At 37.6% G+C, this 269078-nt stretch overlaps 5 protein-coding genes and 1 long non-coding RNA gene across 11 annotated transcripts; 3 read left to right on the top strand and 3 right to left on the bottom strand.

Moving 5' to 3' along the window:
- Nucleotides 1-8858: 8858 nt before the first annotated feature.
- Nucleotides 8859-14015, top strand: npm2a (nucleophosmin/nucleoplasmin, 2a). 4 transcript variants are annotated; one of them, XM_048209230.1, is made up of 7 exons: nt 8859-9000; nt 9113-9338; nt 9424-9506; nt 11572-11607; nt 11958-12068; nt 12153-12246; nt 13672-14015. In XM_048209230.1, exons 2-7 carry the CDS (start codon nt 9227-9229, stop codon nt 13731-13733), a joined length of 498 nt encoding a protein of 165 aa, XP_048065187.1. In that variant the 5' UTR covers nt 8859-9000; nt 9113-9226; the 3' UTR covers nt 13734-14015. The 4 variants fall into 4 exon arrangements, with proteins under 4 accessions (XP_048065187.1, XP_048065190.1, XP_048065189.1 ...); XM_048209232.1 differs by having other exon boundaries at nt 8869-9000; nt 9117-9338; XM_048209233.1 differs by lacking the exon at nt 11572-11607.
- Nucleotides 14016-14156: 141 nt separating this feature from the next.
- Nucleotides 14157-25796, top strand: got1l1 (glutamic-oxaloacetic transaminase 1 like 1). 3 transcript variants are annotated; one of them, XR_007187395.1, is made up of 9 exons: nt 14157-14377; nt 14714-14895; nt 18686-18809; nt 18963-19180; nt 19617-19767; nt 19872-20031; nt 21111-21229; nt 21683-21804; nt 25284-25420. XR_007187395.1 is itself a non-coding variant. In XM_048209229.1 (8 exons), the coding sequence occupies exons 1-8, from the start codon at nt 14251-14253 to the stop codon at nt 25744-25746; spliced, it is 1245 nt and encodes a 414-aa protein (XP_048065186.1). In that variant the 5' UTR covers nt 14162-14250; the 3' UTR covers nt 25747-25796. The 3 variants fall into 3 exon arrangements, 1 of the variants encoding a protein (XP_048065186.1); XR_007187394.1 differs by having other exon boundaries at nt 21111-21804; XM_048209229.1 differs by lacking the exons at nt 21111-21229; nt 21683-21804 and adding an exon at nt 25607-25796 and having other exon boundaries at nt 14162-14377; nt 25284-25426.
- Nucleotides 25797-89986: 64190 nt separating this feature from the next.
- prlhr2a (prolactin releasing hormone receptor 2a) lies at nt 89987-118784 on the top strand. Its single transcript, XM_048211127.1, has 3 exons — nt 89987-90311; nt 103431-103923; nt 117137-118784. Exons 2-3 carry the CDS (start codon nt 103454-103456, stop codon nt 117777-117779), a joined length of 1113 nt encoding a protein of 370 aa, XP_048067084.1. The 5' UTR covers nt 89987-90311; nt 103431-103453; the 3' UTR covers nt 117780-118784.
- LOC125280543 lies at nt 103588-115891 on the bottom strand. Its single transcript, XR_007187644.1, has 3 exons — nt 114579-115891; nt 113898-114151; nt 103588-103701 (listed from the first exon to the last, which is right to left on the bottom strand). It is a non-coding gene; the product is annotated as an uncharacterized LOC125280543 (long non-coding RNA).
- Nucleotides 118785-125582: 6798 nt separating the features above from the next.
- Nucleotides 125583-154099, bottom strand: rab11fip1a (RAB11 family interacting protein 1 (class I) a). The gene is made up of 6 exons (XM_048209227.1): nt 152934-154099; nt 140843-141261; nt 138403-139294; nt 132752-134455; nt 131438-131549; nt 125583-127478 (listed from the first exon to the last, which is right to left on the bottom strand). The coding sequence occupies exons 1-6, from the start codon at nt 153275-153277 to the stop codon at nt 127290-127292; spliced, it is 3660 nt and encodes a 1219-aa protein (XP_048065184.1). The 5' UTR covers nt 153278-154099; the 3' UTR covers nt 125583-127289.
- Nucleotides 154100-154345: 246 nt separating this feature from the next.
- Nucleotides 154346-260503, bottom strand: adgra2 (adhesion G protein-coupled receptor A2). The gene is given in 20 exon segments (XM_048209226.1): nt 154346-158909; nt 159651-159740; nt 161901-162049; nt 162567-162690; nt 162952-163079; nt 164184-164392; nt 164620-164809; nt 166788-166988; nt 167188-167349; nt 167436-167585; nt 171318-171418; nt 171421-171515; nt 171601-171765; nt 173300-173513; nt 176592-176755; nt 180508-180579; nt 180767-180838; nt 181425-181496; nt 212817-212888; nt 259618-260503. Coding segments are annotated over 20 exon segments (4101 nt in total). The 5' UTR covers nt 259848-260503; the 3' UTR covers nt 154346-157468.
- Nucleotides 260504-269078: the final 8575 nt, after the last annotated feature.

The following is a 269078-nucleotide window of genomic DNA, read 5'->3' as shown; positions in this document are numbered from 1 at the left end:
GTGACTTATAGGTAGTTAGTAGAAAGTTAGTAATGTTGATAATCGAAATAGAGTGTAACCTTATATTTAAAAAATGTACTTGCAGACAATACTGAAATAAAATGCCACTTAAAGGATTAGTCCACTTTTAAATAAACTTTTCCTGATAATTTACTCACCCCCATGTCATCCAAGATGTCATTGTCTTTCTTTCTTCAGTCGAAAAGAAATTAAAGTTTTTGATGAAAACATTCCAGGATTTTTTTTTTCCCATATAGTGGACTTCAATGGGCACCAAACAGTTGAAGGTCAAAATTAGTTTCACTGCAGCTTCGAATTGTTCTACATGATCCCAGATGAGAAATAATGGTCTTATCTAGAGAAACAATCACTCATTTTCTAAAAGAAAAAAAAAAATTATACATTTTAACCATAAATGCTCATCTTGAACTAGCTCTCTTCTTCTCTATTAGAATTCCGGCAGTGTAGAAACGTTAGCCTATTGAACTAGCATATCGTTAGCCTCATAGCATAATTGCCCAGATCATATTTCAAAGGCAGATATCACAATTTGGCCAAAAAATGACTTAGGCAATTATGCTATGAGGCTAACGATATTGTATATGACAATTTAGTTGACCTGTGGAGGAAAGTAATACACTTAGCAGTGTCTACACTGCCGGAATTCTAATAGAGAAGAAGAACTTATGTAACTAAGTTTGACCTTCAACTGTTTGGTGCCCATTGAAGTCCACTATATGGAGAAAAATCCTGGAATGTTTTCATTTAAAAGCTTTAATTTCTTTTCGACTGAGGAAAGAAAGACATGGACATCTTGGATGACATGGGGGTGAGTAAATTATCAGGAAAAGTTTATTTAAAAGTGGACTAATCCTTTAAGTGGCATTTTATTTCATTAATATTATATTGTCTGCAAGTACATTTTTTAAATATAAGGTTACACTTTATTTCGATTATCAACTTTACTATCCCGTTAAGTACTTTAAAAAAAAAAAAAAGTGCGTCAAATGAAAGTTTTACTTGAAAAAAATTTTTTTTTTTTAAATCATTACATTTTAATATTTTTTGTCAAGCTTTAGAGAAGAACAATTATTTTGGTGTGTTGACTAACATACTAAGCATATGTAAAGTACTTGATTATAATTTTATCTATACTGTATTATTTGCTATTACATTTAAAGTTATTATACTTTAAAATGTACTAAATTGCAGCTTCATCCAAACAAATGTGTAATTACAAATATATTTAAACACATGGCATACAAGTTTCAATAGAAATGGCATTAAAGTTTATTTTAGTTTACCACAAACATCTATATTCAGCAGTACACTTTAACCACATTACAAAGACAATAGAGGTAATTATGGAATTACATATAAAGATGTACTCAAGTCCACAAAAAATAATAAAAATTTGCATTTAATATATAATTTAAACTATAATATATTTACATTTAATTGTAAATAACATGCAATTAAGTGTCCTAATACCATTACACTAAAGTATATTCCATAATAAATACTTAAAAAAAAATATATATATGCTAAAGTCTACTTCTTTTTTTACAAAGGTTATCAGTAGCCCAATAAAAGCTGTTGACATGTCAAGATCACATGACCCGCATAATACTTTATTTTGTTAATTTCCTCTGACTGCAAAAAGTGCTTTATTACAATAGCATCAGTAACTCAAAACACTATAGCTTCTACACTATAATGCACTGCATCCACACCACTAAACTACTGCAATGCTCTTCTGGCTTGTCTTCCAACATATACAATCAAATCTCTATAAAGGATCCAGAATGCAGCAGGTCTTCAACCAGCCCAAGAAAGCCCACGTCACACTTGAAGACATTGGTGCTTGCCCACAGATTGGCAACTGATCCACACCCTCCTACATACACTCTCTCCTACAAGTCTACGTCTCCTCCAGAAGCCTGCGGTCGGTAAGTAAGCTGCACCTTGTGGTATCATCACAGAGAGGCACAAAATCACTTTCCAGAATGTTTTTGCTGTTGCTTGCTAGTGGAATGATTTTCCCAACCCTATCCGGAAAGCCGAATCCCTGACAATATTCATAAAAACAGCTGAAAACATCTCTTCTGTGAGCACTTAACTGAACCCTGCTGGTAAAACAAACACAATAACCTTCTTCATCTTTTATAATTCCTTTATCCCTGTTCTAGCTTGAACTGTTCTGAACGATGTCTGAAACTTTGTATTAAAAGTACTTCTCGTGTTTATTGCCTCCTTAGTTAATTGCTTGTTTGTATTCCTCATTTGTAAAAGTGTCTGCTAAATGAATAAATGTAAATGTTGGTGTCAGTATAATCCAGATATGACTCAGCAAAACATAAACACAAAAAAATTACTGAGTTGCACCATTTATAAAGTTCTACACAGCTCAACAGACAGATATAGTGTATGCACGCATGTGTGTTTACCAGTTCATTTGGTGAATGCGGCATTACGACAACCCAGGATGTAACAACACCCTTATCACTCCAGCTGTACTGGATGGAAACAATTAAAGGAGAGCCTCCATTCACAGCACAAGATGAGCTGACAACAAAAGCATGTGGATACAGGGCAAGGCAAAACAATATCCTTAAAGCATTTACACAAGGAAAAACGTCAGATCTGGCATTTAGACTGGCACCAGGGATTTCACGATACTTTAACGGCATCGCTGTACCTTCTCTCGGTCAATGACCTCTACTAAAATCGGCCTAAGTACTGAAAAAAAAAAAAAAAAAATCATCATCTCAGGAGATAGTGATCTTCAAACCTCCCATGCAGCTCAAAGCCATAATAAACAGCATCATGTCAGGAGGGAAGATGAATTTTCCTAAAGAGGTATATCAGATCATGGTTGAAGACGGACGGAGTTACTCAGAATCTCTAAAACAAATAAATGTTGGAATGAAGGGAATTCAAGATTCAACTAAAGAGAATCAATGGCTACAATCAAACTGTTACAGATGTGCTTTAACTATATGAAAATATAGACACTATCAGAATCATAATGTATGTTTAAACTTCAGTTTTATGACTAATATAAAGAAGAAAAAAAGATAATTGGAGTTGTTTTTCACAATCAATGTTGGATGTAATTAATTAAGTAAGCAAATTACTGTGATTGAATTAGTATTCCCTTGAAAAAGACAAAGTAGAGACTTCTCTAAATTTTTCTGTACTTTAATTATAGTTACTTCTGATGTAATTGCATTAAATACTACACAACAATTCTTTATAAAAAAAAATAATGGATGTAGTCAATAATTTTATCCTTTAAAACTCATCTTTAATCACCAACATTACATATTTAAACTTTTTTCCTGTGGAAAAAAAAAATCATAATTCCTTAGAATAGCTTGAATGTAACTCTACACCCTTGCCTCATTTAATATACAAGGATCTATGAATATGATAATTAGCCCCGCCTCCACTCACTCGCACAAGCTCAGACGGGATCCACTCGGTCAGCTTACTGAGGTAAACGGTGCACAATGGTATTGCTTTTTACAATGTCGGACACATAACGGTAATTAATATGATTAGCGTTTTACTTGACTATGTTATCAAACAGCTAATAATGTGTTGCTAATGTTACACAAACCATGTTCACATTCACAAGTCAGATAGTTGCCTTCTAACAATCAGTATCCTTACAAACGCTTTGAACACCTTAACGTCAGTGGAGAAAGGCATTTAGTTCATCATAACATCGTAATATACATCATACACCCACCATATTGTTAAATCTAACCGATTTTACATATCAACAGAAAAATATACAGGGATAACCTTCTTCTGAGGCTGAATCCCAAGTGGTACACTTCTGTACACTTTCGGTCTTGTAGACTTAAAATGGCTTCCGCGTGCGTGTGTCCGGTAATTCATTATTTTAGGTTTCAGAAGGGTGCTCGTAAGCGCCCCCTTTGTGGCTGCTATGCGCCCTCGGTATGCACTTCAGCTGAGTCCGCAAGTTTGCGAGTTACGCAGAGGACTTTCCCTTGCAGTCAAAGCGGCATTACGTCACGAACATGCGGACTCAAGAAGAAGACCGTGAGGGTTTAGAGTGCCATTTGAGATTCAGCCAGAGACTCCCTTGTGCAGTCAGTTAATGATATGCTAAACCCCACCGGCACGTTGACGTGATTGGTTACAAGGTAGTTTGTGACGTCAGAAACACCAGCGATTTCAAACCACGGGTTTGAGACTGTCTTTGGTTTACTGCAGTTTTAAAGAGAAAATACTCAGCAATGGTGTTGACTTATGAATTTGCACATGGTTTGTCTTAAAGCATGTTAAAAACACCAGAGAGACATATGAACAACATTAAAAACTTGATTTTCACCACAGGGGGACTTTAACATCAAAAAATTATGTTAAAATGTATGTTTTTAATGTAACCTATACACATTGGTCAGTTCAAGAATAATTTATGCAATTGTGCATAAATTGTTTATTTTGAAAGAATTAAAAGTGCAGTTTCATGTCTATCCTTGTATTGTTCAATTGGTTGAGGTTGATATAGAATTTAGCAAGTAATTAGTAATAAGTAATCGATACTTTTTTTAGAGAGGGTCCTTAGTACAGTAATCTAATTAGACTTTTGACGATGTAATTAGTAGCTAGTAATTAATTATTTTTTTTAGAGTAACTTACATAACACTGTGACCAAAGTTTTAAAAAGTCACAATAAAAATAAAACAGTAGTAGTAAAATTAATTATTAGGTAATACTTTAGTTAGGGGACATATTCCAAAGTCCCTTTAAGACAAGTCATTTCACTCGGCGACCATCTTTGAAACGCCTCTCGGGCATCCTGGGCATCATGAAGCTCCTATCTCTTTGAATGGGGAAACATCAAATTCTCCAAAACGGTTCGCCAACCTTACAATTAAATTTCATATTTGAAATCACCAATGAAATCTAACAACAACCGGCTCATAAATTTAGTTTCTAAACGCTCGATTCATGACAAAAAAAAAACCCGTATTTTTCAAGCTGGATCAAGCTAATGCGCATGCGCAGACCTAAATGCACGTCTCTTCAGAGGCGCGCGTCTTACTGTTTCTATAGAAACCGGTGATTCTAACGGCCGCTGAAGTAACGCAATGACTTTACCAGTCGGCGATTGGCTCTTATTTAGAAGGCGGGACTTATTCCGCCATATTGCGCGTTACACTTTCTCCCATTCAAAACAATACGAGTGACACGTCTTGTGTTATTCTATAGTCTTTGCCTATTCTCACTATTAAAGGGTTAGTTCACCCAAAAATGAAAATTCTGTCATTTATTACTCACCCTCATGCCGTTCCACACCCGTAAGACCTTCGTTAATCTTCGGAACGCAAATTAAGATATTTTTGAAATCCGATGGCTCTGTGAGGCCTGCATAGGGAGCAATGACATTTCCTCTCTCAAGATCCATAAAGGTACTAAAAACACATCTAAATCAGTTCATGTGAGTACAGTGGTTCAATATTAATATTATAAAGCGATGAGAATATTTTTGGTGCGCCAAAAAAAAAAAAAAAAGACGACTTATATAGTGATGGCCGATTTCAAAACACTGCTTCAGGAAGCTTCGGAGCGTTATGAATCAGCGTGTCGAATCAGCGGTTCGGAGCGCCAAAGTCACGTGATTTCAGCAGTTTGGCGGTTTGACACGCGATCCGAATCATGATTTGACACAGAAGAATCATAACACTCCGAAGCTTCCTGATGCAGTGTTTTGAAATCGGCCATCACTAAATTATTTATCGTTATTTCGTTTTTTTGGCGCACCAAAAATATTCTTTATGTGCTCTATATGCTTTATAATATTAATATTGAACCACTGTACTCACATGAACTGCTTTAAATATGTTTTTAATACATTAATGGATCATGAGAGAGGAAGTGTCATTGCTGGCTATGGAGGCCTCACTGAGCCATCAGATTTCAACAAAAATATCTTAATTTGTGTTCCGAAGATTAACGAAGGTCTTACGGGTGAGGGTGAGTAATAAATGACATTATTTTCAGTTTTGGGTGAACTAACCCTTTAACTAGATGCTTATTAGCTTGCATATTTTTAGCATATTTACTGTTTTTAAGTACTTATAAAGCACATATTAATGCCTTAATCTGCATGACCATATTTTACATCCTTTAAACCTACCCAACACCTAAACTTAACCACTACTAACTATTAATAAGCAGTGAATTAGTTGTTTTTTTGGAGGCAAAAGTCATAGTTAATAGTGAATATGTGTTCCCCAAACTAAAGTTTGACCAAGTATTGATTCACTATTTGCTATATAAATATGACTATTGTAGATCATTTCTATTCGTGCTCTACAAAGTTTAAAAATATCTGAATACTTCACTTCATTGACTTAAAATAGCATCAACCCAAACAACATTTCACAAGAGTATCTGTGCAACATAATTCCTATTTCTTTCGAAATTCTGAGTAATACTGTGCTCGTTTATGAGTTTCTGTGTTCCTCAAATAAACTGCAGGTCTGGGCAGAGTGCTGATGCCAAGATAACAGGGACATCAGAGATAACAAGGGTAAGATGAGTGTGGAGTGAGTGGGTATGCACTATTTGTACTTACTAAAAAAGAGAATGTGGAGAATTCCTCAGAAAAGAAGAGGTAAAAATGTCATAGAGCAGGATAGATTGGTTAGCCATCTGATAAACAGCAAAGCCAACAGTCGGACTCACCCGCCAAAACAATGTGTACAGGAATTTCACACAGCAACATCAGTGAGTCAAATGTGAAAATCATAAAACAATAAAAATCCTAAGAGGTTAACTAAAGGTCAGAAGTCTTTTCTTCTTGTTCAGTGATACACAAGTACTCACACTGATCAGATGAAAACAAATGCAAAAACCTGATGAAGAAAGCACTGGCAGTGTCCACACATTTTAAAGAGATAAACTATTGCTCAATAGTTTGGGGTCAGTAAGATTTTTTTTAAAGAAACTAAGAATTTTATTCAGCAAGGATGCACTAAATTGATCAAAAGTCACAGTAAAAACATTTTTAATGTTAAAAAAAATATTTCTATTTCAAATAAATGCTGTTCTTTTGAACTTTCTATTTAAAAAAAGAATCCTGAAACAAATTGGATCACGATTACCACAATAATTTTAAGCAGCACAACTGCTTTCAACATTGATAATAATAAGAAGTGTTTGAGCACTGAGCACTGAATGAGTTTATTGAAATGATTTCTGAAGGTTCATGTGACACTGAAGACTGGAGGAATAACTGCTGAAAATATTACAAAAGAAAACAGTTCTTTTAAATTGTAATAATATTTCACATTATTATGTTTTTAGTGTATTTTAATCAAATAAATGCAGCCTTAGTGAGCAGCATAAGAGACTTCCTTCAAAAAACAAAACACTACTGTAAATCTGATTATGGCTAAACAATGTACAACAAATTCGATTGGTAAAGAAAATCAAATACATTTTGACTAGAAACTCAAACCAGGGTTCTGGTATGAATCGCAGGACACTTGTATGTTCAGGAAAAAGACAGATACTCAAGAATATGACACAGGACAGGAACTTAATGACCTGTATCTATATATGTGACATTTCCAGGTACAACAATAAAATATAGAAAAGTTCCTATTTATATTATACAGAAACAAACAGAAAGGTAGAAGAAAAAAAGTGTACTTCAACATGTAACAAACCCTCTTGGAAGGCCATTAAGCCAATCAAATGCAAGGACCAAATATAATATAATATAATATAATATAATGAAATATAATATAATATGCAATTATTATTAATAAAAAAATAACATTTGAGTGACATACTACTTCATTTTATCCAATTTATGACCATAGGATTTTATTTTAACTTAAGAAAAATCTACTGCCACAGTGAGCCAAGGATGCAATAAACTAAAAATGAAGATCTAGTAAGTGACTGTGGAAAAGCAAGGAGCATTTACCTGCCTTAGACAAAAAAACAAAATGCGGAAGAAGAACTGTTGTTCAGCAGAGCATAAGATATTGACATGTGAAACAGAAATATACATTATTATCACAGTGATAATCTCTCTGCGGGAATCACACCCTCTGACCCCAGGACTAATGTTTATAAATTCCACAGTATGGCTGTGATCTCGATGATGATTTTCCCCTGTGACCAAAACTATAAAGATACAAAAGTGAAAACCTACATACAGACAGAAGAGAGAGATATTACTGGGAGAGGGGGGCTGGGGGATAAATAATAATGTAATTAGTAGTTTTTCTGTCATAATTTGGTTTATAAAAATAAAATCATACATATTAAACAGCCATTTAGCTCTTTTTTATATGCATGTGTTTATACTTCATTAAATTAAATTGATACAGGCCATGGCCGGGTTTCACAGACAGGGCTTAGCCTAAACCAGGATTAGGCCTTAGTTCATTTAGGATTTTTAAGTAGCTTTTATAAACATACACTAGAAAAAAAAACATAACTGGTGTGCAACATGGGACAAAACAATGGCACTGACATATTTTAAGATATGTCAGTACAAGTTACTTTCAGTTAAAACAGCTCAGACATACATTTTAGTCTGGGACTAGCTTAAGCCCGTCTGTGAAACCGGGGGTATGACTGCCAACATGTTGTTTAAGGCAAAATGTATGTAAAATGTATAAACAAATAAACTGTCACCCATTCATTTCCTTAATTCTAAGAATAAAGAATAAAGAAAGAAATACAACGCATATGGGGGAAAAAAAAAACTGTTGTTTAAGCAAACTTTAAGTTAATAAAATCTGTATTTAAGAAATAACTAACAACACACGGTAAAATAAACTTTCAATAACATCCTCAGGAAACAAACTTGATAAGAAGTAATCGAGCGCCCTCTGGTGTGTGATGAAGCGTCTCACGCTCAGGCAAAAACACCTGAATTTCATCACCAACAGATCCAATTTATCAGTGATCTGCGTTTTGTGTTTTTCTCGCTGTTTACAGGTGTGTCGATGTGAATAGCACTTTATTTTAAATATATATTTGTTTAATCCTTGTGCCAGGGTATATTAACTGATATTGATCTTGATTGTACTTTTTTGATTATATCCTCAAGAAAGTTCGCCCATTTGTAAACAAACATTTACGACTGGGGCCGTGCTGAATTGTCCAGGCGAAGAAAGGGTGCAGACAGACTTTCTCCCCACGCCGTTTCACCTGAATAGCATTTATGCTGGTTGAAATGACAAACTGCTTTGTCGAAAATGATTCTTTAGCTTCAATCAGTCTGTCGGAAATATCCAGCTCATCATCTGTGTCTGACAGAGCCTGTGTTCACTGGGGTAAGATCAATTCCATCCTGTACAACGAGCCATTTCGATTGCCCTCGGTGTTTTACCTGCTTTTACTGGCTTTCTTTCCTGAAAGGTTGTGTACTCAGTGACTCTAAGACCACAGCTGTCTTTCAAGCGGAAAATGATCTTCTGGAGAATCAGTTTTTCATCAAAACGGTAACAAATCCATCAGTTCTTATCACAAACCCAGTTTTAGGCCTCATATGTCCACCCCAACATGAAAATTTGTCAACATTTACTCACCCTCATGTTGTTACAAACTCGTATTGACTGTCTTTTCCCGTGGCATATGTTATACAACTCTTCCTCCAGTGAGCCGTTAATCGTTGTGACTGGATCATTGAGCATGTCCGATTCATTGAATCATTCTTCTCAGTCAAATCTTTTCATCCATGGATCGAACATTGCTCATGAACACAAATAGAGCTTTGTTTGTTTATGTGTTTATACATGTATGTATGCGTTTTAAACATTTTTTTTTTTTTTTCCAAGCTGAAGGCTTGAAATAATTTGCCTAAGTTAAAGGGTTAGTTCACCCAAAAATGAAAATTCTGTCATTTATTACTCACCCTCATGCCGTTCCACACCTGTAAGACCTTTGTTAATCTTTGGAACACAAATTAAGATATTTTAGTTTAAATCCGATGGCTCCGTGAGGCCTTCATAGGGAGCAATGACATTTCCTCTCTCAAGATCCATAAAGGTACTAAAAACATTTAAAGGTGCCCTCGAATGAAAAATTTAATTGATCTTGGCATTGTTAAATAACAAAAGTTCAGTACATGGAAATGACATGCAGTGAGTCTCAAACTCCATTGTTTCCTCCTTTTTATATAAATCTCATTTGTTTAAAAGACCTCCGAAGAACAGGCGAATCTCAACATAACACCGACTGTTACGTAACAGTTGGGGTGTACGCCCCCAATATTTGCATATGCCAGCCCACGTTTCCAACATTATAAAAGGCATTAGACAAGGGCAGCCAGTATTAACGTCTGGATCTGTGCACAACCAAATCATCAGACTAGGTAAGCAAGCAAGAACAATAGTGAAAAATGGCAGATGGAGCAATAATAACTGACATGATCCATGATAACATGATATTTTTAGTGATATTTGTAAACTGTCTTTCTAAATGTTTCGTTAGCATGTTGCTAATGTACTGTTAAATGTGGTTAAAGTTACCATCTGTTATTACTGTATTCACGGAGACAAGAGAGCCGTCACTATTTTCATTTTTAAACACTTGCAGTCTGTATAATGCATAAACACAACTTCATTCTTTATAAATCTCTCCAACAGAGTAGTATTAGCCGTTAGCCACGGAGCACTATCAAACTCATTCAAAATCAGAAGTAAACAATACAGTATACAATACTCACATAATCCGACGCATGCATGCCGCATGCATGACGAACACTTTGTAAAGATCCATTTTGAGGGTTATATTAGCTGTGTAAACTTTGTTAAGGCACTGTTCAAGGCAAGCGCGAGCTCTGTGGGCGTGGACCACGGGATTTAAAGGGGCCGCAGCATAAAATTGGCGCGTTTATAATGATGCCCCAAAATAGGCAGTTAAAAAAATTTATAAAAAAAATTATGGGGTATTTTGATCTGAAACTTCACAGACACATTCAGGGGACACCTTAGACTTATATTACATCTTTTAAAAACATAATCTAGGGCACCTTTAAATCAGTTCATGTGAGTACAGTGGTTCAATATTAATATTATAAAGCGACGAGAATATTTTTGGTGCTCCAAAAAAAACTAAATAACGACTTATTTAGTGATGGCCGATTTCAAAACACTGCTTCAGGAAGCATCGGAACATAATGAATCAGCGTATCGAATCATGATTCAGATCGCGTGTCAAACTGCCAACGGCTGAAATCACATGACTTTGGTGCTCCGAAAAGAAGATTCGATACACTGATTCATTGTGCTCCGATGCTCCCTGAAGCACTGTTTTGAAATCGGCCATCACTAAATAAGTCGTTATTTTGTTTTGTTTTTTTGTTTGTTTGTTTTTTTTGGCGCTCCAAAAATATTCTCGTCACTTTATAATATTAATATTGAGCCACTATACTCGCATGAACCGATTTTAAATATGTTTTTCGTACCTTTTATGGATCTTGAGAGAGGAAATGTCATTGCTCCCTATGCAGGCCTCACGGAGCCATCAGATTTCAACTAAAATATCTTAATTTGTGTTCCGCAGATTAACAAAGGTCTTACGGTGTGGAACGGCATGAGGGTGAGTAATAAATGACAGAATTTTCATTTTTGGATGAACTAACCATTTAAGGAACTGTAATGCGCCAGGGCCTTGAACTATTTTATTGAAGTTTAAAACTTTTATGATGCTTTTTGTCATTTTGTGGCTTGAGTACCAGTCCATATTCACTTTCTTTTCATTATAAAACACATAAAGTTTACCTTTTGTGTTCACGGGTCATTTACATTTTGGAACATGAGGGTGAATGACTTGAATTTTTGGATGAAATATTAAAAAGGTTAATAAAGTGTATGAGTGGGCCTGCTAACCTACATACAAATCCACAGGTTTTTCATTGCTCTGAAATGGCCTGATTTCTGTTTTCACAGATATGTCTTAGTGAGGAGGCAGGAGATGAGATGCATATTGTGGCCGTCTGTGATAGTGTCGGAGCTTCCAAACCATTGCCAATTGCAACCCTCCGCCACTGCATGCCAATGGTGAATTTATTATTGTGGCTAATAGTTTGTTTGATTGATTGAAAGTCTTAAGTATATGAGTGAATATTTTGTCATATGTTACAGATCAGTTTTCCTAGTTTGGAGCTTATACCACCTGTCACATTTAAACTGTGCTCTGGTAAAGGACCTGTGTTCATCTCTGCTCAGCATATCACATGTAAGAGTTTGCTTTAGAATACTTGTATTCTTTTTTCTGTGTTCTCCGAAGTTGGGCAAAACTCACTGTTTTAGAGTTAGCTCCTTGTCAATTCACAAGTGTAAAAACGCAGGTTGTTGATTGGAAATTTGAATTGGAATGACCAAGATTGCACTGAACTGCAATTCAAAGAAATTCAACATGGTCACACACAAGGAGTTTCCTTAGGCCAACACAAGTTTTTCCACAAAACTGAAATAATTAAATTTTAATTTAAAATTGATTGCAATATACTAAAGTGTAAGTTGATAAATTATTTTAATTTAAAACAATACAAATACAGTGAATTAAAGAATTAGTTCACTTTCAAATTAAAATTTCCTGATAATTTACTCACCCCCATGTCATCCAAGATGTCCATGTCCTTTTCTCTTCAGTCAAAAAGAAATTAAGGTTTTTGATGAAAACATCCCAGGATTTTTCTCCATATGGTGGACTTCAGTGGAGCCCAAACGGTTGAAGGTCAAAATTAGTTTCACTGCAGCTTCAAAGTGTTCTACGTGATCCCAGACAAGGAATAAGGGTCTTATCTAGAGAAACCATCGCTTAAATTAGTTTAAACTTTGATCTGAGGAGGGCAGTAATACACTTAGCAGTGTCTAATAGAGAAGAAGAGAGCTAGTTCAAGATGAGTGGTTACTTTTTTTTTTTTTTAGAAAATGAGTGATGGTTTCTCTAGATAAGAACCTTATTCCTCGTCTTTAAAGCCCTTTGAAGCTGCACTGAAACTGTAATTTTGACCTTCAACCATTTGAGCTCCATTGAAGTCCACTATATAAGGAGAAAAATCCTGGAATGTTTTCATCAAAAACCTTCATTTCTTTTTGACTGAAGAAAGACAGACATGAACATCTTGGATGACATGGGGGTGAGTATATTATCAGAATTTTAATTTGAAAGTGAACTAATCCTTTAACAGTGAATTCTTGGAGAAAAACTGCACAGAAAATTACACCAATCAGAAAGTCGGAAAAACAGATGGCTCTTTCGCTCCGCCGTAATCGAGTCAATCTCTCTCTATCCAAAATACTTAAATGTTGGCATATAGGCATATTTTGCAATAAACTTAAAATATATTGTTTTAACATGTATTGTCAACATTTTTTAATGACTAGTTTTATATTTCTCCATTGTTTTTAATTCATTTATGCTGTTCGCAATGCTTCATGGGATTGTATTTTTTTCCCTCATTAAAGCGTTAAGTACACAGTCTTTTACCTTTGTCGTCTTGTCCGATTTTCAAATACTTTTTTGCTTCAAATCCAAGTTTGTATTGAATGGAAATTTTGGAAATGAATGGAAAAAATACTTCATACACTGTTGCACTCCTATTCAATTTTGAATGGTGCTTAACCAGGCTAAATATAAATTTCTGCCTTTTTGCAGTGAATCCCATTGAAATGACTGAAGGAGAAGAGGACGACGAAGAGGAGGATGAAGATGGTTAAATGCTAGTGACGAGAGCTTATTTTGACATTTTGAACCATGGATCCTGTGTGACAGCAATATGCTCATTGTCAATATGTTTCTAAAGTATCACACTGTATTAACTTCAAGAGTTTTAATGCTATCGAAAAACAATCTTGTAAAATAATAAAATGAGTGTAAATAATACCACAATTTTATAAGTATTTTTCCCCATCTGTAGACTGAGATATCCACACCTAATAGAACACAAAATGTTAAATAAAGATACAACTGACTTGAAATAAAGTATAATGTACAATGCATAGTTTGTGTGAACTGATTAATCCCTCTTTTAGAAGAATGGTGTTTATTGTAAAATGTATTTAGCAGTGGCCACAATAGATGAACTAGCTTGGTGAGGGTATGACATCATGACTTAATGAGCCGTTGCTAGGAAACAGTCACGCATCTAAGCAACAGACAGTAAACAAACCGTTGCACGTTGTCATTGACATAGAGCTGGAGAATGACTTGTGTTTACAGTGGGAAAAGAACGTAATGCACCAGCACGACATGTCGACTAGCTCTGTGTTTGATGGCGCAGTCTTCATGCCGTCGGAAATGAAGCTTATAGAGGATTTCAAGCGAGACACACACCCTGATAAAGTGAATCTTGCTGGGAGGGGTGAGTGATTTTACTACCTCTGCCTCAAACTGGACATGGACTACTACCTATAATGATGATGGTTAAATTAAAGACCCTATAAAATAAAAATTGAATTTGAGCTCTTTTTCTCTTATAATCATTTATATGCTAGTGTACTCCTAAAATGTCCGATATACAGGGAAATGAATCAAACGTGTATTTGATAATGCATTATGATTTTGCACTAGTATAGTTCACACACACACACACACACAAAAATGACAACTCTGCTATTTACAAATTACTTTCTTCTGATACACACACAACACTGCCTGTTTGTAATCAAATGTAGCCTACATTTCTCTCAATGACCAGAGTATGTTGGAGAGCATGGACACACCACATGGCTTCCTCTTGTACGAAAAATTAAGCAGCAAATTGCCACAGATCCAACTATAAACCCCGAGTACCCACCCATCCTTGGGATCCCAGAATTCACCAGGAGGGCAACTGAGCTTGCATTGGGCAAAGATAGCCCCGTCATTGTTGAAAACAGGGTAATATCCTATAATTATTTCCAGTAACCGATGTCACACTGTAGACTAACCTTCTTTAAAATATATTCCCACAATTGTTGAATGCTCAATCTCGCATGTGATCAACGACTCGCAAGCTGAATACACTGATAGCACTGTAGATGCTTGGTACATATCCAATGTGCAGTTTGTTTGTAGAGGGTGTACAGCCGGTTGTCTTCAACACTATCGTGAAATGGCAGTACAAGCTGTAAAATGTATATAGCTTTTGATAATTGCACTATGGAGAAGATGTGACGCAAATGGGTCAGTCACTCACATCAGACATAGTCAGAGATATCAATGCTGAATAGAAACTAACCTCCACTGATCACTTTACTATTTTTTTACTGATTAACATGACACTTTAGTGTTTATATTCAGGTTATATGTGAATAAAAACCTGAATTCAATCTGTTCATCATAAAAAGTGATCGTGTCTTTTCAGAAAATTTGGACAAAACCGCTCAGTTCATATGGATTAGTTTTACAATCTCTTTATGAACTTTTTGAAGCGTCAAAGTGGTAGTTGCGTAGCTGTCAATGGAGGGACAGAAAGCTGTCATATTTCATCAAAAAGATCTTCATTTGTGTTTCAAAGATGAACGAATGTCTTATGGGTTTGGAACGACATGAGCGAGAGTAATAATTGACAGAATTTACATTTTTGGGTGAACTAACCCTTTAAGATTAAAGGCCTGACAACAGTAGTCTTTACATATCTGTCGACCTTAAAGGGGTAGTCCTAAAATGAAAATCAAGTCATAATTTACTCACCCTGTGATGTTCGAATTCCCTTCTTTCTTTTGTGGGCCACAAAAGGAGAATTAAAAACAAAAAATGTCCCACTCAGACTCGTATATATCATATATCGGCAGTGAGGGAGAGAGCAGCATCAAGCTTTTTAAAAAAAGATGCGAAAGGATCACAGAATGACCCATGCTGTATATTTCAAGTTTTCTGGGGGTATACGATAGGGTTTGGTGAAAAACAAACCAAAATTTAATGTATCATTTATCAAAATTCTTGGCCTTGGCCGTTTCTTTCTTTTTTTTTTTTTTTTTTTTTTAAAGGTGCCGAAGAACATGTTTTCAAAAGATGTAATATAAGTCTTAAGTGTCCCCTGAATGTGTCTGTGAAGTTTCAGCTCAAAATACCCCATAGATTTTTCACAACTTGTGTGATTTTTTTCTGGGAGACAGAGTAAACTGCAGCACTATTAGTGTCTAACGGATGCGCACATCGTGCAGAGAGAGAAGACCAACAGCCAAGGTTAAATAATACATTACATTTCAGGTTGTTTTTCAACAAACCCTATCGTATACACCCAGAACACTTCTAATATGTGGCGTGGAATAATTCTGTGATACTTACTTTTGCAAGCTTAATGCTGGTTGCTATTCATTGTCATGAACTATCCCTTTTAGCATTTCAACCAGATGGAGCAAGCAAATCCACATGATTTAAAAGAGGAATATAATGTCACTGGTAATGTAGAACAGTCTCCCTACCAGGGGTCATGTGTGGCTACTAAGTTTGTTAAACATATAAAACAGAAATTGCAACTTTTGGTTTCTTTTATAAATAAGTTCAACATTTGGCCATTCTCAGAAAACTTTTCTCCATGACTGTCCCTCAGAACTGTCAAAACTTGCGACAGACAAGCAAGCTTAGGTGTCTTATTATGGCAAGTCTGTTTTTCACACACAATCAGGAGTGTCAAGCAGAGTTCAAAGGAGACAACAATGTATCCACAAGCTCAGATATTGAGTCGAATTGATTTTGAATGCAACTTCCAAAAAAACTTGTATGTGTGATAACTAAAATGCATGATAATTAGTGTATGTCTAAACTGACAAAAATTACCCTCAAAATGAAAATGTCAAACTGTTCTTTTCCATATGACGAAAATAAATAAGTGGCTAAAATGACCAATTGCTGTTTTTCTTGGTTAAAGGTGCCCTAGAACCAGTTTTTACAAGATGTAATATAGTTGTAATAAGTCTAAGGTGTCCCCTGAATGTGTCTGTGAAGTTTCAGCTCAAAATACCCCATAGATTTTTTTTTATTCATTTTTTAACTGCCTATTTTAGGGCATCATTAACTATGCACCAATTCAGGCTGCAGCCCCTTTAAATCGCACGCTACCCGCCCCCCCAAGCTCTCGACTATAATACAGTGCATTTACAAAGTTCACACAGCTAATATAACCCTCAAATGGATCTTTACAAGATGTTCGTCATGCATACTGAATGCATGCGTCAGATCATGTGAGTATAGTATTTATTTGGATGTTTACATTTGATTCTGAATGAGTTTGAGGCTGTGCTTCATAGCTAAAGCTAACATTACACACCGTTGGAGAGATTTATAAAGAATGAAGTTGTGTTTATGAATTATACAGACTGCAAGCGTTTAAAAATGAAAATAGTGATGGCTCTCTTGTCTCTGTGAATACAGTAAGAAACTATGGTAACTTTAACCACATTTAACAGTACATTAGCAACATGCTAACACAACATTTAGAAAAACAATTTACAAATATCACTAAAAATATCATGTCAGTTATTATTGCTCCATCTGCCATTTTTCACTATTGTCCTTGCTTGCTTACCTAGTCTGATGATTCAGATGTGCAGCTCCAAACTCCAATATTGGCTGCCCTTGTCTAATGCCTTGAACATGGGCTGGCATATGCAAATATTGGGGTCATACATATTAGTGATCCCGACTGTTACGTAACAGTCAGTGTTATGTTGAGATTCGCCTGTTTTTCGGAGGTCTTTTAAACAAATAAGATTTACACAAGAAGGAGGAAACAATGGTGTTTGAGACTCACTATATGTCATTTCCATGTACTGAACTCTTGTTATTCAACTATGCCAAGGTAAATTAAATTTTTGATTCTAGGGCACCTTTAATAAAATTATAATAATTGTATATTCAGTTTTTAATCTGAGTCTCCCTGCAAGCTAAATAAAATGTCTATCATGCCACTACTTACAGTCTGTTAGTTTAAAAGTCCCATAACAGATCTAGACAAGTGGAGTAAAGAAAGTGGAGGGTTTCAGCAGAACTCTGACAACATGCTGCAGGACCAGCTTACAGCGAGCACTGAATGAGGCTATTTAAATGTTGAGCTGTGTAGTAAACCAGTCTTTCCCAACCCTGTTCCTACACAAACACCAACAGTGCACATTTTGGATGTCTCCCTTATCTGACCTATCTGTTTCTGGTCACGGAGTCTCTACTAACAAGCTGGTGAGTTGAACCAGGTGTGTTTGATTAGGAAGCAATCGAAAATCTGTAGTGTTGGTGTGCTTCCAGGAACAGGGTTGAGAAACACTGTAGTAAATGATGTGATTGATAGCCGACTGCATTTAAAGGACCCATCAACCTGTCTGTCGGTGCAGTGTGAATTGGCCTTTAAATGAAAAAACACATTCTTTGTGAATGGTTCCTTGAAATATCTTGCACTAAGGGACCCAAGACTTCCAAAAAATGTGTTGCATGATGTCCCTGAACACATTATTCAATGTTTTTGTTGTTGTTGTTTTAAAAGTAAACCAGGATTAATAATTATAACAGCCACTTTTAAGAAAATAATTGATCATCTTGTCTAATACATTCTGGTTTGGCAAAAGGGTATTTGAGCCTCATTGAGGGGGTTGAAAAAAAAAAAAAAAAAGATTTGGGAAATGCTGATGTTGTGAAGTACGTTTAGTTTCCAAATCACCAAATTAAATTTGAAATGTGTTTGGAAATGCTGTAGGTGTTTGGCGTCCAGACAGTAGGATGTACTGGAGCAGTTCGTCTGGGCGCTGAGTTACTGAAATCCTGGTACTGTTCAAGTTCTTCCTGGAGCGGACCCATCCTGCTCTCCTCTCCCTGTGATGGTGCGTACAAAATGTGCACATGCCATAATGTGAATTTTTTTCTTTTATGTAGAAATTAAATTCTAATGTTCAGTAACTTGAAGATGAACCTATATCTGAGATTTGAATTTGCTATGGTAGCACATGTGGTAATTTCTCTGATGTTTCTATAAGACTCACTGACAGGCATCTTTAAGGCAGCAGGGATTGAGGATGTGCGACATTATCGGTACTGGGATGCAAAATCCAATGAAGTGTGTGTGGAAAACATGGTGCATGACTTGGAGAACGCTCCGGAACGGTGTGTAGTGGTTCTGTTTGCCTCAGGCCACCGTCCCACTGGTGCTAATCTATCTCAAGAGGACTGGAAACGTGTAGCTGAGGTCATGATGGTACGGTCTTGGAATGAAAAATAGAAATCGAGCTTAAAAATTACATCTTTCCCTTGAAGTTTTTCAGTTTAATTATTTAGAAAGTTTATTCTAAGGTGTGTAAGGCCAGTTAGACACTCAGGGTAAGATAAAATATACTTCAGCCTCACTAAACTCACTATGAGAATGAGAGAATTTTTAAACACTTTCCTTCATGTTTTCTGATCCATGAAAAAAAAATAATTCTGGTTAATACATATCAGATGTATACTACACTGACCATTAATGGCAGGTGTACTTCTTTGATCTCATCATCATCATTAGTGTATATATAGCATAGTTCAAGCTTTTATCACTAATGACTACAGAGTTGGTCAGTGGCATTAAGGATTCCATGAATGAAATTCCTGTTATCTGGAAGTCTTTCAATCCAAATTTTTCTCCTTCTCTTGATTAGAAGCGCCGGTTGTTTCCATTCTTCTTGATGTCTGCCCAAGGCTTGTGCAGTGGGTCCCTTGAGCAAGACACCTGGTCTGTTCGTCATTGTGTGTCTTTGGGGCTTGAACTGCTCTGTGCTCAATCTTTTTCTCACAGCTTTGGCCTCTATGGTGTGTTTATTGTACCATTTTAAATTGTGTTATAGTTTAAATTACTAAAAACCATGTCTAAGTCTTAAGCTACTAGAATTATTTTTGGTTAATGATGTTGACAGGTGAGAGAGTGGGGCATCTTCTCTGCATCTTAAAGCAGAACATGTTGGCCGTGCAATCTCAAGCTGAGAAACTCGTTCAGACACTTTGGTCCTGCCCACCGATGGAAGGGGCCAGGGTTGTTGCCACTATATTAAGTAATCCTGCCCATTTAGTTGAGTGGTAAGACTTATTCCATTAATTAATGCATTTTAACATGATTAAAATGTTTATTTAAAGGAGTCATGACATGGATATTTATTATTGTAAAATGGTTCTTGAGGTTTACTTATGTAAAGAAAAAAAATGCAGAAAAAAAAAAAAAAACAAATATATACAGTATGTGGGAAAATTATTGATTATTGTCAACACTCATTTTGACCCTCTGTCTTAAAGGGTTAGTTCACCCAAAAATGAAAATAATGTAATTTATTACTCACCCTCATGCCGTTCCACACCCGTAAGAGCTTTGTTAATCTTCTGAACGCAAATTAAGATATTTTTGTTGAAATCCAATGACTCAGTGAGGCCTCCATAGCCAGCAATGACATTTCCTCTCTCAAGATCCATTAATGTACTAAAAACATATTTAAATCGGTTCATGTGAGTACAGTGGTTCAATATTAATATTATAAAGTGACGAGAATATTTTTGGTGCACCAAAAAAACAAAATAATGACTTATTTAGTGATAACTGATTTTAAAACACTGCTTCATGAAGCTTCGGAGCATAATGGATCGCGTGTCAAACCGCCAAACTGCTGAAATCACGTGACTTTGGCGCTCCGAACCGCTGATTCGACATGCTGATACATTATGCTCTGAAGCTTCCTGAAGCAGTGTTTTGAAATCGGCCATCACTTTGCAAGTCATTATTTATTTTTTTTGCCGCACCAAAAATATTCTCGTCGCTTTATAATATTAATATTGAACCACTGTACTCACATGAACTGATTTAAATACTGTATGTTTTTAGCACCTTTATGGAGTTTGAGAGAGGAAATGTCATTGCTCCCTATGCAGGCCTCACGAAGCCATCGGATTTCAACAAAAATATCTTAATTTGGAGGTCTTACAGGTGTGGAACGGCATGAGGATGAGTAATAAATGACATTATTTTCATTTTTGGGTGAACTAACCCTTTAAATGTTTTGTTTTAAAGGGATAATTCACCCAAAAAATGAAAAGTATGAAAGAAATTCTTGCAAGTTTGGAACAACTTGAGGAACAGAATTTTTTAATTGAATTTCATTTCATTTCAGCTGGGTGAACTATCCCTTCAAGGTGCGGCTACTTTAAGGTGTGTTACTAGACGGCCACTGTTATGATTGGTTAACATTATTGCATAGGAAACAGCATCAACGCCCACTTGCTATTGCACGTGAGTAAGCGTTTTGAAAACATTATCGATATAAAACTATCATTTACCGACAAAACATTATGAAATCATTTATTTATGGTTTGTGATGCAGCTGCTGTCAAATCCAATACAGTTGTCTGATTCATCTTTCAACAAAAGTTTCTTTGTAAACTATCATTTACAGACAAAACATTATGAAATCATTTATTTATGGTTTGTGATGCAGCTGCTGTCAAGTCCGATACAGTTGTCTGCTTTATCTTTCAACAAAAGTTTCTTTGTGAACTCTCCATTACACCATGCCTTTGTAATGCTCCAAACAAACATATAATCTTCTGACATTACGCCATTAATATAAATCAACCACTTGTTCCTGACGCTCAAAACCTTTTGAAGTCTGTACAGAGATGCAAAAGAGCTGGAAGCGTCAAAGAGAACATTCATTTTCTCTTCCATTTGTCCTTTTGTCGACAGACTCAAGAGTGTGGAGTATGTCAGAAGCTGAACGTGCATCTGTATACTGTATCCAGTGTGGACAGCATCAGTGATTATAATGGGGTTCTATTTGCTTTTCACGCAGTGCAACTGCATCTGGTGTAAGCAAATGCCAGCCTTAAAGCGAATGAATGTCAGTGGGCGGGGCCTATGGTGCGATAATGTATAACAATCATTTGATGTCTTGCTGTGGAGGAAGTCATATGCAAATGTATTTGCCCATGTGACATCACAAATCCCACAGTATCAAAATGAGCCATTTTTGGAGCTTGGTTAAATAAAAGGTTTGTTTATAATGAGGAAGATGACAAGCTTTAAAGCTTGCAGGATGTTTTAATGGTACTAATATGTAATGGTACTAATAAGACCTAATATGTGTCAAATTTGATTTCTCTTGTCATGACCCCTTTAAAGGGTTAGTTCACCCAAAAATTACTCACTCACCATCATATTGTTCCACACCCGTAAGACCTTTGGAACACAAATTAAGATATTTTTCATAAATTCCATTGCCAGCAAGACAATTAACACTTTCATATGCCCAGAAAGCTACTAAAGACATATTTAAAACAGTTCATGTGACTACAGTGGTTCGACCTTAATGTTATGAAGCGACAAGAATACTTTTTGTGCACCAAAAAAACAAAAAACAAATAACTTTATGCAACAATATCTAGTGATGGGCAAATTCAAAACACTGCTTCATGAAGCTTCGAAGCTTTATGATTCTTTTGTTTCGAATCAGTGGTTTGGAGCACGTATCAAACTGCCAAAGTCTCGCCCCCCAGTGGTGAACCATTGAAATTTCAAAACACTTATGATGTAACAAAGCCTCATTTACTGAAATCACGTGACTTTGGCAGTTTGATATGCGCTCCGAACCACTGATTCACAACAAAAGATTCATAAAGCTTCGAAGCTTCATGAAGCGGTGTTTTGAAATTGTTCATCACTAGATATTAGTGAATAAAGTCGTTTTGTTTTTTTTGCTGCACAAAAAGTATTCTCGTTGCTTAAAGGTGCCGTACAACGTCTTTTTAAAAGATGTAATATAAGTTTAAGGTGTCCCCTGAATGTGTCTGTGAAGTTTCAGCTCAAAATACCCCATAGATTTTTTTTATAAATTTTTTTAACTGCCTATTTTGGGGCATCATTAAATATGAGCCGATTTAGGCTGCGGCCCCTTTAAATGCTTACGCTCCCCACCCACGGAGCTCGCGCTTGCCTTTAACAGCATAAACAAAGTTCACACAGCTAATATAACCCTCAAAATTGTTCTTTACAAAATGTTCGTCATGCATGCTTTGGATCATGTGAGTATAGTATTTATTTGGATGTTTACATTTGATTCTGAATGAGTTTAAGGCTATGCTCTGTGGCTAATGGGCTAACATTACACACTGTTGGAGAGATTTATAAAGAATGAAGTTGTGTTTATGAATTATACAGACTGCAAGTGTTTAAAAATGAAAAGAGCGACGGCTCTTGTCTCTGTGAATACAGTAAGAAACGATGGTAACTTTAACCACATTTAACAGTACATTAGCAACATGCTAACGAAACATTTAGAAAGACAATTTACAAATATCACTAAAAATATCATGATATCATGGATCATGCCAGTTATTATTGCTCCATCTGCCATTTATTGCTGTTGTCCTTGCTTGCTTACCTAGTCTGATGATTCAGCTGTGCACATCTAGACGTCCTGCCCTTGTCTAATGCTTGAACATGAGCTGGCATATGCAAATATTAGGGGCGTACATATTAATGATCCCGACTGTTACGTAACAGTCGGTGTTATGTTGAGATTCGCCTGTTCTTCAGAGGTCTTTTAAACAAATGAGATTTACATAAGAAGGAGGAAACAATGGAGTTTGCGACTCACTGTATGTCATTCCCATGTACTGAACTCTTGTTATTTAACTATGCCAAGATAAATTCAATTTTTTATTCTAGGGCACCTTTAACATTACATTAACATTAACATAAAATTAAGGTTGAACCACTGTAGTCACATAAACTATTTTAAATACGTCTTTAGTAGCTTTCTGAGCCTTAAAAATGTTAATTGTCTTGCTGACAATGCAGGCCTCACTGAGCCATTGGATTTTATGACAAATATCTTATTTTGTGTTCTGAAGATGAACGAAGGTCTTGCAGGTGTGGAACAACATAAGGGTGAGTACTTTATGACAGAATTTTTGGGTAAACTAACCCCTTAATTTTCATACATTCTTTGCATTTCACTTATGCTCTAGCTTGTTTCCTAGTCTAGCTGTCCTAGCCTTCTAGCCTGTGGCCGGTTGCATAAACTGCTTAGACTAAAAGTTAGAACCATTCTTGGGAAAAAAAAAAAAAAAAAAAAAAAATTAGATGACTAACTTTTTAAAGTCAGTCTAATTGGTCTAATTTTAATCAGAACAATTAAGACTTATTACCTATTGTCTTGCTGCTAGTTGATCAAAAGTACACTTTAAATGCCTAGATGATGCACTTAATTAACCGAAAAAACAAAGTGTGGAAGGTTAGACACTTCATGCACTCAACTGATGCAGCTTTAATTATGTAGCAGATGGGGACTGGGCTATCAGACTCCAATGTTGAATGACAAAGTAACCTTAGAAAATTCATTCACTACACGGTTGAGTGCATAGTGTATAGTATGTCATTTGGGACACAACTACAGTCTTAACATAGTGGTTAAGTTTATGCAGCTGGCCCCTGGCATTTTTGAATACATAATATTGTTGGCTCTGCGAGGAATTGCTTATTTTCTTCTATTGTAAGTTGCTTAGCATATGCTAAATGCATAAATGTACATGTTATTGTTTCACAGTTTTCGCATTTTATGTTATAATGTCCTCATGAATGCCACTGAATTACAAAATATCAAACCAAGAGGCATGTTTAAACAGATGCAGCTAGATGCTTTTTCTCAGAAATAAGAATTTCTTTTTTTTTTTTTTTTTTTAAATCAAGATGCTTTCAAGGTCATTACAAATGATAATATACATCCATTAAAAGTTCATCACATTACATTTATGAACATTATTAATACTTTGTGTTAGTTTTGAACAGTATATATATTGTTTTATAATTTAAAACGTTTTGTGGAATGATTTGCTTAAAAAAAATGCCATTATTATCTCTGCATAATGCCATTTGGTTTGACATTTTACCATATAATGCAAAGACATTCATAAACTTTAAGTGTGGCTTAAGTACATGTTTTTTCTGCACATGTGGCCCTTGGCACTTTTGTATTAGAACGTCTGATTGTCATTCACAGTCACTTTTTATCAAAGCTACCTGACTAGATTAGTTTGTTCTTGACCTTAACCATTTCATTTTTGCTTAATGTTCAAAAGCAAAATGTGAAATCATTCACTCCTGAAATTGCCATTTCAAATTAAAAACATCTCGATCTGAACATCACACTTGTGAACACGCATAAATGCGGTAATGATTTTGAGATGAACAAATGCCCAAGGCTTTCTATTCTTTATGCAAAGAATTGTGCTGAAATTAGAAATTGCTCTTTTTATTATTCAGCAAATAAGTCTGAAGTTTTTCTCAGGCAGGAAGGTATGAAGGCCATTGCTGAACGCTGCATGCTAATCCGAGAACGTCTGCGTGAGAGACTGAGGATTTTAGGTGGTCCGGAGCGTTGGGATCACATAATAAAACCTGGAGGACTTTATTGCTGTTTTGGACTGAATGGTGAGTCATACATAATATGTGCATGAGGGTATTATAGTTCCACTTTATTCATATTTTTGAGCTATAGCTGTTCAGCATAACTAATGCTAATATTACAAGTGGAGCTCAATACTACAGTATACATTTACATGTATGCTTGAAACACTGTAATGGAGTAATGAATTTAATGTTGTCTACCAGCTCAACAGGTGGAGTTTCTGATTCAGAGGAAACACATCTACTTGTTACCCAACGGATGTCTAAACGTTAGTGCCATTAACAGCCGTAACCTGGACTATGTTGCTGAATCCATCCATCAAGCCATGAACTCTCGACTCTGATTTCACTTCATAAGCTTACTTCAACTCTTCATATGCAAAATGCTTTTCATTAAATATGCAGTGGGAATTTTTGTCTTTGAATTTTCAGTAGGTATATTTCAAATATATTCAAACAGAGTACTCAGCACACTAAAACTTTTAAAACTTAGGCTTAACTTTTAATGAAGGCTGTAATGCAGGCAGAGCTGCAATAGACTTTCCTGCTCTTGAATACTGTATTTGAATACTGTACTTGAATATCAATAGGCCTATTGGCCATGTGTATATAAAGAGTATATTTACATAGCATTCAGCAGCCCCCAAATAAATACCTGTCTGTCATTAATGTTAATCAAACATCAAAAAATGTTAAATAAATGTATACATGTATGCTAAATAAACATATGTATCTGAAAAAAAATATATATATTTTTAAATTACTATTTGAAAATTCTTTGTTCTTTTTATATAGCCTAACAAAAATAACTATACATAGGCTACCTGATATATGCAATGTATAGTCTTGATTTGGGTGGTCAATCTGCATTTGTAAGTTTGAAAGGGTTTTAAATCTTGTAAATCAAGTAAAATGACTCAAAATCTAGTAATTTAAGCATGCCAAAGTCAACTTTAATCATATAAAATGTAATTTCCCAACAGCAAATTTGTGGCCAGTGAAAATGCTGAGTGGCTAGTAACTTTGGAAAACCACTAGCCACATTGGCTGGTGAGCAAAAAAGTTAATGTCAAGCCCTTGTGTGATGCCAGTTATCAAGCAACATTCTCACATTTCCCTCCCGTACCACACTCAAAAGTGTATTCATGAGCAAATTCACACATCAGTATTCTAGTATTCTAAACATTTAATAGGATGGTCTTACCATTTTTCTCTTCTAAAATACACTGTATTGTTGTTTTGTTTTTGTTTTTGTTTTTTAGTGAGAGAGCCACAAAAAAATCTTCATCGTGCTTGTGTTATGGCATGTTTACATGGCATCATTACATTATGGGCATTAGCCTATGCATTCACGTTAAAGGATACAGTTCATCCAAAGATTTTTTGAGAAATGTCACAGAAATGTTTTTTTTTTTTTTTTTTTTTTTTTTTCTTTCAAATCTATTGGTTACCAACATTTTCAAAGTACATTGTGCTCTACAGAAGGAGTTCATGTTGTTCTGATGTTAACACCAATAATTCTTAGATGCTGGACATCATGGCAGACATCATATTTGGTTCCTCCTCTCAGTAAGAATGTAAAGCACCAACAAACCTTACAATAAAATGAACATTACTATTGTCATTTGCTTTTATTGCAGCTGGGTATATATATATATATATATATATATATATATATATATATATATATATATATATATATATATATATATGTATATATATATATATGTATATATATATATATATATATATATATATATATATATATATGTATATATATATATATATATGTATATATATGTATATATATATATATATATATATATATATATATATATATATATATATATATATATATATATATATATATATATATATATATATACACACACACACACCATCATTTTTTTTTTTCATGAATGATAATATAAATGCACAGTGTACAAATAACTAGTTGCCACATTATTTCTTATTATTGTCCTTAACAAAAATGGCCGCAACCCAGCAAAGCTGTTCCAGAGGCTATATCTTGATCAGGGGTGTCCAAACTCGGTCCTGGAGGGCCACTGTCCTGCAGAGATTAGCTCCAACCCCAATTAAAGACACCTGAACCAGCTAATCAAGGTCTAATTAGGCATACTGAAAACTTTCAGGCAGATGTGTTGGAGCTAAACTCTACAGGACAGTGGCCCTCCAGGACCAAGCTTGGACGCCCCTTGATCTAGATGGTCATGACAGACTAAGTTGCTTTCCACATTAAAAGTGATAGACTCTATTATGCTCTAAGACAAAACTGCAAATGAAGACAGAATTGATCAAAACAATTCCTATCGGGACAAACACAACTTTACTTAAAGTAAGAAGTTTCAAAACATTTAACATTAATCAAAGGATATTACTGTAGCAATTTGAACAATGTTTTTAAGAAATCAATATGCCTCTTATGCCTATTAGTTAGGTCTAATAGTCTTTTGCCTTTAATAGTCTCGTGTGGTTGTGCTCCACTGATAATTTACTGCATTCTTTGTAGTGACAGCAGGGACAGCAGCATGTCGCCCACACAGTGACTGTTCAATACCATCCAAATACATCTGGTGAAGACTAACAATCACTGCAGTTACACTACAGCTATTTCCTCCACATGAGTTTAACTGCCCTCGGATGGTGATTCACAGCTCCTGACAAATCTTTTTTCTGGTTAACCATATTTGAATTGCATGCAAAATACAGTGTGGGAATCATAAATGTTTTGATTTTGAGGATCAAAAATCTTTTTGCCCCAGTATTTTACATTATTCTACAGTTTATTCCAATCCAATTGGTTGAGCGGTGTTCCAAGAGTTTTGATATTCAGTCCAGTAACACTGGGACCTTGATAATGGTATGTGATTATGGTGTGTGTTGAGGTAAATAGACCTTAGTCAAGGTAGATATTTAATTTTAAGAGGGTGAAAAGGAGGCTGCGAGGGATAATTACAATGGCATGCACTTTATAATGGTCCTTAGATCACATGTAATTTTCAAAACTGTTCTGACAGCTACACTCTCTGCCTCTACTTCAGGGTGCTATGCTTCCCAGGTTAGGCTCCTGCATTCCTCGTTCCTTGCTTTTCAGGCATACCAGTACAAGGTCCTCCCCTTTGGGCTGTCCCTGTCTCCCCACGTCTTTACCAAGGTTTTAAGCTGCCCTTACCCCGCTAAGGGAGGTGGGCATTCGTATTCTGAACTCTCGACTACTCTACGACTAGCTCATTCTCGAGATCTATTATGCAAACACAGGGACCAGGTGCCCAGGCACCTCAGCCATCTGGGGCTTTGGGTCAACTGGGAGAAGAGCAAGGTCTCCCCTGTGCAGAGAATCACTTTTCTCAGTATGGAGTTGGACTCGCTGTAATGCTTTTCAGATTGATGCATATAAGACCGCTTCAGCACTGGCTACATGGCCGAGTCCCAAGATGGACATGCCGCTGCGCCACACTCTGTGTAGCCATCACACCGATCTGTTGCCGAACATTCAGCACTTGATTAGACCTTGCCTTTCTATGGACCTGGTTTTCGGACCGATGATCCTCGCGACAGCCCCTGCCTGGCAGATTCCCCTAAGGAAGGACGTTCTTTCTCAGGGATGGGACACCATATGGCACCCATGTCCGCACCTCTGAAAGCTCCACGTGTGGCTTCTGGATGGGACGTGGAGAAATTAAGTGGCCTACCACCGGTGGTGGTAGACACTATCACTCAAGCCAGAGCTCCCTCTACTAGGCAAGTTTACTTTTGAAGTGAAGTCTTTTCGCTGAGTGGTGTTCTTACCAGCAGGAAAACCACACGGGAATGCACAATCAGCTCTGTGCTTTCCTTCCTGCGAGAGAGGATGGAGTGGAGGCTGTCCCCCTCCACACTGAAAGTGTATGTTGCTGCCATCTCAGCACATCATGAATCAATGTAGTTGATGTTAAGTTGCTGGGAATGCATGATCTGGTCATCAGGTTCCTGAGAGGCGCCAAGAGGTTCAATCCTCTCAGGCCGTGCCTCATTTCCTCCTGGGACCTCTCTGTGGTCCTTTCTAGTCTGCAGAGAGCTCCCTTTGAGCCGCTGGAGTCAATAGAGCCTAAGATCCTGTCTCTAAAGACAGTGCTCCTGACCACACTCAAAAAGGTGGGTGACCTGCAGGCGTTTTCAGTCAGTGAATTGTGCCCTGAGTTCAGGCCGGCCTTGTCTGATGCAATCCTGAGACCCCGGTCCGGAAATGTGCACAAAGTTCCCACCACTCCTTTTAGGGACCAGGTGGTGAACTTGCAAGGGCTGTCCCCAGTAAAGGCACACCCAGCCCTTGCATTGTGTCCCGTTCGTTTTTACGTTGTGTTTACATGGACTGCACACAGAGCTTCAGAAGCTCTGACCAGCTCTTTGTCTGCTTGGAGGTCAGCAGAAGGGAAAGGCTGTCTCCAAACAGAGGTTGGCCCTCTGGAATTTAGTGGATGCCATTGCCTTGGCATACCAATTCAAAGGTGAGCCATGCCTCCTCGTAGTGAGGGCTCACTCCACTCAGGGTTTTGCCTCCTCCTGGGCGTTGGTGCGTGGCACCTCTCTGGTAGACATCTGTAGAGCTGCGGGCTGGACGGCGTAGGTTACGACTGTGTGAGGGCCATTGCCAAAAAGGCACGCTACAGCTTGCCAGCATCTGTTCAGTGGCTGTGGCACTAACATAAAAACCATTACGCATATGGAGAGTTCCCGTGAACAACATATGCTATTTGTATATAGCCTATTAATACATTAAACGGTCAGCTAACCCAAAAATTAAAATTCAGTCATTACTTACTCTCATGTCGTTGCACACCATAAGACTTTCGTTCATCTTCAGAACAAAAATTAAGATATTTTTGATAAAATCCGATGGCTCAGTGAGGCCTGCATTGCCAGCAAGATCATTTCCTTTTTCAATGCCCAGATAGGTACTAAAAACATATTTAAAACAGTTCATGTGACTACAGTGGTTCTACCTGAATATTATAAGCAACGAGAATACTTTTTACTACGTTATTCAACAATATGACGAATACACAAACTCTTTTAAATATGTCTTTAGTAGCTTTCTGGGTATTGAAAAAGGAAATTATCTTGTTGGCAATGCAGGCCTTACTGAGCCATCGGATTTTATCAAAAATATCTTATTTTGTATTCAAAGATGAATGAAGGTCTTACGGGTATGGAACGACATGAGGGTGAGTAATTAATGACAGAATTTTCATTTTTGGGTGAGCTAACCCTTTAACAATTTTGAGACTACAATATATTAACTATGAATTAACTATAAATAGTTTGTTAATGATTTGCAAGTACTTTATTACTGTATACTTATTATAAAGTGCTAACACTAAAGCTAATAAACTAAATTATTTTAATTTAGTCTAGTTAAGAACTAAAACTCCATTACTGTCATGTTGACAAAGCTGCTACTTGAGGAAATATCATGAACATACGGTGCTCTTCTGCTGGCTTTTTATTTGTCTATTTTTCCCTCACCTATAGCAAGTTTGAAATGAACCCAGTCACATGGGATAAACTGGGCAGATATTAAATCGATAAGATGGTCAACAAAATGAAAGCGATAGGGAAAAAATGATGTAAGATACAGTGCCTTGACCTTGAGCAGAAGTAGGCATGTCAATCATTTCTCTCCAGGCTGAGAGATGTTTACAGCGACACGGATCGGGGCACTTAGAAGATCACAGAAACACTCTACCATCATGGAAGAGCACTCTTTGAAAACCAGGCAAATAGAAATATCTGCACATTTCAAGCTTTGTTTCCATGCCTCAAGCACAGGAGAAAGCGGAGAGGTAATCCATGTCCTCTTGTGATGAGTGGTTTATATATAAAGACACAATGCGTCATATTCATGTTTCAGCAGAAGCATACCAGCTTTTTTGTAACACTTTGATGTTCCAAAAGTCGGTTGATGTTCTGAGCTGACTTTTATATTCTCGATGAGTGTTGTTTGCTCAGAATTGGATGTGTTTCATCAATGACGTCACTGATCTGTGAAGATTTTCCAGGTATTGTAAAGTGCATGCTACAATTCTTAAAACACACTGCATTATTCAGTGGAATTGTGAGTGTAGTCAGCAACCTTATTCATGAGATGATTCATCAGATGTTAGTGTGAAGAATCCTTTCATTGGAATAGCAGTGACAGTTCATCCAAAAAAGAAAATACTGTCATACTTTACTCAGCCTCATGTTATTTCAAACCTGTATGACTTTCTTCTATGGAAAACAAAAGGAGATTTTGTGCTAGTTGCTTTTTGCCACATAATTATGAAAACTTTTGATAATAGCTTTCAAGCTTCAAAAAGATACAAAAGCACCATAAATGTAGTCCATATGACTATGCATTATATTCCATGTCTTCTGAACCCATGTGATAGCTTTGTGTGAGAAACACACTACAGTTCAAAAGTTTGGGGTTGGTAAGATTTTTCAGTGTTTTTGAAAGAAGTCTTCTGCTTGCCAAGGTTGCATTTATTTGTACATATAACACAGTAAAACCAGTAATATTGTGAAATATTACAATTTAAAATAGCTATTTTTAAAATATTTTATAAAAATATAAATATAAAATATATTATAAAATATATTCCTGATTGCAAATGATGATTGCATATGAATCATATAATATGCTGATTGACAGCAAACAAAGGACAATAAAAATCCATTTTATGCTTTTTTTTATGCCTTAAATGATAACTAAATGCAATTTGCACAAATGTATTCCATCAGAATATGCTACTTTTATGCTAATAGGCTACTTTTTATATAGCCTCCAATGGAAAAAGATGCTTCCATTTTTCAATGCTTTTCATAAAGAGCACAATGTACATCAAGCGAAATTGGAAACTGGTGTGACATAATTTCAAACAAAATCATTTGGAGTTCATTTCAGGAGTTTGAATTAGCTTACTAAAGCAAAATTTCCAGAGAAGTTCCCTCTGGCTGGCAAACTACCATTGGTCTGTAATATCTAGGCATGCCTGCTTTGATGTGGAAATCTTTTATGGCTCATTTCTTCTGCTCAATTAGTCAAGGTCAGATGCAAGTAGAAGCATGAACACTCTGGAGAGCTGCTTTATGTATTAGAAAATTAAGTTCTAATTGAATTTCATGTTTAATACTGTAAAGCTGCCTGCTTTAAAGTAATATATGCTGTATCGTGTTATAAATAATTGTGACGTGACTTGTCTTGACCGGAGTGCTAGATTGCAGAGCTGGTGCAAACATATTCCCATCGCTAAATGATCAGATGCTTTCTTAACTGTTGTTTTCTCACAACTTGTCACTCACATGCGATCAATAAGCAATATGCGGTCAGATGTGACATACATAATGGCTGGAAGTTCTTTTATAGCTATTTAAGGCCAGCTTTTACATTGGAAAAGAGCTGCCATGATAACCCAGTCTCAGCAATTTATGAAACATCTGAAAGCAGAGCTATTCCATTTTGTTCATATCTACCAAGGGTGCCAGTATTAAGGAAGGACACTGAATTGCTTATAAACTGCACATATATATATACATATTCACTGCATACCCTCTCAAGCAAAAGGCTTTGCATGTGCAACAACTGTTCACCAGTCAAATCACACAGCTGGCACTTGGACTACTTCCGCAATTAAGGAGCTTCTCATCTGCTTTAATTTAACAAACTGGAATGAATTTAACAATCCATATGTCGATATTAATGGATGCTCAGTGGTTTCTTAGCTTCCTACAAAAAAAATTAGAAATTGCGTGTTCAAGTGTTTCTACATATCGTAACTGTAATCACAGTTACACTCCATTGTTATGTACTACTGTATCTATTGTGATTAAATTAAGTGATTAAATTAAATTTAAATATTGGCTAACTTATTTATATGTATGTATGATCTTTTTTGTCAGTAGTTGGCTCTGTCATTAATAAAAATGTCAATAATACAAAGTTCTTGCTATTTCATATTATTTTGTTATTACTGTTTTTTTTTAACATTGATAATAATAGAAACGTTTCTTGAGGAGCAAATCAGCATATTAAAATGATTTCTGAAAGATCATGTGACACTGACTGGAGTAATATGCTGAAAGTTCAGTGTTGCCATCACAGGAATTTTACACTGTAAAATGTATTAAAATCAAAATATGTTATTATAAAATGTAATAATATTTACAGACCCCTAACTTTTTTGTACAATTCTTGTGCCATCAGCCAATCTGTATTGTCAGTGTTTTATTGACTGAACATTCTCACCCTCTCTTATATATATATATATATATATATATATATATATATATATATAATATATATATATATATATATATATATACAGTGCTCAGCATAAATGAGTACACCCCTTTTGACAAGTAACATTTTAAACAATATCTCAATTAACTCAAAAACAATTTCCAAAATGTTGACAAGACTAAGTTTTATATAACATCTGTTTAACTTATAACATGAAAGTAAGGTTAATATAACTTATTTACATGTAAATTTTTCAGTTTTACTCAAATTAAGGTGATGCAAAAATAAGTGCACCCCACTGAAAGTCTCTGGAGCAAAGCTAAATTTCAGACTACAAATGTCTAATTTTACAAGAATTCAACCACAGGTGAGTCTAATTATTCCTTACACAGGTGTCCAGCAGACAGTTGACTATAAAAGGGTGTTAAAACCCCTTCCCATTTCATGCTGTCAGCAATGGCACCACATGGAAGAGGAATGTCACAAGACCTGAGAAAGAAAATAATTTCTTTACATCAGAAAGGTGAAGGCTACAAGAAGATTAGCAAAGCTTTACTTATCAGTCAGAATACTGTAGCAAAAGTGGCACAAAAATTTTAAAAAAGATGGAACTGCAACTATCTCACAGAGATGTCCAGGTCTTCCATGGAAGTTAAGACCTCGACAGCAGCGTCTTCTGATGAGGCATGCAAGTTCACTGCAGTTATCTAAAACCGGGGTGACTATTTCCCATGACACAATACTGCGTACACTGCAGAGGATTGGCAAGCATGGGTGCTGTCCACGAAAGAAGCTTTTCCTAAACGCCAGGCACAAAAAAAGCCCACCTAGAATTTGCCAGGGCCCATGCTGACAAAGATGAAGACTGCTGGGACTCTATACTCTGGAGTGATGAGACCAAGATAAATGTTTTTGGAACTGATGGCTTCAAAACTGTATGGTGTCGCAAAGGTGAGGAATACAAAGAAAAACGCACGGTGCCTACAGTGAAACGTGGTGGTGGCAGTGTCCTTATGTGGGGCTGCATGAGTGCTGCTGGTGTCGGGAGCTGCATTTCATTGATGGCATCATGAATTCACAGATGTACTGCTCTATACTGAAACAGAAGATGCTACCATCACTCCGTGCCCTTAGTCGTTGTGCACTTTTCCAACACGACAATGATCCTAAACACACATTTATGGCCAATGTTTGATTTCTGAAGAAGAACAGGGTGAAAGAGATTCAGTGGCCAAGTATCGAACACCTATGGGGAATTCTGAAGAGACAAGTTGAGCGTCACTCTCCATCCAGCATCCAGTCTCTAAAAGAGATCATTCTTGAAGAATGGAAAAAGATAGATGTTGCAAAATGTTGCCAACTTGTTCATACCATGCCTAGAACACTTGGTTCTGTCAGTAAAAATCATGGAGGCCATATAAAGTACTAGATGTAGTAGTTTTTGTTGTGGGGTGTTACTCATTTTTGCATCACACTAATTTGAGTAAAACTGAAAATTGTGTTATGTAAGTTATATTATTAACCTTACTTCCATGTTATAGGTTAAACAGATGTTATATAAAACTTAGTCTTGTCAACATTTTGGAAATTGCTTTTGAGTTCATTGTGTTATTGTTTAAAATGTTATTTTCATATTATATATATATATATATATATATATATATATATATATATATATATATATATATATATATATATATATATATACACATACACATACACACATATATATGCAAATACTGGCACCTCCAACAATCTCCAATGAAGCAGAAAATTACTTCCATCATAAAGCACAGCAGCACATGTCCTGTCCTGAGACATATCCAGAAACTGGGCATTGCACAATTACCACACTTTTACAGACCCATTTCCAAAAACATTATAATTTCCTCGATATTCCTCTGGTTTGACTTTACTGATACAATATCAGAAAGGTCTGCTGAAAGATGACTGGCTGCAACCTTCCATTCCAAGCTTTATCATTTTAAAATAGTGAACATGGTTGTTAAGTTTATTCAGACACATCCCACCCTCGTTCTTATTTATTCCAAAAAGCTATACCCTCCAGAAAATGCAGTCCCAAATTAAAACTAACCTAGCCCACACAGCAGTGTTCAAATGGAAAAAAGAGGTCTTGGGTTCAATTTCTCTGCTGAAATAAACAACTATTTTACAGGGCTATAACCACCTACAGTATCTAAGATTTTGAGGTAATAACATAGTAACAAATTATTGGTCATGAAAAACCCATATTCATTGATTGCTGATTTGAGCAATCTCTTTAAAACTGCAGTAAACCAAAGACAGTCTCAAACCCACGGTTTAAAATTGCTGGTGTTTCTGAAGTCACAAACTACCTTGTAACCAATCACATCAATGTGCTGGTGGGCTTCATTAACTGACTGCACAAGGTAGTCTCAAAAGAAGGTTATCCCGGTATATTTTCTGTTGATATAAAAAAATCGTGTAGATGTATATTATGATGTTATGATGAACTATATGCCTTTCTCCACTGACGTTCTGTGTTGTTCAAAGCATTTCTAAGGATACTGGCTGTTAAAGGCAGCTGTCTGACTCGTGAATGTGAACATGGTTTGTGTAACATTAGCAACACATTATTAGCAGTTTGCTAACATAGTCAAGTAAAACGCTGATCATTTTAATTACTGTTATGTGTCTTACGTTGTAAAAAGCAATACCATTGTGCAGTGTTTACCTCAGTAAGCTGACCGAGTGGATCTCGTATGAGCTTGTGCGTGTAGGTGGGGCTAATTATCATATTCATAGATCCGTGTATATTAAATAAGGCAAGGATGTAGAGTTACATTCAACCTATTTTAAGGCATTAAGTTTTATTTCAAACAAAAAAAAAAAGATTAGTTTTAAGGTATAAAATGATTGACTACAGGGGGACTTTAAGTAGTATATAGTCCCCCAAATGTCTTACGATTGGAGTCCTTGTACTTTTGGCTTGAGGTAAGATAATATGATTTTATCTAAAGTTCAGCACTAATCTTTTTAAATGAAAACAGAAAAGTCTGAGAATAAATCGTGTAGTGTCCTGAGAACAAAATGAATATATGTAAATTCACTTTCTGTCTTTCTTTCTTATCTCTGACTGTTGCAAAGATTTATTTTTCAATGATTTCAGATGAATCTGGTCACCTAAATGATAGCGACATATGAGTCATAATAGCTTCTGATTTTCCTGTCTCACCCACATTCTCTCTCTCTTTCCTGTAATTAGAGGTGCACTAGCAACACTGTGTATCTGATAATACAGGCTGAGAGGGGATGTATTATACTCCTGTGCTTCCATTTCACAGGTGCTTATTGACAGGGTTAACAATGAAGAAAATTAATGACTGTCATAGTTCAAACCCATTAGAGATTTGCCCCAGCTCAAACCTCACCTCCAGGTTCACAAAAACACAGAGAGAATATGCCAGAATATTAGCCAGTTCATCTTGCTTACTGTAGCCCATCATTTCTCACCATAGTAACTAGATCAATTGCACAACAATTTGTGAACTTTAAAAATGTAAGCAGAACAAAAAACACCCTCAAGCCATTGTCAAAATTCATTTAAAAACTATTGTTGTTCACTTAGTCTAACCTAAGGCTAACAGGTGTGACTCTTGGATTGTCCTGTTTAAACAGCTTATAGAAGCAGCTCAATTACTGTCTGTATGCAACATAATTCAAGACTCTTCAAAACAGCCTTGAATAACACTTGTAACCATAGGGAGTAGTAAATCAAAGACGGTGACTAACATAACACCAGAAAGTCAATTAAAAACTGACACAACATCACAGACATAGTATATACAGATGTAGTCAGAATTATTGGCCCCTCTGTAAATATGAGAAAAGCTATAAGCAAAGCTTCACAAAATAGATAGTGGCTGTAAGAGAATACCTAAAGCATAGAAAATTCTCATTTTCAACATCAATGATTAAGAAGCTTCAATCAACTGGAGATGTTACGAATCTGCATGGAAGAGGACGTTTCTCTATATTGTAATAATGCACAGCGAGAAGGATAGTTTGAATGGCCAAAGACTCTCCAAGGATCACAGCTGGCTGGAGAAATTGTAGAAATTAGTTGAGTCTTGGGATCAGAAAGCCTCAGAAGAAAATATCAAAGAAAGGTTTCAAGAAAATAATTCTCTGTTCCGATCCAAAAATAATATCCAGCATATTCAGTTGCCAGACACTACTGAACCTCAATCAGGACTGGATTCTATGGTCACATGAAACTAAAAAGAGAGCTTTTTGATGGCTTCTGCTAGAAATCTTATAAATGGGCCGTGGTTGCATCTTCCAGCGGGACAATGAACCAAACAAGCATCAAAATCTACAAAAATGGGTCACTGAGCATAAAATTAATGCTTTGCTATGGCCATCCAGTCCTCTGACCTAAACCATAGAAAATTAGTAAGGTGAACTGAAGAAGACCTTGGAATTTGAAGGATTCTATATGGAAGTTTTTGAGATTCTGTCTCTGATCTTTTGCCATGTGTTCTCCATCCTCATCAGGCATTATGGGCCCAATAATTATGGATAATATGTATGGGAGAAAAACATGTATTTCATAATGACATTAAAGGTTTTACTTTGAATTACATTTTTAAATCATTAGGATTCAATAATCTTTTGTTGTGCTTTAAAGAACACTTATTAACATACTAAAGCGCATGTGAAGTACTTGCATATACTTTTAACGGTAGTGTGTTATTTGATATTACATTTAAAGTTCACATATTTTAAATGTACTAATTTTAATTTAAATGTACTATTGTAAATGTTCAATGATAATTGTCTGAAGTCCTATTTCAGTGGGTCGAAAAAGCAGTCCTAAGTTCAACTAATTGCATTTAATATAATTTTTAAATAAAAGAGATTTATTTGTACAACCCAAATTCCGGAAAAGTTGGGACATTTTTTTTTAAATTTGAATAAAATGAAAACTAAAAGACCTTCAAATCACATGAGCCAATATCTTATTCACAATAGAACATAGATAAATTGTTACGGACAGATGTACAGGAGACACAGAGGTGAACGTAGATGGAAGCAGGGTAACACAGTGATGCAGGTAAGTGAACTGGTGATATAGACTTTAAGAAGAGGTGACTGGATATTGATACCTTTGTCTTACAGGAATGGAGATGGATGGATGGATGGATGGATGGATGGATGGATGGATGGATGGATGGATGGATGGATGGATGGATGGATGGATGGATGGATGGATGGATGGATGGATGGATGGATGGATGGATGGATGGATGGATGGATGTCAACGGAGTGCACACACATTGGAGGTAGGTAGACACACACAGACGAAGAAGCACGGAGACTTAGGAAACACGCTGGAGTGGAACAGGGAAGTAGATTGACAGGCTTGGAGATAAACATGGAGAAGTCCTTTACGCATCAACACATAAACAAGACCGGACAACTGAGTGAGGTGAGTGGCATGCATAAGTAGTCCTGTGATTGAGTGCTGATCAGAAGCAGGTGCGAGTGATGGGCTAATCAGGAGTGGTGATGAGGAAGTGTGTGCAGGTGTGGGCCAGGGAGGATGATGGGAAATGGAGTTTGTGGAAACCAGGGCCGACGGAGATTTTATGCACAAAATTAACTCATTTCAAATTTAATGCCTGCTGCAGGTCTCAAAATATTTGTGACGGGGGCATGTTTACCATGGTGTAGCATCTCCTCTTCTTTTCAAAACAGTTTGAAGACCTCTGGGCATCAAGGTAATGAGTTTCTGGAGTTTTGGTATTGGAACTTGGTCCCATTCTTGCCTGATATAGGTTTCCAGCTGCTGAAGAGTTTGTGGTCATCTTTGACGTATTTTTCGTTTAATGATCCGCCAAATTCTCTATAGGTGAAAGATCTGGACTGCATGCAGGTTAATTCAGCACCCAGACTCTTCTACTGCAGTATGTGGTTTTGCATTGTCCTGCTGAAATACACAAGGCCTTCCCTGAAATAGATGTCATCTGGAAACCTTTATATACCTTTCAGCATTCATAGTGCCTTCCAAAACATGCAAGCTGCCCATACCGTATGCACTTATACACCCCCATACCATCAGAGATGCTGGCTTTTGAACTGAATGCTGATAACACGCTGGAAGGTCTCCCTCCTCTTTAGCCCAGAGGACATGGCATCCTGTGATTTTCAACAAGAATGTCAAATTCTGACTCATCTGACCACAGAACTTTTTTCCACTTTGAAACAGTCTATTTTAAATGAGCCTTGGCCCACAGGACACGACGGCGCTTCTGGACCATGTTCACATATGGCTTCCTTTTTGCATGATAGAGCTTTAGTTGGCATCTGCAGATGGCACGGCGGATTGTGTTTACCAACAGTGGTTTCTGGAAGTATTCCTGGGCTCATTTAGTAATATCATTGACACAATCATGCCGATGAGTGATGCAGTGTCGTCTGAGGGCCCGGAGACCACGGGCATTGAATAAAGGTCTTCAGCCTTGTCTCTTACGTATAGAGATTTCTCCAGTTTCTCAGATTCTTTTGATGACGTTATGCACTGTAGATGATGAGATTTACAATTTGACATTGAGGAACATTGTTTTCAAAGTATTCCACAATCTTTTAATGCACTCTTTCACAGATTTGAGAGTCTCTGCCCATCTTTACTTCTGAGAGACTCTGCCTCTCTAAGACATCCCTTTTATATCTAATCATGTTACAGACCTGATATCAATTAACTTAATAAGTTGCTAGATGTTCTTTCAGCTGAATCTTTTCAAAATTTCTTGCTTTTTCAGACATTTGTTGCCCCCGTACTAACTTTTTTGAGACCTGTTTCAGGCATCAAATTTGAAATGAGCTAATTTTGTGCATAAAATTGTAAAATTTCTCGTGTGATTTAAAAGTCTTTTAGTTTTCATTTTATTCAAATTTAAAAAAAGTACCAACTTTTCCAGAATTCAGGTTGTAAATAACATGTAAATAACAATTAACCCTTGAGCTATATGTGCGATGGGCGCCGCCATGTTAGTTGCGCCGCACGGATCTGTTGGATTTACAACATGTGAATTCATCCACTTCTCCTGAAATACATAAAAGTGAGTCAGTGAACTGGGGAAGAATAGAGTAAACATTTTATTCAAAAGTTACTTACAGAATATGTATCTGATATGAACAAAACGTGTCGTCTAATTATAATGGAAAGCATTGTTATTGCCGCGTCTATTGACATCATTGTGTATTTTACAAACTCTAAATGTTTTGTTTTGCTAGTACTCGTGTGTATTTAAATGTCTGAAACCTAAAATAAACATTATGTGGTTAAAAACACTGCATATTTGAACGTGTGAACATGTCCGGCTCTGGCTTGGCGCCAGCCAAAGCACGCAAGCACATTTGAATTTGGCAGTTGATCACGTGATGCGCTGAACGTTCTAATCACACCAGTGTGATCGTACACTCCAGGGATCAGCCAAGACTGATCACATCGTGGTGATAGTACGCATCAAAAGGGTTAAGGAATCAATACTACATTTAGTTTGCACTTTTTATTCTTATAAAGTATACTATTTTTATCATAAATTTTTATATATTTTAATATATAAAATATATTAATATATAATTTAAATATATTTTATTTTATATATTACATATTTTTATAAGTACTTTTTGAAAGTATGCTAAAGTGTATTTTTTTCACAAGGGTCTACTAATTTGTTCCCTCTGACCCGAACCCTAGAAAATTAGTAGGGTGAACTGAAGAATACCTTGGAATTTGAAGGATTCAATATGGAAGGAATTGAAGTTTTCGAGATTCTGTCTCTGATCTTTTGCCATTTTTCTCCAACCTCATCAGGCATTATGGGCCCAATAATTGTGGACAATATGTATTGATTTCATAATGACATTAAAAGTTTTACTTTGAATTAAATTTTAAGAAATTTAGATTTAATAATCTTTTGTTGTGCTTTTATTGTGCTATAGTATGTCATAAACAGTACATGTGAAGTACTTGCTTATACATTTAACTGTAGTGGCCAAGATTCATTAAAGGTACAATATGTAATAATTTTGTCTGCTAGAGGTCGCTAGAAGCCTATTCAAAACAAAGGCATAGCTTCATGACGCCAAGTCACTGTCTCAACGGACAGTGCAAAAGAATAGGGATTGGAGTCAGAAGAAATCCTGATCATGGATGCGATTATTAACCAGTCCCTCCAGAAAAACGCGATTATGCGATCGCCTGATTTCATGCATAATCAGCCAAAGTCCGCATATTTGCGGGGGTCGCATTTTTTCAAATACGCCGCACTTTCGCCGCATAAATTGCCGATTTCAGCAAGCAAAATATATGCGAGGCTAGCATGATTTCATAATCCCTGCATTTTCGTTGCAAAAAAGTCACATATATCTTAGCAGAAAGTTGAAAAATGTTGCGTTTACTTCACACTAGTAAAGTGCCATTATTTCCCCCTATTGCCATGGGAACCTTGTGAAGTGACGTAATTACGCGACGTGAACATCATCTGCAAACCATGAAACCATGATGAAGCACACAAATCATTCTCATTTGCCAATAAAAATAAGCGCAAAAGACCGCGCGAAGCAGTTTCCCAGTGTGTTACATGACAGTGGCGGCAAAATATTTTGCACTCCGTGCAACTGCGTGTTGACGCTGGAAAACCACTTTCACTTTGCCACCGCCAAGGATGGTTAAAGCAGCAGCGGAAGCAGGCAGGAAGAAGCACACATTTTTAAAAATATTTTATTTATTCATTTTTATAGAAGTTGTTGGATATTAATAATAATATGTTTATTTTATATAGTGCCTTTCTACAAACTCATATTCCTTTTGTAAAGCTACAGAACTTGTTTGACTCAATGTTTTGTAAGTTTGAGCCATAAATTAAGGTCTGAAATAAAACAGAATGAGAACTTAAATATTCTGTGATTTAGTATGCTTGCTTATCGTAGGAAGTAATAGGAAATTACTTTTTACATTAAAGTAGTAGCCTAGTGAGAACAGGGTGTTGGGGGAATCACCTTTTATTTTTTTCTGTTTTTCATCAAACCGCAGTTTTTGTAAGTTCCCGCAATTTCATCGCATAAAATTGCAAAAATATCCCGCATATTCCATCGCATTTTTAAGAAAACATGCCGCAAAATCAAGCATTTTAGCCCGCAACAATCACAAAAAAAATCCGCGTTTTTCTGGAGGGACTGATTAACGTGACTGTAGTATGAAGCAGAGCAGGGCCGAAAGTTGTGGGAGCTGAACGAGGCCGCTGGAGTGATTGCACAACACAGCGCCGCTTCCACTTTTCCGGTCATGAGTATGAGGTAACGTAGCTCTGTTTATTATTAGATACATTTGAGTGTGCTGAAAATGATGTTATAACATATGCGTTCGCTCGGTGGCTGCTGTGAGACTGTTAGACTCTGCAGTAAGGTCAATTTTAGAATATATTAAATGCTGGATGGCTTGTGTTGATAAATGGCATTTAAAACATATTGTATGATGGAGAAAATGACGTGTTACTGTTAATAAAAATAAAGCTGCATATCTGATTAAGCTATGTTAGCTATTTGACAAAATAGCGTTTTTCTCTGAGGCATGGTAAAGCTCGCAAAAAATCAAGAAAAATGATTTAAACAATAAGACTAAACGTGTTGAGCTTTATAACAGCAATTTGTTTTCTGTCTATAAATATTTATACAACAGTTGTGTCTGGTTCTCGAATCTGATTGGCTGATAGCCATGCGATATTTCAGTGATAACAGCACTCCTACTGCCTTTTCACCGTTTGTATCACTCCGCTTGAAGTGACTGTCATGGCGGCCGATCAAATCAACCGTAATTTTTACAAATACTACTTCGTGTACCACGAACTGTAGTTTTAATAGATTTTTAGGCACTCGGCACTCGGCCTGCAGCCTCGTGCCTACGGACGAATTACAGCGTGCTGATATACAGCCATATCGCACGGCTACTCGTGTGATATTGCTCATATAAAAACAGATGTTCCTTTTTCTAATGAACGTGTAATATTTTAAAGCGTCTTTGGTGTTTCCATGGTTTCTACAAAATAAAAACGGAAACCAAGGCAGACTGAGGGTTAACGCAGGTATGACGCAATTGACAGGCAACTCCTCACACGTCCCGGAGCCTTGGTTAAAATTGCAATTTTCTCACGATTTACAAATAATTGGAAACATTTGGGATATTTTAACTACTCAAGTGAACAAATTATATAACACTGGCCTAGTGGTTTTTGGATATTTTACTGCAAAAATATTACATATTGCACCTTTAATTTGTTCTTTAATTTTAGATAATTCATGGCAATGTACTAATTTGTTCTTTGTTTTATTTAGTGGCCACAAAGAGAACTAATTAACAAGCAGTGGGAACAAATTCTGATTTGTGGCCATGACATTTTTGTTTCCCTCCAGCATGTTTTTGAAATAACATGTTATTGACATCCATAGCCATAATTTTTTAATTGATATGTATCTAGGAGTAAATATTAACTCTATTATTTAGCATTAATTAATCTGTTTTCAAGCATACTGTAGATTACTCCTATTTGGATTTAAATCTGTTTGAAAATAATTCACTTTGCAACTAGTATTTGCTTAACTTGAAATAAAATCCTAGAAATTTAGGATTAAATTAGGATTTAGAATTAATTTGGCTCTGTGATCTGGATTTCGACAGCCTCATCTCAGCTGTCCTCAGTTCACTATAAGTGGGGAAAAAAGTCAAAATTGATTGATCTAGTACAAGAAGTACCTAGACCTAAATGGACCTGTGCCTGTTCTCAACATGCCCAATTTGCCCATCATTTTCTTCTCTGTGTCAGATTTATAAAATATCAGTCACCAGTAGTTTCTCAACCATCATTCTAATAAACTAGAGTTGATGTGTAATCAGAGCAGCATGTTGGAGGCGATCAGCTGGCTTGATTGTGAACCAGATTTGTCCGGCCATAACCTTTGCCTTTAGAAGTAACTTGAAATACTTGTTGGGAAGATACTCACCTACACACGGCTAGTTCTTTATTGGCTTGGAAACTGAAACCAGGAGGTAAATTGTTGGATATTGATTTGTGAAGAAGCAATCTGTCTGGAGAGAATTTTGATTGAGATGGTCTATGAAGCAGAAGCCAGCTATTAAAGACTGAAGGACAAACTGGGTGAAAACAATGACACATGCCTATCAAACCCTACAGGTGTTAAACTGCCTCAATGAGTGGGAGAAGACCTACAGCTGCACGAATCCAAGAAAAACAACTTTTACTCTTCAATTTTGATCAACATTTTATTTGAAGACAAAAGACTTGGTTCAAAGGATATTTGACTTTGATTCTAGGTTTTCATGCACCTTCCTGAGTCTAAAGTGCTCATGGCAAAATTTTAGAAACTGTTATTTTACTAAGAGAATGGTAGTTGCTTCTGTAAAGTGCTCATGCATTCTTTCTGTAATGACAAGATATGAGTACACACCATGGTAGTGAAGGGACATTAGGGACATTAGTGATGTGCATAATAATCTTTTCTGTGAGTCAGAGCTTTGTAGGATGAACCTCTGACAGAATACAGTAAAAGAGGCCAGTTTTATCACCGAATCGTAGGATGGTTGAAGGTTGATTGTGGAATATTGTCTCTTACATCCAAATGTCAGGCCGCTAACCTTGGTCCTGGGTTTATCAGCGTTGAAGGTCAGTGAGATGAAGTGGATTTCAGTGCTTGAAATTTACAGATATACTCTACATCTGATATACTTTAAAATGTTTTTATGGTTTTAGTTTACTTAAAAATATAACCCTACTTTAAAGTGCCCCTATTATGCCTTTTTTAAGGTTCCTAATATTGTTTTGGGAGTCTCCTACAACAGTGTTTCTCAAACTTTTTCTGCCATTCCCCACTTTGGAGGTAGCTGAGGGTTCCGAGCCCCACCTGTCCCCAATCGCACCCAACAAAATGTTAATAAACTTGGCTTTAAGTTTAACTGTTAAAATGTATTAATTTATTTTATTAACATTACATCTTAAAACATTACATCAAATAACAGCATTAAAAACTTTCAAATAGAGAAAAAAATGCAATTATATTATCACTTTGTATTTTATTTATTATATAAAAATTATAAATTAAATATTATTTGATTTTTTTTACGCGACCATTATTTTAGAATGTTTCCCCTTATTGTTTCCATGGCGACGCGCCATGCTTTTCATGTCACACACTGCAGCCACAATACACTGTATGACAGATGTAACGCTTTTATTTCGTTTCAACACGCTTTCAACACGTTTATTTTTTTTTCAAAATATTCACAAACTTGCTTACCATGTCATCAACTATCTGATATTCCGATTCTCAAATATGTATAAGTGAGTGTGTTTTGTCGTTTAAAAACGTTAATAAATGATCTTGATCTATAACGCGAGATGGGCACTGCCATGTTTGCTTGCGCAGCTGTTCAGAGAGCCCTGCCCATAGCAAAGACTATAGACCTTATGTAGCCCCGCCCCTTTTCAGCGTTGCGCTCGTTGTCTTTTGACTTCTGGTTTGTATTTCCACAGCGATATTACGTTTATGAATGAACTGCTCGTTTTAAAATCTTCCGATCTACTGACATTTGTTAAGACATCTGCTTTAAACATAACAATGCTCATGATAACTTTCATTAACTCTACAACAAGTAAATCCACTTAACCATCTAATTATTCTTTGACAGCGATGCCATAGAAATGTACAGAGCTACCGCAAAACGGAAGTTAAAAGACAATTTCATAAAGATGGCGGCGCACTTGTTTCTCTGGTAAATAAGGTCTATAGAATAACACAAGACGTGTCACTCGTATTGTTTTGAATGGGAGAAAGTGTAACGCGCAATATGGCGGAATAAGTCCCGCCTTCTAAATAAGAGCCAATCGCCGACTGGTAAAGTCATCGCGTCACTTCAGCGGCCATTAGAATCACCGGTTTCTATAGAAACAGTCAGACGCGCGCCTCCGAAGAGACGCGCATTTAGGTCTGCGCATGCGCATTAGCTTGATCCAGCCTGAAAAATACATTTTTTTGTCATGATTCGAGCGTTTAGAAACTAAATTTATGAGCCGGTTGTTGTTAGATTTCATTGGTGATTTCAAATATGAAATTTAATCGTAAGGTTGGCGAACAGTTTTGGAGAATTTGATGTTTCCCCATTCAGAGATTGCATGATGCCCAGGATGCCCGAGAGGCGTTTCAAAGATGGCCTCCGAGTGAAATGACTTGTCTTAAAGGGACTTTGCCCATAGGCCCTTCCAGTCAGATTTACAGCACGTGAATTCATCCGTTTCTCCCGAAATCCATGTAAGTAAGTGGCCGGTGATCTGGGAGAAAAATAGAGTAAACTTTATAGTTACTTATACTATGTGTGTCTGATATGAATAAAACACGTTGGCAAATTATATTTGAATTGATTGTTATTGCTGCTTCCATAGACATCAGTATGTACTTTACAAACTCTAAATGTATTGGTTTTACTAGTACTTATGTATATTTAAATGTCTGAAACCTAAAATAAACATTATGTTGTTGAAAACACTGCATAGTTGTGATAAATGAGAAGTGCTGAGCGCGCGTCAGTCTCTGGCTCTGCGCCAGCCAAAGCGCGCGAAAGCACAGTTTGAATCTGGCAGTTAAGTGACGTCACTGAACGTTCTAAATCCCATATTTGGGACCGTGCTCTCAGGGCCACAGAAATAAAAATCCCATATGTGGGACTCAAAAGGTTAAGGTGGGCACAAAAATGACTAAATTTCCTCTCGTTTGTCGCGCCCCACCTGTCATGTCTCTATTCCCCACCAGTGGGGCGTGCCCCACACTTTGAGAAACGCTGTCCTACAACATTGATCCTACAATGCTTACATGCATGCAAGGTCAAAAAACACTTTTGTTTTCTCATAATATACATTTAGGGTGCTTTCACACTTGGTTCGATTGCCTGGACCGAACCCGAGTTCGATTGCTCCCCCCTCCCCCTGCCCCCACTGGACTGTGTTCACATTAAGCCTCGTTTACACTGCATGCGTCTGCGGTGCGTTACGGCTCCGGCAAGGTTTTGTTCCATCCTCTGAGCGGTGTCAGCTCACACCAGAAACATTTCAGAAGCAAAGCGGCTGGATTCGCGAGACCACTAGATTTGCCTGTCCAACGTTGTTTTTGTTGATTTTTTTCATGTTTTTAATGGCTAAATTGTTATATTTTGTCCGGTTTTATTGTGTTTATTGCTATGCCATACAGATAAAGTTAATACACTTAAAATTCCAGTTATGGACAACAAAAAGAAATTTCAAGTTTTTCAACTTCGAATCTCGTCGTCAGTTTCTGGCATCGTACTGATGTGAAATATGAGCGGGAGTTTACACCAGGTGATTATTTGACTCGTTTAATTGACTCCAAGTCAACTCTTATTTTGAAAGACAGTAACTTTATGTGCACTTTCAGATTTAAAACATTGCAGGATGTTTTCATTCACTTATAGCTATATGTTACACACTACATGGAAGGTAATTTTCAAAAATCCATAATAGGGGCACTTTAAATATGAACGTTTTTATATAATGTGCCATTGTTCATGTCCATTTAGTAAGTGGATAAGGTTTAATGTTTAACTTTATTGTCCATTCTGTTTGAGTGGAAATTTGTCTTTGACACTGGTAAGATACATATAAACACAAATATTTCTACATAATTGTTTACACATTGACACAAAGTTAATGATTCCTTGACACATTTCAGGTATCCCACAATGTGTATAGGCAATTTTAAGTAGAGTGAAGGGGATGAGTAATAAATTTAAATATCACAATCACCTTTTTTCCATAAAATGAGAAGATACTTCCTGGAGTTTATGTTGTTTATGCCCAGTTATCTTATGCAGTCATCCTCATGTCGTTCCAAACCCATAAGACTTCGGAATACAAATGAAGATCTCTTTGATGAAATCTGAGAACTTTCTGTGCCTCCATAGACAGCTATGCGACTGACACTTTGATGCTTCAAAAAGTTCATAAAGAGATCATAAAGATTTTCTTTTTGGGGTTAACTATCCCTTTATATAATAATTTAAACTTCTACCTCAGGTTGGGCACAAAATGGTTAAAAAACATGCAGAAAAAAATAGCTTTTCCTTTGATCCTCCAGGTATATTGTATCTGACGTGATGTAGGTCACATTTCCCAGCACTCCATGTTCAGACTGTGTATTCATGGTTCACCGATGAAAGGTGTGCTGCTATATAACTTTGGTTTGAACACACGCCAAGAGGGGAATTGAACATGATGATCTTTACACAAGATTTTTCTGTGTAGGTGCAAAGCATATCAAACAGATGAAGCTGGTAATATTGAGCACATACTTCAAAGAGTCAAAACAGAAAAATTGGGAAAACATCATACTCATAAAAACACTCATCTACCAATGCACTTTCAAAATGTATTTCCTTTCTGAGGGTAAATGTAGCCCTTTTCTAGCATGTATGTGCTAAAAACTAACCAGCTGGATTTTATTGTGGCTTGATGTCAGACAAAACAGTTTACGGCATGAATTAAAATTAGCACAAAACAGTCATCTACATATTGATTAGCATTCCACCATAAGCCTGAATAAAGTAATTTTGCCAAATTAAACCATCCTTCATCCCTATCTACAACTGTCATAGAAAACATTTGCACATTTTGTTAGCGGGGAGGATTAATGGGTCTTACGTACTTAAATCCACAAAAAGCCATTAGGACTGAAGCTAAGCTAACATATTCAAGTAGCCTTATAAAATAATCCATTACAGCTATGTTCTCACGGATTAATAACATCTGATATTCCAGAATAGATTTTCATAACTAATGCTCTTTTCAAAACATTGGCCCATCTAAGATGCATTCACTCCTTTTCGAACTCTTGCATAATGACAGCAATGGGACATTAATTAACAGAATTCGACAGTGAAGCTGATTCTTTCACTGTGGGATTGCACTGCATTGATTAAACTGAGAAGCAAGCTGTCCGAATGTTCCAGGCAATGGCTAAATGAATTAATTAGACCTATTGACTTTAGAAGGGACTGAAATAGTGAAATCTGGATAAGTGACTGTGTAAGTATAAGAATAAAATATACACAAACCCATTATAATTTACTTATTTACCAATGTTGATAATGCTATTATGAAGACAAAAATGGTACTGAAACTAAGGCGTAGGTTTGATTTTTGACATTGGTGGGGACATAAAAGCAGTCACCAACCATTTTTGCATTTATGACTTTTGACTGCAATTTCACGTCATGCCTTTATTTATCGATTTGGTAGAAAACACACCCAAAGTGTTTTTTTATGGTGGTATGTATGTTAAATAGACACTAATTACACAATTTTATGTTGGTATGTAAACCAACATTACACTTCTGTACTTCATGATAGAATATTTAAAGATGCATATACTTTTACTTTTTTAATCCTGGGACTGACATTTAGATTATTAGTCTATATTGACTTCATTATTTTAAAACAACTCTGTAATTTTATAAGTTAAAGGTAACTAATGATAAAAAGATGGCAGTTTAACAGAGACTTAACTTTAAAGCTGCAGTCTGTAACTTTTTTTGATTAAAAATGATCCAAAATCAATTTCTGAGCAAGTACATAACCAGCCAGAGTTCAAAACTATCTCATTATCTTAGCTCGATTCACAACGGTAAGCTTGTAATAATGTTTTATAATAAGAGTGACCTTAGGGCTGGGCGATATATCGAATGCTTTTGTCACGCGCATTTCGTCAGTAAAGCCGGTTCCCTGATTACCGCTAAATCGCCATCACCTGCTTTCAAATGGAGCGGCATTTAATAGACAGAGCCGTAGTTCACTGTCAAGCCACGCAATATCACGTTCAATATCGATATGAATCGCCGTCGATATTGAACGCGATATTGCGTGGCTTGACAGTGAACTACGGCTCTGTCTATTAAATGCCGCTCCATTTGAAAGCAGGTGATGGCGATTTAGCGGTAATCAGGGAACCGGCTTTACTGACGAAATGCGCGTGACAAAAGCATTCGATATATCGCCCAGCCCTAAGTGACCTGGTGGATTTCCGCAGGAAATTCAAGCATGCAGCAGTTCGTCTGTGCGTCATTACGCCGCGTCCGTAAACAGATAGGAAGGAGTCCAGGCTAGTTGGTTTTATCACGTGAGGATGCTGCTTGTAGCGGATCATTTATAGCCTGTTCTCACAGCAGCTGAAATAATTAAATTTATCATTTTGATGTGGATTGTAATCCAGAAAGATCCAAATGACAATCATCAGTGACAACTGGAGATTCACCCGTAGTCAAAAAGCAAAAGACTTTGGACTGTGGAGAAATCTACAGGTAACTCTAATACACACTAAATACACACGCAATGCTGATGTTGTTAACATTAACAATTTGAGAACAAAGTATAACAGTAATAATAATTTGCACGGTGTGACGTGATCCGAGTTAAGTGATCGTTAGATTTAATCATCATTCGCAGCACGATTTATTGTAGGCCTAATGCTTTATTCCTCAGTTGGTCAGAACAAAAGTGGCAGAAATGTTACTTACTTGTTCAGATGATATTTTCCAGTGAAAATTCTTATATTGGTCATACTTTCAAGACGTAGAATCTGTGATTCTGAAGTACAGTGTCCACCGGTGCGGTGATTGACAGCAAACATTAGATTCATCCGCGCTGACGAGCTGTGCCGAGGCACAATGCACGTAAAGATAACTATTCCGCATACGACTGCAATTGCAGGTTTAAAACAGAGATGGAACAAAGAGGAAAAATGGCAGACTGCAGCTTTAACTTTAATCTGTATATAGTGCAATTGTCAAAATTTTCATATATCAGCATCAGAGTACATATACATAAAATATGGACAGCACTTGCATTAAAAGAGCACAGTTTTCTAGCGTATTCACTTTAACTTATTAGGTAATGTCAAAATTACAACAACAGTGGTTACACATAACTATATTTGTTTGATTAAAATTATTGCTAGGGACAATTCAGTAGTCACTCGATAATGAAAGGGTAATGTCCCCAGTGTCCCTTCTAAATTCTACACCCTTGTACTGAAATATAAGTGAAATAATCTATTAGATCAATTTTGATATTATGGCAGATTGCCATGAAAATAATAGACAGGAAGATCATCATTCATGGGCCTCATTCTTGAAACTCAGTCTCTGCTTTCAGACATTTATGTAAGGATAATTTTATGAAGTACTTGCACAGAAATGTATTCTGCTCCTGTTACATCGTTAAGACCCAATATATAGGCATACTGTGCTATGGAAAGCTTTAAAAATTATAATATCTAAACTATTCCATATTCATTTATTCAGGAGTGTAATATTTTTCCCTTTGGCAGGTGATACAGAGTCTTGTAGGTTGAATCGGTTCGTATTAGACTTTTAAATGAGGACTTGTTATTTATTATATTGACCATGCCATTTTATTATGAATAATGTTTTTCTTTCTTTCTTTTTCAATGTATTGTAATGATAATTTCATACTGTGTGTATGTGTGTGCTTGCACATGTCTACTGTATGTTTCATATTGAGTCCAAATCAATTTTCCCTTCTGCCACAATGATATACTAAAATTATAATTTTATCTGCTTTGAGACAGTATTTACACGTGTTGTTTTTGTATCATCGATATACTATTATAGTTTTTGTATATAAATCTTTTCAATTCAATTATTTTTCAATTTTATATCTGCGTATTCAATTTTGTCTGTTTCACTTTAGTTAAAATTTAAGTACGACAGAGTGGAAGTGGAACGGTTTGCCTCCGAGGATGGAAACAACCCACTGTCCCCCCTGGTTCGACCTCACATCTCCAATTTTGTGGGGCTGGATGCCATGGTGCAGGCATGGGCAAGGCTGTTCTAGCAAAGGTTTGCCAGAATCACTGAATTTGCTTTATTCTAATGGTTAATGGTTCTAATGGCTTCTGCTAATGGTTCTGGCCAGCCCAAGTGTGGTTTGTGGACCCAGTATCTCTCCTGGATGGCATCCCCTGGGAGATACTGATCTGGAGAGATTGTCTCTCTCAAGTGAGGAGGACAATATGCCAGAGATATGGAAGATTTGGATCTGGCCCCAGAGGAATACCACCTCATAGATTCTGGACTTCCGGCTTAAGTCACAGAGACAATCTTCAGTGCTATCCATTAGGAGTATAGCATCTTCTGGAGGTATTGCAAGGGGTGCACCTTTACAGGATGTTTGTGCTTAGGCAAGGCTGGTCCTCTCTGCACACATTTATCAGGTTCTACAGTTTGGACATGGATTCAACCCTAGGATCCTGTGTCCTTCAGGGTTGATCCAAGTCCAGTCTGTGCTCAACAAGCATCTGTGCCTATACACAGCCATGTGGGCAGGCTCTTAATGGGTGTGGCAAAGTTGGAATTGAAGTTCTCATAGCTTCAACGACATGACACAGTATCGAAAGGGATGTGTAACCCAGTTTCCTCAGATGGGAATAAACAACCCCTATCTCACGGCAATTCGTACGTATTTTATGAGGTGGCAAATTCGTACGACCTTACTCGTACAAATTCATACGTTTTTGCTAAATCATACGTACTTTACGGGTTGACAAATTCGTATAAATACTATTTTTGTATTTTAAAGACTTTGGAAAAAATTTGAATGTGACCTATATTTACGTTTTAAAGTTATGCGCCCTCTAGCTGGCATAAAAATAACGACAGTGTCGTGTTACGTCTGTCGTCATGAAATGACATATGACTGTCGTTACCAAACAAAATGCATGTTTATTTAAATGCAATGTGTGGGCTTTTTACACAATTTGTCCTATTTAGCAAAACTTATTTTTTTTATTAACGACTACACCCACCCCACCCCTAAACCTACCCTTAGTGTTTTATTGTGCATATACACTTTATGAGCACATGCGTTCCCTGGGATCGAACACACGATCGCACAATCACATGATCACATGATTGCATATTGTTATTGCAATGGTCTGCCAATTGAGCTACGCGAAACCTGAAATATGACGCAGATAAAAGGGAACAATGCATTAAAATGAAAGTGTCCTGTTGTCGTTAGGGGCGCAACTTTAGTGAACGCTCCTGGGTCGTATGGGTCGTATTTCAGGGAAGTGACAAACGACCTATATGCCGTATTGGTTGGAGAACATGTAGAATGAACAATACTTATACAGCATTTCTTAATCTTAGTTAATGTTAATATCAACATTTACTAATAAAATCAAAAGTTGTATTTGTTAACATTAGTTAATGCACTGCGAACAAATATGAACAATGACCCACTGCATTTTGATTAACATTAACAAAGATGATTAAATACTGAAAAAAATCCATTGCTCATTGTTAGTTCATGTTAGTTAATACATTAACTAATGTTAACAAATGAGACATTGTAAAGTGTTACCACTTTTTCAATATCGTTTATATATCACAGTATGCAAATATATCCATGCAGTTTTGTCACAAACAGAAGAAGACAGACGAGGTAAGTTATAACAAGCAAGTACGTTTTCATTGCAGGTAGATGTGAGCAGAGCAGGAACACAGCAGGTAAGGACAATGGATGATGGATAGTTTGTCTGAAACTTAGCTGATGGTAACAGTGTCTCTTGTGCAGGTGTCGTGGTGATGAGCAGGCAGATGAACAAGGGAACAGGATGACGGGGAACAGAAGACTTGGATCAGGAACAGGAACAGCAGGTAAGTAATCAGGTGAGTGCGCGTTGAGTCTGCATACGTGTGACGAGACCAGACACTGAAGTGAAGGGGACGGTGGCTTTTAAAGGGTGAGTTGATGAGGGTGCACAGGTGCAGGTGATCAGAATTCCGGGGACAGTGAACGAGTGGGTGGATCTGGTGCTGATGGCTAGATAGATGGTGCTGTTGACTCCTTGACACTGTCAGTGTGCAGGAGTTATTAATGTAATAATCTGGGGCTGGAGTGTAGGTACCAGATGCGGTTTGATGCGTTTTATTTTGAAATTGTCACTTCCAGTTTGTTACATCAATTGGTATAGGAGCATATTACCTGTTAGTTTACGTGTGGATAGCATGGAGGTAGGGGGTGAGTAGCTTGGATGCTCACTTTCTGTTGACTGTTTCGTTTCATTTGTTTAATTTCATTTTATTTGGTTAACTTTCCATTTTCTACCTTACCGTCTTCATTCAACATGTTGCTGTTCGTTTCAATATTGTAATTAAAACCTCCTGAGTTTGCATCGAAACGCGTCATGGATTTATTCCCACTACTTGGCCTCAACTGACACATTAGAGAGATAAAGGAACATTTCCTTCAGAAATCATTCTAAAATGCTGATTTGATATTTATTATCAATGTTAAAAAAAAAAAAATACTGCCCCCAAACTTTTGAACAGTGGTGTATATTGTTACAAAAGATTTCTATTTAAAATAAATGCTGTAGATAGATAGATAGACAGACAGACAGGGCTCTAAGACCATCTCAAACGGAGGAGGTATTTTCAAATTATTATTTTCAATAATGCTCATGGCAAACACATATTCATACAGTCACATCTCCCCAATCTCTGTTTTCTACTGTGTATCCAATAAGCTCTGATACATTATAAATTCGTTTGCCAACAATCAAATGTTTGTTGCTGTGAGACTCGTTAGCAGCATGCTGCTGCGCCTTAATGTGCACTTGATGGAAGACGTAATTTGCTTGTGGTTTGACAGTATAATGCCATATAATATACCTTAAGCAAGAATGTTGCCATTGAATATGCAAGGTGAACAACCCACACCAATAATAAAATTGTTATTCTTATTTTTTTTCCCCAGAAACTGTAAATTTATACCCTTTTTAGAAATGCCTTATGAGACAGCTACTCGCTCTAAGAGATATTGTGCTTTGAGATTTTAGATGAGCTCTCTTGTCATTCAAGCAGCAACTTAATTTTTTTTTTTTTATTATAAAAACAACACATTGTTATGATACAGACGGCACGGAGGCAGAGGTAAAAGCAAGTATGGTGGTTTATTTGAGAAACAGCAATGAGCAGGTGAGTAAATGGAAGATGGAGAATTCAAATGAGATGATAGAGGTTTGATACTGTCCTTGTGATTGCAGATGGAGGTAGAAGTCGAGGAGATGGAGAATGGCTGACAAGGAACACTTGCACACACGGAAGGAGGAACACAGGAGGGGAACTGGAGACAACGGAGCGATAGGGATCGCTGGTAGCAGGTAAGTAGCAGTCCTTGAGGTTCGCATACATGAGTCTGTATTACAAAAGAGACCGGACAACTGGTGTGTGTGTGAGTGTGGGTTAAATAGTGCTGGTGATTAAGTGGCTGATGATGTGCAGGTGGTGATGGTTAGAATTCCGGTGATTGGGTGCGTGGGTATTGACGGGAGGTGGAGCCTGACGTGTCTGTGACAGTACCCCCCCTCCCACGGCCCGCTCCTGAGGGCCGAGGACCCCGACGTCGTGGTGGCCGACCTCGAGGGCGTGGGGCAGGTCTGTCCGGGTGGCTGGAGTGGAAGGCTTGTAGCAGGTTGGGATCAAGGATGTCGTTCCGCGGGACCCACGACCGCTCCTCTGGCCCATAGCCCTCCCAGTCGACGAGGTATTCCAGGAGATCACCACGGCGCCGAGAGTCCAGAATTTCCCGAAACTCGTAAGCAGTCCCATCCTCCAGAAGAAGTGGAAGGGGGGGCTCGGCGGCTGTCACGTCAGGCTCTGTGGAAGGAGAGAGAGAAGGGTGGTGAGGTTTGAGTAGAGACACGTGGAAAGTGGGATGAATCTTATATTCAGGAGGAAGCTGAAGACGATACGTGACGGGGTTGATCTGCTGAAGGATGGTGAACGGGCCAATGAAGCGGGGACTCAGCTTCTTGCATGGCAGACGCAGTCTGATGTCCCTTGTCGACAACCAGACCTTCTGCCCAGGTTGGTAGTTGGGAGCGTTGGAGCGACGAAGGTCGGCTGTCATCCTGCGTCTGCGCAGGGCCCTCTGCAACTGATGGTGGGCTGAGTCCCACACCCTCTCGCTCTCCCGGAACCAGTAGTCGACGGCAGGAACGTTGGAGGGTTCCCCGTCCCAGGGGAACAATGGGGGTTGGTAGCCGAGTACGCATTGAAAAGGTATTAACCCTCTGGAGTCTGAGGCTGATTTGGGGCCTGGAGAAGTTTTGACATGCCCTGACATTTGTGCTTTTTTCAGTTGTTCATAAACATATTAATGACACAAGTGTCATTACACTGTATTCAGCACAAACTAGGCTACCATAATATGTGAGGAACATGTGTGTACATGTTTGTGTTTTTGAAGGAATAACGTTTATGCGTGGTTACTGAAAAAACAAAAAACTTAAGTCACTGATATAAGGCCAATAAAAGTATATTAAATCTGTGTTCACAAGACTTTTGGGTATTGAAGGTTGTAGACTAGAGTTTTTGCTTCAAAATTATGTAAAAATTATGCTGACTACTCTTTCATTTATAACAATATACTGATTTAGTTTTTGTAAGACACTTTTTGCCAAGAAACACGGTATGCGAGGAGGCGTGAATCTCCATGAATAATGGCTCATTCTCACCTGTGAAGACAAAAGAATTGAATAGTAATGACCTGAAAAGACTTGCATATTAATGAGGCATTTCAGTCAGGTAGGCTGTGAAAAAAAACTTCTGTGATGTCTCAAGCTCATCATGGTATATGAAACATACAGAAAAATTTTATTACAATATAAAATAATGGTTTTATATTATACTTTAAAATATAATGTATTTCTGTGATGCAAAAAGTCTGAATATAGGCTTTTAGTTTAAAAGCATGCACATTTGGAGAAATACAGGATTCTCATATGTTTATGTCAATTTTCTATACAGAGGAGTTATTTTTTATTTAATATTCATTGTTATCTCTATGAGCGCTGGTGTTTGCAATTCATACTGCAGCCGGAGGGCGCTCTGTGCATTTTAGTCCACAAATTCACCTAAGAAGAAGACGATATTCCATGAATGGTGTTTACCAATTCATACTACAGCCGGAGGGCGCTAAAGAAACAAAAACTCACTTAAAACTTATCAATAGAAGAAAACAAACAGGAATTTACTGAATGTCTTCCAGAGATCGCTAACCATGGCTTTTTCATCCAGATAAACAATTTTCAAGGCAATAAATACACGATTGAGATGATGAATGCATGTGTTGTCTCTGAATTTGCCTGTGAATAGCGCTGGCTCCGTGGGCGTGGCCGCATTAGTGGGTAATGAGCTGAATCACGGACTTCTGACATGGCTCTCTTTTCATACAGATTACATAAACACAGAATGTTTGTTTTCGATTTGACTTGCACGATTTAAAACCTGACATTTCAACGTTTTGTTAGACATAAGTATGAATTTTTTGTGATTAGTATTCACTAAGTTACACTTCATTTTCTGAGAACTATTAGATTGGACTTCGTTCAGAGGGAGATGAGAGATCACGCATCATGTTAGTTTTCTTTATTTTACAAAAAGCACAACATTTTGTTTTTACTCTGAGTGTATACAAATAAAAGGAGATATTCTATAGTTCCAATTGATGTATTACTTATGTCTCTATGACAAAAAATGACAGAGTATTTTAAGTCTGTTTTGCTGCAATGTGAAAAAAAACCTGCAAAACGCGCCGGCGCGTTTTTAGACCTCAGAGTGTTAATCCGGTGGAAGGTTGACGGAGAGAGTTCTGGGCGTACTCGGCCCAACCCAGGTACTGGTTCCAGGAGTCCTGGTGGCCGTGACAGAAGGTACGCAGGAAGCGGCCGATCTCTTGGATTTTCCGTTCCGTCTGCCCGTTCGTCTGAGGGTGGTATCCCGACGATAGGCTGACGGTCACACCCAGGAGCGACAAAAAGGCCTTCCAGACTCGGGAGATGAACTGGGGGCCCCTGTCAGATACAATGTCCTCGGGGATTCCATAGTAGCGGAAGATGTGGTTGAACATTAATTCAGCAGTAGTGAGAGCGGTAGGTAGACCTTGGAGAGGGATCAGCCGGCAGGCCTTGGAGAATCTATCCACTACCACGAGTATGCAGGTATGACCATCAGAAGGTGGGAGATCCGTCACAAAGTCAACTCCCAGGTGTGACCATGGTCGCTCAGGAACGGGCAGAGGATGGAGCTTGCCGGCCGGCAGATGACGAGAGCTCTTCGAGATGGTGCACTCCCTGCAGCCCTGCACGTACCTTCTGACATCCCTGGCCAAGTTGGGCCACCAGAAGCGTGCTTTAAGCAGCGAGAGGGTTCCATTGACCCCCGGGTGACCAGTGCCAAGTGATGAGTGAGCTGCGTGGATGAGTTGAGTGCGTCGTGCTCTGGTGATGTACTGGAGACCTTGAGGGCAACCCGGCGGAGTGTTGGAGGAGGCATTGGAGGAGGGCAGAGTCTCTTCAGACCATTGGATGGGACTCACAAAGATGGTTTCTGGGAGGACGGTTTCAGGAGCTTCAGACTTCTCATCAGGAGCATGGAGACGGGATAAGGCATCAGCCTTGAGGTTCGATAGGAGATGGTGAAATCGAATCTTGAAAAGAACATGGCCCAGCGGGCTTGTCGGGGGTTTAATCTTTTAGCAGCTTTAAGATACTCCAGGTTTTTATGGTCGGTTAGAACTTGGAAGGGGTGTTTGGCTCCCTCCAGCCAATGCCTCCATTCCTCCAACGCGAGCTTGACGGCCAGGAGTTCGCGGTCACCGATGTCATAGTTGACCTCCGCCGGGTTGAACTTGCGGGAGAAGGCGGCGCATGGATGGAGTCTACTTGGTTGCCCCTGCTGCTGTGAAAGTACCGCTCCCACTCCTGTGGTAGATGCGTCTACCTCTACGATGAATGGCCGGTTGGGATCAGGGTGGACGAGGAGGGGAGCGGTGGTGAAGGCTTCCTTAAGGGCTTCAAAGGCTTGTGTGGCTTCTTCGGACCAGGACAGAGACTTGGGCTGATGGCGTAGAAGGTTGGTGAGTGGGTAGACGATGGAACTGTAGCCCTTGATGAAACGGCGGTAGAAATTGGAGAAGCCTAAGAAGCGTTGGAGTTCTTTTATGGTAGTCGGAGTAAGCCAGGACCGGATGGTGTCCACCTTCCCCTCGTCCATCCGGATGCCACTGTGGTCAATGTAGTATCCAAGGAAGTGGACGGACGACTGGTGGAAGGAGCATTTTTCCGCCTTGAGGAACAGCTGGAACTGCCGCAAGCGTTTGAGGACCTTCGCAACGTGGTGGCGATGTTCGGCCAGGCTCCGGGAGTAGATGAGGATATCATCGATGTACACCAGCACAAACTTATGGAGAAACTCCCGGAGCACCTCATGAATGAAATCCTGGAATACGGAGGGGGCGTTGACTAGTCCATAGGGCATGACCAGGTATTCATAATGGACAGTGGGCGTGACAAAGGCGGTCTTCCACTCGTCCCCCTCACGTATCCGGATGAGGTTGTACGCGCTGCGGAGGTCCAGCTTAGTGAACACAGTGGCACCACGGAGATGTTCCAGGGCCGCTGGGACGAGGGGAAGTGGGTAACGGAACTTTATGGTGATCTTGTTGAGTGAGCGGTAATCAATACATGGCCGCAAGCCTCCGTCCTTTTTGGCCACGAAGAAGAAGCTGGAAGCAGCAGGGGAAGTAGACGGACGGATGTATCCTTGCTTGAGGGCCTCGTCGATGTAGTCCTCCATGGCCTTCTCCTCCGGCACAGATAGGGGGTAGATCCTTCCCCGTGGCACTGGTTCACCCGGTAGCAGATCTATGGCGCAGTCCCATGGCCGGTGTGGAGGTAACTTGGAGGCTCGTTGTGGGCAAAAGACATCGCTGAAGGGGGCGTAACAGGCTGGGATGTCGATGGATCGTTTCTCGATGGGGCTTTCAATGGAAGTGGCACAGATGGAGATTTCTTTGGAACGTGGAGATGGAGGAACAGGAAACCCGGAGAGGCAGGTCGAGAAACAGTGTTAGCCCCACTTCAGGATCTCGCCCGTGCGCCAGGAGATGGTTGGGCTGTGGAGTTCGAGCCACTGGCGCCCTAGAACCACGTCAGCGGTGGATTCCTCCAGAACCAGCAGATGGATATCCTCGACATGAAGGAGGCCTATGCGGAGTTGCAGAGGACCAGCACATCGGGTGATCTTTTTGCGGCCTAGGGGTTTTCCGGTAATGGAGTGGGCTTGATAGATACTAGGCGAAGGCGAGGTTTTGAACTTGAGTTGACGGCAGAGGGACCCGGAGATGAAGTTCCCGGCTGACCCTGAATCGAGGAGCGCAACAACTGGAACAGACATATTGGCAGCAGTAAGGGTTACAACGGTGGTGAGTGGTTTCATCTGGATTAAAGAGGGAAGGATGGCACTCACCAGAGGTCTTGGAGGGCGTGTTGGGCATGCGGAGAGTACATGCCCAGGAGAGGCGCAGTAGAGGCATAAGTTCAGGGTCAGCCGACGTTGTCGTTCTGCAGGGGTGAGTCGGGAGTTTTCAACTTGCATAGGTTCGCTGGCTGGTTCTGGGGAGCTGACGGGTTCGGACCGACGGAGGAGAGGTTGAAGAGGTGGCTGGCCCTGGTGCTCTTCAAGACACGACTGCATACGAGTGCCCACACGGATGGCGAGTTGGATGAAGCGTTCGAGGCCGATGTTGTCCTCGTATGCAGCGAGATGCAATCGCAACTTTGGTTCTAACCCCTGGCGGAAGGAAGTGATGAGGGCTTGTTCATTCCATCCACTACTGGAAGCCAGGGTACGGAACTGCAAAGCATAGTCACTCACAGCGTTAGATCCTTGCTTTAATTTATAGAGTTTCTCACCGACAGATGAATCCAAAAGGGGTTTTCCAAAGACTTTGCGGAAGTGAGAGACGAAGGCTGAATAGGATTTCACCACGGGGTTCTTTTGAATCCAGAGTGCGTCTGCCCAACGGAGAGCTTTACCTTGTAGCTGCGAGATGATAAATGCGACTTTAGAGGTGTCAGTGGGGTAAAGTTGAGATTGCATCTCCAGGACCAGCTCACATTGCAGGAGGAATCCGCTGCAATCCTCCGCCGATCCTGAGTAGGGCGCCGGCCTGGCCATGGGACTGGCGTGCTGGGTTGGAAAGTGCAATGAAGAAGTGACTGGTGCTGCTTATTTTTTTTTTTATTATTATTATTATTTATTTTATTTTATTTTTGTGGAAACTACTTACTATTTAAAAGTTTTGTGTATGTAGATAAAAAGTAAATTTTATTCAGCAAATTTATTTATAATTTTATTCAGCAGAGTTGAATTAAATTGATCAAAATTGACTTTTATAATGTTATGAAAAAACAATAAATGTTAAAATAAATGTTGATTGAACTTTATTCTGTTCTATTCTATTCATCAAAGAATCCTGAAAAAAAAAATAAAAAAAAAATAAAATAAAAACTGTTTTCAACATTGACAATAATAAGAACCTTTATTAATAATTGAGCACCAAATCAGAATATTAGAAGTTTTTTGATCAAATGTTACATAAGATTAGAGTAATGGTTGCTGAAAATTCAGCTTTGCCATCACAGGAATAAAGTATATTTTAAAATATATTCAATTAGAAAACAGTTCTTTTAAATAGTAATAATTTCACAATATTACTGTTTTACTGTATTTTAAATCAAATAAATGCAACCTTGGTGAGCTGAGACTATTTTCAAAAACATTAAAAAAAAAAAAAAAAACCTTAATTATTCCAAAACGTTTCACCTATAGAATTTTAACTGTTTTTGTCTATAAAGTGAAACTGGACCCACTGACTTTCAAATTCCTAATGGAGTTTGGGTTCTTTGCCACTGTTGCCTTTGGCTTGCTTAGTTGGGGACACTTAATATTCAGTAATATTACTGATAACTGCATTTATTTTATTTATTTTTTTCCAAAACTGAAGTTTGCAACATTGACACTGTTAGTGAACTGAAGCAACATCAAACTGTCTCGACCTCTACTTACAGCTAAATTGAACTTAATTCACAACGAATGAACTTTTTTTTTGATGTATGCATCATTAACTCTGTTACTTTCCTGTTTATTACTGTGAAGTTGTTTTGAAACAATTTCTATTTTATAAAGTGCACACAAAAGAAGGAAAGAAATAAAATAGCACAATACTTTTGTCAAAATATCTTTTGTGTTCCACAGAGGAAAGAATGTCATTGGAATGACATGAGAGTAAGTAAATCCAAAGCTTATACCAGCTCAACCTGTGGTAATATCTCTGATCGTCTTGTCCTCATTCTTTCTTTTATTTCAAAAATGCCTGGGAGAAGAGGAGAGGACAAAAGCTAATTGTGACCTAGCCAGGAGCAAGGACATATCATCACATGCATTTTTAACTAGGGACGATCGGCTGATCAAATGTAGACATGTACGTTACTCAGAGTGATCAATGTGAAAGAGCATACAATCCTCCTGTGTGTAAAAAAAAGTGGACTGGACATTTCTGTGGCTTTAAATGTGATGCAATTTTTACTTTGTGCCTTTTATTGTAAATGTAATATGTGCGGCAGGTAGCACGTGTGCTGCTCTGACACACACTGCACTACACGAGTCTGGCTTGAGGTATTTTAAAGGGTCTATTTTTATTTGTGTACACATTCTGCCATTCCGTTTTCCTTTCCATGAAGATTGTAGAGCGTGTCCCAAAAATTAATTGAAACTCAGCATATAGGCCACTAGCAAGCTCTTGCGTGCCATCTGAACTTTTTCAATTTCTCCTCTTAGTGAATTAGTTGAAAAAAAGATCTTCTTTTTTTTTTCTGAATATGTATTCCACAATTATTGGCACCCCTACAGATTCTGAGTAACAATCAACTGCCGCGCACAGTTTGGAGATAGAGCTCTGCTTGCAAGGGTAAATAAAGAAACTGATGTTTGAACAAGTACAGCATTTTATTTACTTGAGAAACACTATGTCTATAAAGGCTTTTTATTTTGTATTTGAAGTGCGGAGAATAGTCTAAGTCTGGTATTTGCCATATAGTTGTAGCCAATATACTGTTTTAAATATACTGTGCATAGTGCTTCATTGTTTATATCATGAGATTTTGGCCAAATGTATTCAACAACAAGAAAAACTAAGCACCCATATAGCTACAATAAACTTTATAACCTGTAAGTTGATGAAAACGTAATGCGATGCACGATGGACAAAACACATATTTCTGTCATTCGCTGGCTGCAAACCTTGTAACTCTATTTAAGCTTGATTTTCTTAAAATATTAATATTATAATGAAAATTGCAAGTATCAGATCATAAAGCCATATATGTTTTATTATTTAAAAAAATATGAGGTTCCTTCCAGGCAGTGACAATATGTAAATTTGTTTTATCAACACCAACAACATCAAATGGCTACCTATATGACCTCATTATGTTCCCATATTTGTGCAGTTTTGTTATATGGTGGTGTGCCATGGGATTTTTTTTTTTCTTTTTTTTTTTACTGAAGTTGGGTCTTGGGGTCAGAAAGTCTTCAAAACTAAATCAGACCTCACCTATATAACCACAACTTGTTTGGGAAGGTTGCAATAAAAAAAGCCTTTAGTGACATTAAACAGCAATCTACTGCACAGTTTGCCATGCGTTTCTGGAACTTTTTTTATTGCAACCTTCCCAAACAAGTTGTGGTTATATAGGTATAAGAAAAGATTGGCCATGATCCAACCACAACCCAGTTTAAGCTTCCTGACAGGGTCAGTCAGGTGTTGATTTAATATCTGCTGGTACTTAGAGTTTGATACTGTGTCAAGTTGTCCAGGGTCTTTGGAAGAAAATTAGCCCCACAGCATCAAAGATCCATCACCATACTTCACAGTACTTTTCTGCATGGCATAGACAGATGCATATGGAATCTTCTTCCAAAGACCCTGGACAACTTGACAGTATCAAACTCCAAGTACCAGCAGATATTAAATCAACACCTGACTGACCCTGTCAGGAAGCTTAAACTGGGTTGTGGTTGGATCATGGCCAATCTATTCTTGCATAACAATAACAAACATAAAGAGGGTCACAAGTGGCCATGCTATTCTAGTGGTATCTAAACGATGCACTTTCAATAAGAGACACTTCACCATCCTCTCTAAGAGAGCTAATGAATCGTTTTGTAAAAGGTCTCATGTGTGATAACCTGAAGCAACCGCACTAGTGAGACTTACTTCAGAGAGGATGTCAGAGATGGATTAGCCTTCACCTCATTTGAGCTTTTTTTTCTCAAGCTGTGCCAATGAATTTGAATTTAAGATTATCTAGCCAAAATCCATATACGATTTTTTCAGAGAAACAAAGGTCGACTGATAACTAATGCAGCATATGAAGTATATGAAATTCATTCAGAAACATAAACCCAAGACAGAAAGATAACTAGCTGCATAAGATTCACCCAGTCAGAACTAATTATTGCTTTTCCCTTCCCAAGTTCTAGTTTTTTGGATAAATTGTTAATTTTCCCACTGTCTTCCTGATAGAAAGACAGGTCCTGCTACATTTGTGCAACTTCCAGTTAAATGTTTTATCCACAGATGGCTAGTCAAAGTGAATCCATATCAGTGATGTTACATTAATTATCTAAAAAGAAAGTGCCAGGGGCTATCTGGTGTCAATGAATCATTTAAATACAAGCCCAATTCCAAAAACGTTGGGACACTGTACAAATTGTGAATAAAAAAGAAATGCAATAATTTACAAATCTCATAAACTTATATTTTATTCACAATAGAATATAGATAACATATCAAATGTTGAAAGTGAGACATTTTGAAATATCATGCCAAATATTGGCTCATTTTGGATTTCATGAGAGCTACACATTCCAAAAAAGTTGGGACAGGTAGCAATAAGAGGCCGGAAAAGTTAAATGTACATATAAGGAACAGCTGGAGGACCAATTTGCAACTTATTAGGTCAATTGGCAACATGATTGGGTATAAAAAAGCCTCTCAGAGTGGCAGTGTCTCTCAGAAGTCAAGATGGGCAGAGGAGCACCATTCCCCCAATGCTGTGGCGAAAAATAGTGGAGCAATATCAGAAAGGAGTTTCTCAGAGAAAAATTGCAAAGAGTTTGAAGTTATCATCATCTACAGTGCATAATATCATCCAAAGATTCAGAGAATCTGGAACAATCTCTGTGCGTAAGGGTCAAGGCCGGAAAACCATACTGGATGCCTGTGATCTTCGGGCCCTTAGACGCCACTGCATCACATATAGGAATGCTACTGTAATGGAAATCACAACATGGGCTCAGGAATACTTCCAGAAATCATTGTCGGTGAACACAATCCACCGTGCCATTCGCCGTTGCTGGCTGAAACTCCATATCTAAACATGATCCAGAAGCGCAGGCGTTTTCTCTGGGCCAAGGCTCATTTAAAATGGACTGTGGCAAAGTGGAAAACTGTTCTGTAGTCAGACGAATAAAAATTTGAAGTTATTTTTGGAAAACTGGGACGCCATGTCATCCGGACCAAAGAGGACAAGGACAACCCAAGTTGTTATCAGCGCTCAGTTCAGAAGCCTGCATCTCTGATGGTATGGGGTTGCATGAGTGCATGTGGCATGGGCAGCTTACACATCTGGAAAGGCACCATCAATGCTGAAAGGTATATCCAAGTTCTAGAACAAATATGCTCCCATCCAGATGTCGTCTCTTTCAGGGAAGACCTTGCATTTTCCAACATGACAATGCCAGACCACATAATGCATCAATTACAACATCATGGCTGCGTAGGAGGAGGATCCGGGTACTGAAATGGCCAGCCTGCAGTCCAGATCTTTCACCCATAGAAAACATTTGGTGCATCATAAAGAGGAAGATGCGACAAAGAAGACCTAAGACAGTTGAGCAACTAGAAGCCTGTATTAGACAAGAATGGGACAACATTCCTATTCCTAAACTTGAGCAACTTGTCTCCTCAGTCCCCAGACGTTTGCAGACTGTTATAAAAAGAAGAGGGGATGCCACACAGTGGTAAACATGGCCTTGTCCCAACTTTTTTGAGATGCGTTGATGCCATGAAATTTAAAATCAACTTATTTTTCCCTTAAAATGATACATTTTCTCAGTTTAAACATTTGATATGTCATCTATGTCGTATTCTGAATAAAACATTGAAATCTGAAACTTCCACATCATTGCATTCTGTTTTTATTCACAATTTGTACAGTGTCCCAAAATTTTTGGAATCGGGTTTGTATATATCCACAATTACTACATACTTTTAAAAAGCCTTTCTCTGTAATTATACACTCCACTTATACTGTACATTATTATTAATTTCTCTCTGTCTCCTGCAATATGTTTAGCCTGGTGTGACCATATCTTGGAAGACATACTGCAACATAGCAACAACAAATTACAAGAAGGAGAATATTCATTGATATGACTGCAATCATCACCTCCAGATGATTGCATAAGAGCCGAGCATGCCAGCAGATTGGAATTAATATCATCCTAAGTGCTGAATAAGGTTTTGAATTTACTTGAACAGCTCTGAGCCAATAGCTTTCAGACAAGCGCAGAACACTTTCAGATGGTGAGCAATAGTGAAACAAGCAGGCAAAGGGTTATGGCAAAGTAATAATGATCAACCTTCATAATCTCATAAAAGAAAGTTATTTCCAAACTATCATGAGTTACCAGGAAAATTTCCAGTGAACCAAATATAAAGTATTTCAATAAAAAAAAAGGTTTAAACATTAAATACTGTGCTATTGGAAGGACTTTCCAGTTAGATAACTATAATTTTAAGGTTTATTCCACTAAACCAACAATTTATGCTTTCCATTTATAAATTCATGATTTCCTGCAAAAAAAAAAAAAAAAATATATATATATATATATATAAACTTGAAACTAGATCGGACACCAAGGAGCAACAGTTTTTCGACATACCTGTGGTGGGTGCTTTGTGGTGAGGAGGAGCCGGTGTTGCCATACAGAAAGCTTTGTGTCCTGATCTGGTGGCCATAAGGCATTGAGACACCTACCTTGCTCTGGAGGCCTGCAACAGTATCAGTCTGCTACAGTTGAGGAAGCTGTTTTTTACGTCCTCATAACCACTGCATTTCCCTGACTACGGGTGCACTGCAGCCAAGTGCAAGGAAGCGATAGGCTTGCTTCCATAATACTTATGCTGCCAGCACTCACCACATGGCTGTTGTGAGAGCGAGAGCCAAATTCATTGACTATGTCACCCGTCAAGAACCCCATTTGGGGTTCTCAGTGCTGTTTGGCAAGCAGGTGACTCCACTGGGGAAGGACCTTGGCGGTGGGCAGGCCTGCTCTTTAGGCTGATGGCCGGGTCGCACCACCGTATTGCAGGTTCCTCCAGGTGGTGGCATCTCGTGGGCACAGGAGCGCCGCAATCACATGCTCATACTGGGAACATCAGAGTAATCCCTGGATGACTCACCTACGAAAAAGTGCTTTGGCAGTAAAAAGATACCTTCCATGACGTTGTGAGCTCCTCATGAGATTATTCTTTGTGAACTCTGGCAAGAAAGGAACTGAGCCCAGAAACCATTGTTGCGATTGCAACATTCCCATTGCCATGCTCTTGAGTGCACGATGAGTGCATGTACCATCTACAAAAGCTGCTCCAGCATGGGCATGGCCCAAACTGCAACAGCAATCATGACCATCTGATGGAGACCGCATCCAGGAATACATGGGTGAAAAAGCATCTTTAAAAATACCTTTTTCATCCTTGTTTGCTCTTTTAGAAAAATTTCTCTTTTATAAAGAAACTGTCTTGTAAGAGAATATTCTCTTTTGTATATTTTTCATTCTAGTTGCTAGTTGAATACACCCTGGGATACTCTATTGCACTTATCTGTGTGTATGTGAGAGAGAACCGCTGAAATGCGGCGAAGGAATCCAACAAAACTTCTAGGCAGAGGTAGATAGAGAGAATCACAGACGCGTCTTCTCGGCACCGAAGAACAAATCTGAATGAGTGGATGCATGCCATCTTTTATACCTGTATGTCCAAAGGAGTGGCATATGCATATTCGACTCGCAAAGTATTAGAGGTGTTTGGGGCTCCCAAGTGTGACCCTAGATAGTGAACTATTGGTTAGGCTTAGGGGTTTAGCGTAGGTGGCATGTTATTTTCAAACATGATAGAGCATTAACCGTTTAGTGTCAGTCCTTGGGCATTTCATTTCCAAACTGTCATGATACGTACAACAACCAATGCCATTGAATGAAAAGTTACGAGATTTGCTTTTATGTTTTCTTTTTATGTTTTGGATTGTCACGAATAAATTACCTTGACAATACCAATTACCTGTCGTGACTGACTTCCATGCCTGCCATGAACCTGTCCTGTCGCTGCCCTTTGGGGTAGTTTTTGTTTGTTGCATTTCCTTTTTTAATTTATATAAAAAAGCCCATCAACACAGCCTCTCTCTTACCATCATGTGACAGAACTATATTTCATATTCTGTATTGTTCAATAATGGTGGAAATGTGGAAATAGTCTTTTTGAAGTCAAGACTGTAAGGTCTGCTTTATTACAGAAATTGATTTTCAAAAATAAACTAACTCTGAGAAATATTTAATGATATTTAGTGAAAAATGTGTCTCTCTCTTTATATGCAGTATATATGAATGTTAATAGAAAGTCCCTAGTTTATGGTTATGAATTCATTTATGAAGTGCAACCCAGCTGAATGTATTTCAGGACATTCAGCATTCTGTAAACTATATAAACTTTCTCATTAAAGAAAATAGTTGAAAACATCACAACTGGCTGACCCTTCACCTGAGCTCATGCCATTGTGAAATTAATTTGCGTCACGCTATTCGTCTCAAATTATTTTAGGGTGTGTATGGTATAAATATTACAATTATCTCTGACCTCTCTGTACCAGAAGCATTATGAATTCTCCTGAATTCTACCTGAATTCTCAGAAGCCATCTATCTGGAGAATAAATGCTGAGATGGAGGCATAGGTTACAGGAGTCTAGATGGAAAAAGCACAGCAGTTGTCTGCTTTGTCTTGCGAGAACAACAGGTAGCCTTCGACAATAATGGATTTTTTTTTTTTCTGCATGAAAGACAGACCTGAGGGAAAACAAGCTGAACCAGAGAGTTCACAAAAAGAGTTTTGAGAAAGATCGCTCCAGGCATTGCCTAAAGGATGTGCTGAAGGAGACATTCCAGTAGGTCTACTTATGTCTGGATTAAATATTAATGGCATCTGCACTTCACAGTAGAGAGGTGTGTTCAGATAACACAAAGGTTAGATGGTTTAATACCATTTATCATTCTTAGTTGTGATTAAAAGGTCAGACTGATGGCATTTGAACACAGAAGCTTTGATAATGGGTTTGTGTCTTTCCTGTCTGCTTGTTCTACTTAGGTGGTATTTCATCATTTCACATATTTCTTACTGCCCTGAAAGACAAATTTTGATGAATGTCCACACTGCTCTGTAAAAAGCACCATAAAAGCATTTAGTAGTCCATAGAACTGATTATTCATCTTGATTTGAAAATCTTACTTGACAGCTTGAGTAAAAAATGTGTACTCTTATTGTGCTTTCCAGGAAAAGGGTCGGAACACACTCTTTAAGCTTTTATCAGTGAAAAGTTTTTAAGTGTGACCAATTTGGGTGTACCCATAATTAGATACAGACTCTTAATTCTGGCATATTGATGGCCCTTCAAAAGTACCATGCATTTTCCAAAAGGTAGAATAATAACTTCCAACAAGCATCCAACGAAACTAACCACTTTTTAAATGTCTTAAAAGCCTTTGACTCATAAAATAATTATACTGTGAAGCCATTTAAATATACACTACCATTCAAATGTTTTCAGGCTTCTGAACATAATTTTTAGGTCTAGTGGTAAGAGTGTCTGTGTATTGAGCAGTGTTCTCAGCCGGAGTTGTTGGTGTGCATGGAAATGCAGTGAGATGGGAAGCATTCCATGTCTTTCCATCACTAAGAATGTATGTACCCACTCCCATTTTTTTTGGCAACCATGAGAGGATCAGTAAACTTTCTTTGTCCCTTAAGAACATTCAAGGGGTTCCATACCCTCACTTTATCCCCCTCCTGAAAACAAGGAGTGTGTATTTTTTCATTTTACGTTGCAGCCACCTATAGTGCATCCGGAAAGTATTCACAGCGCTTCACTTTTTCCACATTTTGTTAAGTTACAACCTTATTCCAAACTGGATTAAATTCATTATTTTCCTCAAAATTCTACAAACATTAACCCATAATGACAACATGAAAGAAGTTTGAAATCTTTGCAAATTTATTAAAAATAAAAAACAAAACAAAATCACATAAGTATTCACAGCCTTTGCCATGACACTCTAAATTGAGCTCAGGTGCATCCTGTTTCCACTGATCATCCTTGAGATGTTTCTACAACTTGATTGGAGTCCACCTGTGGTAAATTCAGTCGATTGGACATGATTTGGAAAGGCACACACCTGTCTATATAAGGTCGCACAGTCAACAGTGCATGTCAGAGCACAAACCAAGCCATAAAATCAGCATTGAAGGTCCCAATAAGCACAGTGGCCTCCATCATCCAAAAATGGAAGAAGTCTGGAACCACCAGGAGTCTTCATAGAGTGGGCTGCCCGGCCAAACTGAGCAATCGGGGGAAAAGGGCCTTAGTCAGGGCGGTGACCAAGATTGGTCACTCTGACAGAGCTCCAGCATTTTTCTGGAGAGAGGAGAACCTTCCAGAAGAACAACCATCTCTGCAGCACTCCACCAATCAGGCCTGTATGGTAGAGTGGCCAGACAGAAGCTACTCCTCAGTAAAAGGCACATGACAGCCCACCTGGAGTTTGCCAAAAGGCACCTGAAGGACTCTCAGACGATGAGAAACAAAATTCTCTGGTCTGATGAAACAAAGACTGAACTCGTTGGCCTGAATAGCAAACATCATGTCTGGAGGAAACCAGGCACCGCTCATCACCTGACCAATACCATCCCTTCAGTGAAGCATGGTGGTGGCAGCATCATGCTGTGGGGATGTTTTTCAGTGACAGGAACTGGGAGACTAGTCAGGATCCAGGGAAAGAGTGCGCTGGACCTCAGACTGGGGTGAAGGTTCATCTTCCACCCTCAGCACACAGCCAAGATAACAAAGGAGTGGCTACAGCACAACTCTGTGAATGTCCTTGAGTGGCCCAGCCAGAGCCCAGACTTGAACCCGATTGAACATCTCTGGAGAAATCTGAAAATGGCTGTGCACCGACGCTCCCCATCCAACCTGATGGAGCTTAAGAGGTCCTGCAAAGTAGAATGGGCGAAACTGCCCAAAAATAGGTGTGCAAAGCTTGTAGCATCATACTCAAAAAGACTTGAGGCTGTAATTGGTGCCAAAGGTGCTTCAACAAAGTATTGAGCAAAGGCTGTGAATACTTATGTACATGTGATTTTTTTTTTTTTCGTCTTTTTTTATTTTTAATAGATTTGCAAAGATTTCAAACAAACTTCTTTCACATTGTAATTATGGGGTATTGTTTGTAGAATTTTGAGGAAAATAATTAATTTAAACCAGTTTGGAATAAGGCTGTAGCATAAAAAAATGTGGAAAAAAGTGAAGCATTGTGAATACTTTCCAGATGCACTGTAACCCAAAGGTTGCAGGTTTGAGTCTTAATACCGGCAGGAAATGACTGAGGTGCCCTTGAGCAAGGTATCTAACCCCCAATCTCTCCCTGGGCACCACAGCAAAAATGGCTGCCCACTGCTCCGTGTGTGTGTCCACAGTTTGCAGTGTGTGTGTGTGTTCACTCATTACTCTTAACGTGTGTGAACTAACAGGATGGGTTAAATGCAGAGGACAATTTCCAGGTATTGGTTACCATACTTGGCCTTCACATGTCACTTAATACTTAATACTTCCAGCATGCACTGTCAAACCTCTGCAACTGATCCAGAATGCTGCAGCAAGAGTGGTCTGTAATGAGCCGAAGAGAGCGCACATGACGTGACACCTCTCCTCATTAACTTGCACTGGTTGCCAATTGCTGCTCACATCAAATTCAAGGCACTGATGTTTGCCTACAACAACTGGCTCTGCACCCCTATACCTAAACTCACTCAAGTGAACTCACCTTGTGGTGCCATCCCAAAGAGGCAAAAATCACTTTCAAGGACCTTTACCTTGACTGTTCCAAGCTGATGACCCGAGTCTGCCCGAGCTGCTGAGTCTTTAGCCATTTTCAAGGAACGGCTGAAGACGTGTCTTTTTCGTCAACACTTGACCCATTAATACTAACACTTAATATTCTATATATCTAGTTAAGAAAAGAAAAAAAAAAAGAAAAAAAAAAAGAGAATATGCTAGACTAACTGGGACTAGTCACAGCACTTGCATATTGTTGCCCTATTGTTAGTTTGATCACTTCTATTCCTCTCCTAAAGTTGCTTTGGATAAATGGATTGTCAGTGGCTCATCGCCAGCCAAAAGCACTAAAAGCACATTGGAATCTGTCAGTTTGTGATGTCACTGTACATTCTAAAATCCCACATGTGGTATCAATGGGTTTCAAAGACGTCACTTCCGCTATGCCCGCCGCCATATTTGTGTCCGAGATGGTAACTAACACAGCAGCGCTTCATTGTACTGATGATCATCTTTAGCAACACAAAACATTATCTACGATTGTGGCTGTCATATTAATAAAATTTTAATTGTATACACTATTGTATTAAAATATTGTGAATTCTAGTTGCTATGTTTCGGCATGTTGTTTCTGACTACGTTACTAGTTCAAGTTCATGCGTGCATGATTTTGTGCAAATATAAGATGTAATTTTATGTTTAGCTTGTATAAATATATATGAATTACCCTATATAGGATGTTTCATTGAGTTAATTCACCTTCTAGCTTCAGTTTACGGGTGTTCATTCAGCGCACGCAGCTCAATCAATGATTTGAGGAAAATCATCGTTATTGTTTGTTATCCTATTAATCAAACCATGTGTTACTGAAAATAATACGAGAACAATATAAGTGCTAGTTATTAAAAATAATGCATTCTAATATTAAAGTAGTAAACATTTTTAATGACTTGATCATTGCCGTTTGAGCTGGCACGCTGAAGCTGAAGAGAATCAAAACCCGTAAACTGAAGGTTAATTAACTCAACGGAACACATTCTATATAAGATAATTAAGATATTTATACAAAATAAAAAATAATATTACAACTAGTATTTGCACACACAGATGAACTTGAACTAAGTAACGTCAATAATGTAGCTCCTGTTGTGGATGCGTTCTTCCTGTAACTCCGAAACACAGCAACTTATCCCAAAGAACTAAAAAATACAATACAGAATAAAATACAGTGACATCACATGAAACCCATGGATAGACCCACTCAAATGGTTAAACAAAGCACACAAGACAGGAGTAGGGAACTTCATCCATCTTGTTTACTCATCAATTCCGTTCCCACACACATTACGTCATTACACAACAGTTCAGACTTCCTTGCAATAATAGTAGTCCCAACACAATTCTACATATAAACACAACAAAAATACTTTAGTTAGCAGTAGTTTTCCTGTACTTTTCATCAAATAAATGCTATAGAATAACACAAGACATGTCACTCGTATTGTTTTGAATGGGAGTAAGTGTAATGCGCAATATGGCAAAACGTCCCGCCTTCAAAATAAGAGCCAATCGCCGACTGGTAAAGTCATCACGTCACTGCAGTGGCTGTTAGAAGCACTGGTTTCTATAGAAACAGTCAGACGCGCACCTCCGAAATGAGGCACAAGAGACTATAGACAGTAAAAGAAATGGACACAGCGACCCCATTGGAACTCAATTGAGACAAGTGAAGCCCATTTTTAGCGATTTTTAGCACTTCCGTTTCTGACGCGCAGACTCAAACTAAGCTTGATGACGTCAGCAACCTGTCTGACAGATGTAAATCTTCTAGTAGCTGTGCGTGAAAACTGCCATCGTTAATCTTGCAGAGACGGCGAGCTTGAGCGGGGAGTTCTTTGGCGTGAGTGAGCAGGAGTAATTATTCTGATTAATTATTTTGTATAGTATTTTAAAATGTAACGGCAGTACGCCATATTAAGTTAATGCATACTATTGCCTGCGAGCTTCTCCTCCTGTCTGTACGGTAATTTCTCTACTGTGCGACAGAGAGTCGAGTGGTTATGACGCAATCGTTAGCCTGTTTTTACAAAAACTGTTTCTACGGGGCCATAATGTAACATAGAAGGTAATGGAGCCCTTTATACATTGTCGTGTATCTTTAGAGATAAATAATGGACAAATTGAGTCTTTAAACGCCTCAGATGTAAAGTTATTTGCTGTCAAAGTGATGCCAAAATGAATGGGAGTCAATGGGATGCTAACGCAAGTGAAGTTCTGCTACAAGATGGCGGCACGCGGCCGACTTCAACTTCCGGTCGACTTCCTTGGGCACTGCAAGAGACGCGCATTTAGGTCTGCGCATGCGCATTAGCTTGATCCAGCCTAAAAAATACAGGTTTTTTTGTCATGATTTGAGCGTTTGGAAAAAAAATTATGAGACAGTTGTTGTCAGAATTCATTGGTGATTTCAAATATGAAATTTAATCGAAAGCTTGGCAAACAGCTTTGGAGAAATTGATGTTTCCCCATTCAAAGAGCTGCATGAATGCCCAGGATGCCCGAGAGGCGTTTCAAAGATGGCCGCCAAATGAAATGACTTATCTTAAAGGGACTTTGATCATATTAAATATTATGCTGAACAACACCGTTAACATTCTGCTGAAACTAGTAATTAACTTGTGATAACAGAATAAGAAGGTACTTTAATTTTCCAGAGATTAACATGAACAAAGTTAATAGATGGCTTGTCTTCCTCTGTGCTAAGTGTTAATATATTGGTCTTGCAAAGGTGCTCATTACCTACCAGACTAATGACAGTTTTACTCCCTCTGTGAGATCTTTTAACTTCTAACATGTAGCCAAAGCCAATGCAGCAATTAATCACAGCTACAATGTCTTCATTGTACAACATCACTATACTGGTATCTATGAACAGTGTTGAGGGTAACATAGTCAGCATCGATGCTCTCTGGTTTTCACAGTGCATTGAGAGTGAACGCATCAGTGCACTGGAAAGATTTTGTGACCGAGACAGCCCTTAAAATGGCAGACTCCCTGATCAGTGCCCTGACTACTGAACTAAGGAGATGAATGAGACATACCCAGTTTTGTAAGAGACACACTGTATATCGATCCATCCATTCAGTTTGTAAGAGTCTGACATTGACTCACTATAAGCTGAGCTGCTGAATCAACCTTACACTGAGAAAATCTGTGAACTCCTACTGCAGACGTCCATGAATATAAACAGAGGGCATAAAACTGTTAGCTCTGATTCTTTGTTGAGTCAGGATTTAGTGGAAGGAGGATGAATATTTATTCACAGCTGTCTCTGCACTTACACATCAGTATGTGTCTGCATATTTTTTTGGTATGTATTTATGTGAAATAATTAAAACCACTGTGCAGAGTAATTTGTTTCCTTATGGGCTGTGTATTCTATTTTCCCATGGGTTTTAATTGATAATATGATCACAACTAAAATTTTATTTGTACTCAAGTGTTGTACATGTTGCACAAGAGACTGTATTGCCTCTGAATGTGTGGCATCTTTATGTGCATGCGTTTGTGTGTTCTGGGTGTTTATACACTGTAAACCCATTTATAGCCTAAATTAAACTAAATTAAATCTGATACTGTACAGTATGCCAGTGTTATTTTAGCATTTTAGGATTATTTAGCTTTAGATTATTTATTAATATACTAATATAGTTTATTAATTTTTTAATCAGTTTTTATTTTTCTATTTTTCATTTTAATTTAGTAATTTAAAGTTTATAGTATTTCTTTGAGTTTTTGTCATTTTTTTGTGTCTATAAATTTTTTATACATTTTTATCTCAGTTTTGGTTTAGTTATTTTAGTACTTCAAGTTAAACTGAACAAAAATGAGAAATGCTGCTGAAATAAAATTGTTTTTTCAGTTAACGTTTATTTAATTTCAAGTGATGAAAATGTTTTTTTGTTTTTTCAGTTACCAATAATATCTATGCTGTATATGGAATATGTGTGCATGTGTAACCTGTTCTCATGAGAAAACGCAACTATTTTTCATTTTGGCGATTTGATGACAATCTTATGATTTCAGTTATGCGAAAACACACACACACACAAACAAAACAACAACAACAACAACAACAACAAAAAACATCAAGGTCGACCCCTGAACCTAACCCTCATGCAGTGGGGCAAATGCAGATAATACAAAAATGTACGAATGAGACCAATTTGCCAACTTGTGAAATAGTTACAAATTGGCATGAGAGTGTATTGGTATATACACCACGTTCATGTAATAGCAAAAGCACCTCCCTTGTTTTGCTTATATATTACATAAACTATACATCTGAACACCACAATCTCTCATGCAAACTAGAATATACTTGTCACCATGGTTACCATTCTCAATAAGAAGGATTCGTCTATCCATCTTTTGTGTAAATCACAAAAGTCATGACCTCAAATCAATAGTCATTTTCACCTTGCATGCCAAGCAACCGATTCCTCAGAAATGGTTTGCAGACTGTGTGTTTGTAATTCAGTCTGCAGCCATCCCTAAAAATGGAGGTCGTTTGAATGCTGTGATTAATTGCTTGCTTCCCACATTTATCAGGGTGAATGTCTAGAGCACATTTGTATTTAATGTAAAGTCAAAGTTGTTTTGTGTTACAATCTCAAGGGCTTCAAATGCTGACCACACACACCATGAAGGTCTGTAATACCTGTAAAAAGCTATGCTTTAGCATACTTGAGCCAAAACTTGACCCCTTAACATGCATCACTGCATTTAACAGATCGGTCCGGGAACACTGATCTAAGAAAAGTCATTTTCTGAGGTTACATTTTCTGGGGTTAGAATTGTTGCATTATTTTAAATAAATAGATTGAGATTAACAAAAATGAATCAAATGTACATATAAATTGATTAAGATCTAGTCTCAGCCTCAGATGTCATGCCCACGGACCCTTGGCTGAATGTCTGATGCATATGACACACTTAAAGGATTAGTCCACTTTCAAATAAAAAAAATTCTTGATAATTTTGTCACCGCGTCTCATCCAAGATGTCCTTCTTTCTTCAACTGAAAAGAAATTAAGGTTTTTGATGAAAACATTCCAGGATTATTCTCCTTATAGTGGACTTCAATTGGCCCCAAATCATTGAAGGTAAAAATTACAGTTTCAGTTCAACTTCAAAGGGCTTAAAACTATCCCAGATGAGGAATAAGGATCTTATCTAGCGAAAAGATTGATAATTTTCTAAAAAAAAAAAAAAAAAAAAATTATATACATTTTAACCATGGACGCTCGTCTTGAACTGTCGGTATATATCGGGATATATCACCCTCCGAGAAAAAGTAGGTACGGAAAGTATTCAGACCCCCTTAAATTTTCCACTCTTTGTTATATTGCAGCCATTTGCTAAAATCATTTAAGTTAATTTTTTTTTTCCTCAATGTACACACAGCACCCCATATTGACAGAAAAACACAGAATTGTTGACATTTTTGCAGATTTATTAAAAAAGAAAAACTGAAATATCACATGGTCCTATCACAAGTAAATATCACAAGTATTCAGACCCTTTGCTCAGTATTTAGTAGTGTGGAATTACAAATTTAAGAATCTGTTTAAGATCTGCGGATCCTACATCCTGACCATTTGGCAGGACAAGCTCAAGATACAGCAGTGCTTTTGTCTCTATGATAATGTAAAGGTATAGGTGATACTGCCAGACTGATTGGATTAGCACCTATGCATTTGAATGACACAGTTATGCTGATTAGATCATGGCTGGGAAATGTAGGGTATGAGCTGATTCCTGTACTGCATTTGCATGCTTTGTTTAGATTGTCCACACCTCTACTCTATGTATCCCTCCCCCTTGAATGTATATGAACTACCAAGTCACTGCCTTAGTTAGATTTTGGATGACCACAGCGACGCACAGCGTGTTTCTCAATAAAGAGTAACTTCTGCTTCAAGAGATCCCAAAGTCTCCTGGTCTATGCTTCTGAGATTTCCAACAGTTTTGGTGCCGTGACCCGGATAGAGCTTCTCATCTCAATCCAGATTGAAACTTCAAGCACAACAAAGATCTGATCCAAAAGAAGATCCAGGCTGAATTTTCCTGTACACCCAAGGGTTGGTGAGTGATACTCTATCCAAAAGAATCATTAAGACCAGTACAAAGTTGTTATCCTCTGCGCCGTCAGAGAGGAGTTAACAGACAGCTGTAGGGTTTGGTTAACTAAGTTATCCTCTAAAAATGTTCTTTTAGAGATGAAGTTTATCCTCTGTTTAGGCAGGGAAGTTTAGCATCACATGCTAATAATTAGGTATCCTCTGTTCAGGCAGGGAAGAATTAGTGTAAAGTGCTAATAATTTGTGTTGTCCTCTGTTTTATCAGGGAAGGTGGTGTGTTAACAGAATAGCCATCATCTACTTTGCTAGAGAAGAAGGTTCATCCTCTGTTAATTCAGGGAAGGTTATAATTGTTACAGTGTGTTAGCAAGTTGGTTCTACTCTGCTCACCAGAGAAGGTTGAATACATTACGATGTGTATTAACTAGGTTAACCTCTGCTCTGTCAGGGAAGTGTTGAAGTGTATTGTTGTGCCAGAAAGACATTGCAAAATGTTGAGAAAGAACGCTAGACTAATTCCAACAACTGAGAAAGGTGGACTAGCTACCCCTTTATGGACAGATAGTGATTTCAAATCATTGTTAGGAAAGCACATGGACTCAATAGTGACTGAGTCAGTCAGATTGGATTTGACAAAGAAATTTGGGATTCATCCAGAAAAAGTTTGGTCCATTGAAGAATGCAAAAAGGTACTTGGTGCTTGTATTCGGAAGAAAAATATGAAGGGCATTATCTGCTGCCACAGAGAATTTACTCTATCCATTGCACAAGAACAAATCCAACGTATTACTAAGTTAGAAGAGCAGAACAAACAGTTGCACACTCGAGTGTCTCATCTCACTCAGAAGTTGGGCCTTAACAAAGCCTCAACCAAATGTGACTCAAAAGACCAACAGTCAGATGAAAGCTATCCTGACATACAGTCTTTCTGTAGACTAGAGGACAATAGCAATACTGGATTCATGGATAAAGATGTAAATGCAGTTGAAGTGTGTGGAGCGAGACAAAAGGCTCAGAGTAGGGCAAAAGGGGTTGACACAGTTCCATCTGTAACCCCCATACTGCAGTTACAAGCGGTCAGTACCACTATAGGTCCTGAAGACATAGAAAGAATTGCTGAGAATTTGCCATCAGTGCATAGAAACTTTTCTGAGTTTAGAACAGAGTTGTCCAGAAAAATGAAGCTCTATGATATGTCCCTAGCTGAAGTCACACAGCTAATGTCACAAATCCTGAAAGAGTCAGAATTCAATGATTTTGAAAGTGCTGTAAATAATTCTGAGTTTCAGCATTCCAGCAAAGGTGAATTGAGAGAAGGAGTTCTGAGAGTGTTACAGAACCTTGTTGGACCAAAGGTAGACTGGTCAAAGATCACTAGTTGTGTACAGACGAAGGATGAAACTGTAAGTGAGTACACTGAAAGATTTTGTCAGTTAGCTGCAGCATACAGTGGAATAGCTGACACTCCAGAGAAGGTGTTAGAGGATAATGGACCACTGGTCCGCATGTGGTTTGATGGGCTCTCATCAGAATACAGAAATGCATTGCCTTTCTTAGACCTCACATGGTCCAATGGAACCCTGCAAAACAGCTTGGATAGGTTAGCTATTTGGGAAAGAGACTCAGATGTCAAGACAAGAGTAAAGATTGCAGCAGCATCCTTTAAGGTCAACACAGAGAATCGACAGAAATGTAAACGTCCTAAGAGAGAAGGCAGTTGTCATTACTGTGGTAAACCTGGACATTGGATGAAAGAGTGTAGGAAAAACAAAAAGACATTAAAAGAAATGAACAGCTTTACTCAGCTCCTACTCAGTCTACTTGCTACACTGAAACTGCCCCTCCCCTCTTCTCCAAACTCTTGGAGCAGCAGCTTGCTGACATGCTAACCATTTGGGCTGTGAGTGCTTAATTTCCCCAGTAATTTACAAGAAAGCTGAAAGACTCATTATGAACAAATGAAAGTTGACTGTCACTTCCACTATTTGGGGGACACTGGTTAAGTACACTCACAGCCTTAAATGTTATGCTACAGCACACTCCATTCACTTATCCATCCTCAATGGGTTATGATGTCTACTATGACTGATGTTTCAATGGAAGATGGAGATGTAGCACCTTAAATTTGGAAATTAACTACAGGGAGAGCATAGGACACACAGACCAGTGAGGAGCCCAGGGAAGAACCGAAGTGCAAAAGGCCTCGGGGGTTAACCCTGTGGTGAAGACTTCCTCATAGGTTTCCCCCTCTCTCAGTTTATCCCCACCTTACTGGTCTATAGGTGTCAAATTGATTAAGACTAGGTTAAGAAAAAGAAGAACAAAAACTATACGATCACTAGAAGTTTATGATGATCAGAGTTAGACAGAAAAACTATACGATCATCAGAGGTCTAACGTACTAAAGTCTATGCATGAATACTGCTGGTCTGCTGTCTCTTTGTTTTCTTGTGTGCAGGTATGTGTATATGCCATGACGTCTCACAAGCAGCACCTGGTGTAAAGCATCACCTCAGATATCCATGAACAACCTTCATGATGACGGACTCATCAGAGCAACTTGGAGTTGCACGATGACAAATAATCATCTTGGGACAAACATGGAAATGGACTCTCCCGGGAACAGACTCCACAGCTATTCAGGCGCCATGGACTTTTAGGACTTCCACGCTTATGCTACATGGTTTTTCTGTGTCATCATGTAGTTAATACAACATGTTACCACCCTGCGTTGTATATGTGTGTCAACAGTATACTCAAGTTAAAGAACAACACTTATGTAAATGTTGGACACGACACAGAATAAGATGTATGTGCCTGTAACTGTTACAAGTTGCATGACTGGAAGATGGAACTTATGTTAACAAACATATGTTATAGAAGGGATTTAAGAAGGTTTAAATTTGTATTATGTGAGAGTTATTAGAACTCTCAAAGGGGGAACTGTGGAATTACAAATTTAAGAATCTGTTTAAGATCTGCGGATCCTACATCCTGACCATTTGGCAGGACAAGCTCAAGATACAGCAGTGCTTTTGTCTCTATGATAATGTAAAGGTATAGGTGATACTGCCAGACTGATTGGATTAGCACCTATGCATTTGAATGACACAGTTATGCTGATTAGATCATGGCTGGGAAATGTAGGGTATGAGCTGATTCCTGTACTGCATTTGCATGCTTTGTTTAGATTGTCCACACCTCTACTCTATGTATCCCTCCCCCTTGAATGTATATGAACTACCAAGTCACTGCCTTAGTTAGATTTTGGATGACCACAGCGACGCACAGCGTGTTTCTCAATAAAGAGTAACTTCTGCTTCAAGAGATCCCAAAGTCTCCTGGTCTATGCTTCTGAGATTTCCAACAGTAGAAGCACCCTTTTGATCTAATACAGCCATGAGTCTTTTTGGGAAAGATGCAACAAGTTTTTCACACCTGGATTTGGGGATCCTCTGCCATTCCTCCTTGCAGATCCTCTCCAGTTCTGTCAGGTTGGATGGTAAACGTTGGTGGACAGCCATTTCTAGGTCTCTCCAGAGATGATCAATTGGGTTTAAGTCAGGGCTCTGGCTGGGCCATTCAAGAACAGTCATGGAGTTGTGAAGCCACTATTTCGTTATTTTAGCTGTGTGTTAGGGTCATTGTCTTGTTGGAAGGTAAACCTTCGGCCCAGTCTGAGGTCCTGAGCACTCTGGAGAAGGTTTTCGTCCAGGATATCCCTGTACTTGGCCGCATTCATCTTTCCCTCGATTGCAACCAGTCGTCCTGTCCCTGCAGCTGAAAAACACCCCCACAGCATGATGCTGCCACCACCATGCTTCACTGTTGGGACTGTATTGGACAGGTGATGAGCAGTGCCTGGTTTTCTCCACACATACCGCTTAGAATTAAGGCCAAAAAGTTCTATCTTGGTCTCATCAGACCAGAGAATCATATTTCTCACCATCTTAGCAAACTCCATGTGGGCTTTCATGTGTCTTGCACTGAGGAGAGGCTTCCATCGGGCCACTCTGCCATAAAGCCCCGACTGGTGGAGGGCTGCAGTGATGGTTGACTTTCTCCCATCTCGCGACTGCATCTCTGGAGCTCAGCCACAGTGATCTTTGGGTTCTTCATTACTTCTCTCACCAAGGCTCTTCTCCCCCGAAAAGTTTTGGGACGCCTGCCTTTACATGCACATGAACTTTAATGACATCCCATTCTTAATCCGTAGGGTTTAATATGGACTTGGCTCACCCTTTGCAGCTATAATAGCCTCAACTCTTCTGGGAAGGCTTTCCACAAGGTTTAGGAGTGTGTTTATGGGAATTTTTGACCATTCTTCTAGAAGCGCATTTGTGAGGTCAGACACTGATGTTGGATGAGAAGGCCTGGCTTGCAGTCTCCGCTCTAATTCATCCCAAAGGTGTTCTATCGGGTTGAGGTAAGGACTCTGTGCAGGCCAGTCAAGTTCCTCCATACCAAACTTGTTCATCCATGTCTTTATGGACCTTGCTTTGTGCACTGGTGCGCAGTCATGTTGGAACAGGAAGGGGCTATCCCCAAACTGTTCCCACAAAGGTGGGAGTATGAAATTGTCCAAAATGTCTTGGTATGCTGAAGCATTAAGAGTTCCTTTCACTGGAACTAAGGGGTCAAGCCCAACCCCTGAAAAACAACCCCACACCATAATCCCCCCCTCCACCAAAGTTTTTTACTTGGCACAATGCAGTCAGGTAAGTACCGTTCCCCTGGCAACCGCTAAACCCAAACTCGTCCATTGGATTGCCAGACAGAGAAGCGTGATTCATCACTCCACGTCTCCACTGCTCTAGAGTCCAGTGGCGGCATGCTTTACACCACTGCATCCGACGCTTTGCATTACACTTGGTGATGTAAGGCTTGGATGCAGCTGCTCGGCCATGGAAACCCATTCCATGAAGCTCTCTACACAACCGTTCTTGAGCTAATCTGAAGGCCACACAAAGTTTGGAGGTCTGTAGCTATTGACTCTGCATAAAGTTGGCGACTTCTGCGCACTGTGCGCCTCAGCATGCGCTGACACCCGCTCTGTGATTTTACATGGCCTACCACTTCATGGCTGAGTTGCTGTTGTTCCCAATTGCTTCCACTTTGTTATAATAACAATAATAGATGACCATGGAATATTTAGTAGTGAGGAAATTTCATGAATGGACTTATTGCACAGGTGGCAACAGGTACAGAAAGTGTACTGTTAATACATGTAATGTTTGTTAGAATGTACACAAAAATGTTCTTTTGCATACACCTGATAATAGCTGCCTGATTGAATGGAGTGCTTTCCCCTTTAATTGTTGTGATGTCATCATGAGCAAACATAATTTCCTGTTCTGTCTCCTCCTCTTCCCTTTTGTAATGATACTGAATGGAAGAGGTGGGTTATTTCTTCACCTAAGCTGTATTTTACACCTGTATTTTACACCTAAGCTGCTCCCCGTTACTAACCTGAGTGTAGATTTGTGTGATTATGGACTTAACGTAATCTACTAGAGTTAATAATTTCAGAGTAAGTCAGAATAAAGGACAAAATAAAGGAATGAAGGACACACAGCATTATGGGACGATCTGGCTACAGAATCGTGCCTTGAGCCCTTTGCAACATTTACTTAAATACCAGACCAAGATAGAAACCTCCCCCAAAGGAGACATGAGTTAACAATGAGAATTTGCATTAATCAAGGTCCCAGACTTGGGTAGTTTACACCTTACCGAGGACAGAAGGTATTAATTTGCATGAAAGACCCTGGAGCACACCCACCACAGTAAACAAAGTATCTCTAAACTCTTGTCACAAACGTTTTTGTCCAAAAAATCCTCTATTGTGTGGTGTCATTACTATTATTAACTGCTCCCGATTGAGATGGAGCGTCCCCAATCTCAAATTATAAATATCAAACACGTTTGATATTTATGACTCTTGATCGGGCTGCCTCTGACGTAATACCTGTGATAGCCAATGAGAGTGCGTAAGTGTCACCTACCGGATGTTTCATGCTTCTCAAAAAACTAATTGACTTTGGGACGATGGAACTGTAAGTGCTATGCTCACTCGCTTCTGCGTTTTGGCCTACAAAGTGATGTCATACCTGCACCACTCTATTCGGTTGTTAAGTCTGACGTCGCAGTGCTTCCGGGTCCAAACGCTCCATCTCACACCATAAGAAAACAACAAACGGTGCTAATATACACACATGATGTGGTGTAATACTACCAAAAAATTATAATCATAGCCTTTATCTCCATACCAAAATCCCAGATGGGATTCATCTTTTATAAATTGTTAAAATATTAATGTCTGTGACGCTGTAAGCATGGAGACTGTTGTATAGACGGTAAGTATTGTTAATGTTTAACTTTTATAAAATATTAAATGTTTAATATGAATAAATAGCATTCATAAATGGCCTTCGAGATGGCACGCTCAAGTGAAATGAGCAGGGGCTTGGACCCAGAAACGGTGTTCCTTACGTCACAACTTAACAATCGAATCATTCTGCTGTGTGGAATTGAGGAAGAACTGATGACGGCATGACTTGATCTTAAGCTGATTAATCAGAGGAATGGGGCGTTTCATTCCTGCCCAGGTGTAGAGATTGAATATTCAAGCTGTTTTTTAATTTTTTCATCCCTGGAGGAAAAAACAATATTAAATCAATAAACGAATGATATACGGATTCTTCTTGTGCATTTGTAGATCCCTGTGGGCATTTGTGGATTTTGAAACACTTCTAGCATCAAGGATGCAGACAAATCCACAAATAAGTAGACTCCACCCACCATTTACTCAAGCCAATCAGATAACAGCCACTTGCTACAACCAATCACGTTAGGCTTTACACTCAGGGCGGGAAGAGATTGTATTTGCATTTTCAGATCGTTAGATCAACAGAGCTGCTCATATGCGTCATTAAAACTGCTTGACTTAGGATTAGTTCACTTTCAAATGAAAATTAGCCCTGAAGGCCTTCTGAAGCGAAGTGATGCATTTGTGTAAAAAAAAATAAAAAATCCATATTTAACAAGTTATGAAGTATCTAGCTTCCACAAGACTTAAACTCTCACAGTATAAAAAGCTTACGCTACGTCCTACACCTTCCCTATTCAACTTACAGAAAAAGCTTAACTGACGCAACGCCAGATCTTGCGCTGGAAATGTTTTAAAATCCACAAATGCATGCAGTGATTTATTTGCACATATTTCATTTATTTGTGAATTGTATTAATTTTTGTGGAACATTACATTTATTTGTGGACCTTAATCTTTTTGCTTGTTAATTGATTGAATTAATTTTTGTGAATCTCTTTACACTTATTTGCGAATCTCAATCTATTTATTTAGAATAATGTAACGATTCTCTAACCCCATAACATTTCACCCCATTCTTTTTCATTTCTAGTTTCATTGATTATGCTTTGACCCTGTGAGCTAATATCACAAAGATTATAGTGGGACTGTCAGAATAGAATATTGCAGTAAACGAACCAAGCAAAAGATCAAGTGCGAAGATCAAAGAAAACATACTGTATTCATCTAAATTGCTCTTTCAGCCACAGAGTTAAGCTCGCCACTCGGTCGCTCTTCGAACTGCTGCTCAGCTTGGGAGAGATTTTGTCAAAGGGTAAAGCACCATGTGGGTGTGCAGCCAATAAACTATCAGATAAACATACTTAACCCTGATGGGACCAGCCACACAGAACATCAAATCTTTTGATAGGCTAGTAACTGTTCACAATAATATTTGCTTGACCATTGCTACATGTAGGCTACATAAAATATGCGCTTTACATCTTAGCCTTACTATTTACATAACATTGATGTTTAAATATGACTATTTTTTTTATAACATATGATGCACTAGATATTCTCCATAAAATTGGACAGAAAATCAATATTATCATATAATTAAATTAATCATTTACTCAAATAATGTAATTAATTTCTTGCTCCCATGTTGCCGTAAACCATTTTTAACACACACAAGATATTTTTTAAAGGTGCACTAGAACCCTTTTTCACAAGATGTAATATATGTGACCCGATCTGGCGAAATGAGTCGGAAGTCGCAACGTTCTATTTTAAGATATGGGCCGATAATGTGGAAAAACAATGAAAAAATCTATTTATTTTTTTTAAGCTAATTTCAAAGAACAGACTTTCAAAAATAATCTCCCAAAGTTTCGTAGTCCAGATAATCGAGTAAAGGTATTTAAATGGCTATTAAATTTGACATGGTTTCACTAAATTAGCTGGAAATGAACTTCTCAACTCCTCTCGTCACTTATGAGCATTTCCCAGTATCCCCTGAAACGTCATTATCTCTGATCTACAAATATGGTGTTACACGTTGTATAGAACCAATCAAAAAGCTGACCTAAACGCTGATTTTTAACAATGGGAAGCCCCGTTTCGACTGACAGGCACGCGATCGGTCCAGCCATCCTCCTGTCAGACTAGCGCGCCTTATAAAATAAAACTCCCATTTGCGTGTCTCTCTTTAAAAGCCAATAAAAATTGAATCCATATAGGTAGCACAAAAATTCTTTTTGCATACAAAACCAAAGACTTTAAACTTTCATATCAAGCCTCCAACATGCTTCTGTTGCGTTATTTTCACCCTCTAATGAGTCTGAGTAATATGCGATTACAACAAAAATAGCACAGCAGCTAACTGAATACAAGTATGTATTTCACGTGCTCATAACTTCATGAAAAATGCACAGATCATAAAAATCGCACATCAATATTTAAAGCAGATTCTCAAGATTCAAATGAATCCAAAATCAATATAATATATTGCGTTGATCACAAGATATTACTCACGGAATGATTTAACATACTTGGCTAAAAACATGTCTCTCATCTCTCCGGGATGCAGCGTGTATCCAATGATCCCGGACCCATCCATGTTTGTTTTCCAACGTGGAATAACACAAAATAGATATCATTTTAAAGCTTAGAATCTCATCTTTTTAATGCATCTAACCATTTTGAAAAACTCCTAACGAGTGCTGAGAAGCACCTCTAAACCGGAGTTTGCCGCCCGTTGGCGCCACCTGGCGGCGGAAAAAATGAACAACAATTTTTCAAACTATTCTTTATAATATCACCACGAAATTTGAACCAGATGCAGCTCACATATAGGAGAGCATCAACAAAAAAGTTTTTTTAGCGATCTTATTGTGTTCCTGAGTTATTCCATGTCAAATTAAAAAAGAAAAATTATTTTTAAAAAATTATATATATTTTTTGTCTTTTATCAGCTGTTTCTCGGCAAGAAAATGTCCAAATGTAATGTAATTTATATTTTCTTAAAATTTAAAATGTTTTGTATCAAATGATACCTACCTTTTGACTCTCCTTGCTAGAGTTTTGGAGTTATGAGTCTTTACTTTTGTGTGTGTCGCTCAGAAAAAAAGAAAAAAAAAGAACTCTAAAAAAGCCTTCAGGTCTTAAAGGGTTAATTCAAATAAATACTTTAAAATAATTTGAGCTTCAGCCTGGTTTAATAGCATTTATATATATATAAAAATGTCTTTGGTCAAATTAAGCTGTAAAATAAATAGTTTATCCCTTTAAATGCAATGGATTTTGAAAGATATCAACAAAAAAACGGGCAAAAAACTTTAAAAGCGATTTTCTCAGGTTTTCAATTTGAAAAAGAGGGCAGACGACCATAATTAAAATGGGTATATCTTTAAAACCATTCAAGGTATGACTTTGACTAGGATATCATTTTAAAGCTTATTGTCTCATCTTTCCATTGATACCAAAATCTCCAATTTTAAATTTGGGTCACTGTGACTCATTTTGCTGGATCAGGTCACATATGTCTAAGGTGTCCCCTGAATGTGTCTGTGAAGTTTCAGCTCAAAATACCCCATAGATTTTTTATTATTCAATTTTTTAACTGCCTATTTTGGGGTGTAATTATGCGCTGATTCTGTGTGTGTCCCCTTTAAATGCTCGCGCTCCCCGCCCCCAAGCTCACAACTCTATAATACATTGCACACAGCTAATATAACCCTCAAAATGGATCTTTACAAAGTGTTTGTCATGTAGCATATCAGATCATGTAAGTATAGTATTTATTTGGATGTTTACATTTGATTCTGAATGAGTTTGATAGTATCCGATGCTGCGGCTAATGGAGCTAAATCTAACATTACACACTGTTGAAGAGATTTATAAAGAATGAAGTTGTGTTTATGAATTATACAGACTGCAAGTGTTTAAAAATGAAAATAACGACGTCTCTGGTCTCCATGAATACAGTAAGAAACGATGGTAACATTAACCACATTTAACAGTACATTAGCAACATGCTAACAAAACATTTAGAAAGACAATTTATAAATATCACTAAAAATATCATGATATCATGGATCATGTCAGTTATTATTGCTCCATCTGCCATTTTTCGCTATTGTCCTTGCTTGCTTACCTGCATAAAGTCTGTTGATTCGGCAGTGCACAGATCCAGACGTTAATACTGGCTTGTCTGATGCCTTGAACATAGGCTGGCATATGCAAATATTGGAGGCGTACATATTAATGATCCGGACTGTTGCATCACAGTCGGTGTCATGTTGAGATTCACCTGTTCTTCAGAGGTCTTTTGCAAAAATCAAATTTACATAAAGGACGAGGCAACAATGGTGTTTGAGACTCACTGTAAGTCATTTCCATGTACAGAACTCTAATTATTTATCTATGCCAAGGTAAATTCAATTTTCAATTCTAGGGCACCTTTAACAGTCTTCGTGCATCTTTTTAGTCATCTAATGACAGATCATTATCAGTGAAGTACTGCATGCAGACTCTTAATATTTTTCTCTTCATTTAACATGTTCATCTAGGTGTCTGTCACTTGGAAAGTGTAAATCTGATTGGTCAGAGCAAAAGCAGGCGAATTAAAATGTTAACCAGTACTAACTGACTGTGACATAATTGACAAGTGAGACGTGCAGAACTGAAAGGGCGAAGAATAAAATCTCTCTTGATTTAACCATAATATAATTGGACTCAAAAGGCGCTCGAACAACGCGCGCGCGCACACGCGCACACACACACACACACACACACACACGACCCTGCCTCTCCAGTGGGGAACACAACTCTCATGCTTTCACTCAGGTCCGGTAGCGCATCTGATGATAAACGAACGCGCACGAGTCCGCTCTTTGAGAATCTGTGCATCTACGTGGGAAACAACTAAAACGCATCCCTCCCTGTGGCAAAAGGTGAGACGTCTTATTTATCGTCTTTCAGTTTTTTTTTTTCATGCATCTGTCAAGAACCTGTACCATGGATATACTGAGTTTAATTTAGGCTAAGTGGTAAAAAGGTTAAAATAGTCAACATTTCGGACGCATTCACAAAACCACTGCATAATAGTTTAACTAGATGTATGCAGTTTAATATACAAAACATTAATTTATGAATATAATATCAGTAGTCTATAGCCCATTAATAAGTCATGTAGCCTATTTCAGAAGTGGAGTACTGCAATCTCATCCCATGGCATCAATGACAAGATTTTAATAGAATAGACGAACGGATAGTTCAAGTTAGCAATTTTGTGCTTTTTCATACGAATGGTAAAAGTAAGGTTCATGCACATTTTGGTTCATACTTTAGCCATTTATGCAGCATTCTGAAATCTACTGTTATTCGGCTTATTGATGGAACAGAAGATACATTTATTGTTGGTCTGCTAACTGTTTATGAATCTGTCATCGTTGCGCTTTGATTAACCATTTGTGAACCAGATGAGGGGAAGTCGGACTCATTTCTAAAAATCGGTTCTTTTGAACAGTTAATGCCAAAGAACAGTGATTCTTTTTTTTTTTTTTCCTTCACGTGGCATATTAAACATCCTAAACGTTCAAATAAAGCAATATTTAGAGCATATTACTATTTATTAAATTTAACTTGATTATGTTTTTGAGTGTTTATTGTAATTATATTGTAAGTTTGCTGCAGTTATGATTCAGCTCATTAAAACCGTAATTTAGAACATCAATACACTTTTCATACTTTGCTGAAAAGGTTTTGCACGTTTCAATAAATATACTATTTATTTAAGCCAACTTTCTATGTGTTTTGGTAATAGTGAAAATATTTCCAGTAGGCTCCTTTTAATATTTTCTATTGGCCTTTTGAACAATGGGTGAAAAACACTAACATTAAGGGATGTATTTTTAGAACATTCATCTGTGCTAAAAGAAAAAAAAAAAAAAAATGCTGAAACAAATATGAGAAAGATGGGTCTCGGGTCAGTCCAATGGACTGATTCTGTCCACATCATAAATTTAGTTTAGACATCTGTGAAATGGTTCAACAGATTAATTGAAAAACAATTCGATTCAAAAGAACAATTCATTCAATGGTCTACGTTACTGTAACGCAAGTGTGTGAGTGTGTGGGAGAGAGGGCAGGTATGCTCGAGTGAGGTCTGAATAAACTGCTCAATGAAATTCCTTCACAACAAAAGATTTGGCACTTTGACAGAGCATGAATCAACTGTATAATACACCTGGAGAGGCAGGGATTGCGGATTTATGACCTGGATGGAAGCCATTGAGGGGCAACTGGCTCAAAGGGAAGTTGAAGTGATTAAAAACAATGCCAGAAAATCCACAGCTGAATTAAGGGACTTAAGGGAGAGAGTAAAATTTTCTGTTTCTATTCCTTCTATTCTAGATATAAGCAGTCTATTTAAAGGCACACCTGCATGTAGGCATCACCAGTGTTGGGATCGTTAGACAAAATCATTACTTGTTACTATTTTTTCAAATGTAATATTATTACTTTACTTATTACTCCCTGCCAACAGTAATTCATTACACTACTCGTTATAATACGTTTCTGTTACACCCCACAACATTGTAATTGCTGACTTCACATGTGCGCCTCTTTGTGAATGTCAGGGGATATTTACACATTTACACTACTATATGACTAGTACAGTAGATGTTATATATACTATATTATATAAAATAAAATCCACATTAGATCACCATTGGAAGTTATTAGAAACACTTGATGGTGCCTTACAGTCTAAACTTGAGTAAAAGTATTAATCTCATAAATTGTGTAGCAAAGACTTTTGATAAGAGCTGGGTATAATATATTGGGATCAAAGGGATGTGGATGGGCAAGCCACGTAATGCCAGAATATAGAATATGCCACAATTTACATTTGACAACAATGTTCTCGTTATCTTTTCTCCTAAGTCGCTACAAAATCAAAGTAATAATTTCCAGCCCCTGAATGTAAGCTTTCCATTTTCCAAGCTAGCTTGCTGCAATTGTGACATCATGACCACACGCAAGTCGTAAAGATTACAAAAATGAAACTAGGGATGATCGGATTGGTGGTCTTCAAAACACTAGGGGTTAAGACAAAAATAAGGTTGTAACGAGCCATTATATGGATGGCAACTGTAATATTTGTTGATTTGTTATACTACTAATTACTGGGGAAAGTAATATTATTATAACTATAATTACTAGTATTACCTAACACTGGACATCACAGACTGCATAATCTGAAACACATGATTTAGGCTTATTGTTTTGACAGTAAATGTCATTTTGTTTTTGTTCATTTGATAAATATGTGTAGCAAATATGTCTTTTTGTTGAGAAAAGTGAACATATCGTAAAAATCTATGATTTACTTCACTGCTTCGTTTAACAAAATAACTAATTTTAATCTCCTTCCTTCTGAGGCAAGTCAGTGAGACTGATTTACAGTCTGAATGTGTTAAGCTAGACAAAAGATGTCAAAGGCTTTGAGAAGGTCTTTTCCGACACTAGATCAATTGATCAATTTGCATTAAAAACAAAAACAAAAGTTGTTTCAAGGAGGGGAATTGCTGCTTGAACAATGCATGCTGTCATATATTTGATCATTGCCCACTCATGTGTTTCATTTGCTATGTCAGGGTAGAAAAAGGTGTCACTTTCAGGAAAGATTTGTCATGGCAGTGTTATAGAGCTTAAAGGGATGGCTCACACAAAAATGGAAAATTTGTCTAAATCTAAATCTGATATAATTTCAAACCATATCACCTTCTTATTTTTTACATTAACTTATTTTACATTTGTCTTGTACATTGCAGTGTACAGCAGAATAACTTTACAGAATTAATTAGTGCTTCATATAAGATACAAGTCATGAATTCTCTGAAAATCCAGCTGATGTCCTGATGTTGTAGGAATGGATTCCACCAATATCCACTGTCCTCCTGTGTGTGTTTGGAAATACCTTAGGGCTGGAATATCTAAACGATTTTTGCCCAGGGGCTCTGAGACAAAAATGTCTCAGGTTATGCGTATAACCATGGTTTCTATGGGGAATGCTTCCAGCACATCTGGTGTCTGAAGCATGAGTCTAAACGACAATGAACTTGACATTTGCAGGTGGCAGCCTATGACGTCACTACTGGTGTGACCGTGAGTATAAAAGGGCACCTGTAACATACATCAAATACATCATCTTGTCTGAAGGAGACGTGTGCAGGAATACCAAAAGCATGGCAAAGGTATGCAACGTCTTGTTCCCTATTCTCAGGGAACCATAGTAACATGCGTAACCTGAGACGTTCCCTTTTGAAAGGGAACACACGCTGCATCCCCTAGAGGTCTCTATGTGGAACGGAATACCCATGCTGCCATGCAGAAGGGATGAGTCCCCTATTGGCTGAGCCAAGTCAAATGACTCAAAGGAGTCCTCATCCCTATGGTGCACACCAGCAACGCAATCATAGATCTTGCTTCTCAAGATCAGAGGCCTCGAAACAGGATGACTCTAAAAAGAGGAAGCCTAACAATTTTCATATTCAGGCCAGCATCCAAAGAGGCTCACAGAGACCCTAACACTCAGAACTTCTGTTCAAACAGCCCCGAAGCGTGGAGGCCTCAAACAAGAGGCCTAGCAACACTAACCCAAGGGCAGTACCAAAAAAGCTCAGAAAGGAGCTAGCAACTCAGTCTAAATGGCCTACGAAGCTCTGTAGAATGGAGGCCTCAATACAACGACTCTCATAATGAGAGGTGGCCTAGCAACACTCCACACTAAAGTCAGTAGCCAAGAAGGCTCCCAGCGAGCCTAACAACTTAGCATACTACCCTATCATGTAGCTGAGCTATAGGAGCGAAGGCTTCAGTATAACGACTCTCTGAATTGAGAGGGGACTCAACAACACCCCATGCTCAGGACATCTTGCAAGGAGGCTCACAGAGAGCTCACAAATCACAATTGCTGTCCTAGCAGAGCTCTGGGGAGTGGAAGTAAGATAACTCTGTAGCTATAGGAGCCTTAGCCTTTGGTTGAGCTCATAAGACAAATACACTACGTCCTATGCCTGTCAAGGAGGCTACATAACAGGGCCAGGAGAGAGAGAGAGAAAGAGAGCGAATGAGAAAGAGAGAGAGAGAGAGAGAGAGAGAGAGAGAGAGAGAGAGAGAGGAGGCCTACTAAATCCAACATCTGTCAGGGGGCCTCATAGAAGGCCTAGCAACCTGACTCTAAAAAATGGTTAAAAGTACTCCCAACCCAGGTGCACCAGAGGAGGCTCAGGAAACTCAAGAGAGCCTACGTCTTGGAATTGCATAAAAAGGCAGAGCTCCGGGGGCGCGGAGGCCTAAATGTACAATTTTCTTAGAAAGAGAAGGCCTAACATCGCTATCAAAGCCAGGAGGCTCAAGAGAGCCTAATGACTCAGCATTGTTACCCAAGCACCCATCAAGAAGGCTAACACCTAACAACTTGATGCTGCCAAAACTGATGTAATCTGTCATTGGCACAGGCTAGAATTTAACATAACTCCTAACTGTTATAATAATAACAACAATTACAGCACCTTTCTGTCTCTAATACCTCAGAAATAGATAAATAACAAAGAACAATAATATTATTTGAGTCAACAAGAGGAGTCAAAAAAGGAAAACTTCCTGTTCGACTCGCCCATGCTCTACCTACAACTCATCCCTCGAGAGTCAAGCTCAGGTGGAACCAATTACCATGACTGGATCACAAAAAGCGCACATTTAACCTTAAGCACGCTAGTTCAAATTACAGATTCTATCACTATGAAAAGAATCATACAAGAACAGACGTGAATGCATTGCTATGAGTGCCTTAAACTCCATCGAGAAGGGAAATGAGCCTTTGTCTGTGCCTCATGCAACTGATTGAATGACTCTTCACAAGCATCATTCCAGACAAAGGGTTGCCCTTTTTCCGTTAGCTGGTGCAATGGGTTAGCAATGGTTGGATAGTTCTGGACAAGAAGCTTTGCAGCTTGGTTTTCTTCTTTGGCACAGGCCACTCTCTCACCACTGTTACCTTGGTCGGGTCTGTGGCGACTCCTGCGGCACTAACTATGTGTCCCAGGTCTTTTAAGATTGAGCACCGGGCTTGTCGATATTACAGTAATGCGGACACCCTGTCTCGCTGCCCATGTGAAGTGGTTGACTGATGCTAATGCCGAAGATTGGAAGAATATGAAAAAGCAACAAGACATGATGGTGTAGCAGGCCGACAAAGTGGATGGCAACTGGCCCACCTAGGGCATCATAACTTACAGCAGTTACAAAAAGCTGACTCCACCCTAAAGAGGCTATGTGAGTGGCTGGTCACTGGACAGCGACCAGAACAAAAACAACTACTCAAAGCCTACTACTCTCAGTGGGCCACACACTACTACTACTCTCAAACAAAGCCTACTACTCTCAGTGGGCCACACACTCTGCATGAAAGTCTGCTATATGCAAGCTCTTGAGAGAGGTATGATTATTTCTCATTCATCTGCAGCTGATGAGGGTGAGCTGCCGGATGATGATGTGTTATCTCTTACATCATCTGATCCGGCAGCGAGCACACTCCTTGATTCAAGCCATGATGTGCAAAATGTGGCTGATGAGATTGATGACGCTTCAGAGCGCTCTCAGCCTGCTTGCCCCACATATGACGAGTTATTGGATGTTATGTCCTGCGCAGTGTCGAGATTATATCTGCTATGGAAACGTGAGAAGCACGAGCCCCCCCGCGGCCTTCTCTATGAACGTTTCCTGTCAGGACATAACCGTCCAGCTTGTACGAGCCATCCATTTCTTCCAGATCTTCACACTGAGGTGCAGAGATCTTGGGGAAAGCCATATTCTGCCCTCATCCATAGCATTCATGCAAATTAAGCTGATGTTGATGGAATGCAGGAGCCAGGAGGGGCTCTGTCACATTTTCTACATCCATCCCTGAAGCTGGACCTGTGTTTTTGGCAGTTTGTTTACTTTTAGATCTGCCTTTCTGATGGTTTGGCATTAGTGGCTAGTTGTGAATGCACTGTCTGATGCCAGATACTGAGTAGTAGGCTCTCTGTGAGCCTCCTTATTGACTATTTTGTTTTAACAGGGTTTTTTCTGCTTCCTTGAGCTTCACTCAGAAAGCTTTATCTAGTTATCTAGCACTAAGTAACTAGTTTTCTGTGTTTTTTGATGTTGTTAGGCCAATGTTTTAAGGCCTCTGTCTGCAGAGCTCCACCTGCTGGTGATGCTGAGCTAAGCTTTTTTAGCCCTTTTTTTTAAGAAGCGCTTTTTGAAAAAAAGCTTTTTCAAGCAGTGTTGTCAAGTTGTTAGGCTCTTTTTTGAACCTCCTTGGCTACTGCTTTTTTTTTAGAATCTGCTATCAACATCTGGCTATATTGATAGAAGTGCTTTTTAGCTTGATTTAGCTTTGATTTTTACAATATGAGTGCCATTAGGCTTCCTCTCTTTTGACAATGTTGTCTTTATTAAGGCCTTAGTTGCCAGTTATAGGCTGTCTGTGAGCCTCCTTGCAAGATATCATTTGTGTGGAGCATTGTTAGGCCTCCTCTCGATAAGCATTGTTATGCTGAGGCCTGCGCTCCTGGAACTCAGCTTTTATTTGCTAAATTGTCAGGCTATCTGTGAGCCTCTTTGGCAAAATCATCAGGCCTCCTCTTGCTGAGAGAGTTATCTTTATTGAGGCCACTGCTCTCTTGAGCTCTGCCCTCTTGAGCTCCACCATGATAGCAGCCATGAGTTGTAGGCTCTCTGTGAGCCTCCTTGCAAGATGTTCTGAGTGTGGAACATTGTTAGGCCTCCTCTCGATAAGACAGTCCTTGTGTTGAGGCCTACGCTCCTGGAGCTCAGCTTTTATTTTGCTTAAATTTAAATGTGTTGTCAGGCCTCCTCTCGCTCAGAGTTATCTTTTTTGAGGCCTCTGCCCTCGAGCTCCGCCATGATAACAGTTGTGAGTTGTAGAGTTATGTTGAGGCCTCCGCTTCTAGAGCTCGACTATTATTTGATAAGTCGTCAGGCTCTCTGTGAGCCTGTTGGCTAATGTGAGTGTCATCAGGCTTCATCTTGTTTTAAAGAGTTGCCTTATTGAGGCCTCCGCTCTCTACAGCTCTGCTAGGATAACAGTTTTGAGATAAAGGCTCTCTGAGAGCCTCCTCAAACGATATCCTGAGTGTGCATAATTGTTAGGCTTCCTTTGATACTGAGGCCTCTGCTCCTAGAGCTTGGCTATTATTTGCCAAGTTGTCAGGCTCTCTGTGAGCCTCCTTGGCTAATATGAGAGAGTTGTGGCTAATTTTAGAGAGTTATCTTTCTTGAGGCCTCCGCTCTCTAGAGCTTCACCAGGATAGTATATGCGGGTTGTAGGCTCTCTTTGACCCTCCTTGCAGATATCTGGTGTGTGGAACATTGTTAGGCCTCTTCTCTATTTAGTGAGTCATTTTCTAGGCCCCTGCTCCTGAAGCATGGCTAGGTGGTAGGATAGTATGCTTGGTAGTTAAGCTTCCTTTGGAGCCTCTTTGGCTACTTAAAGTGTTGCTAGGCATCCTCTCAATCTGAGAGGCATTCTATAGGCCTCCACTCTGTGGAGCTTCGTGGGCCAGCTGACTCAAACCGTTGCTTCCCTTGGGTTAGATTGTTTCCTGGCCTCTTTTTGAGGCCTCCACTCTCCAGGGCTGCTTTTAGGGAAGTTGAGTATTTTAGGCTCTCTGTGAGCCTAAGTTGAACGTAGTTAGGCTTCCTCTCTTTAGAGTTATCCTTTTGAGGCCTCTGTTCTTGAGAAGCTCTGACCTATGATTGTTGCTGGTGCACCTTAGGGAAGAAGATTCTAAGATTTTGACTTAGCTCAGCCAATAAGGCACTCATCCCTTCAGCATGGCAGCAATATTCCGTTCCCCATAGCCACCCCTAGGGAATGCAGCGCATAGTCTGCACTATTCAAAATATAAATCGGCATAGAATCTTCCACACCATTTCTTCTACATGTGACAGGTGTAAATCTGCCGAAGGCTCTCTGATCCATCTCTTTTCGACATGTCCTAAACTTTACTGTTTGGTGTGACATATTCAAGTGGTTTTCTGACATTATTTGGCTATTCATTTTCTCTATGGGACCATAATGTCTCTGTACAAAGTACCATTATGTATGGAATGAATATTGCTAAGAGTATCATTCTAAGGCTTTGGAAGTTGGATGCTATTCCTCAGTTTAAGACCTGGTTGACTTATCTCACTGGTATATTACACATGAAGAGAATCAATTATGGAGTTATGCATATCCTTGATAAATTTCACAGTCTATGGCAACCATTTCTGGATCATTTTGCCCAGCCTAATCCCAACTCTGACTGGTAATGTTGTCCATAGTATGCTGCTTGCCCTCTATTGAGTGATTTTTTTTAAGTGTGATTCACTGAAACTGCGTTTACACCCTGGTTGTTGTTATTTTCATTTGTTTGTTTCTTTTTTGGTGTTTGTTTTTCGTTTCGGCATTTATGAAGTTATTGCAGGGAATCCCCATTTTCAAAAGAATAGTACAGATAGAACATTGTTGCTGTTTTTGTTTCAAGCCATTTCCCAATATAATCCTGAATAAACGCATCAGTGAGTTAGATCCTCTGGTTTCTCACCACGAAGACATAACAGTATGTTCTATATAGTATGAATGTGTTTAGGACAAATGAAATTCGGACATCCACCATGTTGTCACTGTCGTGTGACCTACAGGGTCAGTTGAGGCGCTTCACCGCCAATCACAAATCCTCTCTCGTGGCCTTATGGGATAGTAAATAGTCCATCAAATGTGCACTTTAGAATCTCAGTGGAAATTGTAGGTCATCTAGGTGCTTTTCGCCTACTATTTTTTGAATACTATTCATTCAAATGTTTTCATTCCTTTTTCCTCTCCTACCAACGAGGTACATGTTTCGGATTGAATTTGTGTTTGGAATGACTTGAAAGTCTCAGTCATTTAGTGTATGCCCAGTTTTTCTCTTTAACTAAAGTATTTATGAAGTTGGAAAGCATGTGATGCCTACAGTTTTTAAAAATATATAGATTTTAAAAGTCATGTAGTGTACTCCAGCCTTAATGGTGCTTGAAAGTCATTATTCTTTCCATTACTTTTTCTTGCTGTCAGCTGACCTCTTTGATGAGAATGATATAATTAATCTGGTGCAACTTCACAACCAACAAGGTGCATGGAATGATAAATATGTAATATAGGAAAGAAAACCAGCAGCACTTGTGGCACGGTCAAAAAACTCTGAAGCTGGAGCTAAATATGAACTTTATTTTGCCAACGCGTTTCGGCACACAGGCCATCGTCAGGGCTAAAAGGTTTCAGGTGTGTATAGGTTCCTTTAAATACAAACAGAAACAGAATTCAAACTTACAATGAACCAATGAAAAAATTGCATTAAATAACATCCACCAATCACAAAACTTATAATAAATAATTGTGTATCAACCAATGATCATCAAAAAACAAAAAAAAAGGAAAGGAAAGAAAAAGATACAGATAATATAAAAAACAGATAAAAGATAATACAAAAAACAGATAAAAAATACAAAAAAACCAAAAAACAAAAAAAAAAACATATACAAATTGTACACATTTATATCAGAGTGTAAAAATCTATTTATAAGAAATCTTTTAAGACCAATTCCTCATTAATCCCAATAGGGAACAAAGTTTTTAAATAAAAAAATCCAAAACACCCCCCTTCTTTTTCTAATTTAAAATGTTTTGCTACTGGTTTTGTTATATCTTTTGATGGAACTCCCGTGTTCTGTAATACGATCCCTTAAACGACGTGATGTTTCTCCAACATATACTTTCTGGCAAGGGCACTTAATTAAATATATAACATTTTTAGTGTTACAAGTGATAAAACTTTCAATATGTATATTCTTTTATAGACAGGGTGTTCAAAACATTTAATGTTCCTGGTATATTGGCAGACCTCTTTGGTTATGATTTGATCATCTGATGCATCATAGAAACGAAAAAGGCACTCACATGAGGTGTAATAAAAATATTAAAATAGGGCATATAACAATAAAAGTCACAATGACATGCTGCCTCTAGAAAAGGAAGGCATCACACCGTGATGGGAAGCTCTCTGTTGTGACTTTTAATGTTATAGCCCTATTTTAATAAAAATTTTATTATTAAAATTACTTGGATGTTTCATAGCCTGCATATCCCTCAAAAGAGCACCTAACAGCATTGAAGCAGACAGCTTCTTGCTGACAGAATTTATTGTGATTTTGACATTTTCTGCCTGCATAATTAGAAACATGATGAGTAGTAATGTTTTAGAAGAAATTTTAGCAAACGTCTTGCTATTTTTTGTCCACTTAATGTTTTGGGCTGCATTGCTCACCACAGCTTTGTGTTAATGTGTTATTATTATCATTATTAATATTATTATTGTTATCATTATTATTATTACTACTTTTTTCAGTTCTATTTAGGTTTAGTTCTTTTTCAAATTAAAATCTTTTGACAGCAATATATGGTAAACAGCAGGAACACTTATTCTGTTTGTTCACCTGGGCTCTCACTATAACGTGAGCCAAAAAAACAGAGAACCTCAATAGTTCCATTAGTCTGTGTTTCTTCCAACTGAGCATTACTGAAGCACCCAAAGAGATGGGATGCAACCACCCAGAGTGGTTTAAAAGAAACTCACAGAATGCTGGAGACTGAGAATAACACACACCTCACATGCCTGATATCAAGAGCTGTTTTAGTTTGTTTGTGCTCAATGTGTTATAATTAGACCTGGGATATAGTATATCTATATTAAAAAACAAACAAAAAAAAAAAAAAAAAAAAAAAAAATGCACAGATATTTTGACAAAATTCAATACATATCTTGATATTAGGTCTAAAATAGCTTATGAGGGCTTGTTTGCTTTTTTTTAAATCTGAGAAATAATTTGGACAAAATAGTATGGAAGCCTGTTTTCACTTCAGAGTAGAAAAAAAATAAGTATGACTTATATCTTCCAATTGTATAGTGACAGAGTGGGGACATGTTCGGTTCACTTAGATTTGTCGTGGCCACAACACATTAACTTGCGAGGATGTGATATGTGGTGATCATTTTTTCTAAGACATCCTTATGTCGTGGCCACACAATGTGAAGTCATGGCCTTATAAAGTAAAATATCTAACTTCCACTAGCTTTTAACATACGAAGAAATTGTAAAACTCTTGCGTTCACAAAGCTTATGCTATGTCCTACACCTTCAACTGAACTAGGAAGCTGATTGAAACACAACCAGGCAGGTGAGTTTGTTATATATTAGGGGTGTAACAGTACATGCATTCATCCCGAACCGTACGATACGGATGACAAAAACAGTCACAGGCAATTCACGCTCCAGTCCAGAAGGGGGCGCGCGTGGTAATAAAACACTGTTTGCTAACCGCCACAACAGGAAAAAGACCAGAAGAAGAACAGCACATACACAAATGATTTGAAAACAAAGTTCAATATATAGTGTTCACGCATTGAATGAGTCTTTCTGCGCTCATGGACAAAGGAGAATAGATGCTTTTCATGAGATGCTTTAGAGTTTTGTAGCTGATTGTGACCAATGTGTTATTTATTCTACATCCCATAATCTTACCCAATACCTAAACTTAAAAAAACTACCTTATTAACTATTAATACGCAGTAATTAGGGGTTTATTGAGGCAAACATCGTAGTTATGAGTAATAGTTGCAAGTTATGAGTAATGATGCAAACAAACTGGTAAATCTGTGCTTTGGTCCGATTAATTCAAACGTACCATTTAAGAGACATGAAATTAATCAAATCAAGCAATACAATTGTCATTCAAGAGGTTTAAACCAGAGACCCGATTAACAGCTCTTTCAACATTGTCGAACAAGTCACAAGAGAGATGTAGGGAGAAATTAGCAGACTGACATGGGCTTTAGCAACTGTCACTTATAGATTACTGAGATAACATCACTTAATCACTGCAATAGCATTGTAATTGTTCAACTAAATATATAATCCAGTTTATTGTTCATCTAACATGGCCCATCAACATTTATCCCAGCATCACTGAATATGTGCTAATGAAGATTTGTGCTAAGTAAATAAGTTGCCTCTGACATTTAGCTCACCATTCTGTTTAAAATTACCAGCTGCAACTGATTCCAGTCAAATGGGTATTTTTGAATGCGTGTCAAATGTGAAAATACGTTCTGCAAAAAATCCTGATTGAAAACAACAGTAATGATGAGATACGCATTTAAGCCACAAATTAAATATGCAGCATACTGCTCTTGTAACAACTGACTGATTGGTAAAGAGAAAATTACAGAAAACACAATCACTGCTTTGCAGTAGCTTGTTACAGGAAACACCAAAGAGCATTTATGCTTAATCTATGAACCATTTACTCACTTAATTAGAGGGCGCTAGTGAATGAGGTTCATTTGCATTTCAACAGCAAGCACCCTTTCAAACGGCAAGGCCTACATGTGACTGTAGCCGAGACACATCTTTGACTCAAATCATGCTAGCTTTCATTAGTGTCTTTTGGAGTTTCTGTTTACTGCTGTTTGGTTTGACAGAGCGTATATTGTGAGGAACACACAAATCTCATGTCCCACTGATTCATTTGTATGAGTAACTTGACTTGCAAAGTCAAGGCTCTATTGAAGGGCTTCTATAAGCGATTTCTTTTTTCTATGCGGAAAGTGGTTCAGCATAAAGAACTGGAACTTTCAGGGAAAATTGTGGCTGTGCTCATTAGAGTTTGAAAAAGTCACTTCATTATATGAGCCAACCTAACTTTCATCATGAACTAGCACCTATATGGTGCAAACTGCATGTTTGGCACCACACACCCCCACAGGACACAATCAAGTAGCTCACTTCCTCTTCACAGCCATTTCAGCCCATCTGTTACTAGTTTAAAATTTAGCACAAGAGTTAATTTATGAAGAAAGCTAACCAAAATGTATCTCTTTCCTTGTTAATATGCCAAAACCCCCACCCTTCAGGTCTCTGAAAGCAGTATTCCAGGATGGATGGCAGTGGTGGTGAATGGCTCAGCACTCCGGTGACCTCGTCTTGCTTGGAAAACGTTACAATGGAAAATTCCAGCTTGGGTCAAATCTACGAAGTCATGCTGCAGTCGACGAACACGACTAAGCGCAATCCTCAGTTTGTTGGCGTGGAGCTCCTTCAGTCTTTTAAACCTCTCATCATCCCGTGCTACGCTCTTGTGGTCCTTGTGGGAGTTTTCGGGAACTATCTGCTGCTTTACGTCATCTGCCATACCAAAAAAATGCACAACGTGACCAACTTCTTCATCGGTAACCTGGCATTTTCTGACATGCTGATGTGTGCCACCTGTGTGCCCTTTACCCTGGCATATGCTTTTAATCCTCGTGGGTGGGTTTTTGGAAGATTCATGTGCTACCTGGTGTTCCTAATTCAGCCTGTGACGGTGTATGTGTCAGTATTCACACTGACAGCCATTGGAGTGGACAGGTGAGCGATGCATCTGAGTGTTGTGTCTCTAGACAGTGTGACTAATTCATCATTGCATCAATGTCAACTAGCATTCTGGGGCTTTTGTAGTGCATGTTTATGTAACAGACATGATCGGTTGATTGATTGTGTAAAAAACGTCTCAGGTTACGTATATAACCATAGTTCCCTGAGAACCAGGGAACGAGACTCTGCGCAGCCCGAAGCATGGCAAGGAAACGCAGAGTCTCGTTCCCTGGTTCTCAGGGAACTATGGTTACATACGTAACCTGAGACGTTCACTTTCAAAAGGGAACTCTCTCTGAGTTGAATATGCAATGGGGAACGATATACCCACGCCGCCATGTTTGAGGAGAGTGCATGTCAAAAGAAATGGCTGAGACAAGAAAAGCAGTTTTCGTAGAAACTGCATAGCAACTCCCCCTCGGGGCACACCAGGCTGTCAGTGACAGCATCCCCTATGGCCAACAGCCCAAACTGAGCCTACAGAAGGCCTTCCAGGGAAAAAGGCCTACCAAGACCGCTAGAGGCATCCGAGACCGACTTTTCCGCAGATAAAGTGTTCCCTTAAAGGGAATGTGGCCAGGGAACCGAAAGGAACCCCGGCCAGTCACTAGAGGGGAACGAAGTCACCCCCAATGCCACCAGGGAGGCTGACCTGGCCTGTCATAGGACAAGCTTAGTCTTGGCCAGTCCTGTCTGAATACAGAATCTCCATAACGCATTCTTCAAAGAAGAGAGCAGGTAAGAGTGACTGCAGAAAGGCAGGAGCAGCTCAAACCCACGCGTAGAGACGGGCATCCTGGAGAGCAGAACTCAGTTGAGTGCTATGAACCCTCATATCGAGGGGAGTATAATCCGCTCAAACTAGGATCTACTCAGTGCTTAATTAACGCACTGAGGAGGCTGTGCGCTAAACACCTGTTCATATAGGAGAGCACAAACCAGCCTAGGGCTGAATCTTAGGAGGAAGCCTGATTAAGGCCTACCACCATGATCAGCTTAGGGAGCTAAGCACTATTTCGGACATAACCCAAAAGGGAAGTACAAAGCTCACCTAACAGGTAGACCATGCAATGGGCACACAATCATTGAGGCCGAAGAGGGGCCAACAGCATAATAGTAGCTATATGTGAAACAGAAGTACACTCAAAAGGTGGCCTTGAAGGGCCACTCTGAATATCTGTCTTGCCGGGGGCAGACAGGCAACTTCAATGGCAGCATGAAGAGGCTGCAAAAATGCCCGCATGACAATCCACCTAACACAATCCAACGAGCAGTGTACTCAGTAAAAGCACCTTTTTTACTCTTTAAAGCAAGAAGAGTACAACGTACGCCAACACGCACCAAGGAAGGCCTAACTAGGCCTCTAACCTCAACAGACATGTGTCATCAGCTCATGGCAGTGTTTTAGGCACCAAGAATGATAAATAACCGAACCAAAGGAGGTTAAATTTATCATCTGGGCCCCTGGCCAACCGGAAGTGTATACAGATAATTCTCGGAGAGAAATATACACAGACATATACCAATATGTTCAAAAAAGGCAGCCCATGGCATGAGTCCAGTGGCCATTTCTAGGAGCATATAATAGATCCACCTTAAAGGCTAGGTGGCTATTAGCTCAACTAGAGTAAAGATCAGACTCAAGGAGACAGATGCAGTTTAAACCAAACCTCAGTGAGGTTTCACCACAGCATTCACCCCGAGGGGCTAGCCACTCAAAAGTACTTGGTAAAAACACCATAAACTCTAACAGCGAGAAGAGTACATAGCTGAACTCCACATGTTACACTGGAGGCCGAAAGGAGGCCTACCTTAGTAAACATATGGCATCAGCAAGTGGCTGCCATAACCAAACCACCCAAAGGCCATGTATTTGGTATTGAAACTTCCTCAGAAGAAATACATAAAACGCTACCACCCAACGTGAACAGGCCTGATTAGGGCCTATCCATCAAGGTGGGGCGTGGTTGTTAAGGTGGTAAGGTTTCCAAAACATCCTGCCAACAAGTCAACTAAAAAGGAGGCCTTGTGGGGCCTACAATCTCAGCAACAAGTGGCGTTCAGCCTGTTTGCAGAATACAAACACAAACTGTGCCAACATGTGAACTAAAAAGAAGGCCTGAAGGGGCCTACCATTTCAATGACACATGTCTTCAGATTGTGATTTAAGGGGACCAAGCTACAGGGAACCAGGTTAAACCCAAATAAGCTATGGGAAGCTAACTGCAACCTGAGCTAGGCTACACATTCCAACAGGCAATATACCCTAACATAAGAAGGCTAAAGGGAACCCAACAAAGTCAACACAGTCTAAGGAAGGCCCATAAGGCCTACACCTCAAACAAACACGTGGCAAAGCCTGTGGCAGTGTAGATATGTGAGCAAACACTGATCAGCTAACAGCATGTAGGAAATGAATGCTAACTAGAAGGAGGCTAGATGAACAGACCTACAATATAAGTTATATGCAATATAGCCGTTAAAAGATCACAAAAAGGGAGCTAATAGCAACCATCTTTCCTCAAAAAGTGGTACTACTAACCTGAGTATGCAGTATCCAACAGGTGATGCACTCAGTAACACCAATAAACCTACTAATGGGGAATATTAGGTCACCAATGTCTCCAATAGTGGCTACATGGAAAAGCCTGCTATTATGAGAACAGGTGCTAACCTGTGGCAGCATAAGTAAGCTCACATACAATGTAGGGCAAAAGTCTAGAACTTCAAAGCAAACACAACGCTTTGATGTATATGCTATTTTCAAAGAGGAAAATAATTTTCTCCATACAGATTCTCAAATCTGTACTGAGCCATAGAGGACGGATGCTAAACACTAGCAACATCAACTTAAACTTGATAAAGAAAACAAGTAGCAAGTAGTAGAAAAAAAAAAAAAAAAAAAAAAACACATTTTCCATAGCATAAAAGTTCTAGAAAGTGGGGCCTAGCACATGCTGCATAACTTATCCACGCAAAGATAAGGGCCTACCACCTGAGATAACAGCATCAGGAAGTCTAAAACAGTCTACAACAGTCTACAACCTAGCTGTTAAACTCAACAATTGCACCTACATAGCAAGGGGATAATGGGCATACGGCCTAACAACTCCCTCAGGAGGAGGCCAGAACTAGGAACTAGATATCCAAACAGGGATATTTATACAAATAACACAATAAACCTAGCTCTAGCTTGGCCTCTGAGTTATGGGCCTAGATACAACAACAGGCACCAAACAGCCTAATAAAGTCTGTTATTCACTTCGAAATCTCATGGAAAGAGAAAGAAAGCAAAGTTCACAAACAGTAATGTCAGGCGGTCGATTAAGTAGTGAGTGCCAACTCAGACTATACTGAAAACTAGCTGAGAAACTCAATAGAGACTAAACGGCAACCATTTTGTGGCCTGCTCAGTCACCTTGAAAACCTCTTCAGTTTTGCCCAAAAAAACCCCTTAACATATTTTACTGTTACATGCTCAGGAAAATATCATATACACAGGAACAAAACAAGGTCAAACATTTAAATAATAAATCAGACCTTGTCTTACCTTCCCGCGGCTCGAAGACCAAGGACTCTTCCTTCTAAATTTGATGGAAGAATAGAATCCAGGTTCTAAGCCAAAGAACCCTTTCAGGCCGTCTGCATGGGGCTGCTTGGGCTGTCTGCTTGCTTGAGTGAGATCTGTGGTGCGGCGCAGCTCAGCTACCGCATCAGGGGACAAACCCTGCCCCTGATCCAGATCCTTCAGCAGATCAGCCTGGTAGGCTTGCAACACCGCCACAGTATGCAAAGCCACGCCAGCCTGACCTGCAGCAGCGTATACCCTGCCATTCAGATGAGATGTCATCTTCAGGGGTCTAGACGGCAGGACCGGAGCTTTTAGTGTCGGTGCGCTGCCAGTGACGAGATACGTCTCGCGAACGTCTCGTCAATAGGCAGCATCGACACATACCCATGTTGGCGTAATCACTCCACATCAGCAAAATTTCCCCACTGATGTGGATGTATTCCTGTCGAGTACGGGCTCTTCCATGCCTTCTCGATCTCTACGTGGAGATCCGGGAGGAATGGAAGGCTCACCGGAGTTACGGGGTTATGGTCAGAAAGAAACCATTCGTCAAGCCTTCCGCGTACGGTCTCCTTCCTCTCGCACACCCACAGCAGCTGCAGTCTGCCCGCAGCGCGCTCCATAACCTCCAGTAACTCAGCATATGCTGGGCAAGGAGGCCTGGAGAAAGAAGCGGTCTCACTCGCTTCTTTCTCTACTGCCATCTCCTGCTCTCGGGGGCTAGCTGCCAGAAGAACACTCGCTCCTGGATCCGATGATGTCAAAGACAGGACATCGTCATCCAGGAGCTCATCCCCGCCAGCCGCCGCCGGAGGCTGAGAGACATTAACACCTCTCTCAAACTCCACAGCGAGCTCCATCTGCGAGCCCCATGAATGCAGCTGGCGCTCTGCCTCAGCACAAGTAGGGCCAGACCCACCAGGCGCAGATGTCGACGCCCCTTCCCTCGAGAAGAGGGCCAGGCGGGAACGGAGTGTTTTCATAGGGAAACGCTCACAATTAACACGGACAGCGCCCTCAAGCACGGTCCGTGCGTGTTCTTCCCCCAGACAGTAAACTCATAGGTTGTGTCTCTCTTCCGGTGTCAAGAATCTCGGACACGGATCAGCACACTTCCTAAAATGTTTTCCCTTATCCTCAGACATTATAATTACCTTCTATTTGAAGAGGTAGCACGATAGTGGCAAGACACAACCAGTCCTGAAAGACGATGAGATACTGACTGCTTCTCTAGGCGCTCCTTTTATACTTCCGGGTCGCGCCATATGATGTCATAGGCTGTCGCCGGCCAATAAGGATTGGAGTTATTGGATAGTTGGCTTTCGAACACCAAGTCATGTGTGACGTTCCCCATTGTGTATTCAACGCAGAGCGAGTTCCCATTCGAAAGGGAACTGTTCAAAGTTCAAAACATTTTTAATGTTTTTTTTTTGTTGTTTTTTTTGTAAGGCTGCATTTATTTAATCAAAATACAGTACAGTGATATTGTGCAATATTACACTTAAAATGTATTTACTATTTTAAAGTGTTAGTTCACCCCAAAATGAAAATTCTGTCATTAATTACATACCCTCATGTCGTTCCACACCATTAAGGCCTTTGTTCATCTTCAGAACACAAGTTAAGATATTTTTGATAAAATCCGATGGTGAGGCCTGCATTGATACACACTTTGAACCACTGATTTGAAATAAAAGATTTGTAAAGCTTCGAAGCTTCATGAAGCAGTGGTTTGAAATCACCCCATCACTAGATATTGTTGAATAAAGTCGTTAATTTTTTTTTTTTTTTTTTTTGGCAGACAAAAAGTATTGTTGTTAATTGTCTTGCTGGCAATGGAGGCCTAACTGAACCATCGGATTTTATGTAAAATATCTTAATCTGTATTCTAAAGATGAACAAAAGTCTTACAGGTATGGAACAACATGAGTGTGAGTAATTCACAGAATTTTCATTTTTTGGTGAACTAACCCTTTAAAAGACTTGGTTCACTTTCAAATGAAAATTACCCCAAGCTTTACTCACCCTCAAGCCATCCTAGGTGTTTATGACTTTCTTCTTTCTGATGAACACAATCAGAGATATATTAATAAATATCCTGACAGATCTGGCTTCAATTCAGGAAACAATTCGGTCTTCACAAAGCTTCAATTCATATGCCAATTTCAAATAATTACTTATTCCGTCCGTCCCTTTCAGACAGCGTCTGATATTTGGGCAGCTAAAGGCCTTTCTACTCTGAATGACTTGTATGAAAACAAAATCTTCTCTTTCTCTTTCTTATCAGCTAAATTTAACCTTCCTAATAGTCATCTTTTTTTGTTTTTTTCCAAGTGAGGCACTTTATTCAAAAGTTGTTTCCCCCTTTCCCCAATCATCCACCCAAATCAGAACTCGATTTAATTCTTACACTCGACCGTGGTCAAAGACGGCTGATATCTACCATTTATGGTAGAATAATCTCCTAACCTCATCTCTGATGGATTCCCTTAAGCAAACTTGGAAGCAGGATTTGAGTTTTAACATTTCTGAGGACCAGTGGAAAAACATACTTAGTTTAGTTCACTCTTTGTCTATTTGCGCTAGAAGTGATGTCTGTAACAGATGCAGACAATCCCCAGCTGATCATCTTCACATGTTCTGGTCTTGCCCGATGCTAATGGACTACTGGTCTGACATTTTTAGAAATTTATCACAGGCCCTTAATACCACCATTGCCCCAAATTCCTTGACTGTCCTGTTCGGCCTGTCCCAACCTCAAATCGAAGGTTGGGGGGGGGGGGGGGGGGGGGGTTCTGTTGCTTTTCATTTCTTATTTAATTTTTTTGTTAGACACCTTGTCTCATTTTGCAACTGTGGTAGCAGCTTTTATATGTTTGCAGAAATGTCAATAAAAAAAATCAGGAGTAATAAATATCCTGACGCATCCGAGCTTTATAATGGCAGTGAGCGGGATCAACGAGTATGAGCTGAAGAAAGTGCTTCCATCCACATCCATGCATCATAAACTTACTCCACATGGCTCCAGGGGTTAATAAAGACCTTCTGAAGCAAAGCGATGCAGTTCTTCAGCTCATATTCGTTGGTCCCGTTCACTGCCATTATAAAGCTTGGATGCATCAGGATATTTATTAATATTTCTCTGATTATGTTCATCAGAAAGAAGAAAGTCATATACAGTACACCTAGGATGGCTTGAGGGTGAGTAAAGCTTGGGCTAATTTTCTGTTGAAAGTGAACTAATCCAATCTAATCAAAGGTGGTCAGAAATTATATATATGAAGAGTTTGGTTCCAAAATGCAATAACTCCATTTTGATTAATTTGAGAAAGTGGCAAGATGAAAACCACTATTTTCTGTTTCAAACTTTCACATAGCATCTTTTGGTTATAAAAACATTAAAAATTCAAATCTACATTTTGATTTTAAAAGGTTATTTATAAAAACGTATTATTTTTTCCCCAAAATGCAATAAGTCCATGACACGTTTTTTTTTTTTTAAATGCAATTAATCCATCAATATAAAATTTATTTGTCATATTGAAAATACAGAGCAAAGTAAGTTGATTCACATATATGACAGCCTCTGAACTTTGTCAATACTAATCTTATATACAGTCATTTTACTAAAAATATTCAGCCGTCGTTCCCAAAATAAATTCAACGGGTCATCTTGTTAATGTTATAAATTAATTATGTCTCCGTTTGTCATTACCGATTAAAGAGTAGATAATCACATTTGCAGAGTACATTGGTATTAAAGGATTAGTTCACTTTCAAAGTAAAATTACAGTTTCATTGCAGCTTCAAAGCAATCTACACGATCCCAGATGAGGAATAAGGGTCTTATCTAGAGAAACCATTGCCCATTTTCTAAAAAAAAAAAAAAGTTTAACCACAAATGCTTGTCTTGAACTAGTGTCTACACTGCTGGATTTCTAATAGAGATGAAAAAGAAGAGAGCTAGTTCAAGATGAGCATTTGTGGTTAAAACATATATAATTTTTTTTTTAGAAATGAGCAATGGGTTCTCTAGATAAGACCCTTATTCCTCGTCTGGGATCACGTAGAACACTTTGAAGCTGCAATGAAACTGTAATTTTGACCTTCAACCATTTGGGCTCCATTGAAGTCCACTATATAGAGAAAAATCCTGGAATGTTTTCATCAAAAACCTTAATTTCTTTTCGAATGAAGAGAAAAGGACATGGACATCTTGGATGACATGGGGGTGAGTAAATTATCAGGAAATTTTAATTGGAATGGTGCGCTGTGACTGGTTGAGCGGATATATCACGTTCTGCAGAAAAAGGAGACTGGCGTTTGTCGCGTTTTGGAAAGAAAGGGAGAAAACATGACAGAATAACACGACGGATATTGCGCAAAATTAATAAATGGCTTTTCAATACCTACCAGATACAATACTGATTTTGGCGGAAACTCAATTTTTTTAAAAATGGCGTTTATCGCGTTTTGGAACCAAACTCTTCATATATACATATATATATATATATATATATATATATATATATATATATATATATATATATATATATATATATATATATATATATATATATATATATATATATATATATTACACTCAGTTCTGAAATGATGGCTATGGCCCTTTTATCATTATCATTACATGCCATGTTGTCATCATCATGTGTCAGTGGCGTTGCTTCTCTTGCATCCTCTCCCCTGACCTTATGGTAAAGTATAGTGTCCATTGTATGCACACTTCAGAATCTCGCCAGACATAGTAGGTCAACTGGGTACTTTTTGCCTACTCTTCTATGAGTATTGTGAATTTGGACATCTTTTGTCACAATCTGTTTTTCACCTACTATATATTAGGGAAATATGTGATTTCGGATGCAGATGGAGTGTCTATTTACAAAAAATAGACACTCCATCTGCATGGACAAAATGCAAATAGCACGCCTTGTTGAAGGAGGCTATTTATACTAACTCTGCCTACTATTGTCTGATTGAGCCAGACAGTTACAAAAGAAATCCTACTGATAACAGAATCAGTGGTGTGGAGAGTAAGGCGGGGGACGCTAATCTGTGACGTTACTAACGCAAGTTTGAATCTACCTTTTTCCAAACTCATAAAAATTTTATAACAACGGGAGTTTTTCATTGTACTGAGATCTGAAGTTACTTAATACATTAAATAATGCAAAGGCACATTTTACCATTGCATGGTTTTTTTTTTGCATATCCTTTCACAAGCTGGCAAGAGTGTGTTGCACCACAATTATGCAGATAAAAATCAACCAATAGAAACTTAAGGGGTTGCATGATGCTTTAGAGAAATATAAATCTACTGCCACAGCGACACGTCAGTCAGTTCAAATAGAGCATAGGTGATCATATGATGACCGGAAACTGTAAATTATCATGATTTGTATCTTCAAATTCTTTTATATCTCAGATGTTAATTTTAGCAGATTTTTTAAATAGATTTCAAACTTTTGGGTTGTTATATGAAGGTCACAATAAAAAAATTTTTTTTACCATGCCTTAGTTATTTTTTTTATTATTATTTTTTTTTATTTTTTTTTTTGCTGCTTTTCAAATAACTTTATAATTTGTCCTTGTCATAGACCCAGACCCTGAGTCTTAAACTACTGTATGACAATCCATTATATAAAAAAATGAATACGTAAGTATTTAAAAGTATGATAATGGAGTGAAGAAAAATTGATAAAATTCAAAAATTGATAAAATTCATGAAGAATTTTAAGCACAATACTTCAGATGTGCTGGAAATGAGACTGGTGGGAATTTTAATGACTTTTAAAAAAAAAGACATAATTGACCTGTGATTTTTTTTTTTTTTTTTTTTTAAGAAGATAATTGTCCTGTGATGAATATCCACAGTGGAATCTTGTTAGACAATTTATAAAAAAAAAAATTTGCCAAATTTGAATAAGGCTGTAATCTAAACAGCTCTTTTTCAGGGTACCAGAAGACCCTGTTAAGTGTCGCTATGGAGCGTTCGTTTTTAAACTAATAATTTTATCTGTAGAGACACAAAAAAGGCCATGAGAATGCATGATGTTATGTGTACCTCAATCTTACATGATGTGACACATGTTGTATAGTGACTTATTCTGCAAATATATAAGCTAGAAGACTAAAGTAACGTCGACATGTTGCTAAATGTGAAATACCAAAGACACCTAAGATAAACCAGGAATTGTTTTTCCCTTTATAGAGGATCTTCTCTATTTTAAATTTGTGACTTTGTAAAGCCTTTAACCTTCACACTCTCATCCCTGCGTAGGTGCTTGAGTCAGTGATGGATGATGGTGCTGCACGTTAGCCACAGAACATGAAAAATTGGTGGTTTGTAGTACAATAGGTGCATTAAGAATCCATTTACCTTACAGTGAAGGCTTTTTTGCTCATACAAGGCTGTCACCTCTTGTACGTGGTCTGGTGGTTCATCTTCAGTGCTTTTACATGTACTGAAACCCACATGAATACTGTCTTTGAAAGCCCCTGATATTATCGTTGGGTTTAGATGCAGACTCATTCAACCAGGCTGGACTGGAGGCGTGAAAATGTCTGTCCATTGAAGAGGTAACACATTGCCGCATGTCTTCTTAAGCAAGACATGGTACGGGTCCTGCTCACCTTGAAGAAAATAAAAAGAGGTCTTGTTTTGATCCAGTTTTTTTTACAGCTTTTTTAAATTACTCTACAAAATCAACATGCTAAATCTCTTGTTTAGCTTATTACACGGTCTTTCTTTATATCCTAACACGAAGCTCAGAAACTCAAATATCATCATTAATGATTCTAAGAATTACTATAACTGATTCTTAATGCAAAAACAGTTTAGCAGTGTTGCTTAGAGTCACTACTAAAGCTTGACATGACAATGAAAAGTTGAATTGTGGAAATTACAAAAAATATGTAAAATGATTCATTTGTAAGTGACCAAGAACAAATTCAACCGATATTGCCAGTTATGATAATACATAAATCAGTCAGATAAAAAATAATTTATAGCAAGGCAATGCACAACACGAATCAAATACTCAATACTAAACTGACTTACCACATTAAGGGAGGGTTCACATACAGTAGCGTTTTTGCGTTCTACGGCATTGCGTTACATTTGTTTGTCTATGTAAACATGCACTAGACAGGCGTCTCTTTCAGCGTCTCGCGCATGGTCGCCACGTTTTTAAAATGCCATGTCAAGTTAACAAAAAAAGTTTAACTTTTAAAAGACAGCGTTCTTAGCCATTACATTGCCATTCCATGTCTTCGTTGGCATTTTTGGAGATCGAAATGAATGAATTTTAGCGCCACCTTTGAATTGAATACGACTATTTTTAGGACTCGATTCCCAACGGGCCCGATTTGAGGAATCGATTCTTTATGGAATCGAGTCCCACATTGATTGAACTAACCATGCCTTGTCATAAAGGTCAAATTATCTGATATTGTTAAAGGCATGCAATATCAGATAACCTTGACACATAGTCATGAAGGTCTGCAGTGAAATAGTTCTGATACAGCAGATATAGGCTATAAGAAATAATAATTTATTCTGTTACGGTGAATGTCCACTACAGTGGCAAAACTGACTGACAACAGTGCCGCTGACAACAAAATGTCTCCGCTTTGGGGTGTCTGTAACGAGTCGAGTGTGTTTAATCTGCTCTTTTCTTTCAACATACAATATAATCATTACAGATATAGGCAGTTACAGCTGGAAAGAGGCAAGCTTTGATTCTGAATGCCATAAGTAAAATGATGTTATAAACGTTTGTAATCTCAGCCAGCTAATCACAATGAAAACATCCAAACTACAATATTTATGAACCATTCTATTGAACTGGTTCAAAGTCAGAGTTGGAAACATCTTGAAAAAAATGTGTCTTTTCCCACAAATTTTGTGGTACATAGTCATTGATTTCTGTCCGTGCTGTTTACATTCACAGACATAACCGACTGTGTTTATGTGAACTTTCTGTGTTTTTGACATAACCTTGTGTGTATTTGACAGTTTAAACACAATAAGACATGAAAGAGAAGTTAGATTAATACTCACAAGACGTGCCGTCTGACAGCCAGCTTTCTGTGTGCGTGCTTTAGATGTGTGCGCTCAGAAAATGATCAATTAGAAACTGATAGGCCTATAGTTTTAAAACGCATTCAGATAATAGACTTTCATGATGAAGAACTGCAATGTTCATGAGCATGGCCACTATAGAGATGATAATCAAAACCAAACATTGTTTTGTTAGTTTTTGTCAGAGGTAGGCTGCTAGTAGTTGTACAGGCTCCGCCCTCTTCTGGAAAGTGGGGTGGGGAGCAGCAGCTCATTTGCATTTAAAGACACATGCACGAATGTTTCTGCATGCTCTGAAAAAAGGGTATTTACAAAAAAAAAAAAAAAAGGGGATTTACAACATTGTGTAATAAATTATCTGTGAGGTATTTTGAGCTGAAATTTCACAGACACATTCTTGGAACACCTGAGACGTAAAGGGATAGTTCACCCAAAAATGAAAATGTGATGTTTATCTGCTTACCCCCAGGGCATCCAAGATGTAGGTGACTTTGTTTCTTCAGTAGAACACAAATGATGATTTTTAACTCCAACCGTTGCCGTCTGTCAGCCGTATAATGCGTGTTAATGGGAACTCCATCTATAAGAGTCAAAAAAACCATGACAGACAAATCCAAATTAAACTCTGCGGCTTGTGATAACACATTGATGTCCTAAGACACAAAACGATCTGTTTGTGCGAGAAACCGAACAGTATTTATATAATTTTTTACCTCTAAAACACCACTATGTCCAACTGCCCTCCAAATCCAGTTAGTGAGGTCTGATCGCGCTCTGACAACGGAAGTGATGTCTCGCACTCATTGAAGTATAGCGCGAGACATCACTTCCATCCTCAGAACGCGTTTTCTGACCTCACTAACCGGAAGCTGAACGCAGTTGGACATAGTGGTAAAAAATTATATAAATACTGTTCGTTTTTCCTCGCACAAACCGATCGTTTCGTGTCTTAGGACATCAATGTGTCATGAACCGCAGGGTTTAATTTGGATTTGTCTGTCCTGTTGTTTTTGTTTTTTACTCTTATAGATGGAGTTCCTATTGTCATGCATTATACGACTGACAGATGGCAACGGTTGGAGTTAAAAATCATCATTTGTGTTCTACTGAAGAAACAAAGTCACCTACATCTTGGATGCCCTGGGGATAAGCAGATAAACATCAAATTTTCATTTTTGGGTGAACTATCCCTTTAAATTACATCTTGAAAAAAGGGGCATAATAGGTCCCCTAAAATAACAAATTATTTATCATGACCGTTTCTGCTGGGATGTGTAGGTTGTGGCTAGGCGAGGCATATAAATGTTGCAGGTAAGAGTGGGAGAAGGTAACATATATTTTTGTGGGAGTAGCACTGAAAAATCTGTCCCACGCGTAGTTTATAGTTCGACATCTGAGATGTCATGAGGGTGAGTAAATGATGAGAGAATTTTCAAGGTGCTCATGATAGAAGACGTGTTGAACTGTTGCGTCAGATACAGATGTGAGATCACTGCCATAACTTGTTTCCTTAAACTGTCAATTTTAACTTCCAGATACTACGCCACAGTTCATCCACTGAAGAAGCGCATATCAGTTCTGGCCTGCACGTACCTTCTTTCTGGGATCTGGATTCTGTCATGTGGTCTGGTTGCTCCTGCTGTGGCCCACACGTACCATGTGGAGTTCAAGGATGAAGGTTTCACCATCTGCGAGGAGTTCTGGATGGGTCAGGAGAGAGAGCGACTAGCCTACGCTTACAGCACACTCTTCATCACCTATGTTCTTCCACTGTCTGCTCTTTGCATCTCCTACTTGTGCATTTCGGTGAAGCTTCGCAATTGTGTGGTGCCAGGTCATCGTACCCAGAGCCAAGCGGAAGCCCAGAGGGCTCGGAAACGCAAGACGTTTCGCCTGGTGTCCTTGGTCGTTGCTGCTTTTGGGATCTGCTGGCTACCAATAAGCGTCTTCAATGTTCTTCGGGATATTGATATAGACCTGATTGATAAGCGCTACTTCCTGTTGATCCAGCTGTTGTGTCACTTGTGTGGGATGAGTTCATCTTGTTGTAACCCGTTTTTATATGCATGGCTGCATGACCGCTTCAGGGCGGAATTGCGAAAGATGTTTACCTGCCATCGACGGATTGGCATCGGGATTCCTGCTAACAACTGTGCCACTGCTAGCGTGGTTCTCTGATAGAAAATGAGCAGGTTGAGTTAGTTCAAAGACCACCAAGGCTAGCAGAACAAGATTTTAGAATGGAGAAAGTACATCGGTCCTGGCCGTAGCTCCGCCATCTGTAAAGTTCCTCCATGTGCATCTTGTTCTAGATGGACACAGATGGCCCTTCTTGGAAGTTCAAGCCATGTTTGCTGATGAGAAAGCTGTTGGATTAAGCCACAAGATTTGACCATGCTGTCTGTGATTTGAATTTGAATTACTTAAAAAAGGAAACAGGCTTTGGATGTTGGTCTCATCACAGAGAAAGGTCCCTAAAAAACTGAAACAGAACTTCTGACACCCAACTTTCAGAAGAGTAAACGATTCAGCTTTAAAAGTGTAGTACAGCTTATATAAATGCCTTTTCACTGCATGTGTTTATATGAGATGGTATTGAAAGTATATTTACATTGAAACTTTTATTTTAGCAACAGATGTAAATAATACAGAAGTAAATAACAGAGGTAAATAATAATGAAACTATATTGAATATTGAACTAATTGGTTGTTTTCAAACCTTTTAAGCCTTTTATGTTTTTTGTGCTTTTATGTTTTTTGTGCATACTTCTTTTTAATAAAGTATGCAAAAAAGCATAAACTTATTGTCTTTATATACAAAGCAAAATTAGTCTGGGCAAACAAAAAGATATTTTCAATTCGCAGGAAATAATATGACTCTATTAATGTTGTAATGTAATTAAAATCGTTTGTTTGAAATCTACTTTTCCCTGAAGCAAACAAGGAACAAAACTAAAAGTTCAGAGAGGAAAGTGTCAAAATGTGTCAGGCGTGAAAAAGTTTTGGGCCGTATCACTGGTGATTTTGACTGTACAATTTTGTATAAATTCATGTAATGTGCAATGTCGCATCAATAAACAATGTCTGGACTGGATGTTGTTTTATACTGAGACTTTTCAGCATGATCACTATCATCACATTGACGGAGATAGGAAAAGTTATATTTTCAAGAGAAAATAAATTATGTTTTATTAACAAAATTCGGGAGGAGCAGGTGCAGATAATAAGACTAATTATCACAAGTGAAGTGGAAAGCATTCAGCTAATCAACCAACAGAGGTATATATACTGCAGACTTTCCTCTGTTCATTGACAGTTTATCAGCATCCCTCCACCAACCCATCTCCTCACTTCTAGTTCTAACTCTCATAACCACATCCGGGGGGAGTACTTTGGGTTCAGGCCAAAATTCCGAGCTCGGAGCCCTCCCCCTGAACAGCACACCAAATACGCATAAATTTATCTAATTATATGTATATGTGAACTCATGAAATCATTACCAAGCATTACTATAGCTCACACTTAAGTTTAATGATTTGAACAAACCTCCAAATTTTACAGTGTGCTAAAGACATGAATTATACCTCAAATCATGCAGTTGGTCGAGGAGAGGTTTTCACATGGTACAGTTGTGCTCAAAATTAGTCATACCCTTGGTAAATATGACCAAAAAAGGCTGTGAAAATAAATCTGTATCGTTAATACTTTTGATCTTTTTTTTTTAAAAGAAATCTACAAAAATCCAACCTTTCATTGGAGAATAATAATTTTAAATGGGGGGAAAATCTCATTATGAGAGAAATGTTTTTCTCTAATACACATTGCTCACAATTAATTATACCCTTTTATTCAATACTTTTTGCAACCTCCTTTTGCCAAGATAACAGCTCTGAGTCTTCACCTATAATGCCTGGTGAGTTTGGAGAACACCTGACAAGAGATCAGAGACCGTTCCTTCATGCAGAATCTCTCCAGATCCTTCAGATTCCCAGCTCAATGTTGATGGTTCTTCTCTTCAGTTCTAAAGTAATTTTTGCTTATTAGTATGGTTGAATTGGAGGTCAGTAGAAAAGACATAGTTTAATTAAATTAGATTAAATACATAAAGTATATTTGTGTAATTTAATGTGGTTACTTATTACAGGTTTGCATAAAATTGCACTGGCCACTACTGATACAAATGCTAATTCAAAGGGACACTGGCTACGTTTACATGGACAGCAGTAATCTAATTACTGACCTTATTCTGAATAAGACAATATTATGATTAAGGCGTTTACATGAGTTGCTTTTAGAATATTCCATTCATGTTCCCATTTTACATGTTATAGAACATAGATCGATTAATGGCAAACGTCATTACGTCCCCACAGCACGCTGTCCGACGTTCTCTACAGAATTTCACGTATCATCACCACACAGTTCGTGCCATATACAGTTTTGGGTGTTTTCATTTTTAATCTGACGAAAGCTTCAAGTGCTGTTAATTATTTGACATGCAATACGTGCAAATATATATACGGAGCCCGCACATGACATGCAATAATAAATAAATAAATTGTGTGCATGATTTACTAATTCGTTCCCTCGATTTATACATAGAGGGAACAAATTAGTAAATCGTTCGCACGATTTAGCCCAGGCTACTATTTATTTTTTCTCTCATGTGTGGGGCTCAGTAAATAGACAGCGGTGGATACAAATTCTCCAGCAACAGGCCTCCTGTACTTTAATTCGGCAACTTTTATTCATGCCACCACCGCGACAAACTCAGAGGTACTGGATGAGAGAGGTGAGAGGAATTTGATTTGTGGCTTCTTGCTTGACGCTTGCTCTCTTGTTTGCCGTCAAAACGGTTGACCACTGCCGTGTGTGTATTATGTGTCCTGTGGCAAAATGTGGCGAAAACTCCCACATGACGTTAATAGTGTGATTAAGGTGTGTACATGTCTACAATGCACTCCAATAACGCGACTAAAATAGGAATACTCCACCTGTCTTAATTCGATTTGTGTTTACTTCGAGTATGTTTAGTCGGATTAAGGTAATAAAACATTGCTGTTTACATGGTCCTTTCTTAATCAGAGTATTGTCTTAATCGTATTAATATCGGATTACTGCTGTCCATGTAAACGTAGTCACTGTTGCATGTGAACAGTAGGGAGATGAACTGATGAAAAGACAAAGGGACTGCAGCCAGAAATCTTTGAAACACTTTGGGCATGATAATACCACAACAGCTGAAAATGAAAATGAGGTGTAGCAACAAAAGACAAAGCAAGAAAAAAAAATGGAGAAAGTGTTTCTATGGTGACCAACTCAGTACATAATTTGAGTTTTTCTCTTTTTCCCTCCTATCCACTCAATCTCTTTCTATGATAGACAGTGTTGTTTTCAATGGTCTGCCATCCCAGTACATCAAAGACTCTACACGAGTGAGGCTTCGATAATAAGACCAGTGATTCACAAGGAGGATGACAGGAAATGTGAAAGACAAACAAGCTGCACACTGCAAATGAGTAAGATACTTTCAGCTCTTCATCTCTCAGGTTGCCAAGTTAAGCTTCCAAGTCTCAGATCTATTGTACAAACAAAAAAGAATATGCTGCTCAGTGCTCAGACACACTGCAGTGGCAGCAATACACCTAGACCTGGAAATGGCTCAAACAGATCTTTTGTTTCTAATGCTAAGTTCCCCCCAGGCTACCTCCCAACAAGGTTTAGAAAATGGAGAAACAGCACTAGGTCATTTCACTACTTGTATCATTGTATTAGTGCTGGGGACTTTCAGTAACTCTTTCTACAGGTTACATCATTATGTCAGTAGGTGGCAAAAAGTGAGTCATTGAATCATTTATTCAACCGACTCATTCAAACACAACGTTTTATTCAACCCAATCTCATTAGAAAAGGTAACTATTTTACGAGATGGTAATTTTGTATGAATACATATGTTATTTGTATGGAAACTTGTGATTTTTTTTTGAGAGTAAGTAAGTTTGAAGGTCCAACTCTAACACTACTCTTAAACCAACTGTCAGTGGGGCATAAGCAGATCGTATGAAAATGCATGAATGAGATGAATAAGCCACCAATTTGCCAAAATGTAAAATAGTTACGAATTGCCATGAGAATGTGTTGGTTTTATTCATGAAAGAAACAACTGACTGTCTTTATGAGTCATTCATTGAAACATTCACTCAACCGTTTTATTCAGGAATGAAATGCCATGATGTGTTATTCGTAGATGTGCAAATGGGCTCGTTTTGCTTTGTTTGGATATTAACTTCTTTTTTTATTGAACTATTGAACAAAAACAGCACCATGATGATAATAGTAACAACACTCTTTCTTGTTAATAAATTATCAATGTCTAGAATAACTTCACATGCACTTTTAAAGTGGGAGGGACTAGAAGCTTTTAACTTAGAATGATTCACTTCTTTAACTTGAGCTTTGTCTGAAGTGTTTTTTCAATGTTTTTTATCTGCATTTGACAAACAATAATAAGTGGACTCCCTGCAGTTACACTGCAGACCCCATGTTGATGACTTTTTCATCTTTTGCAAAATAAATATAAAAAAAACATCAATAGATCTCTGAATGAATTCAGCTGTAGGGGGAAATATTTTTAAGCAAGGCTGAAAATGTGTGAATGATGGTAGACAATACAGGATAGTGCAAACAGAATAGTCCTGATATTTGAAATGCTGTAACAGCATAGACAGAAAGCAGCTCTTTTGTTTGACTCTCTTTTCCTTTTTCCCTTTTCTTTGTTGCAGACAGGCGGTCAGCAGCAGTGCTCTATGTTTGCTGCTCTCATATTTCTTCTTATGTGTGTTATTACACTCAGAGGTGTTTTCCTACTGTGCTTGAAAACGGAAAGTTGTTTCAGGAAGAAATGAAATGCATATTAAAGCCAAATATCAGCAATGGATCTTATAAATAAGGCCAAATTAAAAATATTCAGCTTCCTAAACATTCTGTGTTTTGATGTAAATTGTTGAATGCAAGTTTTGTGAACAATATACACAGAAATTAATTTTGAATGAAGCCCTGTTACAAAAAAAAATTCCTTAAAATGAAGATACCCAATGATGTTTTTTATGCAAATTGTTTTTTTTTTTGTTTTGTTTTTTTAAATAAAGAAATAAAATCAGCAAACCTGTTACTGAGAGATTTTATTTCTTGCTTTTTCCAGAAAAAAAACTAATAGAAATCACAAATCAACTCCACTGTTTTGTAGCTAAGTTTTGCTAAATTGTTGGCCAATCTTGAAAACCTTCCTCTTCGTAATGGAAAATATCACATCTCATATAATATGTATATCATTTTCTGAAGTCAGATAAAAAAATATCTATTTTTGTGCAAAAAGAACTAATCACATTTTTCAGCCAAAGGTTCTGGGGTTATTTTCTATCCCTTGATATTACACCCAGTATGTAATGGCACTGCACACATAAATGGCACATCAATATATCTGCACATAATGACACAAATTGGTCTGCATGGAAATGGGAAGATCACTAAATCCATAGTTTCTGACGTCCTGCTGATTAATGCAAGCTATACGCATGCATTCATTTTACACTCCACTTTGACTGAATTTGGATCCACTGATGATACACATCAGCCAATATCAGCCTTTCTGCTAATTATCTGTTGTTTCAAGCTACTAATTAGCTCACTGTAGATACTGTCGACTGCATAACCTTTAAGCAGTGAATAAGGAACGCAATTAGCTTCAGATATTTTGATAGTTGTGTGGTGAGTGGCATCAGGCTCACACTCTCTGCATGTAAAAGTCAATTATAATAGCAGCCAAGAATCATTTTTATACAGTACACATATAATGATAAGGGCTGTACCATCCTCTTGAGCTGCCTGACATGTAGTAGAGAATACAGTGTGCTGCATTCTACTGCCATCTGCTGAACAAAACTGTACTCAACAGTCTGCTGCTCACTGGTTTATACCATCACGTTATTCATGAGTAATCATTCGTTAAAGTTATTATAAAGCTTATGTCAGCTGATATTTGATCAGTTCTTATAACTTCATCAGGTTTTTGAGGGATGTTTATATCTCTAAATCTTGGTTGTATTGCATTGCAAACAACTACAGAGCTTTGATCATAAAACTAATTTCAATTTTTGTTTAATTTAAAGACATTTGGGAGATATACAGTAGAGTTACATCTGATATTTATATGTCTTTTATGTAAGTAGAAGTACTCTGTTAAACTGTAAAGATGGATTTACATTACATGCATCAGAATTTCTTGTTAGTTTTTGGTCTTTTTTAGATTATTCAATAAAGGTTCAATAAAATAGTTATATGGTAGCAGTAATTGTAGTCGTAGTTAATATTTAGTTAATAGTGAGATCATTAGTCATTAAAGGGATAGTTCACCCAAAAATGTAAATTCTGTCATTTATTACTTACCCTCATGTCGTTCCATACCTGTAAGACCTTCGTTAATCTTCAACAAATTAAGATATTTTAGTTGAAATCCAATGGCTCCGTGAGGCCTGCATTGGGAGCAATAACATTTCCTTTCTCAAGATCCATAAAGGTACTAAAAACATATTTAAATTGATTCATTTGAGTACAGTGGTTGAGTACATATTAATATTATAAAGCGACGAGAATATTTTTGGAGCGCCAAAAAAACAAAACAAAATAACGACTTATTTAGTTATGGCCGATTTCAAAACACTGCTTCAGGAAGATTCGGATCATAAATGAATCAGTGTATCGAATCTGCTGTTCGGAGCACCGACGTGATTTCAGCCGTTGGCAGTTTGACACGCGATCGGAATCATGATTCGATACTAGGGATGCAGTGGTGTAATTTTTTATTTTTTATAGTTTTTTTTATGTGTCCAGATTAATTCATATACCAGTGTACAAGTCACCAGACTGCTTTGTATACGAGGGTCAGTAAAACATAGGATTTGCACAGAAGTTGATTCTCAAAGATGGATCGATACCAACTGTTCATGATCCAATTTCGTGATGTTTGCAAATGGTCTTTCTGAATGTGTTTCGTTAACATGTTGCTAATGTACTGTTAAATGTGGCCAAAGTTACCATCGTTTCTTACTGTATGCATGGAGACCAGAGCCATGTCATTATTTTCATTTTTAACCCGAAAATGCTTGCAGTCTATATCATTCATGAATGCATCTTCATTCTTATTGAGTCCCTCCAACAGTGAGTAGCTTTAGCCACGCTAGCCGTGCAGCACCGACTCATTCAGAATCGAATGTTAGCAAACAAACATCGACAAAATACATGCCATACCAATGTGATCTGCTTCACAAACAGTTTGTAATGATCCATTATGAGAGTTATATTTGATGTTGAGCTTATCCTGTAGTATTTATACCTCGGTGTATCGTAAGCTTGGGTACACACACCAAATCAGCAAATTTTTTCACATTTTTATAATTTTATAATAAAAAATCCATGGGGTATTTTGAGCTGAAACTTAACAGACTCATTCTGGGGACCCCCGAGACTTATATTACAGCTTGTAAAAAGGTCACCAAGAAAAAGAAAAAAAGTCCTCATTATTCACCCTTATGTTGTTCTTTAACTTTTTCTTCTGCAGAACACAAAAGAAGATATTTTGATAAAGATTTTAAAAAGTATAAAGATAAAATGTCCAAACAATGATGGTCCAATGTTGTTTCGACTTTCATTAAATGCACAAAGACGGTCGAAACATTTTTCAAAATATCTTATTTCATGTTCCACAGAAGAAGGAAACTTGTTTTTGGAATGACACGAGGGTGAGTAAACGATGACTGAATTTTCCTTTTTGGGGGAAACCGTTCATTTAACATTTAACAGTTCATTCATGCACATTAAAATATTTAGACTCGAATACTTTTGAATTTGAATGTGTATGAACTACTGTTAAATATTGTATTAATACAAAATACCCATAAATTATATATAAAAACACAGGCTATGTGAGTTCAGCTAAGTTTTATTCAATGAATTGAGGCATAATCAAAATTACATTTCAGAAGTTATTGAAATTAAGGAACAATGACATGGAATGTTCAATAAAATGAGAAGGCACAGGTCTACAAATTATATCTTGTCCATATATGCATAGCATCTGCAATAATTAATAAGGCTTTTCATTCAAATTCAGACATGAAGGAGTTTTTGGAATGTGCAGAACCTGGTAACAGTGAAAATGCTTTGAATAGTTTAGTGAACTCACTCAAAGTGATTAACACTTGAAAGAACACAGTAGAAGCTCTTGATTATAATTGTTCTCATGACTGAATTTATATGACTGCAACACAGAAAACGGACTAATTCTGTCTAATTAAAATTAATGACAAACAAATAAAAGACATAATTAAAGGTCTCCTCATAGTTACACAAATGGACAGGGTAAGTTAATAACAAGTAAATGTTTACTCAGTCATTAAAATCATTAATAATATTAATAATAAGAATGGAACATGTAGTGGGGAGCAGATTTGTGACCGGTACTGTAGGGTAAGACCTCAGTTTTAAATCACAGATCTTTGGTTTCTCAACAGAATCTCTAGACACAGGCTACATGATACAGCGCAAAAGATCCCGGTTTGAGGAAAGTACCGCATTACCTGAAATTCAAGAAACAAAATTCTGCAAATACAGTTATTGCTTGTTCATTATTATCCATCGCAGTGTGTCACCGTATGCACATGTGCTTAAAATATTGATATCAAGCTTCTTTTTTTTTTTTAAAAAGAATGCTTATTAATCCCTGGTCAACATCACTATAATATAAAAACAAACATGTGGCATAAAACATTCAGATTTTGATTCATTTAACAGCTGACTGCCAATTCAGCTGAAAAAAGTTTAGTTTATGAAGTTTAACAAAAAGAGCAAGTATGTAGTCAATATTGACCAGGGCACCGAAAATGAACTATATGTCCAGTGTTAGAACAAAGGCCTTTCATAAGCAGAAGTATACATACAGCCAAGAAAAATATTTCTTCATTAAGGCATTTCTACAGAGGTAATTCTATAGGGTATTTCAGATAATTACTTAATATAAAAACACTATCCTTCATAAATAAAACACCCTGTTCAGGACAAAAAAAGTGCTTATAGTGTAAATGTCTGCCCTTGATTTGAGCCCCAACAGACATAAGGCCGCATCAACAGTAATGAACGCAGTAGTCAAGATCGAAACAAATCACTTCAGGGAGAAGGAAAATCTTCAAATACAAGCTTAAGACTGCAATAAATAATGCATTAAGAAGCTCTCTCTTTGCCTAAATGGAAAGGTTCACAGAAATACAATGAGATGATCAATAAATAAGATGTATTTTTTGTTGGGTAGATTTTGGAGTGAGCTGGTACCATGATCCAATCAAGAAAAAAAAGCAACCAAACAAAAACAAAAACCCCAGCATCCAAACTACAGAATTCTGGCATTTTCTAGTTGGACCTGATATCACGCATCCACATTCCACACAGTAAAAAAAAAAGTTATTTGGAAGATATTGGTGGTGAAATCAGAATGTCATGCATTAACACAAATAAACTGATTATGAGATGTGATATTACATCCAAAATCCTTGTGTGTATATCAGCCAAATCCCACAGTATTGAAGTGTCTGAGTGTTATGATCTGGGCATGGTCAAATCAAATGTCATGATCAAACCCTAACACTTGGAATTAAGTGAAAGCAGGATGGCCGGTTTTTCCTCAATGACGCGTACTAGCAGGTTATCAATGTAGTCTTCTAACTCGAGGATCCTGGCATCTTTTTTGGATAGTTCAGCCTGTTGCTTTACCACCAGTGTGATCAGTTCCTCCTGCGTGAGCTGGGTGTACGGAGCGCTTTCTCCAATCTGGATATGCAGTGAAGTGAAGGAACAGAGAAAAACAGAGAGACAATTGGTCAACTGATATACAGTACCATCAAACGTTTGGATACACATAATTGATGTTTTTCATTATCTTAAAAACTACAGATGTGCAGATAATGAATTTTGGCTGACACCAATAATTAATTACATGTTATTGGCTGATATTAAAATTCTGTACTATTTTGTCTAAATAAATAAAAATCAAATGTTTTAAATGCTACAAGTAGGCATCACAACATTATAGTGTATAGTATGTTAAATGTAATATAAAATGAATTTCCATTTTTCAGTGTTAATGAACAACTGTTCAATTAACAATTTTTAAAAATGAACTTTCAGTGAGTGTTAGATGACGACAAATGTAATCCAAACATAAAAATAGGAGAAATGAGCATGCACAATTAAATACCCAATATCAGCTGATACTGGAAAACTAGAATCAAATTCAAAATGAGAGACTATAGGGATGCATATGTCGGCCACCATATCGGTATCGGCTGATATATGTTTCTTTTTTAATGTTATCATTTTCGGCCCGATAAGAAAATGTGGTCGATATATTAAAGCTAATAAATAATGGATTATTTCCTTCAGCTCAGCCACTTCAGATACGCACTGTCTGCCATTATTGTTTTGAATTGCTTGAAATATGATTGAAATCACTTCAAAAAGGAAAATACAGTGCAACGTACAGCGCAAGTCTGTCATATAGACATGGCTTTTAATGGTGAGACTTTTGTTTTTGTAATCAGGCTCTCAAAAATTATATAAAAATTTTGATTTAGCTTTATCGGCCAATATATCAGTTATCGGCTTTCAAATATAAAGAATTATCGGTATCGGTGCATCCCTAAAGCAGCCATAGAAACAAAGTGTGCCTGATTTTCTTTACAAAACTTTCAATTCCCATTTGTTCATTGTGATTAACATCTTTTATTATTCAGTGTGCTAAATCTGGGGTCAGCAACCTATGGCACATGTACAGAGCCCCTAAAGGGACATCGTGATCAAAATAAATAAAGAAATAAATAATGAGATGGGAAGAAATATTATGTCAATGCTTTTGCGTTCTCTCGCAAATGTTTTGCATTCCCCTGAGAAGCATTGCATTCGCTCGCAAAGAACACAGTTTTTCTTCGGAACGCAAAGATTTTGAATGCAAAACATTTGCAGGAGAACACAAAAGCATTGACAAATATTTTTTCCTACCATCTCATTTTTTTCCCCCTTTACTATGTCTCTTTAGGCGAAGACGTAATTGCTGGCATGTGAGCAAAAGTGAGAAAAGTGTACTGTACATAGGTGAACAAGATTTTACCAAGTACAGCATGTTCAGGGTTTCTACAGGTTTCATCAAATCTAATTTAATGCTTTTTAATGCCTTTTTAATGGCAATTTTTTATTTTTTTAATGCCATATATATATGCCGCTAAATGTCGATAGATGACGACATACGGCAATTAGAAACTTCATCATGTCATTGTTGCATTCGCATTCTGCCAAGTGTCAGCCCTTTACATTTGTTTGCTTCTCTGCTGCTACACTTTTGCTCACTTAATATATTTTAAGCCAAACTCCCAATAAAATTGTTTCATCTATATATTTTGTCTTGTACGAGCAAAACAGTAGTTTGTCCGGAATTTTTTTTTTTGTTTTTGGTAGAAACAAATTTGTTCTGAAGCAATATCCTTTCAGAATATTGCAGCTTTGACGTATGTAAATCTGCATATTTTTGATTGATTACAACTGCATTAAATAATGTTATGGAATTTTTTAAAATATTTTTTGAAAATACAAATAAGAAATGTTAGAGGGGAAATTATATTTTAAAAATGAAACTAAACCACCACTAGGTGGCGTCAAGTAACCATCTTAATAAGTGAGTGTCACTGATTCATTCATTCAAATGATTCATTCCAATGGCTGATTCATTCAAGAATGAATGGGTCATTTAATCTTTGACTCAACCGATTCGTTCAAAACGCTGAATCAGTAATGAAAACAAGGCTGAGAGTTGCGCTTTGGTAGTACTGCTGTGAACTTTGTTTGAAACGATTTTTGGTGCTAAAATAGAACAAAAACAGTCAATGTTCCTTCTAAAATGTAAGTGGCTTAATATTAATTATTTGTTAACTGAACTGTTGTATGAAATCAGTGTCACATTTTTAATCGTGATGGTAGCCTATTTAGCAAAACAGGTCGTGTGATATTACTTACCAGTAAACTCCACATTTTGAATTTTTACTGCAGTATGTTTAACCAAGTTTCTTTTTGTGTGCTTTGCTCATGTTTCCATTTCTCCTCGAGATGCTGCGCGAGCCTCAACAGCGCAACACTGTTATCGTCAGTACATTATACAGCCTATTATTATCCACTATGGATCGCCACTAACACTAAATGAAATAAAATATTTCATACTCCCGTTTTGGTGATTACCAAGTTTGTTTTGTTTGTTTGTTTGTTTGTTTTTTTGGTATTGACTTTTTAATAAGGTCCTTGTCCGGTCGGGAGAGTAAAGTTCGAGCCCTGACGTGTTAAACCAGCACTAAAATCCTGATTTATAGCCTAATCGAGATGTTGTCTGACAAAATCACCATACACATAAAATAGACATTTGCAGTGATTTTAGCTATATGTACACGTAAAATGATCACTCAGGTTAGAAGCAATAGTAGGCCTATCTATTTTATTTGTTCTCTGACTGAGCGCACATCCTCAATGCTGAACCAGAAAGGCGGAACGAATTCCTGCGCCTGCGGCAGAAAAGCAATCTCGTGCTCGTGCGGTTGTACCAGGGGGTCTCGGACGCTAGATCAGGTTAACAAGTCGCTGTATTTGTCACAACACGCTTTCTTAGGAAAAAAAGTCGCAAAAGGGGCCTGAAAAGTCGCTAAGTTGGCAACACTGATGCAGCCTTCTGTCTACAGTTCCCAGCCCGCCGCTGTCTAAACCGGCGTTATGGCAATTTCGCACCGGCCGGAGGCAATTACCAAACTGGTTCCGTGTGCGTATCACACCAATGTACATATTTTGCAACAGCAAATCATTAATTATTTAGGCTTTATTCAAAATAAACTGGTAGTTTTTTTTCAAAACTATCTAAAAAATGTAATGCCTGTATAAATGAAATTTAATGCTTTTCAATGCCATTCAAGGCCTTGATTTTCACAAAATCCATTTAATGACTTTTAATGCTTTTCAATGCCCCGCGGATACCCTGATGTTCCTGGATCAACATCTTTGTTGATCCTGGAACACCATTCCATTCAACTAATCAGATTTGAGGGGCAAGTTTACAGTTTATGTCAAATTCAGGCTTCCAAACAGGGTTAGGTGCTTCTACATCAGTGTCATTCACCTATCATTTCCCTCTGATTTTAGGGATAAGTTTAGGTTTAGGGGTAGGGATAGGACTAAATTTTTCAAACAGGAATGTTGTTCTAGGATCAACAAAATATGTTGATCCAGAAACATGTCTTGGCAAAATCACAGTGACTAGTGAATGCACTTCATTTAGATAAAGTACCTCGCACCTACATACAGATGACACAGCTTGTTTTATTAGGAGCTATATCCTATAAACTAATTCAACCCAAGCGCTCTTTGATGACGTGGCTGATTACGTTTCTAGTGATAATCTGTCAATCATCGCTCTGACAATGTGATTGGTCCGAACAGTTTCTGTTCGGGCATAATTACTCCTCTACGGATCAAGTCCAGACCGAACTTCCCGACCTAAAAATGTTGTGGGCGGGGCTAAGTTCGGCTGGCATCCAGACCAAGTAACTTGTGTTTTGACATTTAAAGCTAATTTTATGGAAAATTGCTTCAGAAACAGCATAGTGCTTAACTAGGAAACTTAAAAATGGCACTTCATGACAAAAGGTCACTGACCCCTGTGCTAAATAGTAAGAAGGCAGTATGTAGATAAATTACGGTACCTTTGGCTTCTCAGCCATTTCCTTGATGGTGATAATCTTTGGGTCTTTCCCCACAGCAAGAACACTGGAAGACTGACTCTCTGTGGTGCTCAAGGGTTTCACTGGGTGAGGCCTGAGAAAGGAGAGATACGGACATATTAACGCAATGAACGTGAAAACTTTACTGCAAACGATGGTTAATAATTAGAGCATTTTTATTCATCCAAGAGGAGGATGTACGCTTTTAAAACAAACCCTTAGAAAATGTTTATAAAAGTAAACTTTGAAGATGTACCCACTTCATTTTAGTATTTGATTAAGGAGACATGGATATGTTTGGAAGGGCGTACCTTATTGCTCATCTCATGCTAAGAATTTAGAACTATGTATGCAAATTTTCTGTTTGCACATTTGTGAAAATGTGCAGTATACAACCACTACAGCACACTACATAGGATACTGCATAGCATAATACATGTTTGACCATTTCAGGAGAGATGAATGACTGGCAAAAAGTTAAGTAAACTTTTTAAATTTTTCACATACTAACTTTACAAAAAAAAGTGGTATAAAGTACATACTGTCTCATATACAGACAGCAGTTCTTGGCAAGTGTTAGTAAACCATTCCAAACTCACCCAATGTATAATTCCCAACAAAATCAAAAGATCAATAAAAGTACAGCAGAGAAATGTGTAAGCACCTTTGAGGTAGAGCAATTAAGAATCATGCATAATGTAAATATCCAGCAAAACAACATGATCTTCGGAACAAACGCAAATTGTGCCCCACCACTCATGCTCCCCAGTATATGAATATGTGACCTCATAGTCTTGTATGCATCAGTTTCATGTAAACTTCAATGAGTATGTTAAGTAAATCTCACATCTATAGCATTTCATATGGATCCAGTTTTATAAAATGTACACATTGTTAAGGTAATCAATATAATATAGCCTACAATAACAAAACAGAACATATAAATGGAGAAACCATTATATGTTGGAGATAGAACATATAATGGAGAAAGTTTGCTGTATTATGTGACACTGCCTCTGTTCTAATTTACACGCATCCTAAAAGACCATGACATTTTGAACCACAAATATCAACAATCAATAGCAAAACCCCAGGCCAACAATCACAATCCCAGGAAGCAGTAACCAACCACTAAGCAACCAACTGAACAAATCCCAAAGGCCAGAGATTGATTGAGGAAGTTTCAGGGTAAATAAAAGCTGCTGATTTGAAAGTTGATGGGTTTAGCACAACAACGGTGAGACTGTTAGAGGAGTTCAAGTAGTTGTTAGTAGGGGTTGGGAGAACTTTTCTCACCTTCTTGAATTAGAAACAGCGCTTCCACTACTAACTGGCTGAGGCTCTGATGGCGAGACCCAAGCACGAAGAGCAGTCTTGCCCCCAATAGGGGATTCAGATGTTACTAGGGTGGCTTCAGTTCTGCTTGCTGAAGCAACACTAGTTACAGTCAGCTCAACATCTTCAGCATCTTGTGAAGACTGAGAAACTGATCTACCCAGACTACCATTCTCTGTACCAACTTTCCCAGTAGTTGTGTACTGGCGTTTCTTTTTAAGTGAAAAATTTCTTTGAAATGAAGCTCTGGCTTGTTCAGTAAAGCTGGGAGATTGTTTTCCGCGCTCCAGTTTCGGTGCTGTGCCGTATTCAGAAAGATTTGTGAATGGATCAGTTTTCCCTTTGTTTGCAAATGCATCTTTTTTATCAGTGGTCGACGCCTGATCTTCACGATTTCCCATTTTCTTTGGGCCCCTTGTGAACAGGTCAACTTCATTTGTGGTCTGCTGTGGTAAAGCCCAGGGATCTTTAGATATTAGGTCATCACTTGGGAATGGGTCAAAAGCAGTCATTGCTTTCCCCTCGGGTTCATTAGTCAGTTTCCCCAAATGCCGTTCTTCTGGAATTTCAGCAGTTTTAAGGTAGTCTGCTTCAACAAACACATCTGTAGAAATGTTTTCATTCTGGCCCTTGTGTGGTTTCTCAACTTTGTCGTTTTCTGATGTCATGGGTTGAGCTGTTACTTGCTTGTCTGGTTGGACTTGTTTGACTGGGTCCTTTACTAATGACTGTTGTCTTGGTTTTACTGAAGGCACCTGTTTAGCTGCATCATCAGTCTTTGAATTAACATTTTGTATGGCTCTGGCAGCTGGTGTAGGCTTCTCTTTTGACTGGGAGAGTTGATGGGTAATGGCATCAGGAGTCTGAGTCATCCTTTCCATCTCCTGAGGTATATGTCTACTATGGACAGTGGGAGGTGGCTTATTTTCCATGTTCTTGGAGTTTTCAGGCTTATTTACCGTAGCATATATAGGCTCTCTGATATGACCATGTTGGAAATTAGCCTCGAATGATAGTTCTGGTGTTGCAGGGGCTTTGGGGGGCATGACTGCTTCTTTGTGTCTCACAGGGGCAGGTGGAGGTGCCTCATGATTCCTTTGGTGCTGGTTAAGGTTTGCTGAGGTTCTGTCTTTTAAGACCACGGATTTATTTGACATCGGCCTCTCCGGTCCATCTACATTAATCTCTTCAGAGAAATCCCAGTTCCTCTGGTTTACCTCTGCAATAATATGGTCCCAACGTGTCTGACTCATCACCCCATGCCTCTTCTTGGGAAAGAGGGTTTCATAGTCTGGCAGAGGAAGAGCAGGCCTTTGACTATTTTTGGAGTTCTGTGTATGCACTTGTCCCCCATTATCAGGATGGCTTTCAGTCTTGGACGAGCCCCTATGATTACCAGGGGGTAGAGGAGCCTTTCGCTTCTTATCAGATTTGGGAGCTGAGAGGTTTTCCATGCTGGACTCACTTGATTCAATGAAAGTTCTCTGAGGTTTAGGAGGTGCCAAAGAAGAATGAAGATCAGAAAACATACCAAAAGACTCAAATGATTTAGTAGAGAGGTTTGGGGAAAGTGGAGAAGCGTGGATAGTGCTCTGGGTGTCTACAGAGTCTGAAGGGGATTGGGAATAGCTATTATCGGTTTCAGGCAGTACACTCAGAGCCAATCTGCCAAAGAGTAAAAACATAAAATGGTCAATTTACAGCTATACCAGTGCTTACAATCCAATATGTTTCTGCTGGACATTACTACTGCAACTGATAACACTAAGTTCAATCCATTTAATACATACAGCACAGGACCCTCCTTATCATTACTCAATGCCTGACATTAACACTTTACATGAACATCTGAACACTCAAAACAATAGAAACAATGTCTTTCTTTCTATTAAATGACATAATATTATATGTATGTGTATCTTTTTAATAAAAAAAACTGATTTCTACAACTGATTTATTAATGAAAATATTAATCTTTTATTTCAATTCTAGTCTTTAAACATAAACCCCAGATAGACAGGAGGAAACGTACCCTGCACTTCCAAATCTAAAAGGTCCACACAAACAAAGGCAACAAAGCAGATTCCTGTCTCTATCTATTCTCAGCTTTTAGAAAATTAGTTACTCACCATAATAGTTAATCACCACAAAACTGAAGTTTCCTAAAATCCTTAAAACTCCCAGTACAAGAAAAAAAAAAAAAGAAGAGTAATCTTTGAGACCTTTTCCCCCAAGACAATGTCTCTTAGTCACTGCCTGTCTACAAGATCATCATCTTTCACAACTTGTTTCACTCCATACCAGAAGTCTAGCACCTGACGATCCAGTCCACATTCCTTCCTCCAACTAACCAATCAAAGGGCTTTGGCCAAACAGGTTAAGTAAGTTACACAGGGTCAAATGCAAATCATTTAATACAATAAAACCTATTCTGAGTGCACTTTGTGTCCATAAAAATGAACAGACACTTAATGCCATAAATAAAGTATACATTTAGTATGCTTTGGATCAGGTGAAATTCTGCACAATTTATATCGGTCTAAAGTATTACAGGCACTCTCAACAGAAGAATGAACGTAGAGCTGTTTATTTGACTAAAATCACTGTGATACAACATGTTCCACTTTCACCCAAGGGTATGAAACTCTGAACTATGAAAGGGTATGATACCTGAACCCCCACATCTAGTTGAGAAACAATGATCTCATCCAATCCTTACAGACAGCCCACCCCCATACACACACACTTTCACAATGGGATACAGCTGTGCTGAGAAACAAAAACAAAAATGCTAGAAGCTAATGGAAGCCTTTGGACACGAAACACTTTCAGTAAAAACCACAGTGTGTAGCAATTTTTGAGCCGTTTCACTAAAACTACTTGTGCACTTACTCTCTTGACCTGTTAGGCTGCATTTACACTGCAAGTCTTAATGCACAGATCCAATCTTTTGACCATATCCGATTTTTTGGCCAGTGTGTTTCGGGTTTTGAATGGCCATGCTATTAAAATTATTTATATATTCCACGTCGGGTGGTCACGATTACCTGCCAGAATGGATAAGTTATCAGCTGCCAGTGTCATGGGTGTTTTGCAGCGTGAATTCTGACTGAACGAATATAGACTGGAAAATAAAGGTAATTTGCGTTTGTTATTTTATCTACACTCGTCAAATCTAGAATTCTGAAGGGAAATAAAGTAGCAGGTAAGATTACATTTATTTGAACGAATGATAAAGAGAGAGCGAGTGAAGGAGAGAGCACACACAAGAGAGTAGCCAGTGAAGCTTTTGGTTTATTAAAATAAAAAAATTAAACAAAAAATAAATAAATAAAATAAAAAACACACGGCAGTCTCTTTTAAATTAAATGGGCAGAGGATGAATTTCAGCTGCTGAATGTGTGTGGTGCAATTCAGTTTCTACCTCTACCTCAATAACAAAGCTGTGAATTTTTAGTGCAAGTGCATACAGACACTGCTTCATAATACAAAATTAAAGCTACCTTTTTGTAAGCAAACGCGTCGCCCTTGCCTTGTGGTGGCTTGGAATTCCAAATGGAATCGGATATGCGTGTTTAGACGTATGTCGCATGTCCAGAGATCGGATATGCATCTGATTTAAAACCACATTTGGAAGTGGCTCAGATCGGATGCAAAACAATTGGATCTTGTGCGGATTTTTGTGTTTACACGTATGCAACTAATTTCGATCTGTGTCAGATGTGAGCAAAAATTTTTTTTTTTTTGTGCCAGTGTAAAGTAAGTATTAGTGTGCTCAATTTCAGATCTTCTGTTATTAACCATCTTCTTAAAGCAATTTTCTCAAGGGGGCTGTGTTCCTCTTTAAGAGGAGTAGAGTAGACAGAGGTGAGGGGAGTTGAGTTTCAGCCTGGGTTTTCCTCAGCTCTCAGGTGTCAAGATACTAACTGCATTACAGGGCAGCCTGATACATCATTCAGCATGCGGTAGGCTGAATATAGTACAGATAAAACCTCTAAATCTTTAGTTCTTTAGCATCTAATAAGAATGCTAAAAAATATGGTGTTTAAAATAAAACAATGCTCAGACAGTTCCCTGGGGTTGCATTAGAGCTGGCTAATATGGTTAATATATATATGCAAAAGGAAAGTCACATCTATCTAATAACTGTTTCCACTATGATCCCTTTGTTTGTTCAAAAAACAAAAAAGGTCAAAATAAGTGTTTTGCTTATATATATATATATATATATATATATATATATATATATATATATATATATATATATATATATATATATATATATATATATATATATATATATATCTCATTCATAATGTACAAATATTCATAATAGATCATTCATGTGTTCAAAATTTGTGTCAGTAGTATTTTAATGTTTTTAAAAGACGTCTCCTATGCTCACGAAAGCTGCATTTATTTGATTAAAAAAATAAATAAAGTAAAAACAGTAATATTGTGAAATATTATTACAACTTAAAACAACTCTACATTTTAAGATATATTAAAATAGAAATGTCTTTCTTTTAATTTGAATTTTCAGCATCATTACTCCAGTCTTCAGTATCACATGATCCAATGATTTGGTGCTCAAGAAACATTTCTTATTATTATCAAATGTTGAAAACAGTTGCTCATTATTATTATTATTATTATTTTTTTTTTTTTTTTTTTTTGTGGAAACAATATATATATGCTGAGGATTCTTTGAGGAAAGTTCAAAAGAACAGCATTTATTTAAAATAGAAATCTTTTGTAATATTATAAATGTCTTTACTGTCATTTTTAATCAAATTAAATGTATTCTTGCTGAATAAAAGCATTAATTTCTTTCAAGAAAAATCTCAATAATCCCCAGACTTTTGAACGGCAGTGTATAATATAATAACTGAAACCGTAAGCACAGTAAAAATGTAGTTAAACATAACTAAGGTGTTTTTTTTCCACTAACTGAATACAAGGATTCACCAATATAACAATGTACAGTAATTAACAGAAATATTTAAATCTACTTATATTTTTACTAAAACATTTTAATAAAAATGAAACTTATCAGACCCAATGCCTTTCTTGGCTACTATTAAAACAACTGTCTTTATCAACAGACACGGATGTACTGTGGGTTACGTAACTGAAGCATTTTTAAATGTCAAATAATGTCCATTGTTTAGGTTATTTTAAGAAGGCCTACACCTTTTATGTATTTCTATTAAGTCACCTCTGCCTGTGATTATGAATATCCACACTGCACAGGAACCCTCCAAAACTGCCTCCCTGATATTAATTTTTAGATTTATTTTAATGTAGTAGATATGGTTTGGATTGCAGTCTTTGTGTTAAACGGGTCGGGTACAGAATTAAATTAGTGTTGCTGTTGATTAACGTGTCGGGTGTTCTGGAAGGTACTGCAGGTGCAGAGGGTCACCAAACAGAACCCGTGCAAGACTCTGGTTAAACTAGTCTAACAAGCACTACGGGAAAGTTAGTGGTCAATGAACTGTGCATTAAAATCATCACTGTATCGCCTAATATTATATCACCAGCAAATGCATTGCTAATAAGCGACTATTCACCCAGCCATAAATTAGTGGTTATTCAGTATGTGCACTTACCTTGGCTTGACGGCAGACACTTTTGCTGTGCGACTGGGGAAAACACTAGCGGGTGGTGTTGGGGTGAGGGTGGTCCTAACGCCCCTCCGTGGGTCCGTGGATCTCTCTTCTGGGACAGAGGCTGGAGTATCCGGTGTGAGGGGAATGTCTTCAAAGGGGTTTGTGGAAGAGGGCTCATCCAGACGTTTGGGTTCATTCATTGCTTCCTCTCTCTTCTCCTCCTTCTTTCTTCCAATGCCAAAGAGAGAGGAGAGGCGTTCAGTTACCCTGTTCTCCTCCTGGTGCCGCTGCTCCTCGGCTCGCTGCGTCTCCTCCTCACGGCGCTTCTTCTGCAGCTCTTCCTCTTCCTTGCGCTTCTTCTCCTGCTCTTCAAGTCTGCTTTTCCTCTCTTCCTCTTGTTTTCTCTCTCGTTCTTGCTGCTTCCTCAACTCTTGTTCTTCCTGTCGATTCAGCATCTCTTGAAGGCTTCTTACTTCGGGTTTCCTTCCCCTCTCCTCCTCCACCACCTCTGCACGACGCTCCAGCGAGCTGAGGCTCCTGCCCTCTAGATGGCTCTGTGGGACAAGAGAAGTTTTGTCTTGCACTTCAGGCTTGTATGAGGGGATGCTTAGGCCTTTCAATGAGTCGATGGAGATATCGGAAGTATTTCGTTGATGGTATTTACGAACATCCTCTACTGAACCCTTTCCTGAGCTGTTCAGACTGAGTGTGGAGCCAAAAGCTGCTTTAGGTTCTTGTTCCTCTGCATAAACGTGGCTGCCGTTGATACAGAGGTTATTCTGCTCCGGTATGTTTTGTTTAGAGCGGCTCAGAAGAGAAAAGGGGCCAAGAGACACTTTGCTATCTGAGCTGTCAGTGCGCTTGTGTCCCAGAATTTTAAACTTCTTTTTCACTGCAAAGAGAAAATAAAAGACAATATGTATTAAAACTGCAATGTCCTTGAGGTCCAAAATGTATTTGGATAAAGTGACACTTAAAAATGTCTAACTGCATTATTTTAACAACGAAAAAATCATTAGCAGTGACTTTTTTAAATTACAACTAGTATCAAGGCAAATATTAGAAGATGTATGAGCTACTTATCAAATTATATTTATATAAAAAAACTGAGTACAAACTAAAATTTAAAATTAAGGTGTTTTTTCCTCACTGTTTTTCTAGCGGAATACAAAGAAAAATATATTTAATAATTTTAGTTTTGTAACAATACACAGTAACAAACATAAGTATTTACCTACTTAAACTAGGAATAAATAACATGTAAAAATATATATTAAAGGTGCAATATGTAAGATTTTCTGTCCGCTAGAGGTCGCTAGAGGCCTATTCAAAACAAAGGCGTAGCCTGATGATGCCAAGTTTGAGCGCGGAATCTTGGGACATGTGGTCTTCACCTCACAGCCGGTGGAAAACAATTGGGATAGAACTCAGGAAGAAATCATGTTCATGGATGCGATTATTAACGTTACTGTAGTATGAAGCAGAGAAGGACCGAGCGTTGTGGGAGCTGAACGAGGCAGCTGGAGTGATTACGCAACACACGCTTCACGAGCAGCGGAACTTTTATTATGCCGCAGTCGCCGGCGCTGCTTTTCCGGTCATGAGTATGAGGTAACGCAGCACTGTTTATCATATTAGATACATTTCAGTGTGTTGAAAATGTTATAACGTTACTCTGTGCGTTCTGTGCGTTCGCTCAGTGGCTGCTGTGTTGCACCCTGCAGTAAGCTAGATTGATTTTAGAATATCATATTAAATGCTGGATGGCTTGTGTTGATAAATTGCATGCAATTAATTTTAAAACGTATTGTATGATGGTGAAAATTCTGTATTACTGTTACTAAAGCTATGTTATTAAGCTATGTTAGCTACTTCACAAAATAGTGTTTTTCTCTGAAAATATATATTATATTAGTTTTCTGTCTATAAATATATCAAAACAGTTGTTCCCTTGCCTATTAAAACATGGTTTCTACAAAATAAAACTGGAAACTGAGGTTAACGCGGGTATGATGCAATTGACAGGCGACTCCTCACTCGTCCTGGAGCTTTGGTTAAAATTGCAATTTTCTCATGATTTACAAATAGTTGCAAACATTTGGGATATTGTAAGTACTCAAGTGAACAAAATATATAACACTGGCCTAGTGGTTTTTGGATATTTTACTGAAAATTCTTACATATTGCACCTTTAAAATAAAAGAGGATTATTTTAAATTGTGATAATATTTCACATTATTACTGTTTTGTTTTACTGTATTTTTCATCAAATAAATACAGGCTTGCTAGGCATAAGAGAACATTTTAAAATGCATGATCAATATAGTAACTGTGGATTAAATGTCAAAATACTTTTTATACATCATAACTATGCAAACTGGTCAAAGCAGACATTTAAAAAAAAACACATTTGGACAAGATGCATAACCTTTGACCTTACCATCAGGAGAGTCCACATTAAGGCCGGACGATCTGCTGCTGCTGAGTGAACTGTTCTTCTCAGGCAGGGTGCCCAGGGTTGACATGGACTGGGACACATTCCTTTGGAGGTTTGTTTTTGGTCCAAAAAAGGATTTCAGTTTTGATTTCTTCTTAGGCGAGTCTGAACTGCCCTCTTCTTCCCCTTCACTGTCTGTTCCCACTGTGGAGGGCACGATCGCAGAAGCAGAATCCGACAGGCCGTCTTTCTTCTTTCCACGGATTTTATCCTTGAGCTTGGAGATGCCGGAGCGAGGCTTGTCTGCCATGGAGAGGTCAAACATGCTGGCTGTCAGGTTATTCCTCATGAACTGAATGTCCAAAAGAACTTCCCCTCTGTCTTTCTCCTGTTTACCATTCTTATCCACCAGCTTGTACCAACTGCAAAGAGAATCAAACAAAGTCTTCATTAGACAACATGAAAGTTTTTTGTTGTTGTTGGGGTCCTATTATGCTTTTTTACATTTTCAACTTTCTTTAGTGTGTAATGTTGCTGTTTGAGCATGAAAAATGTCTGCAAAGTTACAAAGCACAAAGTCACTTCAAAGGGAGTTATTGTCTATGTTAGTAAGCACAGTTTCTGATCACCATGAAACACCTCCATTGTAGTCTTGAGTTTTCTTCCAGGAACATGTACGTCACAATATTTTTCATTTAAATAACTCCCACTGAAGTCATACGCTAAAAAAGGGCGGGACCTGGTTGAGTTGTGTTAGTAATGTGCTGAAACTCATGGTCATGGTAAGGGGCCTGACATTTTCGAAACACACTTGAAGCGGTTAACCAATCACAACACACTTGTCCAGCTGACCAACAGAACACATTGTGTTTTTCAGAAGGAGAGGCTTCACAGAGTCAGGAAATAAACAGAGCATTACTGACAGACTGGGAAAAGAGGTGCTGCAGTAATGTAAAATATGTGAAAAATGTGTTTTTGAACATTCAAACATGAACCCCTATTCTAGTAAACCCCAAATCAAAATCAAGACTTTGAAAAAGGACATAATAGGTCCTTTTTTAGAATGATCATTTATTTTAATTATTTCAGCATATTTAAAGTCTTACTTTTAAATCACATTAAAGTATTGTTATTGCTAACTAAAACTATTTTAAAAAATGCTCATTGAAAAACAATACAATAAAAATACAAATATTTCATAAAAATGTAAACTTTAAAAACTAAAAAACAATGTACTGGCAACTAAAAAGCTGAAGAACTAGAATTACTAAAAACAATAAAAAGTTAAAATAAAAAAAGTAAAAAAAAAGTTAAATATTAATAAAGAACAATAAAAAGACAAAAGCACATACAATTATGAAAACTTGAACTAAAATTAATATTGAACATATAAAATAATAGCCAATACAACAGCTAACCCAAAATATTAACAAATAAATAATACTAAAATAACACTGCATGCAGTCAAACTAACGATATTATACGACAAACGATATTTTTACTAGTGGGTGAAGGACACTATAGTTCATTTATGTAAGTGAGGATAGCATAATAAAGCAAACTGACATATAACCAAAAATTCTTCATACAGTGGACTACCAGTAAAATTTATAAAAATTTGGAACCAAAAATTATTCAGACACTTTGACCTGACCATGTTTTGCTTAAGTGTTATCTGACATAATTTTCTGACACAGATCTTGCCATATTGTATTACAATTTTTTAAAACTAAAGTGAATAAACTGTATTAATGAATTAAATGTTCAAGGTGTCTGAATAAATTTTGGTTTGACTGTATGTCACATGTCAGATATGAACATTTTACATATGCCCTGTTGCAATTTTTTTTTTGCCTTTTGTAAAGAAATTGTTGCATATATATTATAAAAATAAAATAAAAAAATAAAAAAAAAGTTTAAGGAGTTATAAGTCAGGGTATGATACTTTTTTTTTTTAGTTTTAAAATGATTTGCTATATAATTATATAGGATAAATTCATTCATTCAAATGGTGGTGGGATCAAAAATAAATTGCTGTATACAAAAAGAGAGGCCAGAATTTCACATGGGAACTCCCAGTAAATGATCCAGGTCACAGATGCCTGCCTACTGAATGAAATAAAGGGAAAATGTCCGTTTATCCCACGCTTGTCCCCTAATTTCTGCTCGGCATTTTTTTCAACAGAGCAGCAGGTAGGAGAGTTCTAGAGTTCAGTATCTGCAATCGTGAACAAGCCATTATCCACCCACGCTGTTGTCATAATAGACTCCTGAACACAGGGATCATGGGTAGTCTACAGTCACACTGACACCAAACAACGGCTCCCACAGACGAATCTGATTAAACATGGCATGTGCTCAGAGGAAGCAGCCGCAGCAGAATTCCAAGCATTTAGGTTTGGACCCCCACAGGACAAGAGCTTTGGACAGACTGCTACTACAATTTTAACAAACACATTTTTTTTTTTTTTTTAGAATAACATGTGAGAGAGATTCAGCAAGTAATCAGTTATGTTGTGCATCATATGCAATCATTTTCCAGCAAAAGTATGTTTATGACTCTATAGAGTTACATTATAGCTGTATAATTTCCAGCTTGTTGCAATTTATTTTTCTTTTTGTACATTTTCTATTTGAATGTAAAAAGTATTTAATGAAAAATGAAGAATATATATTTATATAACCCATGTTTGTCAACATGGGTTATATAAATATATAGTATGTCAACTTTTTCACTCACCAGCCAATTTGACTACTAAATTTTTAAGTAACCAGCCCTTCAGAACTTCTAGCCTAAAGAAAAATATAAGAAATAAGCCAGATTATCAAAATCACATTAGATTTAAATATATTAATTCAGTAACACTTTATTTTTCAGTGTCCTTATTACACATTACATGTAATTACTAGTAATTACAATAAATTGTGCATAATTACACGCAACTAACCCTACACCAAACTCTAATCCATAATCCCATAATAAGTACATGTATTTTATTATTACTCCGTACTTAAATGTATAATTACACTGAAATTACACTGTAACCATTAATTCTTATTAAATATGATTCAGAATCACTTCTGTTTCACGACAATCAATCATTGTTTGTGGATACCATAAAAATAAAATAGAATAGAAAAAAAAAAATGAAATTCTCTGTGACTTCTATTATAAAACAGCATTGATTTTGTTGTAATTTCCAAATATAGTTACTCCAAAATTAATGTTTAATGGTAAACACATTGAAGATTAGCAGACAGGCAGTCAAATCATAAAGTGATCCGCTGTTTTTCCACACAAAAGTCAATGTACTGTGGCCAGCTAGTGTCTTTAGTACTGGTATGACCAACAAGCAGATTTTCAGCCTTACGTTTTGGTATCAAATTAGACCAATCTACATTTTTATGTAACTGACATAAAGATATGAACAGTCTTGAAGAAAAAAAAAAAAAAAAAGTGATGACTAAATTGCAAAAGTAGTCTTATCAGTTTATGAAACCGGCCCATGAACTCAGCGTACTGAGTTCATGGGCTCTTCTCTATTGACATTTATTAGAAAAGCCAACCCATTCTCACTTCAAATGTGTCTGATAATGATAAGGAAAAAAATTTAGTGTTTTGCTGTGCAGAAACACTTCACTTGTGTTTATTTCAAATAATAATACTCTCATAATTCAAAATACTCTCATTTATGCTTGGAATCGCATCAAAATGGGAAAGACTTGAGAAGCCCAAGCAGGAAACACAAACTATCAGTCCGTTAGTGGACCGTATACACTCAGACCACAGCAGGAAACTCAAATCTGGAGTTTCGGGGTGTGGAAAGAGTAACGGGAAATCATGCCTATCAGCAGTCGAAGCTCAAGGAATGTTCTTCATGATGTCACTGCTTGGAATTTGATAAGGAAAGTTCTTTCAAGATAATCCAGACCTATTTACATTATCTCCTGCTCTAAAGTTTGTTTGGACCAAGGGGACGTGAACAACAGATGCTTGACAAACGCAGTACAGAACATCACATCTACAGATATTTAGGACATGACCTTTTTCTTTTAAAATATCACCTTGCAGTAAAATCCATTTTTATAGTCGCTTTCACATGCATTAATCTTCAATATATCATTCTCTCACAGCTCTCAGAAATCGATCCAAATGGTCATGCCTGAAAGTTCTTTGTTATCTGAGACAACATTCGAAAAACTTGACGGATGGACTTCAAATGAGCATCCAACACATTCCTCGCAGCTTATCTAACACCCCTCACACACTGGTTTATCTCTTTATACAGGGAAAAACTAAAACAAACAAGTGCGGCTCCTAATCTAACTTCACCAGCAATCATTAACTCCGTCTGAGAAGGGAACAGTGAACTACACTGTGTTTTTACCAAGAACAGCCTTCTATCATGAGATAAACACAAGTCACATTTATACAAAAATCCAGGAAGTAGATCTACTAAATGATTTACTTCAGAGTCACATAATGAAGATGACATAAGTTTGGTTTAAGTGATCATTTCATGCACGCAAAGGACGAGCCTTCATCTATTATTTTACTCTTTTTAAGGGACTAAAAGAAGGCTATCAAATGATGATAGAAAACACTGCATCATGCACTACAACACAATCAGATCCCAGAAGTCCAATAGCCAAGCAGCATGTCATGTTACTCCGTGATTTACACATCATCTTATGTTGTGTTTGGGCTTGTTCGATACCACCTGCTTTAAATGAAGACATGCGATCTACAATGGTTTACTAATATTCACAATAGGGCTGGGCGATAAATCGCATGCGATTGTCACGCGCATTTCGTCAGTAAAGCCGGTTCCCTGATTACCGCTAAATCGCCATCACCTGCTTTCAAATGGAGCGGCATTTAATAGACAGAGCCGTAGTTCACTGACAAGCTACGCAATATCACGTTCATTATCGAAGGCGATTCATCTGCGATAATGAACGTGATATTGCGTAGCTTGTCAGTGATCTACGGTTCTGTCTATTAAATGGCAGGTGATGGCGATTTAGCGGTAATCAGGGAACCGGCTTTACTGACAAAATGCGTGTGACAATCGCATGCAATATATATCGCCCAGCCCTAATTCACAAAGTTACAAACCAAAACGTGGCACAAAAGCATCATGTGTACTGTTTACACGTATGTCTGCAGTGTATATGTGGATCATTAATGTGTATGTTCAGTTCTGGTTTAGTTTTCACTGTGTTCTGTCCCCGTTTTTCCATCTTGCTGCAGCCTGCGGTGGACATCCAACCCAGCCCACATCTAAGTGTGACGTCAGAAGCCAGGCCCATGCTGCCCTGCAGCCGATTCTTAAGATTTTATTGGTCATGTCAATCACAGTACTGATTGCCTACACCCAACACTGATCCCTAAAACTACCCGTCACTGCAAACAATGAAATTACCTCCAGGGCGGGATTTCTGGTGAAGTGGTTTAGTGGGGAGTCACAAGGTGACGTATTAGGCATGGGCGAGACTTTTATCGTCACACTTGGATGTGGGTGGGGTTGGATGTAATCTTTTCCCTAATTGGTTTTGCTGTCTGTGTTCCCCAGTTAGTTTCCTTGGTTTTTAATTAGTTCCACGCACCTGTTTCTGTTCAGTTGATGACCCTCCCGGTGTATTTAAGCCCTGAGTTCTTTCTGTTCGGTGTTTGGCTTCATTGCAGACACTTACAAGTCTCTAACTGAAACAAATATGCTTGCTGTATTCTGCTCGTTGAGACCTTTTCAACAACATATAGCCGTGTTTCCATCGCAGGAACTTTGGGGTGGTACTCGGTGTGATTCGACCACAGGAACCAAGGTATAAATGAAGTTCTAGGTAAAAATTTCCCCCTCAGAAAGTCTCTGCTCACGAGGTAGTAATTTTTTCAAAGTCCAGGAACTTTCGAGGGTGGGACTTGGCCGCTGAACATGCTGATCGTTTGAGTTCACAGTGCATTTTGATTGCATTGGAGTTGACTCCATGCAGCATTTCATTTCAACCACCATTTTTAAATGGCTGTTGTGGTACGTGCAGTAAGAGTTGTTTGCTATTCGAATCAACATTGGAGTTTAAAAAAAATACAACAAGGTTCAGGCTTTATTAAGCTTATATGCAGAGGACAAAATCCAGCGGGAACTGGAAAGTCACGCGCAGTCCTACGTCACTGGACTTAATCTTAACGTTACTTTAGATGGAAAAAAGTTCCTGGGACAAATTGTTTTGGGTAATTTCAATGGAAAAGCAGCTTATGACAAGTCAATCTGTTATGTACTATGATAATATCACATTTTCATGTAAAGCAGTTATTTTGGAGCATTATTCAATAATTCAGTAATTATTCAATAATTAAAAAGTAAGTGTATAATAAAGAGCGTTATATGTCAAAAATAAAACTCTAAAACGCTCTTAAAGGAGGGCTTCCTCTTAATAAAATAACGCTGAGCTATTAAGAGTATTTACGTTATTACTGTAAAAAAAGAAATAAAATCATAAACATGTCTTACATAATGCTAATTTAAAGTAATAATTTAATTTACATTTGAATTAAACTAGCCTAACCTTGCTGTGAATTGGGCACATAAGGGTTAACAGGAATCATGAGTTCTCACCGATTCCTTTTATTTGTATCAGGTAAACAAAACCATGTTTACAGAGAAACTTTAAACCAAGGGCCCAGCCACTGCGAGACTGCAAAACAAACTGGTGCAGCAAGTTTCATCTGCTCATTTATTTATGGGATAACAAATGATTTCATAAAGAGTTTGAGAGGTCATGTGGCATGGGAATGCTTGGCCTAGATAAAGGCATAGCAAAATAATTAGAAAAATGATCCACTGATGTTAAGAATTAACCACACCTTAGTCTACATGAACCTGGACTGGTAACACAAAGATTATGGATAACTGATACCGGCGAATCAATAGATGGAGAGGCGCTAAAACGTGACAGGCCCAGGACTTTAAATTGGCTTGGAAGTGGGAAAACAGTGCCATATTAAATTTAGATAAGAACAGTTTAAAATATTAATATTATTAATATATCATTAATACCACAATAATATTGCATTTCTGTCTCGGATATTCTTATAAAAGAGACAATAATCAGCTGATCCACACCTCAATGTCAGAGCTGCCATATCAACATTACCCTGAAGTAGGACAGTAACTCGACACCAGCAAGCTCTAAGAAAAAGAGGAGGCAAAATTCAATCCCTTGTGTGCCCATTTAATGAGAGGGAGAAAGAACGAGAAAGAAAGTGAGATGTCTAGCAAAAAAAAAAAAAAAAAAAAAATACAAAATGCTTGCAGCGCACAATACTATAATGAAGCGCCAGTGCCAACATTTACAGCTTTTGCAGACTGTCAATATTATTTGATACTAATATGGAGGACTCTTTGATTACGAAATAAACACATCAAGCTAGAAACCTCTCTACTGTCCACTGGGTGTCTGTGTGTCATCAAGCTAGAATTTAACAACGCTCATGGTTCTGGACTTGATAAAGATGCTGTGAGGAAAAAGATCACATAAGTAGCCGAATCCAGCTTCGTGTTACCGTTTTTGAAAAACCATGGTAGCTATGAAATAATTTGACAATGCAAATAGGTGAAAATATCTCTGTCGCTTAGTTAAATCTGACACTTCTATACTTGAGCTCTCAGCCAATGATGCACTGGAGCTATGCAAGGAATGGAAATGTAAAAATAAATGTATAAATAAATATGGAAATAAATACATAAGGAAAGAAATAAACAAAAAATTAAAGAATAAAAGATAAAAAAAAAATACAGAAAATAGTAAAAGGAAAAAGTAATACAAAACATATTAAAATAAATTATATTTGTTTTATCATGTCATTTATTCCTTTATTTATTATCCTATTATTACAATTATTAATCTATTTATTTACATATTTATTAGACTGCCTACACCAAGTGCAACTAGCCTGCTTTGTTGGCTGAGGCTATTTACACTAACTCCGCCCACCATTGTCTGAGAAACAAAATTACAGTGCTGTGGAGAGTAAGGCAGGTGGCGCTAGTTTATGACACGATCAACCTGGCTTCGAATCTGATAAATACAATCATATACACTGAATTTGTTATCATCACAATGTGTTATACAATACACAAATGCTATCTGCCATAAATAGCATCTAACACTAGCCTATTTGCACTTGTGTAAAGAAGTGTAAAGAAAATACTTTTTTACACTTTGTAAATAGCATCTATCACTATTTGCACTTTATTAATTCAACATTTTTCCTCATAAAACAGAATTAGAAAATAGTTTATTATAATAGTTTCCACATACTGGCATGGAAGTTATAGACTTTAACGAAAACAAAACGGTAAACAGTTATTTTTAATTCTTTGTTAGGGTTGGGAATCAAAAATCGATTCCAATTCTGAAATCAGATTATAAAATTAATTTCAATTCCTCTTATCGATTCCTGTGTGAGCATTTTAATGTGATTTTAAACCATTCAAGCACAAGAAGAAGCGAAAGATATCTCAATTTGGTACTTGCACGCTGTTTTCTGAGCACACATTCAAAGCGCGCACACAGAAAGCTGCCTCTCATGTTGTGCTTGAATACTGAACCGAGTTGCCGTACGCGTCTTGCACTTGAATGGACAAATACACAAATAATTATGTCAAAATATCCTCGTAAACAATCAGTTTTGTCTCAAGTGAATGTAAATAGTTGAGAATACTATAGAATACTACAGAAAATAAAAGAATAAAACCTCTGACCTTCAATGCTAATAGATTACAGTTAATATGACAGGCATACAAGACTTATCAGATCTGAGATTATTATGGGAGAAAAGTCATTCAGTGATACTTAAGACAATACCTCCATCAAAACACACCCGCTTGAAATAATCACACATTTTAAGTGTTTACATTCATTCTGAATATCCCATTACATCATAAGGAGTTTTGCATTCCAATTTTACATAAGCCTACGTGGATACACCCAAACACTCACGTCACAGCTATTAACATACTTCACCATTACATATAGTCTCAGGTACAGTACACACCTGCTTTAAATGGCAACCATGTGAACTGGGGCAAACCCAAGGCAAACAGACTGATCTTACACGTCTCTTTCACTCTTTGCTCTGAACCAGAACAGAAAGTCAAACTAAAAGGCAAATAAAGAGTGTCTGTATTTGAATAAAGAGCAGCCATCATTACCATTGAAAAAGAACAAACTTTGAAAATTATTATTTTATATTATTATATTATTATTATATTATTACTACTACTATTATCACCACCAGTATTATTATTATTTATTAACATTACACATTGTTCTGTTGAACACTGGATTTTTCATACAATCATAATATATTTCTATCATAATTGTCACTCTAATACATTGCAAGCAAACCTTTTTTAACAGAATGCCATAAAATGCTTTCAGTTTTAATATTAATTGTGTAGCTCTAGTGTCTATATGTTGAATTAGAATTTAAATTTACTAAACTGCATGAACCAGATCTACCAAAAGGAAAAGAACACAGTGTTCACACACACACACGCACACACACACACACACACACTACTCTTACAGGTGGTGGAAAGTAAACACTAATGTATTTTATACACTATTAGCCCAACCTTGGGTGTCACTCATGCTTGTCAGTTAATGACTAGTAAAGTTTTGTTGTACTGGGCTGGGTGGAGAGGAATGTAAAAATGTCTTTATGTGTAATACAGTTAGACTGGTTGTGTAAGATTGAGCTGAGCTCTATTACTCTATTAGTCCAATTTACTTGCTTGCTTGTAATGATAAACTATGACTATTCAAAAGAATACATCTGAGGAAAAAACAAACTTGACCCAAGAAAATTAAAAGATCAGCTGATGAAGCTGCAACCAGTTACCCCTGATATTAATAATTGTTCTGTATAAGACTTTAAAAGGGCTTATGGGACACATATTTTTATCTCAGCCTAATTAGTTAGAAATCATCTCGACTGAAAAAAAAAAAAAAAAAAAGTCTGAGAGTCAAAAAGCTTTTCTGTTAAAACGTGAACTTTCTACATGGAGCTGAGCTCACCCTCATGAACGCTGCCATTTTGAGATCACGTGACAATGATGGATTCAATGGGTCAAGTTACTAGTAGTAACATCAACAATAATAATAATGTTGTTTATTTTATATTGCACTTTTTCTGTGTTCGAAAGGGGCTTTAAAAAAAGCATCCAAATATAAAACAAGCAAACCAAACAACAAACATGGTCATGGTCAAGTCATGGAACAGATCATGTGTGTTTATCCACTGGTTCAAAGAGAATGAGTACGAGCGTTCAAAGAAGCAGACCCTGATGGAGCAATGACCCTGATGGAGCCAGTGGCACACAAGGACAAACAGCTCTGGACTTCAAACGCTGAAGGCCACAGAGCAAAAAGACAGGTCTTACACTTCCCATTCTCTCTCTCAAAGGCCAGAATAGGGAGTCAACTGGACAAATTGCAAGCCAACCTAATATGCAAATAAAGTGAAACTCGTGTGCCTTCTGTTTTTGAATACGAGCAGCCCTCATTTCCAAAGGTGAAAATGAAAACCTGGAGAAAAATGAAGTTCGAGCAATGACTACATTGAAACTATATTACTAAAAAAGTACAATGTTTGTGTTCTGCTTCCTACACTGGCGCCTGTTCTGTTTCTGAGGTGTCTATTTATACATTTTCTGTGGAAATACTTCTATATTTATTGTCAAGAACTGATATTCAGTTCCTAATATAGAGGCAAGGCAAGCATGACTATTACTCATATCTAGGGTCAGGGCCACTAAAAAAAAAACAAAAAACAAACAAACAAAAAAAAGGAGTAATAATAACAGACACATACATATGGAAAGTAAGTTGTCCCTTATTTACACTACAGATATGAATGACAGCTCAACTCATGTGGCTTTTTGAGATGTTTTTTGTTTGTTTGTTTGTTTTTTCATAGTTACAATTTTCACATAATTGACAAAATCTAGCAAAAAATAAATAAAAAATACAGATCTGGGTAATATCTGGAGATCAGAACAGAACTTGAGGGCGAGCTCTTTTTAAACAAACACCTAGCAACACCCTAGCAACCACACAGCAACATTCAAAAACAAAAACCCCTTATCAACCTTATAACAACATCCTGGTGACAGGTCAATACCTAAAAACAATTAAAAAAATTAAAAACCTTCTTTGATTTGATTGGCTATCTCAAACTTTTCTACAATGACGAGCGCTGTTATACTGCTAAGGCAAACCAGCCTAAAAATGTAACTTTTAAATCTTTTTATCATCCTAAGAAAAACAGCTGGTGCATAATGGACTGCAGCATCAAGAAAATCTAAAAAAAATTTTTTTTGGGGGGGGGGGTGGTCAATTTGTCCATTTCTAATTATTGGTGGGAGTGGGGGTGACACTTGTCCCCCTCAATGTCTATGCTGGTTATGTTGCAGTGTTATCAATTCAATAAAACTATGTTTGGAACTATCTTGTAGTGTTAATTCATTCATTCATTCTCTGAAGTGAATGGTATTTGACAGTATTTACAACCCACAGCCTATTTGACAAATTATTTTTGTATATTATGTTGAATCATACCGATTGGAGAGGGGGAAACATTTTGTGAAAAAATAATAATAACAATAATAATAATAGTAATAATATAAATGACCCAAACAAAACTGTGAATTTGATGAACAGGTTGATTTAAAATAATATAGTTCAGTTTTAACTAAATACTCAAAAATCAGTGATGTGTGACGTAGCTGAATCATCTCATCACAACATTTCAATGCATCCAATCAGTCATCACATGTATACAGTGAGAAATTAAATATTACTGAAAAATTTTCGTGAATACAAACTCCCAAGAGACGAAGTGTACTTTTACTTAACATTGTTTTACAAGGGTGGGGTATTGAATCCTGCCCATGCAAAAGAGGAGACTAAAACATGAACTGCTTGGTAGCTTATCACTTTAAACTTTTAAAATCTTTGAGCCATAATAGGATACTTTTATGACGCAAAGATATCATTTTATCCCCCCATGGGACAGAATGACACTCACTCGGTCTTTTTGCGTGATCTGTTGGCGTGGAGATCCACTAAGTTGATGACAGCCTGCCCCAAAAACTTGTCCAGTCCCACCAGGGCTCGGTGCATAGTGATGATGTAAAGCGTGCATCGCTCCGCGTTTCCCTGATGGACCAGCGGCAGATCGAACGTCGCTTCTTCCTTCCATTCGGGCGAGACGCATTTCTCCGCTACGGACGTGGAAAACTTGTCCTTGCCCACCTGCATGATGGCATATGCGTCGTTCGTTCCATTTTTGCCCTTGATCCGCAGGTTTCGTGCTTTGAGCACTGTCACCTGAACACTGGTGGGATACCACTGCTGGTCACCCAAAGACATTCTCAGTTAAAGTCCAGGTTCAACCGGGACGAAAAGTTGCGCTTTGTTCGTTCGATCCCGCTTGATGTTTGCCTTGTATCCGGTGTCGCTCTGGCTCCTGTGTGTAACTGTTTGGGAGATCTTATAAGCTCCGCCCCTCACGCATGACGTATACTGTGTACCCAACGTTCAGGTGATGCAGGTATCAGATCATTCTTCACATTAAACTATTAATGAAGAGCTTTTGACTGAACACTAAACCCTGTGATAACCTTTTTAAATTCTGGGTTTTATCAAAGTGCTGCATCATTTTTAACCTTTGGTCGTGATTTAACAACAATTTTAACCTCGAAGTGCGACGCCAAGTGTGTATACAGTAAACGATACGGTTGCTAGAATATATAAGCGTGTTATTTAGCAACAAACAACCAATCAGAAACCGCCTCACCGATTAGCTCATTAGATATTCTTGCATTTTGTACAGTCGCAAAACCCTTCACGTTTGAGTTCAGTTTATCCTAATCGAGATTTTGAAAAACTGTTCTCTAACGTTTCCTCAATTTACTTCCTCAGACTTTATCTGTTCAGAAGATGAGTCACTACTGGAAAGCACAGATAAAGGCTACATTCAGCAGGATAAAAATAGAAAACGGCAGTGAGTAATTATTTATAAGCCAATTAGTCATCTTTCAGATTAACTCCGTCTTCTGCTATTTGTAAATCACTGTGTTTATCAGCACACTTTGCTTCAGGCTAGCTATAACCTCATACCAAACCTGCACTACCGAGGTCAGTCAGTCTTGTCAGAAGCTTACTAGCGTGATGTTCATTCCTTTGTTCTCAGTGAGCGTGTCAGTGTTTGTCCCGCCCAATCTTTAAAGTACCGCACTCTGATAGGATAATGCTTGTGTCAATAAAAAAGGCTCACTTTTGATTGGCTTTATTTCTTATGGACTGGTGGTTATCGATTTGCATATTACATAGAAACAGAATGTTACGTAATTGACTAATAAATACTTTGGGTTGAGATTTTTCTCATTTAAATCACATATGATACCGAAACATAAAAAACCAAACAAGTAAAATAACTTTGATTTTATGGCATTTTTTTCCAAACCTTTATTTTGCATCAGGTCATTGATAAGGCACAATCTTAACATCTATAGGAAATATATTACTGAAATCGATACAAAAATGTTATCATTTTCATATTGAAGTGAGTGACAAAAATATAAATACTTATGATATTATTGAAATCTCCCTTTTAAACCGAGATGATAGCCAACAATAATATTTTGATTGTAATCACGAAGATTAAAAGGGAGATTTTAATAATTTCAATAATAATTAGGATAACACTGAATTTATACTGACCCTCAGAAGCTAGGCCTACCCAGAGGCAAAGAAAATTGTTCATGCAAATATCACAATGTCCCATGAAACCATTATGCACAAACAAGCCATTTAAAATGTAAATTTCCTTCGTTTTTAAGAGAAAACACATATTACATACACATTGGCAAACTTTGAGTAGGCCACAGATTTCATGTATTATTGTTTTTTGTTGTTGACACTTTGCACCCAAAACTATTGAAATCATAGCACATAAAATGTGTAATAATGACATGGTGATCACTATATATAAGCCTTCATAATCAACATTTAACCTACATTAATCACAAATCATCATGTCGTTAAATGCTTTATGATTTGGGGAAAATGGAGGACTTGTTCTTTAGCAATATGTGGTCTTTAAATATTTATCAGTTGTAAAGCAGATTTCTGGCTTGAAGGGTAAAAGACAAATGGGAGGCTACACAATATCAAATAAGATCATCTTTAAAGGTTAAACTTTGAGCTTCTTTGGCATACAAACATCCCTGAATACACTTTAAACTTATTCATTTTACTTTAATCAAAGTGTAAGCTATAAGACAGGTAATGTGTTTTGCTTGTGACTTTGTCATCATGTGAGAAATCTAAAAATAATGACACTGCAGTCAGATTCTGGTAGCTTGTGGGCCTTGGAAAAAAAAAAAAAACAGTCAGTGCGAAGATCTGAAATTCCCTTTGGCTTTTTTGTTGGGATTGTCCATTCTTTGCTTTCATGAGAAAAACACTGTTGAAAAACAAAACATCTTTTTAAATAATTTTTTATCACAAATTCCTTGCTATCCGACAACAGATCTTTGCATATCGTTAGAGGGAGTACTAACGATTCCTAAAAGATTAGTAATCCTTGTTGCTAAACATTTTGTGGGATAAACAATTCTTGGAAATGAACAAAAGTGTTATTAAAAAAGTGTGTTGGACATGATGTGATAGTGTGCTGGACATGATGTGATAGTGTGCTTTTAGACTAAAAACAGAGTTTATAAAACCACCAATTCTCTGTAAAATACTGATATCGCAAAATTGCATAATGACAATAACAATTACGTCCAAAACATTAATACTGATATGTATAATATAAATATGTTATTAATTATAAGAATGTCAAATGCTATCTCCTGAACCAAGTGCTAAAAAGCCCATGTTACACATGGTGCTACAACAGAACATTTATGAACAAACCACTTGCCATTCCTTATCAAATCCCTTAGTAACTCCGAGTGAAATCCAAAGAAGCTCTCTCTTTTTTTTTTTTTTTTTTTACACAATTTGTCCATCAACAACATTCATTATCAGTGCATTTGATCAATGGCAGAAATGACCCAATAGAGGGCACTATGAAGCAACATTTTCCAAACAGTTCCTATTTTCTAAAAAAAGGGAATACAATAGCTCACTTCCTGCTGAAGAACATCAGAAGAACAAGAATGACAATTTACAAAGTAACATTGGATGGAATTGTTAGGGATGGATGCTCATCTGTGGCAAGCGTTCGTTTTCTATATTTGTGTCGGACTGATGCCAAGAGCTGCTTATTTTAGTGCCAGAGACTTGAATTAATACTGTAATGGTCAAACAATACATACGTAACACTTAATGTACATTCTTACAGACATGTAAATGAAATATCATGAAAAAAACGTTTATAAAAATAAAACAGACAAAGACACAACAGGACTGAACAAGAAAAATTTAGGGAACAAGCAGATGGTCCTCCATCCTGATCGATATGCATAGTCAGAAACATAAAGATCAAAACAGCTGAACTTTAGGTTCATATCCCTTGGCATATTTAATATTAAAATATTCATTGCGTTCAAACAGTTTGTTAGATTAAGTGGCATTACAAGCAAACAAAAGCACACCAAACGATTTTGCATATTTTGTCACACTAACTCCTCCACCAATCTCTTTTTAGAGGAGTCAGGTTTTGCATACAAACCCCTTCTCTTTCTTCGTATATAACTCTTCATATAACCTCTCCTTATTAGCATGCTTAGCATTTGCTTTTTGCATGTTGGACGGTTCCAAGACCACAGAACACTTTTGAAACTTTCAAATATAGGTGATTAATTATTGAAGGAGCCAAATGGTTCTCTACACTGCTGAAAAAACTAATTTGAACCAGCTTAAGCTGCAGTGTTGTAGAACTCGTGACTGGACGAGACTGTCCGAGACAGAGACCTGAGGAAGGTCTGAACCAGGGTTGTCCAAACTCGGTCCTGGAGGGCCACTGTCCTGCAGAGTTTAGCTCCAACCCTAATTAAATACACCTGAACCAGCTAATCAAGGTCTAACTAGGCATACTAGAAACTTACAGACAGGTGTTTTGGAGCTGGTTGGAGCAAAACTCTGCAGGAAAGTGGCCCTCCAGGACCGAGTCTGGACACCCCAGTCTGAACCATTCAAATTCAAACAGTGTATATATGCGTCATTGGGGTGAATGAAGCCTGGTTTTGCATCAGTGTCACACGGACCTTGTGCAGATATGTCGGAATGTTGTAGTACTCGAGACCAGCTGATCCAAGTCAAGACCATATGAAAACATGGATGCAGACTCTTGAGTTATACAACACTGCTAAGCTGGTTTAGCTGGTCTCCCAGCCTGGCTAAGCTGGTGTGTAGTTGGGTGGAAAAGTGTCCAAAACTCCTCTAAAACCAGCAAATAGACCAACTAAGACCAGCAAACCATCGTAGACTGGTTTAAGCTAGTTTATTCAGCAGGGCTGTGAAGAAAGAAATCCATGCTTTGGCTCTTAGCATACAGGTACACACCTTCAAGAAACCTTCAAGTCTTTCAACTCTAACCGCAGCTCATTATTATACAGTTGTCTCGCTCTTCCATACCCTGCTCTTCATACCAACCGAACCCTGTGATTGGTCAGTTCCGCTAGTGTCCAGTTCCACCACGGATCCCTTTAGTGTTCCATTTGGTGCTGAAACTGTCGACAACGAGGCCGTGGCAGTGACATTTGATGTCACGTTTAGTGGGAACGAGCTTCGCTTCGACTCTCTCTCAGCTGCGGCAGCCAATTTAAGATTGTCTTTGCTAGCGCTACGGCGTTGAGCATTCTGCTGCATGGCGGCCCTACTTGCCATAGAAGGCAACAGTGGAAAAGGTTTTCTACTTCCACTACTACCTCCATCACTACCTTCCGAAGGGCTCGTCACTAGTCCCTCCCCTCTGTGCCGTCCATTGGTCAGAAGGCCGTTCTGGCTCTCTGAGTGGCTATTCCGTATACTTCCATTCTCGCTGGAAGCATGTTTGTGTAGGAGGTGGATGTTTGATTGTTCTGTCCCAGAGGGTCCCAAAGCACCCATGCTACCTCCTCCCCCTGCTCTGAGAGCTTTGAGGCGGTAATGCCCTCTAGGGTCCCCTCTGTGATGGTACTGGGTATTGCCACCCTTGGTTCTACTACAAGCCTTCCTCCTTTGAGGTTGCTGGACAGGCAGTAGACTGGGCAGCAGATTGTTGGCCGGCTTGTTGTTCTCTGTGCTTGTGCTTGTGTTGGTATTAGTTCCCGTCGGTGCCCGGGTGGCGTTGTTCGCATTGTCTTGCGTCACTTGGAGGAGGTTGGTGAGTTTGCAAGGCCCAGCGGCAATGCTCGTTGTTCCACTTTGAGTAGATGATGACCTGGCAGAAGAAGAGTAATTGTTGGGGTCCGTCGGTGGGTGGCATCCTACAAAAATTTGGGAGCCCCTTTCCGAGACACTCTGTACACCTACAGTGGCAGTGCAGGGATGGGAATAGGCTGGCATGGGTTGAGAGCGATGGTACCCGGGGCAACACCCTAGCCACGCTGCCTGGACATCCAAACGCTTGAAACAGTGATGAAGCACCAAGAAGATCCCTAATCCAGTAGCCGTTCCTCCATACAGGCAGCTGAAGAGTTTCCGCTCTCTATCCACGTGCCAAACGGCCATAGCGCCGCAGCACCACAGCCCCACAAACACAAACTGTGTCGCCACCAGCGCCAAACACTGGACCTTTAATGAGTACTGGTCCTCCACTGTTGTCCCAGCATGCACTGGGCCCACAACAGAGTCCGTTGAGAGAAGACTGGTGCTGCCACTGAGTGCTGGTTGACTCTCTGGTAAGGTTGAGGGGTCAGAGGCGGAACAAGGAGGATCTTTGGACTCCTCGAAGTTTTGGTGCCTCAGGCAGAAAGCAGTGCACAGGAAGTAGATCCAGGTCACCAGAATGATCAATCCAGCTGGAATGTAGAAAGCTCCGAAACTGGGTTGCCATACCAACCAGCAGCTGCCGAAAGGTCAAGAGCAGTGAAAAAGGTCAGAGAGGGCAAAGACGGTAATTAGTCAAATAACAGAAACACAAAGCAAGCTCTGTACAAAACAGACACTTTTTAAAGGGCCTGTAAATGAGCGGCCCAGCATGAGTAATAAATCTGCATCAAGTATCAGAACAGAAGCTAATAAAAAACTATGAGTATGACCTCAGTCAATTTCATTTTATTATTATATTAAGTGTCGCCAGTCTATCTGAAAGACTGCAATGTGACAAAAACACCATAAAACCTATAACAAAAATATCGCATGGTGAATACGAAATGAAATAATTTTAATTTCAGAGCAGCTAGATCCAGTACTGGATCGAGTTGTGCTGCTGTAAAGTGAGAGTCATACTGATTCTTGAGTCATGTCAAAATAAATACTGTAATAGCAAATATTTATTGTAATAAAAAATGTAAAATGTATTAAATAGAGTAGTCAGTTTGTTTTGTTTGGTGTCAATAGTTATTAATAGGACCTACTTAAAATGATGAATTTTAATGAACCCAGATAAATATCATGTATATAATGTACATAAATATGCAGGACAGTTTTACATACTATTGACAGTAAATGTGTGGAATGCGTTTTGTCCTATATCTCAAGAATCAGTGTTTTAATGTTAGCACTAGGTAGGTTGTTGATAATATAAATATCTAAAGCTAGATGTGAGCAAACAAGTTTTCCTAATATTTATAAATGCAGTACTCACTAAGGAATGTTGTCTCCATAGTTATTGATGTTTACAGCTGCAGTGATACCACATATGATGAGTGGGACACCGCCGGCTATCAAATAAAACCTACCAACAGAAACAGAGATAAAGAAAAGAAAGACTGTTAGGGGTCATTTTGCAAATGCTAACCATGGTAACATAAAAAAAAATGTAAAAAAAAATATTTTAGAAATAAAGGACAGCCTATTTACTGTTCATTTACTTTTGTGTTCAGCAGAAAAAAGGGTCCTACTTTATATTAAGTGGCCTTAACTACAGTACTATGTACTTACATTTAAATTAATCATTTGATACTATGCACTTATTGTGTACATACATGTTTTTACATTGTACTTATATTTTAAAAACACATGCATGTAATTACATCTGTAATTAATTTCTGTAATTACATTTATAATTACACTGTTGACCCATCCCTTACACCTTAACACATCCTTAAACCTACCCATACCACCAAACCTGTCCCTAATCTTACCCATATCCACCTCAATAGCAGCAAAAGTGTTCAATATGAACCCAATAAGTACATTGTACTTATTTTTAGATGTAAGTACCTAGTAGTTAAGGCCACTTCATATAAAGTGGGACTGAAAAAAGAAATTCATTCAGGTTTGGAACAATTTTAGGGTGAGTAAATGATGACAGAATTTCAATTTTGGGTACACTTTAATTATCAGATACAAACAATTGCTCAAAAACTTAAATGGACACTGCTGTCTGTTATATTCCCTACAGATGTTCCCTTTGCTTGCTGTAAAAGAAATTTGTGTGGTCTATACATTAAGCTAGTTCTGTGACAATGTCTGTCAATGAAGAGCCGAGTCTGGGCTCCAGACAGCGAAGGAGAGAGAGGAAAAATAACAAGATTTATCCCAGGAGGCAGGCGTGGGATCTGGACAGACCTCCCCAGGGGACGTGGAGAACATGGAGGTCTGGGGTAAAAACAGAACACAGACTAGGGAGAATGAATATATTTGCATGCATGTCTTTGAGGACATGTGAAAGTTAGCCTTAACTAGTTCTATCCCTCATTTGATTTACAACTTCTCTGTCCGCGTTTATCTTTTCCCATTCCCCCCATTTGTGCTCTCTTTCCTCTGTCTGACTCTCCATCACAGCAGATGGGAATCAGCTTTTATCTGGACAATGGTGGTCTTTGATTAGTCAGTTTTTTTTTAACATCATGGTGGTCTATTCAGTTGCTCTCAAAAGCCCATTTTCCTCCTGTACATGCTTATCAATAGTTTCTACTCAGGAAGTGCTAATTCAATATGACATTTGCTCATAAAACTGCCAATGTTTTATGACCAATTTGAGATATGGCGATTACTCTGAATACCGCAAGAGCTCTGATTGAACCCATACATTTCCTTTGATGATAATGACAGCAAGGAACTTTTAATGTTTTCATCTAACATTATGTTCATACTGAAACAACAGCAGTTATTCAAGAGGCTTTCGGACAGTAATTGTTTCTTAGGAAGAATGTTGAATGTAAAAGACATATTTACATGGCTTGTCTGTTATAAAACTCATGCATTTTACAGCAGGGACAAGAGATTCTGTTGTGCGTCAAGATCCCATCACTGTGCTGAATCCTACCAACTTTCCTTATTGTCTGATAAAAACGTAGTGTGTTATTGGGACATCTAGCTAATCAAAATAGCTTTTCTAACCACTTAGCACTATGCTAAGCTAGTATTCTAAGCTGCTAGCTTGCTAATCAAAGATTGTTAAACACAAAGAAAGGGAAATGTTTATTTTGACCATTTCTAGCTTTAGACCTCTTTCAAATACATAATAAAATCTTAACCGAGCCTCAAATTTTGAACAGTAATGTTTTCATGATTAGGAATGTTGATTCTGAAACCAGTTGTGTTTGTTAAAAGTAGCTAATTCAGCCTAGAATGATCTCATGGGTGGTTGGACAAAAACCCTGACATTTCCGATTTGAACAGCAATAAAAAGGCCAACTTGCACCTTTAAATGCTGAAATTACCTCATATCCCCATGTAAAACAATTATAGTCCATATGAGCCAATTGATTGGTTTACAAAGAATTCTTGTTCTATGAGAGTTTTATGGGGACTGAGGCCAGATTATAGAGAGAGAGAGAAAAAAAAAAGAGATCTGTGACTTTGAGTGTGCTTGTAAAAGATAACTTCTGGAAAACAAGCCGTTATTAACCATCTAATGCTCCCAACCCTCCACGATGACTTCACTGACCTGAGCATGGGCCGCTGGGTTGGTTGTACCGCAGTCTCGCCTTCTAGTTGTTGTGGAGTCCTCAATAAAGCTTCTTTATATATTACCCTGGCGCTAACACCGATCCATAACAAAGTGGACAGAGAAGAGTAGTGAAGGACAATCCCCACCTGACACAAACATACACATACATGAGTAACACAAGCAACACAAGTAAAGTAACAATATGTTAGCGCATAGACAAATAAAGATACATTTTTGAGATAATATTTTAATAACCTCTAGCAATTTTATTTTTATTTAGTAAACTCTTAAGGCCATAACACACCAAGTTGACGTCTTGGCCAAAAGGCTGCGCTTGAGCACACCAAAATCGGACATTGTACTTTGATTCAACGTGCTAAATCGGCAAAAATACCCCGACAATGTCCAACTAGGGCCGTTGTGGAACACACCACAAAAACTGTGCTAGCCGACGCTCAATGACGGCTCGGCCGTTTCTTTTGTTTCTTTATTACTGTATATAATGCTTACTATTTTTAAAATCATTTCTCTTTACTGTTTTGTACATTTTTGCACTGCAAAACTCTGGAAATCACTCGCAATCTCCTCCATCTCTTGTTTGTCAGTTGCGTTTGTGACTTGAATAAAATAAAACATTATTATGTAAGAGAAATGGAAACTTACTGCCTGGCATACAATTGGGTAGCCGGTCAGAGTGATGCCTCCAGCAAATACTGCAGACGTCATTGCGATGTGGAAACTAGTGTTCAGAAGGGTGTGCCAACTCTTCCTCGTGATTCTGACAGAGCTAATGACAAAGAAAGCATATGTTAAGAAATGTCACTATTTGGCCAAAACTATGTGGATGTCCGCTTTTAATTAACAGGTTTGGCTATTCCAGTAATAACAAATCATATGACAACATTACAGAGAATTGCGCTTACTACCTTGTGGCAACAGTTTACAAGTCTTTTTCTTTTAGTTTTTGGGTGTGTCGACATACCTTTGCTAATATGTCTCAGTACTAGCATATATATGTGTAGCATTTTTAACAAGGTGAGGCAAATACCTGTGATGCAGTATATAGGTGATGATGATAGTGAAGAGACAGAGGAGCAGCACTGCAGTGCAGGTGTAGATCACTGGATGGAGCACTTCCACTGGAACTGAAGGTGAACCTGGGAAATCTGGCATCTCCTGAAATATTGACAAGGAAATGGAGAGAATATTTTGAAACATTCAACCCTTTAACTTTACAGCGTATCTACACCTCAAGGGTGAGAAATTCCACATTTTCTTTTCAGTCTGATACCATTTTCTAGGCCAATACTGCTGATAATGATAGCAATAAATAGAATGGAACTGACTGATTGATTGATTGATTGATTGATTGATTGATTGATTGATTGATTGATTGATTGATTGATTGATAAAATTGGTAGTTATAGCCATTTAAATATAGCTTCTTTTTTCTGGTAACATTTCATTTTACAGTTTCTTTGTTACATGTTAGATGTAGTTACTAATAACTATGAAGTATGCATAATTGCATGCAGCTAACTCTAAACCATATCCTAATACTAAAACTAACCCTAAAGTAAGTACATGTAGTTATTTAATATAACTCAGTACTTAAATGTATAATTACACTGCAACAAGGACACAGTAAAATAAAGTGTAACCATTTTTTGTCTCATAAAAAAAGTTTCAAAGAAATTGCTCTGATGTCAGTATTGTGAATCATGTGTTCTTCAGTGCCAAGCACACCGATCTATCATTTATCTATCATGTATTCATACAGTTTTCCCAATAACACCCAATAGGACCAAGCTGAACATAAAAATCCTTTGACATATGTCAAGATGAAGAAATGTAGTATTAAATGTCAGTTTGTAATGGAAGACCTGTCCTCCCTAGGTAAAGGATCTCTCTACTAAGGGTGGGCAAGTTAGAGGAGTTTATTAGCTTGATAATTCTGACCCCAACAGGGCTATTAATCAATAAGCTGACATACTTTGCACTTGGTTACCATTTACACAACCGAGTGATAATAAAACTGACATATTTCCATTTCATTCTATTGGTGGCTCTATTCCAAAACCTAGTGAGCTGCCTCACTGTCTACTTCTTACATTTCTAGGCAACATCAGAACTCTCATCAAACCTCAAACTTGACTGATTTGGAATTCTCTACATAAAAAGAAACCCAATGTATCATTTATTTAGTGCTTTGAACTGAAGAATTTCTGAAGAATTGAAGAACTGAACTGAATTTCTTTTTCTTTGGTGTCACAATGTTACCTGTAGTACAGCGTAATTGCTCAGCACAGAGCAGCGCAGTGTAGAGGTGGATGCATCGCTATGGGCCAGCTGACAGCCATCTAGACTCCAACTCCCATGATGCTCCAGTGCCTGCAAGCTCCAATGGGCAGCAACAGGGTAATTTCCAGGTGACATGTGTCGTAGTGACACAATAATGGGATCGGACTGATTCCACATGCTGCATCCATCTGAAAGGAAGGGAGAGAGAGAAAGCAGGAAAGTTACATCTGTGCTCCAGTGAAAGTTGTTTCAGAAAACAAGATGCATGGATTTACTAAAATGAATTGTATATTTAAGTCCAAGGATAAATTATGTTTTCCCAAAATGCCTGTACTTCATCAGTACTACTCAACACATTGTTAAAATTTCATTAATGTTTCGAATTCCTTGAATGTTTGAGGTGAAGGCAACTGACCAAGGCCAACATAGATAACTGGAGTGTTGACGCCACGTCTGCGGGCAAGGTCCGAAGGTCCGGTAAAATTGCTGGTATATGGGAAGAATCTTCCATTGCGGAAAGCCACAAACTGCAGCTTACAGTCAGGAGGAGCATTCGGCGGAAAAAGAGACGCAGGGAGAGACACTGAAGCAAGAGCCACTGCATTCTAGAAAGAGAGGAGGGCAAGGCAGAGGTGTTTAAAGCAAAAAGCCACTTGAGGCAATGTGTTACTTTCAGTCATTTTACCGTGGTTAAATTACTATTAAATTACAGCAGAAGTAGACAACAATGATTATGACAATATACAATTCTTTTATGTACTTCTTTTTCACAAAAGGAAGCTTTTTATGTAACTTGGCGTAAGTTACACAAAAAGATTCCTTTTGTGAAAAAGAAGTACACTTTAGCATACTTTTAAAAAGAGAACTTATTACAGATATAATATACTTTTAAAGAATACACTTAAGAGTTTTTTCAGAAGCTAAATTGTATGTTGTTTGCAATTACATGAAATTGAGTTTAAACTTATATTAAATACAATTGAACAGACAGCAACATAATGCGGCCCAGATCCGGCCCACATCTGGTACATGTGGATAACATGCGGACCAGATATGGGCCAGATATGGGCCGGATCTGGGCCGACACTACGTTGCTGTCAGGGTGTAATTTCATAATTACTCCTAAATGTTTGTACTGTAATGCACAAGTAATTGTAATGATGTAGTTTAAATTTAGTACATTTAAAATATATGAATTTAAATGTAATATAGTAACACCACAGTTAAATGTGTAATCAAGTACTTTAGGCTTCATATGTTAGTCAATACATCAAAATAAGTTTACTTCTTTAAAGCATGACCAAAGATTTTTATATATATATATATATATATATATATATATATATATATATATCATTCAAAATGTGCTTTAAGGTAAACCTTTTAAGTATGTTAAGTAGCATAGTCATGTACTCTCTTTAATAGGAATAGTTCCCCAAAAAATGAAAATTATCACATGATTTACTCACTCTCAAGCCATCCTACGTGTATATGATTATCTTCTTTCAGACAAACACAATCGGAGATATATTTAAAAAATATCCTTAGTCCTTCAAGGTTTATAATGGTTGTGAATGGGGGGCCGCGTTTTGAAGCCAAAAATAATGCATCCATCCAAAATCAAAGTAATCCATATGGCACCAGTGGGATAATTAAGGTCTTCTGAAGCAAAGTGATGTGTTTTTGTAAGAAAAATATCCATATTTAAAACTTTATAAATTCAAATAACTAGATTCCGGCAGACGACCGTACGCAGAATGCGGAAGTGGAGCGGAAGAGTATCCTTTGACCTGACACACAACGTAATGATGAACGCGGAGGTGCAGAGGATACAGCAAAACAAATCACCGGTCACGGAAAATGATAATTTTAAAAATGAAATATCGGAGGATTTCAATATAAGAGAAGAGGAGCTTAAATTTGTTGTACAGCCCTATTTGTTTGAACCGCGAGAGGCGTCTAAGCATACAATACTCCTACATCCTGCGTCATACTTTGCGTAAGAGGATTACTCATTTGGCGCAAATCAACTTGCGCATTCTGCGTATGATCGTCTGCCAGAGGCTAGTTACTTGAATTTATAAAGTTGTAAATATGGATATTTTTCTTGAGGCTTCAGAAGGCCTTTATTAACCCACTGGTGCCGTATGGATTACTTTTTCTATGGATGAATGCATTATGTTTGTCTTCAAAATGCGGCCTACATTCATAACCATAATAAACTTTGGAGGACTAAGGATATTTTTAAATATATCTCCGATTGTGTTCGTCTGAAAGAAGATAGTCATATATACCTAGGATGGCTTGAGTAAAATATATCCCATGGTTGAGTAAATCATGGGATAATTTACATTTTTGGGTGAACTATCGCTTTAAGTACACTGTGGCCTTTTATTTCAATAATAAATTGTTATCTTCAAGTACAGTTTAAATAGAATTTTAAGATTTGAAGAACACTACAATGCAATTAAGCACACTTCTTTTTCACAAGGGTATAATAAGTCTGTCAGTAATAGTGCATATGTATCACAGGCATATTAGATCTACACACAAGTGTATATTTGCACTTAAATCATGACAAACCTTGAGATGGAAAGCGTTCAGCGAGGTGTTATGTGTTCCTGTGGTGCAGCGAAAACGCAGTTGCTGCTCAAGGGAAAATTCAATCCCATCATGCAACTGGCTCCCTCCTGCCCCCTCTCGTCTCTGATAGACCGTGCAGCTCATGCCAGTAAAATGAGCAGGGCGAATCATGTGAGCCTCCATCACAATGTTACGAGAATTCTAAGAAAGCAGACATATGCTTTGGTGCTCAAGAATCCTTTCTCAGTATTCTCAATGTTGAAAACCGCTGTATTGCTTAACATATTTTTGTGGAAACTATGATGCTTCTTTTTAGGATTCCTTTGATTAACAGAAATTTCAAAAGAACAAGTTTAGTTGAAATAGTAATAATACGAAGCTGACATGATTAAAAACGTACTTTGGAAAGGTCCTGTGCGTGAGAGTGCAGCTGAGGCCAGGCGAGAGTCTCCAGAGTGTGGACGACTGAACTGCAGGCTCTTTCCTCTCTCTGGGCCCGAGCCAGGATCTGATCATCTACCTGCATCAGGTTACTGCCCATTTCAACCAGCACCTCGGACAGCTGGGACAAAGGAGTGCATATGTATGTAAGGACACAAATACATGGTGCAATATATACACTGCTGAATGATAGCATCTTCTACTGACCTCACGCAGTTCTGTTACATAGTCCATGAATTTGTGCATCATCTGAGCCACATAAAGAACATCCACCGTGTCAGTGAAACCGGCGGCCTCCAGCGTGTATGATCGCACCTGGTGTGCCAGAGTCACTGCGTTGGAGGCGTTGATGGGCATCTGAGTGAGAAGGACAGAATTTACAAAATTTTAAAAAAATGTATTGCATGTAATCATTGTATGGTTGTCTATTACTGGGGGACATTTTCAGCACATTTTATTATTTCATCATTAGTTTTTCCTATTGTACAATAACTTTTTATTGCAATAATAAAAAAATAAAACCATCTCGAGATTAAAGTTGTTAAATATCGAGAAAAAACTCGTTAAATTTCGAGAAAAAGGTCGAGATAAAATGTTGAGAATAAACTCATTAAATTACGAGAAAAAAACTCGTTAAATTTCGAGAAAAAGTCGAGATAAAACGTTGAGAATAAAGTCATTAAATTATGAGAAAAAAGTTGTTAAATTACGAGAACAAATTCGTTAAATTATGAGAAAAATGTTGTTAATAAACTCATTAAATTACGAGAAAAAACTCGTTAAATTTCAAGAAAAAAGTCGAGATAAAATGTTGAGAATAAAGTCATTAAATTACGAGAAAAAAGATGTTAAATTACGAGAACAAATTTGTTAAATTATGAGAAAAATGTCGTTAAATTTCGAGAAAAAAGTCGAGATAAAATGTTGAGAATAAAGTCATTAAATTACGAGAATAAAGTCATTAAATTACGAGAAAAAAGTCATTAAATTACGAGAATAAATTCGTTAAATTATGAGAAAAATGTCGTTAAATTTCGAGAAAAAAGTCGAGATAAAATGTTGAGAATAAAGTCATTAAATTACGAGAATAAAGTCATTAAATTACGAGAAAAAAGTCGTTAAATTACGAGAATAAATTCGTTAATTTAATGACTTTATTCTCAACATTTTATCTCGACTTTTTTCTCGAAATTTAACGAGTTTTTTTCTCGTAATTTAACGAGTTTATTCTCAATATTTTATCTCAACATTTTTCTTGAAATTTAATGAGTTTTTTCTCGTAATTTAATGAGTTCATTCTCAACATTTTATCTCGACTTTTTTCTCGAAATTTAACAACTTTAATCTCAAGATGGTTTTATTTTTTTATTATTGCTTGGCCCTAATCCTCTTCCGTACACTCCCAAGTTGTCCCAAATCAGTATACATTTCTGTGTTCTGCTGAACACAAAGGAAGATATTCTGAAGAAAGTTTGTAACCATGCTGCTCAGGTTCTGGGACACCATTGACTTCCATAGTATTTTTTTATTTCCTACTATGGAAGTCAATGGTGCCCCAGAATTGTTCAGTTTCTCACATTCTTCTGGGTTTTAGTTTAGTTTATTTGTTAACAGGGGCAATGCACATTAATAAACATAACTGTAAAGGTGCCAAAATTATCCCAAAAGGCTATTTTTCATCTGTAGACCCTTGACAGAATGTTAAAAAGTCACCCTAAAACAAAGACAGAGCATCATTACACACATACACATCGAAAAATCTTCCTTTCTTTTCAACATAACAAAGAAATTTATACAGGTTTGGAACAACCTGAGGGTTAGAAAATGATGACAGAATTTTAATTTTTGGGTGAATTATCCCTTTAACACATTCATTCTGTTCATGATCATTAGGTTTTACACAAACTCATGGGGCCCTATTTTAACGATCTAAACGCAAAGTGTAAAGCGCACGGCGCAGGTGCACTCAGGGCGTGTCCAAATCCACTTTTGCTATTTTAACGATGGAAAAACGGTCCGTGCGCCGGGGCGCATTTTTAAAATGGGTTGTCCCTATTCTCTTAATGAGTAATGGGCGTAACATTCAATAAACCAATCAGAGTGTCATCTCCCATTCCCTTTAAGAGCAAGATGCGCTCGCGCCATGGCGGATTGCTATTTACATGGCGTACACGCGATGAGTCAGTTAATATATATGTGTGTGTATTGGCACGATTGTTCAATTAATTAGCCAATTTCGTTCATCATTATAAGTAGTAATAGGCTGAATTGAAAATAGGTAGCCTAATTCTAATACACGCAATGACTATTCATCATTACATTTTTATATTTATGTAGCCTACACAATAATATTCTTTTACACTGTAATCCTTTTGTTTTTAATATTTGGCATGTTTGTGTGATGCGCATCCCCTGTAATAAGCAAAGTCAACGCGCACTGTGGACGCGCCCAGAGGCGTAGTTTCTACCAACGCGCTCTTACAAAAAAATATTGCGCCATTGACTTTAGACTTTAGACCAGGTTTGAGTTGGTCTATGGCGCAGTCTATTTTCAGCTCCTTAAAATAGCAATGCACCGGCAATGCGCCTGAACACACCTCTTTTTTAGACCAGCACGCCCATGGGTGCACTAACTGGCGCAAATGCATTTACTAATTTAAGGACGTGGCGCTGAACGGGAAAACGCGAACGGCGCCGGACGCAAACTAGCAAACACACTTGCGCTGCGCCTTGCGTCGCATTGCGTCGGGTGTATTATAGGGCCCATGGAGTTCATGAACTTGCTTGCTGCTGTCATTAAAGCAAATACTGAGCCATTCTCCAATTTGTGTACATTTTTCAATTAAACTTTTCACTTAACTTTGTTCTTCTGACATAATTTGAAATTATATTTAATTGACAAAATTACACAAAATTGACAAAAACAACAAAAATAATTGTTTTGTCAAAATTGACAAAAACTACAGAAATAATTATGTACTTATCTCCTACTGAAATGGTCAAAACAGCACTCTAAATTTCAACTGACTGCATTTAATATTAAATTAAACTATAATACATTTTTACAACATTTTTGAAAACATTACATTCAGTTTGCTTTTAAGTACATTTCTGTCAAATATATTAATTCTGTGATAAATACTTTTTTCACAAGAGGAAGTTTTAATGGATTTAGGGCCAGCTGTTCATAAGTAATCTGATCGGATTTCAGCTATTGGATTGGATCAAATGTTCAGAATGGGTTGTTCAAAAGGAAAAAGGGATTCTGAAATCAGATTAGATCACAAAATGCAATCTTGGTTTTGATCTGGATAAAATCATCAGTTTGTTCAGAACTTTTTAGTAAGATTGGGATACCTTTGATCTCAGAAATCTGGATTATACTGATCCCATCAGAAGGGTGGATTTCAAGAACAAAAATGTAATAAAACTTTAAAACATTTTTATCATGTAATATACATACACACATATTTTTTTTATTTCTCTCTCGATTAGTTTAACTGTTAAAGTAATAAATTAGAAGTAGACATTAGGCTACATATTTAGCCTTTCGGTAACCTACTGTAAAGTAAAAAAGAGATTTTGGTGTCATAAAATAATCCCCAAACAGCTGTAAATATCAAACAATAATATTATATTTGATTCTAAGTGGTTTTTTTAATCACTGTTCATAAACTACATTGGCACATAATCATAAGAGATGAACCAGTCAAAACTTCTTTGTGAGCTAAAGTTTCTCAGGTGAAACGCAGAACTTTTCTGAGAGAACGCAAAAATATTTAAATGTTTTTTTTTTGTTGTTGTTTTTTTCCCATCTCATATTCTTTCTATCACCATGTCCCTTTAGGGGCTCCGTAGAGCACTAGTAATCCAGATTTGGTAATCTGAAAAAGTGTGTATCTGGATCAGGGTGATCCAATCCAATTTTGCTTTGCAAAACGAGCACAAAAGTAAGATGAATTACCTGATTTCCAAATCTGGATCATTCTGATCCAGATTAAACTTTTTGAACAACTGGCCCTTACATATTAGTAATTTGCACCACATTTGAATTAAATACATCTTTTAAAAAAACTCTACTGCACAAACCAGTATGAACGTATGCAGGACCCGTGTGATGTCATTCGTATAGAGGCACTGAGAGTAGTCTCCCTCCTCCCAGCGTCCAGAGCGGTCACAATTACGTGAGGCTTCTTCTGCTCCACACCACCCCCTATACTCAAGGAGGGGTAACGCAGCTGCAGACAGTACTGGTAGGAAGTGATGCCAGCTAGAGTTCTAGGCCACCTGAAGCAAAAAAGGGAGAGTTGACATTTTGCAATAAAAAAGGCAATATTTAACCACAGGTAAAGCTGTAGGACACCTCCCTTACCTGAACTCCCCTCGGTTGTTGGTCACTCTCTGCTCCGGACAGAAGGAGGCGCTGTTCTCCAGCACCACTATCTCCACACTGCGCGAGGTGTTCCCGCGGCCCGTAGACACCACACACTCCCACTCACCACTCGCCTCAACGTGGACATTTGACAGGATCAGCTCACTAAAAAATCAAAGATAATGATATGCTGTTGCTAAAGTGTGCTGTGGATGAGCTTTTTTTTTTTTTTTTGACTCATGATCTGTAATGTTATCCTGTTCTATCTATCCTCTTCAGTTCAGTGCCATTCAGTACTATTGTTGTAATTATTCTTTTTTTCCCATTTCATTTCATTCCAATCCAATTTTCTTTTGTTAACATATTCTGTTCATTTTATGTTTCTTTTAAATCTCTTAGTCCATCCCATTTCATTTAGTCTCATCTCATCTCTTCATGCCTTGTCTCTTCACCTGCACATTCACCCTTAACGTATTTTTGCTCATTCCCTTTATATTTCAACATCTTTTCAACCCAATTCTCACAAATATTAAACAGCACAACTGTTTTCAACATTGATAATAATAAGATATGTTTCTTGAGCACTAAATCAGCATATTCAAATGATTTCTGAAGGATCATGTGACACTGAAGACTGGAGTAATGATGCTGAAAATTCAGCCTTGCCATCACAGGAATAAATTATATTTAAAAATGTTAAAATAGAAATTAATATATCAATTAGAAAAATTAAAGGATTAGTTCACTTTTAAATAAACTTTTCCTGATGATTTACTCACCCCCATGTCATCCAAGATGTTCATGTCTTTCTTTCTTCAGTCGAAAAGAAATTAAGGTTTTTGATGAAAACATTCCAGGATTTTTCTCCTTATAGTGGACTTCAATGGGCACCAAACAGTTGAAGGTCAAAATTTAGTTTCATTGCAGCTTCAAATTGTTCTACACGATCCCAGATGAGAAATAAGGGTCTTATCTAGAGAAACCATCACTCATTTTCTGAAAAAAATTTAAAATTATATAAGTTTTAACCATAAATGCTCCTCTTGAACTAGCTCTCATCTTCTTCTCTATTTGAATTCCAGCATTGTAGACACTGCTAAGCGTATTACTGCCCTCCTCAGGTCAAAGTTTGAACTAATTGTTATATACTTGCAGTAGCATATTGCATAAAAATTAGTTCAAACTTTGACCTGTGGAGGGCAGTAATACGCTTAGCAGTGTCTACACTGTTGGAATTCAAATAGAGAAGAAGATGAGAGCTAATTCAAGATGAGCATTTATGGTTAAAACTTATATAATTTTAAAAAAATTTCAGAAAATGAGACATGGTTTCACCAGATAAGACCCTTATTTCGTGTAGAACAATTTGAAGCTACAATGAAACTAATTTTGACCTTCAACTGTTTGGTGCCCATTGAAGTCCACTATATAGAAAAAAATCCTGGAATGTTTTCATCAAAAACTTTAATTTCTTTTCGACTGAAGAAAGAAAGACATGGACATCTTGGATGACATGGGGGTGAGTAAATTATCAGGAAAAGTTTATTTAAAAGTAGACTAATCCTTTAATCACATAAATGTAGCCTTAGTATAAGAGCGTAAGAGACTTCTTTCAAAAACATTTTAAAAAATCCAATTATTTCAAACTTTTACCGGTAGTGTATATATAACCAAACCGGATAATCTCAGTATGATTTACCTGGTGATGAAGGTGCAGTCATGTTGTACACTCTCTTCCAAAAGGACCTCATTCACGGGGTCACTGGTGACAGGCTGGCCATTGTGTCGCCAGTGAAGGGTAGTGATTTTGTCAACCAGGGAAGCAGTGCAATGAAAAGGCAGCCTGTCCCCTTTAAACACGACCTGCCGTAGCGAGGGTAACAGAGACAGCGTGTGCAGCTCCAACGGACCCTCTGAGGAGCCAAATGAATTAAAACATAAACATTAAGATTCACAGAGAAAAATATTTACTAATAAAAATAAAGATTTATTCTATTTCTGTACTGATCATTCTTAGTCCTCTAATATGCTGCGTTTCAAAAGTTTATTATATAAAATCAGTACCTTTATTCAACAAGGATGCATTAAATTGATCAAAAGTTACATATATAGAGTCACAATAGATTTACATTTCAAATAAGTGTTCTTTTAAACTTTCAAATTCATCAAAGGATCCTGAAAAAAATGTATTAATAAAAAATATTAAGCAGCATAACTGTTTTCAACATTGATATAGATAAGAAATGTTTCTTGAGCATCACATCAGCATATTAGAATGATTTCTGAAGGATCATGTGACACTAAAGACTGGAGTAATGATGCTGAAATGCAGCTTTTGCAAAACAGACATATAACAGCAGCACAAGCCTGTCAATTTTCCATCTTAAAAACAAAAATATGTGAACAAGATGCAAGTTTTGGGCACTTGTGATCCATATACAGCACCTGCAGTGATTTCAATCACTAAAAACAGCGGGACGATTTTATATTTATAAAGCTAACGTGATAAATTAAGCAAAGTTTAACACTAATCAAGGATTTGTTGATCTGGGTTTTATTTTAAATCGAGTTTGTGTTGCACCACTTACATTTAAACACAGATTAACTATGCAGAAAGACCATTAGAATTAAAGGGCCGATCAAGCAGCATGGGCGTAGGATGAACCGACGCCAGGCTAAAGAATCCTTAGTGCAACCCACCCTTAAAGTGCCTTAGTGTACTAAAATAGTGATCAATTTCAGTTTAACCCTTTTTTATGATGCATACTATATACAGGCGAGCAGATAAGCCCAGAATATGAACGCAACGTATTTTCTTTATTATGATTATCGATGGAAAAAACGCTTAACGAGAAACCTTGTGTTGCGTTAATATTCTGTGTTCATTTGTTTGACTGTACAAAGTATGCATAATCAATAAGGTATATATTGAATTTGGTCTTTTAATATCACTGTCTTACTACATTAGATCTTACTACAAACCAGGTAAAAATGACTGGCGGTCAATGGAGAAAAGCCTCGCTTTGCTTGCCAGGGGTGTGACGTCACGTGAAAACATCGATACACAACACGCTGCTGTGAGCCAGTAAGACATGCTGCTGCTGTACAAACAGTACTTAACTATAGGGGGCGGTGTGGAGCTGTTTATACAACAGATTGACGGCACAAGTACTACTTCTGTACAAAGCATACATTAATTATCCATAGCAGATCTATACAGGTGGAGCTGGGGAAGGTGGAGGGTTTCTGAAAGCGCGCTGCAAACTGCTATAGCTGAAGTATTTGAAGGTTGAGCAGTAAGCTCATTGGCTGCTGATACAGCAGGAACCAATCAGCTGTGCCCTATAGAGAATTCTAGAGTTTCATGACAGAACTTTGTATTCAAATAGAAAACAGTTCTTTTAAATTGTAATAATATTTCACAATAGTACAGTTTTACTGTATTTTTGATCAAATAAATGCAGCCGTGGTGAGTATAAGACAATTCTTTTTAAACCCCAAATTTTTTAACGGCAGTGTATACGTCATGCAGTATTTGAAATATTTGTGTTAAAATCTGACAATATGCAGTCTTAGGCACGTTAATATTTCACAACATTCCTTTCCAAACATTCCTTCTGCCATTAGTTTAATCATGATTTAGTTTGTCTCAGTTTTTTTTCTGTTTCTTCATGTAATCTCAGACGGACTTGATGATTGTGAGATCAGATCTTCTTGTGCACACAAAAAATCTCACTGGATTATTACAATTAATGGCAAAAGGAATGTTTGGAAATGTAAACTGATATTTCCTACTGACACACATCAGCAAAAGATATAAATAACTGAGTTAAAACCATTTTTCTTTGTGAAAATACTAATGTATTTATACACAGAACAGTATGCCCATGTAATCATCTGTGAAGTGGCCATTCTCACATGGCCTCCTGCTATTCTGGTCTGCTCCTTTTTGTTGTGGATATTATGTGTAGGGAGATTAGGCCTTCAGTTCTCAATAGATCAGAAATTATTTCTGTGTTTTCATCTGTTTTCATCTTTAATCCTAATAGACAGCACTGTTGGACATCTCTTCTGTTAATACCTGAAGCAAGTTCAATCGTATTCTTTCTCATACACAAATAGCAGGAGGTGTAAGAAAGTTATTTAGGTGTTTTGTTGCCTTGTAATCATTTAAAATCAGCTTTGCTTGTGAAACAGCCTGGGTGAATCAGTCTCTTGTGGAGGGCTGAGGATATGTATTCACAACAGCAAACCCACAGAGGGATCTTTCCTAGTCGGTCACAGCTATGTGCTTCTGGCCAACATAAATATGTTTAAGGGCAGCGGAGGAAGAGATGGCGAAATGAGCTGATATTAAAACAGTAACAGGAGCCCCGGTTTGAGGCCCAAGATTCGAAAAAATGCAGCGTATGTCTAACAGAAAGATCAGTTGAGGTTTAACAGAAAGTCACTAAGAAATATAATAAGACCCCTGTGGCAAAAGTCAGAGAAATAGGGAATTTTTAAACAAATATTCTTGATCTTAGCTGGCTAAGACACATAGATTGAGCAAGATAGCAATTCAAACAAAATACCAAGGCCGATCAAAGACTGAGGAGGTGCTGTCGCTGATAAATTATGCAATTTTCAATATTACTTTTTTTTTCTGGAAAGTTGTCACAAGGGCTATATCAGTAACTCTAAGGGTTTAAGTAAAAATGACCAATAAACCCCTTTTAATAATAATATTAATATAATATAGTACATTTTTATATTATTCAAAATAAAAAAATAATAAACAATAATTATGTAAACGATAATATTATTTAATAATAAAAATAATAATTATTTTGTTATAGTTAAGTAAAAAAAAAAAAAAAAAAGAAAAGTAAAAATTATGACAATTTGCCCTGGTCATACACTAAAACCTATATGTATTTGTAAAGTCCATGCAGACATGCATACTGTATTTACATAATTGAATATGATATTGATATATTCATTTTGCTCACCACAGCTGAGGTCACTCTCTCTAAGGAGACGTAAGGGTTTGTTCTGAAGCCTTCTGGGATATGCACAGATTGTTTCATCCCCAAGCCGAGCGGAACTGCTGTGGAGAAAGCCTGGGACCCAGCGCAGACCGCAATCACATGACAGGAACTCAGAATGAAAGTTTCTAATAAGCACAGAATTGGAGGTAAGGATTAGATAAAGATTAGATCTTTCTGTTCTAGAAAGATTATTCTTTTATCTGTGTAATAATTTAGTATCTCCTTAATCTTAACAGGAATTAATAAAATAAAGGAGAGTTTCAGTTAACACCACTGTTAATAGTCCAGTAAAGTCAGCTTTATTTATATAGCCCTTTATGTAATGCTGATTATTTCAAAGCGGCTTTACAGTGATAAACAGGGAAATAATGATCAGTGATGCAAGCAAATTTCAATTCTGCTGTAATGCAGCTCTAAAAACAATGTTAATGATAGTGGCATTCGTTTTATGAAAAATGTTGAATAAGCAATAAAGCAGCTCTACAGTGGTGTCATCATCCAGCTCAGTTCAGTTCAAGTTTTGTTCTCATCCAACAGTGTCAGTGCAGTCAAATCAATAACATTACTAATTATTGAGTGTCCCCAACAAGCAAGCCAAAGGCATCATAAACTGTTAATAAACTTCTGTGGTTCCCTAGAGCAGTAGTTCCCAACCCTGGTCATGGGGAACCCCCAACTCTGCACATTGTGCATGTCTTCCTAATCAAACACACCTGATTCAACTCATCAGCTCGTTTGTAGAGACTTCTGAAATGGTTGTGAGAGACATCCAAAATGTGTACTGTTGGGGGTACTCTAGAAATATTGTTGTAGATTATGGACAAATATGCACGCTCTTTGATTTGTGCAATATAAAATTATTAAAGTGCCCCAATTACGCTATTTTGTTTTCGAGGTCTCCAATGTTTACATGGATCCAAGATTTTAAAAAAAAACTTTACTTTTCTTATAACATACACTGCACATCACCTCAAAGAGTCTGAAAACGGATTCGCCATTTTCACACTTTTGGCTTTTGGCTTCCGGAATGGCCCACGCCGGGTAAAAGTTTTCTGGTGACATTTCTTCATGTCTATTTGGTGCGGCTGTGCATTATGCACTTAACATACAAACCAGATTCCAAAAAAGTTGGGACACTGTACAAAGTGTGAATAAAAAAGAAATGCAATAATTTACAAATCTCATAAACTTATATTTTATTCACAATAGAATATAGATAACATATCAAATGTTGAAAGTGAGACATTTTGAAATGTCATGCCAAATATTGGCTCATTTTGGATTTCATGAGAGCTACACATTCCAAAAAAAGTTGGGACAGGTAGCAATAAGAGGCCAGAAAAGTTAAATGTACATATAAGGAACAGCTGGAGGACGAATTTGCAACTTATTAGGTCAATTGCCAACATGACTGGGTATAAAAAGAGCCTCTCAGAGTGGCAGTGTCTCTCAGAAGTCAAGATGGGCAGAGGATCACCAATTCCCCCAATGCTGCGCCTTTAGCAATATCAGAAAGGAGTTTCTTAGAGAAAAATTGCAAAGAGTTTGAAGTTATCATCATCTACAGTGCATAATATCATCCAAAGATTCAGAGAATCTGGAACAATCTCTGTGCATAAAGGTCAAGACCGGAAAACCATACTGGATGCCCGTGATCTTCAGGCCCTTAGATGGCACTGCATCACATACAGGAATGCTACTGTAATGGAAGCCAAGGCTCATTTAAAATGGACTATGGCAAAGTGGAAAACTGTTCTGTGGTCAGACGAATCAAAATTTGAAGTTCTTTTTGGAAAACTGGGACGCCATGTCATCCGGACTAAAGAGGACAAGGACAACCCAAGTTGTTATCAGCGCTCAGTTCAGAAGCCTGCATCTCTGATGGTATGGGGTTGCATGAGTGCGTGTAGCATGGGCAGCTTACACATCTGGAAAGGCACCATCAATGCTGAAAGGTATATCCAAGTTCTAGAACAACATATGTTCCCATCCAGATGTCATCTCTTTCAGGGAAGACCTTGCATTTTCCAACATGACAATGCCAGACCACATCCTGCATCAATTACAACATCATGGCTGCGTAGAAGAAGGATCCATGTACTGAAATGGCCAGCCTGCAGTCCAGATCTTTCACTCATAGAAAACATTTGGCACATCATAAAGAGGAAGATGCGACAAAGAAGATCTAAGACAGTTGAGCAACTAGAAGCCTGTATTAGACAAGAATGGGACAACATTCCTATTCCTAAACTTGAGCAACTTGTCTCCTCAGTCCCCAGACGTTTGCAGACTGTTATAAAAGAAGAGGGGATGCCACACAGTGGTAAACATGGCCTTGTCCCAACTTTTTTGAGATGTGTTGATGCCATGAAATTTAAAATCAACTTATTTTTCCCTTAAAATTATACATTTTCTCAGTTTAAACATTTGATATGTCATCTATGTTGTATTCTGAATAAAATATTGAAATTCCACATCATTGCATTCTGTTTTTATTCACAATTTGTACAGTGTCCCAACTTTTTTGGAATCGGGTTTGTAATTTTTTATGCAATGTGCTGAGGAAATGACTGGCAGGTAGCTCCCTTATCACACAGACTTGATCCTCTGATTTATAAAGAGAAAGCAGGACCACTCGCACCCTGGATGTTTCTAAATATATATATCATGAACACTTCTCATGCTTACTATAGATTAATGCAAACACTAGTTGTGCTGTATACAGTGTGGTCTTGGAAATTAATCATGTCTTAGTTTAAGCATTTTAATTGGTCAGGTGAAATTAATACATATGCTATATTATATTTTTAAAACGTATTAAACTCATCACAATATTATGTATCTCACAAATTTATATCCCGCATTGAAGCATATAGGAGCATATGGGAGTTTAGTTTTTTATATAAATAAATTATATAAATAAATGTACGTCATATAGTGATATGAGCAGGGGAATTGCTGAATGAGTAGCTGCGTAGCCTATACTGTATAACAGCTGATGAAATAAAACCACCCGCCAGTAAATTTGAGCAACGGTCTGAGTGGTTGTATAAGCTACAAACAAGTAGAAATTAATTTCTTTGTAGATTATAAAACAGCAACTTTGAAAACAGACAAAACAGAAAAGATAAGAAGCGATACTTGAGAAAGGAGAATATTAATCTATTAGCCACATACCCATAGCAGAACTAACTTTACCCCGCATCACGTGATTTCCGATTGTGTAATGGCTAGTTGGTTTGAAGATTCAGTCTCTCTAAAACCCTCCTTTTCGAGAGTCTACTCTGCTCTGATTGGTCAGCATGTGTCAGAAACGAAACGCCCAAACGCTATCTGAATTTCAGCTTCCTCAGCGCTTGATACACAGTGATACGAACAGTAATGAAAACAGCATCTTCTCAACATTTCGACAACATGAACAAAAGGTCTCAGCTACAACTACAGTGTTTGAGAGCTGGTCAAACACTAATCCCTAAACCAACCCATCTCCACCCCCTGGATCTGGTTCCAACCTCGCCCCCTGGATCTCATGTACTGCAGTGGGGAGCTACTATAATTCGGTTGTAAAATGCTGTTGTGACTTCTGTAAATTAATGAAACGTGTGTCCAGAATGGGATTAAGCGGTAAAAGGTGAATTTGACTGCAGTGTGTACATGGTCTTTGATCTTTAAAACTTTGCAGACATTTTACATTCACAAATATCTATATTACACTCTGCATGAAAGATAATATTTGAAAAGCATAATAGAGCACTTTAAAAAAAAGATGTGGATATGCATGATATCTTAGGAATACCATCTAAAAAAAATAGATGATTAATCATACACTTAATAACATATGAGCATATGCACCACAGAAGCATTCACTTTAACTCACACTAGCTTTAGAGAGTGTAACTCCATAAACACATTTGGGTCCAAAGAGGAAAAGATGTTTCCAGAGATGTTTCTATAATATAAGAACACAAATGAAACATTTCATTCATTAACTAAATATGACATAATAACATTTGCAGTAGATGTTGTGCATAATATCATCTTAAAAACTAAAACTGTCAAACATAGGTTACCCTGCAAAGAGCGTTTTATGTGTTTTAGTCTTCCAATAAATATTTGTTTCAGAAATAATGACTTACAATTTAGTGAGGTTGGTAAGTCCCTGGAACATTTCTGAAGTCAGGCAGCCAATTCGGTTACTGGATAGGTCACTGTACAGATTACAGTAAATGAGATGCATTTTGTGTTATTTTGTGTTCCAGTTCTAGCAGGCATAAATCTGTGCTTCAGAAAACATAAAAGACTTCATTATCAAGTGATCATATCTTGTTTTTTATATTATAACATATGATACAGTTAAGTAATATCACAAGAGCAAGAAAGCTGTTTACAACACACTCTTTACAAATATAAGCACGATTGCAAATGTGATATTGATATTATACAAATGTTCAATAAACAAGAAGTTAACATTAAGTGACTTACATTTTTAAACACAAGTTTTTGCTCTATTTCGGCTGCGAAAATAGTTCCACACAAATCCATGGCAGAATCAAGCAACATATGGCAGTGTTTTGTTACTGAATGAATCAGCTGCTTCGAACGGATTGGATAAATGATTCAATGACTCACTCATTAAGTGATTTGCCGCCACCTACTGGTGGTTTTTAGTTTCATATTTAAAAGTATTGTTTTATTTTTTCCATTGTATTCCAGTTTCGGGGGAAAAAAAGTTTAAGCAGTTTTGCAATAACAGTCACATTAATTGTCTTGTTATAAAAATGGATCATGACTTACAGTTTTCGAAGAGCTGTGAGACCCAGAAAGGCTCCAGGCATGATGGTGCTGATTAAGTTATTCCTGAGATCCCTGAGAAAGAAACAAACACAGAGACTTCTGAGCCGATCAACTTACATGTTATATTTGAATAGATTTCCCATGGATTATACTTTTTCAGTGTAAGTTTATATAGCAACCACTTTTACTTTTTTAAGCAATAAATGCTATGTTTACCTTTAATTCTTGTACTTAATATTAAAAAAAAAACTATAGATAAGATGTGCTTTGAAAGAAAAGGAAGTTACATGTTTGCATATGTCGACCATTACCTAAGTACAAAAAACAACCAGGTCATATCAGCATAAAATAACAAGAAATAAAATAACAAACGCTTTTATATGCAATTGACCACAAGACCCTTGCTCTGCCTTTAACATTTTCTTTGTCCTGCCTCTGTTTGAGATAGGAAGAAAATTCCTGCATTTTTTAAACCATACCTCAAACCACACCTGGTCCCAGGGCTCAAAATCAAGGCAAAACCCCAAGCAGAGAAAACAGACAAACATCAGAGGAATTCAGGAGCAGGAGAAAGCGGAGATGGCCTTTTTAAACCATGGACACCAAGTGGATCTTCCCACAGTGAAGATACACCTTCATGAGTCAAACTGTAAATATTCACTTCCAATACAAGCTTTGAAGGTAGTGTTTCAGGCCATCGTGTTTGCTTATGTCCATGTGTTGAACCACTTATCAGCATATTTGCTCATCAAAATATGGATTCACACACTTAATGATGTACAACTTAACTTCTGAAAATCTTGCATGTTTTATTTATTTTTATTTATTAGCCATGCAGGGAATTATGGATAAAGGCCAACTCCCATGTTGAAAAAACAAAACAAAAAAAAAACAGCATATGCTGGTTAGGTATGTTTTGAAGCATGCTAGCAGGTTTATGCTGGTCCTTAGCTTAATCTGGTCCTAAGAAACTAGCACCAGCTCAGGACCAGCTTAAACCAGCTCATGACCAACTAAGGACCAGCATAAACCAGCTCAAATCAGCTGCCATGCTTCAAAACATACCTAACCAGCATATGCTGTTTTTTTCAACAGGGTCATGTCTCATTATGGCTCGACCATGTTTCAGCAAGCTTAATAGAAGTGCACAGAATTTTTTTTTAGAGGTTACACAATCTTACTTTAAAAGTTACTTTAAGATCACTGCATTAAGAAACCAAGTGGGATTTCATGCTAACTTTGCATCAAAACAAAAATTAACTTTGTTCTCTGCAGTTCCCCATCACAGTTATTCCAAACATTTTTAGCTGGATTCATTTACTTTGAAAACTCTGAATGGCTTTGGTGTGATTTATAAATTAAATTTCGTATAAAATAAGAGTATTAGGTAAGCAATAAGGTACAAGAGTCTGTGCTGTATCGTGAATAAGTCATGACTTTGCGTCGTGCCTGTAACCCCTTCAGCCGTGACTTATTCACGATACAGCACTAGCCTCGAGTACCTTATAGCTTTTATAAAACAGTTACCACACAATACAAATATTAAAGCCAGAAATATGTATCAATGCAACTTTCATGAAGTATAAATTTTTCTAAAAGCCTTCCTTCCACCAGAAAAAATAGTCCCTGACCGTGAACAGCAACAAAAGTTACATTTTCACGCCATTAGATGGCGGCAAAGACTGTCTTTATGAGTGTGTCAGTCAGTAGCAAAGACTTTTATATTGAAAAGATTGAATTGTTTTGAAAATGAAACAAGATGCAACTGACAAGTGCTTTGACTAGCGCTGTCAGTTACGGGAAAACCCCATAACTGTTAAAAGGACAAGATAATACATTGGACATTTAAACAGATTTTTTTTATTATTACATTTAACATAGGACTGACCTGAATCTGAATGCAGGTAATAAAACTCGCTCACTCAATCTCTTTCTCACAATACTCTTCTACGTAATACAGTAAGCTTCAATAAACAATTGAGAACATACAGTTTACATTGCTAAGAGTGGTTGCTAAAAGTGTTGTTTAGTGATACACAGAACCGTTGGGTGAAGCGGTCATAGCCGTGAAACAGTGAAACATACTGAATTATGTGGCTAATATTTTGTAACATAGAACAAACAAGCAATAAATCTCAATAATAAAACAGTAATCCTCTATCCGAATGTGTACTATTTCAAGCACAAAGCTTGAAACTATAGCAAACAACTCTGCAGCATGATATCATGTGCTGAATATAAACATGAACATTACACAGCTTGATAACAGATATGCTGTATATTATTGCAGGGAACCAAGACATTTACACCGGCATGACAGAATGCAGTAAAGTGCTAGTCTGTCACATCTGTATGGCCTAGTGAGTGCTGCATGATTGACACATTAATAGTTATCAGAGTGAATATGCAGAGAGAAGCGGAGGGGTAGAAGGTGAGAAAGTGACCACAGGAGAAAGTTATGCACTACTAAGTACACGTGTTTGAATTTCTGTGACTACGGAGAGTGCGATGCCAGGGTAAATTGGATATATTGTAGAGTATTTCAGTCTATGAATGTGAATTGCTGAATGAACCTGCTCACAAATGCGTGTGTGTGCCAGTAGCAGTGCTCTTGGACAGGGAACAATAGCTGTTTCCTGGCTAGCGTGTCCTAACCCTCATTAGCACTGTGATGAAAAGGGAGACTCTACCCACTGTTTCCTCACACACACACCGCTAGAGTAAAGGTCAGAGCAAAGTGTGCTCTCTGTGTGTGAAGATCAACACAACGGCTCACAGACACTCTCTTATCGCTGAGATGGGGAATGTGGAACAGGGAGAGTTCTCTTCCTAAAGTCTGGAGCGCGCATGCACACACACACACACTGCAGAACCACAATGTCAGCACGGCTGAAGTGATTGAAAGCCTCATGAAAGGTTTTGTGGGTTTTAATCCATGTGCATTAATAAAATTATCTTTCAGCACATTTACATATTTAAAAAGTACAGTCTTTTCTTTTCTAGATAACAATATTGATGACTCAGAAGTACTTTATTTTGATGTGTTGACTAACTTACTAAAGCACATGCAGAGAACTTGATTATAGTGTGTTATTCGATGTTACATTTAAAGTTAATATATTCGAAATGTTCCAGCATTACAGATGTGTAACTACAAATATATTTAAATGCATTACATACAAGTTTTAATAGAAGTGAAAATATTTACAACCCAATCTCATGGCAATTCGTACGTATTTTACGAGGTGGCTATTTCATACGAATTCATACAACCTCACTTGAACGAATTCATATGTTTTTTGCTAAATCGTACGTATTTTATGAGTTGACAAATTCGTATGAATTCCTTCGAATGACCTACCCCAAACCCCGCCCCTAAACCTACCCGTCACTGGGGTTTAGATAAATCGTACGAATTTGTACGAGTGAGGTTGTACGAATTCATACGAATTAGCCACCTCGTATAATACGTACAAATTGTTTGTGAGATAGTGTTGAATATTTACTATACATTCGGCAGTACACTTTTTCATATTTCAAAGAGAATGGGAGCAATTATGTAATTTAATAGAATAGTTCATTTAATAGAATGCAACAGTCGGGTTGTGGATGTAAAAACTCTTCTCCACTGGGAAACTGATTTTTACCGAAAACTTATAAACCTTTAAAGACAGCCCTACTTTGAGCAACAAGGTTTCTAATCCATAATATTTGCTTCTATTGAAGCTGTTAGCCTGCATTATTTCAACTTTATTCAAGTTTTAAAATAATCATAACAGCAGAATTTGTGGTGAAAAACCACATTGCGCTTGATGCTGTATAGAAAATTCCACCAATCAGAGAGTCGCAACAAGCAAAACCCACCAAAAGATCTCTTTGGCTCCGCCCACTCTCATGAAGCACAGCAAATGGCGTAATCGAGTCGATCAAATATTTTTTTTATATATATATATATATATATGCATATTTTGCAAAAAAACTTAAATCTATTGTTTTTATATACATAAACAACATTTTTAAATTAGTATTTAATATTTGTTCATAATTTTTAGTTCAATTATGCTGTTCGCAGTGCTTCATGTGATTGTAGTTCTTTCCATCACTATAGCTGTTCAGTAGCCTACAGAGTCTTGTACCTTTATTTTTGTCCGATTTTCAAATACTTTTTTGCTTCAAATCAGTTAGTAATGTTATGATTCATGCTTTAGCGAAATTTTTGAAATCCTTATGGGAGAAATGAATGGAAAAATTACTTCCACAACCAGCGTCGCTCAAAAAGTGGGCGGTCACTGTTGCAATCAATTGCATTCAATATAAATTTAAACTATAATGAATTTTCATTTAATTCCAAGTGTCTGAAAATATTACATTCAATTCACACTTAAATATTCTTTTAAAGTATATTATTTCCATAATAAGTATTATTTTTAAAAGTATGCTAAACTGTACTTTTTTTCACAGCAAATAGCAAACCATGTTCAAGGCTTTGATGTAAACTAAAGGTTATTGGCTTTGTACAAAAAAAAGGCACATTTCGATTGATTCGTCCCAGCCCAACTTCCTGTTTCAACAGGAAATGCGTCAACTGAAAACAGAACTCATCAAGTGATTTCATAGGGACTTTAAAACTCTGGAGGAGTTATACACAACTGGGATCCATGAACCCTCATGAACTTCACAAAGGATTTATAAAGAACAATGTTTGTTGCGTGTCTATAAATCACTTTAAATCCAAGCCAAAGTCTGCTGAATAATTTTAGTTTAGTAAGACCTTTTGTAAGAACATGATGATATTCAAACACGCAGATGTTTAGACAAGAAAGCTATGACACATTGCAATGATTGACCTGAAATAGCGTTTTGTAGTATTTGAACTCGTCATGGAGATTTAGATAAATCTGGGCCAGGGTTTATACGGGACACTGTCCTGCCAGCTGTAATGTGTCAAGTTTCCTGTCATGTATTTTTCTGCCCTCTCTGAAAGTTAAATTCTGAAAAAAGCGACAAAATCGCAGTCCATCAGAAGATAATAGATGTTGAATATGCAGCTGTGTGACATGCCAACACACTTTCATGGCAATTCATAACTATTGCCACTACCTGCTAATTCATATGAATTCCCATGATCTCATTGGTATGGTTTTGTACTGCTTATGTCCCACTGATGGGTAGGGATAGGGGTGGATCTTTATGCTTACTTTTTTCAAAAAAGCATACATTTCTGTACAAATCATTATGTACAAATTCATACCTCATAAAATAGAGATCAGATTGCTCTCTTTCAGCAGCCTTGGTGCTGGGACTTCAAAATATTATTTAAAAAGATTAGTAAACTAAACCAGTCAGCTCTGAAATGAATCACAATATAAAAAACTTTGATATGAAGCAAAAAATATATGAAAATCAGGAGAAAAACAAAAACAAAACATACTTGCGCATTTATGAGGGAATGACATAACAAAAACAATGGTGCAATATAGACTATACTTTTGATTTAAATTAACTGATTGTGAGTATAAAAAAAATGTATTTCCGGAAATTCAAATACACATTATACAAAAAAATATAAGTAGCTGGTTTCATTTTCATGGTAACAGTGAATTGTCCGATTACTGGATCTCTATTAAAGGTACAATTTGTAGGACCTGCCACTAGAGGGCGCACTACCAAAACAATAACAATCGCGTGGTTTGATGACGCTAAGAAGGTGCGTGGAATGATGGGATTTGTTGTCTTCTACCCAACAGCTGACGGCCATCAATCAGACGGAAAAATAAATCATGGATTTAACGGATGAGGTAAAGTTTTATAAATGTATAAACTATGGATCAGACGCGTCCTCGCGCGGGTCTAGAGACGCGATGCCCCGCGTTTGCCGTGTATGCCCCATAATACTAATCATGTTGATCGTTATAATGGCATACGTTTTCTGTAAAGATACGAATCAAAACAACTCACCTGTCGAGTAAAACACAAGCGAGATCGGCATCTCTTTCTAGGTGAAGTTTGTCGCGAAGCTCTCTCCATCTAGAAAATGCAACACCTATATTGATCTCCTCTTGTCCCAAACTCTTCTTGGGTCGTTTGGTTGGCCCGTACGCTTACGTTTACAGGAGTCCTTGTCGACAGAACCAGCAGCAGATGGTAAACAGTAATTATGTTCCATAAATAAGTAACACAATACACCATAAAACGTGCAAGAAGTAAATAAGGAACTGCTTGAAGCAAGCTAGTGGTTTGCTGGACGCTAGACACTACTTCCGCATTTGTCCACGACACTGTTGTCATGTGGTTTCTACGTCAGTAAAGGCGGTAACAAAGGGTAACTGACGTCATTGACAGGCGACTGCACTGCCCCGTGTCACTGTTTAGAATGGGAATTTTCTCATGATTTACAAGTGTTAGTAATCAGCTGGACAAAATATATAACACTAGCCTAGTGGTTTTTGGATATTTTACTGCGAATATCTTACAAATTGTACGTTTAAGGATTAAGTGTCATTTAAAAGTTGATTTATTTAAAGTTGAAATCACACTAATTTGTGGCTTCTCCAGAAAAATATCTCATCCTTTAACAACCTCAGAGCTCAAGTTTGATCTGTCTTGAAATGTTTATAAATTATTGTTAAAAATCTATTTCACTTAAAGGGATAGTTCAGCCAAAACTAAAATTCTGTCAGCAATTACTCACTCTCAAGTTGCTCCAAACCTGAATTTATTTCTTCTGCCAATCACAAAAGAAGATATTTTGAAGGTTGTTGGTAACCAAACAGTTGACTTTAATAGTATATATATATATTTTTTCCCCATACTATGGAAGTCAATGGGGTCCATCAACTCTTTTGTGTTCAGCAAAAGTACATACAGGTTTGGAACAACTTGTAAATGATGACAGAATTTTCATTTTAGGGTAAACTATCCCTTTAAATTAATGGTATTTTTAATAACCAGACTATTTTGCTCTGTGTGCTCTATCTAGATTTTTGAACAAATTAGATTTAATGCCATTGGCAAGTAAAAGTAAAACTGTAAATTTAAAAAAGAAAATGCAACACAACACATGGCTTAAGTCAAATTGCTAGAATGATAGTCTGACTCACAGATTTAAAAAACAAGAAAACAAAAAATACAATAATAAATTAAACATATTTGTCAAATATTCCTCTTATTAAGCCAACAAATTAATAAAACTGAAAACAAAAGAATGATATAACAATGATGGGTCTCAGATTTTTTGGGACAGGTACAGGTTTGACACCAGAGACTAGTTTGAATATGAAACTGTAAGTGAAACTATGGCTGTTTTTCACAACCACAGTATAAAATGCAAATGTTTCATGGCCTTAATCAGAATCAGCATTTGTTCTGACAAGATATATAGTCCATTAGTGTCTATGTAGGTTGGTTGCCAGAAAACGTAGCACATTTGGCACATCATTTTAGGGAGTAATATTGTGAGGTGTGTTGCTTTGTAGATGGAGGTGCAAATAGCGGAAGCCATTTTGGTGCCGCATGTCTTTTCCTGTCCCTGCACAGAGGTTGTTTATTTTTACGGTTTCCTTTCTATCTTTTTATTTTAAAAAACTGTTTTTCCCGTTTCGCCGGAGTCGTGAGTGGGGGGAGCAGAACTGACCCCATGTAATGGCCACACAATGGGGTCCTTATAACTGCCTTGAAATTTACATCGACCCACTCCTACCCAAACAGGAAATCTGGATCTGCCTGCTTCTTATTTTTCCAACTCATTTCCTGCTTTTCCTCTCCTTCCTCAGATTATTGGAATTGTTTTCCTCTATCCAGTCCATCCTGAGTCAAAGGCAACAGCATTTAACTTTCTGTTGCATTTGTATTGTAATTATTGCAAATTAACAGCCACACAAGAGCATCTATCATCATAAGCTGAGAACATCTCTCCTCGTTTTAATATCCAGATAAATGGAACCAATACCCATACCTAGTTCAGGACTGTCCCTTTAGACTGAAATATTTAGCATATTTCAAGAGCTTGAATTAAACACACATGTAATGTGAAATCCAGACCGTTTCCTGACCAGGATTTTCACTAACCTTATAAAGAAAAAGTGCACTTTTGAAGAGTTGCATTTCTGTGGTTAATGTTGATTATATATTTGTTCAATGGCAGAAGGAAGGTACTACGCCAAGATAAACGTTGGGACCGGAATTGTGGAAAATTGCTCAGCCCTGTGCTTGGAGCTTGTACACTACCAGAGATAAATTAGGCACATGTATTAAAAAAAATGAACATTTAGAATATTGCTTCAGTTGGACTCTGCATCATCTGGAGGGAGGTTTGCCGTCAAATCATTTGAAGAGACTCAAAACTCAGAAGAGAACTAATGCCAAAAACACAGTTTTACTTCACATCATTATCAAACAATCTGAGCATGTGTGTTTCCTCTATTAGCCACAGACTGACCAGAACAGTGTGTATTTCTATTTACTCATTTAGCAGATGCTTTTATCCAAAGTGTCTTACAAATGAAGAACATAACAAGCAAATTAAATAAGAAAATAAAAATAAGAGAAAATAAGTGATAGTGATAAGATAAAACAAACAAAATAATTATTACAAAATAAGGCAAAGAATGGCCAGATACAGTTGAAAAGGAACATGAGATGAGGCAAAGTCATCAATCTATGGTCCAGTCAATGCGATAACGGTCATCTATGAATGACCATAAACTGGCAAACTAATTGCAAAATAAACTCACCTACTCAGACATCATCACTTCCAGTCATGTCCAAAATAAAATAAACTTTTTAAAGCAATTAAAAATGTTTAAACATATAAATGTGATAAATGTGAGTTGGTTTTAATAAAAAGTTTTGTACTTCTTTTGGGGTCCCACTTTATATTAGGTGGACTTAACTACTATGTACTTACATTTAAATTAATCATTTGATACAATTCACATATTGTATACATACATGTTTTTACACTGTAATTATATTTTAAAAACACATGCATGTAATTACATCTGTAATTAATTTCTGTAATTACACTTATAATGACACAATTGACCCATCCCTTAAACCTACCCATACCACCAAAACTGTCCCTAATCTTACCCATATCCCACCTCAATTGCAGCAAAAGTGTTTTGCAAATTCAATATGAACCCAATAAGTACATTGTACTTTTTTTGTGATGTAAGTACACAGTAGTTAAGGCCACTTAATGTAAAGTGGGACCACTTTTTGTAAGTGTGTTAAGAAACAGTCATGTAATTGTACTCTCTACACTTAAGTGGGCTTTTATTTCAGAAATATTATATTATCTGCAAGTAGTGTTTTTAAAGGTACAGTAAGCAATTTCTGAGAAATACAGTTGATATTTGAAATCAACCCAATCAAACACTATTCAAAAGAAACACCCCCCACCTATCATTGCAGAGCCACTGCAAAAACACAATACAAGAGTGGATGTCTCTATTATACAGTAGATGAAGCAAAGCAAAATAATATATTTATCCCTTAAAACTTATCTTTAATCACCAAAATGACATATTTAAAAAAATTTTCCATTAAAAAAATTATTCATGCCTTAAAATAGTTTGAATGTAACTCTATACCCTTGCCTCATTTAATATAAACGTATCAATGAATATGCAAATTAACCCTGCTCTACTTGCTCACGCCAGCTCAGAGATCCACTCGGTCAACTTACTGAGGTAAACGCTGCACAATGGTATCGCTCTTTACAACATCGGACACATAACAGCTATTAATATGATTTGCCTTTTGCTTGACTATGTTATCAAACAGCTAATAATGTGTTGCTAATGTTACACAAACCATGTTCCCATTCACCATGTCAGAGTCAGACAGCTGCCTTCTAACAATCAGTATCCTTACAAAACAAACTCAGAACATCAGAGGAGAAAGACATATAGTTCATCATAACATCGTAATATACATCATACACCTGCCATATTGCTAAATCTACATGATTTTTCATATCAACAGAAAAATATACCAGGATAAACTGGCTTAACTCGAGAGTCCCCTGTTAGTTTGCAGTTAATGATATGCTATTAAGCCCGCTGGGACTTTGACGTGATTGGTTACAAGGTAGTTTGTAACATCACAGACACCAGCGATTTCAAACCTTTTTTTCATATGGTTTGTCTTAAAGCATATTAAAAACACCACATAGACATATAAACACAACACTGATTTTCACCACAGAAAAAAGCGAAGATGATAAACAAATGACAAGGAGAACAAAAAAATAATATACAGAAAACAAGGGGGTTTGAGTTTGTTGCTAGTCACCAGCAGCACACCAGCTCCAGACAAACAATGATAATCAAAACTGTTCTGTTACTATAGGTAATATTACAACAACTATATATCTTGGTTCTGTGAAACATAGCAAAACCTATGATACTCACATATGGAGCACAAACAACACAACCTCTGCGTCCATTTTCAGGCCTTCTTTAGTCTTTCCAGTACTGAAACTTTTCCAATATTAACGCAGGTCCTAAAGCTCTTGCCTAATCATAACCCTAATTTTTCCAGTGATATTCTTCTGAACTTTCCTTTTTTATAATGTCTCTCAGCCATCTTCATCTCTTTCTACAGTCTTCCTTCAAATCTCCCTCTTGCTCCCATCATGAGTGGATACGCCTCCTACTGCTGATTGGCTACAAGTGTGTTGTGGTGCTCAGTCCGATCTACTTTCTCAGAAAATGCAGAATAAGCATATACCATTAATTAACAATCTCATAGCTCACAGTAGGTCTACCTTTAGGTTTACAAGTTATCATTAAATATCCCTAATGGAGAAAATGTATGGGATTTTTACTTCCAAAACCTGACTGTTGAACTCTATTACAGAAATTTTGCCGCAATTTCATAAGTCCAAATATTAATATGTTGGAAAAGATGCAGTTATCAATCGATAGTTCTGCATGTTGGGCCGGCACACAATACTTTAAGGGAACAGCACTGAAGCGCTGTCACTAGGCCAGTGTGAGTACAAAGAAACAGCTGTCTGACAGCACAGAGCACAATATGAGTGAATGAACGCAGGACAATGACCAGCTATGTGTGAACACTGCTGCATGTGGGTGGACTTTGAGATCGAGTCAGTCTGGGTTTTAGGAGGGCAAAATGAAAAGGATTTCTTGTAGATGTGAAAGAAGGAAACAGAACAAATACAAAAAACTCAAGTTGTTAATTCAGCTCAGCTGTGCATTTCACAGACATAGTGAAAATGCCCTTCCAAAACTACTCTTGTCTGCTCTTTCATCGATTTCTCAGTACAAACGTACGCTCTGTCACTCCATCCTGCTTTTGCTTTTCGTGAAAAGCCCAGACGCTATCGTGTCCCGCTAGCAACATAAACACACCCACACTAGCACACATATACACACTCACAAACACACCCCTTGCCTTGAGTTTATCTAATAGTCACATCTGGAGTCTATCAACCCCAGCGGTCTGCCCCCCTTCTTCTTCCTCACACACTCCTCTGTTCCTGCTCTGTCCCGCACGTTTAACACTTTCTTCACCGTGTCGCTACTGGATATGAATTCTGAGATAACTCCAGCAACTGAATATTCAGTCCCTGCTGTTAGGCATGTTCATTGGCTCAACATCTCAACAAGAACTTGAAATGAACTCTGGAAGAAGAACTTGGACTGTTGTTGTGCTGTGCAGGCGTTTTGAAGAGTGTGAATAAACAGTGAGGCCTAGTCAATCTAGTCCAGTCAAATCAAGTCTAGTGAAACTTCTGTCAAATTTCAATTGTGATATATGTAATTATTTCAGTTCTAAGAAACATTCTTCTTATTACAATTCGATCAATTCCTGATGGATAAAATCAAGTCTGCCCTACTGTACTTTTTTCCTCACCGAGTATCTTTTTAACTCAAAAATACCCTTGTGAAAAAGAAGTACACTTTAGCATACTTTAAAAAAAGAGTACTTAATATGAATATAATATACTTTAAAGAATATACTTAAGTGCAAACTGAATGTACAGTTTTCAGACACTAAATTGCATGTTAATTGCAATTAAATGAAAATGTATTATGGTTTAAATTTAGGGAGAGGCTCTTTGCATTAAGTACAAATAGCAATAGATGCTATTTACATGCTATTTAGTGAAATGCTTATAAAGTGAAAATGCTATGCTATGATATTTACACTAAGTGAAAGCTATTTACACTAAGTGAAAATAGTATATTTTCTTAGCGATAGATGCTATTTACACTAGGTGAAATTAGCAATAGATTCTATTTTATTAGTACAATTAAGCACACTTTTTTCACTAGTGTATGTCATATTTTAAGAGTAAAATGGATTGTGAACAGTGTTTGACTTTAATATACATCACCAACATAGAGATGAACATATTTTTTTGGCCTTAGATTTATTTTTGTCTTACTGAGGTCTTATTTTTTGTTTAAAGTATTATACTCTGGTCAAATCAATGCAGGACTGTTGGACGTTTTAATCACACAAGAAGCTGATTGAATCCACATCTGTCTTTCTCTAGCTTTGTTTATTAGGGGAAAGATGGTTAAATTCACTGCCACTGCCACTACCCTTCAGATTTTATGAGAGGGCCGTGAGTTTAGCAGTGACCAGCACACACACTGCACTCCCACTCTGGATAATGCCATATCCTTACCTACATTGGAAACAATGTTAATCTTAATTCCAAACACAGAATAATGAACCCACGTTAAATTAGGAGGGTTGGGAGTTGGGAAACAATTTTCATTTTGATCCTGTTCAGACACTCTCAATAAACAAGTATTCTTAACTTTGGATGGCAGGTACTATTTGAAAGAAATCAATTCTCATTAAGGTTACAGTGACTTTCTATAGACAACACTTTAAAGGAATAGTTCACAGCATTACTTACCCTTGCCAGAAATACTTTCATTAAGGTTACAGTGGTTTTGCATAGACAGCATGTTAAAGGAATAGCACATCATTATCTTCTCGCCCTCATATTGTTTTTATCCATACAATGGAAGTCAGTGGTAAGCAAAACATATATTTTTTGTTCCACAGAAGACAGAAAGTAATATAAGTTTGGATCCATCCATCCATCCAAGTCAAGTCAAGTCAAGTCAAGTCAAGTCAAGTCAAGTCAAGTCAATCAAGTCAAGTCAAGTCAAGTCAAGTCAAGTCAAGTCAAGTCAAGTCAAGTCAAGTCAATTAAGTCAAGTCAAGTCAAGTCAAGTCAAGTAATATATAGTGCAGCACAAAGTGAAATGAAGCAACGTTCCTCTGGGACCAAAGGTGCTACATGAAACAACATAAATAATCACGATATATCACGAGATGTAAATGTAATTTTTCAGCAAAGTTGTTTGTGCAAAAGTTTCATTGTTGGTGGTCATTGAGTGTGTGTCAGTCCAGAACTTGTGTTGAGGAGTCAAATGGTTTGTGAGAAGAAACTGTTACACAGTCTGGATGTGAGGGCGAGAATGCTTCGGTACCTTTTTCCAGATGGCAGGAGGGCGAAGAGTGGATGCGAGGGGTGTGTGTGGTCAGCCACGCTGCTGGTGGCTTTTCAGATGTAGCATGTGATTTAAATGTCTATGACGGAAGGAAAGGAGACCCAGATGATCTTCTCCGCTGTCTTCTTCACTATTGTAGGGTCTTGCGATCCAAGAGTGATGCAGCTGCCCAGGATGCTCTAGATAGGGTGGTGGGAGCTGGGCCTTCCTCAGCTTTCTCAGAAAGTAGAGACACTACTGGGCTTTCTTTGTTAAGGAGCTGGTGTAGAGGGACCAGGTGAGGTTCTCCACCAGGTGGACAGTGAGGAATTTGGTGTTCTTGATGATCTCCAAAGGGGGAAGTAGTTGATGTACAGTAAAGAGTGGTCAACAAACATATATTTTGCTTTGTCCACGTTCAGAAACAGGTTGTTTGCTTCACACCAGTCTTCCTGAACTCAATGTTCTAGCTGATGAGACCCACCATGGTCATGTCATCGGTGAACTTAATGATGTGGTTAGTGCTGTGCATTGCTGCACAGTTGTGAGTCAGTAGGGTGAACAGCAGGGTACTGAGCACATAGCCCTGGGGGCCCCAGTACTCAGTGCGGTGGTGCTGGAGGTGCTGTTCCCGATCCTGACTGACTGAGGTCTCCCAATCAAAAAGTCCAAGATCCAGTTGCAGAGAGAGGTGCTCAGGCCCAGCAGGCTCAGCTTCTTGCTGAGGGATGATGGTGTTGAATGCTGAGTTTAAGTCTTTGAACACCATTCAAATGTAGGTGTCCTTATTGTTCAGGTGGGTGAGGGCCAGATGGAGTGTGGTAGAGATGGTATCATCAGTGTAAGTGTTTGGACAATATGCAAACTGCACTGGGTCTAGTGAAGGGGGCAGCAGGGTCTTGATATGCACTTCATGACAATGGTTGTGAGTGCCACAGGACAGTAGTCATTGAGGCAGGACTTCTTTGGCACTGGATAATAGTGGTGGCCTTGAAGCATGTTGGAACAACGGTGATCATGAAAACGTCGGTAAGAACATCCACCAGCTGGATGGACGGGAGAGCCTAGCACATGCAGGCTCCTGCCCGCTTGCCACGCTTCCGCTTGAGGCCGAGAACTGGAGGCCTGGTCCTCATAGCAAGTCAAGATTGTGTAGCGGATCATCCTGTATATTGAATTTTGGATTATTTCTGCATTTCAATAGTATCTGGCAGTGGTAAACATGAATATCTATTGCTCCAATGTCCTTAATTCCATGTAAATCGAGATACAAAACAAAGATAAGCACTGTTTTGGATCCGGAGTGGCCGCAATGCCATCTTCCATCCATTTATCATATCCATCCATTCTACCATTCCTCCTTCCATCCATCCATCTTTACATCCATTTATCATGTATATACATCCATCCATCCATCTAGCCTTTCATGTTTTGACAGGCTCAAAGTCTATCTCTCTGTCTTTCTCTCATTCTTTATATGAGAGCACATTTTGCTTCTACTTTTTGTCATCCTGTTCACTCTATCAGCCTGTAAATCTTCATTCTCCCTCTCTCATTATTCTCATTAGCTCTGCTCAAATCAGTGCTGGACAGGCCGCTGTGATCTTTTCACACACTCGTTAGGGTCGCCGCTCGTTAGCAGGGACCAGCCTCATTACAGGATGTGTGTGTGTACGTGTCTATGTGGCTGTGTGCCGTTTTAAGGGATGGCGCTGGGTGGAAAATTTAATTTAGTAGATCAAGGGAAAAAACGTGGGTTTGGCTGAGTGTATATATGTGGGTTCAGGTGAAAATTGCTCTTTTCATATAAAGTGCTTGTGAGTATGTGAATGAAAGCCAAGGCAACACAAAGACACTTACACACACGCACGCTAACATGTGGCCTTCACGACATCCTACAGCAGCCCGCTGTGTTCTATAAGGGTATAAAACAAACATGGCTAAACATCGCTCTCATTGGGTGGTTTGGCGAGCTATGAAGGACTTCTTTTCTTTGAGGAGGTCTGCTTTAATGAAAGGGAGGACTGTATGAGGAGCTACCAGAGAACCAACACCGGCCTCTCCTTCTGCCCTCTGGCACTACTGTAATACTACCACACTGCTGTCCTTATAGAGGCATATACTGAAGAAAATTCATTTCAAAATATCTAAAAACCTGAGAAATGTGTGATTGAAGATCAAGTAGGCACATTAAGATGGGGATTGAACAGCAATGAATGGGTCATTAAAGTGCAGTACTGCTATATAAACATGGTCGGTCTGGTGCTAGCATGTCATAACTGTTACATGTTCCACATGACCTGTTTTTGCAGTTTACTTAATGGTCATGGTAGACTGGGGAGGAGCTTTGCATTGTGATTGTTAGTGTATAGAACACTCTATGTGCTCTTTTATATCTTATATCAAATTGCATTTCAAAAGAGCTTATATATATACTCTCTTAGTTAAATTAAAGTGACAGACATAATATAATAAATAATTCACTCATGGCAACAGTGAAAACTACATAAAAATACAAATAAAAAAAAACAAATCAGCAAGTATGAAATCAGAAGTATGCATTACTGCATAGAAAATGATAATAAGGCCGCGTGTCCACCAAAGCGTTTTAGCCAGCTGAAAATGCTAGACGCCTATCTATAAGCGCTTGAGAGCGCTTCGGGAGCGCAGTGTTATTTTTTTATTGTTTTTATTGTTTTTTTGCTTTGTTGCTGTAATATGGAATATCCACGACACTGTTACTTGTAACTGATTTTGCAGATAATTAGTTTCAGACTAAAAATGTTGACACAATTTAGAATACTTACTATGTATGTTCGAGGACCAGCAATATTAATTTGTCATCCATTTTGTTCCGTTCTCTGCTTGTTGATGTTTTTTGTACAACAAGAATGTTGCCGGTGTTGTATTTGCACCGCCCCTTCTCCACTCTGATTGGACAGCTGACTAAATAGTGACAGTGATGTTACAGTACATTAAGCTACGTTAAGCGTTTTTCATGTTAAGTATTTTAGAATGTCCCCATGATGCGACAAAATGCTACTGTAACCGATGCCTCATTCTATTTTGGATATGCGTAGTATTTTAAGCGTTTGTCACATGTTGTGCATGTAAAGGTAGGACATATGAATGTGAAGTGAATTTGTGGTCTCGTTTCAAATGCATTGATCAATATGTTTTGCGTCGACTTCACTGTAGCCTATATGTGCGCTGGTTCCTTTCCGTGTTCCGTGATCTCAATCAAACGCAAGTCCATTCATTCAAATGATTAATAATGGGAAATAACAAGCGCTTCCATTTCAGAGGCCCTGTTATCAGATCTGCTGAAGATGTTGCTGTTCATGTTTGCCAGCATAGCACATTTTACAAATCCAGACCAGACGATGTTCTACGGTCATGTCCAGAATAAAGAGTAGCCTATCCATGTCACACAGTACAGTTAGGGTGATATTACTTAACCCAGTAGGCTACACCTATTGTATTTCAGGCACACCACAAGGTGTCACTGTTCGCCCTCACCTACTCTGAGCTTGATTGCTATGTCTGAGGTAAACCACGCCCTCTTCATTACCCTATGGCCAAAGAAATGTAAAAATACATAAATATAAAAATAAAGAAATGTAGAAATGAATAAATGTGGAAGTGAACAAATATGGAAATACATACATACATTTTTATATTTTTTTCTTTTTTTGCTTTTCTATGTATATTTATTTATATATTTATTTTAGGGGTGTCCTCGACTACGGATTTACATAGTCGAATCCGATTCGAATCAGATTGCCTATATTCGACTGATAGTCGAATCATAAAAAGGGGGGGGGGGGGGGTGTTCCACTTGAAAAACAGCTAGAGAGTGCGCACGGACTTTGAAAGGTTCGCGCGCTGAACTGTGCATGAGATGGAGCGGGACACGGAAAATGAAGTACGGCCTGGCTATAGTCTACCCGCGGCTTAAGACAACTTTTATTTTCTTTCACACACAGCACAGAGAAACATCTTTCTGCCTGTCAAGTGATAGACGAAGCTGACAATGATTTTATCTTTTTTAAACAAATGAAAGGCAATGTGGATAAACATTCACAGCCACGATGTATAGAACACTCTCAAAGATATAGAAGAAAATGAATAAAAACATTTTGGATCAATAAACTTTAAAATATATATATTAATAACTGCAGAAAGGCCACACTGCAGATAGATATACATTTCATATGTCGGCAAATCAAATCGGCTAAATTGTCTGTGCAAGCAAGATTTAACTAATCTACAGCGCAACATTGATGCACCAAAAAACAAAAAAAATAATTAATTTAATTTTAAAAAATTATATTCGTTTTTATCAAACATTAATTTACAGAATTGAATTAGAACAGAATATACCGTTCTAATAAATGAAAATAGCCTACTTAAAAAAATGAAATGTGATCAAGTCAAACTGCAAAATGCCTGAAGTGCAGGGGAACATATATTCAAAACACAAGCCAGAAATAGTTAAATTAGATAACCCAGAGTGATCAATAAATAAAATTAAAAATAAAGAAATTATTAAAATAACGAAAGTATAGCTAGAATTGTCAACTTGTCTTTTTAACTGCATAGACAATAAACGCTAAACTGGAGTGACATTTACATCATCAAAAAATTAAATTACATCCAGCTGAAATAGTTTGAAATCACTTGTAGCTACCCTACCTGATTGAGAGAGAAAAATCCAGTCTTTCACGCGATCTGCCTGTGTCCGTTTGAGTCTTTTCAAATAGCGCGCTATAGTCAGCTCGTTGGCCGGCAGAAGCGCGCTGCAGTGTTTGTCGTTGTTGAGTTCTAGGACATGAGCTGTTGGCACAACTTGTATCATACGTTTTTTTGATCATTTTTTACCATTTCAAAGTGCATCCAATTGTAAACTTTATCCCAGACATTGTTGAAGATTTAATCCCTGCCGTGAAGATGCTCCTCTGCCGGTCACGGATCATGGAAGTGAAACTTAAATCGGTCACAGGGGTGGTTGGATTTATTCACGCACATTAAAAATATTTATTAAAAGCTTCTTTCTTTTCACATTTTTATTTATAGTATTAACATAATAGGCTGTATATTAACCTATTGGGAAAGAACCGGTAGGCCTATGTCTATGTAAAATCAGATATTGAGCGCCCCCATATCTCGTCTCATAACACCTCTGCGACGATTCGACTGTGAGATTGGTAGTCGAATCAGGCTCCTCCTATCGAAGATTCGAATCGTCGACTATTCAGGGTCACCCCTAATTTATTTATTTATTTTTGCTTTTTTACATTTCTTTGTATATTTATTTATGTATTTATTTAGTTTTAATATTGGCAGACTGGGGATTCCATAGCTGTAAGCATGTAAGATATGTTGCTGCTGCATAAATAGACATACATAAATCTCGTAGTAGATCTAGGCAGGTGGAGCTGGGGGAGGTGGAAGGTTTCAGAGGAACTCTGATAGTGCACTGCAGGACTAGATTACAATGAACACTGAACCAGACTATTTAAATATTGAGCAAGCAATCTCATAGGCCAATCAGCTTGTGCCATGTGGTAATGATGCGATCGCTTGCAGATTACATGTAAAGGACCTATCAGCCTGCACCCTCTACAGTTTCATGATTGAACTAGATATAAGAAAGAAATTAATACATTACATTGTGCTTCCCTGTTGTTTTACCCCAATTTAAAGGATTAGTGCACTTTTAAATACACTTTTCCTGATAAATTTACTCACCCCCATGTCATCCAAGATGTTCATGTCTTTCTTTCGTCAGTCGAAAAGAAATGAAGGTTTTTGAGGAAAACATTCCAGGATTTTTCTCCTTACAGTGGATTTCAATGGCTACCAACAGGTTGAAGGTCAAAATTACAGTTTCAGTGCAGCTTCAAGGGCTTTAAACGATACCAGATGAGTAATAAGGGTCTTATCTAGCAAATCGATCGGTCATTTTCGAAAAAAATACAACTGTTTATGCATTATAAACAAAATATCGCCTTGAACATACTTTCCGCTTCCGCATTCTTCATAACGCTTACGCTGAATGTTCTACGCCTTCCCTATTCTACTTACGGAAAGAACGCGGCGCCAGTTTCGTTTTTTTCCGTAAGTAGAATAGGGAAGGCGTTGGAAATTTCAGCGTAAGCGTTATGAAGAATGCGGAAGCGGAAAGTACATGAACATCTTGGATGACATGGGGGTGAGTAAATTTATCAGGAAAGTGTATTTAAAAGTGGACTAATCCTTTAAGTTATTAAAGCAGCTGATTCAAGACTTTATAAGCTCCAGAGGAACATGTATTGTGCAAGTACTGTTCATGAGTACACCAAGGTTTAACAAATAAAATCTGGCCTGTGGCCTACGTAAAATGAGTTTGTCACTTCTGAATTAAATTAAATAATATGGAGGATTCTTTCTCAATGTTTCACTCTGTTATGTGTGATTTTACAGGAACACATGTGTTAAGAGCATATATACAGAGAGAAAGAAAAAGAGGTAGAGATGGCTGTTAGAGAATATTTAGAGCCTTGAAGCGATGCCAGAACAGTTTGAGAGAAATTTCCATAATAGGATGCACAGCACACAACACATGGGATGAGAAAAATACAGCCAGACAAAAAGACAAAGTGCTGCACTTTTTTTCATGTCATATTGATAACATATGTGACATAATAAAGAATGCTTTGACATCACTTCAGTGAAATATGGCTTTGCTGATAAACACACCCTTTTGAATTGAAGGAGAGAGGAAAAAGCTGAAAGTTGCAGTGAATGTGTCAGTAGTCAGATCTGTTATTAATATTAATATAACAGCACTCCTAAACATGAATATGGTATAGAGAGCAGTTTTTTGGGTAGTAGAGAGCAGTAAGACCATCCTGTCCTGGGATGACTGCTCCACAGACCGCACAGATAAGAAAAGTTCCCAGCAGCATATTACGCTACACACATACAAGCTGGAAACAATGAACAGAGATACGTGCACACACACAGACACACCAAGCTGTTGTATTAAAACAAGAATAAACAGTGTAACAAAGGGGTGAGCACAGATCACGCAGACCTGTCACTCCGCAGGAGGTTGAGGCCCAGGGCAGGCTGGAAAAAGGTTTTTGTTACAAAGTATACAATCAACTGTAATCATGTTCTCATGAGAAAACTAAACTGATTTATCAGTGTTTTAACCTTTATCTTATCTTAAAAAGAAGTACACTTTGGCATACTTTTGAAAAGACTTAATACAGAAAGAATATATATTTAGGAATATATGTGCGGACTGAATGTAATGTTTTCAGACACTTAATTTCCTGTTAATTGCAAAATTCATTTGATTACATTTGTATTAAAAGCAGTTAGCTGAACTTTAGAGTGCTTTTTTGACCCACTTAAGTAGTACTTAAAGGGTTAGTTCACCCAAAATATGAAAATTCCCTCATTAATTACTCACCCTTGTGTCGTTCCACACCCGTAAGACCTCTGTTCATCTTCAGAACACAAATGGTTTAACTTTAATATTATGAAGTGACGAGAATACTTTTTTGTGCGTCAAAAAAACAAAATAATGACTTTATTCAACAATATCTAGTGATGGGCGATTTCAAAACACTGCTTTATGAAGCTTCGAAGTTTTACAAATCTTTTGTTTCGAATTAGTGGTTTAGAGCATGTATTAAACTGCCAAAGTCATGCCCCCCAGTGGTGAACCACTAAAATTTCAAAACACTTAAGACATAACAAAGTCTTTTTTACTAAAATCATGTGACTTTGGCAGTTCCGAACCACTGATTCGTAAAGCTTCGAAGCTTTATGAAGCAGTGTTTTGAAATCGCCCATCACTAGATATTGTTGAATAGCGTCATTATTTTTATTTTATTTTTTAGTATTCTCGTCACTTCATAACATTAAGGTTGAACCACTGTAGTCACGTGAGTATGTCTTTAGTACCTTTCTGGGCATCTGAAAGTGTTAATTATCTTGCTGGCAATGGAGGCCTCACTGAGCAATTGGAATTTGTGTTCCGAAGATGAACGAAGGTCTTACAGGTGTGTGCACTACCCCTTTAAGAACATCCATCAATGCAATTTCAAAATGATTTCTATTTTCTTTGTCTCAGGGTTCTTTCACTTCGGATTCAGACATTCATGTTCTGTGTGTTTGTCTTCTGTTGTGAGTGCAGGGGATGAGCATTTGCTCGTGGACGAGCATTTGAGCACGTGCGCTCTGTCTAGTTGTGTCAGCGTGCGGTTTGGAGTTCGCTCAGGCCGTACGCTACTCTGTCCACGTGTGTTGTTCTGTTTAGCATGTGGTTCGTGTTTACATTGACCACATGTTTTCATGTTGTCATGTTTGTTGTCAAGTATCAAGCGCTCTTGTTATGTCCTGCTTCCTGCCTTTTCGTGCCTTGTTCTGCTATGCCCAGCCGGTGTTTTTTGGATCCAGAGTTTTCCCCTATGGGTAGATTTTGTTTGTTTTTGTTTAATTTTATGTTTAAATAAAAAGCCCATTGCTCTGCACCTCAGTTTAAAATATATTAAATGTAATATTGAATACCACACTACACTATAACTGAGTACTTTACATGTGCTTTAGTATGTTAGTCATCACATCAAAATAAATGTACTTTTTTGTAAAATAATTTAAAATGTACATTAAAGTGCAATTTTACATTATTACAAAGTGTACTTTAAAGTGTACTTAAGTGTGTTATGAAACAGCCATGAAAGTGTAGTCTCTTTAAGTACACTTAAGTGGCCTTTTATTTCATTAAAGGTGCCCTAGAATTAAAGATTGAATTTACCTCGGCATAGTTAAATAACATGAGTTCAGTACATGGAAATGACATACAGTGAGTCTCAAACTCCATTGTTTCCTCCTTCTTATATAAATCGCATTTGTTTAAAAGACCTCCGAAAACAGGCGAATCTCAACATAACACCGACTGTTACATAACAGTCGGGATCATTAATATGTACGCCCCCAATATTTGCATATGCCAGTTCATGTTCAAGTCATTACACAAGGGCAGCCAATATTAACGTCTGGAGCTGCACAGCTGAATCATCAGACTAGGTAAGCAAGCAAGAACAATAGCGAAAAATGGCAGATGGAGCAATAATAACTGACATGATCCATGATTACATGATATTTTTAGTGATATTTGTAAACTGTCTTTCTAAATGTTTCGTTAGCATGTTGCTAATTTAAATGTGGTTAAAGTTACCATCGTTTCTTACTGTATTCACGGAGACAAGAGCCGTCGTTATTTTCATTATTAAACACTTGCAGTCTGTATAATTCATAAACACAACTTCATTCTTTATAAATCTCTCCAACAGTGTAGCATTAGCCGTTAGCCACGGAACACTATCAAACTCATTCATAATCAAATGTAAACATCCAAATAAATACTATACTCACATAATCCGATGTATGCATGCAGCATGCATGATGAACACTTTGTAAAGATCCATTTTGAGGGTTATATTAGCTGGGTTATATTAGCTGTGTGAACTTTGTTTATGCAATGATAGAGTCGAGAGCTCGGGAGGGGGCAGAGAGCGCGAGCAATTAAAGGGGCCACAGCCTGAATCGGCGCATTTCTAATTATGCCCCAAAATAGGCAGTTAAAAAAATTAATAAAAAAAAAATCTATGGGGTATTTTGAGCTGAAACTTCACAGACACATTCAGGGGACACCTTAGACTTATATTACATCTTGTGAAAAAGCGTTCGATGGCACCTTTATTATTATATTATCTGCACATTCTTTTCTTAAAGGATTAGTTCAATTTAAAAATTAATATCATCATGAAATCCATCATAAACTTGTACTCCACACGGCTCCAGTGGGTTAATAAAGGCCTTCTGAAGCAAAGTGATGTGTTTGTGTAAGAAAAATATCCATATTTAACAAGTTATGAAGTAAAATATTTAGCTTCCGCCAGACTGCCTTAAACATACGAAGAAAGTATAACGCTTCTCGCAGTCAAAACGATTGCACTACGTCCTACATGTCAGGTACACTTTTTTCATAAGTTGAAGCTAAATATTTTAATTTATAGTCGTGTGGAGTATGTTTATGATGGATGGATGCACTTGAGCTTCATACTCATTGCCCCCGTTCACTGCCATTATAAAGCTTGGACGCATCATGATATTTATTAATATAACTCCGATTGTGTTCATCAGAAAGAAGAAAGTCATATACACCTAGGATGGCTTGAGGGTGAGTAAATCTTGAGGTAATTTTCATTTTAAAGTGAACTAATCCTTTAAAAATATACTTTTAAGAACACTACAAGTGCACATTCAATACTATTAAACGCACTTGTTTTTCACATGGGTTGTATGATATAATATAGCCTTTATTTATTTTATTTATCTTTTATTATTTTGGTTCTCATGCTACGTTCAAATCAACTCTAAAAGTCAGAACTTCCTGGAAAACTGAAATCAGATTTTAAACCAGATATGTTTTCTCATTCAGAAATGTGGATGTGGATGTATGATGGCACACAATCATGGGATAGGTGCGTAAAACCCAGTAAATAAACTCTTCTGTTCATAATCATACATCTGCAAAACAAATGCTAGCACTGCATACCATCATTTATACTCTGCGATTTGGTTGCTAGGAGACATCTTTGTTGACAATCAAGCACCTGCAAAGCAAATGCTCATACTGCAATTTGTTTCTTTATACATCTTCCTAAGAATGTCTGGCAATGGAATGTCTTTATAAAGGGAAGTCTGTGATATCTACTGGGAAAGAATATCCCACATCTGACTTTAAATGGAATGCAGCATTAGAATTGTAGTAGCCAAGGATATATTGGGCTTCCTAAAAAGGAGCCCCAAAGAGCTGTAAAGCTACATGGTTTTCTTAACGTACCATACCATTTTTGTGTCATTTTTGTGTCATTTTTATTACATTTTTATTACAGACCAACTGCATAAGGACTGTGAGTTTTGTGGATACAAATATTATAAGTACATGGTATGTGCATTAGGGATGGGAAGATTAACCGATATGTATCGATACACGGTCATGCGCGTGCACGATGCGAGTGCATCGGTAGAGCAGCAGAGGATGAATGAAATTTTGGAAGCAAATCGAGATGCATCGGTTTTTGCGAGATGCATCGGTTTTTCCGAGATACAGCTTATCCTTTTAATACAGAATGTATTTCTTTATTTATTAACAAGTGTTGTCAACCTATTTTTTGTGCATAATTTCATCGACCTACATAAAGTAGGCCTAAGCAACGGACTTGCGGATGTGTGTAGACTACAACTCAATCTATCAGCTGCGCGGATGAAGCCAGTGATGCGCCCAAAGGTAGTTGTCAGGAAGCGCGAGGAGTAAGCAAAACAAACATGTCGGACGCCGAGATAATTTATCCTCCACTGAATTTTAAATCTAAAGTTTGGGAACACTATGGATTTTACTAGAAAGACGGACGACTTGACAAGACAGATGCAATTTGTAAAATGTGCCGCGCATCTGTAAAATACACGGGCAGTACGACTAATCTGATATCTCACTTGAAAAGCCAGTTTGTAAAAAAGTATTGGTTTTACTTGGTTAATAAATAATCAAACTAATTCAATGGCACCGCATCCTCTTTCACATCACCACATAAACTTGATCTAATTAGCTAGTACTGAATTATCGCATCGTATCGTGATATGGGTGTGAATCGTATCGTATTGCATCGCAAAATGCCACACATGTATCGTTAATATATCGGATCGGATACTTTGTATCGAGATGCGTATCGGATCGGCATTATACCTTAGATGCCCAACCCTAATGTGCATGCCTATTCCTTACTCACTTTTAACTCTACAGTTTGCTAAGTACTTTTGGTAACACTTTATTTCACAGTGTCATTGTTACGTATGTTACTTGTACTTAATGTAACAGTAAATTATTCATAATTACATGCAACTAACCCTAAACCAAAGCCTATTCCATGTTGTTAATTAATATTACCCAGTACTTAAATGTATAATTACACTGCAAGGACAACTTCAAATAAAAAGTAACCATATTTTTTCTTAAAAAGTATCCTTACATTTCTCCTACAAACTCAGAATAAGTGAATCATCATAATTTATCCTTTAAAATTGTTATTAAAATCCTAGTTCATCCTGACTTTGATCCTTTTCAACATGGCTGTGTGCATTTTGTGTGCATAAATATTTCCAAATAAATGAATTACTTTAATAAAATAAGTAAGTAGTTTGTGTGCTGCTTGTGTCCCTGTGTGTGTAACAAGCAAAGTGTACGCGCGCCTATAGGCACATATTACAAACGCGCTCTTTAAATAACAAAAAAAATTCTGTTGCATTGACTTTAGACCAGATTTTTGTTGGTCAATGGCGCAGTCTATTACAGCTGCGTCAAAATAGCAACGCGCCAACAATGCACCTGAACACACCTCGTTTTCAGACCAATATGCCCATGGGTGCACAATTGGCCACAAATGCATTTGCTATTTAAAAAACGTGGCACAGGATGTGAAAATGATAACTGCGTTGGGATGAAACTAACAAAAAACACTTGCGTCGCACCAGCCGCCGCATTGCGCTGCGTGTATGATGGGGCCCTAGGAGTCAAAAAACGCATAATCTGACACAGTGACTATCGTAACAGACAAAAATATTGTGTAGTCTGAACCCAGCATTAATGTTAATCAATGAACAACATCGAATGATAACATCTAATTATCTAATAACCAAAGATGCAGCAAAAATCCTGATGTATTAGAACTATAATGAAACTGCATTATATAAAGCACATCAGCATGGAAATACAGTGAAAGAAAATGAAACGTGGCTCAAAAACAGCAGAATACAATTGGTTTCTTTGAAGATTAGCATTTTTAATTAAACACAGCACTTTCTTGTATTTTTTTAAATAAAGTGAAAGGAAATGAAGTGTTACTAATAGAGGGTTAACATCCGTAGTTTTAAATCTACTAAAACTCCCCTACCCCCATCCTAATCCAGTTTAACTACAATCCCAGGTACGAGTGCCTGTTTGTGGGCACGGCTCCAGTTTCTCTGATCTTTGACCTCCGCAGCTCCCTGGGGGTCTTGTCTGCACTTGCAAAAACAAGCAAATCAGATCCTTTTACCCCAAACAAAACACCTACATACAGAGAGCAGCCCTGTCTTACACACACATGGCTAATCACTGCACACGTGCACACACGAACACGAGCACATGCACGTGCACACACTAATGACCTCATACACACACACACGGGTAGCTACATACTCTCGCAATAAAACTATAAAAATATAAAACACGTTTTAGTCCACTAAAATCATACTATGGTATCATGTTTTTTTAGCCATTGTACCATGTCACCATTTTTATATATGCAGGCTTCATACATTCATTCCACTGTGCTACTTTTCCATTGTTTTTTAATGTCAACATGTGCTAAACGGACATTTTTAGCCATTGCGCTCATGTCTTAATACAACATTTAAGTTAAACTTCTAAAATACGTGTCTCTAGATCTTGTGCATTTTTTTTTCATTCAACTGATCTGCATTTGTGTGAAACGGCCCATAAAAATATAAAAATAATACAGCCTAGCTGTCAGTATCATGCTCCAATACTGCAGGTCAGTCAGCAACAGAACATATTTCTTCCTCCTTCAATCCCTGGCAGCCTCCTCTCCTCCTCCTCTATTATCTCTCCAGTCTGAGCAGTTTTTCACAGAGTGATATATGTAGGTGTAATGAGACTCTTTCCTCTAGAGTTCTTTGATAATCATGCATACCGGCTCATCCTCCCTACTGTAGCATCACACTCACAGATAGTAGCAAACAGGTCTCTGGCTGCTTTAACTTCAGTATTCAGTATGAAAATTAAAGGAAAATTCTGGCTCAAATTAAAATAAAATGTTGTTATTACTTGTTTTTGTGCGTGTGTGTGTTTTTAAGCAAACCCAGACACTTAGGGTTCATTCACACAGAACATTGCATTCCACTGTGCTGTCTTTCCATTGTTTTTATATGAAAACATGCGCTAAACAAAGTTCTTAAAGGGTTAGTTCACCCAAAAAATTAAAATTATGTAATTAATTACTCACTCTCATGTTGTTCCACACCAATAAGACCTTCGTTCGGAACACAAATTAAAATAAATTTGATGGCTCAGTGAGGCCTGCATCGGCAGCATTAACACTCCCTTTTTCAATGCCCATAAAGCTACTAAAACATATTTAAAACAGTTCATGTGACTACAGTGGTTCAACCTTAATATTATAAAGCGACGAGAATACTTTTTATGCGCCAAAAATAACAAAATAGTGATTTTCCACAATATCTAATGATGGGCGATTTCAAAACACTGCTTCATGAAGCTTCGAAGCTTTATGATTTTTTTTTTTTTTTTCAAATCAGTGGTTCAGAGTGCCAAAATCCCATGATTTCAGTAAATTAGGCTTCATTACCTCATAAGTGTTTTGAAACTTCAATAGTTCATGTGACTCTGGCAGTTTGATACGCTCTGATTCGAAACAAAAGATTCGTAAAGCTTCATGAAGCAGTGTTTTGAAATCGCCCGTCACTAGATATTGTTGAATAAAGTCACTATTTTGTTATTTTTGGCACACAAACAGTATTCTAGAAGCTTTATAATATTAAGTTTGAGCCACTGTAGTCACATGAGCTCTTTTAACTGTGTTTTTAGTAGCTTTATGGGCATTGAAAAAGGGAGTGTTATTGCTGGCGATGCAGGCTTTGCTGAGCCATCGGATTTAATCAAAAATGTCTTAATTTGTGTTCCGAAGATGAACAAAGGTCTTACGGGTATGGAACGACATGAGGGTGATTAATAATTAATGACATAATTTTCATTTTTGGGTGGACTAACCCTTTAAAAGAAGTTTGACTTTTATAAATGCGTCTCTAGACTAAGGCTGTGCGATATGGACAAAAAAATACAATCACAATTTTTTGATCAATATAAATCATGAATACTGAGCCAGCGCTCGGACGTAAACAAGGAAGCTCTGAATTGTGTTCACTGTGTCAACTGTATACGAGAGTGACAGGGTAGAAAAGAAATTGTTGAATAAAGTTATTTGTTTTGTTTTTGCACACAAAAAGTATTCTTGTCGCTTCGTAACATTAGGATTGAACCACTGCAGTCATGTTGACTATTTTAACAAAGTCTTTACTACTTTTCTGGACCTTGAATGATGGTAATTACATTGCTTTCTATTGGGGATAAAAAAAAAAACCTTGGATTTCATCAGAAATATCTTAATTTGTGTTCCGAAGATGAACGAAGGTCTTACGGGTTTGGGATGACATGAGGATGAGTAATTAATGACAGAAATTTTTAATTTTTGGGTGAACTAACCCTTTAAAGGTGCCCTTGATTCAAAAATTGAATTTACCTCGGCATAGTTAAATAACAAGAGTTCAGTACATGGAAATGACATACAGTGAGTCTCAAACTCCATTGTTTCCTCCTTCTTATATAAATCTCATTTGTTTAAAAGACCTCCGAAGAACAGGCGAATCTCAACATAACACCGACTGTTACGTAACAGTCGGGGTGTACGCCCCCAATATTTGCATATGCCAGCCCATGTTCCCAACATTATTAAAGGCATTACACAAGGGCAGCCAGTATTAATGTCTGGATGTGCACAGCCGAATCAACAGACTAGGTAAGCAAGCAAGAACAACAGCGAAAAATGGCAGATGGAGCGATAATAACTGACATGATTCATGATAACATGATATTTTTAGTGATATTTGTAAATTGTCTTTCTACATGTTTCGTTAGCATGTTGCTAATGTACTGTTAAATGTGGTTAAAGTTACCATCGTTTCTTACTGTATTCACGGAGACAAGAGCCGTCGTTATTTTCATTTTTAAACACTTGCAGTCTGTATAATTCATAAACACAACTTCGTTCTCCAATAGTGTAGCATTAGCCGTTAGCCACGGAGCACTATCAAACTCATTCATAACCAAATGTAAACATTCAAATAAACACTGTACTTACGCGATTAGACATGCTGCATGACGAACACTTTGTAAAGATCCATTTTGAGGGTTATATTAGTTGTTTGAACTTTTTTTATGTTGTTTAAGGCAAGTGCGAGTTCCGTGGGTGGAAAGCACGAGCAATTAAAGGGCCAGCAGCCCTGAATCAGCTCATTTATAATGATGCCCCAAAATAGGCAGTTAAAAAATGAATAAAAAAAAAATCTATGGGGTATTTTGAGCTGAAACTTCACAGACACATTCAGGGGATACCTGAGACTTATATTACATCTTTAAAAAAAAAAAGTTCTAGGGCACCTTTAAGTCAAATCACCTTTATCTAAATAGCGCTTTATACAATACAGATTGTTTCAAAGCAGCTTTACAGTGATAACAGGAAAATGATTCAATGATGCAAACAGAGTTCATTTCAGCTGTACAGCAGAAAATTGTGAATTTTTTTCAGCTGAAAATACTCTGTTTTGTTGCAATGATAGTTTGACAGTTCTTGCAAATTACCTGGCTCTGTTACATCATCTTTCCTGTATCCAAAATATTCCCAAACCACGGATGTTGAATTTTTGGCCAAGTCCTTATCCTGTCCTGAATTCACCTTCCCTGTTTCTGTCCTTTCTTCCATGTCATAACGGTAAACCTGATCTGTTATGGTCTTGTGACAGATTTAGGCGTGCTTCATTCAGATTGCACACTGAGGGGGCTGGCGGAAAAATCGTGCTTCCTGCAGTTTAGAAACCGCGCATGCTCACATCATGGTTTTATTGCTTTGCGTTTTCCCCCCCGTTGCCCCGCGTCTCGCGGTTTAACAGCAAAAACGTATTCTATGTGAATTTTTTAAATGCTTTTAAATGATTTCTGGGTGATTTTTTAAATGATTTTTTTCTTTGATCTGTAAATGTTTAAACTTGTTTAAACTTCCTTTTAGCTACTTTTCTAGGAGGATGAACTTTCGTTTATGCATTGCTGATGTCATTACTATGGGCGGTAAATGATACTTCAAGATATGACATTCTTCTGTGTCTGTTCTTTGCACATATGGTACAGGGTTGGTAAGTGATTCTACCACACCAGCCTCATATTAACATGTTGTTGTGTGATATCAGTGTGATACGTTTTATTTTTAACATTTATTACACATATATATATTATTGCTCCCCACCTGCTAAACTTACATTATAAATATATTTACTGCTTCTCATTCAGTTATACACACACAAAAGTATATGATCAACCTTTTACTACACATGCTGTATTAGACATTAGGTTGACAAGCCTTTATTTTATATTTTTTTATATATAATATTCAGAATTTTCGGTAAGTCTCTTATGTTCACCAATACTGCATTTATTTGATTAAAAATACAGTAAAAACAGTAATATTGTGAAATAGTATTAGCATTTAAAATAACCATTTCTATTTGAATCTATTTTAAAATGTAATTTATTTCTGTGATAGCAAAGCTAAATTTTCAGCATCATTACTCCAGTCTTCAGTGTCACATGATCATTCCGAAATCATTCTAATATGATGATTTGGTGCTCAACAAACATATTTTATTATTATTATTACCAATGTTTAAAAAGTTTAAACATTGGTAATAATAATTTCCAGAATCCTAAGTTCAAAAGAAAAAAAAAATTACCAAAGCCAAACTTGTATGTGTTTTTTTTAATATGTTGGTACCTTATTTTGAATCTGATATTAGTTATTACATATTATTTTGTTGAGTAATTGGTTATTCATTTTAATGCTTTAGTACTTAACTCTAAAATGATGCTAGACACAGTTCAAAGACACCACTAAGCCTCGCAATGGTGATGAAGATGACGACGAGAAAGAGATTTACTTACAGCTTCTCGAGGGAGTACAAGCCGGTGAAGGAGCCATTTTTCAGGACACGGATACGATTGTTGCTCAGATTTCTGTGAAGAAAGGCAAAAGGAGAGGTGAAATGAGTCATTGAGATGACAGTCACTAATCACACATTCACAGACAGCGATGTAAAATGAAATCCATCCATGCATCCAATGAAAACAGGCCTCACTCACACACTGTCATACACACCCTTGCCAACACACAAGCTGAACCAAAACACACAAGCGAATGTCCAACACAAACACACATATAACAGTAAACACCCCGACACAAACGTGCTTATATGGCTAGACACCTCAGACAAATACACTCGCCAACTCTTTCACATATTCTTCATTTGCTGCCTTCAAACCTCATGACTGCAGCATTAGATTCTGGTATATACACTGAAGAAATAGTAAGGTTATAGAAGTACAGAGACTTGCTACTGCCAATACATAAACAGACACACTGCTTTGAGGATGTAAGACCTACTGCACAAAGAGCATATATGAAATTTACCGTAGCAGATCTATACAGGTGGAGCTGGGGAAGGTGGAGGGCTTCAGAGGAACTGCAAACTGCTAAAGCAAACACTGACCAATTAAATGTTGAGCAGCAGTGTTGTGTCAGACTGTCAGATTAGGTGATTTTGACTCCTAAATTATGTCGTTGACAAGAAACGCTTGCGTGATGTCATTGAGAAGGCGGAACTAGTGACTTACTTCTGGAAACGAGTGGAAACAAACAATGGTTGTACTAGCTTAATGCTAATTCCAATACCCACTGGGTTGAAGCGCCGTCGCTATCATTCACAAGAATTTATCTTTGTTCACTTTGTCATGGCGGTCACTCGAGGAAACATCATTGAGGCAGGATTATTGTTGTCATAGCTCCACAAACCTTTCCTCCATTGTATAATTCCACCTAGCAGCACCAATTCAGTCACCTTTCTTTCGTTTCACCATGTTTGAAAGCTGTTTACGGAAGAGCTTCTGTGCTCTTATTGGTCAATGTCACAGATGTGACAGAAGCCATCGTGAAGGCCAGAAAAAAACAAAAAAAAACACATGCTAGTCTTTGTCGTAACATTAAGCATCACAGCTGCAGCATCGTTTGCCGTCCACTATGACACACTATACGAGGTCAATTAATGGCCAAAAATGCATAAAAAGTTTGTATTTAAGTTGACAATGGTGTCGTGTAAACAGACCCAAAATTTGCTGACACTTTTGCGAGTTTTGAAAGCTAGAGGAAGGTTGATTGACCAAATCATTGCTAATATATTTTGTAATGATGCAAGTTTGAGCAGTGTGAGAGATTTATACATTTTTCATCAAGTTTATATTAGACTTTTATCCAGCACATCTATACAAATGATCCAGGTGTGTGAGGCACTGTATTTTCTATCTTCTTTTGTAATACAAGTTATAAGAAATATAAACGCACTAAACCAAAGATTCTCAACTGATCCCAACCCAAATATGGGCACAGATCCATTAGGGTTGTGGACAACGGAGAGAAAAAAAATGTGTAAATAAATGTTTACTTTGTGCATTTAGGATAGCAAACTTTTCAAGTTTCAGAAGGAAGGAAAAAAGTCATCAAAAGTTGTGCATTCAATAAGTATTTTGTCACAAATTCATCTGTTACATAATAGAAACCATTTTATTATAATAGTTCAGCAACCAATAAATGTTACATCGCGAATACGGAAAGGTAGGCTATGTCAGCCCAATTCAGTTTTGCTTTAAATAAATTCATAATAATGTTTGTAAGTATTTAGTTTTATTTATCAGTATTATTATTTAAATTAATTTTATTGTTTGAAATTACGAGGTTGAAGGGTGTTTTTAGAGTAAGGTACTTTTTTTTTTCATGCGATTACTTCCTCTTCATGGCCGGGTTACATTTCTCTGTGTCGTAAACTATAGGGCGAGGCTTTTTAAAATTTGGGGGCGTGATATTTAAATGACGACACATTTTTCAACACCCGTTCATTCGTGCGACGGAATTGGCCGCATACGAAAGTTTAATGAATCACACGTGAGCGTTGTCGTAAGCGGATTTTTACGTTCGAATGTATACTGGTTTCTACGTTCGTTTGATAAATGAGGGCCATAGTGTTTCAACAGAGGAGTGAGAGCGTCTGGGAAAGGATGCTGCCCAAACACGATTTCAGCGACCCGACAGCCACAAAGACAGCGGCATCAACTTCAGCCATCAGACCGGGCTGTTTCCAATTAATCTTCACGGCTTAATGGAGGGATGGAAAGGGCGAGGGAATGAGGAAGAGGAGGGGGAGGAAGCCATAATCTTGATAATCACAGTGGATACATTTTTACATCAAAAGGAAGTCGAGGTCCACATCAAAAGCGTGCCCGGCTCTTTTCCATGACAATTATCCCTTTCGCCATTGGCTAATGGGCCTGAGACCAGAGAGAGTCTTATCAGAAGGAAGAGAGGAAAGAGAAGAGGAGGAGAGAGAGACGTTTGGATGGTGGTATGGGTAAAGCTTAAGAGTAAAAGGTTTGGATTAGGTTTGTGGCTGATATGGAAAAACAAAAACACACAAATGCAAGTAAACTGATCCCGCTGTTGAGTGTGTTATATGTCAGATCTATTTCTGTCTGTCCTTAAATCATATTACGGAAGCAATACATCAAAGAGACCATAGATTGATTGCAGTTATTTTCCCACAGTTTATGGGTCTTTTTTTGCCTGGCAAGTCCAGACTATCTTCTACAAGATATATCAGTCTGGTCAGTCCGCCCTCCGTCGCGCCTCGACTCAACTCCAAACTGTACCGTGCAATCAGATTTGTTTATTTCAGTGACGCAAACAGCGTCACTCTAGTGTGACGAAAGTCCCTTCAATATCAACAAAGATGGCGCACGCGAGACACGAGAGTTTGTTCTATTCAGCCGCGAATTCAGTTTTAAATGACCAAAAACACATTAAGTCATTAAAACCCCAGCAGTTTATTTACTTTTCGCTGTTGACTCTCTTGTCGCTTTGCTAACGTCATATCCGCCCTTCTCTGATTGGTTTACTCCACTTCCTGTTTGCTCGGATTTGCTCCGCCCTAGAAATCGAATTGATTCAATGGCAACCTGGTACAGCGGTGAGGCTGGATTTTCCAGGCAAGGTCTTTTTAGGTGTGATGCAAAGTTTTTATAAAATAGCAGCCACTGCAACATGACATTAATGTTCAATAAATGATCAGTTGACAAATAACATGCACATTCACTTTACTTTTTCAACATCAAGATTTTAGGTTCAAATTTAGACATCAAGTTTGGTCCAAAAGTATGAGAAGACTTCGAGAAACTGTGATTCAAATAACAGTGAGATTAACATGAAGAATAAATATAATTTCTTTTCAAGTCTATGTGAAAAAAGCGAAACAAAAAACAATAGGCTAAAGAGACGTCAGCGGAAAAGGAAATAATTTGACAGGAAAGCAGGCTTTTATGTTTTGATTAAAGATTGCAAAGACTAACATTTATTTTCTTTGGAACAGCATGAACTGATGGACCAGGAATGTGCATTAATATTGCGATGAAATGTAAGTAGTGACAGATCTTCAGGAGTGGGGTTTAAGTGAACTAAAATCCTGCATTTGTCATTTTCACTGGAAGGTCCAGTTATGACATTCTGATTAAACATAGGTCAAAACATCTTTAAAAAATGAAACATATGAACGGATGAATTGATCACAATAAGATCTATAACAAAAAATAGATGGGGTGAATCATTTAATGCTGACTTTAAGAATGTAAATAGGGTCATTTTTTATTTCACATTAGATCAGGGCCATAACCACCATAGACACTGAGGGGGACAAGTAACTCCCAATAATTAGAAATGGCCAAATTGTCTACCCAATATTTGATATTATTGATGATGCTCTGCTGTACTCCATTATGTACCGCTCAGTTTGTTGTTAGGATGACAAAAAAAAAGTTTTAAAAGTTACATTTTTAGGCTGGTCTGCCCACGCATATGGCACACTTAACTGGAAACGCTTCAGGAGTTTTGAAGTCGTAACCTGTTTGGTTGAATTCTACAGGATGTCCGGGAGACGTGTGTGTTGTGTTCTTTAATGGTCCGCCTGTAAACACATGCCGTAACGCCAAATCCCCTCATGGAAGAAGAATGCTGTCATTTACAACTGACAATGAGCGCTTACCAGGATCAACTAAACGCTGGATTTTCAAAAATACGCGAAGTTCGCAGCTCAATTGTTGCAGTAAACTTGCACAACATTCTTGAATGAATAATTTATTAGATGCATGCTGGTCTTTTATTGTAGGGACATCGACTTTATATTTTTATGCCCCTAAACATGATGCAAAACAAAACAAATTGGTGATTGGTTGTGTCAAACATCCTCTTGGGCGGTCCTTGGCCAATGAAAGCTGCGATAGAGTCCAGACCTTCTGCCGTCAGTCTGAAGGTCTGGCTATGGCTGCGTTCCAGTTCGTTTTTTTTAAATGCCCTTCCCTCGCTAACTTCCCTCAGTCTCGTTGACTCGGATGTACGTCATTGCTTACGTTGCATGAGTGCCCACTACTGGCGGAACCCTTGCAATGGGCTGAACTGGAACGTCCTAAGCCCTTGATCACTTGAAATCTGCAATGGAGCTGATTTATTATTTATTTTTTCCCCTTACAAAATTGTTTAATACAGCATTCTATATGTATATATGTGTGTTTTGAATGTTTAAAAAATAATTAATATATCATATATCATGTTTGTGGTGGGGTAAATTAAACGCGATATGCGGTGACATCATAATCGTGTTGCATTGTGGGTTATGGAGCTGCCTGAAGTGTACATATGAAGTAGACTCTCTCCCTCGATTTTGTCCATATAAACTTCCCTCGTCCACTTCACGAAGTGGAACGCACTTCAAAATGGCGGCAGGGATTCCCCTGAGGGGAAGTGTTTAGGGAAGTTCGCGAACGCAACCCCAGTGAGACTATCAACGGTCTAACAGCACTAATCACTGTCAGAATGAGTGATCTGGCCAATCAAATTAAAGAAGGCGGGGCTTACTGTTCACAGAAGACGAGTGCGAATTCCAATGCAATGCTTCCGTTTTAGCAGTGAAAGAGTACGTGGCGAATAAGTAGCTAAACATTTTATATTGGAAAACTGTTTTATGATTTAAATATTCAGCGATCGACAGTAATATCCAGTAATGCAAACTACTCAACATTTTTATGAAATTTTGCCGTTTTGAATTGAAAACATGCTACTATTTGATTAATATGATATGATGAATGTAATTAATAACTGAATGTGATGAGAAACTTTTTGCGTTGGGTGATTTTTTTTTTTTTATTAATATTTGCAAATAGTTTAAATTGATTACTTAATAGCTACAATAGACTTGGAACTTTTACAGTTGTTTTTTTTTTTTCTTTTTCGTTATTTTTAATCTTTTAATTATTTAATTATGTTCATTCATGTTCATCTGTTTTAGATAAAACACTTTTAGGACATTTCACTTTGAAAGATTCGTGAAATGTGCAAGACGCAATATAATATCATTTTGCAGAAATGTCGACGCAAGCACATTTTTTCCAATGAGCCTGGGTTGCAACATACACTCTTGTATGTCTGTCTATATGCAGCATAAAGATAATTCCTTATTATTTCCTTCGATATGATCATAATATCACTTTACTATCAATGCACAAATTCCCTCTTTCACTCGCCCACATCAAACACTTCAGGCTTGTGCTTGTCAAAGAATGAACTGATTAACGTTGTAAAACACACAATCAACACCATGACCAAAATCACAGATGTACTGTATATCTAACGGTCTAAAAGTCTGCTTTGAGTTTTACCCATGATGTCATTTGGGGTCATATCATATAATTTGACATGCAACAATTGTAAAGGACTTGAAACACTAGTGTACACCTGGCTTTATCCAATCAGATTTTAGAGCTGTAATTATCCATTGTATAATTGCATATAATTACTGGAACTTTCTAAAGTGTGTGTTTGTGACTCATGTTCCTCTTTTGTCTGTCCTCAATGTGTCACCGCCTAATAGAGCATAACTGGCTTTATATCCTCTTATCATCAGGAAGTGTGTTACCAATCAGGTCTTGAAAATGTGTTTGCAGTGAGTGTGAGCGTGTGTATATGTTGAGAAAGAGTGTGTGTCTGCTTCCATCTGCAAACCAGCAGCTGGTTCATCTTATTTCCTGCCTTGTCACAAAAGTTAATGATTTAATCAAAACAGCATTTGAGGCAGCCTCTTTTTAGCGCAAACACACCTTTTATGTAAAATCTAGTAGCCTAAAACATAGCATTAGCAATGCCAAGGACATTGGTTCGATTAGTAGGGAGGGAATGAATGTATGAACATTAAAAAAATGTAACTTGAAAACAAATAAGTTACTTTAGATAAAAGCATCTGCCAGGTGTGTAATGTAAACAAACTCACTATACTGTACAAAGACAAAATGCAGGTAGCCTACTACATATTTTGTCAGAACTGCATTAAGTCTAAAATCAGCTCTTCTGTTATATACAATTTGGCTCAACTATGCTCAGATAAAACTAAGTGTGAAAACTGATCTCAACTCAATAAAATTTTTTCAAAACTCAATTATCTCAATGTTGGAGCATTTGTCGCCTTTGTAGGGCAGTCCAGATTGTGCTTTGCTCACAAAAACCACAATTTATTGTGTAACATTGCGCTATTACCCAAAACCTATCAACAGATTTTGACAGCTGTTTTTGTATGACTAATGCTAACACTAGCAACCACGCTAATGACTTCCCGCATATGCGCACATGTGTGGACAAACACACAGCTAAACTACATCCTGCCATCTAATTAAAGAAAATTAAAGAGGGCATTTTAGAACCAACACAAATGCCCCAAAAGTGGGTCTCTGTGTTTTGGCTCAAAATGAATGAAAATGACATCTTGCCTTTGTCAGGTCATTACTAAGGGTGACTCCAAACCACTAACCGACTGCAGTCATCCTACTGTTGCAGGATGTAGGGAGGATCAGGACACATAGTACTGGGACACGGCCAGCCGAACAGATCTTCAAATAGCTCTTTGACCCTGATCTACCCCGCCTGATGCTCTGGTCGGGCACATGAACCGTCAGCTAACTGAAGCCAGACACAAGATAAAAGCTGAAAACCAGACAGATCTACTGCATAATTTAATACAGAGAGAGACTGAGAGCTATCACTGGCAAAAACACAAACGGTTAATTGGACCCAGAGACTATAGAGCTATAGATAGTAATGAGTATTTCTTCAGTCAGAAACCGTTTAGAAAGTGAGCGTGTGGAGGTTATGTGTCACGTAAGGTCTTGGGTTGCCGTAAGTGGCTTGCGTAAGTGTGTCTGTATATGTTGGAGTATCATTATATGATACATAGAGTCAGTGTTGGGGTAACACATTACAAGTAATGCGAGTTACATAATCAGATTACTTTTTCCAAGTAACTAGCAAAGTAACTGATTACTTTTAAATGTACAACAAAACATCTGAGTTACTTTTTTAAATAAGTAACACAAGTTACTTTGTTATCCCATTTATTGACTGACAGCTCTAGTGTCCCCATGTTGAGGGAAAATTGAGAGTAGATATAGAGGCGTTCACTCAGAATAGTATGCAAACCTGCAATAATTAAATATGTTAACACAAATATACTGTCACGATCACCTGTGAGAGTGCCCTTCAGCCTCTAGAGGGCACTCCTTCCCGGACTCTCTGTTTCACCTTATTCATGAACTACATTTCCCATACATACTCCCCGGACTAATCACTATTCATCATTGCACTCAGCTGTTTGTTATTTTGTCATTAGTGTCTGTGTATTTAATCTGAGTTGTTTCTGTCTGTTCTTGTGGTTCATTGTTTGATGTCACCCTCGAGTCTGATCCCTGTTCTCCCGTTTTGGTTTGTAGTTTCTTGTTTCGTGTTTCTTGTTTTATGTTTGGACTGCTTTTTATGGATTTCGACCTTTGCCTGTACCCTGGATTACGCCTTTTGGATTTGCCCACAATAAACACCATTGCTGCAATTGGATCTATCCCGTCTTCATGAGTTCCGTGACAGAATGAACCACCATCCACCTAGATCCAGCGGCATGGAGGGTCGGTTCCGTTCCCCAGCCTCCATCCGTGAGCGGATGGCTCGAGTTTGGGCGGTGATGGCGCTGCGCCAGGAGGGAAGAGAGGTTGGGCAGGTTGCAGGTTTGTTTTGGACCTTGGCAGAGGGACTGCATTATAATGACGAGGCGCTTAAAGACATTTTTAATGGAGGCCTCGATAACCCGTTGCCTCGGTGTGAGATGGAGGGGCTCCAGACCCTGGACTTTTGGGGCTTTATCCACCATCTCTCTCACAGAGGCCGTTCGGCTACTCACCCTCATCCAGAGCCCACTCCAGCCAGGGGGTCCGCTCCAGCCAGGGGGTCCGCTCCAGCCAGGGGGTCCGCTCCAGCCAGGGGGTCCGCTCCAGCCAGGGAGTCCGCTCCAGCCAGTGAGTCCGCTCCAGTCAGTGAGTCCACTTCAGAGCCCGCTCCAGTCAGTGAGTCCACTCCAGAGCCCGATCCAGTCAGTGAGTCCACTTCAGAGCCCGCTCCAGCCAGTGAATCCGCTTCAGAGCCCGCTCCAGTCAGTGAGTCCACTCCAGAGCCCGATCCAGTCAGTGAGTCCACTCCAGAGCCCGATCCAGTCAGTGAGTCCGCTCCAGTCAGTGAGTCCGCTCCAGTCAGTGAGTCCGCTCCAGTCGGTGAGTCCACTCCAGAGTCCGCTCCAGTCGGTGAGTCCACTCCAGAGCCCGCTCCAGCCGGTGAGTCCACTCCAGAGCCCGCTCCAGCCAGTGAGTCCGCTCCAGAGCCCGCTCCAGCCAGTGAGTCCAGTTTGGGTGAGCCACCGCCTCACCCTCCTAAGCGGAGGAGAAGGAGGAAGAGGGCTTCCTCCGATCTGCAAGACCCTCCAACCATAGAGACTGCCCTGCCGGCGCCAACGAAGCGCCTTGCCCTGCCGGCGCCAACGAAGCGCCTTGCCCTGCCGGCGCCGCCCAGGCCGCCAGCCCTGCCGCCGCCGACAGCCCTGCCGCCGCCGCCCAGGCTGCCAGCCCCGCCGCCGCCACCCAGACCTTCTGCCCCGCCGCCGCCGCCCAGACCTTCTGCCCCGCCGTCGCCGCCCAAGCCTCCTGCCCCGCCGTCGCCGTCCAAGCCTTCTGCTCTGCCGTCATCCAAGCCTTCTGTCTTGCCGCCACTGCCCGGGCCGTCCGAGCCGCTGGAACCAGCCTGGTCGGTTCCTCCAGCGCCACCCTGGAAATCAGCCAGGACTCCAGTCCTGCCAGTATCCGCCTGGTCAGTTCCTCCGGCACCACCCTGGCAATCAGCCAGGACTCCAGACCCACTGGAACCAGCCTGGTCAGTTCCTCCAGCACCACCCTGGCAATCAGCCAGGACTCCAAGCCTGCCAGCGCCCGCCTGGTCAGTTCCTCCAGCACCGCCCTGGTGTTCAGTGAGGTACCCGGGATCTGGCCCACCATCCCTCCCCCTGATCCTCCTCCGGTCCACCTCCCTCCTGAGTTTTTTGTGTTTTTGTTTGTTGTCTGGTGGAGCGTCTGGTAGCCGCTCCTTTGAGGGGGGGTAATGTCACGATCACCTGTGAGAGTGCCCTTCAGCCTCTAGAGGGCACTCCTTCCCGGACTCTCTGTTTCACCTTATTCATGAACTACATTTCCCATACATACTCCCCGGACTAATCACTATTCATCATTGCACTCAGCTGTTTGTTGTTTTGTCATTAGTGTCTGTGTATTTAATCTGAGTTGTTTCTGTCTGTTCTTGTGGTTCATTGTTTGATGTCACCCTCGAGTCTGATCCCTGTTCTCCCGTTTTGGTTTGTAGTTTCTTGTTTCGTGTTTCTTGTTTTATGTTTGGACTGCTTTTTATGGATTTCGACCTTTGCCTGTACCCTGGATTACGCCTTTTGGATTTGCCCACAATAAACACCATTGCTGCAATTGGATCTATCCCGTCTTCATGAGTTCCGTGACATATACTTTATGTATTTAATTTCACTTTATTAACCAACGTCTTTGCTGCTGACCTTTGATCCAATTAAACCATACGATTAAGCAAAAAATACTTAAGTCAAATTTGTTTCTTTTTTTTTTCTTTTTTTTTTAATTGCTAAAGTAAGAGTGTTGAACATTCTTCTCCTGCATCCTATTCTTCTGCAATCCAGAATGGCAGCACAGCTGAAAGGTTTGTTTGAGCTGCGCCCTCTACTGTACAGGCATGAATTTGCATTTCCTTCAGCCTAAAGCTTTTTCATTTTCACTTTTGGTGCTTTACATTTGCCGAAAATAGAACTTTTATTAATAAAAAACACAAGTAAGCCAAGCCCAGGTGAGAAAAATGAATGCAAAAGTATAGTAATGTAATACATTAGTTTCCATAAAAAGTAACTAAGTAATGTAATTAGTTACTTTTTTAGGGAGTAACGCAATATTGTAATGCATTACTTTTAAAAGTAACTTTCCCCAACATCGCATACAGTACATGATTACATTTCAACATGTAGTCATACAAAACTTCTGTCATGTGAAGCCCATTTCCAAAATCTGGATTTTATAGAAGCTGTTTCTGTCTCAAAGTAATGAGGTAAAGTTTAAAACAAGAAATAAAGTATAATTGTGAGATATAATATCAAAATTACAAAAAAAAAAAAAATGTCAAAATGCAAAATATAGTGTGATATAAAGTCCCATTTGTGAGACATATAGTCACATTGTGAGATAAAAAAAGCAAAATGGCATATAAAGTCATACTGTGAGTTATAAAGTCGTAATTGTGAGGTTTGAAGTCGCAATGGGAGTTTGATTGACAAGCGATCTAACCAATCATAACGCCGAATATGCCATTTTGTCCGACAAAGCAGTCAGGAGTTAGAAGATTAACCTCGGTGGACTTGAACTGGAAAAATGGTGCGTACTGAAGTCTTTCCGCGTTTGAAACAACATTCCTTCTCATGTTCATTCATGTTTATTTGATGCTATAAATGAACTAGTAAAAAGAGATTATCGGTTCACGAGCAGTTTGAGCTGAGGCGCTACAGCGATCTGTCACGACACATTAAAGTGCCACAAAGCGGTTCTTAAAAAAAATTACAGTTTGAAAGTTGGGACTTTGTTTAATATCATAAGTAACCTGCTCTGTCTTGTCTGTCGACGTGTTGTCAGTGTCCTCTTTGCTCCGCGATGTATTTTTCACTCTGTGTGGCGTGACAGCGCCATGGCTTGTCAGACAAAGCAACAGTAACTAAGGGGGGATGGTCTCTGCAAAGGGTCAATTGTGAGATATGAAGTTGAATTATAAAGCCACAATTGCGATATAGTCACAACTGTGAGATATGAAGTCACAATTGTGAGACATGAAGTCATATTGTAAGCTATAAATTTGCAATTGTGAAATATGAAGTCATAAGGCATCTTTACACAGACAAGTTAAGGCTGCTCTGTTCCTGCTCAAAATTCAGTGTAAAGATGCAACGCCGCATAAAAGCCAGACTTAATTATGCCTGCTCTGACCTACCTCAGGCCCTAGCATCAAAGCATACAGTTGTAATTGCTGTATAAATGCATGTATGCCACCTCTGAGCAGCATTAAACGGTCTGTGTAAAGACACTTAAATGCCACTTCAGAAGCGCTTCTGTGCCCTTTTGCAGTGTAAATTTGGCAATATTGTGAGTTATAAAGCCACAAATGTGAGATATAAAGTCACGAGAAAGCAGGGAATGAATGCTTGAACATAAAAAATTTGCCTACCTTTAATGCAAATATCTGCCGTGTGTAATGTATAAACACACTGTACTGTATAAAGACAAAACGTAGTTACTACATATTTTATACATATTGTGAGTTATAATGTTGCAATTGAGAGACATAAAGTCACAAATGTGAGATATAATGTCATATAAAGTCAGAAAAAAGGCCGTATTTGTGAGAAATAATTGGGAGAAAATTGAGAGATTCCCAATTAAGTGTTTTTATTTTTGTTTTACTTTAAGGCGGAAACAGACTTCTGTAGGATCTTATATAAGGAAACAAACTGCATTGTTCTCAATAGAACAGCAGGCAGGGACAAGCACACACTGACACCCGCATACGAAAATACACACTCCGAAAAACATGCTGCGTACACACTCGCACACAAGAACTTAAAGCGGTCCGCTCTGTAAACAAACTAAAACAGGCGGTGCTCCTGTTCAGCTAAACAGGAAGTGGAGAAAATGAGCTGTTTATACAGAGCTTGGTTGACTGAGGTCAGAGGTCAACCCCTGAGCGCTTCCTGCTCTGCTGTGTGATGGACAGGGCAGAGAGCAAGAGCAGGTGGACAACAGAATGACGGGAAGAGATAAGAATGATATGACAAGAGAAAGATAAAAGCAAGGAAAAGAGGAAAACGGGAGTCCAGTTAGAGGATGAGAATTATATATAAAGATAGCAATAAAAAGAGAGAAAAGAAGGTGGGACATTAGTCTTACTTTAAATCAAAATGGACATGATTTAGTTTAATGCTGCATTCATGTCATGTTGAAATTGTGTAATTGGAAACCTGGAAATGCAGCTTTTTTATATAAAGCTCTGATTTTTTTTCTCCACTTCAATGTTGTGACATCATGTAAAAACAGCAAGACTGGCAGTGACCTCATAATCAACGGTACTTATATACAGTACACATTTTATATTTTCATAAGTTTATTATACACCTATGCTTTTGGTATTGTTACTGTTAAAGGTGCAGTAGAACATGTTTTTAAAAGATGTAATATAAGTCTAAGGTGTCCCCTGAATGTGTCGGTGAAGTTTCAGCTCAAAATACCCCATAGATTTTTTTTTTATTAATTTTTTTAACTGCCTGTTTTGGGGCATCATTAAATATGAGCTGATTTAGGCTGCGGCCCCTTTAAATGCTCGCGGTCCCCTCCCATGGAGCTCGCACTTGCCTTTAACAGCATAAACAAAGTTTACACAGCTAATATAACCCTCAAAATTGTTCTTTACAAAGTGTTCATCATGTAGCATGTCTAATCGTGTAAGTATGGTATTTATTTGGATGTTTACATTTGATTCTGAATGAGTTTGAGGCTATGCTCCGTGGCTAAAGCTAACATTACACACTGTTGGAGAAATTTATAAAGAATGAAGTTGTGTTTATGAATTATACAGACTGCAAGTGTTTAAAAAATGAAAATAACGACAGTCTTGTCTCTGTGAATACTGTAAGAAACGATGGTAACTTTAACTACATTTAACAGTACATTAGCAACATGCTAACGAAACATTTAGAAAGACAATTCACAAATATCACTAAAAATATCATGTAATCATGGATCATGTCAGTTATTATTGCTCCATCTGCCATTTTTCACTGTTGTCCTTGCTTGCTTACCTAGTCTGATGATTCAGCTGTGCACATCCAGACGTTCTGCCCTTGTCTAATGCTTGAACATGAGCTGGTATATGCAAATATTGGGGGCGTACACCCCGACTGTTACGTAACAGTCGGTGTTACGTTGAGATTCGCCTGTTCGTCGGAGGTCTTTTAAACAAATGAGATTTATATAAGAAGGAGGAAACAACGGTGTTTGAGACTCACTGTATGTCATTTCCATGTACTGAACTCTTGTTATTTAACTATGCCAAGGTAAATTCAGTTTTTAATTCTAGGGCACCTTTAAAGGATTGGTTAACTTTCAAATTAAAATAAAATTTTGCTGATAATTTTCTAAATAAAAGCCATAAGGGTTTAGTTCAACATGATAATTTTTGTGTAGAGCTCCACAAAAAAAATTATTTCGATTGAACAGCAATATTATAAATCAGTAAAAAGAGTATATTGACTATGTTGCTATTTTGAAAATAAAAACAAATATTCAAAAGAAAGCAAAAATCAAGAAAGGAATCATTAAAATAAGTGAACTGGGGTAGAGAAATGTGACAAAAAACAGACTACTGGTCTTTACCAGTAGCGGCTCTGTCCTTCAAACAGCAGACCTCAGTAAAACAACATAAACCAGACCGAAATCTAAAGCTCCTTAATTGAATTGTCAAGCTTAAAAACAAAATCAGCAGTGACATATAAGACATACACCATCAGTCATCTGAGCTCTGATACCACTCAGCATGCTTTAATAATTATTATAGTAATTACATCAGAGACAAAAGCATCTTCATGCGTACCTTCATACATTAGTAGAGGCCATATGAGCCATGTCAAAACCCAGATGGGTTTTGAAAGACATGCTCAAACACATCATATCACAAAACTGTTGAAATATATCAATAACTCAAGATTACACCCTCCTGCTGAGGTGTGGCAGCACAATGTGATGCAGTCTGGCAAGGACGAGTGTTTCCTCGGTGACAGCAGCGGTTCTAAGTTCCTCCCCGTTCTTTGCCACTCGCTGGAGTGGTTTGGCTCAATTTGTCTCCTCAAACCGCAAGGCCTCTGAGACGAAACAACAGTCCATGTCAGTTTGTCCCTCGGACAGCTAAATGGCCTTAAGCTCTGCCACTCGTGCTTAGGAAACCTGAAACTTTAGAACAACTTATTCTAGGACATCCTGAACAATGTCAGACGTTCTATAAGACAATTTTGTCCTACAAGACAAACACACACACACATACGAACACCAGCAGGTCAAGTGTCACAATGTTATCTCTTGAGAAAAAGAAGTACACTTTGAAGGGATAGTTTACCCAGAAATGAAAATTTTATGTTTATCTGCTTACCCCCAGCGCATCTAAGATGTAGGTGACTTTGTTTCTTCAGTAGAACACAAATGATGATTTTTAACTGCAACCGTTGCCATCTGTCAGTCAAATAATAGGAGTGAATGGGAACTCGATCAATAAGAGTCGAAAAAACATGCACAGACAAATCCAAATTAAACCCTGAGGCTCGTGACGACACATTGATGTCCTAAGACACGAAGCGATTGGTTTGTGCGAGAAACCGAACAGTATTTATATCATTTTTTATACTTACACTTCAATGACTGCGAGACATCACTGCCATTGTCAGAGCGCGATCAGACTTCACTAAGCGAGTGCTGAACGCAGTTGGACATAGTGGTGTTTTAGAGGTAAAAAATTATAGAAATACTGTTCGGTTTCTCACACAAACTGATCGTTTCGTGTCTTAGGACATCAATGTGTCGTCACGAGCCGCAGGGTTTAATTTGGATTTGTCTGTGCATGTTTTTTCGACTCTTATTGATCGAGTTCCCATTCACTCCCATTATTTGACTGACAGACGGCAACGGTTGCAGTTAAAAATCATCATTTGTGTTCTACTGAAGAAAAAAAGTCACCCACATGCGCTGGGGGTAAGCAGATAAACATCAAATTTTCATTTTTGTGTGAACTATCCCTTTAATATACTTTTAAAAAGATTATAATTACAGAAATAATTTACTTTAAAATCTATGCTTTCAGACACTTAATTGCATGTTATTTGCAATTAAATTAACATGTATTAACTAATATTAAATTCAATTAGTTGAACTTTTGAGAGCTTTTTGGACCCACTTAAGTTTAACTTAAGTGTAATTTTTATATGTTGATTTAAGTTGTGACTTAAGTACATTTTTATATGTATATTATCTAAAAACATGCTTTATAATATTTGAGGTACACTATAAGTGCACATACAGTTAAGCATATTTCCTTTTTACAAGGGACCCAGAATCTCCTCTCTTCTTTATGAAAAGAGACCAACATGATTAACCAAGATTCTTCCCCAACAGACAACAATTAAGGACATCAGCAGTAAACCCAACATTCTCCTTTATTAGTTTGCATGTGCATTCTGCTGAGGTTTTTGTGATTCCCAGTACAGGAGTTGTCTAATGGTACTCCAGCGTCATTCAGAGACCATCTAATAATATGACTTCATTTTCTCTCCTTCTGGAGCCAAACAGAAGAACCGCAGACTGGATGGGAGTCACACAGTGGGATTTAAATTTAATAATACTGCACAGAGTTTAGCCAACAAGCTCCCTTTAAAGACCTCCTCTTTGCCTGAGACGCCTACAGCACATTACTAACTATGGCTTATTGACCTTAGAGGAGACGGTATGTTTAATTTGACACAAATGTTGGATTTTTTTTTGGTTACACTTTATTTTAAGGAGTCATTGTTGCAGTGTAATTATACATTCACAAGTACTGAGTAATATTAATTAACATCATGTACTTACTATAGGGTTAGGATTAGGTTTGGTTTATGGTTACTTGCATGTAGTTATGCATAATTTTTAGTTATTACTATAGTAACTACATGTGTAACAAGGACACTATAAAATAAAGTGTTACCAATGTTTCTTAAGGTTCAAAAAACGCATTTCCAAGAGTTTTTGTCCATACTTGACATATTAACATATACAGTATATGTCAATATAAATCACTAATACATCAATTATTGCGCAAACTATATACTTAAAGGTGAAGTGTGTAACCAAAAACAGTATATATACCAAAACAGTTCACTCATATTATTAAGAATGGGAGAAAATGCAACATGCAATATGGCAGATTAAGTCCCACCCTCTAAATAAAAGAGCCAATCACCAATTGGTAAAGTCATCGCATCACTGCAGCTACCTTTAAAAACTCTGAGTGCCATTCAGGCTAGTCAGACTATTCATGCTTAGGACTGCACATGCACAATGGCTTTATCAACATGAAATATATGCTTTTTAACAATATTGAGCAAAAGAAACAACATTTATGTGGCCATTTATGTCAGACTTTATTGCTGACTTGAAATATGATGTTTAAATGTGAGTGTGGCAGCCAGATTTTGGTATTTCCTCATTCAAGTAGAAAAGAGTTGGTCTTAAAGGCTATACATATAAAGGTGCCGTAGAACGTCTTTTTAAAAGATGTAGTATAAGTCTAAGGTGTCCCCTGAATGTGTCTGTGAAGTTTCAGCTCAAAATACCCCATAGATTTTTTTTTATTAATTTTTTTAACTGCCTATTTTGGGGCGTCATTAAATATGAGCCGATTTAGGCTGCGGCCCCTTTAAATGCTCACGCTCCCCTCCCACGGAGCTCGCTCTTGCCTTAAACAGTACATAAACAAAGTTCACACAGCTAATATAACCCTCAAAATGGATCTTTACAAAGTGTTTGTCATGCAACGTCTAATCGTGCAAGTATGGTATTTATTTGGATGTTTACATTTTATTCTGAATGAGTTTGATATATGCTCCGTGGCTAACGGCTAATGCTACACTGTTGGAGAGATTTATAAAGAATGAAGTTGTGTTTATGCATTATACAGACTGCAAGTGTTTAAAAATGAAAATAGCGACGGCTCTTGTCTCCGTGAATACAGTAAGAAACAATGGCAACTTTAACCACATACATTAGCAACGAAACTTTTAGAAAGACAATTTACAAATATCACTAAAAATATCATGTTATCATGGATCATGTCAGTTATTATTGCTCCATCTGCATTTTTCGCTGTTGTCCTTGCTTGCTTACCTAGTCTGATGATTCAGCTGTGCACAGATCCAGACGTTAATACTGGCTGCCCTTGTGTAATGCCTCAATCATGGGCTGGCATATGCAAATATTGGGGGCGTACACCCCGACTGTTACGTAACAATCGGTGTTATGTTGAGATTCGCCTGTTCTTCGGAGGTCTTTTAAACAAATGAGATTTATATAAGAAGGAGGAAACAATGGAGTTTGAGACTCACTGTATGCCATTTCCATGTACTGAACTCTTGTTATTCAACTATGCCGAGGTAAATTCAATTTTTGATTCGATGGCACCTTTAAGGCCTTAATGCTTTTCGTTTGGCTGTTCACATTATCTTTTAAATGTGGCCACTATCAGATGTTAGTGTTACTGATTACAGTCCTGTACTGACCTGTGTGCACAAAATAAAAATAACAAAATTTAATTTTCATTTATAAGGTGGTGTCACAGAAGCCAGTGAATAAAGAGGATGCAGAAGAGGATGAGGGGAAAGAGAGCACTTTTTTTAAAAAAATATTTGCAATACAACTCCTAAATTTTTCCTTGTATAGAGCTGTGTCACCGTAATACTTATGAGTTCTAAAACCTCACTGTCCTTCCACTGACTACATCTGTCTTCCAGATTCACCAGTGACCATAGAATTACCAGTAGATAAAAAAAATTGCATGTGGAACTGGCTATTAGTCCACTCTTTAGGTTCTCACTGAGAATACAATGACCTCAAAGGACATGCTGCATCCATCTAAAACTTTATCAGCTGGAGGTGCTGTTGGTCATACACACTATTTTGTCATATTCATCTTGTTGTACAGTTGATAATTTTCTATTGCCTGCCTGGCTTTCTTTATTCCTTAGGGCAAATGCTTCTGATGGCAATCATGACAGCTAACAGTGATCTTCAAATCCATGCTGTATACATGCTCAAATTATAAGACATTATGCCAAATAATACGGAAGGGAAGAGGAGGGATGAGGAGGTGAGGAGTGATGAAACGGTGCATGATGAATGCATATAGAGAGAGCTGAGGGGGATGATAGGGAACCCGTGTCTCTGTTGTCTGACTGTGGGTTTCTAAGCTCAAGTGGGGCCACTAGTCTCTGCACTACACAATGTGTGTGTGTGTGTGTGTGTGTGTCCTATCACAGGCCTTGCACTGAAGTGGAGGTTATCAGAAAAAGAAAGTACTCTGTCTAGCAAATGTGGCATGTTGAAATACCCTTAACCTCAAAGGACCTTCTGTCTCCCCCACGTCCTCCTGCTGTAATGCTCTCAGATCAAAACTGGCTTATTTAGAAACTGTCAGGGACTGTGGACACTATATACAAACCTTATAATCAACAGCTCAGTGTTACTATTAGAACTCAGAACTATCAAAAGCATAACAGATTCTTAGCTCACATTTTCGATTTGGGCCCAATTCTCACTATTAACTAACTATTACCTACGTAACCTCCATAAACTTCTTATTACTGCTTATTAATAGTTAGTAAGGTAGCTGTTAAGTTTAGGAATTGGGTAGGATTAGGGATGTAGAATATGGTCATGCAGAATAAGGCATGAATATGTGCTTTATAAGTACTAATAAACAGCCATTATCCAGACTGTCCTCCAAAAAAAAAATTTAAAAAATAAACGACTCTATAGGTCATTTTTCAAGCACCTTATTACGACCTATATTTACGTTTTAAAGTCATGCGCCCTCTAGCTAGCATAAAAATAATGTTGTGTTATGTCTGTCGTCAAGAAATGACGTATGACTGTTACAAATCAAAATGCATGTTCATTTAAATGCAATGTGTGGACTTTTTACACCATTTGTTTCCATTTAGCATAACTCATTTTTTTTATATTAACGACTACAACCACCCCACCCCTAAACCTACCCTTAGTGATTTATTGTGCATTTACACTTTATGAATGCATGTGTTCCCTGGGATCGAACCCACGATCGCATGATCACATGATTGCATATTGTTATGTATTGCAATGCTCTGCCAATTGAGCTACGCGAAACCCGAAATATGATGGCGATAAAAGGGAACAATGCATTAAAATGAAAGTGTCCTGTTGTCGAAAGGGGCACAACTTTAGTAAACGCTCCTATGGGTCTTATTTCATGAATTAAAATGAAAGTGTCCTGTTGTCGATAGGGGCGCAACTTTAGTAGACGCTCCGGTAACACTTTATAATAACTGCACACTATGAAGCATTAGTTAAGCATTAGTAAATAGTCAATTAATCACTTATAAAGCATTAATATACATTAGTAAGCAGTTTATCAATACAGCTATAAATGCTTTATTCTTGATTTATAAACATATGTGTTTGTGTTGAAAAATGTGTTTAATAATTGTATTTTCATACTTTATTAATAATAAATTTATCATTTCTAAATTAAGTATTACATTATTCACAAACCAGTTATTTAGGAGTTGTCAGTGATTCATAAGATCATTTAGGAAGTGTAAGTAAATGATTAATAAACTATTTAAACATTCATTTAAACATTTTATTATTTAGACATTATGGGCCCTATTTTAACGATCTAAACGCAAAGTGTAAAGCGCACAGCGCAGGTGCACTCAGGGCGTGTCCAAATCCACTTTTGCTATTTTAATGACGGAAAAACGGTCCGTGCGCCGGGGCGCATTTTTGAAATGGGTTGTCCCTATTCTCTTAATGAGTAATGGGCGTAACGTTCAATAAACCAATCAGAGTGTCATCTCCCATTCCCTTTAAGAGCGAGATGTGCTCGCGCCATGGCGGATTGCTATTTACATGGCGGAATTTGTTGGCGAAAAGTTGAACGCTTTTCAAACAAAGGAACCGATCTGCTCGTGCGCGAAGTTATAGTCAGTTAATATATATGTGTGTGTATTTGGATGATTGTTCAATTAATTAGCCAATTTCGTTCATCATTATAAGTAGTAATAGGCTGAATAGCCTAATTCTAATACACGCAATGACTATTCATCATTACATTTTTAATTTATGTAGCCTACACAATAATATTCTTTTACACTGTAATCCTTTTGTTTTTAATATTTGGCATGTTTGTGTGATGCGCATCAATAAGCAAAGTCAATGTGCACTGTGGACGCGCCCAGAGGTGCAGTTTCTACCAACGCGCTCTAACAAAAAAATATTGCGCCATTGACTTTAGACTTTAGACCAGGTTTGAGTTGGTCTATGGCGCAGTCTATTTTCAGCTCCTTAAAATAGCAATGCGCCGGCAATGTGCCTGAACACACCTCTTTTTTAGACCAGCACGCCCATGGGCGCACTAACTGGCGCAAATGCATTTATTAATTTAAGGACATGGCACTGAACGGGAAAACGCGAACGGTGCCGGACGCAAACTAGCAAACACACTTGCGCTGCTCCTTGCGTCGCATTGCGCCGGGTGTATTATAGGGCCCATAGTAATGGTTACTTAGTGTGTTAATAAATGCTTTATTAACACATATTCCTACTGCAATTCATGATTAATTCAGGTAATTATAAAACATTTAGAAGTGGTCAGTTAACTATTTTTGTGAGCTCATCTAAAATGACAACTATTTATGCTTTGTAAAGCTTTTATAAATGAAATTTAAAGTTTCAGTGATCTTCTGCACTGCTGTTCTCTAATGTTTTAAAGTTAGTACTGAGGTAGTTTTGACACTAGGAATATGTTAATAAAGCATTTATTAACACACTGAGTAACTAATACTATATGTCTAAATAATAAGATGCATAAATGTACATTTAAATATTCCTAAATGATCTTATGAACCACTGACAACTCCTAAATAACTGGTTTGTGAATAATGTAATACATAATTTAGAAATGATAAATTGATCATTAATAAAGTATGAAAATACAATTATTAAACACATTATAGATATGCTTATAAATCAAGAACAAAGCATTTATAGCTGTATTTATAAATGCTTACTAATGTCTATTAATGTTTTATAAATTATGAATTGACTATTTACTAATGCTTAACTAATGCTTCATAGTGTGAGTTATTATAAAGTGTTACGGACGCTCCTATGGGCCGTATTTCAGGGAAGTGACAAATGACCTATATAGGCGTATTGGTTGGAAAACATGTTGCCAATATCATAGTAATGTGCATGCTAATAAGCAACTAGTTAATAGTGAGAATTGGACCCTAAACTAAAGTGTTACCTATTCTTTTTATGTAATTATTAAATCAATAAGTGTGTCTAAAGAGTGGTAACTGTGGTAATAAACAGCAAGAATGTGGCCTCTTTAAAACCAGCAAGTATTTTTCAAATACATAAAAGATGCTGGCTGTGTCCAAAAACTGGTGGCATTCGACTTGTTGCCTCACTGCCTCATCAGGCAATGACTTTGTAGGGAGCGTTTGGACATGAAGGTACCTCACAAAACTGATTTCAGAAAGACTTCTGAGGCAGCATAACGGTTTAATGATCTACAGTAAAATAGCGCAGGCTTTGGTGATAACTAAGTAACTACTTTCACTCCAAACGCTATTACCATCTGTTCATACTAGCACTGATCTTAAGTTCATAATAAATCTTATGTCTAAAAGTGATGGTTCTTGTTCAATGAGTTGATAAGTTGTTAACCAAATTTATTACAAACAAAGCATGCCTTAAAGAGACTGTTCTCTGTTCAATGAGTCAGTGAGTTGTTGACTCAACAAATGCTCAATTCATGACATTGTTATTTATTTATCATTATTATTAATATTTTTGAATTAACATTTATTTTTATATTTTCAGCTTTTATTTACACTTTAGTTTTAGTAATTAGCTATTTTGACATTTTTTTAAATATTACTATTTAAGTTTCATTTTTTTATTTTTTATTTTTTTTATCCATTTCCCATTAGTAATTTTATTGCTTTAAACTAAACTAATTTCAGTTATTTGAAATGGCATCACTTCTAATTTCCATTTAAAGTTTTTCATCTAATTTTTATATTTTATTTAGACTTTATTTCAATTAGCAAAAATGTTTGTAATAGGTTTAATTAACAATAATAACACTGAATCATGAACAAATCGTTTTTGTGAACCCAGTTACACTGATTTGTTGAAAATAACAAACTCAAAAGAATGATCTGTTCATTAATTGGATATTGCTAGAAAAAAATATTTGGTCACACTTTAAATTAGGGTTCAATTCTCACTATTAACTAATTAATAACTATGACTTTTGCCTCAATAAACTCCTAATTACTAATTAATATTTGTTATTAATTAGTATTTGTTAAGTTTGGGTATTGGGTCGGAATAGGGCTTGAAATTAACTGTTTTGAAATTAACACTGTGGTTAGTGGTTTTCCAAAGTCACTAGACAGCATTTTCACTGGCCACAATTTTGACATCGATACCAACTGCCATATAGATATTTTTAATATTATCTCATAATTTAGCAGCAGGCATATTAGGCTGCTGTCACTTTAAGACCTGATGCACAGATCCATTACACTGTTACACATGCATTTTCTTTCTCAATTGTTTATGTTCACTTAAAACATAATTGTCTGTGTTTACTTGAATATTCAGCATTTTGACATTATTTTGTGTGTATTTGACTGTTTAAAGGCAATAAGCAGTGAAAAGTGCGGTTTTATGTGCATGAACTTTGGGTGTGAGCACAAAATCTGGGGGAATGAGTACAATTATGCACAATACACGCAATCCCAGGCCAAAATTCAAGCCCTGTAACACCAACAATATTCATCCGGAGAAATGAGAGAGCGAGGAAGCGCAGCTGTTATCATGGAAGCATTTCGGACATTTCATCGAAAAATCTATATTTTGACTACAACAAAAAATATGAATATATATTATATTAAAAAATTCAACCCGATAAGTGGCTAGTGCAAGTGACTGCCTTACACGCCACTGCTGAAATCCACCCGCATTTGATGGGTTGCCGGGTGTTAATGTCAAGCCCTGGGCAGGATTAAAGGATGTAGAATATGGTCATGCAGGATAAGGCATTTATATGTGCTTTATAAGTACTAATAAACAGCCATTATCCTATTTATATGCATGCTAATAAGCAAATAGTTAATAGTGAGAACTGGACCCTAAACTAAGTAATTCACCTGAGTGTAGATACTGAAATGAAACATAATTGAGAACTCAATTAAGTGTGAATCAAAATTATTCAAATGTTTTTTGGAGAATTCAAACAACTTCTTACAAAATATGATGTGAGGAAAGAGAAAGACGGGATAGGCTACCAGCCAGGACAGACAAAATCCATATATGAGAGACAGGGAGAGAGAGAGAGAGAGAGAGGTCCCTTCAGCTTTGCCACTAATGAAGCCTAAGAGCCCAATTACACAGCCTTAACAGCAGGAGCAGCCAAGATAGAGTGAGTGAGTGAGTGTGTGTGTGTATGTGTATGTGTGTGTGTGTGTGTGTGTGTGTGTGTGTGTGTGTGTGTGTGTGTGTGTGTGTGTGTGTGTGTGTAAACGCTTTTGTCAGTATGTCGGCATACATGCCTTTTTGTGTGTATAAATTTGTTTAGATGAATGTGTTTTCGGTGTGTTTGTGTCTGCTTATTCACTCACATGTCTTTTACTCACCTCATTCTTGCGTGTTTGTAAAGTTTAGTAGCATGTGTGTCAGCGTGAGTCTGTGTATGTGTGTGTGTGTGAACAGAAGCTGGGCCGCTGTGCTCTTTGTTAAAGGGCAGCTATTCTCTCTAGAGTTCTTCAAGTACCACGGCTGCAGCCTGACAGTTCACTGGCTCCGAAGCTCCAGCCTACCCTCATTCCGCTCCAGCATCCAGCCAGGATCCCCTCACCCGTGCTGGGGCTTGAGTGCTGCTGGAGGGCGGCTGTCTGGAGAAGCACTTTGCAGCAAAAAGCCACTCAAGAAAAGTAGCGATGCGTGTCTGAGAGCTCTGTATCTGTCCTCAACAAGTAAGGTCAAACATATGTGTGTATGTGTATGTAAGAGTGTGTACTAAGAGTGCTCAAGTCAGTGTACAATTTACAATAATTATGGCAGTAGGAAATAAAGTATCCAACAACATCCACTAAAAGCACAACCTACTTCAGGCAAAGTTGCACCAAAGTTACTGTAGACTGTAAAAAAATATTTTGTAAATAAAACAAAGATTACTGGAGGGTACTGTTGCAGTTTTTCTATTTTAAATTGTTGTGTTTATTCAATGTTACTTGTCATTTGTTCAGAAATATTTGTGAAATTTACAAGCAGTTTTTGAGTCAAAACTGTTTCAAAGTAATCCCTACACTGTAAAAAATTTCCTGTTAAATTTACAGTAAAAAAATACTGTGACAAAGTTTCCAGTTTTATGGGATGTCTTTATATTTTTCAACTAATAACCATATTAAGTGATATAATGTTAATATATACCTACATTGACAACCAAAATCTGCCTAAAATGTACTGATATCCACCACAATAACACATAATACTAAAATAATTCAATAAACATTAGTTAATTAACATAAAATGTAACACAAAACACATTACTTATAACAAAAATAAGAAGAAACAAATGTGCTGTTAAACCTTTTTTAGTTTTTTACCATATATCGTACACTGTAAAAAATGACCGTGATTTTAACAGTAAAAGACTGTAAAAATGCTGCGGTGAAAAACTATTAATTGGTTTACAGAAAGTTCCCGTACTATATACGGTGAATAACTGTAATAGATCTAACAGTACATTTAATGTAATTTTACGGTAAAATACCGTTAAATATAAAAAATACCGTTAAATTCACAGTTTTTGGAAGTGAAAATAACAATTCATTGTAAAATTTACAGTGAAAAAAACGTTAATTGACATTCCCACAATTCCCTGCGTGACACTTCACATTTGATATATTTTTGTTGAAATAACTCTGTTTCTTCTTAGTTTTTCTCATTTGTTTCTAATCAGTTATGTACATTAGGGTTTTATGTTACACCTAATGTTGTTAAATTAATGTTTATTGCATTTTTAAAATGTCATGTGTGTTACCATGATGGTGTTTGGTGTGTGTGTGAATGACACTGTGTGCACCTTCTATATGTTAGCGCTGTCCTTCTCAGCTTGTGGAAAAGCTGCTTGTGATGAACTTTGATTAATCATGTGACTCTCATCATCACTGTGTTTGGTGATTGTCAGTGTGTTATAAAGTGCAAAACAGATATTAGTACTTCATTAGGTTGGTAAATTAACATTAATATCAGTTAATGAAATATGTTATTTTACCGTAAATTTAACAGATTTTTTTTTTTTACGTTGCTACCGTATTTTTTACGGTAAAATTCTGGCAACCACAGCTGCCGGTTTTTTACTGTAAATTTTACTGGGATTTTTTTACAGTGTAAATTAACATTTTTAATGTAGCATTTTTACAGTAATTTTCTGTAAAAATTAAAAAATTTTAAACAGTTGTTGCTATTTATTTAATACTATTTCCAATGTACTTTTAATTGCAGTTTAGTTTTATTTTCAGCAGTTTAGTTTCAGTTGTAGTTTATTATATTTAAGATGTAAAGCTGACCCTGTGATTTTTGTTTACATTCAATGCAACCATTGTAATTCATATTAAATCTTGACAAACTGTACATATGTATCATTAATTGCGCGGCAGGAAAACTGTACATATGTACTGTATCAATTACGCGGCAGGAATTTTACAGCAAAAGCATCTCAGTTTGTGCCAGAAGTACACCACAAATATCCAAAATCAAAGTGGGAGATAACGTCATTACAATCAACTGAGGAATCAACATAACATTTCCAGAGTTATAAATATCTAAAATCTGTTTATTATTTTGAAGCTTCAGGCTTCAATAGAGGCAATAGGAACCACTTATAATCTCATCAGCTACTTGATGATTCTCAAGTCAAACCAAGAAGGTTCAGCAAGGTTTTTAAGCAGAAAAATGTACTATATGAACATTATTTCAGAATCTGAAACTTCAGCAATCTTACTTATAATCTGTGTTTTTGAGCGAGAGAGGCGAGTAAGGATCACAAATCTACCTCTGTCTTTTACATACATATTCTCTCTATGAGTGTCATTCAAACAAATTGCTGAATCCAATAATTACACATAAATAAAAACACATAAATAGGTTTTCATCTTAGTTTTAATATGATAATAACCCTGTCACACACACAGACACGCACAAACACACACACGGTTTGTCCGAGAGCCTTGAGCACAATGAGCACTTAGTGCTTAAATGCATCTTGAGATGTGAATGCATGTCTTTGTGCAGCCAGCCTGCGGGAAGAGAGAGAAAGAAATAGACAAAGAGAGAGAAAGACACAGATTTTGCCAAGTCCACCCCATACATCTCCAAGTCTGTCAGCAGTTTAGTGGATGCATGTAATTGTACAGCAACTGTTTTCTGATTGAGTTATCCAGAATTATAAGGAGATTAGAAGTTCTTCTCAGATATGGATAAGAATGCATGTTACTGTCCTGATCTCAATACAGATAGCACAACAGATGCTGTAGACCCAGCCAGGGCGTACAAATAATTGGTGATGCAATAAAAAATATATCAGCTTTGCTTATGAATATAAAATGTTCAAAAAAAAACATCTTAAAATATAATAGCTTTCCCTTAGATTGGAGAGACATATATTGGTTGAGTTATTCTTATTTGCAGTGATGGAGGGTGTCCTGCAATTTTACAACAGTAGAAATTAACTGTACATTTGCATTCTGTAGTGTGAAAGTTTGTTGCAACTTGCAACTTGTTGCAAGTTTATTATTTATTATATTGTTTGAAAAGCTACATACATACACACGCCATTTTTGATTCGATTCAATATTGATTAATTGGGGCCTATCAGGTACAGTACATGTCAAATTTCCTTAAGGGAAAAATATGTCTCTCAACTAATGCTGTAAGTATACAGCTAAAATTAACAGATTTTTGGGTTATTTACATTTACTGTAAATTACACATAGGATGTTCTAACAGCGAGTGTCATGGTGGACGAGCAAACCCACAGTATTTTTATACTACTGTTATTTTGTAACGGAATGTAGTTTCAAGAGTTTTTAGGTGAGAATGTAGTTGTTTAGACCTCACATATGTGATTTATATGTAAACATAGCGCTTATTTGAAAAATTTGTTTAGATGCTTCGGAGATGCGAGCTCCAGGCCGTCAGCGACCATTCAGCATTCATGTAGATGCAGAGAACAGCTTTATCTCGGCCAGTCCTTCAGGAATTTGCCACTGGGTCTTACGTAGATAGCGTTTAAACATGGGGTATAATTCGTTTTTGGTATATCAAATGGGCAATCTTTGGTCTTATTAATCTATTACTTGTTTGGTCCCACTTTATATTAAGTGGCCTTAACTACTATGTACTTACATTTAAATTAATAATTTGATACAATGCACTTATTGTGTACATACATGTTTTTACATTGTACTTAAAGTTTAAAATACCTGCATGTAATTACATCTGTAATTAATTTCTGTAATTACATTTATAATTACACTGTTGACCCATCCCTTACACCTTACCCCTACCCTTAAATCTACCCATACCACCAAACCTGTCCCTAACCTTACCTGTATCCACCTCAATAGCAGCAAAATTGTTTTGCAATTCAATATGAACCCAGTAAGTACATTGTACTTAATTTTGATGTAAGTACATAGTAGTTAAGGCCACTTAATATAAAGTAGGACCACTTGTTCCAGTGCTAATAGATTTGGCTTAAGGGAATATGGGAATGTCTTAAATATTAAAAGGACAAAGACAAAGATATCACTTTCCTCAGCGGACATTCAAACTGATTTTGTGATTATGATTGACCTGAAGAATATCAGCTAAATGCAAGTAATGCACTAGCTTAGTCGATCTCTCTCTCTCATAATATTCTACTCTACATATTACAATTGAGTTTCAATGAAGCGACTCTACGTTCCTTCGTTACTAGTTTGAAATTGATGTTTTAGAATTAGTAACAGAGGCTCGGGTTAAACTGTCAACTTGAGATTTGAATCCATGACGGAAGGAAGTAGTTCCTCACAAAAGAGGGTTTTTAAAGACAATCCGTTGTTGTTTCTTATTTATTTACACACTCGTGCCGTCGAACTGTTGAATAAATGCAATATCACACTCGTAGCCATGCAATATGGCTGTATATCAGCACACTGTGATTACCTATGGCCGAATCACAGCCGTGCTAATATAAAGCCATATCGCATGGCTACAAGTGTGATATTGTTCATATATATATATATATATATATATATATATAATATATATATGTGTGTGTGTGTGTGTGTGTGTGCATAATAATGTTATAATAATACATTTTAATGACTTTTAAATGATGGCTGTCATTAAAACATGACAGATTTATTCAAAATTACATTTAATATTGAAGAACAGGTTAAGTAAAAATACAATGAATATACAATATTGTATATATTTTTAGCAAAATGCTCATCTCTAGAGTTCATTTTTCTAGCTAACAAGTTTTTAATTTTATTTCTGAGGTAAATGTAACGTGACATTGTTTGCAAGCTGTCTTATTGACATCTTTCTGCAGTTGAAACATTGACAGAGCAATTACATGAAATGGATTTGGGTAAATGGTACTGTATCTAACCTTCTAATGTTCATTCATGTTTATTTTGTGCTGTAACTAGTAGTAAAGAGGAAAAGATCAGTTCACATGCACGCTGTGCTGCTGCTTCACTTGAATTGAATTGAAGCGCTACTATATATATATATATATATATATATATATATATATATATATATATATATATATATATATATATATAAAATGATCACAACTTCCAAAACAATATCCAAAATATATTGTTAAATGAATAATAAGCATACCATAAAACAGGCAGAATGATCTTCACTTTCAGTGCTGCTGGGAATCGCAGACAAAACTAAGACGTTAAATATCTGTTTGTGACTGTGTGTGATAAAAAGTGACCTTGAAGGCCAGAAAACCCAGCAGTCCACAAGCTGCAGCTTATTTCAAAATTATAGACTGTGTTTGGGACACGTGTGTGTGTGTGCGTGTGTGTGTGTGTGTTAAAGAGAGCGAGCAAGCGGGTGCATGTATATGTGTGTCTGTTTGTGTGCATATGTTGGGCTTTTCCATAGCCTAAAATTAAAATCTGGGTTTTATAAACGCTCTCTAATTATGGAGAAGAAGATGATGCACTATTTTTGGGAACTGTGGCCATGAACGCCCTTCTCGTACACACAGACACACACTCACTATAACAAAAAATACATATGTGCATAAATACAGTCTATACAAGCCACCGCAGAATAGAAAATATCACAACAAGTAACCATAAAAAGACAGTGTGCTTTTGTAAATAGAGCAACGTGCATGGATCTGTTGAAAGACACACTTTCTGAAATGCTACTTACTACTTCAGTAGTATAGTGAATGTTAATTGCTATCTTTGGAATGTGCAATCGTTTCTAAACAATGTTAACCATGCAAGGCCACCATCACAGTCATATTGCAGAAGAAAAAACACTGTTCTCCTGGGAACTTGTCTGTGTGGAGTTTGTGTGTTAGTGCGTGTTCATGGTTTGACCCAGATAACAAGACGAGGTTGGTTTGGATGCTGGACGAGCTCATTGTAAACGGGAAGGACCTGGACTTTTGGTTATGATTATGTACAGGCCACTGGTCAAGTGGAGGACAACAAACAATTGTGGCTCTGTTGTGTGTTGTTTTCATTTAGAGTGAGCAAGTAATGTAAGAGGAAAAAGTGTGTACTGAAGAAATATTTTAGGTTAAATACAACAAACTCTATCAACGGCACCTACCAACAGAAAAAAGAGACATTTTGATGACAACTGTTTTCTGTTTCCGCCCAGATCACAATAAAGTCTCATTAGTGAAGCTCCTCATAACTGTACGTCAAAAACTAATTTCACATTCAGTGTGGACAGAAACAGGTGCTGGTCATATAATTAGGATATCATGAAAAAGTTCATTTTTTTTTATTGTAAATTATTTTTAAAAATGAAACTTTCATATATTCTAGATTCCCTACATGTAAAGTAAAACATTTCAAAAGTTTTTTTTTTTTAATTTTGATGATTAGAGCGTACAGCTCATGAAAGTCCAAAATCCAGTATCTCAAAATATTAGAATATTTCCTAAGATCAATCAAAAAATGGATTTTCAAAACAGAAAAGTTCAAGTTCTTTAAAGTATGTTCATTTGTACACTCAATACTTGGTCGGCAGCACATATTACAGCAAATGACTTGCTCTAGCACAAATTACAGCATCGTTGAAGTATGGCATGGAAGTGATCAGCCTGTGGCACTGCTGAGGCACTATTGAGCTTTCAGATCATCTGTATATTGTTGGATCGACTGTTTCTCATCTTTCTCTTGAAAATATCCCATAGATTCAGGGGTCAGGCATGTTGGCTGGCCAATAAAACACAGTAATATCATGGTCAGCAAACCACTTGGAAGTGGTTTTTGCACTGTGGGCAGGTGCTAAAGTCCTGCTGGAAAAGGAAATCAGCATCTCCATAAAGCTTGTCAGCAGATGGAAGCATAAAGTGCTCCAAAATCTCCTGGAAGATGGCTGCATTAACTTTGCTCTTGATAAAACACAATGGACCAACACCAGCAGATGTCACGGCCCCCCAAATCATTACTGACTTCAGAAACTTCACACTAGACTTCAAGCAGCTTGGATTCTGTGCCTCTCCAGTCTTCCTTCAGACTCTGGGACCATGATTTCAACATGAAATGCAAAATTTACTTTTATCTGAAAAGAGGACTTTTGACCACTGTTCACTGTCCAGTTCTTTTTCTCCTTAGCCCAGGTAAGATGCTTCTGATGTTGTTTCTGTTTCAGAAGTGGCTTGGTAGTCCTTTTCCTGAAGATGTCTGAGTGTGGTGACTCTTGATGCGCTGACTCCGGTTTCATTTGACTCATTTTGAAGCTCTCCCAAGTGTTTGAATCAGCTTTACTTGACAGTATTCTCAAGCTTGTGGTCATCCCTGTTGCTTGTGCACCTTTGCCTACCCAATTTCTTCCTTGCAGTCAACTTTGCATTCAATATGCTATGATACATCACTCTGTAAACAGCCACCCCATTCAGTAATGACCATATGTGACTTACTCTCTTTGTGGAGGGTGTCAATGATTGTCTCCTGGACCATTGCCAAGTCAGCAGTCTTCCCCATTAGTGTGGTTTCAAAGAACAAGAGATACCCGGAATTTATACTGTAGGGATGGTCATTTAATGAAACTCAAATGTAAATATTCTAATATTTTGAGATACTGGATTTTAGACTTTCATTAGCTGTACGCTCTAATCAACAAATTTAAAAAAAAAAAAAAAAAAAAAAAAAAAAACTTTTGAAATGTTTTACTTTACATGTAGGGAATCTAGTATAAATGAAAGTTTTTTTAAATAATTTACAATAAAAAAAAAGACCTTTTTCACAATATTCTAATTATATGACCAGCACCTGTATATGGATTGCTAGTTAGAACATTGTGTTAATAGTATGGAATATTCCTTTAATATTAACTAGTACAACAGATTTAACCCATTCAGACCTGAATTTTTTCCTCTGGGCAAAAACTGTTTTATCAACTTGATATTTGCTCCTCCTTAATGTATAAATGAGTCTAAAAAACAAGATTTGTGAAAACTCATTTTTTATTAGATTTTTTTTTTTTTTTTTTCATGTTCACTACAATGGACTTCAGAACTGAAGCAACAAAAACTTTTACTTGAAATTTCATTTTAAATTATTATGTTCTAATAATCTTTGGTCATGTCTTGATGTGTTGACTAAAATTAAAGCTCATATAAAGTACATATAAGTTTAACTGCAGAGTGTTATTCAATAATACATTCGAATTATTAATTATTTTAAATGTACTAAACTCCAACTTCATTACAAATCTGTAAATACAAATGTATTTAAGTATATGACATGCAAGTTTCAATAGAAATTACATTAAAACATATTTTAGTTTACCAAAAATGCTGGTCACTATTCGGAAGTACACTGTAATCGTATTTCAAAGACAATAGAAGTATATGATATTACATATAAAGATGAAATTAAGTCATACTTAAGTGGGTCACAAAGGTAGCACATCTTGTTTATGACCAAAATGAATAAACAAAACATCTAGATCAAGATATTTTTTAACTTGCCATGAAATGTAATGAATGTTTAATGTAATGAAAATTCACAATTCTTGATTCCAATTTAGGTACCACAGCTAAAACCACTGGCCAGACTAATATAAATGTAAAACATTATTAATGACAAGTAAACAGTCAGTAATAAAATAAGAAATAATTAAATTACAAGCAAAAGCACAAATAAATACAATAGAGCAAAGAAACAAATTAAATAAACCTTTTTCTTAGGGACAGAAATGTAATAATCAAATGTAAAATAACACTGCATTTTACTGTATAAATTAAACATAGATTAATCCTTTTTAAAGTTATTCAGTCAAGAGTAGTGAGTGATTTTCTCTGTCTTTTGTTTTTTATTAACATTAATGACACAGACAGCAGCAGTTATATTAGGCTGCTGTCACTTTAAGAGCTATAGCACGGATCCAATATATTTTCTCAATATGTTTTCTTTCTCAACTGTTTATGTTCATTTAAGACATAACTGACTGTTTACTTGGATACTCACTGAGATGGACATTTTATATATATAATTTTGTGTGAAATTGCCCATTATTCGTGCGCTGTCTGAAATGCAGCCTTCTTTGTGCACGCTATGGATGTTTGCGCACAAAAAAAAAAAACAACTTCTATACAACGCAAGAGTAATGAATCGAGTTCCCTTTCGCATCGTCTTGTGCTTAAATATTTAAATTGGCAAGGCTTTAACTTTCCTGATGATGCAGCACTGGCACGTCAACTGTCATTCACGTTTGTTCACATTCACGTTCTCAAAACATTGCATTGTTGGAACTTTGCATTGTTAATTGTAGGCAATCGACTCCCTGCAAAAAAGGATTTTGCACAAATCAGTGAATGAATCTGAACAAATCTTTTTTGGTGAATGGACTCAAAAGATTCGAGTCCCTGAGATGACCAGTACAATAAGACACATCCGTGAGAGACAAGCCAGAGGCACTATGGTGAACGAGAAGGGGGACAGCTGAAGACAGAGATATACTGTACACAGAGGACTAAAGAAAGAAATGAGATCAGAATGAGAGTCTGTGGACAGGGAAGGAGGAAGAGAGAGATACAGAAAGAGAGTTAGTTCAACAATTCTTGGAGTCAGTTAAAACAAGTAGAGTGAAAGGAAAAACTATCTAAACAGAGATTCCCGCTGTGCGCCGGGAGGAGCATCTCTCTCTCTCTCCTTCTCAGCCGAACAAGACACTGCTGGGGGATTTTTCGTCCGCAAAATCCCATCCGAATCGGTCACACAAATAAACACAGCACACATAACTGCTTAATGATTCCACAGAGAGAGTTTTTCCTCAGAAAGAGTGCTGACTATTACATAGATGTTTGGGATGGAGGGTCAGAGGTCAAAGCGTGTGTGGCAGGGGCAGGTGTGATGGGTTAGGCTCACGGTATCCAGTGTCTGGGTCTTTGTTTGCTTTTTTGATTTATTGAGGACCGCCGCCCCTTCTCAGAACACGTGCAGTTTTCCCCTCCCTTCCCCTCCTCTACTCTTGTCGCCTTTTCCCACAAAAATAAACCCTCCTGGAATGCCGGCGTTCCGAGGACGCCCCTCCACACAATTCCCCGGATGTCTGTCAGGAAGGTTTCTCAAAACACACTCCCCTCTCGTCACACTCTGACCTCAAGGAGAACCGCGCGCATATATCCATACAGATGCTGAGTTATGATTGCACAACACAATAAAGTTCCAATTTTCCAAAGTTCATCATGTCAGTTCAGGAAAAATAGACATAGTCGGACACAGACGGACAGATGCACACAAACTCGCTGCAGCTGTCTGAGGGGGGCTTCGGATCAAGGTCACCAATGAAGTTGGAATCGTTGGTATCTCAAAACAGCTTTATAAACACTCACACACATATATACAACAGCCAGTTCAGCTCACACCCACATTCTTACAGCCATTGAAAACACGCAAGCTCGCTAGTGCTCAAATCTGGAGCAAGATAATGCTGATACAACGTTGAACAAACATTGATTTTACGACTGTTGAGTCAGTGGATCAACACTGAGTCAAGAAATCTCTATATGGTGCGTAACTGTCAAAACATTAGCACAGTTTTACGGTTAAAGATGGAGATCAACACAACGTGTACTCTTTGGCCGTGTAGGGGAGATTAGCGTCAGCTAAATTTAAAGAAATGAGCAGACCGAACTGCCAGGAAAAAAAACACTGTCAATAACCAATGTGATCTCATAAATATTTGGTGTATTTTTACACATAGTGTTGTTCCTCCACACGCACATTTACTTTACTTTTCATACACACTGAAACATACAATAATGGTGTATTGACAGCATTAAAGGTGCCGAAGAACATGTTTTTAAAAGATGTAATATAAGTCTAAGGTGTCTCCTGAAAGTGTCTGTGAAGTTTCAGCTCAAAATACCCCATAGTTAAATTTTTTTAACTGCCTATTTTGGGGCATCATTATAAACGTGCCGATTCAGGGTGTGCAGCCCCTTTAATTCTCGTGCTCCACGCCCCAAGAGCTTGCCTTAAACAACATAAAAAAAGTTCACACAGCTAATATAACCCTCGAAATGAATCTTTACAAAGTGTTCGTCATGCAGCATGTCTAATCGTGTAAGTATAGTATTTATTTGGATGTTTACATTTGATTCTGAATGAGTTTGATATATGCTCCGTGGCTAAAGCTAACATTACACACTGTTGGAGAGATTTATAAAGAATAAAGTTGTGTTTATGAATTATACAGACTGCAAGTGTTTAAAAAATGAAAATAATGACAGTCTTGTCTCTGTGAATACAGTAAGAAACGATGGTAACTTTAACCACATTTAACAGTACATTAGCAACATGCTAACGAAACATTTAGAAAGACAATTTACAAACACCACTAAAAATATCATGATATCATGGATCATGTCAGTTATTATTGCTCCATCTGCCATTTTTCGCTATTGTTCTTGCTTGCTTACCTAGTCTGATGATTCAGCTGTGCACAGATCCAGACGTTAATACTGGCTGCCCTTGTCTAATGCCTCGATCATGGGCTGGCATATGCAAATATTGGGGGCGTACACCCCGACTGTTACGTAACAGTCGGTGTTATGTTGAGATTTGCCTGTTCTTCAGAGGTCTTTTAAACAAATGAGATTTATATAAGAAGGAGGAAACAATGGAGTTTGAGACTCACTGTATGTCATTTCCATGTACTGAACTCTTGTTATTCAACTATGCCAAGATAAATTCAATTTTTAATTCTATGGCACCTTTAATGCATGTTTGAATAAATCAGTTATGACAGCGATTTAAATGTTTATATTTTTTTTTTAAATGAATTGGAGTAGAAATATGATAATTTAATTCTAAACTTTATCTATAATAAAAACATCATTGAGTGTAATTTAAGTGTTTGTATATAAATAAGTTAATTTAACCTTCAATATTATTATATTAGTACCAACTGACTTATAGTTTACAGCATTAGTTGAGAGATTTTTTTCCTCTAGAAAATTTGCCATGTACTGTAACTGATATACTACATCCAAAATAATTGATATCAAATCGAATCGAAATCGTAATCGAATTGAATCAAATCAAAAGTATGTGAATAGTAATCGAATCGGATCGAATCGTGAAAATTGTGTCAATACCCAGCCCTATTAGTTACGATGAAAGCATTCGTTAGTGTGCAGAAATTGAGTTGCAATGACGAGATCACTGCTTTCATGCGCTCAGCAACATGTCTGTGATCGACTGTTCATCACTGTAGCCTTTCATGTCACGATCTAAATATGCTGCCATAAATGTAAATGTAATACATCACTGTTAGTTAACCTTGAGAGCTGTAATAGTAAAAACATGCTAAAAGTTTTCAAGGGAATTCCACTGTTCCACATGTAATATTTAAAATGGAAAGATGTTAGCCAATCACAGCAGTGGGTGTTTACACAAAGTCTCACAGCAGACATGCCCCTTAAAACAGAGCGTTCAAATCAGGGTAGGAAAAATGCCTTTTATTTCTAAATTATGACAATTTTTGATGTAAAAAGCAAATTAACATTATAAGTGCACCCCAGGAAACATTATAAAAAACAATAAATCAATGCAGTTCATGACCCCTTTAATATTTTGATTCTATTGCATTCAATTGTCATATCAATATTACATTTTCAGTCACATTTATTAAATGAAGTTTACTTATCTACTTAATATGAAATGATAATATTTCGCTCTGTTCTGTGACTTCTGCTGCAAACTCATTTAGAAAGATTACATAATGTTAAACAAGATTAATACACTTTAAATCCTTAAAATGAATACAATTTCGGTAATCGTTTTACCATTTTTTTTTTTATCATGTAATATTATTTATTTTGTTTGCCACACAAAAGGCATTTTCTCAGTATCGTCCTGTGCTGTGACTTACAATAGAACCATAAAATACGCCAATAATGCAACATTCACACATTCACAAAAGTAATCAATTTTATTTGAGCACTGTGATCGAAATTTTTTGAATCTACACGTTTTGCGAGGAACAGACCCAAATATGAAACTTCCCTTTCCATTCTCAGCAACATCTCATTACAACATGTTTTTAAGGCAGTGATTTCAAGCGTTCATTGGCTCTCACCTGCTGCGTCACACATTGCAGTGTTTTGGGTGATGTGCGTTTGAATGAGAAATGTGTGCCTTCACATAGGGGATTTTAACTAATAACTAAAATGCTCTGTACCTCATTCAAAACTGTTATATATCACCAGAGAGGACTTCAACTGCATCACATTATCATTTGAACTACTTTTGGTACCACTTCTGTCATTTTTGCAATAAATAAATTATTGTGATTTCACTTGTCTGTCTGTTATGTTTTTTTTTTATAACTGTACATATTTTTAAGAAATGATTATAGGTAGGTTTAGACATAAGAGTAGGATTAGTGGCTCAAAATGTCTTTTTAATGCTATACTGTTACTAAAAGTGTAAATTACATTTTAAAATATGTAAGTGTAAATTACATTTTCAAATATTTTCAAATAGAAAACAGTCATTTTTAATTGTAATAATATTGTACAATATTACTGTTTTTACTGTATTTTTAATTAAGTAAATGCACCCTTGATGAGCAGACGAAACTTCTTTTAAAAACATTAAAAATCTTACCAATCCCAAACTTTTGAGCGGAAGTGTATATATATATATATATATATACACACACACACACACATATATATACACATACAGTATATACATATATACAGTGTCCATATATATATATATATATATATATATATATATATATATATATATATATATATGGACACTGTATATACATATACTCAAACATTTTCATGACGCAAAACCCAGACTCAACTCTCATTACACGCTCTCACTCTTTCCCATCTCATTCTCACTCAACAGATAAACAAACATTCAACTAAAATTACTCTCCTTCACCCCCTCCACTTCATCTCATTCTCTCATCTTCTGTCCTTTCCTTGATCTCTACCTCTATTTCACACTTTCCACTTCTTTACCTCCTCTCTCTCACTTCTTTCTCTCTCTTAGACTCCCTCCCCCTCTATCAACTCAGTCACTGTGCAGCCGCACATAATTAGCTCTAAACAGCGCACTGCTCTCCCCCACATCTGGAAAGAGTTTAGGCATGGCAGTTTCCTACCAGGACAGCTAAATATTTAGGTTCAGACTCACTGTGTATGGATGAACTCATGATAGAGGGGTGGAGCAAGAGGAAAGAGAGGGCGCGTTTGCGCGGAGAGGGGGAGAAAGTGGAAAAATGGCCGTTTATGGTGAATATATTGGGCTTTATACCACAAAGTAGCACCAAATGACTTGTATATGCCAACGGTATACACTAATGCGGAGAGGATTTATGAGCAATTTGGGATGTAATGGAAACCTGGACAAGGCTGATGTGTGGAACGGCATCAAACAGTACGCACACGCACGCACAAAAAGCGATCAGTTACCCACAGAGGTCAAAGCAGTTAAACTCTAATATGGAGGTGTAGCCACAAATCCTCTGCCGAGCTGTTTGACAAACAACAAGAAGCAGCCAATGAAAGGCTCTCGCTGAACAAACCGCATCTCTCCTGCTCCAAACAGAGTGCTTTAGGTGATTTACAGTTTTAAATATATTTGAAAGAAGGGCAGAGGCGAAATGTGGGGAGTAAGGAAACAGAAGAAGCAGTCGGAGCCGTGGCTGAGAGGTTAACGCACGTGCTCCGACACATTGAGATGTGGGGCTCGGGTGGGCGGCAAGTTTAAAACCAGTTCATGTTATATCTTGATACTGTTTGCAACCCCTAATGGACAACATTTTCTATGCTCTATCTAATATGGACTGTCATATTAGACAAAAACACATAAAATGGCAAAAGGACATAAAAAAGAAGTCAGAAGTTGAGCAGAAACAAAAAAAGAAAAATGATTTAGACTTAAATGTGCAATCTCTACTCCCACTATTCACTAATTCATTCAGGTTATGGTCTATGGATGAACAATAAGGAAGGAGAATACGATTTGGGGTAATTACTGAGGTCACTCCCCCACATTTTCCCTCTCCACCAATCAGATTAAGGGATGCCATCTGCTTATCTAACCTAATCAGCTGAGGAATGCCAGATGTTGTGTTGCAGGACTGCAGCTGGTCCAACAGATAACCTTTACCAAAATGACTGACCCCAGAAATCACATTCTGACCTCTTGAGGCCTGTCTGTTTAGAGTTGGTCAGATACAACTCACGCTATCACTTATTTACAGTTAGACGTTTGTAACAATGATTTTCTCAGTGTCACATTACTCTGAAACTGACATGCATATGAACTGTAACATACAGTACTCAGTGGATATTCTGCTGTGCGACTTCTAAAACCACCAAAAATTTTACTGCACTACCCATAATTCCCCTTCTCCGCCTGACACACTGACAGAGACTGTGTAAGGGGGAAGATTCTGACTACTCATAGGAAAATGAATGAGATGAAATCGTAAGGCTTAATTTGGCAGTGTCATTCAGTCCACCCGTTTAATCAAGCCTGTCTTCACTCTTAAATTTAAGCTTCTTTATTGGAATAGATGGTTCCATGAAGAACCTTTAACATCCATGGAAACTTTCCATTACACAAAAGGTTCTTTATAGTGGAAAACGGTTCTTCAGATTGATAAAATGTTCTTCACACAAAGAAAATAACAGTTTTTTTGTTTTTGTTTTTAAGAACTGTTCACTGAAAGCTTCTTTGAGGAACCCAAAATGGTTCTTTTATATGGCATGAAAAAACCTTTTTGAAAGCTTTATTTTTAAAAGTGTTGGAGGTTGCGTTTGTAATGCTTGATGAAACACCGTAAGGACTGCTGTGATTACATTAAGTGACTTATGTAGGTTACAGACTAAGCTAGTATGCTATGCAAGTGGCATTTTAAAGTTGCTGAAGAACAACCCAAGAGATGTTTAATTACACAATCTATTGTAACATATTTAATTCAAAAGGCATTAATTGTCATAATGACAGATCAGATTAGTGGTTCCCAACTCTGTTCCTCAAACCCCCCAGCACATGTTAGGATATGTTTGCATGACAACGATGTAAAAAAAAAACAGAAAAATGTTTTCTTTGTATAGATGACAAAACGATCCCTGTTCACACGAATCTGTGAAAACGCTGTATTTTGCATGCGAGGCCAGTAGTTGGCAACGTCACTTTATAAAGAAAGACTACACGCCTGCACACTTATGCAATCTTTTACAGAGCACATGCGGCAAATGCACATGCCTATAGACTAAACACATATGTGCATGCCGTCATCATTTTCACAGATACACGTTTTTGTTGTTTACACGGAGATGATAATGGTACCGTTTTCAAAAACTTGCACACTGAAACACGTTTTCAAAAGTTTGTGATTTAAGGCCCCCAAAAGCCATTGTTGTGTAAATGAAAGACCAAAACGCATAAAACGTTTTAAATTTAAAATGGTGTCATGTAAGCAGCCCCTTAGATGTCTCCCTAATCAAACACACTTGATTAAACTCATTAGCTCAGAAGAAACTCCAAGACCTGAAATGGGTGTGTCAGATAAAGGCTGGCCCACACTAAGGCCATGTTCAGACTGACAGCAAAAATCTGAATTATATCAATATCCAGATGGGTTTTTGAAAGTCTGGATAGCAAAAAAAACACATGAAATTGGATTTAAAAAAAAAAAATCTGATTCAAACCACATATGGAGGTGATTTGAAATGTGAATTTCTTAACTGTATTTTGCATCACACTTAAAGTGACACTCAACAACGATAATGTCAAAACTGGTGAAGGAAATGCCAGAAGTATTCATATGGTGTTCAAATGGTATGTCCAAAGAGTTCCGCACTGCAACTCGACACACCGCTTATTTGGAGAGGGAGATGATGAACCTCCATTTTTCAACCCATGCAGATAGATGGTTACGTCTGGGCATGCAAATTTTATTTGATCACTTGCAATTAATAGTGCAGACAGTCTGCCTGAAAAGATCCGATTTGCCTGCATAGCCTAAAAGATGATTTAAAATCTTATCAGATTTTCAAAATGATGATAAAAAAAACACAGATTTAACAACTTTGTTCCTAGTGTGTGGAGTGCCACGATGTGAATAAGACAGCACACCACACACTAACAGATTCAATTCACAAAACATCCAGATTCGTGACTGTGAACACAGGAAATCTTGCAAAATCTCTCACGGTCAAATGTGACTTCAGAGTAACAAACATGGTGGACAGTGTTGCCAGATTGGAAATGCCCAAGTATCAAACTGTCTTCCAAAAAAGTTGTTTTTCAAGCACCTTATTACAACCTATATTTGCTTTTTAAAGTCATGCGCCCTCTAGCTGGAGTAAAAATAATAACAATGTCGTTACATCTATCGTCATGAAATGACGTATGACTGTCGTTACCAATCAAAATGCATGTTCATTTAAATGCAATGTGTGGACTTTTTACACCATTTGTCCTATTTCCATTTAGCAAAGCTAATTTTTTTATTAACGACTACACCCACCCCACCCCTAAACCTACCCTTAGTGATTTATAGTGCATATACACTTTATGAGCACATGCGTTCCCTGGGATCGAAACCACGATCGCATGATCACATGATCACATGATCACATGATTGCATATTGTTATATAATGCAATGCTCTGCCAATTGAGCTACGCGAAACCCAAAATATGACACAGATAAAAGGGAACAATGCATTAAAATGAAAGTGTCCTGTTGTCGATAGGGGCGCAACTTTAGCAAACGATCCTATGGGTCGTATTTCAGGGAAGTGACAAATGACCTATATAGGCGTATTGGCTGCAGAACATGTTGCCAAGTATCGTACCAGAAGCTCAAAATTATCGTACATGAGTTTTTAGTATAGATAAATGAACTAAATTAATAACTAATGATTTTTACAATGGAATGAATCAATACTGAACTTACTTAAGCTGGATAATCACACTATTTTAGCTGCTGTACAGCCAAAATTATGTTCTCTGTAAAGATACTTTGACACAATCTGCATTGTAAAAAGCGTAAACGTACAGAATACAGCTATTTATCTAGACCAACAACTTTTTGCCATGACCTGTAAATTACCAGAATAGGCGTACCTTAGTGGGAAACAACTGACCTAAAAGTGCCGCGGCAGGAATGTTAACTTGTGCTCGTGAGAGAGAGTCATTCTCCACGATGATTGGCCGAGAAGACATAACATGAGAAGACGTGCCTAACAACGTTCGCGTCCTCCTTACAATCATGACGTAGAGGATCCACAGCTAGATCAATGAGTATAAACCGATTATAACAACCATCATTTGAAGTGTCACAAAATTCTGAAATTATTGTACATTATGGGATTTTTTTCATTATTGATCGTACATCGTACAGAGGTCAAAATTATCAAACAAATCCGATAATAGAAAAACGACAAAATAGAAAAAGGTTTGGATGAAGTCATGTTATTCTTCTGTCTTCCATCATCTCGCTTTCTAAATTTGGTATCATTTTGTTCTATGTGACAATCTACACAGTGCGTGCACGTAAGTCCTCGGGGCTCCCCCCACACAACAGGATTTCTGATCTGATCGTAAATATTCAACATGTTGGATATGTACGGTTTGAGATCGGTGTGGCCCCAACGTTCTTCTGAGCAGATTCAATCACTCTTAACATACCTCACACCACAGAAAAATCTGAGATAAGATCTGATTCTAATCTGTAGAACCATCAAGATAATCAGGACTTTACCTAGGATTGTCAGAAGGGGAGAATTGGGCCCAAAATCTGCCAGATTATCTTGCAGTGTGTGGGTGCCTTAAAGGATTAGTTCACTTTAAAATGAAAATTACCCCATGATTTACTCAACCCTCAAGTAAAATAATTAGCTTCTGCCAGACCGCCTTCCATATTCAACTTACAAAAAAGTCGTAAGTTAAATACGGAAAGCGTAGGATATAGTGCTTTGAACTGCGAGAGGTATTGCGTTGAAACGGAAGGCGGTCTGGCGGAAGCTAGATATTTTACTTTATAACTTGTTAAATATGGGTATTTTTCTTACACAAATGCAACGATTCGCTTCAGAAGGCCTTTATTTACCCCCTGGAGCTGTGTGGAAGTACGTTTATAATCGATGGATGCACTTTCTTGAATTTCAAACAGGTGGTTTCCGTGCACTGCCATTATAAAGCTTAGGAGAAACAAGGTGATTATTAATATAACTCAGATAGTATTTTTCTGAAAGAAGAAAGTCATACACACTTAGGATGGCTTGAAGTTGAGTAAATCATGGGGTAATTTTCATTTTAAAGTGAACTAATCCTTTAAAGATCCAAAATGTGCAGTGTTGGGGGATATTTTACTTGATTGTGTAATTTTCTCCAACAGTCCAAGCATACCTATAGTCATATAGAATAGTGCATCAAACTAATTCAACAAATCGGAAAAAAACTAAAATAATAAATCAGCTCCATAGCAGATTCCAAGTCATCAATGGCTTAGGATATTCCAATTGAACCCATTGCATAGGTTCTGCCAGTAGTGGGCACTCCTGCCCCTACTACAAACAATGACGCACATCCGAGTCAATGCACTGCAGGGAAGTTAGCGAGAGAAGGGCAAAGAAAAAAGCAAAGTGGATGGTGATTGGCAAATATTGACAATCAGCTTTGAAGATTTTGGTCTCATTCAAGCAGGTGTAAGCCAAGATGGCCACTTGGTGGACTGACTTGGCTTAAAGGGGTTTTAGTATCATTCACCTCCACAAGAGCTATTATTTTTATACAGACATTCCACATTTTCTCCTGGCAAATTAGAGAGCAGCAGAAGAGATGAGCAAGAAAGAGACAGACGGTGTTTCCCAGAGTGCATCTGGGACGCTCTGTGAACAATCACAAGGCATGTCCACGAAAACAGCATTCTGCATCTGCATTCAGACAATCCTGAGAAGCAGTTGGATCAACTACCTTGAAAAACACCCAACTAAACTAGTGCTGAGTGCAGCATTTTCATTAACCGTTGCTCATTTTCCCTTCAGGGGGCAGGAGACTATGAATACTTTACTTCCAACACACAAAGCCTCATAAAAGTGCCACACGGTGCGCTTTCCACATGTTCGGAAAACAAATAAACGATGTTAAGAGGTGCAAAGGCTCACGAGAGCTTGTCTCCAACCACCTCCGTCGTCTGCCACCCAGCCTACTTTTGCCCCCTTCCTATCTTTTTTTCAGTCCATTTCCTCCGGTTTCGCAGAGGCAATGTGTTGAGCAGATGTGAGCACTTATTAAGCAGAACCGCTAGCCTCTTTAAATGGAGTCCTGGCTACCCTGGGCCTCCTCCTCCGAGGGGACCAATCCTCTGCCTGCATACTCCTCTCCTGGGCTTGTTCGCAGCGTTTCGAGCGCTTTTAATGTTTATGTTTTTACGACAGCCATGTGCAGGCGAATTCTGCTCCTGCTGGGAAGGGGAGCAGAAGGGCATCACGGGAAGGCAGAGTTCTGAAACGACGAGTGTTTAATTCCTGCTTTTCCGCACCAATTTTAAGGGCGGATACTACCAAAGATGTTGGACGGCTGCACGGGCGTTCGTGTCAAGAAACAGACGAAAAATAGCACTCTCCTCACCAAAACAAATACACACAGCTCTAAAATGATCTCCCTTGTCTCACACCGGGATTAAGTGCATACTTTGTCCGACAAGTGTTTCGTACTGGCGCCCAAACACCCACAGACATACTCTAAAGGACTAGAATAGTCATCAAGACTAACAGGTAATATTACAATAGGTCATAACTAGCTACAGCCACACTTTGGAGTGGGTTTAGCTTCCTTCCTGCGCAGACAACCTGAATATGGTCCATTATGAACAGACTGGGATATTACAGCACAGAGAAAGGAAGGAGACGGATGGCCATTAAAGGGGGGTCAAGTCAGCTTAAGGCTAGAGGGCCTGTGTGCGTACGTGTGTGTTGGGGACTAAGGACAGGTCTTTGGTGTGGGAGGGATGCATAAGTGAGGCACATTACTTTTGCTTTCGGATGGAAGGCATGTGTAAAATGACAGGGCTCTGACGATTCAGTTTTGAGTTCTGCAACAAACTCCTCTTTAGCGCTTCACTCAGCTCATGATTCTCACCTCATCTCTCATCTGAATGAAAATAAATGCCGAAGCAATGAGCAGATAGCGTCACAAATTTAAACATCCAATGACAGATTAAATGTCCAATATTTTTTGTTTTCCATGTTACAGTGTACATTTAAGTACTGAGGAGACTAATATTAATTAACTACATGTACTTACTATAGGGTTAGGGTTAGCATGAGGGTTTAGTTTAGGGTTAATTGCATGTAATTATGCATAGTTATTACTACAGTAAATACATGTGTAACAATGACACTGTAAAAAAAGTGTTACCTTTTCTTCTTATATCTAAAGTTTTGATGCCTTTTTATTCAACTTATATCTTTCTTGGAGGATTGTCAAAAGTTGTAACAGCGCATAAAGACAGAATCTCGGTACAGTAGTTACCATATAATAATGAATTACGTCTGTGAGCTTGGACAAATACACGCTGTATGAATGAACTGTAAAAATGAAACCTTTAAAATATGCAAAGAATCAGTTGCGCTTTTGATTTTAAAAGAATCAAAGCCACATATAAGCATTACACCAGTTATTTTATTATTTTTAGATGTGCTCTTATTTGAGATACAGTTACAGTTAATGTTAATTTAATTTATCAAGGGCTAGAAATTCCCCCAATAATGAATACCGTAATCTAAATGCCTGAATAAAATCTGAAATTATGATCTAGTTTTTCTCATTGTAAGTCTATTAATGTTACTGTAAGTTTTCCTTATACCAAAAGATGGCACATATATTTGTAGTAACAAGTGAGTTGTGAAGAAAAATAATATAATGGTGTAATGTAAAATGTAAAAATGGTTTCAGTTTCCCCTGGACTCCCCTATAGAGTTGCATTTTGACAGCTGCTCAAAGCTGCTGTCTATTAAGATCTTAAACAGTAGTCACCAAAAAGTGTCCGACCTTTGTCTTTAGCACTCTTGTAATACCAGTTTACATCTTCAAGACCACTGTTGCCTTTACAATTACTGATTTTATGACAGATGCTAGACATATACTGTATATTCCAAGCCGTGTTCAATGGTACATGCTTCTCTATCTTTGAGACAAAATCATTGTTCCATCAATCATTCTCATTTGCTAAAATTCTGAGATGTTTCAGAGAATTTTGATTATAAGCTTGATGGTATTCTCAAACAACGCCCCACATCCTCTTACAAACTCAGGTATAATTTACTGCACAAACCATAGGTTTGGGTGAAACAACATCAGTGCTGTTTATACGAATGTAACTCACATATAATTATACCTAGAAGCTGATTTTGAGTATGTAGACTTTATGTAGAGTCATTGAATTGTGTTTTCATTAAATGACTATAACATTGATAAAGTATTGCTAAGGAGTGAAAATGAACGAAATACTCACAGAGAGACGGTCCTGTTGGGGAGCAGACTGACTTCGGGCGTTTCAGTCAGCTCCTTCCCACCGCAGCTCACTTTCCTCCGCGCTCCGGGCACAGAGTGAGCTTTACCGCGGTCCTCCGCGCAGCTGCAGCCGCTGGAAAGGAGCTCCGGACAGCCCGCAGAGGCTCTATGAAGCAGCAGAAGGAGAAACACACGAACCCAAAACGGGATGCGGACGCAGGGTCCCGACATTGTCCCCCACACTATCAACTGTGCGGTCCCAGGTCAGCCCATGACATCAGGGCACAATCTTTTCTGGGTGATAATAACTTAAAGTATCATAAAGACAAGTTACTCCTTTCCAAGTATGAATGGATAGATCACCACGGTAGACTGCAACACTCACTTGTGTTAAAAAATGACAGTACTCCTGTCACTGGTGCAATATACATCCATCATGTCATAATTCCATCATGCATTTTCTTTCCTCCATGTCCCAAATGAAACTGAAGAATTTTGTAGCACTTTACGAATGTGACGCGCAAACGAGCGGCGCGCAGAAATGTCACTCTGTCGCCTTTCTGGAGGAAAGTTAAGTTGCTACTCTTGTGCTTTTGAGCGCAACGCAATTACGAGTCCTCAAAGCAGCTGTTGTCCATACTTTTTCCCGGAGTATTTCATAGAAAAATGCATTTTGATTTGTCATAAAGTTCCGGTCGCGTATCAGCAAACATGATGGACTGCGGCTCCGGTGCGCTGCGGGGTCCGTGTGTTGTAAGTCGCAATCTGACTTTGAATAACGGTGCAGATCCTAATTCCAGGACTCTGGCGCTTTTCCTCTGCCATCCTGTCACACTCACATTCAGCTCCAGCCTCAGTGCGCACATTCCTCTCCCTGAGCCGCGCGGTCCTAGCGCAGCTAATTTAATGTCGATCAAATCAGTTATTATTGCATTACATTAATATGGTAATAAAATTTACTATGTATTTACATTTATGAGAGACTGGAGAATGGACAAGTGAATATTAATTTTCCACGACAAGAACAATTAAAGGGTTAGTCTAGTCAAAAAAAAAAAAAAAATCTGTCATGAATTATTCACCCTCATGTCGGTCCAACCCGCAAGACCATCGTTCATCTTCGGAACACAAATTAAGATATTTTTGATCAAATCCGAGAGGTTTTTTAATCTCCCATAGAAAGCAACAAAATTACCACATTCAAGGTCCAAAGAAGTAGTAAAGACATTATGAAAATTGTCAGTGGTTAATGTTATGAAGCGACGAGAATACTTTTTGTGCGCAAAAACAAAACAAGAAAAGTATTCTCGTCGCTTCATAACATTAAGCTTGAACCACTGTAGTCGCGTTGACTATTTTAACAATGTCTTTACTACATTTCGGGACCTTAAAGGTGGAGTAAGTAGATTTTCAAAAACACTGTTTGGAAGTTAGTCGGGCAGACACTAACAACAAACGTGAAACAAATCAGCATTAGGGGGCGTATGATGGTCGAGGAGACAGAACGAGTAAGAGGGAGATTTGAAAGAAAAAAACTGCAGAAAGAGAGCTGGGTCACAATACAAAAGAGCTCAAAAGAATATCACTGGAATGAAGGTTTATGACTGGGCAAGCGCTTTAGGACCCGCGTTTATATTAGGAAAGCTTTCCAGCGCTGGAGGCTGCTTTGCTTCCGCTTCACATGTGAGTAACACTGGGTTTTGATTGTCTGGAGCTGCTGTGCTGTTGGCTACTAACAACGAAAACTTTGTATTTACTCTTGTGTACCGTGCGTTCATTTGTTGTGCTTCCTTGTCGTTCGTTCATCAACTGCGCATTATTTTTCGTGAAGCATTTTGTTGCACGTCAGCTGTGATATACAGACATCCACTCTCGCATTACGTGTGTAACAGTGGCCAGCTAGTGAGAGTTGTGCAGGTAAACCACTGCGCACTGACGACCGCTAGAGAATGCGGTGTTTAGCGTCATTGTTAGTGCACTCGTCTCGTCTGCCAGCAACGATCGGGCCGGGGTTCGAGGGTAGTTAGGATTGGATTGTGAGTTTTGAAGGAGGAGCAATGAAGAGAGGGGTGGGTTTGTTTGGGTTGATTTCAAATATCAACAATGTCCAACAGCGTTTTTCAAAATCTACTAAACGCACCTTTAATTGTGGTAATTTCAACCTGGTCTCATGACGAAAACGTACCTGTGGGCACGTTTTCGCGAGTCTTGAAATACGTACCAGTGAGTATATCGCTGCAGTTTCGCTCTGAAATGTCCACTGAGTGGCGCTAAAAGCGTGTTCTTTTTTTTTTTTTTTTTTTGCCGGAGCAGATAATAGGGTGAATGCGGTACGTTTTTATGACGTTGCTTTTTAGACAAATCGCCGCGCTTCTCGATTTGACATTTGCGCTCCGTTTCCTTTTAAAATAATGTCCCACCGACGCTACACCTAAACCTACCCGATGGCGTTAACAAAAGCAAACGTGATGTAAGAAGCGTCCGCGATCGTACCGTTTTACAGCTCGTTTAGATCTCTCTTTTTTTTGCCGTCAGTCGCCTTTCACGGGATTCGTACCCAGGCGGCGGGGGGGGGAGGAATCAACTCCTCGTCGTAAGTCCAACTCCGTATTGGCTGAGCTACCGGGCAAGCTTGGTTACGGCCAAAAAAAGCGAAACGTATAGAGCCGGAGACATTTTGAAGTCGTAACATCATATTGTGCGAGGAGACGCGAAAACGAGTCTTTATGAATCCATAATCCGACCCCGGCCGTCATCGAAACCGTGTGTGAAAACAAGCCAAAGCGCCTATTGACATTTTACCGGCCTCTAGCGTTCGTTTCTGTCGGAAACTGCAGCGAGACATATGCGCCGGTACATAATTTTGTGTCTCGTGAAAACGTGACGACAACATGAAATGAAAACGTCTATCTATCTACAGTATCTATCTATCTATCTATCTATCTATCTATCTATCTATCTATCTATCTATCTATCTATCTATCTATCATGTAATCTTTTTTTAAAACAATCTCAATACTTCAATATTTTCTTATATAGATGTATCTGGTTTATCAAGTAAAAGAGGTTATTCAGTTTTAATTGTGAATTTTTGTCTATTTTTAAAGGCAATCTCGCAATGGTATCATTGATAGATGAAAACAGCCATGGTTGTGAGCATGTAAAACTAAAGAATCTTTTTAAAGGTTTTATTTATATGACCAACACATGAGGAATGACTAGTATGTCCTTTGACTTGTAATTAATGCTGACTACATATCAGGCACTATGACCCAGTTGGTCAGTCCTCACGACTGTCGGTGCCTCCTTGGATCTTCGCGTGCGACTGGACCATAGGAGCCTGAATGAAGCTTTGGCTGCGATGTGCACAGAGCGCATGGGGTCTGAGAACCAAAGAGGAGAAATTTAATACATCCAGGAAACAGATCATCAAGAATGATAGATATACAGTTGCCTCTTAGTTTGTTTCTCATGGTTCTGACAGAACAAATACAACAGAACTTGTTGATTTAAGTAAGCAGTTGTAGGATGGTTTCACAATGTACACATGAGCATTTCTACAATGAAACCAGTATTTGACTTACACTTACAGCTGTGTCAACACTTCATAAATGCACAGCTGAGGAAATGAAAACCACACTTATAGCAGAGCATTACACATAACCTATTACTGTGCTATTACAGCATTATAAACATGTAATAACACACTGAACCGCACTCATGCAAAAACTGACGTTCCCTTTTTGGAATTGTTGTCTTCAACAAGCTTTTTCTTCAAAATTATATTCTCCCTTACTGACTAATTACTGTTTACACTACTGCTGGACTATGAATTGATAAAAATAGCTTTAAATGCTTGAATGAAGTGTTGTTTAGCAAACCGTGGACTCGAAAAACCAAGCCAAAAAGTGAGCGCCAGGCAATTATATTTCAACGCTCGGATACCACTAAGACAAAATGTGTGGATGATCGCCATGTGTCATGCAGTATACACAGCCTGGTTGAGGTTAACCTTCTGACGAACCAAAAGAAAACCACAGAGACAGAATCAGAAGGATTAAGGATTATTTCGAAGGGCATAAAGTTCTACCAATTTCTGTTTGTCATCATTATAAAAACAATGTGTGTCTGTTCTGCTGCTACTAAAATCCTCTTATCAGGCATTTGCTATGGAGGGAAAATGCTCCCATCAGCATAAATTTTCAAATGTTTCAAAAGGAGCTGTTGTAACTCGGGAAAAGAGGAAAAGGGAACCAGATATGAACCGCTGAGATGTTTATGGGCCATGCTGTAAAATTCCCAGCACACACGAGACTTAATTTCCCCAGGTCTTTGATACTCATACTGTACTTTTGTTTCCAACAGAGCTGAAATCCAGTGTTGTTTTATTTTAAAACGGCAACTTTTAATTTTAAAACCGACCCCTTTTGATATACAAGAAGCGGGGAAATAGGAAACCGTAGCTCAGACCGAGGCCACGTTTTGAAAATACTGCGGATAAAACGGATAGAGGTTTTCAATTGAGGTTGACGTTCATGTCCCGTGCCACAGGTTCAGACGTGTGAGTGCTGCCCGCTCACACAAAGGGGCACTGTGCTCTATAGCTAAAATCGTGCAAACCCCGTTTGTTATTCCTGTACCCGATACCGCGCTGCGGAATGAGGGCCTGCGGGAAAGACGATTCCGATTGCTTCCGGAAACGTGCAAACGCGCACCACGGCGCCTCCGACCGAGGTCTGTTTATCCTGCACTTTAAATAACGTTTCGAACACGTTCTCTCACCACCTTCAAGACCCCCAAATCCTCCTCATCTGGTACGCAGTTTCCATTTAAAATGTCACGTCCCAAACTGCACATTACATCAAATTGTACTTAATGGCATCCAGACAAACTTTTATGTCCTTCCAACATTCTCGTGCTCACTTTCGCTTACTCCCTCCTATTCCCCATTGCTTTTCTTTTCTAGCTCATATCGCAGAGCAAGCAGTATCTCCCTCACCCTCAACAACATCTGGAGTCCATTCCAGGTGGAATAAAGAAGAGGGAATGTACATGGAGAAGTGGGCCTCAGTCTGCAGTGAGAGTGAAAGTTACACAATGGACAAATACAAGGAGGAAATGACACAGATAGTTATTAGGGTTTAGAAAGAGACAGACACTATATAATTTTACACAGGATATATATGTATAAATTAGTTGAATATAATTTGGTGCTCAAGTAACATTTCTTATTATTAATGTTGAAAACAGTTGTGCTGCTTAATATGTTTGTGGAAACCATACCTTTTTTTCAGGATCCTTTAACGAATAGAAAGTTCAAAAGAACAACATTTATTTGAAATAGAAATCTTTGGTAACATTAAAAGTGAAATGTGAAATACATAAAAGTATTCATTTCTTTATAAAAAAAACCTTTCTGAATTGTATCTTTTGAACTATTGGGTATATATAATTTATTTATTCACAATTCAGTTATGAGCAATTATAAATAAAATAACTGAGTAAATGTAATTGGGATTATGTAATCAGATTACAAAAATGTAGTACTCAATCAGATTACAGTTACTTTTTTATGGATTACATGATTACACATTCACTCAATGGTAAATTATTCATAATTTATTGATTCTCCCTAATTATTGTATTTACTCTTAAATTTTCCTTTCTAAAAAAAAAATGTTCATTTTCATTTTTATGATTTAATTAATCATTATCTTTTCATCAACTCAAAATCCCCCTGGAGTTCTTTCATTAAAGGGTTAGTTCACCCAAAAATGAAAATTATGTCATTAATTACTCACCCTCATGTCGCTTTACACCAGTAAGACCTTCGTTCATCTTCGGAACGCAAAATAAGATATTTTTGATAAAATCCAATGGTTCAGTGAGGCCTCCATTGTAAGCAAGATAATTAACACTTTCATATGCCCAGAAAGATACTAAAAACATATTTAAAACAGTTCATGTAAGTACAGTGGTTCAACCTTAATGTTATGAACCAACAAGAAATAACTTTTCAGCAATATCGTGATGGACAATTTCAAAACACTGCTTTACGAATCTTTTGTTTCGAATCAGTTTGTTTAGAATTAAGGGGTGAGTAATTAATGACAGAATTTTGTTATTTTTGGGTGAACTAACCCTTTAACCCAAGTTTGGAAAACCCTGGCATAATGTGTCAAATGCATTTCATGTTGTTGATAAAGAATGGAAAATATTTTCTTTCTATTTGTTTTTTGTTTTGTTTTGTTTTTTGTTTTTTAATATACCAGTGTGGTACACAATAATTCCATTCAATTGTAAGTGATAAACGAGTTAGGTCAAAAGTAATCTAAAAGTAATCAAAAAGTAGTCTGAATACATTACCTAAAATGAGTAATCTAGATTACATTCACTGCAATTTTTGTCATGTAGTTTGTAATCAGTAATGGACTACATTTTGTAAGTAATCTACTGTATTATATATGTATATATGTGTTATATTATATATGAACACGTTTTAATGCTATATATAATTTAAATTTTTTTTTTTTTTTTTTTTTTTTTTTTTAATTTTCAGTGTTTTTGGTTTTCCATCATGTCAGATATAAGACAGCTACTGACTATACTTTAAGACACTACATATATTAGACAGTTCCTCCCAGGGATGAAGGTAATGACCCCTGGTGAGTGATGTTATTTCCTGTTGCTCTATCGCTCTGATGAGGTCACTATCTGCCTCCAATCCACGGGGAGATTTAATACTAGTTGAAAAACACAACCAAATGTATGAAAGGCACAAAAACAAAAAGGCAGCCAACAAATATATAAAGACCACTTTGTGAGTTCATTTCAAAGCAGTGTTGGCCTCTGATAAAAGGATATCTGCTTGATCTGAAGTCAAGTGACTCAGATATGAAAGCGTTCAGCAAGCCTGTGTTTATTTGTAGTGCCACCTTGTGGTGTCTGTCTGTTCTTGCTATTCCCGTGTGATCTGTACCTATAACAATATTGTATATCTGTTTCAGGGGCAAGCATCTCTATCAGTTTTCTTCCACTATACTATTAATATCCAATGGTGTATATAGATACAACACAGGAAAAATGTTTTTTCTTTTGTCATCTTTTTTTATTGTATAATTTCACCAGATATGATGTATTGTGTTTAACAGCATTCTGTGGTAGAGATTACATTTTTCTAACATTTTTAATAAAATAACATGCTCCTTTGTCTGACTGAGACAAATACTGTAGATAGCATTTTATGTATTTTAAAATAAACACAATGCATCACATTTCATCTGAAGATTTTCACTGACTGTCTCCTTGGGAAATGAGTACAATATCTTCTTTATTCACAAATTTGTTCAGTGTGGTGGAAATTATGTCACAATCATTAGTATAAATCATTTTCACAAAATATATACTGGAATGGTTCATGTTTACTTCAGATTACTATTATTAAAATGTATAAACATGTATTAATTCATGTTGTTATGATGGACTTGAATAGTAGGTATAAGTCTGGCTTTAAGGGTAAAACAATGCAATCTGTACATAAAAGATGCACAGATGAAGGCAAATAATAACAGATTTAAGTTTAGTTTTGACAGTTAGTTTTAATAATAATAAACCCCTGGGTCATAAAAAAGTTGTATTTGGATAAAGGATATATTTCTACAAAGACAATCTAAAAGTATGTGCAAGTGGGACAATATTGGACACACCCCATAAAGGTTGGGCCTCAACAATGAGGTTAGAGAGCAGGAGTTAAGTGTGGACCACTTGAATGTACATCAGCCATTCCGTCAGCATGTCCCATTAGGAAATCAGTCTAATAAATGTCTGATTGCTCCCATTTCCCTGTTCACCAGGGCCCAGTTCCTGTCTTTAGTGTTAACCGCTGATTCTGTTTAATGGGCTTTCAGGGAAAGATTGATTACAGCGATGTCTGGAAACAAGCATGACCTCACACACGTGAACAAAACACCAGAGATAACAACCCATGACCTTAACTGATTGCTGGGAGAAACCGATGTCCAAAAATATCAAACAGCGCAGGCAGGTCATTCATCTCCGCCAAAACAATGTAAATTGCTCCGGCACAGCTTATTTTCACTGGGTAGTTTTATGAGAGAGTAAGTCTTAAATGAACTGAATAGGCTGATTTTAAAAACTCCCCATTACTGTAACTGAAATGATTCATAAGGCTGGGTTAAGAGAGACTGGCCTTGTTTGACTTGCACTGCACATGGATGTCATACAAATTTCTTTACCCCAGACAGAACAGACTAAACTAGCATCAACACTTTCAACTTATAAACATGTCATCACAAGACAGATTTAGATTTCTTTCATAATGACCTCCTTATGGCTTAGTTCATTTTTTGGAGATAGCTGGTACTGATTGGCAAGGAACCAGCCAACCATTGTAATGGAAAGAAAACATCATTGCTGTCCCCTAGTGGTCAAACAGAAAATCAACTGAAATATTTTCTTCTTCTTCACAATGTGTTTGTGAGATGGCTTTAGTTGCTGTTAGGCTGCTGCAAATCTGCAAAAACAAAAAAAAAACAAAAAAATGGTGATCCTACCCCTTTTCTATATTATACTACAATATTTTTCAGCTTTATATTTGTTTTTTTTTTTCCTGATGAATAATAATTTTTAAAAAAAAGTAGCAGAATGAACCTTTTATACATTGACCTACACTGTAATTTTCTGTATAGTTTATGATTTGCAAAAATACATCCAACAACATTTTTCATTTTAAAATGGCTCTCCCAATATAACCCAATGTAAATTTATAAATGAAAAGAGACACTGCATTGCAGGAGCAATATAAAATGAGCCATTGGCTTAAAACAATCTCCTGTCATTTATATGAACTCTCCTGTCAAGTATATATTATATTATATTATATTATATTATATTATATTATATTATATTATATTATATTATATTATATTATATTATATTATATTATATTATATTTATTATTTTATATATATATAGAAAAGTTTGGACATTTTTTAAATTTGAATAAAATGAAAACTCACATGAGCCAATATTTTATTCACAATAGAACATAGATAACAAATGTTTAAACTGAGAAATTTTACAATTTGTATGCACAAAATGAGCTTATTTCTAATTTGATGCCTGCCCTTTGATATTTTGGTGTTGGAATTTGGTCCCATTCTTGCCTGATATAGGTTTCCAGCTGCTGAAGAGTTTGTGGTCGTCTTTCGTTTAATGATGCACCAAATGTTCTCTATAGGTGAAAGATCTGGACTGCAGGCAGGCCAATTCAGCACCCGGACTCTTCTACGATGAAGCCATGCTGTTGTAATAGCTGCAGTATGTGGTTTTGCAATGTCCTGCTGAAATACACAAGGCCTTCCCTGAAATAGACCTCGTCTGCAGGGGAGCACATGTTGCTCTAAAACCTTTATATACCTTTCAACATTCATAGTGCCTTTC

The sequence above is a fragment of the Megalobrama amblycephala genome, linkage group LG12 (genome assembly GCF_018812025.1).
Source record: "Megalobrama amblycephala isolate DHTTF-2021 linkage group LG12, ASM1881202v1, whole genome shotgun sequence".
NCBI classification, from domain to species: domain Eukaryota; kingdom Metazoa; phylum Chordata; class Actinopteri; order Cypriniformes; family Xenocyprididae; genus Megalobrama; species Megalobrama amblycephala.
Note: the sequence above shows the minus strand (reverse complement) of the source record. Positions and strands in the feature narration are given on the sequence as shown.

Bases quoted from the DNA above. Each gene is read 5' to 3' on its own strand.
- rab11fip1a (XM_048209227.1), bottom strand. From the start codon at position 153,277: ATGTCTTTGGGTGACCAGCAGTGGTATCCCACCAGTGTTCAGGTGACA. The intron at 134,456-138,402 runs GTAAGTGCACAT...ACTCTTTGGCAG, and splicing joins GTGTCTGCCGTCAAGCCAAG to ATTGGCTCTGAGTGTACTGC. The intron at 127,479-131,437 runs GTACCGTAATTT...CTGCATATCCAG, and splicing joins AAATGGCTGAGAAGCCAAAG to ATTGGAGAAAGCGCTCCGTA.
- npm2a (XM_048209230.1), top strand. From the start codon at position 9,227: ATGCTGGTTGAAATGACAAACTGCTTTGTCGAAAATGATTCTTTAGCT. The intron at 11,608-11,957 runs GTGAGTAATAAA...CTGTTTTCACAG, and splicing joins CGGTGTGGAACGGCATGAGG to ATATGTCTTAGTGAGGAGGC. The intron at 12,069-12,152 runs GTGAATTTATTA...CATATGTTACAG, and splicing joins TCCGCCACTGCATGCCAATG to ATCAGTTTTCCTAGTTTGGA.
- got1l1 (XM_048209229.1), top strand. From the start codon at position 14,251: ATGCACCAGCACGACATGTCGACTAGCTCTGTGTTTGATGGCGCAGTC. The intron at 14,378-14,713 runs GTGAGTGATTTT...CTCAATGACCAG, and splicing joins AGTGAATCTTGCTGGGAGGG to AGTATGTTGGAGAGCATGGA. The intron at 19,181-19,616 runs GTACGGTCTTGG...TCTCTTGATTAG, and splicing joins GTGTAGCTGAGGTCATGATG to AAGCGCCGGTTGTTTCCATT.
- prlhr2a (XM_048211127.1), top strand. From the start codon at position 103,454: ATGGATGGCAGTGGTGGTGAATGGCTCAGCACTCCGGTGACCTCGTCT. The intron at 103,924-117,136 runs GTGAGCGATGCA...TTTAACTTCCAG, and splicing joins ACAGCCATTGGAGTGGACAG to ATACTACGCCACAGTTCATC.